Source organism: Mus caroli, unplaced genomic scaffold (assembly GCF_978045245.1).
Source record: "Mus caroli unplaced genomic scaffold, Mus_caroli_1 scaffold_14, whole genome shotgun sequence".
Classification (NCBI taxonomy): domain Eukaryota; kingdom Metazoa; phylum Chordata; class Mammalia; order Rodentia; family Muridae; genus Mus; species Mus caroli.
Genome location: NW_028227269.1, coordinates 605,235 through 855,677, shown reverse-complemented (window position 1 = coordinate 855,677; position 250,443 = coordinate 605,235). Strand labels below are relative to the sequence as shown.

The following is a 250,443-nucleotide window of genomic DNA, read 5'->3' as shown; positions in this document are numbered from 1 at the left end:
AGACTGATTTGAGTTGCTAGAGTAACATCCAGAGAAATTCAGGAGGCAGAGAAGCAGAACCATGTGCAGTGGTGAGAAAGAGGAATCTTCTTGGAGAACATCTACAGCCATGAGTGGGTGATGCTTGGGAATGTGTGGAGACCGGAAACAATGCAGAGACCACTGCTTGAAAGAAGAGTTGGCTGGCAACAGAGAAAAGAGTCTCAGGAGGCAAGAGAGAGGAGTGATGTTGTAGCAGTCGATTAACGCTGCTCAAACTGCCCTGAGGTGTTGGCAGCGCAAGTTCCTGGCTACTTGTCCCAGTGTTCTGGATGTTCAAATGAAAGACACACACACACACACACACACACACACACTGCCTTATATTTAATAAGCCTTAATCAGCTCAATGGCTGGGCCACTCCCAAGTCTCCATGTTGCTAACACCTCCTCTCCAATACTCCTGAGTTATTACTAAAATCTATATTCCATCTTTGCTACCCTAGACCCAATTGGGGGAGGGGGCACTCTTTCCCAGATCCTACATGATTGGTACCCTGTCTGCTGCAGCTTTCAAGTCTGAATCTTACTCCTTTCCCGGCATGGCGATTCTGCCTCTTCTCTCAGCCCCCTTGCCTGCGAATCCTAAAGTCCTGCCTCTGTCTCCTTGCCCAGCCATTGGCTACCAACAACCTTATCTACCAACCAGAACCAACTGGGGGCAGGGACCCTCAGCATCTTACATACAAGATTCTCATGTAATTTGGGGAACCTGATTAACGTAATACAAGTGTTAAACCAAATCTACAACATTTCCTCCTTTTCATCCATTAAAAAGCTTTCTCTCTCAGATATACATTGGACATAGCTATAACAGTTATGTAAACTATAGTGTATGATATACATTAACAACATTTAGTCCATCAATTTTGTCAATATATGTACATTATTCTAACATCTATCCTAACTTAAAGAGTCCACAGTTCTATACCTGAATTATGTTCTGATTTTAGCTTGCATTACCATCTGAAAAACATCCTTTCAAATCTACATCATCTTCCTCAATGCTAAACAACTTAAGTTTGATTATGAGGCTATGACAGCTCTTCATCCCTGTCAGAGACCTGAGAATTTTGAGATGTGAGATCAAGGCCTAAATTTATTTATTCATCTATGTATACTTAAATTCTCCCATCTATGAAACTGAGTGAATGAAGACCAAGGACTAGAGGCCTCAGCCTTAGCAAGGCTGAAGAGAGAGCCCGATGTTATCTGGTGCTGCCCAGCAAGCTGGTCTGATCTCATGGGCTTGCATTTTTATCTTTTCTTTCTTTTTTTAAGACAGGCTTCTCTGTGTAGCCCTGATTGTTCCAGAGCTTGCCCTGTAGACCAGGCTGGCTTTGAACTCACAGCGATCTGCCTGCCTCTGCCTCCCAAGTGCTGGGATCGAATGTGAGCCACCTGCTCACACTTTTTTCCCTCACAGTTTCACTGTGTCAGAAATCTGTGAGTGGCTTGGTCGGGCCATCTGGCCCAGGGTCTCCCTCAGACTATAATCAAGGTATCTTGCTTACTGCCACCATTTCAAGAGTTAATGGGGAAAGGAGACCTTTCCATGTTCCTTTCCATGCTAGGGATGGACAAACCTAAGTCTCTCAGATTCATGGACGGCAGCTTCTTTCTGACAGCGGCTGTTGGCCAGTGGGCCACCCTTGATGTACTTCTTTGCCATGTTGGTCTCTCCACAGAGGGTTCACAATGGCACCTGGCTTAACCTACATGAGGAAGCAGGTAAGAGCGAGAGGTAGGGTTCAGGAAACGAACCCTAATCAAATCTTGGAAGCGCTGCCTTGTGCCTCTGTCAGAAGCACATCACTCAAATAGGAGAGTGTGATACAGGGATCTGAGGCTGGAGAGCCATCTCAGGAGAAGAAACCTGTGTCTGCATTTGATCTCAGATTACCCAGAGCAGCTAAGCAAAGATGGCGTCTGGAGAGTAGGAGGGGCAGAAGACAGAGCAGAGAGGAGCATGTGGTAATGCCATGCCCAGCTACCCCAGCCCCTCAGAGAGACACGGACACAGTCAGGGTCTCCAGAGAACCCTAATCTCATCATCCAAGTTCTCTCCCCACCCAGCCCCCAACCCACAGAGCCAGGAACAAAAGCAATAATAAACACTGGGGGGAGGGGCTGAGGGTGTGGCTCAGTGATAGAGCAGGGGCTGAGGGTGTGGCTCAGTGATAGAGCAGGGGTTGAGGGTGTGGCTCAGTGATAGAGCAGGGGTTGAGGGTGTGGCTCAGTGATAGAGCAGGGGTTGAGGGTGTGGCTCAGTGATAGAGCAGGGGTTGAGGGTGTGGCTCAGTGATTGATAGAGGGAGGGAGGGCGGCTGAGGGTGTGGCTCGGTGATAGAGTACTTGCTAAGTTACAGGACTGTCCAGCTCACAGGTCTTAGATGGGACGGACAGAGATAGGGAGGGACTAAGAAGGTGCTGGCACCCCAGAGGGCACTCCCACCAAGAATTCAGAGGCAGGATCTAAGGGTCTGGACACAGACTTTCTTTCAGGGAGGCTCCCAGGAGGGGAGTAAGCACAAGGTTTAACTCACATACTGGGTACAGGAGATGCAGCAGTTTGGGAAGTCCCCTCTGGGACAAGGGGCACAGACCAAGCAGAATGGTGTTCCTGTTGGATTTCAGACCCTGGACAAGACCCTGGAGGTGCTGATTTAATATATCAAAGTGGACCTGTCCTCCAGGTTTCCCCAGCATCCCTCAGTAGTCTCTACCTGTTACAAGGCATGGCTGACATACCGCATCCTTTCCCCTGAACTTTCCATCCCAGGGGCTGGGCTTCCTCTCCCTGTATAATCTAGACCTCTCTCCTCTCTCTCTGCATTTCTCTCTCCCTATGTGTGTTACACCTGTTCTCTCTCTCTCTCTCTCTCTCTCTCTCTCTCTCTCTCTCTCTCTCTCTCTCTCTCTCTCTCTCTCCAGCCCCTCTCTGTTTCCCTGTCTGCATGGTGATTTCCCCATTCCTTATGACCAGTGAACTTGCCTAAGAGCTGCCACCAAATAAATAGGCTTTTTTTCTTTTCTTTTTCTTTTTTCTTTTTTTTTACTTTTAATTCAGCTTGAATTGGCTTATCATGTCATTGGAGAAAACCTATTTGTTCCTAATTGCTGAAAATTATGGAGATGTCAGGTCACCTGCTGGTGGACTGGAGCTGAGGGTCACTGTCTTATTGTTTTGTTTTGAGACAGAATCTCATTCTCTGGCCCAGCTTGGCCTTCAAACTCACGAGATTTCTCAGGCGAGCCTTGAGTTTGGATCAGTGCCACTCAGCCTCCCAAGTTCTTGACCGTAGGCTGCTCTGCTTGACCTTAGGATGATGAAGACTGTGGGTCAACAGGCCTTGGGGCGAGGAGGACACCCTGTGCCGCCTGCAGTCATAGGGTCCTGGGCCATGGGGTCCTGGAGGAGCAGAGAGGGCAGCTGCTGAGACCCTCAGCAGCGGGCTTTAAAGGAAGGAGCATGAGCCAAGAAACTTTGACGTGGAAATCCAAGAATGTGAGCATGAAAGGTTAGAGAATTTAACTAAATTTCCCAGGCCCACACAGAAGCTGGACAGAGTAATAAACAGGACTGGATGCCTAGCAAGGTCCTTTTCCCCACTCCAGAGTTCTTACCAGAGTTGTCTCAGGGTGGCCTAGACTCAAGGGCAGGCCTTTGCTTTAGGTGGATATGCACTTTCCTGAGGACTTGGCCTTCACTAGCTGTAGTGATCTTAATAACTTGCTATTAGGAGTTGGCCTTGCCTACTTAGGGCTGCTAGAGTTAAACAAAGGCACCTAGTGCCTGGGACTGTGCTCGGCTTGCAGCCAGCCTTCCACATATGCTACCAACTCTGCCATGATTCATGGACACACACTTTCTTTCTGCCCTGTCTCATAGAAGGCCAGAGGGATGAGGACTCCTGATCCATCCCTGTCACACCAGCAGGCAGGCAGGCAGGCGGGTGGGCGGGCAGGCGGGCAGGCTAGCAACTGTGATGTCCATTCTAGGGATAATGCTAAAGCCCAAGGAGTTCTTGGTGGCAAGTCAGTGACAGAGCCAGGACCAGACCTCCAGGACCAGACCTCTTCCAACTATAGCCTATACCTACAGGAAAATCCCAGAGGACTCCAGATGGCCCTGGGCTCACAGCTCTGTTCCTTCTTGGGGAAGTCTAACCCAGCCTTCCCTTCCTCTATCTTCTTCCCCGTGGTATTCCAGGTACTTGGAATCTGAGCGGCACCTGGAAAACCTGCCTGCCCTGGGCACCCAAGGGCTCACTGGAGGCAAAATCATTCCACAGATGTAGAGTCAGAAACCAGGAGCTAAGGTCCCTGCAGCCCTAGGGAAAGAAAGAGCCAGGAACAGGCAGGTGAGAGGTGACACAGGAACTGCAGGGCAATCAAGGCTGGGTGTTAGGTAACACCAGGCCAGGAATAAGGAGCTTTCCATACTTCCCAGTGGAGCCCCCAGCACAGGCCTCCGGGGTTCAGAATCCGGAGACTTTGAGCCTCTAGCCCAAGAAGTGATGGAGTAGGGAGTAAGATGTCGTGGATCCTGGGGTTTCTGCTGGTTCTTCCAGGTCTAACTTGGGTACTCAAGGGGAGAGGCTGCTGTGGACCCTAGAACTATTTCCAGTAGCCTTAGGGAATGGTTTACCACTGTCTACTGAGCTCCTACCCTGTGGGAATCTTGGAGCTGTGGTTGACATAATTAAGGTTGCCCCTAAGCAGGGACTATGCGCTCTATGGCTTCTCCCCTTGGCTAGGCAGGTCTCCCTGGAGTTTCCTAAGCCAATGCCACTCCTACAGGGAGAGAGAAGCCTGGCTCTGGAGTTCTTCCCTAAACCCTGGTGAGCCAAGCCCTCCTTCCACTTCTCAAGTAACATGCCCCTGTCTTTCTCTCCTACTCCATGACACTCTCCATCTGCCACCCCCCCCCCCAAGAAAGACAGAGCTACATGATTGGAAAAGAGTCTAAAGGAGTATTTTCCTTTGTGCAAAACTGATGTACAATATTCCACAGCTAAAACTCTTGGGGTTCCCGGGTGGCGCCTATTCCAAAAAGGAACCTAGGGTTTGTCCCTCTTTGTAGGTACTCAATAAAGACACCTTTTCTGGCACTCTCCTACCATACGGAGGTATACCCCACCACATCTGGACTGTGCAAAGCTGGGGTGAAGGTTACTCTCCTGAGAGTCATCGAGTTATTCAAAGGAAACATTCATATCTCCATTTAGATTAAGAATCGGGAGCAGAGTGAACCCTGGCTGTGTCAGTTCTGTGCTTGATGTAGTTCGAGGGTCTCCAGTCAGTCTCTCCAGGGGAGGAGCTGGCGATATCTTGGCTGTCCCACCAGGGAAAAGGCGTCATCCATCATGAGAAGCAAATGTTGGGACTGCATGCATGTGTCCCCACACCTGGCTTCAGGAGCCATTTTAAATGCACCGTCACTCCCACCGACCTGATGAGCGCTGCAAGTTAGAGGCCAGCCTATTTTAGACAGTGAATAAATGGCCAAGAAAAAAGAATAAGGCTTTCTGGTCACTTTTCTGAGCCAATTTTCCTTTAGCAAATCCTTGGAGAGTGGGGACAAAACAAAACACAAAACCTCGAGGGGATAGAGGGTATAATTTACAACACAACTAGCTGAGCACCGAGGCTGAAGGCGCTGGTGACAGTTCTTGGAGGCTCCGCCCGAAAAATCCCGCAGCAAGCCACGCATCGGACTTGCACGGATTCACTTGGGCCCTGTACTCTCTGCGCAGACGCCGCACATTCGCTCCTCAACCTCCAGGTGGCGCTGGTGGAGGGGCGGAGCATACACTTGCTGGTCGCGGAGGAGGCGGGACATCAAAAAACTGGCTCCTAATTGGCTGGGTTCGGACTATGAAGGGACAAGCCCAGAGGACCTGTGGTAGGGGACGCGGTCATAAGGAGGAGCTGGCTTACTCGTAATGAAAAGAACGTTTGTGGTGTGCTTACTCCTCGGGGACAATCCTTTTTTTTTTTTTTTTTTTTTTTTTTTTTAAATAATGGCAATTTGTTAAGACTATAAATAGCCAAGTTTCCCATTTGTCATACATTTATAAAAACCTCACGAACCAACAGACGAGAAAAATCCCTGGTGGGACCTATTTAAAAGAGATGCACTGTTTGTTTATTTTCGTGTAATATTTATTTGTACTCATTTATTTTGGAGACAGGCAATCCTTCTGCCTCAGTTTTCTCAGTGCTGAGATGACAGGTGGAAGCCACCATGCCTGGCTGTCGACGTTTTTATAAGACAACTGAGGTTTGGGGGTGAGTCCCAGGCATTCCCCTTTCCGTCTTTCTCTCAGCCTCTGCCCAGTGTGTGAACCAGGGAAGGTGTTTTCATGGGTGCTTTTCCACAGGTGATGGTTAAGCGTCCACATTCTGACAATGCGATGGACACTGACTGCAAGTATCTTGATTGGTGCAGATCTGGCCCTGCCAGCCCTGTTACACATGAGACAGAACTGGGGAGGAAGGGGATGTGACTGGTGTCTGGGAAGTGTGGGGTTCCACTGCTCTGGAGCACTGGGCCTAGGTTAGACCTGGGCCAGTGTATATGAGGCTGAGGTTAGACCTACACCAATGAAGGTGATCCAGGGGTCTGGATTGGGAATGGATGGGTCAGAGGCACACACAGAGGAGAGAGCCTCGGGGTGCTCTGGGAAGCTGGGGAAAGGTATAAGTTCCGGGATATTTTCTTTTTGATTTTTGTTGTTGTTGTTTTGTTTTTTGTTTTTGTTTCGAGACAGGGTTTCTCTGTATAGCCCTGGCTGTTCTGGAACTCAACTCTAGAGATCAGACTGGCTTCGAACTCAGAAATCTGCTTGCCTCTGTCTCCCAAGTGCTGGGATTAAAGGCGAGTGTCACCACTGCCAGACTCTTGTTGTTTTCTTTCTTTTCTTTTCTTTTTTCTTTTCTTTTTTTTTTTTTTTTTTTGAGACAGGGTTTCTCTGTTGTTTTCTTTTAAAGCAGTAACATAGTATTGTTCTTTGTACTTTGTCACACATTGGTGGGTGTATCATTTCATGAGTGCTAACAGGTAGAAATTTAATCTGCTTTCTAATGTAAGTTAGAGACATTATAAATGTAGGTATCTGAAGAACCCCTAGTATGTCTTGGGAAGCTTACTGGCTTCTGGAAGGCAGAGGAACTCATGGTACAAAGCCGCAGGGTCCCGGTGATTTGCAAGGGTGTCCTGAGAACAAAGCAAAACTCATGAGCTACCCAGGAGGGCGGAGCTACCCAGGAGGGCGGAGCTACCCGGGAGGGCGGAGCTACCCGGGAGGGCGGAGCTACCCAGGAGGGCGGAGCTACCCAGGAGGGCGGAGCCAAGAGGACTGAGCCAGGCTGGCTGTTAGGCTCGTGATTATGACTTCTCATCCACATCCCTTCTTCAGTTTCTTTCTTTCTTTTTTCTTTGTTTGTTTGTTTGTTTGTTTTGTTTTGTTTTGTTTTGAGATGGCCTCAACACTGTACTCCAGGCTGGCCTGAAATTCACTCTGTAGCTCAGGATGGCAGACAACTCTGGGTAGTCCTTCTGCCTCAACCTTCCTAGTATGGGTTTTACAAGCATTTTCAACTCTAACGGACCCCCACCCCCACCCCCACCCCCGACACACACACCGGCTCCCGGTCTCTCCCTCCCTCCCTCCCTCCCTCCCTCCCTCCCTCCCTCCCTCCCTCCCTCCACCTTTCTGGCTGAGCCACCCCAATGGGTCATTTCAGGTCTGCCATTACCACAGGGGAGTAAAGGCCACATCTTCCATGACCACCACCCTCTGACCTATGCAAATTTTACACAAAACAGAATCGCATGATCTGCATGTAGATTAAGGGTATGAGACTTTTGCCACTGGAACTCCCCAGCCTCAGCATTGGCAGCAGAAGGCATGCTGATGGTGGGCTCCAGGAGCAGCTGACTGGGGCAGTTGTGTCTGACTCAGCAGCAGGCCTTCTCTGGCTCAGCATAGAGGTGGCCCCAGTAAAAGGGCCGGATGCCTGCGGGTATAGATGTTTGCTGGTGAACTGATGTGGTCTGTTGACTCCTCAGTGGGTGGTCACCTCTGGGCTGCTGCCTGGGGATGGTGAGGGAGGTTTTCTGTGTTGGAGGGTCTTGGAGGATGCAGCCTGCCAATGGAGTACCTTGAGCAACTATCCCTGGATACATGGCCAACAACGTGTGTTTATAGAGGTGTGTATCCAAGAACAGCAAGGTGGTCTTTGTATGAATTGAAAGATCAGCAGAGCTAGTGTGATGTTTCCAGAAGAAAACTGTAAGTCTGCGTCATGTAAAATCTCTTGACAGTTCACCATTTGCAGCCCATTGTTTTTGAAAAGACCCTCCTGGTCTTTTGAGCCTCTTCATATTCTACTTTCAAATGTAGACCCCAGTCACAAAACAGTACCCAATTCTTTAGCCTAATGACTTGGGGAGCTGTACACTAAGCATTCCTCCCAGCAGCAGACAGCAGCAAGGAGATACCAACAATATGGGGTACTAGCACCCCACTTTCTGAAGGTTCACCATTGTCCTTCCTAGCCTCTGCCACCCACTTCTGTAGGCCACGTGTCCTTCCTAGTTTGTACAACCAGTGGTCAGGTAAAGGTAGGTACAGGTGGGGCAAGGCTTCTGGGCCAGCATCATCACATGACCCCAAGCCTGGCTCTGTTTTGTTGCCAATTCTTGGCCCGCTACTTTGGAGGAGGTTGAAACAGAACTCTCTCTCTCTTGAGCCACTCGCTGCCTCTTGCTACACACTTGCAGTTTTTAAAGGGAATCTAAGAAGAGATGTATTTATTTGCTTAGTATGTGTTGTGGTTGAGTTGATTTTGTTTTGACACGTTGGTTCAAAATAAGATTGACCCTTTGGAAAATCAACTCGGTAAAGCCATTTGCTCTTCAGCTCAAGGGGCTTAATTGAAAGCAGCTGGGGTATGCTGACATCACCATAGCCCTTCAGACTGAAAGGGACCTCAGAGCCTTGCCAGTGAGGGCAGTGACAGCAAATCTTCAAAGGCAGGAGCCAGGGAAGCCAAGTTTTTCCCTAGGAGGAATTTTCTACTTCAAACATGATTTTAAAAAACCAAACCAAACCAAACCCCATAAAGATACTAAAGGAGCTGACCAGCGTATCACGGATGGAGGCTGCATGGCTATGCCCTCTCAGATATTGCTACTGCTTTATTTAATCCTGGTTGGATTTTTGTTCCTTTGGCATTTTCCTATGTCCTGGCTTGGCAATGAGCAGGTGTCACTTTCTCTGATTGCCTTTTACAGCCCCACCCAGTTGCCTCAGTAGAGGACTGTATTATTACACTTAGCTGGTCTCTAGGACCTAGGAGTCCCACTGTGGGAGGCATTGTAATAGGCCCTGCTTGTTCACCTAATTTTGCAGGGGACTTTAAGTAAGCACAGAGCAGGGGGATCCTCTTTGTTTGGTCAGCTAAGTTCAGACTATTTACTGGACAGGACAATTCTAGGATAATTGTCATCTGGGACCCGTGAAATGAAAGTCAGCCTCTGTTACCTGGAAGTAGACCTGGGGGTGAGTCAGGGGATGAAGGAGGCAAGGACTAAGGGCTGATGCTCCTTCAGCCTCGACTGGGTATAGAGTGGTCTGGAGGAGTGTCCTCATCACCCTGTTCCCTGTCCAGGATTCTCTCCTCCATTAGAACTAGTTGTCATGATGCATGTTGACAGGAGTCTGGAAGGCATCATTGGCCCATTTGGGAGCTCCTCCAACCCCTCTCTGGGTGGCCCTGGCCCATGTGAGACCTTGGCTTCAGTTTCCTGAGCTGTCAAGTTCTATGATGCTCTGCTCTGCCTTACATCTCATGCGGCAGTGGGAATGTCACAGCCTCTCTGTAGTGCTGACTGCACTTGGAGATCCCCTTACAGAGTCTCAGGCAAGTCTCCTCATGTAAGGAAGGCCTGCTCAAGCCAGGATGGGTAACCCCTCAGAGGACCTTAAGACTTTCACATTCTATCCTGAAAACTTGGAGTACAGAATGGGCCCCTGAGATGTTAATACAGATCTACTGGTTCCCTGAAGCAGAGCGACCCTAGTGAGAAACCACCTGGTTTACACAGAGACTCACAATCTCTGCCTTTTCCTGTTTAGGGAAAATAATATAGGGAAGGTACTCACGGTCCTGTATATGCACATTTATTGGGGATCAAGGCCCTTTATAGTTTGAACATGCCTTGCCTCCTCTCGAATACATTCAAACTTGGTCACCAGAGGATCAGCACTGAGAGGTGCTGGAGCTTTAAGAGGTGATTAGATTGCTAAAAGGGATTAGTGGGCTCTCTGGGGAGGGGGTGGGCAGGGCAGGATTAGTTCCAGCAAGAGTGGGTTGCTAGAAAGCAAGGCTGCCCCTCCTGGTTTGGTCTTTAACATATGCCATCCTGCTTTCCCACCAAGATATGAAGTAACAGGAGGCCCTTGCCAGGTGCTGCCTGATCTTGGACTTTAAGCCTTGAGATGGACAAACAGTCACCCAGTCTGTTAGTTTTGTTATGATGGACTAAGGCAGTTCTTCCTGGGGTAGATCTGTCTCTGGAGATAGCTTTGAGAGCCACATGGTCACCCGTTGGTCCCCAGGAGATGATGGTACTTGCAGTGCCTATTTAGACACTATATTCATTTTAAACACTGCCAACATATGTTCTGAAAGAGTCCAGGAAGGCTGTTGTTTCCCCCTTCCCTTCTTGCTGGGTTAGCATCACAGGGTCCATATCTAGGGAAAGTGAACACAGGTGTCTGTGGCAGATACTTATTAGGTTTAAATGGACTGGAAGGCACCAAAGGGTACATCTGAGAAATTGAGTGCAATAGGAATTGAGACATCCATTTTAAGGCATATCTGAGTGGCTATTCCTCCACTCCAGCTTTCGCCCCCATCCCAATCTTTAATTTTATGTGTATATGTATTTTGTTGGTATGTATATTATGTACCATGTGTGCCTGGTGCTCAGGGAGGCCAGAAAAAGGACATCAGATCCCCTGGAACAAGAGTTGCAGATGGTTGTGAGCCATGGTGGTGGGAATCCAATCCAGGTCCTTTGTAAGAGCAGCCAGTGCTTTTAAATGGCTGTCATCTCTCTAGCCCTGCCTTTGTCTTGGTGAGGGGGGTGTCTTGGGGTCTCACTAGGTGGCCCAAGTTGGTTTCATACTCATTATATAACTCAGGGTGTCCTTGAACTTGCAACCCTCCTACCTCAGTTTCCAAAGTGTTGGAAGTTCAAGCCCAACTCGAAGCCCAACTTTTCTTTTTTCCTTTTTGGAGGTAGAGTCTTTTGTAGCCTACGCTGGTCTCAAAAGTCACTACATAGGCAAGAATGATGACCCTCCTGCCTCCATTTTCCCAGTCTGGGAGTATAAATTGTGTATCATCGTGCCCAATCTATGCTTCCTCACATATTACGTAAACACTGTACCAACTGGCCTTCCATTGTGGCTTGTGAGGCAGGCAAACCAGACTCCTTTTAAGCCAACTGATGGGACATTGCATATCCTCCCCTGAGCCACTTCTCTGTCCCTTCAACTGAATTTGGGACATTCATCTTCCTTGAAGCTTTGCACAGACTTGACCACTTTAGTAGTCTGAGGTCATGGGAGCATCCGTCAAGCATGCAGATGGGGCTTGTTACTGTCTGTGTGACTTCAGGGGAGACACTTGACCTCTCTGAGCCGCGCAGCTCTGAGAATGGATAAAGCTAACCTAACATGGCAGCTTGTGAGGAGACCGAAGATTACATACATAAACACACCTGGTGCATTGCAGACACAAAGTGTATACTTTCTTTTAGAGAAAGCTCCTTGAAGAACCCCACCTGCTCTGGTCAGTCAGTGGTACCAGTCAGCAGAGCCACACATATTCCACTTAGAGATCTGCTCTGAGTAACTGCGCAATTCTTGTTTTTCGTTGTTGCTACTTTAGGAGATAAGGTCTCACTACATAGACCCTTGGCTGGCAGTGAACTTACTGTAATTCCCCTGTCTCCATCAACGGGCTGGGAATGTATGTGTGAGTCACTATTCCTGGATTGAGTTATCCCTTCCAAGATGCCTTTTATTTTGGTACTGGTGGCTGAACCCAGCCAGAGCCTGGCATATTCTAGGCAAGCACTGGATCAGTGAGCTATACTAATATCTCTCTAAATATCTCAGCAGCCTTGCTCGCTGGTTCCATTTACCCTGTCGGGCATGGGGCTTAGCTTGGAGATAGTTCTGAAAGTAGAGTTCCTATGCAGGGTGTGCCTGGGTGTGCCAAATGGAAGGCCTTTTCTGAGGGGAGCGGTGTGTGGGTGGACAACATAGCCCGGGAGACCCTATCCTAGAGCTGTCTCTTCTCAACAGAACAGGAGTGGATTAAGACTCAAGTCATAAAGGGGTGGGGGTGGGGGGCAGGAAAAATCCAGTGAGTATGAGGTGAGGCTCTGGGCTGCTCAGGGTAGGGGCCTCAGCAAACAACTGTTAAAGCAGGGCCCCTCCCCATTGCACTAACTTTAAACCCCAGAGTGTGCAAAGTTTGGCCCAAGGCCTCTGGATGACCCCAATCTAGTTCCCACTCTCTATGGATGGCTGAAGGCACAAAGATAAGCGGCCTCCTTGAAGCATGCAGCCCCCAGGAAGTCCTGCAGGAGCTGGGCAGGGAAAGGTACAGTGTGTGAAGGGGCGGGAGAGGCAGATAAGCAGCACCTGTTGCGTGGGAACCTACTGAAGAGCTATGAAGCTAAGTCCCCAACATGCGCTAGGACATAATAGGGTGAAATCCCAGGCCTAGTGAGTGCGTCCGGACATGGGAAGCTATCACCTGAGCCTCAGGTGGGAAGCTGCCCCTATGCCACCTTGTGTGCCCTCCAGTGTGAGCACTGCTCTCCCATACGCAGCTCTATACATACTCCTGTTCCTTAGGGCTTTGTCCTCTTAGAAGCAAGGATCTAGGTTCCCATGGTGGGCTTGGATGAAGGGAGAGCTCAGAATGGTTGCCTAGGCAATGAGGAAAGTAGGCCCCACACAGACTGGCAGCCAAGAGGAAAAGGGCAGAAGGCAGAGGCCCCACCAGAGCATCTCACAGCCATCATCTGTGCCTGGCTCCTATCCCTGGGCCCTGAGCCACTCCTATCACTTGCGGCTTGTAACTTACTGTGTGACTTCATTCCCAGCAGCCCAAGGTGCAGCACCCCTTCAAACATCCCACCCAACAGTGAGCTGCAGAGAGGTGACATTAGCAAGGCAGTGGCCAAAGGGTGGCTCCTCTCCCAGGTGCAGCACTCCTTCAAACATCCCACCCAACAGTGAGCTGCAGAGAGGTGACATTAGCAAGGCAGTGGCCAAAGGGTGGCTCCTCTCCCAGGTGCAGCACCCCTTCAAACATCCCACCCAACAATGAGCTGCAGAGAGGTGACATTAGCAAGGCAGTGGCCAAAGGGTGGCTCCTCTCCCAGGTGCAGCACTCCTTCAAACATCCCACCCAACAGTGAGCTGCAGAGAGGTGACATTAGCAAGGCAGTGGCCAAAGGGTGGCTCCTCTCCCAGGTGCAGCACCCCTTCAAACATCCCACCCAACAATGAGCTGCAGAGAGGTGACATTAGGAAGGCAGTGGCCAAAGGGTGGCTCCTCTCCCAGGTGCAGCACTCCTTCAAACATCCCACCCAACAGTGAGCTGCAGAGAGGTGACATTAGCAAGGCAGTGGCCAAAGGGTGGCTCCTCTCCCAGGTGCAGCACCCCTTCAAACATCCCACCCAACAATGAGCTGCAGAGAGGTGACATTAGCAAGGCAGTGGCCAAAGGGTGGCTCCTCTCCCAGGTGCAGCACTCCTTCAAACATCCCACCCAACAATGAGCTGCAGAGAGGTGACATTAGCAAGGCAGTGGCCAAAGGGTGGCTCCTCTCCCAGGCACAGCTCCAGAGGCTACCTGGGAATAGGAAGTATCACTGTCCCCAGAGGCAACTGAAAGAAGGGTCTGCCTCAGAGGTGACGGTGGGAAGTAAATGACTGGGTCCTTTGGGACTCTTGGAGCTATGGAGAGGACTATTATTGTCCTCAGGCCCAGGACCCAAATTGATTCTTTACTGAATATTGCTCATTAGGGTTTAATGCCTGGTATATGATATCACACACACACACACACACACACACACACACACACACACACACACACACACAGAGAGAGAGAGAGAGAGAGAGAGAGAGAGAGAGAGAGAGAGAGAGAGAGAGAGAGAGAGAGAGAGAATGAATTAAAAATAAGTCTAAAGAAAGGAAGAAAGACAAATGAAGTATAGGGGTCACCAGACCCAGTACACGTAACCTTTTTCCAGACCCCAGGGAAACAATAGGATTTTTGAGGTTCCCTCTACCTCTTCCTCTTCTAGGACAGACAACAGACTTTTCTACCTGACTAAAAAAATTGTTCCCTGCATGGGTGGGATTCGTTTCCTCTTCTTAGAAGCTCAAAGTGGTTTTGACAATATAGGCTCCAGGCTGAGTACTAAGATGTCCTGGGACTCCACTGCAAAGCGCTGGCTCCAGCCCAGAGTGGCTGCTCAAACACTCTGGGGGCATTAACAAGCTTGCAGCAGACTCAGATGCATGCTCAGTTTGAGGACTGCTGGATGGAATAGGGTGTTGCCTGAGAACCCTTGCTGGGAGTCCTCCAATTCTGGAAGTCTGTGAGGGTAGGGTCTTCCAGAGGCAGGTAGACCGCCCACCTCCCACACTCCAGCTGTAACCAAACACTTGACCCCTGAAGAGTACATTAGCTGAGGCCAGGCTTGAGGCCCACCACCCAGCTCTGCATGAGCCCTTCTCTTCCAGACACTGCTGCAGGAATTCAGATGACTTGGTATTGCCATAGCAACTGTGCCTTTCTAATGCTGGTGGGCATCGGGAACAGGGAGCCAGCAATGCAGGAAACCAGCCAACCAGTAAATTCAGAGTGCCAGGTAAGAACAGTTCAGAATGGCTGTGCACATGCATCAAAGCTAGGAGGGCAGTGGCTTCCCAGGATGGCCAGGTTGGTGGCACATGTCTGGAATCTCACATATCTGGTCTATGACCATTCAAGACAGAGGCAGGAAGATTTCAAGTTCTGGGTCAGCTAGGATCTCAAGCTTCCCTCAGCACATACAGAAGATGGCCCAGGGAGCATCTGGTTCTTCCCTGTCACAGAAAGCAGCAATTCAGACCACGGTGCTGTCAAGCAGTTCAACTCTCCAGCCAGGGCATCTGCCAGTGCATGCCTTCCACACATCAGTCTAAATTATATTAGGCTCCTAAATTGCTATGGAAAAATTAACAAGAAAGTGCCCACCATAAAGTGGCCTTATGTGTTCCAGGTCATAGAGACAAGATCCTGGTACAGAACTTAGAAAGCAGATAACAAATGTAAGGGGCCTTTATATAATAATGGGTATTCTAGCTCTAAAAGGAATCAAGAATTGATGTTAACAAAGGTGACATCATGTCTCTAATGCTGGCATCAGAGGAATGAGTGCAGCCCTCTCCTTGGCCATCTGGTCAGGGGTGAGGTGAACATCACTCCCCCCAGAGATGCGCAGAGAGCACAGTTTGGCCCTGTGGCCCTGGGTACTCCCACTGTTCTGTCTCTTGCTGCTTTGGAGGAAACAAGCTCATGTGAGGAGCCAGGAGGTAGGAGTCGGCCTTGAGTCTCACAGAGCGTGAGAATTGAGGATGGGGAAAGAACAGCCCACATGTCTGTGAGGCCGTCTTACCCTCACGGGGTGCATTTCACCACTGGGGTGTGTAGTGTATCCCCAGAACCCTACATGGACTCGTTCATCTTTGCCCCTCTGGCCATCCATAAGCCTGAATCTCCTTTCCCTGAGTGGGCAGTCTTAAACCCCTGCTGGCCTTCCAAGTCCTTAACTTTGCCTGCTAACCAAGTGTTTTTCCAACAGCTGGGCAGAGGCTAGTACTCAACTCCTATTTTTCTTTTTGCCCTCACAGTGGCAGTGATCCTTGGTGCACCTGCCCTTCATTCTAAGTGCCCAGGACACTGAGGGCCTTGGCTCAGCAAGGTTCCTGTCCCTTCTCCCGGCCTTGAGTTACTCCAGCTAGAAATGGGAGTGAAGGCAGAGAGACAGATGGGGCCGGACTGCAACAGTATCCATTCCTCCTTCTCCCTTCACTGCTCCTTTAGGAGCCTCTCATGGGACCTAACCCATGGCTCTGCACACACCTCAGAATTAGGGAGGGGTCTGCAGAGGTGGGTAAGGAATGCTGCAGTGCCAGCTGTGGGCCCTCTCACATCATTCTAGTCACTGCCCTTTATAAATATTTATAGTAGCTCTTCTACTAAAAATAACATCCTGGAGCTAAGGGAGCAAGAAAAAAAAAAAAAAAAAGGAAAATCAATGTGAATGGGACTTGGTGATCACATGTTCCACAGGACCCCAGGAGAGGATGCATGAGCAGCACCCAGGCAGTGCGCCCCCTGGCTGCCAGTCCCAGCTTGGCACACAGGGCTGCTTCCCCACTGACTGGCCCACAAAGTTCTCCGCCTTCCTCCTGGCTACACAGCAACAGGGCCTCACAGCACTGTGCAGGCGGAAGCCTCCTCACCAGGTCAAAGAGGAAGGGGGGGGGGCGCTATTTTTAGCACTGAGGCAGGGGTGTAAATGTCTGCAGAACTGAATGAGGCCTGCAGCTTTCTTTGCATAGACAGAAAATGTTGTTAAAGGTCGAAGGCAGGAAAGAACTGCATGTGCGCATACTAGGACTAGGGAGAGCCCTCCATGCTGGCCAGGTGCCGGAAGGAACACACACAGGCTCAGCGCTTTTTCTGTTCTTTTCCATCTCCTGGTAAATTCCTGATGCAGAGATGAGACCATGCCCTGAGGGAGGAATGCGGATGCTAGTACATGCAGGAGGCCCACCAGCTGCGGCCTCAGGCAGTCCCTCCCCACTTCCCATAGGCTTGGCTCCTCTCTCTGGAGGTTGAGTGAGTCTGGCAGCCTGCAAGCTTGGTCCAGGTGTGCAGCAGAAAGACGGACAGGAATGTGCCTCTGGGGGGAAGACCGTCCCTTGTCTTCTCCGTGCCAGCTTGCTCCTCCGCCTCTGCGCCTGTACAAGACAGACTGTTAGTCACAAGCACACTGGGGGCTCAGGACAAAGCTGCCAACAGCTGTGAACCAGCACACCTGAATGGGTGTGTGTGTGTGTTTGGTCTCTCTGGCTCTTCAGTTGTGCGTGCAGATGTCTTCTCTTTCAGAGGGACAGGGTTGGGGTGTGGCGAGAGTGTCTTCTGAGGTCACTGCTTGTGTACTCCGACTGAATAAAAAACTGGGTTCACAGTGGCAGGTTTGGAAAGGGAGGAAGGCCAGCCGACGGCAGGCTACAGTGTGCGGCCCTTTTCATCTGCCTGACTGCTGGCTTCTCATGGGTCCTGCCATGGGTCAGAGGCAGAGACACCAGCTGACTCAAGCCTTGGCAGCAGGTTCTTGAGTGTGGGCTTAGGCTTCCTTGTGTGCACCAAGGGACTCCCATGCTGTCTCTCTGGACCTAGGGACAAAGGGGACCGGGTAGGCTGCTGAAGGCCTTCAGTCAGTCCCTGACCTCACCACAGTGCATAGCAGCCTGTGATGGCCACAGGAAGGGCCTGGTCTGCACATACTGAGCAGCAGCACCCGGGTGCTGCGCATCTGCAGCCAGCTCTGCAAACCTCGTGTGTACGGGCTGACCTTGCAGGGAGGGTGGGGACTAGTCAGCCCAGAGGCAGCTCTGAGAAGACAGGACTTAGAAGGCTGTCTGAGAAAGTTCAGGTCCAGTGGTGGCTACTGTGGGGATCAGAGGAAAAGGTGCAGCTGGGTTCTTTCAAGAACATCCTAACTATAAGTAAGGCTTGCTCTGGCTTGGGATCTGTGATGGGAGGAAGGGTAGAGGAAGGGGAGGACACGTGACTCACCTGAGCTTCCTGTGTCCTGGCCGCTCTGGGGCTAACCTGCAGCAGCAGAGGCAGAAACAACACAGATCACACTCGGGCTTCTCCTCAGCCCTCTGGACTTCTCTAAGGGGTTTTCCTGACCCACTCAGCCCAGGGGCTAGACTCACATCTGCCCTTCTGTTGAGCTTTCCTGCCAGGGATGATGGGGTAGAGGTAGATTGCCTACAACTCACACCTCATGGAGTATTGTGAAGAGAACAATCAATGAATGGAAGCAGAGCCTAACTCTGGGGAGCAGCTACAGCGGGATCAGAGCCTGCATGGTTAGGAAAGGAAAAAAAGGTGGGAACAGTTGATGTGGACTTTGCTTCTCTATGTTTTGGAACAGCACTGCTATCCAGCTCCCCTTGGATGTTCCAAGTTCATGTCTGTCCACAGAGAGATGTTCTAGAGGCCATGAGTCTCCTCAGGACCACTGCTGGCCAGATATGCACCAGGGTGCCTCAGTGTATAAACCGGATTGCTAGGGGGCATTCTGAAGAACTCAGGCTCTGTGATTCAGATATATATGGAAGTTCTGGGACAACCAGAGGAGGCAATAGCATATGCCTCATTCTGTGATTTTCTTATACTTGGCCTGAGGGATGCTCAGTAGGAAGGGTGCCACAGTATAGCAGCATCCTTCCCTGGGATTTAGACAGCCAGCGTAGAACAGACAGAGGTGAAAGCTAGGGGTGAATATGGCGGGGATATTGCTTTGGTCAGAGTTCTTCAAAAGCACCCCTTTGGTACTTGTGACTTGTGTGCTGAACAGACCATGTGTGCCGGGCAGGAAGATGACTGGGCTGTGCTTATGTCACATGAAACTGAACTCACTCCAAAGAAAATAAATCGTTTTCTGTAAAATCCGTGGTTACTGATCTTAAATGTCTCTGCCGTATCTGCGAGGACCCGCATAATGTCGAGACGAAAACAAAACAAACTGTTCATCTTGTGCCTCAACTCTTCCCCTCCTGCTCTTAGAGATGGCACCTAAAGGCCATAAAGCTCAGGCATCCTCACAGAAAGCCTTCACACAGACATACAGACCCAGACACGTGCACTTAGAGCGGTGAGGAGAGGCTAAGAACAAGCATCACAGTAAAGTTCTGACAGGGTCAGCCAGGGACAGAGATAGAGGGCCCTGAGTCAGCTCCCACGAGCAGACTAAGGGCTGGAGTCCACGCCAAAGCAATAGTGAAGCGGCAGCAGCAGGGGTCTAGGCTTGCTTTGGGGAAGTAGAGGGAGGCTAAGGAGGAGCCTAGAGCAGGGAGGTCCATAGGAAGGGAGGCCAAGGCAGCAGTTGCTATGTCTTTAGTTAAAAATGTTCCACAGCAATGCTAGCGTTTGGTTGGGGTCTGGGCACACACTTGGGTTGGGCGTTTATGAGTGGGCATGTGTGTTCCTCCTGCCCCACAGCCCATCTTATCTGGATCTGGGTCTCTGATTGGCTCTTCTCTTCTAACAGTCTGAAGTGTGGTCAGGCCAGCCATCCCACCCCCCACCTCCCCCGCACTTGTGCCCAGTAGTCCAGTTCTCCCAGGCCTCTCTCATCCATCCCATCCCTGAGGAATAGACAGCACTGTAAAGCCACTGTACTGAGGGGTTCCCACCGTCTCTCCTGACTGCCTTCTGCTTCGCACTGCGGCTTTTCCACTTCTCTTAAACTAGCTGTTCTCTTTAGATTAAAGCATAGAGCTTGGAGCTGGAGACTACTGGGGTGAATCCAGGCTCGGCCACTTATTAACCTGTCCAGTTAATAAGCCTCAGAACCTTGTCTGGAATCCTTCCTGTCTGGAGCGGTGAAGATGGCCATGGTACAGATCTTCTGCAGGTCTAGAAAGTAGCTAGGACCAGCCCTGCTCTCTTCTCGCCCTCCCTGCTTCCTTCCTTCACGCTATCATGTCACCCTGTTCACAGCCTGAAACAGGTTTATTCACTGTCATTCCTAGAAGACAGGCACCGTTCCAGAAGCTGGGAATATATCACCAACAACACTGGCCAAAATCTCAGCCTCAGGGAGTTTATGTTCTGGAGGAATCCAGAAACAACGTCTTGATATATGGTAGACATAACTTGAGACTCTCAGGTACCTCAAGAGGATCTCATTATCTGTTTAATATCCCACTGACAGGTGGAAGTCAGGAGCATGAAGCCTGGAGTCAGGAAGACCCACTTCAAGCGCACTCAGAGGCTACATGAGCAGACTCCCCTAGAAACTCTTTCCCTTTTACTAAAATGCCAATATTAGCAACTGCGTGTCTCAGTGTTACAGATTACATGGGATGTTCCATGAAACCACTTAGTGCAGCTCTCTTCCCACATAACAAGTACATGAATAGTTTCTTGCATAGCAAGATGAGGAAGGCATTACTGCCCTTTGCCAACACCTTTCTTTCTTGGTTTTATTCTTCTTATCTATTCCAACCTACAAGTCTCTTCCTTTTCAGAAACTCTTAGTATTATATTATACATTTAATGGTGGTTTTTTGTTTTAGCTCTTGAGGCAAAGTTTCAGGTAGCCCACACTGGCTTCAAGCTCATTTTGCAGCAGAGGATGAACCTGACTGTGATGGTTTGTATATGCTTGGCCCAGGAAGTGGCATTAGAGGTGTGGCCTTGTAGGAGTAAGTGGGTGTGGGCTTAAGACCCTCACCCTAAGCCAGGCAGTCGTGGCGCACACCTTTAATTCCAGTACTTGGGAGGCAGAGGCAGGCAGATTTCGGAATTCGAGGCCAGCCTGGTCTACAAAGTGAGTCTACGACAGCCAGGGCTACACAGAGAAACCCTGTCTCGAAAAACAAAAAACAAACAAACAAAAAACCACAAAAAACCCTCACCGTAGCTTCCTGGAAGTCGGTCTTCCACTAGCAGCCTTCAGATGAAGATGTAGAACTCTCAGCTTCTCCTGCACCATGCCTGCCTGAATACTGCCATGCTCTTGTCTTGATGATAATGGACTAAACCTCTGAGCCTGATAGCCAGCCCCAGTTAAATGTTATTCTTATAAGAGTTGCCTTGGTCATGGCGTCTGCTCACAGCAGTAAAACTAAGTCTCTGACTTTCTGACCCTTCACCTGCCAAGCGCTGGGACTGCAGGTATGGTGCGTGCCACTGCTCCTCGTGTGGTTTATGTGGTGCTAGGGTTTACCCTGGGCTAGGCGAGGAGCATCCACCCACTGAGCTGCCTCCACAACCCCACAACAGTCAATTCTTTATGATCACATCTTCCTGCTTTGTTTTCTCCCCCATTTCTTCTGCATATCACAGTCATATAGACCATCGACCCCTGAGGATGGCAGGAGATATTCTGTGACTTGTTTGTATCCCAGAGTATGAGTAAATCACCTGACATTACTACCCATGGGCACACCTCAGAGTCAGTTGGGAGAACAGGCAGGAGGAACTGTGGGGGTACTGAGACTTGGGAAGGGTGTGGTAGGACAGAGGTCAGAAACAAAGGGGAAGGAACTTAGCATCTACTGCTCGAAAGCTTGGGTTCCCAAACTAAGGGACTTGCCTTTACCTCTGTCTTTCTCATCTTGCATCTTCTCTTCTTTCTCTGTACCTTTCTCTGCTGTGGAAACAAGTCCAAGGAGGCCAGTGACCCTTTGGTCCAGCACCACGGTGGGTGGGAGGCAGGTGAGTGTGGCACTGTGGGAGGCCTGAGGCAGAGACCTAAGGCAGTAGGCAGCCTCAGGGTATATGATGTCCCTGTCCATGCCCAACAGCTCCACACTCTGGCACTGTCTGATTGGAACTTTGCACAGCCGTGAAGCAGAGGGCAGATGACAGATCTGACGGTCAGGGTTGGGTGCTATCTACTAATACTCATGTTTTGCGTTCCAGTTCAAGAAAAGAATTGTAGAAGTGTATACTGGATGCAAACCCAGATTCACATGGGCTCTGAGGTGGAGCTGCGTGCTCCCTCTGCATCGAGATCCTGGAAACCAGGCCACATCTCACAAGGTATGGCCAAACAGGACACCCATGTCATATTTGAGGTGTTAAAGGGATTGGGTAGAATCTCCTAAAAATGAGAAAACTTGGGAGTGACTATGTTATCTCCCATCAAATACTGGGAAGGTGGGCTGTAGAGGAAGATGGATTTAGGGCAGAAAGGGAGATTTTAGCTCCCTAATTAGGGAGAGATCTCCAGTGATTAGAGCTGGCTATGACTGAGCCCCCTGGAAATATTCAAACTGGAGGCTTTTATATTAACAGAAAGTTCAATTAAATATCCTTAAGACCCTTGTGAAATCTAGGATTCAATTACTTAAAAATATTTTTGAAAGGTGAGAAAGACAAGCTATAGATGTGTGTCTGTGCATGCTGCCAGAAGTGTGTGAGAAGCCAGCCTGGATACTCACTGCTATCCCAGCAAAGCTTCTGTAGCCACCTCCGAGGAAGTGGTCAACACATGCTCTATTGCGCAGGGCTCTCCCTTCCACTGAAGCATAGGTTTATCTCCTATTTATCACCCTATAGGCTTCTGCGCTTGGGGCCTCCCAGAACCTGCCTGTGTCTGTCCTGGGTGGGACCAGAGCCCTGGCTTCTTGTTTTTCTACATCTAAGCTCTAGAACTAGTTTTGCCTCTGGACTCTGTGTGATCTCAAACAAATTACTTTTTTTGAAAAGTTATTTACCACCTTTCTAAAATAAGGGGGGTAGGTGATAGGATCGCTAATAAACTTTCGAAATGACACACAGTATACTTGCCCCCTACCCCCACTACGTAGCTCAGGTGGGCTTTGAATTCATAAGCCTCCCTAATTTAGTCTCTGCCAATCACATTACATTCTCATTCTTGAGTATGGCACTTGTGAGCCACTTGTTTTGCATAAACCATAACAAGTGGCCATAAGCACAACTGTTCTCACATGCACATGTGCACACGCACATAGACACACACAAACACACACATGAGGGTTCGGCTTCAGTGTGGGCATGAGAGATGGGATGAGACAGGGTAAGGGCATTGTCTCCTGTGGCAGAATGGGCAACTGACCTTAGCTGGGAAAGCCAATCAGGACACATGAGCAACCTCTCCTGCAGGAAAACAGATGGACTTGAGGGTAAGTGTGGCAGTAACAGCAGTTCTGAATGGGAGGCTTCCCTCTGCTGAAAAATGCCCTGATGTGCCTTCCATGGGAGTATCTGCATGATCCACGGGAATGCTGCTATGTGCGTTTACTTGACAGCCCTGCTAAGCCACTGCAGAGTACTCACAAGCACTGCATTAGGTAATAAAGGTCAGGGGTGGGTCCTTGGTGTGAATGCTGCACACAGCACTCAGGCCGGTCACCCTCATAGGAATGCCATGGCTGAAAAAATGGTTCCTAAGCATTGAGTGGCTCTATCACTGATGGAGCCTGGGGGTACTTGGAAGTATGGTGGTCTTTTATCCTCTTTCTTTCCTGGGTTTCATATAAGGGGAGAAAGGCTGTGAAGCAGAGAACTCCAGGAAGCCATGATAGTGGCTGAGTCATGGAGAGACAGAAAAAGAAGTCAGATAGGACCCAACGTGAAGAACAGAGGGAGCTGCAGCTGGATCTTCAGGTGAGATCAGAGCCTGCTCATGGACAAAAGGAGAAGGCAGAGTTTCAAACAGAATCAAACAGGAAAGTCAAAGGGTGGCTGGAATAGAGACAGGTGGCTTGGTGCTGACTGCTGCCACATCCAGGATAGTTTCAGAATGAAGTGACGGCCAGCCTAGGGAAAGAGTAGGCAGAGATGAGGAAGTAAGAAGATGTCTGGCTGCACTGAAGAGCAGGGTTTCCTTCAAGCTGCAACTGTATCTGCTCCACCAGACTGTTCTTAATATAAACTGTGATCATGTGGGAGGGAGGCACTGGGTGAAGATCCCCTGTATTCCTAGAAGGGAAAGTGAGTGGGAAGAAGGGCTGTGTGCAGGGTGGTGGGACAGGGCAGGGGCAGGAGTACAAAGAGGAGGAGGAGACAGGCAGAAAGCCTTGGGTTTCACCTGAATGGAGCTCCTTCACCAGGGAGGACATGGTGTTGGTGATGGAGTCAGCAGCCACCAGCAGGTCATTGCGGAGGTTTCTCCTCGTACCTGAGGAATCAGAGCAGACGGCATTGCAGGTGAGTGACCGTGGGGATGCCCCAGCCAGTGAGAGACACCAGGGGTGAATGCAGTGGCTTTGCAGGCTCTCAGCACACCGGGAGCCCACAGGTCACACTCCATTTTCTCTACTGGGAGTGTGGAGCTCCTGCTTTGTGGGCGCCACAGTAGAGAGCAGGGGTTTCAGATGAGTTTTGCCCAGGGTGTTCCTCAGTCTTGGGGTGAGGGGTTTAACTCTGCAACACCCATCACTGCCTCCCCTTCCTTGTCTCCACTCCCTTCTCTCACAACTCCACCGTCCATTATTGAAGATTTCAGGTCCCTGGTTCCTCAGTTGGCTGTGGCAAGTGCATGCTTACTGACCTTTGGCTAGGTCCTATGGAGATAACCACTCTTCTGTCCTTGTGTGTTCTAAGGACCTTACAGGGAAACCGTGTCACCTGAGTTCATTCCATCCACCTTCTCGGAGAAGGCAAAGCCCAAAGGGCCAGGCAGCTCTTTCAGTCCAGAGCTCAGAGCCCAGGAGAACAGCCATCGTCACACATGTGCCTGGGACCTCCCACGGAAGACCAGCCCATCCCGGGAAGGAGCCAGCACATAACTTATTTATACTGTAAATCTGATTACGGAGGCACACTATCTGATCATCCAAAGCCAAGAGCACAAAAGGAAAGTAGCTGGAGAAATCCTGGCAGGGAGCCGGTATGTGCTTTCTGCCCCTCAGCTCTCCAGCTCTCCTGGAGACTCACCTTGTGCAAAGGCCTCCTGGACGTCTCCCCCAACTCCACTCAGTGAATCCTGCGGGCCATGGGTCGGGGTGGAGCCAGCAGATGTAGAACGCACAGGCATGGGCATAGGGCGGCCACCTCCATGGGTGGGTGATGTGTGTGGTGACCCTGTGGCTTGAGCCTGGGAGGATCAGAGAGAAAAACACATCACCTTGGGGGTCTAATCTCTCCAAGAAAAGGGGAAAGCACTTCCCAGGGACATGCTTAAAAAGAAAAAGAGCCAGGAGTCTGCCAAGGAAGGGAAGAAAGAGAGGGGAGGAGGCAGGGGAGGAGGAAGAGTGCTGTAAAAGCAGTCTGAGACTTAGGAGCCAGCCTGGGCTACACAGTAAGTTCAAAGCCACAGGGTGAGAACCTGTCTCAGAAAAACAAAAGTAAAGACCAGGCAGAGAAGGTTCAGGAAGAGGGGCAGAGGCCATGTAGTGGACATGCTGGTCGAAGGTTCTATGAGGGGTAAGACACCCCACCAACATCCTCATGCTTGTATGTCAACATTCTGTACCCACACTTATCCAATTCCCTAAGACCCTGTGGGTAGAGAGTGGCCGTCTTTTAATATAACTTTAATAGATGAAAACAGCAAGATCACGTGGACAGATGTCTTAAGAGTGTGTGGGAGGCAGCACAGCCCTGCACTCTGAGGGCAGCTCTCCTCACACCCAAGATCCCATCCAGGCAGCTGTGCTCCTGAGGACAGCCGGGGATGCTTCTGCAGGGTCTGCTCAGCAAAATGGCTACATTGCACTTGCTGTGCCCTCGGGAGGTCTGTTTGGTTTGGGTAGCCATGAGAGTAGGTGAGAGTGGACATCTGCTCATTAGAGGGGGAGCTTTCCTCAGGGAGGCCTACCATAGGTTGTTTGCTCTTTCCCTAAGGTTCAATAACTTATTCATTAATATTTATTTATTTACTTAGTTGCTTAAACAGAATCTCTCTACATAGCCCTGACTGTCTATGCAGGCCAGGCTGGCTTTAATCAAACTTGTAGAGATCTACCTGTCTGTCTCTTGAATGCTGGGATTAAAGGCATGAGCTACCACCTCCTGGCTATTCACTATTCTTAAAGATTTGTTTTTGATTGGAGTCAGACTTGTAAGTAAAGCTCTTGGTGGAGATGGCCTGTAGCTCTTGGCGACCTGTTCCTGGTGTTATGTTTTGGCTACCTTCATGCTCTTGGCCAAAAGTTTAGCATGTCCTGCAGCCTCCTCCTTGTTTTGCTTAGCATATTGTTTCTTCAGATCAACACATTAGTATTTATGTTGCAGGACACATAGAGTAAGAAGACACTAAATCTTTGGTGTTTGGTCCTGGGCTTCTTACATTCTTTGTCAGGGGCTTTCTGACATGGAGGAAATCAGACTGTTTAGAGAAACTGAAACACTTTTGGGTTCACCCACAATGCACTCTGTATAGATTTGCACTTCCTCTTTCCAGTCATCCTGGTCTATAACAAGAACACCCCTTACTTAACAGCAGGAGCTCGCTGCTAAGGGCCAACATACCTTGCTTTGTGGGAAAACCTTGTCTGTTGTTCCCACCTGCAGGTTCATCCTGCATAGCCCCTCCACCCAGAGTATCAGTGGCTACTTAGAGGCTTGCATTCATTGTCCACTTCAACAAGTTTCTGACAGCCAGTGACCAGGAAGGAGATATTCAACTTCATTTTGACAGGACTGATCCTCTAAGAGGAGCTATAAGAAAGACTTGGAACAATGGGGTGTGACTGCCGGAAGAATTAAACCAATCAGAGGCAGATACCCGAGCCGGGGGAGAGGGGTGCCATATTGGAGGATGTTGTGGGAGCAAAACTGGGAGAATGGAAGTGACTGTGAGAATGAGTTCCTGTGAAACCCTCAGGGAGGGAGCTAGTTCAGGAACACCACATACACAGAGAATGCACCCCAGCAGGCTGCCTGGAGGGATGCACAATGGCTCCTCTCACTGCTGCAGCTGTGTGGGTGCTGAATGGAATATTTTGTCCTCTAGGGTTCCTATTCTCTAGGCTTGTTTTCTGAGATGTGGCCTCAACCTAGAGATCCTCTTGTGGCAGTCACATGCGGGGATGTCAGGAGCAACCACTCCGCCCTGCTCTCTGTGATTCTTCTTTTTTTTAAAGATTTATTTATTACATGTAAGTACACTGTAGCTGTTGTCAGACACCCCAGAAGAGGGCATCATATCTTATTAGGGATGGTTGTGAGCCCCTGTTTGTTTGCTGGGATTTGAACTCCAGACCTTCGGAAGAACAGTCAGTGCTCTTAACCACTGAGCCATCCTCCAGCCTGCTCTCTGTGATTCTTGTTTGACCTTTGTGTGTGTGTGTATTTATTTTTAAATAGAGTTTTATGTAGTCTTGAACTTGAGGACAGCTTGGACTCCTGCTCTTCCTGCTTCTACCTCCCAAATCCTGGGATTACAGGCATATTATAATACCAGCTCTGTGTGTGTGTGTGTTTTGGTTTTTTTGAGACAGGTTTTCTCTGTGTAGCCCTGGCTGTCCTGGAGCTCACTCTGTAGACCAGGGTGTCCTTGAACTCAGAAATCCTCCTGCCTCTGCCCCTGCCTCCCAAGTGCTGGGATTAAAGGCGTGCGCCACTACTGCCTAGCTTCTCTGTGTGTTTTAATTTAAGAAATGTAAAAGCTCAGACAATAACCAAGTACAACAACATAAAGCCGCCCCAAATGAATAATTATGTATAATTTATTTTAATCTAAAAACAGTGCAGATAAACTTGAAGACTCCTTTACCAACAGATCTTCACAGGCTCAATGCCTTTAGCTTTTCTCTTTGGAAACTTCAGTTTTTCTTACCAGGGATTTTGGTGTAGATATTTTGTTTGTTTGTTTTTGTTTTGTTGTTTTTGTTTTTTGAATTGATACAAATTTTAAAAACTATGTGTACAGCCGGGTGTGTTGGCGCACGCCTTTAATCCCAGCACTTGGGAGGCAGAGGCAGGCAGATTTCTGAGTTCGAGGCCAGCCTGGTCTACAAAGTGAGTTCCAGGACAGCCAGGGCTATACAGAGAATCCCTGTCTTGAAAAACAAAAAACAAAAAACCCCCAGCCCCCCCAAAAAACCCCAAAACAACAAACTATGTGTACATATATAAAACTATGAATAATATAGAACATTTTCATGCCTTTAAGTTCTGTATGAATGGTATTGAACTACAATAATTACTATTAAATTTACTTTTATCACTTAGCATATTCTGGAGAGTGATGAATGATATCAATAAATATGAATTTAGATCATATTTCACATCACATTAAAATACAAACCACTGGGCAGTGTTTGCACATGCCTTTTATCCCAGCATTCACAGGCAGAAGTGGGTGGCTTCTGTGAGTCTGAAGCCATCCTGGTCTATAGAGTGAGACCAAGCACAGTCAGGACTACATAGAGGTGGCAGTCTGTCTCAAAAAACTCCCGCACAAAGAACCACCTCAAAATGGAGCATAACAAGTATTAGACTTAAAACTGCACAATTTCTCAAAAAAGATAATAAAAAGCATAAGAAAATCCTATGCAAAGACTTCTTAGATCTAACACACAAACCATGATATGTAAAAGAAAAACTTCCTTCTTTAATGAGTCTGTCTGTGTGGCATGGGAGTCCAGAGATCAGCATTAGATATCTTCTACAGCCACTCTCCATCTAATCTTTTTAAAGAACTATTTATTTTTATTTTATGTGTATGGCTGCTTTGCCTGGTGCCTGAGGATCAGTCCGCTCTCCTGGAACCAGAGGTATAGATGCTGTGAGCTGCCATATGAGTGTTTGCATTTGAACCCAGGTCCTCTGCAGAAACAGTCAGTGGTGTCTGCCTCCTTCTTTTTTGACATAGGCTTTCACTGTGTAGCCCTGGCTATCCTAGAATTCATTATGTAGACCAGGCTAATCTTGAAGCCACTCGTCTTTACTTCTCAAGTGCCGGGACTACAGGTATATGTACCACCACATCCAGCATGGCCACTGCTCCTAACTGCTGAGCCAGCTCTCCACCTCACTGAACCTGGAGCTCACTCATTAGTTTGGCCAGCAAGCCCCAGAGATGTTCTTACGTCTGCATCCCCAGTGCTGGATTACAAGTGCACACCACCATGACCTGATTCTTATGTGCCAGGTGCCTCACCAAGAGGCCATCTCCCCAGCCCATGATAAAAGCTTTTTTAGGAAGACTTTTGACAAAATATCCAAAAAAGAAGACTTTGTTCTTATCACAAGAAATTACTTGTTTATAATGATGACTATAGTTAGCCAGTACAAGTGTGTGTGTGTGTGTGTGTGTGTGTGTGTGTGTGTTAGATCGGATTCTTCTGCAAACAGGTGTAAATTATCATCTTTTGGCTTAAAAAAAAAAAGCCAAACAAGCATTCTTTGTTCTTCAAAATAAGTCACTAGACTCCATATGGGCAGATAGATTCAAAACTGGATCAATCTAAACAAGTAAAACTGGAACAACAGCAGGGAGGCAGAGGCAGGCAGACCTCTGAGTCTGAGGCCAGCATGGTCTACACAGTGAGTTCCAGAACAGCCAGGGCTATGCAAGAATGACCCTACCTCAAAGGCGGGGGTGCTAGGCATTGGGTGTGCCAAACTTAGAACTTAGGAGGGAGAGGCAGAAGGATCTGGGGTTGGAGACCAGCCTCAGCTGTACACGGAGCTTCTATAAAAGACATTTACATACATGAAACCCTGTTTTAATAACTGCCTAGGGAACCAATACCAAAAATAAATAATAAAAATGATAAAAATAAAGTAAAAATTTAGTGATAAACAACAACAAAAGAAAGTGAAAGGATGACAGAGAGAGAGAGAGAGAGAGAAGCCTTAAGATGACATCTGTACCTAGCACACACAAAGAACTCTCCCAACTCAGTCAGAAAAGGACAATCTAACTTTAGAATGCACAAAAGATCAAGCATACAACTGTCTAAAGTTACAAAAGAGTCCAACAGGCATGAAACAGATCCTAGAGTACAACGAGCAATCACCTCAAGCCTGTCCGGATGAACACTACAAAGACATAACGACGAGTGCCAACAAGAATGTAGAGAAGCTGGGATCCTTAGGCACCACCTGCAGGAATGTAAGATGGGTGCAGCTGCTTTGCAGAACAGCCTGACAGCTCCTCAAGAGGCGGAGTATCACACGGCATGGCAATCCCACTCTCAGGTACATACCACCCAAGAGAACAAAACACGTTTGAACAAAAGCTGGTGTGCAGAGGTTCACAGAACATCAACTAACACAGCCAAAGACCGAACCAACTCAAATGTGGACTGATGAACACATTAAATAAAATGTGCTACCCAAATAATGGAATACTATTAGGCAATAAAAAGGAATGGAGGACTGACATCTGCCTCAGTTAGGATTTCATTGCTCTGAAGAGGCAACATGACCAAGGCAGCCCTAATAAAGGACAGCATTTAATTGGGGCTGGCTTACAGTTTTAGAGATTTAGTACATTACTGTCATGGCGGGACACATGGCTGCTTGCACACAGACATGGTGCTGGGCTGCAGCAGGTGCTGGAAGTTCTGCACAGACAAAGCCCACCCCCAAAGTGACACACCTCCTCCAACAAGGCCACATCTCCTAATAGTGACACTCCCTATGGGCCGAGCATATTAAAACACATGAGTCTATGGGGGTCCTACCTATTTAAACCACCAAAGACATCCTACAACATTTTGAAAACATTTTGCTAAGTGAAGGAAGCCATTCACAAAACATGAGCTCTAAAACCTCCTATATGAAATTCCCAGAATAAGGAAATCATAGACAAAATAAACTAGTGGTTAGCTAGGCACGATGGGGAAGAATGGTGTGAGGCTTCTTTTTGAGACCGATGAAGTTTCTAAAACTTAAGGTAATGACAGTGCAATTCTGTGAATATTGTTAAAAAAAACCACATAGAATTTTACAATTAAAAATAGTGAATTTATGTTGGATGTGAGGCGTGAGGAAGGCACACTGAAGAACACATTAAATAAAATGTGCTACCCAAATAATGGAATACTATTAGGCAATAAAAAGGAATGGAGGACTGACATCTGCCTCAGTTAGGATTTCATTGCTCTGAAGAGGCAACATGACCAAGGCAGCCCTAATAAAGGACAGCATTTAATTGGGGCTGGCTGAAGGAAAGATACCCATGGGCTGTATCTGCAGCAGAACAGTGCCTGGGATATACAGAGAGCTCTCCTAACTCAGTGATGGGATAAACCACATGCCAAGTCCCAAGGGAGAGGGGCACTGCACACACAACGCAATACACTCTGCTCAGAAACAGTTACAGCTCAAAGGACTGTCAAAGGTGTGGGGAGCCCCCCACCCCCACCCCGACCGCTGCTGAGCAGGATGTCAAACATAGCCTAGCCATGCAACCCAGCAAACTCTACTTCCGAGTACTCTTGAAAGACATGAAAACATAAGCCCACCTAAAACAAATGTTTCCTGGTCACAATGTCATAGCCCCAAGGGGAAACAACCCCCAAAGTCCACTAATCTGGATTAATAAAATGTGACATGACTAAATATTTTTATTTTGTGAAATACTCATTTATTGGGGGAGGGCGGTTTTGAGACAGGCTTTCTCTGTATAGCCCTGGCTGTCCTGGAACTCACTCTGTAGACCATGCTGGCCTCGAACTCAGAAATCTGCCTGCCTCTGCCTCCCAAGTGCTGGGATTAAAGGCGTGCGCCACCACGCTCGGCCCTGAAATACTCATTTTTATTTGTCAGTTATTAAACATTTTATCATTCCTTACTGCATTCTGTCTTCTCAGTTATGAGTGAATCCTGTTAGAGCCAACTAATTTTTTCTTTTTTAAATTGAGTGTATCAGGCTGGAGAGATGGCTCAGTAGTTAAAAGCACTGACTGCTCCAGAGGTCTTGAGTTCAGTTTCCAGCAATCATATAGTGGCTCACAACCATCTGTAATGGGATCTGATGCCCTCTTCTGATGTGTCTGAAGACAGCTACTGTGTACTCACATACATAAAATAGATAATTCATCAGATCCCATTATAGATGGTTGTGAGGTACCATGTGGTTTTTGGGAATTGAACTCAGGGCCTCTGGAACAGCAGTCAATGCTCTTAACCATTGAGCCATCTTGCCAGACCCAACAAATAATTTTTTTAAAAATAAATTGTGTATTTCGTAAAAGCATATAATGCGTTTTGATCAAATCCACCCCAATCCTTTCCCTCTAATTCTTCCCTAAGCTCACCCCATTGACAGTCCCTCCAATTTCATATGCTTTAAAAAAATCGTGGATGTTGAACTATCTACTGGAGCATGGATAGTTTTTCAGGGGTGATATCCCCAAAGAGAAGTGACTCTCTCTATTCCAGTATCCATCAATTTTGGCTATTTAGTATTTGCATATTAAGTATGGTGGTGGGACAGGGAGTTGGAAAGATAGCTCAGTGGTTAAGACTCCTGGCTGCTCTTCCCAAGGACAGGGGTTCAATTTCCAGTATCCACGTGTGGCTTACAATCACCTATAACTCTAGTTCCAGAGGGTCAAACCACCTCTTCAGGTACCAACAAGCACATGGTACACATACATACATACATACATACAAACAGGTAAAAACTTATATACATACAATTGAAAAAAATAAATCTTTACAAAAAAATGTTGGAATAGAGCTGGCAGGGGCCCGCTGAACCCATGTTTGGGTAGAGTATGAGCACTCTGACATCCAGGGCAGGTGTGGCTCATAGATATGCATTTGCTTCAGTCTTGCCTGAGAAGGACTGGTCTTGGGTATGGAATGCCATTCATTGGTCCAGGGATGTTAAGAGACTCTTACTCTGTAGTTCTAATCCACCACCACCACCACCACCACCACCACCACCACCACCACCACCACCACCACCACCCAAGTGTGCTGGCAATGTTGCATTCTGTGTTGAAAAGACTGTGTCCTCCCTTGCCAACAGGCCACATACTGCCTTCTCTTCTCAGGGGCACAAGTCCCCTCTATTCTATGTGACTCCTTACCCATGCATGCCTGCTGGATCCCAGGCATCAGCCTCAAGGCTGGGCATCTTCCTGAGACCTGGAGCTCTTATGTGGTTTTGTTTGCATTCCATTACTACACCATCGTGTTTGGCACAGTTTCTTAGTTTCCCACACTTCCTTCTATAGGAAAGTAGCTAGGGCAGACAATAATCCCCACTGAGTAATAAATCCATCTATCATTAGAAAATCCTTTTGTGAAATTCTCTAACTAGCTAACTAAATGTAGTAGCCAGATCTCAGACAGTCCAAAGTGACCTGCCACTTACATCCCAGAATAATCTCTGGTTCTGGAATGTTGGCTGGGCAAGAGACTTGCTTGTAATGAGTCAGACAAATGGGACATAGGGCACTTTTGAGGTCAGGTTATAGAAGATGGTGACTGTAGCCTGGGTGACCTTGGCTGTAGCCTTGTTAGAGCCTCTGCAGGGTTCTTGGTCCATAGCAGTTGTGGAATGAGCGACATTTTTCCCTCTCTCCCGCTTTTCTCCTTTTTGCTTTTCTGAGACAGTCTGTATAACACAGTCTGGAGGGATGAGGCATATACTACCACACCTGGTGATATGTTTTTATAAGCCACAGTATTTGGGATGATGCTATGTGACAATAAATAATCCATGCACCAAACTTACTGTGGTTTAGTTTTTGTTTTTGATGTAACTACTTTAATAGAATAATCACAGTTGGAATTTGGTTGACAAAGCAGGCAGATAGATTTGGGGGGGAGGGGGAGACGAATCAGAGGCCCCAATAACAGGCTAAAGGCCCCCAGAAAGAGGCCCACGAGAGGGAAGAGGGCAAGAAACAGTAACCAGAAAAATATCTCTCTAATGTGAGAAACTGAGGGCCCTGAGTCCAATAGCCTGTCCAAATATCCAGTCTCTGCTCTCTGTCCGTGAATGCCAGCACCTGGCAGCACAGCTCTACACCTGAAGAAGGGAAGTTGCAGCTTCTGAGAGGCTCTCCCAGCTCTCCCAGTGAGCACACAGGGAGATAGGAATGAGTCAGTGACAAGGATTGGAAATAGAAGTTAGAAACTTGGTTTCACACATACATACCCTCCCCACACACACACGTTGCCATTTCAGGGTCCAGCTTTCTCATCTATAAACAGGAGGATAGTAGATGACATTTGAGGTATTTTTCAGATAAAAAGTGCTATGATCCATGATCTTTACCAAATCATTGCATCTCTGCCAAGTGGCTCTTGCTTGGCTTGAGTAGAAACCCTTGTCAGAGAAGAGCATGCACCTCTGAAGCCATCCCTGTCTCAAGGTCAGCTGATGACATGTTCTGCTTATAGCTAACCTTCCTCACATATCCAACCAATACCAGAGATGTTACACACAGAGATCTTGAAGAAGTGAAGCTGATGAGAAGCACAGAGAACAAGCTGCCCTGCGTGGTACAGGACTAGCTTTGGAATGACAGTCGGAGGAAAAGGCCTTCTGATCATGTGTATGCACACTGGATGTGTGGTGCACAGTGGGACACTGAGTGATCCCTCTGATCTGCTGTATCTCACTCACCCTGCGGGTACTTGCAGGCTGAGGCTAGGAGACACTAAGAACACAGTTGTGATACTGCAGTATGGTATACTAGCACCTTGTCTCAACAGCAGGGATATGGTCAAGGGAGACCCTCTCTACAGGGACTGCCTGCCTCTCTGTTAGAGAGCAAGTAGCCTAGAATGAGCAGCACAGTGGGTATGGGGTGCTGGGGAATCTGAGGGTGAAACAAAATCCCCAGCAAAAGTGGAAGAGTTAGTGGGATGACTCCAAGGAAGGTAGGCCACTGGCCACAACACACAGCAGAACTTCCACGATTCCTGACACAGCACTTACGACACAACCCAGAGCTAAGGCTGGCATCCTGCATGCCAATCACCTGTCTAACTAATAAGCAAAGACAATAAATGCCCTGTAACCCAGGTTCCCTGAATGCAGACAGGATCTTCTGCTGGGACTGTAGAGTTAGAGGCACATTCTAATCTGAGAGGCAGTCCAGACTGCTGGTTCTCATTTTCTAACCAGCAAAAACATTGAAAACTCAAGCAAGTTTTGCATTAGGCTCCAGAAAGTGTGTGGAAATTACGTTTTTATATTCAGGGGGCTCATGACCTACCTCATTTCATGCATGTACAGACTGAGACTCACAGTGGTCAACCAGGTTATAAACAAATCAGTAGGAGGCCTCGAATGTCGAGGAGAAGCCTGGGTGTGTTTGCATCATATTACCACAGTCCGGAGGTCAAAAGGAACATGAATCAGTCAAGCGTTCTCATGACTGAAGCTAACTTTGATTTCCCCTGATTTCCTTTAGTAGGAGGGAATCTAGGCCTTCTACCATTGAACCAAAATCTCAGCCACTACTGTGATTTTGTACAGCAGAATCAATTTCATTCCCAGCAAGTACAAGAAATGTAGGAAAGGAGAATGCAGATGATGACTTAGTCCCCTATCTAGAACACAAATCAAATACTGGAGCCAAACAGGTACAGAGACTGCCAGAGAAGGTGAACTGAGGACAGCGGTCCCTCCCCAGAGCAAGGGGAGCTCAGACACAGAGGCAGACACTCGCCAGAGGTCCAGCTGCAGAGAGAAAAGGGCACTGTCTTAGGTAAGGACTATCAGGGCACAGCTGTTGGCTGTCTTTCGCCATCGCTAGTATGGTGCCTGGCACACAGTAGGGACTCCATAAATAGCACGTCCTTCTCATCTCTTCCATATGGAACAGGTAAGATTTTTATATCTCTTTGGTACATATTATAATCAAGTAGCCAAGTCCAGAGAGGTCTGTGGTAAAAAGTGTAACATGGAGAGCAAGCCCTGCCCTCCCCACATCCCCCACCTCCCTGACAGGCTGTTATCATGACAACAGGATGGAGGACATTTCAGTCTCCATCTCTTTCCCTGACTCATGGATACCTGCCAGGCAGCAGATGGCCTGTGTGGACGATTACCTCCACTTTGCCGCAGTGTATTTAAATTAAACAAACTGGCCTCTTTGCTGCTGGTCGTCAGGTGCCTTCTCAGAAAAACAAAAACAAAATCCAGGGAGAAAGGAGCTATAAGTCTGAAATTCAGGCACTGCAACTGCAGCTGAATGGAGACTGGGAGCAGATAAAGATTGGGCCCAGAACTCCCCTCAGAGAACAGGTAAAAGCATCACACACCATTCTGAGCTGCTGCTGGCACTGTGGAGAGAGGGTGGGCTGTCTCCACCGCATCAGCCCTGCCGCAGGATGAGAAAATAACTACCTCATCAACTGCTGGGAGTCAGGATTGGGCATGGGAGCCACAGTGCATGCATAACATGGGAGCAGCGAGAGAAAAGACCAGCATCCAAAGGCAGCTGGATATATCCCGTCTGGGCTGAACTGAAGCAAGGGAAGGAGGCACTGGAACATCCTGCCTCAGCAAGCACCCATTTACAAAAACAGGCCATCATGACCTTTAAAAGTCAAACCTGGTTTCCAGACACCCCATAGAGTACTGAGACTTTCTATGATGTTGCTCTGCTCCAAGAATATGTTTTTCTCTATTGTGTATCTGATGGAAGGATAAGGCCCCCAACAGGTCTGCATATGGTCCCTCTGCAGAGAATGGCATCTGTTTGTTTTTACACCATGATGGGAAACTCAGGACCCATATATAACCAGTCTCAATGTGGAGACCTATGCGGTCTTCTAGGATTCCAAGATTCTCTAAGTGAATCAACATTATTGGGAGGGGGTAGTAGTGTGCATTTGGCTTTCAATCATGATTTTGTCTCTACCTGAATCACTGTTATATAGAAGCTAAGACGAACTTCTGGACTCAAAAGGGTAGAAGGCAAGGTGTTTATTTTTCTTGGTGGAAGGAAGAAAGCATGTTGAATTTCTGGAACGAAGCACAACGTACTATGACTTACAATAAACTCAAAGAACAAAAAGAAAGTTGATATTTAAAATCTTAGTTAAGAAAGTTCATAATTCTAAGACTAGAATTCTCCTGTTTTTTCCTGGGTTGGCTACCCCTATGTAAGATGGGTAAGTTATTTTCTCATCTCCATTGGGTCCCCAATGTAGGATTTCAAAACCAATTCTTAGATAAATGGTCAGAAACCTCACTAAGAGAAAAGTGTCCAGTGGACAGTACCAAATAAATACTCAGGCTGCACATAAGAAATAAGACTAGGGGCTGGTGAGATGGCTCAGTGGGTAAGAGCACCCGACTGCTCTTCCGAAGGTCCAGAGTTCAAATCCCAGCAACCACATGGTGGCTCACAACCATCCGCAACGAGATCTGGCGCCCTCTTCTGGAGTGTCTGAAGACAGCTACAGTGTACTTACATATAATAAATAAATAAATCTTTAAAAAAAAAAAAAAAAGAAACAAGACTAGATAGGACCTGGAGGACGCGGTTATAATTGTAAAGCTAGGTCAGTAAGAGGGTGAGAGTTCACACCTACCAATCAGTGATACTCTAGAATTCAATGAGGCGAACTGAAATTCCACTTGTATGATGATACCAGTAACATTCCTCCTGGAGCTGAAGAGATGGCTCTGTGTCTGAGAGCACAGGCCCCTCTTCTAGAGGAGAAGAGAGTATGGTGCTCAGCACCTCTGAGCCAGTGGTGATTCCAGATCCATATCTGCCTGGCTAGATCAGCTGGAGTTTTAGCTGCACAGTTCTAGGTATCTAGAAGGTATATAATAAATAAATAAATCTTTAAAAAAAAAAAAAAAAGAAACAAGACTAGATAGGACCTGGAGGACGCGGTTATAATTGTAAAGCTAGGTCAGTAAGAGGGTGAGAGTTCACACCTACCAATCAGTGATACTCTAGAATTCAATGAGGCGAACTGAAATTCCACTTGTATGATGATACCAGTAACATTCCTCCTGGAGCTGAAGAGATGGCTCTGTGTCTGAGAGCACAGGCCCCTCTTCTAGAGGAGAAGAGAGTATGGTGCTCAGCACCTCTGAGCCAGTGGTGATTCCAGATCCATATCTGCCTGGCTAGATCAGCTGGAGTTTTAGCTGCACAGTTCTAGGTATCTAGAAGGTATTTCTCTGTCACATGGCCAAGAATATTACAGCCAAGACCACACCTAACCCACAATAATCTCTTTCCACTGTTTTCTTGGCAGGAACCTCTATTTTCCCAGATTCTGGGGTTCTAAACCTAGAATCCATGGCTTACTCTGTCTTGGCTTTGGCTTTTTTTTTTAAAATGATATCTGTATAGTAGGTAGCATTCTGGAAAGAGTGTGTGTATCCTAGAATTCAACACTCTTCCCATGGAGTTCAGGAAGATTTCTCTAGTCTAGTGTGTGTGAGTTTCCTAGGGAACATGGGGGACAGTTTTCATATCATATACACATTACAGTCAGGAAAGCAAAATACAGATATACAGTATAGGATGGAAATAAGATAGAAGAAAGCCTCTTATCTTGTCTTTTATGGAATGATCAAAACAGAGGTATACCCCTCAGATCCAAGAATTATTTCTCCTTTCTAATCATTCTCACTGAAAACTTCCTGCTAGTGTTCACAGAGCTCTATGAGAACATAATTATATTTCCTCTTCTTACAAAATGAAACCAAAACCAAAACAAGGAACTGCTGGGGCCCTGCAGGGTGCATAGGAGCAAGAGGGATAAACATGCACTCTGGGTAGATGTCCACACGCCATCTGCAGGCCACTGGATCCAGCCAGACAGCTGTGAATGCAGAGACTGAGACCCAGGGTAAAGGCTGTGGGGTTACCTTGAAGTACATCAATTCATCCACTCACCAAAAGCCAAGCTTTTGCAGACTTAGGAGTGTAGCTGAGGCTCAGGATGACAACAATCTGACTTATATTTCCATATTTAAGGCATTGTGCCAACCAAAAAGTTACATTCCTACTAACCAGAAAATTATGTCCCTACTATTTGAGAATGGAACTTGTGTTCGCTTCTTTTTAATGCTCTAACAGACTGAGTATTAAACAGACTCTGATATATGTGGCAGAGCACTGCGAGTCAGAGTCAATGTAACTCCTGGCTGTGTTGGAAGTATATCCAGGCTTCTGTTATGAGGTGAGAAACCTGGGAGCTGTATGAGAGGAGCATAGAAATCCTTCATGGAAAGTTGGACCCCAGGCCATGGACACATACATGGACAGCTTAATTTTAATTGAGCCTTAAGAGATCCAGAAGTGCCGGGCAGTGGTGGCGCATGCCTTTAATCCCAGCACTTGGGAGGCAGAGGCAGGCGGATTTCTGAGCTCGAGGCCAGTCTGTTCTACAGAGTGAGTTCCAGGACAGCCAGGGCTACACAGAGAAACCCAGTCTCAAAAAACCAAAAAAGAAAAAAAAAAAAGAGGGGGGGAGGGAGAGAGAGAGGGGGGAGGGAGGAAGGGAGGGAAGGAGGGAGGGAGAGAGGGAGGAAGGGAGGAAGGGAGAGAGAGAGAGAGAGAGAGAGAGAGAGAGAGAGAGAGAGAGAGAGAGAGAGAGAGAGATCCAGAAGTGATGATATGTTATACTGGGGGGAAATAAACATCTGAGATGTCTCCTAAGGGAACTGGGATGTTAAGCCCTTCCAGATCTGGAGTGATCTAGACTGTATCCGGATGAACATAGTCATTGCTGTTTGTCTGTCTGTCTGTCTGTCTGTCTGTCTGTCTGTCTGCCTGCCTGCCTGCCTGCCTGCCTGCCTATCTATCTATCTATCTATCCATCCATTTATAGAAAGAGTCTCTCTATATTATCCTGGGTGTCCTGGAACTTGCTCTGTAGACCAGGCCGGCCTCTAAATCATAGAGATTCACCCGCCTCTGCCTCCTGATTGCAGGGATTAAAGGTGTGTGCCACCACACAGAGCTGAAATTCGTTTTTCTGACTCCTTGTAAAGAGGATTTCTGCGTCACAACTTAGTCTCCTGAATGGATCTCCTATTTCTTGAGAGTAGCTGGACCAGAATTGCTGCTACAGGCACGTGAACTGGTTATGTTCTTCACAATTAATACAATGATTAACTTGTGCAGTCTTCTGGCTAATGGTGGTTTTCCCTCAGCAAATATTTATTGAGTATCTGCAGTGCAGCAGGCTGGGTTAGAGACTGGAAATACAACAGTAAAGAGAGCTAGCAAGGTCCTTTAGTTACAGACTCGTGATGGTTGGGTCATGATTAACCCTATATCAGACAGTCTAGCCGAATGAGCTTCTTAAGCTACAGGGTGAGTGAGCAGTCTGATCTGAAGAAGCCATGAGGAAAGAGAAGAAAGGAGAGCGAGGGAAGAGAGACAGAAGGATTGCTAGGTAAGGCCCTCAAGGCGCTCAGAGAGTGGCTGAGGCTGAAGGCAAGGCCTCAATAAGGTGTGCATATCTATTTACTCACTTATTTTCAGTGCTTGGGATGGAGTACAAGGCGCTATATCATATATGCTAAGGATGGCAATACCTCTGACCTCTAGCATCAAACATTTTAAAGTAACAGTACTACTATCCACTGTTCTCAAGTTCTTGCAAAGTTAAAATAACTATAATATTGTGATATAACAAGTATGAATTTGGTCTTTTGTCCCAGGTTCAGTCACAAAAGCTTCTAAAATTCTTTAGACTCACTAGAAAGTTAAGAGTATAGGTGGGGGCTGTTGAGATGGCTCAGCAGTTAAGAGCACTGACTGCTCTTCCGAAGGTCCTGAGTTCAAATCCCAGCAACCACATGGTAGCTCACAACCATCCGTAATGAGATCTGATGCCCTCTTCTGGGGTGCCTGAAAAGACAGCTACAGTGTACTTACACATATAAATAAATAAATAAGTCTTTAAAAAAAAAAAAAAAGAGTATATGTATGCTAAGGCTGCTTTCAGGAAAGGAGCTGTTTGTTTGCCAGAAAGCCCACAGCATGATTCAGTGTTAGAACTTGGTGCCCTCTACAGACCTCTGAGGAACATGAATAGAGATGAAGTTAATTACCAACAGCCAGTGACTGAATCAAGTGTCCCTGTGAAGCAGAAACTAACCACCTTGAATGAAGGGCTTAGTGAGCACACCTACCTGCCAGGCGGGCAGTGTCCCAGTGCAGGGGAAAACTCCTGTACTGGGACCTTCTAGACCTTGAAGTATGTACCTCTTTATCTATCTGTACATTTGCATCCTAACAACAAAGAGGAGGTTCTCTTAGTTGTGCAAGCCATTATTGCAAATGATCAAACTTAAGGAAGAGGAAATAATTTTCAGTCAAATCAGACAGAAGTGCAGGCAACTGGAGCCCCAGTGCTTACAGCTTACAGGTATCTCAAGTCGGAGTCAGTCTTGTGAGATGAGCCCTTAGCCCAGGCTTTGGTGTTACACCCAGTTAGTCAGTATCATAAACAGTTAAATGACAGCACCACCAGTGGGTATCTGGAGTAAACTGGAAAACTGTTTGGTGCAAAACCCCACATATTTGATGTTTGAAGTGTTCTCTGAGCAGAATATTGATAGCAGTTAGCATAAACCCTTGTAGGGCTGGAGAGCTAGCTTCGTGGCTAAGAAAATTTACAGCTCTTCCAGAGGACCACACTGGACGGCTCACAACTAACCTGTGACTCCAGTTCCAGGGACCTGACATCTTCCTGCCTCTCTGCCCCACCACTCACCCCAAGGTAACTCTTCATTTAGAAAGTTTTGTCACACTCAACAATGGCACAGGCCACAGATGGTTTGGCTCAAAAGACTTACACTCTTCTTCACTCAACAATGGCACAGGCCACAGAAGGGTTGGAGCTAAAGACTTCGTCTTCTTGCAATCTTTTCATCTTACAAATGTGACCATGGGTGAGTCCAGTGTAAACCCTGTGGGGTGGGCAGGAGCTTTTCCCATTTAGATGGACACAGCCCTGTCATGATGTAAGGACCAGGACATTACTTGGGCAATGCTTGGATGTGGAAAATTCCTTTTTTGATCTCAAGAGATGGTGATCTCAAGCAGAATGAAAGGTCACTATGCAAGTATGTTGTGCTTGAGTCAGCATCTCTGAGAGCCCAGAACTTGTTACTTGTCCTTGAACTTGTTACTTAAGATGACCTTGAATGCCTGATCTTTCAGCTTCTACCTCCCAAGTGATAGGGTCATAGTCATGTCCACCATGCACAGCAAGGACAGCATTAAATTAGCCTCATAGGTTGACAATTTCATATTTCACAGATTACATGTTATTTCATAACATTTGAAGAAAATGTAACATTCACAGAAGTTCTGCTACAGCTTGCTGCCCTCAGCTCAGACAGGGAGGAGGGTCCCTCCAAGTCATGGGTCCCTTTGGGCTGTCACACTCAGAGACAGAGATATCAGGAAGTGCTAGTGAGGTAGATGTTAGAAATGAACTCCCACAAAGTGCTTCTGGGTACAGGGATGCAGAGAAGGAGGGGTGCTGGAGGTCGGTCCCTGCAGATGAAAAGGCACTCGTCTTAGCAGCTGGCCATGATGAATGATGGGAAGAGACTGTCAGAGATGTGGGTAGGAGGGGCAGAAAGGACTCAGGTCCCTCACTCGCTACTTGTCTCTCTGACTTCTAAACAAGCTGGAGCTACCTGTCCTAAGTCTCTTTGAGTCAACTGTGGCCATGAGACTCCATCTGATAATGAAGGGGATGGAAGTGACTAAGTTGTCACTTCCTGGTAAAAATGTTTGAAAGCTGGGTTTGATCTTCCATCTTTCTGTTTTGCTCTGGTAAATGTACCTATTGATGGGGAAGTACCATTCAATTTAAGAGACAGACAAAAATGTTGTACGAGTCAGGGAAACAGGCCAACCACACAAAGCAAGAACAAAACCAAGCAAACTTCCTACATTACAGCTGATGTGACTTATGGGCTCTTAGCGAGGCTTCATTTCTCATCACTGTTCTTGCCTCTGCCACTCACTACCAATGCTCTCCGGGTTGAACATACTCATATAATAAAACCTAACACCTTAATTTATTAATTAAATCATCAATAAAATCTAACACACTAATCCATATTTTTGAGAAAGGTGGGTAATTATTTCTTATTTTAGGTATATAGGTGTTTTGCCTGCATGTATGTGTACCATGTGTATACAGAACCCTTGGTGGCTAGAAGAGGGCCCTGGAATCCCTGGGACTGGGGCTACAAACGGTTGTGAGTTACTATGTGTGTGTCGAACCTCTTCCCTCTGCAAGAGTAGCTAGTGTTCTTAACTGCTGGGCCATTTCTCTAGCCCCAAAAGATGGGTCATTTTTAAATGAAATGTTTTATACTTCCTTTTAAACTTGGCATTTTATATTTCTCTCTTGAATTTAGTTTACCCCAGATTATTATTACGAACAGGCCCTTGGTTTTCTTATGTAACCTAACAGCTATGAAGCAAAACCACACACACCAAGTGTCCCCAAACATCATTAATTAATTAGTACACATGCCATTCAAAACACCCTGAGTCACCTGCTTTCCGAGCCTCCAAAGGCTCACAGCAGGAAAAAAATCACTAATTTTGTCAAGAAGGCTGGTGGAGACAGACCATAGGATATCTATAGTTATCCAAAGAACTTTCCACTTTCATGCAAATTCATTCAAAACACATTATTTGGATCTGAGGTCACTAGAAAGTTGTTTTAGAGCCAGGCGTGGTGGCACAAGCCTTTAATCCCAGCACTTGGGAGGCAGAGGCAGGTTAATTTCTGAGTTCGAGGCCAGCCTGGTCTACAGAGTGAGTTCCAGGGCAGCCAGGGCTACACAGAGAAACCCTGCCATAAAAAAAAAAAAAAAAAAAAACCAAAACAAAAAAACCAAAACAAACAAACAAAAAAGGAAAGTTGTTTCAGGCAATTAAGGTCACTTAAGACACAAAACCAGGAGAAAATAAAAGAACATGTAAAGGCAATGAAAGTCTGGCTAATCATGCATATTTAAATAAGCACGAATTTAAAAAGCTTGGGTTTAAAGTCAGAACATGCTCCCCGAGGTAAACAGGACCCAGACTTGGGCCACTGCACCCTGCAATGGAGGGAAACTTCTGAGGTTTTTGCACATAACCAACTCCTCAGACATCAGTGGTGATGGAAGGAGGGAGAAGAGGGTAGGGGAGGGTATACAACATCTATGAGGAGCAGAGGAGCATGCAGAGGGCGGGAGCGGTCAGGGAGGCTGACGTCCACTTACTGCCTGCTTTTGCTCTTCCTCCTAGAGGTGTGAAGATGGGAAGAGGCACAAGAGAAAAAGACATTAGTGTCCGTCCATCATCACAGGAGAAACCTGGCCAACCTGGCCAAGCATAGATCTGGAGAGCAATGAACTGATTCTCCACAAGAGTCCCAGTGGAATGCAGTAAATGGCAGGCCTCGGTCCCAACCACTTACTGAATATACTGATGACTTCCAAAGACCCTCAGAGACCATTTAGTTCATCTTCTATTTCTTCAGTATTGGTCAAGAGGCCTGCTGGAGGGCCTGGCTAGCCTAGTCTTGGCTACTTAAGGTAAACTGAAAGAGAAAGTTTAACCTCGACTTAAAATCCAAATTATCATTCTAGTTCATTCACAGTATTCATGTTATGTTTTCGTCCACATTTCTAGGGCAGCTGTTCCTGAGGTGTGGAATGTGGTTCATCAACATCAGTATCACCTGGCAACTTGTCAGAGATGGACAATTTAGGCCCCACCTGAGATCCACATTTCAAAGCTCTGGTGGGAGTGGGGACACCCAAAATGTATCCAAGGGCCATAGGATGTGTTTGAGAGCCACTGTTGTAGCATCCTAATGGTTCCACCTGCCCACAGGTGTTTTTCTTCTTTTCTAGTCTCTTACCAGTAACCAGGCTGTCACCACACCGGGACACTTGCTTCCAAGCTGCTCTGTTGTTTCCTTCAAGGATGCACATACATGCCCTTTCCCCAGAGAACTGGAAACCGCTTTAGGACCCCAAAAGCCTTCTAGAAAAGAATTCTAGGGGCTGGGCTGAGATGCAACTCAGTTGATAAGGTGCTTGCCTAGTTGCAGGAGGCCCTTGGTTTGATCTCCTGCGCTACATAAACCAAGCTCATGACTGGAAATTTGGCACTAGAAGACACTGAGACAGGAAGATCAGGGGTTCAAGGCTATCTTTGGCCACACAGTGAGAAAAAAGGGACAGACTGGGATACATGAGATCATGTCACAATAAAACAAATATAAAACACAAACCCCAGCCGGGCATGGTGGCGCACGCCTTTAATCCCAGCACTCGGAGGCAGAGGGACGTGGATTTCTGGGTTCGAGGCCAGTCTGGTCTACAAAGTGAGTTCCAGGACAGCCAGGGCTATACAGAGAAACCCTGTCTTGAACCCCCCCCCAAAAAAAACCCCACAAACCCCAAAGTGGAGGGGGGAAAGAACTTTAGAGCTAGGTATTGGGGTGCATCAATGATGTAAGCCTAGCACTAGAAGGCAGAGGTAAGAGGATGCCTTGCATCAAGCTGCATTCTAGGATAGCTTGAGCTACATGACAAGGCCTTGTCTGAGGGAAGGAGAGACTAGAATTCTCACTGGCAGGTCTTCTATGTCATTCTGACACAGGTTTATTTAGTAATTGTCATGCATAAGGCACTGGAAAGGAAGACAGGCTTCTCTTCCAACCTCACAGGAAGGCTAGGTAGGGAAGATCATGCTAACTGTAGCTGATGGGTGAATGTAGTGCCAAGCACTGTAGAAAAAGCTGAAGGAAGTAAAGATAAACCTTTTGACTTTCTCTTGTCTTCGTCCTGTGCTCTGTGGTCACTGTCTCTCTGATCTCTTAGCTTTTTCTTTCTGTGCCTCACCATGGGTACTGTGGTCAGAAAGCCTCCATAGTGCCAAGTATATATATCAATGTATGTCTGTGACAGCTCCACCTATGTTGGGTCCTTGGGTGCAGTGGTCTCCATTGCACCTGGATAGAGGGACACAGGAACAGATATATGTGTTCCTGCTCTTGAAGGGTCTGGGTGTGAGGACAGAGTGATCTGCAAAGGAGCTACATAAAGGAGCTGGGGAAATTTGGAATATTTTTTATTCCTACAAGGGGGTGGGGGTGGGGGGACTTGAAACTCAATCAGCACCAAGAAATCCCTTGAGGCTCCAGTTTAGCCAGGGAAGGAGCTCTTTGTGCTGAAAGCCAGTTGTTAGCATTGGGACTTATCTGCCATCCCTCCAACCCCCTGCAGCAGACCGAGGCCTTGAGTACTGAGGAGTCAGAGGCTTCCTGTTACACCTGCAGCACAGAAGGACTGAGCTGCAGCTTGGAAGTATCTTTCTCTGAGACAAGCATATTTCCAACTCTCATTGGCAAGGACACTGCCACGAGAGACATATTGTGCAATTTAAAGACTGTTGTTACTACTTGCTGAATAGGAAGTGAGATTGGCTGGGCACCAGGGAGGCAGAGGAGGAGGAGCTTTGTTAAGTAAGTCCAAGACTAACCTGGTCTACATAGTGAGCTCCTAGCAAGCTCCAGGACAGCCCTGTTTACATAGTGAGGCTGCTGGTGGTGGTGGTGGGGCAATCCTCACAGGCTGAAATCCTGGCTGTACTGAGAATTGTCAAAGTATTACCTTGTACGTCAGGTTTGGCTCTGGTTTAACAGGATGGGAAGCTGCTGTGGTTGGCTCGTGCCTGTATTCTCAGTGCTCGGGAGGCTCAGGTAAGAGGACTAATTCAAGGGTCAGTCTTGAAATAAAATAGATTGAAGTATGGTACTTTCAGTATTTGAAGACCACACCATGTTCACTCTGCTGTGTAGGTTGCCCAGCACATATCACCATTATGACTTGTCGTGGAACCATGGTCCAGGCTAGGATAGGTTCTCAGGACTAAGGAGGTCTCCTAGTTGAGAGAAGATAGATTTGGGCAAAGTGTTCCCTAGGCTGGTGTTACACAAATTCACAAAAGCTAGTCACATAAAGCCTTTGAGTATCTCTTAATATGGTAAAAAGGTCAGATATAAGGTCTGAGAACATTTTATATCAGTCAGCTAAGGCTGGTCAACATGCACTGTTGACAAGAGACAGTACTTAAAGAGGCCGTAACCTCCCAGTTATGAAGCACAAATCTAGACAGGCTTAGGCCCCCTAGATCATGTGATTCTCTTCCATATGAAACACAGAGAAACCCTGTCTTGAAAAACAACAATAACAAAAAGAAAAAAAGAAAGAAGCACTCAGTAGTTGAGAAATATTTGGCATTTATACATAGTTAATTCCTTATTTGTCATGATTTTATTTTTATGTCTAGGAGTGCTTCCCTTGCATTTATGTATGTATACCACTTACTTGTATGCCTGGTGATCACAGAAGGGCGTCAGACCCTCAGGAACCAGAGTTACCAATGGTTGTGAGGTATGTGCGGATGCTAGGAATATAAAGTGAGTCTTCTGGAGAGCAGCCAGTGAGCCGCTTAACCACCGAGCCAAAGAGCATTATTCTGTTTCTAATACTATTATTTTATTTTTCACATTTATTTATTGTGTGTATGTGTGCACTTCTGTGTGTGCACGCAGAAGTCAGAGGATAATTTGCAGGAGTCAGTTCTCCCCATCCACCCTGCAGGTCCTGGGGTTTGAACTCAAGTAGTCAGGCTTGCCAGCACTTGTCTTTACCTGTTAAGGCATCTTACAGGCTCTATGCTAATTTCTGACTGACATCCAATCAGGCTACACTTACGCAAATGTCCTGAAAACTCTTCCTAGGCCCAACAGTGTGCTGTGGTTTGCTGAGATATAGTGAGGGGGCGCACAGGTCCAGTTCTCACCTTTAGCAGCTTCATCAGTCCCTCCAGCTGCACCATCAGCTCTCGCCTACTCTCCTGCAGCGCTGACATCCTTTGTTCCAGCTCATCTTTCCTTTGTCTACCGGAGAGGAGGTTGGAACTCATTAGAAATGGAACTTTGTGATTGGCAGGTCCTAAACTCATAGATACAGGTCAAAATCAAAAGAACAAGAAATACCTATAAACGTGCCTTTTGCAGGACACTAGGTAAACAGAAGTTGTTTGTTTGATACAATGTCTCCTTTTTCTCCCGCTGACCTTAAACTCTATGTAGCTGAGAGTAACCCTGAGCTTCTGATCTTCTTGCCTCTACCACCCAAACCTTGGGATTACAGGCATGCACCACCATGTTTGGTTTATGCTATACTGGGATTGGATTCCAGGTTTTGTGTTTTGCCAGGCAAACACTCTACCAACTTAGCTACATCCTCAGCCCTTCTATTCTTATGATCAATGCCAATAACTCCACCAGCTTCTTTCATTTTAGCAATTCTGAGCAATTATTTCCTATCCAAAATCCTATAGAAATTCTTGTTTTCTCCCAGAAACAAGTTTTGCAAGTTGTGTCTTTCTATTTAGTTAATCTGCTATTGGCTTTGCACTTCTGTCCACATGTAGAGACAACTGGCCTAGCTCAGGGATCAAACAGCCCTCCTTGCCTCGTGCTGCAGAGACTTCTGAAATGAACTCCTAGCCTCCTGCTTCTTGCTCCTCTGCATGCATGGCATCCTTGGACCAGCCTGTGCTGAATGAAGGACTTTTCCGTCCTTACACTATCACAGACACTTGTAGTAACTGCAGTTCTACAACAGATTCCAGAAGGACAGTTCTGGCTTTTCTAGATATAAAACTAGTCACAGGTGCATCTTCAGCTGACAGCTGACGCTTCCCTCTGCTGGGTCAGCATTTGCTTCCTCTGTCTTTCTTAGTAAAGCATTTACCACGTGACCATCCCAAAAGTGTGGCAGTGAACAATGGGCCACCAAATATTTAGCCCAACTAAATCCCAAACTGAAATGATGCTTCTACTTTCTTTCTGAGATAGGGTCTTACTTTGTAGTCATGGCTGGCCTGGAACTTAAAAGAAATCCTCCTACCTTTGCCTCTAGTGCTGGGATTAAAGGTGTGCACTGATGTGTGCATCCTGAAATGAAGCTTTGTGAGAAAGAGCACTCTGAACTGGCTAATTGTATTCATCTGCATGGTTTAAATTCTTTATGTTCTATTTATTGATGACTAAAATCTAAACGACAGGATACAAGTAAAAAACCAATAATTATTGTTCCTCACTGAAAAGAAATCATGATTAAGTCCCCAAGGAAAGCATTAAAAACTCTGTTCTTCAGCTATGCTATTCCAGATGATAGCACTTTCATAATTAGGAGTGAGACAGCCAGGGTGGTGCAGGCTTATAATCCTAGCCCCGGGGAGGCTGACAAAGGAAGATTACCGCAAGTTCAAAGCCAGCCTATACTATGTAAGGCTAAAAGTTCTAGGCCAGCCTGGGCTACAGAATGAGATCTTATCTCCCTACCTTCTCTCTCCCCCCACCCCAATCAAATATCAAATGTAGAATTCTAAGTGCTACAAAAGAAACAGAAAGGCACATTATTCAAGAATCTAAAGTTTGATAAGAATTAGGGCATCAGACTTGGTTTCCATAATGTCTTCAGTCACGGGAACACACAGATTTCTGTGGTAGAGAGGGGGAAAAGGCTCTCATCACAGATCTGGTCATTACACGCCATGTTCCTCTCCCAGAGACCACAAACAGGGAGCCAATACAGCTCTGTTCTTTCCTGACCCTATAGCCTCACGTTCTCAGCTCTGGAGTCACTGTACCCTGTACCACAGTGGAGGTACAAGGCATTTCTTCACCCTCAGTTTGCTGTCTCAGAGCTGGTGCACAGGCTCCATGCTGCCTAGCCCTCCCTGTCTGAAGGAGGCTGACAGGAGCCTGTACATCAGGGCTGACAAGAGAACCAGACCTGTAACTTGTTAACTAACATGAGCCCCTCTTCTCCCCGCAGTGACAGGATAGGAACTCATAGTTGTCTTTTAAAAACAACCCCTAGATGACAAACACCACCCCCTAGGGATTTGAGGGAGTCCAGTTCTCACCTAGCTCTGTAATGGTGACTGAGGAGCCCCCTCCCCAGAGTGGTTGCTGGGTCTCGCAGGCAGCCTGTTCTGATGAACAGATTCTGTCTCACTAGTTTGGTTTCCCTATTCAGGAACCCCACCCGAGGCTGCAGTTTGGGAGGAGGTAGATGTGTACTCACCTCAGCAAGCGTAGCTCTGCTAGCAGCATGGGGTTCTGCTGGGCCTTCTCAGGGGTGGGCTGGGAAGCCTGTTCGTGCTCCAGCCGCAGGCGCTGGATCTCCTGCAGGATCTCTCTGAGGATGGTGCCAGGTGCTGTTAGTGTTTGATAGTTCTTCCCCCCACCCCCACCCTCACGAGCTGTTTTAACCCCTCAATGCCTTCTCTACCTTCTGTTCTGAGGCTTCTAAACCACCCAAGTGTGAAATGGATACCTTCACCTGATGGCTCCTGAGGTGCTCTGCCCCACAGGTGACATTGTTTTCAAGAACTTGAACCTTCTCCAGGAAGGGAAAAGGACAACTGGAACATTTTACTTGCCCTGCTCCTCTCCAGGGGAAGAGAACATTTGCAACCTCCCAATCTAGGTCCTGTGTGGACTTCCCAACTCTTCCTCCATCCTCCCCCTTCCCTTAGCTCCTGGCTACTGACTGGAGGCTGCTGCCATTCCCTTCCCATCACGCTACACAGGGCCAGTCTCCTTGCTCTGGTTCCCCTTTCACTGCACAGTGGTGTGATGTGTGGTCCCTAGGCCTTTTAACAATATTTAAAATGGTTTCTTAAGGGCTGGAGAGACGGCTCAGTAGTTAAGAGCACTGGCTGCTCTTCCAGAGGTCCTGAGTTCAATTCCCAGCAACCATATGTAATGAGATCTGATGTCCTCTTCTGGTGTATCTGAAGACAGTGTACTCACATACATAAAATAAATAAATCTTTTAAAAAATGGCTTTTTAAAATAAAATGAGACTGGTTCCATGTAGTGTAACAGGCCAGGATGCGTTGCTAGGACTGAACAAAATGCTACTAGGAAGGAATGGGGTCAGGAACTGAGGGACACTGGGTGAAAGGAGTCCATGGAGACTCTCCAAGGGTGGCAGAACAGAGCTTAGAAGATGAGAACCAACAGCATACAGTGTACCTCCTGGTCCTTGGTCCTCCTGCTTGCTGAGGAGGTGGGTGGAGGCAGGGCAGGGGGTGAAAAGATCAAAGTCAGCCTCTGCTACACAGTGAGTTCAAGTTCACTCTTGGTTACCATCCCAGAGAAGCAGAAGCAGTGAGCCTGGCTCTAGGACACAAAGTCTCATTCTTACCTGTTCTTGTTCTCCAGTTCTGCAATGAGCTGTCTCTGCTGTTTGTTGGCATCAAAGTTGAAGCTGGCATCAGTGGGAGGACGAGTCTACGGTGGGGAAAGGTTTTTTGTTTTGCTTTTTTCCAAATTCATATATCTATAGTCTGAGACTGGCTGCTGATTTATCAAAAACAAACAAACACCCCCCCTCAATTTTGGAGGTTTCTTTTATATACCATAAAACATATCCAATTCTATAATCGTAGTAAATTTAAACATTTTTGTAACCAAACACCACCAGTTTCATAACATTTTCCACCACCATAAAAAAATCCCTTAGGATAGTTTGTCTTCAGTTGCTCCCACCAATGCTGAGTGAGCTCGGACAACACTGGGCACTGATGGATTTTCTACCTGGCTTTGTCTTCCTAGACACTTGACCCAATAAATGACTCTGTACGTAGTTCTGCTTTCAGTGTAGCGGGAGGTTCTGATTTCACAAATGTTTGTTGCTGAGGAGTACTCCCGTGCTTTTAGCTGTTAGGACCTACAGCCGAAGCAGTAATAAGCCTTAATTACAGGTCTCTGTATCAATATACAGTTTGTGTTTTACTTTGCATGTGTGCACACGCATGTCACAGTGTGACATGGGAGGACCCACATGAGATGTCTCTCTCCTACCGTGTGGGTCCCAGGGCTGCACTCAGGCCATCAGGCTTGGTGATGAGAGTGGTAACTCAGTAAACTCACAGGCTCTGATATATAATCTGGCACTGCTGAGCTGCGGGTTAACACTACAAACAAGGTCTGAGAAACCCCTATACTGTTTCCAAACGTGGCTGTACAACCTTATTCTCGGGTTCTAACTTCCTCTTTCTTTAAGTTTTACTTTATATTTTTATGTGTATGGGTATTTTACCTACAGGTGTGTCTCTGAACTACTTGCATGCCTGGTGTCTGCAGAGACCTCCTGGAACTGGAGTAACACATGGTTGCTAGCCACCACGTGAGTGCTGGGAATCGAACTAGGGTCCTACGGGAAAGCAACTAGTGTCCTTAACCTCCAAGCCACAGCCCCAGTTTCAAAGTATTCTCACTGAAACCTGGTAAAATCCTTTCTGTTTCAACATCCTCACTGTAAAGGCTGTAACTGTGAGGTTTTCCTTTTTAAAATAGAGTTTACATTTCATAAATCTACCTCCCCTCCTTTTAAGACAGGAGCTTGGGCTGGCCTAGAATATTATGTAGCCAAGGATGACCCCAAACTTCAGAATCTCCTTCCTCTAACCACCCATATGCTTACAGATGTCTGACACCACATCTGGTTTATGCAGTACTGGGACTGAACCCAGGGCTTTGTGCATGCTGTGCAATACCCTACGAACTAAATCAAATCCCAGCCCCTGACCTTGTAAACTATACAGTTTGGCAATTTTTAGTGGGTTCATGAGATTGCGAAACCATCACCACCATCTATGTCCAGCAAAATTTTACTATTTCCCTTAATCCCAGGCTCACTAGAAACCATAATCTATTTCTGCCTGCCCTGAGAGCCACCATTGTTTCTGTCTCTGTAGTTTCATTGATTCTGTATATTACACATAAACCGCCTTCTTTAGCTTAACAAAATGCTCTCACGTTTCACTATCATTGTACCACAAATCAGTATTTCCTTTTTATGGATAAATAATATTCCATAATATAAGTAAATCACATTTTCTATCTTAAGAACTGATTTACATTTGGGCTGTTTCTACTTTTTGGCTATTTTGAATGATGTTATGAATATTTGTGTAGAAATATGTCCTTCTTCTTGATTATTCACCTAGGGGTAAACCTGCTGAGCCCCATCGTAACTGCCTTTGGAGTCAGTTTTCCGAAGTGGTTGGACTAGTTCCCACGACACTGTGTACCATTGCCGCTCTCCTTCTTGTTTGTCGACACTTGTCCATCTTTGTGGGGAGCATTCTTGTGGGTGTGAGGTGGTATTTCACTGTGCATTCCTTTCTTTAGGAACTGTAATGTTGGGTACACTCTTGTGTGTTAGTCATGATTTGTGTCATCTTTGAAGAGACCATGTGGGTGTGATTTGTACCTTTGTTAGCTCCTTCGAGAATATGGTAGGAAAAATTAAACACTTAGAAACACCATACACAGGCTGCAGAGAGTGGGTTAGGGCCTGGGGGTGTAGTTCATCTGAAAGAGTGCTTGCCCTGAATACATTAATAGTGGCTTTGATTCCCAATACCCCAACCTCACATAAAAACAGGTGTGGTGACACACACTCATCCTCTCAGGTGGAGGCAGGAGGATCAAGAGTTCAAGGTCAACCTCAGCTACACAGCCATGTATGTGAGGCTCTATGCTGTTTCCCAAAGTGGCCAAACTACCTTATCCTCTGGTTCCAGTTTCTTTCTTAAGGTTTACTTTGTATGTGAGTCTCTATCTCGATCTTCCTACACCTCCACTTCAACGGTATATATATCAGCCAAGGAACACAGAAAGAAAACAGGGATAATGAGGTGTTGTTTCCTTTTCACTCAGCAACTAGAACGGAAGCTCTAGCCGTGCTTACTCTGCACCTTCTCTGCTTTGTCCCAAGCATGACCTACAAAGAGCAGGAGCCTACTAATATCCCGCCCAGAGCCGGAAGTTTCAATAACAAGCCGTTTCATATGGTATTTTCTAAATAAATGGGTAAAACAGCACAGCCAATCTGGTTTTTACCAGTTCACTTAATATTTTTCTTGTTCTTAAAAAAAAAAAAAGGTAACTTCCTTCTTCCCATCGAAGTGTGTACCAGCGGCCAGCTGAGTACACTTCCATGCTGTATTAGAGTCTTGTAAGAGCTCGAGTTGTGCCTCACCAAAGTGGCATGAGAATGAACTGGATAGGAAGCATTGGTTTCTAACTTTTAAAAAAGTGGAACTAAAAGTTATAGTTCTCTATAAGGGTGAGAGTCTGGGAAATTACAGATGTGGGAAGGACATGAATTGTGCGAGAACAATCATTCATGGTGGTATTCACTGGAAATGCTTAAATAACCTTGATGCTTTTCAGTCTGACTGCAAACCTGGTGTCTTCTAGAGTGGAGGCAGAGAAGCCCCAGAAGCAGTCTTTCTCAAACAGAAGTAGAGAAGCAATGGTTCCTGCAGACAGAATGGGTCTGGGCTTTTCTACCTGCTGAACGCATAGGAGAACCCCCACCCCAGCCTCAGTGCTCAGTGGCTTGTCTCCTTTGCTCTAAATGTAAATATAAGTGGTAGCAAAGGCCTTCAGTCCCAGCACTCGAGGCAGAGGCAGGAAGATCTCTGTAAGTTCCTGGCCAGTCCCCTCTACAAAGTGAGTTCCAGGCGAGCCAAAGGTACATGGTGAGACCCCGAATCCAAAAACCAAAACAGTAAATATAGCCAAGGTGCTCTTCTCTGAGTGTGCCTTACAGCTCCGTGTGTTAGACTACGATCCTCACTGTGAGGTAGTAAAGAGGGTGGAAACTTCAGGGACAGACTTCTGGGAGGTAATTAGGATTGAATGAGGTCTTTAGGATGGAGACTCTGTGACTTGATCTTGGTCCCTAAGACTGAATTCTGTAACACACACACACACACACACACACACACGAGGTTCTCTGGTTCTTGCCATATCATGCTCTGGGCTGCATCAGGACCCTTCCCCAAAAAGGCCTACCAGAACAGTGGGCCTAAGGAAACCTTGTCTTCTCTATCACTACCTTGACTTAGGGATTCTCTCAATGAACAATAAACTAGTATGTATTGTATAACTATACAGCAGAGACATCTAGTATTTAACTTATTTGATGTCTTAAACACTATGGGGCTCCTTGGTAACAATAGCAATAATGTAAAACAAAGGCAAGTCTCCCTTCCTCAAATACTTTGTGGACTCTAAAGATGCTAAGACAGAAACAGAATGGTAGTTCACAGGAAACATTGTCTAGAAGAGACCTTAGATAATTTCTTCCAAGAACAATTTATTCCTTTCCTGGCTCCCCTGTGCCAGACACACTGTTCAAGCCACTAGTGATGCCCTGGTGAATGGCAAAACCTTCATCTCACAAAGCTGATATTACAGCAGGGGAGAACCGAGTGAAAAAAGAAGTAAACACACACACATCAGCAGTAACAGGCATGAGGCAGGCCGTGATGAAAGAGAGTTCTTCCCGTGAGGGGTTCTGAGTAGGCCCAGCAAGCCAGAAGGCTGGGGGAGAGCATGAACAGCAGAGGGAACTGGAACACCTGAAGGGAGGCAGCCGAAGGACATGAAAGTGATGAAGAAAAACTTGGTAGTGTCAGGAGTTTGTAAGTTCCCATGTAGTCATTTCAGCACAGAACTGAGGAGGGAAGCTGGAAGAAAAGAACGCTTCATGCAAAGGAGATAGTTTGGGTGTGGAAGACCTCATGGGAACACGTTTGAGTAGACATATAGTGCTGAGACATTCTGATCATGGTTCTGGTTCCCCATCTTAACTTACTTTTAAAAAATGACCATTTTAAGCAGAGAATAGGAAAATAAGCTATTTCCATAAGTTCACAGTAATTTGTTCTGGGGATTCTGCTCCGATGACTTCCCTAGGCTGTATTTTCTCTCCTGATGTTGATGTATCCTTTTGCAAATGCTTGTCATACTGCATACTTCAGTACCCATCTCTTTAAATATCTAAAGCCAGCCTCTGATCAGCTGGACACCCTCTCATTCATAAACAGAAAATCCTTTAACCCGACCCCAGCCTCTCCTCACTCCTTCCTTCTCCCCAGAAGGCCTCCAGGCGAGCAGACTCTGGCCAGATCTGGGGCTGCTGATTCATGAGGACGGGTACCTGAGAAGCCCCCATTCCACCGTCACTTCTAAAAATCCATTCAACAGTGACTTCACAAAGTGTACCCTTTCATCCTTAAGATAAAACATTCTGGGTAAAAACCATTGCTCTCTGGACTTTCTGCGTGCAAGGCCAGCCTGCAGACATCCTGAGGCAACTTCGTTTACTGAAGTAGGCCCACTGCAAAACCCCAGCAGGGGTCATCTTTAAAAAATTATTCTATTTTATTTATGGGGGGGAGGTGGTTGAGATGGGGTTTCTCTGTGTAGCTCTGCCTTTCCTGGAATTTTCTCAGTAGACCAGGCTGGCCTTGAGCTCAGAGAGATCCCCCTGCCTCTGCCTCTCAAGCGTTGGGATTAAAGGCGTGCTCCACCACTGCCCTGCTCCCAATAGGGATCAATAGGGATCATTTCCAGATCAGCTGAGAACCCTTGGGATGGATCCACAGACTGCAGATGACAGCAAAGTGGGTCATTACTTATGGGTCATCAAATCTACTTGTTTCTAGACACCTTTATTTAAGATCTCTAAATTGTCTTTCACTCAGTAATATTTTAAAACATTTTTTACTTATTGTAACTTTTGGGGGGACAAAGGACAGTCTTGCTAGGGTGGTCAGGTTGGCCTTGATATCCTGGGTTAAACTTCTGGCTCTTCCCTTAGCCTCTGCTAACTGGGACTTGCAGGTATACACCACTCACTTGGGCCATTACTATCGTGTTCTAATGTGCTATTCTCAATATTCTTTAAGCTAGCAGCTCCATTGTTATAAAGTTATGCTGAAAAAAAAATAAAGTTATGCTGACAGCTTTAACAAAGCAATGTGTGTGATGAATGGATTTTCTCAGGTGACCAACAAGGGGACTGGCTCAAACTTTTAGGCAATGCTCTGCCCTTTAATAGGCCCTTCATTTGCTTACCTTAGACTCAGAAAAAGCAAAATTTATCAAGATTTAGTCACTTCCCAATAAAAGCTAAGTCTCTGGATTTATTTAATAAGTTCAAAACCTCAAACCCTGAAGTTCTTTTGACTTCTGAAACTTGGATGGTCTGCCACAGTGGCAAAAAGCTTTATTTCAGTTCCTGCATGCATAGGGTACATTGGCTCATACACACATAAATTTTTAAAAAACATTGTCAGATATTTCAACATGCAGGAATGTTTGGAGCACTGCTCCATCAGTCAAAACTCTGCCTTGCTGGAATAGACAAAACTCCACCATCTTAGAATGTCTTCTAGATTTTTAGGCTTCTTTATTTTTTATGTGTAGTGTTTTGCTTATAAGTACAAAATGTCTGTGAATCACATTCACCTGGAAACAGGTCCCCTGGAATCAACCTTCCTTCCTTCCTCCCTCCCTCCCTCCCTCCCTTCCTTCCTTCCTTCCTTCTTCCCTCCCTCCCTCCCTCCCTCCCTCCCTCCCTCCCTCCCTCCCTCCCTCCCTCCCTCCCTTCCTCCCTCCTTCCCTCCCTCCCGCTTTCCATTCCTAAAAGACAGCCCAGTGGGTAAAGGTACCTCCTGCCAAACCTTATGACAGGAGTTCAATCTCTGGACTCTATGGGGTGAAAGAAGAAACTGAGTCTTGCAAGCACTTCTCTGGCTTCAACAACTCTCATAAACAAACAAGCAAACAAACAAATATTTAAAAAGTAAAACAATAGCCGGGTGTGGTGGCGCACGCCTTTGATCCCAGCACTTGGGAGGCAGAGGCAGGTGGATTTCTGGATTTCTAAATTCGAGGCCAGCCTGGACAGTTCCAGGACAGCCAGGGCTACACAGAGAAACCCTGTCTCAACAAAACAAAGTAAAACAATGTAAATCCTAGTACTTGGGAGGTAGAAGTAGGAGGATCATGAATTCAAGGTTACCCTTGGCTCCATACCAAGCCTGAAGCTAGCATGAGGTACATGCGACAGTGTCTCAAAAACAACAACAAACCCCAACAACTTAGCACCAAACACCAAAACACCGGTTATGTGTATGTTACAACACCAATGCTGTATAATGAAAAGCGATCTGTGACTACACTGATACATGAAGTCATACAAACCTACATTTACCCTCAAGACTGGCTGGGGAACTTTAGCAACTTCAATGTGCCTCTTTTCTCATTTACAAAATCATATTAGGAATCATATCTATCCACTAGAATTGCCTTGCGTACCAGGTAAACATCCAGGCAGGGAGAGATGGCTCAGCGGTTAGAGCACCTGCTGCTCTTCGTGGAGGATTGGAGTTCAGTGTCCACAGTGAGCAGCTCGTATATGTAACTCCAGCTCCAGGGACTCTGATGTCTTCATCAAGAACACATACACACACACACACACACAGTGGACTACAGAAGTAAGCCAGTTACAGCCTAGACTACATAGCAAAGCCCTGTGGAGTAGGGGGAGAAAGGTTTAATACTGGAGAATGAGGACCCCGTTTGGGAATGAAGAGTGGATCCAGTTAATGCTGCAGCCCTTCTAATCCTAAGAGAGATGGTGCATCTCACAATAGTATCCTTTCAGGTTTAAGGGTCTCACACAGCTGGCAGCTACAGGATCCCTTTAGTTGGACTGGGTAGACAATACACATCCAAGGCAAGTGAACAGTCAGCCGATGTAGCCCAGTATGCATTTCTGTAGTCTCCTGAAAGAGAGACCAGTGGTTTTGACCTCTATGAACCTGACAGGAGGTGTCCACAGAGATGCCCCTGAGAGCCACTACACTGTCTGCATCCCTGGGCAGTCTGCCCACAATCTAACCTCCTAGAGGATAAGTGAAGGCTATGGGTTATTAACCTCACCCCAGAATCCAATGATACTGCTTAAGATGCTGCTTCCCAGGCTGACTGTAAATCAGAAGGCTGTGAATTTCCTTCCTTTGTTTTTTTCCTTCAGTAAAGACAGCTGGGCCCTAAACCCAGAGGTTCTGGCTCAGTAGATCAGAAGCAAAGCCTCTACAGTTTAAAGTGCTTCATGTATAACCACATTATGCAGTGACTATTTTAGTGGGGCCTGTAGTCACTACATGTATCCAAACCCCAGCTGAGATACTGTTGACCCCTAAAGTTTGAGAAATCATGAGGATGTTCCTGAGACAGTGTGCCTCAAGCAGCCATGATGACGATGCTATGAAGGTTAGGGTGTGGCTGTGGAGACAGCCTCTCAGAAATGTCTAAACCTGAGGCAGAGTGACAATGGTAGTGCTGGCCTCCCCAGCTTACCTTTCCTGTAAAGGGTTTTGGGGTTTGTTTGTTGTTGTTGTAGTTTGGTTTCTTTTCCCATGAGAAAACCTTAAAAGAAAAATTACGCCCGGTGCTCACGGGTTAAGGCTCGAGAACTAAGAATCTGCCATCACTGTTATGATTCAGCACGCATTGCAGGGGTTTCCGGTTCCTTTTTTTTAAAAAAGAAACGTAGGCACTCTAGGAAAACAAATGAGTCCTCCTGGCCCATCTGTGAGAGGTGCAGTGCTTTTCCTCAAGGGTCAGCGTGAGGAGGCACTGCCTGGTCTGCTGCACACCAAGCTGCTCAGTGTCTACAGGAGAGGCACTCACAGGGTGTGCGCGCGCTGCAGGTACAAATGACTGAATGGCCCCTCTGTGGAAGAAGGTCTCTGAGAAAAATCGATGGGAAGCCTATCTAGCAGCCTATAAATAAACTCGTGGTCCCCACTTGATGCAAAGCACTTGTCACGGGGAGATTAGAGGATTAGGTGCTCTGTGTTAGGTGAAGAGGAGTGCAGAGAGGCCCGATACTTAGCAGAGTAAACTAAGATGAAAGGGACCCTTTCTGAGCTGCCATCACTTTCATGACAATTCAACATCAGGCAATGGAAACCAGCAGGTGCAAACATCCTTATCTGGGTTCATGGCAAAGGAGACCAGGACCCCAGGGTGAAAAGGCTTTGCCTCTTGTTTACAGCCTTTTAAAGGGCCATGTAAGGTCAATGGGGCTATTTCAGAGCATTAAGCACACTTATTAGGATTCAGCCACAGTGCAGCACATCTCAACTCACCGACTCATGAATCTGAATTCTAAAATTACCTGACCAGTTATGACCGGCTGAGGGCATGTGTAAGATTTAACCAGCTCTTCCATACTGCTCTGTATTTTTCCTAGACTGTTCCATTCCACAGCCTTCGGAGTTGCAACATCTGAGTCATGTATGTGATCTGACTGTCTGGGGAAAAGCAGCCGCCTTGGCATACCCCGCCCGCCACGAACGAACGAACGAACGAACGAACGAACGAACGAACGAACGAACGAACGGACGAACGGACGAGACCTAACTGTCAAATCTGACATGCTGCTTCTGTCCCGCCTCACTCCTCTCCAGCACCACCAGCCTCTAAGCTCTGCCACTTCCACTTACAAGAGATGCCAGGGCTTGGGGGATGGACTGGTTCTTTGTTCCTGGTTAGTGTCTGAGTCCATGGTTTTGATTCCAGGTCATCCTTCCTTTCATTTTATTCTTTGCTTTTGCTTTCTGTTCATTTCTTTCCTACAGAACCTTAACCTCCAACAGTTAAATTATCACTGCTTGAGAGATAAAAAGGGCATCCCTCATCCAGATGGGCCACTCAAAGACTGCAACGATGGGTGGTTATCTCTCAGACCACAGGAAACAGGACTGTTCTGAATAATCAATTAGCTAAGATATGCAAAGCACTTAGAAGAATGACCTCCACCCAGTGCATATTCAGTAAGTGTAAGCCATTAGCACTACTTTTAGCAAGCGTCCTACTGTGAGCTTTCCAGGCTTCTGGGAGTTTTCTCCTTTTCTTCTTAACATTTTAACTAGTTCTTTTCAGTGCAGCAACCACACTCACTTGTTCTTCCCTTTAAGGAATATTCTCAAGTTTTGTCAAAACCCCAGCAACATTGGATGTACTCTTTATCTTTCAGTAAAGCTTTTATCCACCCTCATGAGAAATTACCCCATTGTTGCGGTAGAGAAACTGGCAATCCGTTGTAAACAAGCAAGTTTTCTCTCTCTCACTCTTGAAGTACTGGGGTGGAAGCCAGCGACTGTACATAGTAGGAAAGCACTCTAAAAACTGGACATAGTAGGAAGGCACTCTAAAACTGTACATAGTAGGAAGGCACTCTAAAACTGTACATAGTAGGAAGGCACTCTAAAACTACATAGTAGGAAGGCACTCTAAAACTGTACATAGTAGGAAGGCACTCTAAAACTGAGCCACAGCCCCCAACCCACTTCCTTCTTGACTCTTGAGTAACAGCTAAGGAACTTTTTGTCCTCTGCTAGATCCTCCCAGGTAGCTGTGCCCCATGGCTTTAGGGAAGCTATTTTTCTCTTTTGGGGGGCTGACTATGATATTTCAACCTGAGGATTCTTGTCTTCTATCAATCTGGAAAACTGTAACCACTTGCTCTTCAACCTAACTCTGAAGTGTTTAGATTCTAATTAGACCACTGTTCTCTACACTCCATCACTGAATGTTGCAGCTCAGATTTTCCAAGTTTATGTTGTGTTTTGGAGATTTTTCTTTTCCTCTTTTTGAGCTAGGGTCTCATGTATCCCAGACTAACTTCAAATTCCTAGGTAGGTAAAGCTGATCCTGCACTTTAGATTCTTCTGTTTGGGGATTTTGCAATTGTGATGGACATCTCAGGACGGTCTGAAATCCATCACATAGCTCAGGCTGACCTTGAACTCGATGCAGCCACTCAGTCTCCAGTTTTGGAAATTTTTCTTACACATATTTTCCAGCTCACAAATTTTATTTTTACCTGTGTCTGGTATTTTATTAACACATTCACTGCTTTTTAAATTTAAAATTATTTTATTTTTGATTGTGTGTGTGCATGTGTTTCTGTGTATGTACTTGTGTACATGCATACAGGTGCCTGTGGAAGCCAGAAATGGACAATGGATCCCCTGGTGTGAGCCGTCTGCTGTGGGTGCTGGGAAGGGAATGCCAATCCTCTGCAAGAGCAGCAAGTGCACCTAGCTACTGAGAGTCTCTCCAGCCTCCCCACCCCACACCCTGAGGTTTAGTATCAGTGATTGAGAAATTTGGGGGCTGCAGAGATGCCTCAGTAGTTAAGAGCAGTAGCTGCTCTTCCAAAGAACCGGGATCTAGACCCCGACATCTCTGTGGTGGCTAAGAACTGTAACTCTAGTTCCAGAGGGTCTGGTGCTTTCTTCTGGCTTCTCCCACTGTCAGAACATGGTCTGAGAAAGAAGTTGTATGAGGAGAATTCTGAGTGCTTGTGAGAAAATGTCAACCAAGCAAGGTAAGAGACGTAAGAACTCAGTTACTTCAAAAACATGAAACTGTTCTTAGATTATGCTTTTATGCCTCTTTCCAGGTGTAGCAGACAGGAATGTGTTTACATCAGATTATTCATCACAGATGACTACTATTTGTTTATATGCTACTGTGGAAAAAAATGTTTCTGTCGTGTGTGTGAGTGTGTGTGTGTGTGTGTGTGTGCAGCTTGCCTGTCACATGAGGCCTGCCCTTGTGACTGCATACTTTACTCATGTGACTCCTCTTGACCCTCAGAGTATAAACTGCCTGACCTGAGTACAACTGGCTGTGTCATAAACTTCAGTGCTCTTCATTTACTGGCTCCATTCTCCCAGGTCCCACCACCTAGAGCAGTAAATAGTATACAGGTGTATATGTAGGAAAAACACCCATATACATAAAATAAAGATAGAGCTTAAAGAAATTTCCCTTTCCTGTCAGAACTGCTTCTTCCGTGCTGCCGGGAGTCTATTTATGGATATCCTATCCTGCTCCCTTGGTTTATCTGTCCATCTTTTAACTAAACCTCACTGATTGTTTGGCTGTTTTTTTGAGACAGAGAACTCACTCTATAGACCAAGGTGGCCCCTGGAACTCATGGAGATCCACATGCCTCTGCCTCCCAAGTGCTAGGATTAAGGGGGTGTGGCTAAACCTCACTTTCTTTATTACTAGAGCTTTATAGTAGGCCTTGGTTTTAGCTAGGGTGACATTTGCCAACTCTGTTCTTTCTCAAGACTGTTATAGTTACTTTGGGTCCTTTAGTTTTCTAGACATATTATTAAAGTGAGTTTGCCAGTTTAACAATAAACAGAAGCCCATTGAGCATGGCCCAGCAGCATATGCCTACAATCTTAGCACCGGGGCGGCAGAGGCAGGAGGACCCCAAAGTTCTAGGCTAGGCTAGTCTACACAGTGAAGTAGAAGCCAGCTAGGGTTCCAACCCCAGCCCAGCCTCTGAGTGTACTCTCTGTACGTCAGTTTGAAGATACATCCTAATGTAAACACCGAGTCTTCAGTTGATAACATGGTGCACCTCCAGTTTACTTTGCTCTCCATAATTACTCTTAGCAAGAGTTTATAGCTTTCCGTGTTGAATCCCTTCCATCTCTATTGTCAGTCTTCTTGTTGGTGGTCCTGGAGACGCTCCCCGTGCTCTCTATGCTTTCCATCTCGCTGCACGCTATAAGCTGACCTTTGTGCTCTCTCTAACAGTGTTTGCACAGGCTCTACAGCACTCTAGAGAAGACCATGCTACTTCCCAAGACCACTTTACTTCCTTCTCAGTGTTTACACTTTGTGTTGCTGGCTAGGCCTTCCAATGTGACTGTAAATAGAAATAATAAAATTAGACTAGGGAGGATTCCAGGATTCAGTCTTTAACAACCACACTAGCCGGTAGTTTCTGTGTAGGTATTGTTCAGGGAGAGGAAGTCTGTCCTGTCTTTATTCCTGGAATATATAGGGAGATTTTTACAAATGGCACTGTTCTCGATCAAATGCTTCTTTTTCATCTACTAGTATGATTTTACAAAGTGTTCTTTAAATTGTTAAATACACTGATTTATTTAATATAGTACATTAATTTGTATTGCTTGGATACATTAAATTGATCATGGTGTACCAGCCTTTTCACATATTTTTTTACCTCCTGTAAACATGACAGATTCAACAGTAAAGCCATCAGGACATGGAGTTTTCTTTGTGGGAAATTAGTTATGAATTCAATTTCTATAACAACCATTTAACTGATTTTCTTTTTATTGCTAATTTATGTGTCAAAATTTTTTGGTGTCTTTCAAGAAATATGCATATTGCATCAGTGTTAACCTTTTTGCTTTTTATTTTTTGAGACAGGGTTGAAATGTATAGCCCTGACTGTCCTTGAATTTGCTTTGTAGACCAGGCTAGCTTCAACCTCAGAGATCTACCCACTTCTGCTTCCTGGGTGCTGGCATTAAAGGCATTTAATACACCTGGCTGGGTTATTAATTGTATTGAAGTCAATGTTTCATCTCATACTTTCAATTTCTGTAATATCTGTAGTGAGGTCCCTTCTCATTCCTGACAGTGGTGATTTGTCCTATCTCTCCTTTTTCCATCATCTACTGATTGTTAGGAGTTTACACTAAATGTATTGATATTTTTAAAGAACTAAATTGTTTGACTTTCTCTTCTTGATTTGTGTTTCAAAGAACATTGCAGATAAAATTAAAGGCTCCTTCATTCTCTTCCCCATATATATCCCTACCTTCTATTCCCCAGCAACCCTCTCTCTGAGGGTAGTAATTACTATTGAGGGTCACAATTACTATTCTACATAATATGCATACTCAAATACTGCTACTTTCTGATACTCTCCTGAGGTCCTCCATTCACTTACCATGTTTCCTGCCTCTGCAGCTAGCCGGGCAGCATAGCGGGCTATAAGCCGGTGTTCCTCATCCAGTCGGCTAGGACTGTCCAGCACACTGTCAAGGAGATAAAATTCAACAGGTGTCTATGAGACATCCTAGTTCTTGTCGGATCCTCAGGGAGAAGGCTTGTAACTAAGAATGTTAAGAACAACACGCAGAGGCCTGCGTCACAGACTAACAGTCTTCTGAGACAAGAGGATTTCAGGACACACCGAGTCTACACACACCATCCCTATGCATCTGCATCAGCAAAGGGGCAGTGCCTTTTTGAAAGAAGGGAAAGAAAAGAAAAGACATCCTACAAAAAAGCCTGTACAGTGCTAGGTCTGGAACTAAAAGAAGACTTAAAAAAATTATGGGATCATGAAAAACAGAGGGCTAAGAAAAAGTGTACTTAACACTGGATGAAGGAAATGGGGGATCCCGGCCAGGGTTGGCCAAACGAAACTCTCAAGCTGGAAAGAGCTCGTAGCATTAGATATTCCCGTTTAACATTCCCTTTCTCTCTCTTCTCTAAAATGTTCATTTCACAAATGGGCACAGTTTGCAGTGAACTAGTCTATTATTATTATTATTATTATTATTGAGATGAGTTATTTCTGTATTTCCCACACTGAGCTCCCAATTCTCCTGCCTCAGTCTCTCCAGAACAGGGATTGTGAGTGCTACTGTGTGATGCCTCACCCATTATTATAAACATGTAAGGATTCATGCAGATGAGATGCTGGATAAAACGGTACCCAACAAAAGAAGATCAGCTTCACAAATATAGCTGGCTTTTTTTGTTTTTTGTTTTTTTTTTTTGAGTCGGGCTCTCATTCTGCAGCCCAAGGTTGTCTTGAATTCACAGAAAGCCTCCTTGCCTCTGCCTCCCAAGGGCTGGGATTACAGACGTGAGCCACCATGCCCACTAAGATGCTTTAGGGACTCAGGGATGATGATGACTTCATCAGAATGTGAGAAGCTAAGTCAAGAGCATCTTAAGTTCCAGGTGTGCCTGGACCACAAAATGAATTCAAGGACAGCTTGGGTAATTTGTTTCAAAATGAAACATTAAAAGGTCTAGAGCTATTGCTCAGTGACAATGTAGTTGCCTAGCATGTTTGAAGCTCTTAGAGCAATCCTTAGTGCCACAGAATAAAACATCAACAACAATAAATTAATGGTTTGTCATTTATCTGTCCCAGTTTGTTATTTATCTGTTACAGAATTAGAATCAGCCAAGAAATCTCTGATTTCCTCAAGGCAGTACGGGGTTTGTGCCCTTCGACTGCAGACCGCAGGGGCTCTGAACCATGGTCACCAGTCCTAGCTCGATAAACCTACCATTAAACTCAGGGCTTGAATGTGAGGCAGCGACCCCTGCAGTGCTCTGCTGTGGTTGACATCCCAAGCTTTCTAGGACCCTGGGCAACTGCCTTTGCTGACAGGACGTTACTTACACTGCCTGAGATAAACACTTCTGTTCTCAGAGACCAAGAGGCTGGGATGAGTACACAGATACCATCTGTTGACCAGGGAGACTCTCTGACAGTCTGCAATGATCAGTTCCTTTCTCCTTCCCACAGGAGAAGCCCATCAAACCCACTCGGGAGTCTGTAGGACCTGATTGTTCCCCCAAGACTTTAGGGAGAGGGACAAGCCCCTATATAATGCTGTTGCTTATTTGTCCTGGTAAAATTATTGGAAACAGTATGAAAGTTGAAACAGTCCTTTGCTAGTGCTTTTATTTTGATGTGGTATGTGTGCATGCATATGTGTTAGAGGCTACAATGGCATGCCAGTGGAGGTCAGTGGACAACTCAGGAACTAGTTCTTTCCTTCTACTCCCTGGGTTATCCTGCTCATTTCCAAGGCCATCTTTCGGGGCCCCAAACATCCTTTCATATGTATATTTTCCTCAAGGACAACTGTTGAAGGAGAGAACATAAAAGACATGTCCTCTCTGAGTGTGTTCCAGCTTTGGGAGTTCAGGCTTCTCACGGGTGTACGGACTCTTCTGGTATCACCAGCAGGGATTGTACCTCTCTTCAGAGACTGTCTAACTCCATGCTGAGGTAAGTGCCAGGCTTGGCCAGGCTCCTTCCCTTGTGAAAGCCAATGCTTTGGCAATTAACTCTGACAATCACAGCTGGCAGCTGTTCAAATACACCACACAAGCAGAACTTTTCCTGCCGGCAAACCCAGGAACCAGATCTCACCCCCTCCCTCAGAGCAGCCTTAGCTGCACTCCCGGTGCTGCGGCTCTACTGACTAACCGTGTGCAGTGTTGCAGACGAGCCACATAGGAGGCTATCAGCGCATGCTCATCGGCCAAGAGATTGGGCATGTCTTGGCTATACTGTAACCTGGGAACGATGGAAGCAAAGACAGCAAGCGTAACACAAGTACAGAAGAAGAAATGAACATGGATTAAAATCAGCAAACTTAAAAGTAAAACAAACAAATCATAATAAAGAAAAGGGAAAGCCACAATGCATAATGGAGTATGGTGTTAGGTCCTGGAGATGCCCCCGCTTCCCCCGACACACAGCAGTCTTTTCTCTCTTTGGTTGACTGAAACTTCTTCTGAATGGAGAATCCTGTTCTGCCCAGGTTGTGGACTCTAAGATAGAATTACTTTTCAGGAAAAGCCCTCTGGCAGAAAAACAAACAAACAAACAAACAAACACCAAAACTGAGCACAGTTTATTTATTACTGAGTGACACCCTAATAGTATGCTTTTATGGCTTCTTTCTACACTTAAGAATTTCCAGTGTTACTACACACTATCTGCCAGGTAAGTATCTCTCTTTCTACTGAGATGCAGGTTCTCATAGAACCAGCACTTGGATGAACTCGATAAAACTGCATCGAAGAGTAAGAGTAAAACAGAACAGTGAGGCTCTCTTTTGCGGATATATGGACGCTCCATAGCGTTCGCACTTAAAAAAACTAGAGCAACAACATCTTTTAGCTGTGGAAATGCTAGCATCACAGAGTCATCTCGTTAAGCGAGTAATCTAGTCAGTACCACTTAATCACTGCAGCTGACTTCAGACGCCAGAAGGGGGCGCCAGATCCCATTACAGATGGCTGTGAGCTGCCATGTGCTTGCTGGGAACTGAACTCAGGACCTCTGGAAGAGCAGTCAGTGCGCTTAACCACTGAGCCATCTCTCCAGCCCCAGCTTTATTTTTTATAATCACATTCATTCAGTTTTTTGGTTTTTTTTTTTTTTTTTTTTTTTTTGTGTGTGTGTGCGGGTGTATCAAGGTCTTACTATGTAGCCCTGGATGGTCTAGAACTTAAGAGATCCACTGACCTCTGTCTCTGAGAATACAGGTGTGTCGAATCACACCTGGATATTTCTAGCATTTATAAAAATATGGGTAGGGAAGTGGCGGGGAGGGTATGGGGGGCTTTTGGGATAGCACTGGAAATGTAATTGAGGAAAATACGTAATAAAAAATATTAAAAATTAAAAAAATATTTTATTTTCAATTATACATAAGTATGTGTGTAGGTATGGGTTTGTGCATGTCAGTGTAGTATCTCAGAAGGCCAAAGAGGGTATTGAAGCTCCTGGAGCTAGACTTACAGCTGTTAGCTAACTAATGTGGGCTAGTTGGTCCCCCAGGTTCCAGGGGAGTCTTCTGTGAGCATATTAGGATTACAAATATGAACCATTCTACCAGAGAAACCTGTGCAGGAGTGCTTTCACCCACTGAGCTATCTTCTTGGCCCTGCATTTCTTCTTTTTAAAAGGACTGAAGGAGAAATGTCCCCTAAGATCTCAGGCATTTGAGTCCTTGGTCTCCAGTTGGTGGTGATGTTTGGTGAGGTTTAGGTGATGCAGCTGGAGAAAGTATGTCACCAGGAATAGGCTTCAGTATTAAAAGCCTCCCACCACTTCCACTTTGTTCTCTATGTTCCATGCCTGCATTTGAAAGCAAGTGTTCTCAACTTCTCTACGCCTGCTGCCTACTGCTCTGTCTCCCTATCATGATGGGTTCCTAACCCTCTGGAAATATAAGCCAAAAACGAACAAACAAAAACAGTAAGAACAAACAAACCCTAAAGCATTCTTATATAATAAGTTGCCTTGGCTACGGCACACAGTGTATCTGTAGATATGTGTACATGTGTGTGGGAGCACATGTATCTTGGCATATGTATAAGGTCAGAGGACAACCTGCGTGAGTTGGTTCTCTCCTTCCACTATGTGGGTCCAAGAGATGGAACTGGATATCAGAATTGGTGGCCTGAGCCTTTACCCTGCTGAGACCTCAATGGCCCTGCTATTGAGTTTTTCAGACATGATCTCATACATCTCATGCTGGTCTCAAAGTTCATTTATGGCTGTGCTAACTCACCTGCACTCCCTCAGACAGGGTTTCTCTGTATAACTATGGCTGTCCTGGAGTTCACTATGTAGACCAGGCTGGTCTTGAACTCGAAATCAGCCTGCCTCTGATTCCCAATGCTAGCATTAAAGGTGTGTGCCACCATGCCATGCTGGTGTTGAACCCTCAATCACCCCAAATGATACAAGCATGTGCCAACATATTCTGCCACAATTACTTCTTTTTTTTTTAAAGATTTTATTTATTATTATACATAAGTACACTGTAGCTGTCGTCAGGTGCACCATAAGAGGGTGTCAGATCTCATTATGGGTGGTTGTGAACCACCATGTGGTTGCTGGGATTTGAACTCAGGACCTTCGGAAGAGCAGTCAGTGCTCTTACCCGCTGAGCCATCTCGCCAGCCCCCCACAATTACTTCTTTAGAACTAATTAATTACTGACAGCAACCAAACCAGCTTCTATTCTAGTGGAGGAGGTGAAGAATAATCATCTTCCAAATGTATTTATTTTGTGCATGCGCCCACATGTGCAGACATAAGTGTGCCACAGTGAGTGTGGATGACAGAGGTCACCTCTGTGGCACTGGTTCTCGCCTCCAACCATGTGGGTTCTGAGGTGGAACTCAAGTCATAAGGCTTGGCAGCAAGCACATCTACTCACTGAGCCATTTCACCAGCCCAAGAGTAATAATTTTACAATATAATAAAATAATAATGATGAATACTATGTAAAAAATTTAGAATATGAAATAGATGGAAAGTTTCAGAGTTTTAGATTAGATGGTGACATTACGATAGAATTTAAGACAATGATGTCTTTCAACTCCTTAATTTCTATTCAAAATGCTACACATTTAGAGGACTGACCTCCAACGAAGGCTAAAAGCATCAAGCAAGTCCTCATGGCAGGCAGTGCTCATGACTACTCTGCCCCGGGAAGGAGTGCTCCCGAGGACTAAGACCGGCTGCTCGGATCCAGTGTCTCTGTCCCCTATTATGAGGGAGTCCAGCCACTCAGCCATGCTCAGCTTCCCATTACTCAGCCCACAGGGACCCTGAAGAAGCTGTAAGAGACTCAGTGTTGTACCTTTGGGGTTTCCCCCTGCAATCATCAGAAGACACTATTAACAAAATAGATGTGAAGGCCTCTGTAACCTGCTGTATTGAGAGGCCATGTTGAACTCAACAATGAGCCATAACAGACTGCTTTCCAAAGCACTGTTTCTTGGCTATGATGTCCCAGAGTGTAATAGGAGCAGTTTGTTTTTAGAAATGCAGCTTATCAGCTTAGCATCCTTGTTCTAAATTCGTTAAGTTAAAATGGCTGCTTTTCTCAAAAGGCCAGATAGTGAATATTTTAGGCTTTGGAGCCCAGGGGACTTTTGCAATTAACTGCTCACTTGCCATTTTAGAGGAAGCAGCTATAGACAGCATGTAGTCAAATGGTCAGGGCTGTATGGTAATAAAACTTTATTTACAAAATGAGGCTGTTTACTTGCAGGGTGCAGTTTGCAGATGATTGTTAGCGGAAACCTAGTCTGAGAATGGACACAGTTCACTCACCATGCCAACGTCTCTGTACGGCCTGGGAGTCTTTATGTTATGTTTTCAAATTTGGGTCAATATTAGGCGCTAAGGAAGCACAGAGCAACAATGACTGGTTTGACTACTTTGCTTAAACCAACTTTGACTCCAAATATGTTCTAGAGTCCTCAGTGCCTTGGGTGAATTCAGGAATCCCCAGAGATGCACTGTGATCATGTTGAGAACCTAAGAGGGTACACTCTTCCATGGTGACACAATCCAGGGACGAGAAGCTCTGGAAGTAGCATGCTCTAATTCCTGGTAACCCACTTCAGCCAGTATCAATGGGCAAGGTGCTCCAAATCTAACAGGGCCTTTCCAGGATACAACATGCTAGCTTGTGTTGTCCCTGCCAGACTTGCTGCACAAGTCTCAGGTGCTCTTCAGTTTGGTCTAAGTTTGAAGGGACTGTGGTAAAACCTACCAGACAAAGCCATTCACAATGAGTGAAGGCCAGTGCATAGACTAGAACAAAGAGCCCCATGGAGTACCTGATCTTTGTGATTAAACTGAGAAAGAGAATAGATCAAACTGAGAAAAAGAGAGCCAATATTCAGGAAACAAGGCAGCAATAGCAAGCTCAGTCACAAGTCAAATGCAGTCTGGTGAGATGACTCGGAAGGAGAAGGTCCTTGCTGCTAAGCCTAATACTACATGACTCAGAAGGAGAAGGTCCTTGCTGCTAAGCCTAATACTACATGACTCAGAAGGAGAAGGTCCTTGCTGCTAAGCCTAATACTACATGACTCGGAAGGAGAAGGTCCTTGCTGCTAAGCCTAATACCACAGTTTGACCCCTGTGACCCACCTGACAGGAGGAGGGGACAGACAATGCCTTCTTCTCCCAAGTACATAAAAACATAGTACAATTTATTGGTTTTGGGGGAGCTTGAGACAAGGTCTCTTTATATAATCTTGTCTGCCTTAGAACTCCATATGTAGACCAGACCGGCTTCAAACTCATAGGGACCCACCTGCTTCTGCTTCCTGAGTGCTGGGTTAAAGTTGTGCACCTCCATACATAGAGCTCCCTCTCTGTGCCAACCTCTCTGTAGGGTTCGGGAGTTTTCTTAAAAAATATTTTCAAATTTGGGTCGAGATTAGGCACTAAAGAAGCAGAGAGCAACACTCACCAGTTTGTTAAACTAAATGTTAAAATACCATACACACACACACACACACACACACACACATATGAGAAAGAGAGGGAGTAACGGGGAAGGGGAGGGAGGGAGGAAGAGAGAGAGACAGACAGACAGACACTGAGGGGAACTCAGGAAACTGATGAGGTTGAAGACTGCATGTGAAGTCACTAGCAGAAAGCTCACATCAGAGACCTGAAGAAACACAGCACGCAGGGGACCACCGAGTTGTAGGAACTTAGAGCCTGGGGAAGGCGGAGAGAGATCAGAACTTAGAGTACAGCAAACAATTCAGTTCCTTTGAATTTTGGGGAAGGAAAAAGCATGTTAGGTCAAATGGTATGAAGCACTCAGGGAGGACATGGCAGCAGCTGTATTCACAGCACTAACGAGCTCAGAGATCAGCAGGGAAAACCAGGTGATCCCAACAAGAAACCAGAAGACCATCCTCTGGCTCTGGAAGGCCCTGGGTTCAGTGAAACGTTAAGTGTTTTAATACAGCAGGAGAAATCTGGCCCCTGTCAGAGGGGCTGGCAACATCCTGGGAGAGAATAATTAAAAAACAAGTACCCAGGGACTGGTGGTGACTCAGTAGCTAAGAGTGCCTGCTGCTTTTGCAGAGGACCCAGGTTCAGTTCCTAGCACCTATATGATGTCATAACCATGTATAACTCCAGTTCCAGAGAACCTGACACCATCTTCTGGCCTCTGTAGGGACCAGGCATGCAGGTGGTTTTACATGCAAGCAAAACTCTCCTACATGTAAAATAAACTTTAAGAATCCAAACCAGCCGGGCGTGGTGGCGCACGCCTTTAATCCCAGCACTCGGGAGGCAGAGGCAGGCGGATTTCTGAGTTCGAGGCCAGCCTGGTCTACAAAGTGAGTTCCAGGACAGCCAGGGCTATACAGAGAAACCCTGTCTCGAAAAACCAAAAAAAAAAAAAAAAAAAAAAAGAATCCAAACCAAAATAAAACAAACAAACAAACAAAAAACCCAGACCAAATATCCCGAATAACCTGTGACTTCAACAAAAAGCTGTCTGGAAATGGGACAGGAGAGGGCCACACACAGAGCAGTGGGGTAGACTTGGGAAGGTAGTAGCTGCGATCACCCTGGGTCCCTCTATGGCAACATGAACACATTCATCAGTGTGTGGCCCACACAGTCATTTCAAATACTGAGACTCCAAGCTCTATAGGGCAAAAATGGCTATAGGTCTCATCCATGACACCATAAGCAGTCCTGTGGCCAAATCAAACTTCTTTTTTCCTGTCACCAAAGGAAAACAGTGTCAATGTGACAATGGAGAGATGGGTTGGCAGAGTGTCCCTGTTTGGATGATCTCTCTTGCTTTTGCTTAATCTACTTTTATTTTGTGCAGGGAGAGTGTGTAAGATACATATGCACGCACATGCGTGCGTGCGTGCTTGTGTGTGCGTGTGTGTGTGCGCGTGTGTGTGTGCGTGCGTGTGTGTGCGTGTGTGTGTGTGTGTGTGTGTGTGTGTGTGTGTAAGCCAGAGGAAGATGTCTGGTAGCCTGCTCTATTATTCTCTGCCTTATTCCTTTGAGACAGGCTCTCCTTCAGTTGGTAGCCAGCAAGCCTAGTGATCTTCCTGTATGCACACGAGCCCCCAACAATGCTGGAGTTACAGGTACAGACACAACCACATGTGGATCTCTGACAAGACTGCCTGGGTCCTAACATAGGTCCTCATGGGTGCACAGCAAGAGCTATTACATGCCAAGCCACCTCCCCAACCCTGATTTTTCTTAAAGAACCCAAACATTCAGAAAGGCAAAGGAGTTAGAGAAAAACAGTTCTTTGATTTGCTGCCTCTGGGCTCTCACTATAATATAAGGCAATGAGGGAAATAGATGCTGTCCAAGGAGAACCCATGGAGAAAGTCTTCTGCGTCGGCCAGGCTACAGAGGGCCCCTCACTGCGAATGAGGAGCTGTTATTCCCGTCGCTAAGTGACTTCTACCTCACCCTGAACACAGCAAGCACGTTCACAAATGAAAAGCAAAACAAAGCAAAAACAAAAACAAAACAAAACAAAACTTTCCTTTCTGCACGTACCAGCCGTATGCAGCTGTTTTAAATGCTAATTAATTAAAATGAAATAAAAGTCATCTTCCATGTCATATTAACCACATTCTAAGTTGTTAAGAGCCACATGTGACTAGTGGCTGCCGTACAGTGAGCATAAAGACTGAAGGATGGCTAGTGTGGGAATGATGTTATCACAAACCAGAGGAAACTTGCCACTGCAAGGTTCTTTTTAGGATGGCAACACCATCAGGCTTGAATTTCAGAAAAAAAAAATCCCTCTGATTGGAAAGAAAATAACTAAATTGGGCTTGAGGTGAGGACAGACGCTCCCTGAGAAGATAAGTGGGGCCCCAGCTCTGAGACTGAATATGATTCACTAGATTAAGCAAGCTGCAATGTTTGAAGAGCTTGCTATTAAAACCAGGAACATATCCCTGGGCAAGCACAGTAGGTCTAAGCTGGATAAGAGCAACTCAGCACCTCTATAGGACCTTCCTCTGCTGGGCAAGGCTGAGTCCCAGCACAGACGCCTGCGAGCAGCAGCACAGAGGCAGCTCCTCAGGAACAGACAAGAGAAAAGGGGCTACAATAAAATTGTGGGAAAGTGTGTGTGTGTGGGGGTGGGGGCTGGAAATGTAGCAGTTTGTAGAGCACTCACATGATATATGAGAAGTCCTGGGTTCATACCCTCGCACTGAATAAACTCAGCATGGGGGTGCATAGCTATAATCTCAGCACTTGGGTGGTAGAAGCTGGGAGAACAGGTCAAATCATCCTTAGCTACACAGTTTGAGGCTAGCTCGGGCTACATGAGACTATCTCAAAAAACCAAACCAACCAATGAATAAAAAAGAAATCAGAGTTGGGTGGGGAGAGAGGGAGGGGACGAGAGAGGGAGGGAGGGAGGGAGGGAGGGAGAGAGAGAGAGAGAGAGAGAGAGAGAGAGAGAATACCTGTATTAGAGAAAGCAAAGACAAAATGCCTGGTAAGAGAGGGAGGAGTAAGGAGACTGTGTGTGTGTGTGTGTGTGTGTGTGTGTGTGTGTGTGTGTGTGTCGTCCATCGGAAGTCTGTTAGACCTTAGTATGTGCATGTCCTTTGCTGGTAGATGGAAGAATTAGGTATTAAGAATACTAGGGTGTCCCACAAGCACCTCTAACTCAGCATAAGCTTGCTGGCTTCTTGTGCAAGTTTCCCTCCTGTGTTTGACCAAAATTATCTTAATGAAGGCCAGGAAGGAACCCAGAACATTATCTTTCCTCTTGCTCAGCTGACCAATATACAGAATCTCCAGAGCCTGCCATCCACGCCCACCATCCCAGAGGCTCTCAGTTTGGATTTAACAATGAGTAGAATTCCACACCAGTTTCTTCCACACTGCGAGGCCACAACCTGTTCAGTGATGTCGGCCTCAGTCCAACCAGAGGAAGGACCTGTTACTATGTTGTCAGCTGCAACTTTTCAAATTTATGTTTAATATTTTCTGTCTGAAAATATTAAAATTGTCAGTTTGTACCAGTGTGAGGTGGAATTAGTAAAAACTCCACCTTAAATCTTAAATGGAAATGGAATCTAATCCCAACCCAGAAGAGGCTGAAAACTGGCAGACTGCCCAGGCCCAGGATGGCTCTGGGTATCTGCCAACACTGAGGGCCCTGCAGTTTCTTCTGATAATATGTTAATTTTTAATTACTATGCTTTTCTGTCTTTCAAAAGAAGACTGAAGAAAAAAACATAATTCCTGTGTCGACTTGGAGCGCTTTTCATGAAGAATGCAAACCAGCCAGTTGTTTTCCAAGACCCTCACTAATTCTTGCTTTACTTTCCTTTTTATTTTGTTTTTGTTTGTTTAAGACAGGGTTTCTCTGTGTAGCCCTGGCTGTCCTGAAACTCACTATGTAGAGTAGGCTGGCCTCAAACTCACAGAGATCTGCCTGCCCCTGCCTCCTAAGTGCTGGGATTAAAGGCGTGTTTAAGGTTTGGTTTGGTTTGGTTTTGCTTTGTTTTGTTTTTTTTGAGACTAGGTTTCCTGTAAAGACTGGCCTTGAGCTCCCAGCCCTCTGCCTTTGCCTCCTGAGTGCTGAGATTACAGGTGTGTTGTGTAGCACCACATTAAGTCTAACTCAGACCTTAAAATGCATCATTTGAAAAAAAAAAAAAAAACAACTTAAAATGCATAGTTTGGAGAGAAAAAAAAAGTATATTATTTGGTGTCACCAAAAGACACTCAGACTTGATATGGACCAATGGATTCAACCTGGATAGCCCCAACCTGGCACCTTCTACAGGAGGCAGAAAGGGCCTAGGAAAGAAAGGCCTGAGGGTCCCTATAGACAGTTACCTTATGGGAGAAAAATCTGGTAGCAGAAACAAGTCTTAGAAGGTGTGTGTGTGTGTGTGTGTGTGTGTATGTGTGCATACTATGAACATTACTATGTGTGGAATAGCAACCTTTATCACTTTTCTGTCCAAGGACCTTTCTTGACAATATGGCCTTATTGCTTTGATGTTGCAGATATCAAGGGCACTCCCTTGATGGGCAGTGACACATCTAGGCCCCAAGAAACCTTCCTTGGATGTTTCACAAATAACAGGGCAGAAAAGCATGGCCCCTGGAGGGCCGTGGCTCTGGTGTTCACAGGACTGCCTGTTCCAATGGTGTGCGTGTGTCTATCTGCCAACAGTAATAGGAAAAGTGTTGCCAGCTATGAGAGAAGGAGGTAAGTGATAGGTAGTGTCCTGTGCCATGATCAGTGTGCATCCAGCCCTCCCTCTCTCCCGCTGCCTGGGCGTTGTGGGTCTGTACCTATGACAGGGCTGAACACCTGAAATCTGCTGGGCGTTGTGGTGTAATGCCTGTGATCCTAGCACATGGAGGCAGAGGCAGGAGACGGTGAGCTTGGAGGCTAACCTGGACTACAGTGGTCAAGGCTAGCAAGTGTGAGACCTGTGTCAATAAAACAAAAGAACAAGCAACAAACCCTTGAAGCGTAAGAAGCTGTGTCTCATGTACCAACCACAATGCACAAACCAGAAGGGTTCAGACTGATGACCGTGCTGCTGCAGTCACACGGAACCTCCATACAACCGTAAGCACTGAGATAGTCACAATTAAAGCTAGAATGTTAAAGACATCTATGTGGGTATACATTAATGTAGAATGGGGCAAGAGCTGTACACCAGCTCAATCGACATTCTAAGCCTTGAGGAAAAAGTAGGCCAGGGAGGAATATATACAGTGAAGAGGAGGAGATTAAACTTCTTCTTCTTGTTTGTTTTTTTTAAGAATTCAAAGTTTTTCAAACTGTTTTAAAATTGTTTAAATCTGTTATTCTAAAGAATACAAAGAAAATAAATTGAAAGAAGCTATTTAGTTGAAGGCAAAGACAAACTTTCTTTTTAGCTGTAGAAATAGCCAGAGATTTTTTGAAAAAGTTGATTTATTGTGTTTCTTCGTTCATCTAAGTGCACGTGTGTCTTGTGGGCATTTAAGAGCAACCGTGCAGAGCTGGAGAACCTGCTCAGTGGTTACTCCTCTAGAGGACCTGGGTTCAATTCCCAGCCCCGACATGGCAGCTCACACCTGTCTGTAACTCCAGTTTTGTGGGATGCAGGCACCAGGCATACATGTGGTACACATATCTGTGCATGCAGGCAAAAAATACTTATCCACAAAGCAGAAAATAAATACATCTTTTTTTAAAAAAAAAGAGCAAGTGTGTATGCAAGCTCATATGCATGTGTGCATCCGTGTGCATGTGTGCTCTTGAGCAGAGGGCAGACAGTGCACCCAGAGTTCCCTAGCATACTCTACCTATCCCTTTGAGGCATGGGCTCTTCACTGAACCTGGAGTTTAGTTGTCTAAGCTAGCCTAGAAGCCAGCAAGCCCCACTGGTCCTTACATCTCCACACCTCAGTGTTTGAGGCTCGTAAGAGGGTGCTGGGATCCAGAGCGCTGGTCCTCGTGATTTTTGAAGTAGGCATGTTTAACCATTGAGCTCTCCAGCTGCCCGACTTGGGGATATTACAAAGAGCAAATCCATTTAAAATAAACTTTCAGGAATATAATTTCTAGTATCTCACAAAACAGCCAGAATCTTTTCCATTTAAAAAGTCATCTGTATCTTTTATTTTGGCTAATATAGCATTATTTTTGACAACTCTAGTCAAAACCATTCATCTATGCATTGTCAACTACAAAAGGTAGATAAGGCTGTAGCTCAGCTGGCATGCATGAGGCCCTGGCTTGTTCTCTAGAACCACAAAGCAGGTAGTGTAGTGAAAGCACTCAAGAAACAGATCAAGGCCAGCTGGGATACATGAAACTTTACCTCAAAAAAGGAAATTGATTAATTAAAAAAAAGAAAGAAACCAAATTTCTTAAAATGTTCTCCCATTTTTAAATATCACATTACACATTTCTTGTGTGATCTTGTCTGTGATTTATACTTCGTGCTGAGTTCTGAAACTGCTTGTTTTTAGAGAGTAGCACCGCCCCTTTCAGGACTCCTGCCTCAGTAGCTCCAAACTTCATGTTGGCAAAATATACTGGGCACCTGGGTTTCACAGATTGGAAATATGAGTCTGACAATACTCAAGAGCAGTTATCTCTGCTAAGCGTTGCAAAAGTAACCATACTACCTCTAACTTAGACGCTGTGGTTGGCGGAACTATGAAAGGCCACCATGTACAAACTCTTACCATCCATGTGACATCTCAAGATCTCCTGCTGGACAGATATGAAATCCTCTAGGATTCTACGTACCCAGGCACAATGTCAGTTCTCTTGAGCTGTGCTTCTCTAAGCTGCAGAGCCGTGTTAGTTGCCATGGATACACTGTGATATCTGCTCTAGGACTAATTTCACACAGACCAAGATGCCAGCTGACATGCTGACTTCATAATAAAGTCTTAATCTGGAATATATTCTACTGTCTGATCCAACTCTAAAAAATGGCAGTCATAATTTTAAGACTGACCCTGGTAGCTGGGTCTTGGGTATAATACAGCAAGCCTATGGTTTGTCTAAGAAAATGTCTGTGGTTAATGTAGGCCAAGAATCCCTTCTGTTCATCTTCCTGAGCAATAAAACACTGTCAGGAAGACACTCTCTGTCTGATGGCTTCATGCAGCTAACTTACCTGGGATCACTGAATGCCTAGCATCTTATCTTGGTACCCCTGACACATTCAGCTTTGAGGTACTCTGGTGATGCGGAGGAGCAAAACTAGTAAACTATGAAAAGAACTCAGACGAAGCTAACTAGGTGAAGCTAATCAGATGAAGCTCAGCAGGCGATGTTACTAAAGCTAACACACATTTCCAAGCTCACTTCTTTTTTTTTTTTTTTTAAACAAGGTTTCTCTGGGTATCCCTGGTTAGCTTTATTTATTTATTTATTTATTTTTTAAAGATTTATTTATTTATTACATGTAAAGTACACTGTAGCTGTCTTCAGACACTCCAGAAGAGGGCGCCAGATCTCGTTACGGATGGTTGTGAGCCACCATGTGGTTGCTGGGATTTGAACTCTGGACCTTCGGAAGAGCAGTCCGGTGCTCTTACCCACTGAGCCATCTCACCAGCCCCCAAGCTCACTTCTTTAATAACCTGCCCTGTCTTCTAGTTTTGAACTAAGAATATTCTCAATGGGAAGTATAAGATTGAAACGTTATGACTTTATATATATATATATAGTTGAGGATAGGGCAGGCGGCTGTGCTGTTCTAGGTCCTTGGGGACATAATTCATAGCCCATTCTCTGTCTTTCTCACTGGGTCTCTTACTCCAGTTACCTCTAAAATAATATAGGCAGTTTATTAAGTCCTCGTGTAAACCTCATAAGGTGGATGTCATCATCGGCCCCAGAGATTAAAGAACTGAAGAAACACATCTAAGGTCAGGTGAGAGCCAGATCCAAACTCATGTGCCTCGCCTACACCACTTCCTGCTTGGCTCTGCTCCCTGCTAGAAGTGCCCTCAGGAGGCAGCAGGCAGTGTCTTACCTGGTCCAGGTCCTGGGTCTCCACACAGACAGAGCTGTCTCACCACGCCAATGATTTATTCAGTCTCTATGTCCCCTTGCTAAGGGAGCTTGGCAGCCAGCTCCCCTGCTTCCTGCTAAGGTTATTCCCCAAACTGGTTTGATGACAAAAACCACCCGGAGAACTTGTTAAACACACAGCCTCCCCCTATCCTGTTCTTGGAGATTCTGACTCATTGAGTCTGATATGATCCCTGAAATGTGTATTTTTAACAAGTGCCCCAGGGGATTCTTCTCTTCTTCAGGTTTGGGAAATGCTATTCTGGGAGGTTTTAGCCAATGGGAGCAACCACTGCTGCCTTCAGGATCATATACGGAGTCAAATTATTACTAGGACGACCCCATTCCTACAGCTGCATTCACACAAACTGCTCAGCACATATGGCACAAAGTGGTTCTGGTTTTTTTCCAGGGAGAATGGATGGGATGTCATGCTGGGTGAATTGGAATGTCTGTGATTTTTTTTTTCTCCTTTTCAAGTGATGACTGTTGAAAGAATTCTTTAATGGTTGTGCCCGTGAGGGAGTTTCTGTATTGCTCTGGTCATAGAACAGCTTAAATCAAATAGAAAGTATGCCATTCAATATAGTTCTTTTAAGTCTGCCTATGAGAATTCTGAACAAGAGAAAAATTAGTTTACATTCTTTAAAGACCCTAAAGCAAATTCTCTATAAAGCCAAGACGGAGGGACTTGAGGCTTTCCACTTAAGTGCTTATGAACCGTATACAGGATGACTTAGAATATCTTATAAGAGATTAATTATCAGTCTACAGACTATGATCAGAAGCAGAAATTATCCTCAATATTAAAAAGTCAAATGCAAAATTGTTGAAACTTATGATTATTAAATTGTGCTTAATGTTAGTAAAGATCCCAAATATGCCTAATCTACTCTGACACTGCTGCTTGTCATGACAGCACTTCCACTGTGCCACTAGTCAGAGCTGAATGTCAACAGCTGTATTAGAGTCAGAGGGGGCCCAGGAATAAAAACAGAAAATGATATTAAGAGACCATCAGCAGGATTGAGTGCGTTGGCCTTCCTGACCAGCGGAGTTCTCAGCCCAAGCCTGCTTTCCAAGAGCACAATTTCAGAGTCTGTTTCCAGCTTTGAGGTACAAGACATACCTACCTCTTGGTGGGAGTGGGCACTCCAGAGGACATGTGACTAACCACGGTGTCATTCATATTGGTCAGAGGGCGAGGAGGACTGAAAGAAAAGACATTTACACTACATTAGTAATTACCAGGAGTGGAAGGAGACAAAGGACCAGCTACAGTTCCTGTTGTGTGCAGGACAGGATGGTGGTGGGCTCAGATATGGAGTTTTCAAGGCCACAGCACCACAGAGCAGTGGAATATTAGGAGGCAACAGATTATAAAAACATTACTCTAGGGTGTACTGGCATACCCCGGAGTTCCAGGACTCAAAAAGCCAAGTTTCAGGTCAGCCTGGGCCATGGTGAATAGTGTACCCCCTTATACACCCCCCCCCCCCGCACCCACCCACCCCACACACACAAAGAAAAGCCTATTTTGAGATGGAACTTTGCTACTGCTTTATAGTTTAGTATAAAAGAATACACATTATTAACTTGCCTACTCTGACTATTCTTTTGATGGTGGTGTCCTGGGAACTGAACCCAGTGCTTTGTACATCCCAGGCAAGTGCTTTACCAATGAGCTTAATTCCACCCTGACTTTTTGTTTGCTTGTTCTATGAGCCAGTCTCATTATGGAGCTCAGGCTGGCCTCAAAATGGAACTCCTTCTACCTGAGCAGCCTGAGTGGCTGGCATATGCCACCAAGCCCAGCTTTGTACCACTTGGTTTTGATTAATCTGGTTTTACTCCCCCTTTAAGTATTACATTTGTGTGTGTGTGTATCTGAGCTCCTGCTCCTACCCACTAGATTCCTTTTCAAGATATTACTGGCAGTTAATGGCTGTTGGGGAGAGGGTGGCACTGTCTGGAGTAGTGCAGCCACTGATAAGTTGTCCAAGCTCCAGTAAGAAGCGCTTTCGTAGCTGCTGGGTCCTCCTTGCCGCGGAGAGTGAATGCTGCAGAATGGTTTGAAGAAGTTACTGCCTGGGGATGCGGCCTGTTTTGCAGGCTGCACCGTACATTCATGAGAACGCTCTGGGGAATTAGTTAAGGGAGACCCAGAGGGTCCAGGGAAAAAGAAAGATTTCTCTCTCCATTTACCCATGCACCCCTACTCTCTCTTCAAACTAATTCCATTTCTGAGTAGGGAACCTTAAGAAAAAATATTTCCCATTTGTACTGGCTGGTTTTATGTGTCAACTTGACACAGGCTGGAGTTATTACAGAGAAAAGAGCTTCAGCTGGGGAAGTGCCTCCACGAGATTCAGCTGCAAGGCATTTTCTCAGTTAGTAATCAAGGGGGAGGTCCCCTTGTGGGCGGTGCCATCTCTGGGCTGGTAGTCCTGGTTCTATAAGAGAGCAGGCTAAGCAAGCAAGGGGAAGCAAGCCAGTAAAATCTTGCGCGCGGCGCGTCCGACTCGACCAGCAAGAACGACACGGCACACAAGTAGGATCCTTCTGCAGCCAAGCTTTAATGCATCTTGAGAGGGAGAGCATAAGCTTACACACGGATGCGAAGACTCTGAGGAACCCAGCCCTGTGCCTTATATAGAATTTTTGTCCCGCCTCTGACGTGGCGCATCCTCACAGGGCCATTTCCAAACGGACCAGATAACGTACTTAACGGATGTATGTCCTCGCGGACAGGGACTATCCAGAGACATGTGCAGTAAGCCTTTTTACTTGTTCAAACACCCAGCTCATGTGCCATCTTGTAATGGCGAATGTGGGAGCAGCTTTCCACAGTAAAAAACATCCCTCCATGGCCTCTGCATCAGCTCCTGCTTTCTGATCTGCTTGAGTTCCAGTCCTGCATCCTTTGGTGATGAACAGCAGTATGGAAATGTAAGCTGAATAAATCTTTTCCTCCCCAACTTAATTCCTGGTCATGATGTTTGTGTAGGAATAGAAACCGTGACTAAGACAAATTGGTACCAGCAGAGTGGGGTATTCCTGTGACAACCTGACCATGTTTTGGGGAGGACTGTGGAAGGACTTTGGAACTTTGGGCTAGAAGATCGGTGTTAAGTGCTCTGTCAGATGTTGTGTAGGAGCTTGGAAGATAGTGTTGAGAACAGTGCAGAAGATGGAGGCCTGGCTTGTGAAATTTCAGAGGGAAAATTAAAGACTCTTCTTGCTATTTTGGGTTGTGAAGATTCTGTGGTTCTGGTTAGCTGGGGCTGAAGAATCAGCTGTGATTAACAAGATATCAGAACTACTAAAGTGAAAACTTTTCCTTACTGGGACTATTGATGCTGGTTAACTGGAGCTAAGAAATTAGCAGTGATTAAGAAGAGACCAGCATCATTGAGGTGACATCTTCTGGGAAGTGCTTTCTGAGAGCACAGAGGCTGTGTTTCAGAGATAGCCAAATTTGTACCTTGTGCTGTGGGTGGACTTGGTAATATGTAAGGGTCACCCAGGTGGTACTGGTTTTGAAGGTATGAAGGGGTCACACAGAGCAGCTGAGGCTCCGCACTGTGAGAGGCCACGGAAGGCCATTGGTGAAGGTGCAGCCTCAGTTGCAATTGATGGCCCAGGACTGAAGGGGTCATGCAAAGGAGTAGAGACTTGGCACCATGAAGAGAGCCTATGAGAGGCTATTGGTGAAGCCAAGTTACAGTGGAAGACAGCAGCATTTTGGAGATGCCACCAAGAACAGCAGCAGCAGTGGAGTACAGGCAGCTGGAGCCTAGAGGACAAGGTATGTGCTACAAAGGGCATGGCTGGAGAAGTGACCCAAGCCCTTGGAGGAGCCCACAAGATCGTGAGTTGGATCCCAGACATTGGACAGTTGGAATTTAATTTTTGCTTCTGATTGTGACTGTGCCCTGATATTTTTCCCTCTTGAAGGAAGAAAATATTTTAGTGGATCCCACAGTTAAGAGACTTTTAATTGTAAAAGGACTTTGGGTTTTAAAAGATATTGGATATTTTTAAAGGATTGAACTTTTAATATGTAAAGACTGTGGGACTTTTAAAGTTATTTAAGATCCTAGGGATGAATAAGAACTAAGGGTTGAGGCTTACTAGTGATGTGTTTGTGTGTCAAGTTGGCAAGGGGTCAATTGTACTGGCTGGTTTTGGGTGTCACCTTGACACAGGATAGAGTTATCACAGAGAAAGGAGCTTCAGTTGAGGAAATGCCTCCATGAGATCCAACTGTAAGGCATTTTCTCAATTAGTGATCAAGGGGGAAAGGCCCCTTGTGGGTGGGGGCATCTCTGGGCTGGTAGTCTTGGGTTCTATAAGAGAGCAGGCTGAGCAAGCCAGGGTTAGCAAGCCAGTAAAGAGCATCCCTCCATGGCCTCTGCATCAGCTCCTGCTTCCTGACCTGCCTGAGTTCCAGTCCTGACTTCCTTGGTGATAAACAGCAGTATGAAAGTGTAAGCGGAATAAACCCTTTCCTCACCAACCTGCTTCTTGGTCATGATGTTTGTGCAGGAATAGAAACCCTGACTAAGACACCATTTAAAGGAGGAAATGCAAAATGGAAAGTGAATTGTAAGGAACAGACTTGGGGCAGATTCAATTTCTTTTATTTATTTACTTATTTATTTATTTAAGGCAGGGTCTCAGCGAATAGTTTAAGTTAGTTCCCAGCTTCCTCCTTCCAAATTCTGTGATAAAAGGCCTGAGCCACAGTGCTTGGCTTGACTCTGCTTGTTAACAGAAATAGGGCTTGCCAGGCTAAATTCCAATTCTAAGCTGTTCTTCTGGCTTCCTGTCTCCATACAAACATCTAACCCTTCAAGCCTGTTAATGCTAATGGTTGCACTGAGTTATAATCAATTAATCAACTGCTTTAGGTTGACTAATGATGGAACAGATTGGACAGATTGGCTTACTTTTAGTCCTAAATTTATACTTTTGCCTCTGGGTCTTTTTAAAATCAATTGTTCTGCTTAAAACAAGGAGAAAATTCCTATGGAGTAACCAAGTCCGAGGCAACTGTTCACACGCTAAGGGTTTCACCTACTTCTAAAATGGCTTCCATGTTGCTTTCAGAATTAAATGCAGTTATCTGCTTTGCTTCAGTTCAGTTAAGGAAACCACTGCATCCATTTTCTCAGAGGAAATAAACACAGGAGAAGAATTAATTTCTTGAACATGGGTACATGTGACAAAAATGTCATGATCTGTAGCATTTTGTTTGATCTGAGACCACTCAAGTCTTCATATCTTTTGGCAGATATCATAACCAACTATTTATTACCTTTCCACACACGAGAAGTCTCTAATGTGGAAAGCCAAACACTCATAGTTACACTGTATTCTAGAAACGTCTTATACCCTGTCCCGAAATTGACATCATCTCTAGATTTCTACCTCGTACTAATGAAAAATCCTGGCTTTCCTCACCAATGAAATTAGCACCTGCAAATCTCAAGACGGTCCTCAGAATGGAGTTGCCACCAGAGCTGCAGGCCACTAGGAAAGCCAACAGCACTGAAGCCCTCTGAGAAACGCCTTTTGGGGCCTGGAGAGACGCCATGGTTCCGAGTCCTGGTTGCTCTTTTGAAAGACACAGGTTTGATTTCCAACACCCACATGGTGGCTTATAGTTGCCTGTAACTCCAGTGCTGTAATGTTTTTATTTATGGATTTATCTATTTTGAGACAGAGTCTCTTTGTAGCCTGGGAGTCCTGAAACACTATGTAGTTAAGGCTGGTTTCAAATTCACAGAGATCGACATGCTTGGCTAGGGCTATAATATTCTTGAGGTTACGCTAAGGATTTTCTGGCATCTGCAGGCACCAGGCATGCACATGGTACACAGACACACACATACACACACACACAAGCAAAACAGCCATACTCATACCATAAAAAATAAAGTTTCCCTTTTGCCGATAAGATACCCCACCCCTAAAATGAACAGATAAAAGCAGTCGATACAGGTAGAAGAGAGAAAATAATTTGCTAATCAGAAGGGTGATTTTCTTTCTTTCTTTTTAAAGATTTATTTATTTATTACATGTAAGTACACTGTAGCTGTCTTCAGACACACCAGAAGAGGGAGTCAGATCTCATTACAGGTGGTTGTGAGCCACCAATGTGGTTGCTGGGATTTGAACTTCGGACCTTCGGAAAAGCAGTCGGGTGCTCTTACCCACTGAGCCATCTCACCAGCCCCTCTTTTTTTTTTTTTTTTTAATATTTATTTATCACATGTAAGCACACTGTAGCTGTCTTCAGACACACCAGAAGAGGGTGTATTGTATTCATATACAATAAACAAATCTGTAAAAAAACCAAAAACCTTTGCATCTTCTTCTTTATTAAACTTAAGAGGATGTTTATTATTACTTTGTAGAAATAGAAATATCAAAAATTTCCCCCCTGAGAGAGGGTCTCCCCGTGCAGCCCTGGCTGGCCTGAAACTTGCTATGTAAACCAGACTAGCCTTAAACTCGTGAAGATATGCCCACCTAGGTCTCCCCAGTGCTAGGATTAAAAGTGTGTGCCACTACAACTACTGAAATACCAACGTTCCTATTTAAGAAAATATGGTCCAGTGTGGTGGCTCTTACCTGCAATCCCACCATTCAGGGGACAGAAGCAGGAGAAACAGTTCCAGGTGAGCTGGGGCTATATAAGTGAGTTCCAGACCAGCCAAAATACCCTCTACCCAACCCCCAAAGCAGTAATGAAAACTACACATGCACACACAATTGACAGAAAGTATAAGTGGTCATTCTGCAAGCTCCTCAGCGCAGAGCTGTGACATCATGATGTGATGTCATCACTGACCTGTTCACACGGGTGATACACACATTCATTTTGAAAATAGACATAAATACCCTGTAACTTTCAGTGATTCTACTGAATTGGAAAGATACAGTGGGCAGCCCTTTGATAGCAGCTTTGAGAACTGCTAGATATCTAATCTTCCAGAATTCTAACATATTGCCAAAACTAAACACAGCTACCAACAGGCAGCAAAAATGCACAGGCAAGGAAAAGTTTCTGCCCTTTGAGGCAGATATTGCTTCATTCTCTATAGGTCTGACGTCTTTGGCATTACACAGCTACTGTTACCAAGGAAACAGAACCATCATAGCAAAGGGTAATTTGCCTCATAGAACATAAAGCACAAAGTAGCCCTATAGCAGGAAGCCCTGAGACAGTCAAATACCGCCGACATGGGGTACAGAGCACGCTGTGAGCGCTTAAAAGTGAACACACTCACCTGCATCAGAAGCCAGGTCTCAATGCAAATCAGTGACCCAGCTGACCCCGTCAGGAGCCTCAAAAGCACCTGCTCCACCCCAGGACCTCCCCTTCCTCAGGCCAACTGCTCCCAAGTACTAGTCAAGACCGTGGGGGCAGGGGTGGCTAGATGAAGTTAATGGGGATGCAAAGGTGTAAAGCCAGGCTTTCTGTGTATACCTTTAATATAAAGAGCTCCTTGATGTGTGAAGACAGCTCCTCAGAGGGCAGATGCATGAAAGGGCCAAACATTGAGAGGCGCTGACCAGGCTTTGAGAGCACATGTGACAGAAGGACCACATGATAAAGATGTCTGTGACACTTATAATCATTCAAGAGCCTCTTCTTGTTTCAGGGTCAGTAGTTACTAAGTCCCCATTTCGGGGTGAGTAGTTACTAAGTCCCCACTTCTGCTCTCCACCTTGGCTTGTTGAGTCTTACTTGATAGTGTGTTGGTGTCCAGAGAACCTTGTAGTATTACTATTAATGCTCATCTGATTTCCTACTACATTATTCTCCCATACATGGCTTGCATCATAATGTCATTCTGCCCCAGACCACTAGTTCTCACAGTATGGCCTTGGCTTCCCAAACACCTCGATTTTCACTACATGTTTGATATGCTAGTCTACTCAAATAGAGGTGCTGAACTTTCTGAACAAAATAAAATGAAAGCAAAATAAAATAATAAAAGGTATATAAGAACTTATAATAAAAATAGAGCAAGTTGAAATGAATGCCAGACTAAGAACCTAAGTACCTAGCAGAGACATCCACTGTTAAATACTAGCTACCATGACTGTTGATATAAATGCTGACATGAGAAGTACCCCCCTAAAATGGATTCACATGGCCAAGGAGATATCTCAGTGTGTAAAGTTCAACTAAAGACTTGAGTTTGATCTCAGGAAGCCACACTGAAACATGGGATTCAGTGATGCTGTCTCTGACACAGCACTCCTACAATGGGAGTGGAGACAGGAGAAATACTCAGCTAGGCTTCAGTATGCAGTGCCCCAGCTACATGAGAAATCTTGCCTCTACAAGGAGAAGGTGAACACCTGCACGGACGGACACACACACACACACACACACACACACACACACACAGCAAAACAAAAGCAAAGAACAAAAGACCAACCCAAACACCCCTGGGACAGTGTAGTGCATCAGAAAGGAAGGGGGGGGGTGGAAAACTACAGTGTGAGGAACTGGGTTCCAGTTCCAGACGGGAACTAAGCAGATGATAGGACAGTGAAGCTCTGGGGCTTGGCCAGCTGGTCTGTGTGGAGTGGCTGGTTGCCCCTCGGATCTGCCATCCTTAGTTCAGTACTGCATACCACCCCTGCTTCAGTGAAGGCTTCAGACAGATAATATACTCTATAAACCTAACCACTCTTTTCCTAACTATGACATTTAAATGAGAAGTTCCTGACGCATTCTCTCTTAATATCCAGATGTTCTTTCTTAGTACTTACTACAATTTGCAAATATATATAGCTAATGTTTTGTTTTATTTATGGACTGTTTTCACTCCAGAATTTAGAATCCTTGTTATAGTTATTTGTGTGGCTTTAGTGTGTGTGCCCTAGCACACACCACGGCACATAGATGGGGAGGAGGTGTAGCTTGCTGGATTTGGTTTGCACCTACCAGGCCCAGGGATTGATCACCAGCCTTGGAGGCTAGCACCTTTACCCATTGAGTCACCTTGCTGGCTAGTGAAAGCAGGGCCCATAGGACTTGCTTCACCTCTGTATTTATCTTATTCACACTGCATACTTAAAACCATGCCTGTAACACGGCAGAAGCTCAAGAAATATCTGTTCAGCCGGGCAGGGTAGAACACACCTGCAATCCTCTAAAGTCAGGAGGGGAAACAGAAGGAAGGATCAAGAAGCTCAAAGCCATACCTGCCTACACGGGTTTAAAGGTCAGCTCAAGTTACAAGAGACCCTCCTTAAACTTCAGCAACTATAACAAATCTATGAAATAATGAATAAGTCTCTTTTATACCTGATATTTTTATGATTCTACTTAATATTCTGACTTCAAACAACCTCTCAGCTAAAACTCTAAAATGCCAAGAAGTGTAGGGCTCACCTGAACTGAATTGTAATGAGGTAAGTGTCTAAACAGGGGGCTAGAAGGGTATCAGGCAGGCCACTTTGACTGGGAGAAGACATGATGATTAAATAAAACTTTCCGAGAACACCTGAACCCCTGGAATCAGCCTATGCCAGCTAAACCATTCCTGAGGCTGGGTGCAGTGTCACACAGAAGTGTTGTGTGACTTTTCTATGAGAAATGCACAGAAAACACTTATTCACCCTAGACAGATAGCCAAAGTAAGAATTCTGCATGTGTCCAGATAAACATGAATTTATGGGAATTACTTGCAAAAGCATGGGTAACTCTTAGGAAACTGCATCCCCGAAAGCCCGACCCCAGCATACTCCAGCACCCCCAAAACTGTTGTGCAGCTGGGGCCTGATTATATGAAGTGAGATGGGTAAGAGGCTGGAATCTCAGGTAAGGGTCTGCTGTTATCAGTCTTCTCCTAGAAGGTAACGTAACAGACCTCATCTCGTGGGAGGTCTTAGGAAGCAATCACATCTGCTCTAATTTCAAGATGATAAAGGCATGTCACCCCCAGAAGACAGAGCTCCACAGCTGTAATTCCAGAACTCAGGAGGCCATGGCAGGAGGACCATGAGTTTGAGGTCAGCCTGGGATACACAGTAGGAACCTATCTAAAAACAAAGACAGACAAACCCACACAGCTGCACATACAATTAGATAAGACACGAAGAGTATGAAGGAGTAAAACCATTTCAGATGGCATGATCTCACATGTAGAAAACCCTCCAGAACTCACACAAAAGGACTACTAGAGCAGAGTTCAGGGCAGCTGCAGGACGCAAGATCAATGAACAAAACATCAATTATATTTCCAAATATTAACAGTGAACAAGTCTAAAGTCTAGAAAAACAAATTCATTTACAATAGCATCAAAACAATAAAAATAATAAAAATAGCCATGATAAACATAACCAAAGTGTAAGACTTGCATTCTTAAAACTATAAAACATGCAGTAAGAGTTAGAGACAACATAAATAAATGGAAAGATGCTTCGCATTCATGAGTTAGAAAACTCTAAAGTTGGAAGGTGACAACCTCCCTGCCACGACCGGTAGATGGAATGCTTCCATTATCAATGCCATAACAGCCCTTTTCTACAGAGCCTAGAGAGCAGATTTAACAGGAACACAAGGAGTATGGAAAAGCTAACCTTACACCCAAAGGGTCAAAGCTGGATGACAGGTAAGGCATGAATTCAGACTTACTTCAAGAAGGCCAGTTTGATATCTGTTCAAATGCTCTGTTGATTCTTAGCACCACAAAACACAACAAATACTCAGAGCTCCTCCACCCCGCCAAGTGTTCAGGTCAGAGTTCAGACACACACACACATGTTATTGTTGCCCACAGGACCCAGAGTAAAGTTCATCTCGCAGCAGCGCTACACTCAAGGTCTTTACTGCCGCCGTCCATAGACAAACTTCCAGGAGGGCAGCATGAAGAGAGAGGACGGTTACGGCACGTTTTCCCTTTAAAAATGGTAAATTTGCGGTGCTGCCAGTACCTTTTCCCGTGGATTTGCTTCACTGCCTACCTCAGCTACAAGTCTGACCTGAGGCTTATAGTCAAGTTATTCTTCTCACTGGCCTGGGAGTCATAAGAAGCCAGTGATCCCCAGGGATGTTACTGGCTTCACCTCCCCAGTGCTAGGATTACAAGTACATGCTACCAAGTCTGGCTTTTTTTTTTTAAATTAATTTATTTATTATATGTAAGTACACTGTAGCTGTCTTCAGACGCCCCAGAAGAGGGTGTCTGATTTAATTACAGATGGTTGTGAGCCACCATGTGGTTGCTAGGATTTAAACTCAGGACCTCTGGAAGAGCAGTCAGTGCTCTTAACCACTGAGCCATCTCTCCAGCCCGAAGTCTGGCTTTTTTATGTGGGTTCTCGGGACCAAACCCAAGTCTTTGAACTCATTGCACACCAAGTTATTTACTGATGGAGGCATATCCCTAGCCCGAAAACTGTGTGTGTTCCTATATATGTGGTGCATGTGTGTGCACTCAGGGTGGCCAAAGGGTGACCTCAAGTCTCACTCTTCAAGAGGCCATTGCCTTGATTTTGGAGAAAGGTCTCTCACTGACTCAGAACTTGTCAGCCTGGCTGTCCAGCAAGCCCTGGGAACCTGCCTGTCTTTGATTCATCAGCACTGTGATTATAAATGTGAGCCACCATGCCCAGCAAAGACAAAACTCTTATCTTCAAACTTACTGAGCTTCCTACCTCTCTCCTCACTATCTGTCAAACATAATTTCTTTTAAAAATTATTTATTTATTTAATGTGTGTGTGTGTGTGTTTGTGTGTGTATGCATGTAGATACCCACAGAAGCCTAAAGAGGTCATGGGATTTCCTGAGATATACATACAGATATATACATATGTGTGTGTGTGTATAAATATATATGTATATGTCTACGTACATATCACAGGCTGGAGAGAAGTCTCAGTGGCTAAGGTGTTCACTGTGCAAGCTTGATGATTTGATTCTGCAGTCCCAGAACCCACATAAAGAACCTGGAAGGAAGCAGTAGCACAAGTGTCTGTGGTACCAGGGTACTGCTAGCAGGGCATGGGAGGTAGAGAAAAGGGAATATCTGGAAGCTCATAAGCCGCTGAGCCTGGCATATGCAGTGCTGAACTACATCAGAAACCCTAGGTTAAACATGGTGAAAGGCAAGGACCGACATCTGACGTTGTCCTGACCTCGGCATAATAATGACAGTGTGTGCATACACAATCGAGCATACACACACACACACACACAACACACACAGATTATAAAAAGCTTACCGTGAAAATAAAAAAGGAGAAGCTTATTAACACTCATCTATGTCTTCTTTCTCTCCATCTCTCTTTCCATATCTATCACAAATGTGGAAGGTCCATGGAGACTCAGTTTTATCCAGTCCTTACATCCCTGACATCTGCACCTTTGTTGTCACTACAGGTTCTCTGAGTCGGTGACAATTACCCACAAGGTGTCATCTCTGTTTCTGCATAGACTGGATAGAAGCTGATCTTCTGTATCTAATGTCCTGAACAGAGACTTTACAGCAGCCTCCTCCATAACACCATGCCAGCTGACACACTCCTACAGTCACCCATGTGTTTAAATGTAAACACTGGATTTACTTAAGTAGGCAATGTAGAGACTCACCTTAACAAGGTGAAAATATTTTTTAAACTCACAAAAATTATCTAGAAAAATTGTTCCAGCCAAGTGTAGTGGTACTTGGGAGGCAGAAGGAGGGGATCTTTGTGAGTTCAAGACCAGCCTGGTCTACATAGTACAACCAGAGAAGAAAGCTCATCTCTATTAACAAATCCTTATCATATAGAATATTACCTTTGACCAAGTTTGGGTGCAAAGAGAGCACCCAAAAATACTAAAGTTTCAGATATTTGGAAATTAAAAATTGCCTTCAGATTACATCTAAGAAAAAAACTACAAAAAGCTTATTAGCCATCTAAGAAAGTAATAAACTAGTAACCAGTTTTAATCTTTTTGTTTTCTCTTCTGCATTAAATATCATCTATAAATTGCTGGTTCCCAAATGTATATTTCCAAAGTTCAAACACTCTATGACCACACCGTGATGTATAGGAGGACAGTCCTCTGCAAGAGCAGCCCTGTTCTTAACTGCTGAGTCATCTCCCTGCCAGCTCCCAGTTCCTTTTATTTTGAAGATTAGGTCTTGCTACATAGTCAAGGATGGACTTGACCACATCACAATCCTTTTCTTTGCCTCTTTAAAGCTGAGGTTACAACTACAGACCTTCAGAGTAACTCTACAGTGTGCCCAGCCTTTCTTTGAAAACAATCACTGGGATTTGCTGAGATTTGCCACTGTTGCCTCTATCTTTATTTCATGCTCTGGAAGGCTAATTTTCAACTGACTTTCTTTAACCTGGATGCCAGAATTTCATCTCTGTCTTCATCTCTTTCTCAGCATTCTATATTCTAATATTCCAGACTTACCTTTCAGTGATGTCTACTCTGATAATTTATTTTTTCTCATTGAGATTTCTAGTTCTTTTTCAATTTATAGACGTTTGATTTGCATTTCCTTTATGTTTTTTGCTACTTCTCAGGTTTTTTTTTCCTCCCCAAAATTAATTGTAACATTTTCATTTTTAACCTCCTACTGTTACAAATAAAGGTACCAAATCCACATATTTTATACCGGACAACTAAGACTCTCTGAGGGAGCTTACCGTGTTTCTCTTACTTCCTGTTCTCACCATGTTTCTCTTACTTCCTGTTCTCACCATGCTTCTCTTACTTCCTGTTCTCACCATGTTTCTCTTACTTCCTGTTCTCACCAGTTTGTAACGTCTTCTGGGTTGTGGGGAGCTCAAGTCCCTTGGACCTTTACTGAGAGGATTATTTGAGGCAAAGGTTTTTAAGGGCAATCCTTTCTAGAAGACTCAAAATTTTTTTTAAAGATTTATTTATTATTATACATAAGTACACTGTAGCTGACTTCAGACACACCAGAAGAGGGTGTCAGATCTCATTACAGGTGGTGTGAGCCACCATATGGTTGCTGGGATTTGAACCCAGGACCTTCGGTAAAGCAGTCTGTGTTCTTACCCACTGAGCCATCTCACTAGCCCAAGACTCGAATTTTTGATAGACAAACCAAACAATACCCAAAAAAGAACAGTTCTTTTAATTTTTTTTTTTTTTCTTCCGAGACAGGGTTTCTCTGTGTAGCCTGGCTGTCCTGGAGCTCACTTTGTAGACCAGGCTAGCCTCAAACTCAGAAATCCACCTGCCTCTGCCTCCTGAGTGCTGGGATTAAAGGCGTGTGCCACCTCGCCCAGCTTTAAATATTTAAGAAACTTTCCAGGTTGAAGAGAAAGCTGGTAAAGCACGGCCCTACAAACTTGGCAGCCTGAGCTTTATCTCTAGAACTCAGGAGACTATGTGCAGAGGAGCACTGCAGCATGCATTAAGCTAGCTGGCCCACAATCTTCCAGCCATGTCTCCACCTGTCTCTTGGTTAGGGTATTCTGGGACTATAGATAGTACTACTACTGTCTGGAGGTTTTTATATGGGATCTGAGAATCCAATCCCAGTTTTCAGGCCTGCCAGCAAGTGCTTTACCCACTGAGCTATCTTCTTAGTCCTTAGGTATACACACAAACATGCATGTTAAATGTATATTCACATATACATACACACACATACACACATGCATGCACAGGCACACATACATTCAAGTGCTTCAGTATAATCTGCAGTTTCTCAAACCCACTGGGGAACTTAGATGTATCCTTAATGGGTAAGAGGAACTACTGCAGACTGGAAGTTGTCTTGGGGCTTGCGGTGGTTTGAATGAGAACGGCACCATAGACTCATATGTCTGAATGCTTGGTTCCCAGATGGTGGAACTGTTGAGAAAGGAGTAAGAGATGTAACCTTCCTGGAGAAGGTGTGCCACTTAAGTCTCACAGCCCAGTTAGCCTCTGCCTCTCTCTGCTGTGTTCACATATGAGGTGTGAGCTCCCATCTAAGGCTCCAGCCTTCTTCCTTCTTTGTCTGCCTTCTGCCATGATGGTAAGGTCTCTAATCCTCATGAATTGCAAACCATAGTAAGCTATTTCTTCTAGAAGTTTCCTTGATTGTGGTATCTCTTTGCAGCAATAGAAAAGTAACAAAGACAGGGCTGGAGCTGTGAGTGCCAATTTATAAAAAAGATAGACACTTCTTTGGATGATGAAAATATCTACAACCAGATGGTAGTGATGGTTAAAATGTTATAAATTTAGTAAAAGTAATGTAATTTGCCACAATGAGCAAATTTTATGGTATGTTTATGATGTATATACTTCAAATTTGTTAAGATAACTTTATGTGTTTTTAAAATATTTTTATCTTATTTTATGTGTATGGGTGTTTGCCTATATGTATGTCTGTGTACTATGGTTGTAGAGGACTCAGAGACCAAAAGACTGCTTTGGATCCCCTGAGAGAGACAGTCATGAGGTTTCATGTATGTGCTGGGAATTAAACTCAGGTTCTCTGAAGAACAACCAGTCTCTTAACCACTCAGCCATCTCCTTAGCCCAATTTTATGTGTTTTTAACCTAATTAAAAAAGGAGGAAGAGGAGAAAGAGAAAACTGGGGACATGACTTAGTTGGCAAAGTTCTTGCTTTGCAAGCATGAGGAACTTGGTGCTGACTCCCACCCCTCATGTAAAAGCTGAGCATGACAGATAGCACTTCTGTAACCCCAGTGCTGGGGATGGACGAAAAGACAGGCAGACCAATGAGCTCAAAGAGAGGGGTGGAGGGAGAGGGAGGGAGGGATGCAGGCAGGCAGGCAGGGAGGGAGGCAGGGAGGGAGGGAGGCAGGGAGGGAGGGAGGCAGGGAGGGAGGGAAAGAGAAAGACAGAGACAGACAGGCAGGCAGGCAGGCAGACAGATAGACAGACAGACAGACAGGGGACACAGTTGTGTTGCTGAGTACTTGCCTAGGATAGATGAGGTACTAGGTTTGATCCCCAGCACTACATAAACTAGGTACAGTGTCTACGCCTACAATCCCAGTACTGGACAAGTAAAGACTGTATGATCAGAGGCTCAGGAAAATCATGGGCTAGGGAGATGGCTGGTTATGAAAAATATCTGCTATATAAGCATGAGGATTAGAGTTAAAGCCCAGGACTCACATGAAAACCGGGTGGGTATCTGATAGTTCACCAGTAACCCCAGTGTCTGGAAGGTGAAGACAGTGGATCCCTGCAATAAGCTAGCAAGCTAAGCAACCAGGATGAGACAAGAGACCTTGCCTTGGCAGAAACAGAGTGGGGAGCAACTGAGGAAGACAGCCAACATCAGCCTGACCTCTGCCTGTCTGCATGCCTCATATAACCTACCTCGCTAAGAATGGTTTCAGTCACTGAGCAATCCTCTTGACTTAGGCTCCACAGTGCTTATATTACAGACATGATCTACTTTCTATGGCTTGTTATTCTTTTTACTAAATCTTATCTTTATTTTATAAATAATTTAATACCATTTAATTTTTTGAATTAAATTAATCTAAAGATAAATTACAGCTTATTGTTACGGGCTGACGAGATGGCTCAGTTGGCACAATAGCTGCTGAATCGATGTAAACAGCCATGAGCGGTGAGTGGTGCACGGCTGCAATGTCTGAGAGGCAGAGAGACAGGAGGATCCCTAAAGCTTTTGGTTAAATTAGCATGTTCCAGGTTCCGTGAACAACCTTGTCTCAAAAAATAAGGTAGAAGGCTGGGGAGAGGCTTCAGTGGGGAGGACACTTGCTGCCAAGCTTGACGACCTGTTCGATAGCCAGTGCCCACACAGCAGAGACAATCAGCTCTCACAAAGTTTACTCTCATGTGAACACACAAAATACATAAAATGTAATAAAAAAGAATAAGGTAGGGCTGGAGAGATGGCTCAGCAGTTAAGAACACTGATTGCTCTTCTAGGGTCCTGAGTTCAAATCCCAGAAACCACATAGTGGCTCACAACCATCTTTAATGAGATCTGATGCCCTCTTCTGGTGTGTCTGAAGACAGCTACAGTGTACTTATAATAAATACATAAGTAAATAAATCTTTTTTTAAAAAAAGAATAAGGTAGCAAATAATTAAAAACACATACCTGGCCGGGCGTGGTGGCACACGCCTTTAATCCCAGCACTGGGGAGGCAGAGGCAGGCGAATTTCTGAGTTCGAGGCCAGCCTGGTCTACTAAGTAAGTCCCAGGACAGCCAGGGCTACACAGAGAAACCCTGTCTCAAAAAACCAAACAACAACAACAACAAACCCATACTGGGTCTGACGTCTTGCCTTCATAAGCATGTACATGTATACACAGACTACCTCCTCCAAATTATCTTTAATGATTTAAAAATAAGAAGGTCAATCCCAGATAGTGGCCCATCGGCTGGCTTCCACTGTGGACTACAGTGTGGCAGCTCTGTTACACACTCAATGAGTCCTAGTTGCAGTACAAGGACATGACCCTTCACTTCTTGTCAGAATATGAAAATAATACAGACACGAAGCAATCCTAGTTTGGTTTGCTCTCCGTCAGAAATAAACAGCCACAAACTGAAGTGAAACTCTAAGTAACCTCTAATTAGAGAAATCAGGTTTAAGGACTCTGTGGTTAGATAATTAGACCCTTAGCATGAACAAATTGCTTGAACTACAGCAGTAGGTTTATCAAAGACATCAAGAGCTGCAAGTTGGATGAAAACGTTTTGACCAAAAGACAGACAAGTTTTTCAGAGACTTAGAAGAAAAGTTGCTAGAGTGCGGATAGATTAATTAATTAGTTTTGTTTTGAATACAAGCCCTGAGATTCTAGAAACCTTGTTTACTTGATAGTGTCAACCTCCCCTAAACAGACATAGGAATTATGGCTGCCATCTAGTGGAGGCTTTTGGAAGGTGTAGGGATATGACCATTGAGACTTGGAAAATAGAGACATTAAGACTAAGGAGAAAACAAAACCAGAAAAAGATATGTACTGTGCCATTCATTCATTTATTCTTCAATACATGTAAGTGCTCCAGTGCTCCAGGTACTACTTACACACCTAGGGCTCAGCAGAGAGGGAGCCGAAGCCTTCTGGAACACTCCAAAGCCTTCTGGAGCACACATTTTTGCGATATAAGAACAGACTTGAAAGTTCTAAGTTACTGATGGAATCCTAATTGCTTACAAGCTGTTTCATATACATTGTCATTAAAGAATATCCTGAGGTAACTGAGTGACTGATTATCACCAACTTCAAGAAAGAGAACTGAGGCCTTCGCTTTCCTTCGGTCACTTTCCACCGCTGCCTTCTATGGTCCAACCAATCCCTCTGGATTCTGAAACTTGCCATTGGTTTACACTACACTGTAACTGTTGACTGTCTCTGCCCCAAAGGCTTCTTAGCACAACAGGAAGCAGGAGATGGAAAGAAGACTGAGAGGAAGGTGGGCTGTGGACACAAACCCCAACACCCTTGCCTTTGTTCCTGTCACTCAGCCTCACCAAGGCTGTACTTGGCTTCTCAACAGACTGGTGATAGACATGGCATCAGGGTTGCTGTGAAGGTTAAATAAGCAAAACGCTAGACCACTGGGAGTCCCCAGTATCAACATCTGACCTTCAAGTCTGAGAACCTGAACAAATCCTGATACTATGCAAACAATGAGATGGTCAAATATACTTTATTTCATCATTAGCTTAAATTCCTACCCCAAATTCCTACCACAGTTTTTAATTTTTCCTTGTTTATTTTTTGAGACTGAGTCCTATGTCGCCTTGGCTGGCTAAGGCTATATGAAACCTCTGATCCTCCTTTTACTTCCGAAGTGCTGGGATTACAGAAGTATGCCACTACACCTATTATTTCTTGTTATGCAATAGCGGAAAAACATAAGATTTTGTGTGCTTGTTGTGTATGTAGTGTGTGTACTTCTCTGTGTGTGTATTCATGCATGGGGGTGGGTCAGAGGTTGACAGCAACTGTCTTTCAGTGACCATTTTCTACTGTTTAATGTTTGAGAGAAGGTCTCATTGGACCTGAAGCTCAAGTGTTTGGTCAGACTGGGTGGCCAGTAAGCTTCAGGGATCTGCCTGTGGCCCCAGCATGGGGACGGTAGGCACAGGTCACGGCATCTGGCTTCTTATAGGTTCTGAGAATCCACACTCAAGTCCTCATGTTTGCACTTTATCAGCTAAGCCATCTCTTTAACACTTCCCACCCCACACAGCTTTGGTTTGGTTTTGTTTTGAGACAAGACGTCTTTTGGCTGTCCTGGAACTTGCTCTGTAGACCAGGCTGGCCTCAAACTCAGAGATCCACCTGCCTCTGCTTCCTGGGGTGGGATTAAAGGCATGCACTATCACCAACTACTACTACTATTACTCCTACTTCTTCCTCTCCCTCCTCCTCCTCCGAAACTTTAAAGACAGGGTCTCACTAGGTAACCCTGGCTGACTTGGGACTCACTGTGTACATCAGGCTGAGCTTGAACTCTCAGGATCTTTCTGCTTCTACCTCTCCACTGAGCCTTACACACACCTTTTAAATAACAAACTCTCACTCTATAACCAAACTGTCCTGGAACTCAAAGCAATTTTCCTGTCTTAACCTTCTAAATGCTAGGATTACAGACATGAGCTACCATACCAACCTTGGACAATTTTTTGTTTTGTTAATTTTTATTTTATTTTGTTGGGGATGGGGGACACAGCATGGCACACAAAGTGAAGGTCAGAAGAAACTTGGAAGGAGAACTTCCACCATGTGTGTTCTGAATACCAAACTTAAGTTGTCAAGGTTGGTAGCAAATGCCCCTACCCAATGACCCATCTGTTCAGCCTCTTTGTTTTTAATTAATTTGTCATGTGTGCACTTGTGCTTACATATGTACACATGTGTACACACACACACACACATCAAAAGACACCATTATATCAGTTCTCTCCTTCACATTGTTGGCTTTGAGAACCAAACGCAGGTCATCAGGCTTGGTGGCAAGCACATTTCCCACCTGAGAGAGCACTGACCCTAGACCTTGGAGTTTTAATTTTATTCTTGTCCTGTAATGTTGGTAAGTTTAGTGTTTTGTTTTGTTTTGTTTTGTTTGTTTTGTTTTGTTTTGTTGTAACAGAGTCTTGCTCTATGGCTCAGGCTAGTCTGGAATGCACAGCAATCGTTCTGTCAGACTCAAAGTGCTAGTGTTGAAGGTATGAATCACCATATCTACCTAACTGTATTTATTTGAGTACATATGTGTATATGTTTTCATGTGTTCATATGTGTATGGGTACACCCATGTGTGTGTTTATAGAACCCCAAAGTTGATGTCAGGTGTCTTCCTTGCTCACTCTTTACCTGTTGAGAAATGGTCTCTTGCTGAACTCAGGACTCACCAATTCCAGCGACTCTAGCTTGCCACCTTGCCCTGGGCACCCTTCTATGGCTCCTGGAAGCTGAGATTATAGGCAGCTGCTATGCCAGCCTGGCTTTTATGTGGGATCCAGGGATCTGAATTCTGGTCACTGAGCCTTCTTACCAGCCTTAAACTTAAGGTGTCTACTGTCTTCATAGCATCTACCTCCATAGTACTACTGCTTCTCGAATGCTGCACGGCTGGTGCTTCTCCAGCTGGCCTCTCCTCTTTTATTCTAGTCCTGCTCCTTATCTCAGCACGACAGACAGTGGGGCTTTTGTTTTTTATCTTTAAAATTTTTTAACGGAAAACTTGATAAGGCTACAGATCTTCAGTTCAGGATAATGCCCATCAATGAGCAGCAACAGCCCAGGAGTCTTTGGCAGCCCCTCTGGAGCATCAGGGCTCTGGTTCCAATGCCTTTTCTTGCCAGAACACCCCGCCCTCCACAGTAATCCCTAGTCATCTTTGGCTTCATTGTAAATGTCATTTTTCATGAGTGCATTTCCTAGCTTGTCACCAAGATAAAGACAGACGATAAGGTAAAGACATAGCCAGGCGTGGTGCTGCACTTTAATCCCAGCACTTGAGAGGCAGAGGCAGGCGGATTTCTGAGTTCGAGGCCAGCCTGGTCTACAAAGTGAGTTCCAGGACAGCCAGGGCTATACAGAGAAACCCTGTCTCAAAAAACCAAAAAAAAAAAAAAAAGAAAGAAAGAAAAAAGGTAAAGACATCTTGTTACAGAATTAGTTTGCATATTAGGCCAAATATGAGACATTATTTTCCAAAGATTCAAAGTAAATAGGATAGTTATTCTGAGTACAATGGAACAATTGTGAAACTGATCAGAAACCGTGAAACTGGTTCATCAAGAAATTCTCAGGAGGTTTAAAGAAATCCCTAAGCTCCTTGGTATTTAGTTCAAAGAATGCCAAAGGCACACAGCTAAAGAATACGTAACACAAGGATGCTATTCTTTCAAGTACAATTTCAGACATCTTTAAAAGACATTTATCTAGTTGGTGAGATGGCCTGCCCTGGGACGCAAATGGTGAAAGGAGAGAAGTAACTCCCAAAAGTTATCTTCTGACCTCCCCATGGCATGGCATAGCATGCGCTCGTGCACATGCACACGCACACGCACTCACACACCCCTTCCATACGATAAGGAAGGAAGTAAATAAACAAGGCACTGCCCTGACACCAGGCAGATGGTGCACAATTAAAGTTAATTATGAACTGACATGTCACACCAGGCTCTTCACTTGTACTTCCTGAGGGTGCCGACCTTCCGGATACGCTCTATGTGCTCACACAGATCTCATTTTTTTTTTTTTTTTTGGTTTTTCATTTTGTCTTTTTGTTTCTTTTTTTCAGAACTGAGGCCCGAACCCAAGGCCTTGCACTTGCTAGGAAAGCCCTCTACCACTGAGCTAAATCCCCAACCCCCAGAATCACATATTTTTGAAATTTGGATAAATGGTCTGGGTATACTAGTCCCTCTGTAAAAGTTCTACTGTAACCAGAGATTCTAGGCAAAAGCCTAGGTTCCGGCAGCCACACCTGACTAGGCATGACCGCCTGCCAGAATAAACTGATTAAAGGGACAAGAGGTGGTGAAAATTGGAGAAGAGAGATGAATTCAAACGGCCACATTAGGACGAGAACAGATTTCAGTGACTGAGGCTGGAGAAACGGCTCAGAGGTAAGAGCACATGGTACTCTTGCAGAGGGCCAGGGTTTAATCCCAGTACCTGTATGGTAGCTCACAAGTATCTGTAAATCTAGTTTCAGGGGCACTAAAGAGGTTGATGAGAACCTTGGTCTTTGAACCAGAAAGAAGAAGTTGAGATAAAGATAAACATAATGGATGGAGGACAGGAAAGGACCTTTAGTGACTGCTTGACAGAGAGAGATGCTTCATAAAATGTCTGAGAAAGACAGAAGGAAACCCTGAAAGTCTTCCTGCTCTAACGATGACCTCTGGAAGGTTCCATTTATTGTGAGGAGTGGGTGCGGCTGCCGCCCCAAGATGGCGCCCAGGACAGCTGCCAGGTCTTATGACCTGCGCCTGACTTCCTCATTATCTCAGACTTAGCCACATCCCAGCCACCTGCACTGCGCAGATGCCATGCCTCGTCAGCTCACCTGAGGTGTCCTCACTTGCTGTGAACCTATGGACTGCTGTTACCTGACTGGGGTGATTGGGAGGAGTCAGTAGGGTATTTAAGGCGCGCCCCGGGGTTGTGCGAGGGATTTCAGTTCCTGCATTGCAATGCTAAGTGTTCCTGAATAGACCTGCTTGAAGAAGGACAAAGTGGTTGCCTCTTTCCTGCTGGTCGGGGTGCATGCGACAATTTATAAATATGAAGTGCATCAGCAAGAATGTGACTGATGAGGCGCTACCACAAACAGTGCAGGAGGCTGGTGGAGATGGATAGGCTAGGAAGCAAGAGTTCCTGGGCATTATGAAAAAGACCAGCCTCAGTGCTTCAAGTCCACTGCACACAGTCGTGACTAAACTTAATATCTGTGAAATCTGACTTCTGAGAACACAAATCCACTTCAGCTACAACTATCAATCTCATTTAGCCTTTTTGAAGTTTTCTTTGATATTATCATTCTTTGTAAAATCATCTACTAATTAATTTAATTATAGGAAGCTAAGCAAGAGTGCATTAGAATGGACAGAAGAGGTCTTTTGTTGCTGTGTTTTATGTTGTGTTTTCAAGACAGGGTTGCTCTGTGTATTCCTGGCTGTCCTAAGAACTCTCTCTGTAGACCAGGCTGGCCTTGTGCTCAAAGAGCCACCTGCCTCTGTCTCCTGGGTGCCGGGATCAAAAGTGTACGCCACCACTGCCCCAGTCAGAAGAGGTCTTAAAGTCTACCTGTGAAATATTCTTATATCATATTTGTCATGCATTTCCACAGAAGTACAGAAACAAAATGATTTGTTTATTTACTCATGGTAGGGGAAGTAGGAGACGAGATGAAAGAGAGATGTATATGTGCAGGTCATATATGTGCAGGACAAAGGGCAACTTGTAAGACCTGATTCTCTGCTTCCACATGGTACAGTTAGGAATCAAACTCAGGGGGCTGGTGAGATGGCACCCGACTGTTCTTCCAAAGGTCCTTAGTTCAAATCCCAGCAACCACATGGTGGCTCACAACCATCAGTAACAAGATCTGACTCCCTCTTCTGGTGTGTCTGAAGACAGCTACAGTGTACTTACATGTAATAAATAAATAAATCTTTTAAAAAAAAAAGGAATCAAACTCAGGTTATCAGGTTTAGTGGCAAGTACCTTCACCTGCTAATTTGGTTGTTCTTCAATAGCACCTGCTTTTAGTTGATATTTGAGTAATTTTTAAAAAAAATAATGTTACTGAAATTATTACTTGGGTGTATGTTTGTGTGTGTGTTTATGTTCATGCAGAGGTCAAAGGTCAATTCTTGTTTGAGACAGGGTCTCTCAATGGGGCCTGGAGCTTGCCAATTAGGCTAGACCAGGTGGTTAGTGAGCCCCAGGGAGCCACCTGTCTTGTTCTCTCTAACACAGGATTTGAAGTATGCATCACCGTACTCAGTGTGTTAACACAGTTTCTGGAACTCAAACTCATGTCCACAAGCTTGCAGAATAAGCACATTAGCAATTGAGCCATCCCTCCAGCTCCATTTTTCTCTGATAAAACCTATTAGGGGCAAGGGAAATGGCCCGTTGGTAAAACACTTGCCTTGTACACACGAGAACCTGATTTTGGATCCCAGTGCTTATGTAAAAATCTAGGAGTGGCAGACCACATATGTAACTCTAGAGGTGGTGGAGATGGGTGGCTCTGAAGCTCACTGGCTAGTTAGTCTAGCTAAATGGATTGCTCCAGGGTGAGAGACCTTGATCTAAAACCTTTTAATGTGGAAATTGATTGAGAAAGACATTCAACACTTACCTTTGCTTTCCATATTCATGCACATATATGTGCATGTCTCCCCCATACATACACACATACACACTGATAAGACACGTACGTGTACTATTTCTGAGTTCGAGGCCAGCCTGGTCTACAAAGTGAGTTCCATGACAGCCAGGGCTACACAGAGAAACCCTGCCTCGAAAAGCCAAAAAAAAAAAAAAAAAAAAGTTATTTTATTTTTTTATTTTATTTTTAATTTTTAATATTTTTATTACATATTTTCCTCAATTACATTTCCAATGCTATCCCAAAAGTCCCCCATAGCGCCCCCCACTTCCCTACCCACCCATTCCCATTCTTTTGGCCCTGGCATTCCCCTATATTGGGGCATATAAAGTTGGCAAGTCCAATGGGCCTCTCTTTCCAGTGATGGCTGACTAGGCCATCTTTCGATACATATGCAGCTAGAGACAAGAGCTCCGGGAGGGGTTCTGGTTAGTACATCATGTTGTTCCAACAATAGGGTTGCAGATCCCTTTAGCTCCTTGGGTACATTCTCTAGCTTCTCCATTGGGAGCCTGTGATACATCCAATAGCTGACTGTGAGCATCCACTCCTGTGTTTGCTAGGCCCCGGCATCGTCTCACAAGAGACAGCTATATTTGGGTCCTTTCAGCAAAATCTTGCTAGTGTATGCAATGGTGTCAGCGTTTAGAAGCTGATTATGGGATGGATCCCTGGATACGGCAGTCTCTAAATGGTCCATCCTTTCATCACAGCTACGAACTTTGTCTCTGTAACTCCTTCCCTGGGTGTTTTGTTCCCAATTCTAAGAAGGGGCACAGTGTCCACACTTTGGTCTTCATTCTACTTGAGTTTCATGCGTTTAGCAAATTGTATCTTGTATCTTGGGTATCCTAAGTTTTGGGCTAATATCCACTATCAGTGAATACATATTGTGTGAGTTCTTTTGTGATTGTGTTACCTCACTCAAGATGATGCCCTCCAGGTCCATCCATTTGGCTAGGAACTTCATAAATTCATTCTTTTTAATAGCTGAGTAGTACTCCATTGTGTAAATGTACCATAATTTCTGTATCCATTCCTCTGTTGAGGGACATCTGGGTTCTTTCCAGCTTCTGGCTATTATAAATAGGGCTGCTATGAACATAGTGGAGCATGTGTCCTTTTTACCGGTTGGGACATCTTCTGGATATATGCCCAGGAGAGGTATTGCTGGATCCTCCGGTAGTACTATGTCCAATTTTCTGAGGAACTGCCAGACTGATTTCCAGAGTGGTTGTACAAGCTTGCAATCCCACCAACAATGGAGGAGTGTTCCTCTTTCTCCACATCCTCGCCAGCATCTGCTGTCACCTGAATTTTTGATCTTAGCCATTCTGACTGGTGTAAGGTGGAATCTCAGGGTTGTTTTGATTTGCATTTCCCTGATGATTAAGGATGTTGAACATTTTTTCAGGTGCTTCTCTGCCATTCAGTATTCCTCAGGTGAGAATTCTTTGTTCAGTTCTGAGCCCCATTTTTTAATGGGGTTATTTGACTTTTTGGAGTCCACCTTCTTGAGTTCTTTATATATATTGGATATTAGTCCCTTATCTGATTGAGGATAGGTGAAGATCCTTTCCCAATCTGTTGGTGATTTTTTTGTCTTATTGATGGTGTCTTTTGCCTTGCAGAAGCTTTGCAGTTTCATGAGGTCCCACTTGTCAATTCTCGATCTTACAGCACAAACCATTGCTGTTCTATTCAAGAATTTTTCCCGTGTGCCCATATCTTCAAAGCTTTTCCCCACTTTCTCCTCTATAAGTTTCAGTGTCTCTGGTTTTATGTGAAGTTCCTTGATCCACTTAGACTTGACCTGAGTACAAGGAGATAGGAATGGATCGATTCACATTCTTCTACATGTTAACAACCAGTTGTGCCAGCACCATTTGTTGAAAATGCTGTCTTTCTTCCACTGGATGTTTTTAGCTCCCTTGTCGAAGATCAAGTGACCGTAGGTGTGTGGGTTCATTTCTGGGTCTTCAATTCTATTCCATTGGTCTATTTGTCTGTCACTATACCAGTACCATGCAGTTTTTATCACAATTGCTCTGTAGTAAAGCTTTAGGTCCGACATGGTGATTCCACCAGAGGTTCTTTTATCCTTGAGAAGAGTTTTTGCTATCCTAGGTTTTTTGTTATTCCAGATGAATTTGCAGATTGCACTTTCTAATTCGTTGAAGAATTGAGTTGGAATTTTGATGGGGATTGCATTGAATCTGTAGATTGCTTTTGGCAAGATAGCCATTTTTACAATGTTGATCCTGCCAATCCATGAGCATGGGAGATCTTTCCATCTTCTGAGATCTTCTATAATTTCTTTCTTCAGAGACTTGAAGTTTTTATTATACAGATCTTTCACTTCCTTAGTTAGAGTCACGCCAAGATATTTTATATTATTTGTGACTATTGAGAAGGGTGTTGTTTCCCTAATTTCTTTCTCAGCCTGTTTATTCTTTGTGTAGAGAAAGGCCATTGATTTGTTTGAGTTAATTTTATATCCAGCTACTTCACCGAAGCTGTTTATCAGGTTTAGGAGTTCTCTGGTGGAATTTTTAGGGTCATATATATACTATCATATCATCTGCAAAAAGTGATATTTTGACTTCATCTTTTCCAATTTGTATCCCTTTGATCTCCTTTTGTTGTCGAATTGTTCTGGCTAGGACTTCAAGTACAATGTTGAATAGGTATGGAGAAAGTGGACAGCCTTGTCTAGTCCCTGATTTTAGAGGGATTGCTTCAAGCTTCTCACCATTTACTTTGATGTTGGCTACTGGTTTGCTGTAGATTGCTTTTATCATGTTTAGGTATGGGCCTTGAATTCCTGATCTTTCCAAGACTTTTATCATGAATGGGTGTTGGATCTTGTCAAATGCTTTTTCCGCATCTAACGAGATGACCATGTGGTTTTTGTCTTTGAGTTTGTTTATATACTGGATTACGTTGATGGATTTCCATATATTGAACCATCCCTGCATCCCTGGGATGAAACCTACTTGGTCAGGATGGATGATTGTTTTGATGTGTTCTTGGATTCGGTTAGCAAGAACTTTATTGAGGATTTTTGCATCAATATTCATAAGGGATATTGGTCTGAAGTTTTCTATCTTTGTTGGGTCTTTTTGTGGTTTAGGTATCAGAGTAATTGTGGCTTCATAGAATGAGTTGGGTAGAGTACCTTCTGTTTCTATTTTGTGGAATAGTTTGTGAAGAACTGGGATTAGATCTTCTTTGAAGGTCTGATAGAACTCTGCACTAAACCCATCTGGTCCTGGGCTTTTTTTAGTTGGGAGACTATTAATGACTGCTTCTATTTCTTTGGGGGATATAGGGCTGTTTAGATCATTAACCTGATCTTGATTCAACTTTGGTACCTGGTATCTGTCTAGGAACTTCTCCATTTCATCCAGGTTCTCCAGTTTTGTTGAGTATAGCCTTTGGTAGAAGGATCTGATGGTGTTTTGGATGTCTTCAGGATCTGTTGTTATGTCTCCTTTTTCATTTCTGATTTTGTTAATTAGGATGCTTTCCCTGTGCCCTCTAGTGAGTCTGGCTAAGGGTTTATCTATCTTGCTGATTTTCTCAAAGAACCAGCTCCTTGATTGGTTGATTCTTTGAATAGTTCTTCTTGTTTCCACTTGGTTGATTTCGCCCCTGAGTTTGATTATTTCCCGCCGTCTACTCCTCTTGGGTGAATTTGCTTCCTTTTGTTCTAGTGCTTTTAGGTATGTTGTCAAGCTGCTAATGTGTGCTCTCTCTAGTTTCCTTTTGGAGGCACTCAGAGCTATGAGTTTTCCTCTTAGAAATGCTTTCATTGCGTCCCATAAGTTTGGGTATGTTGTGGCTTCATTTTCATTGAACTCTAAAAAGTCCTTAATTTCTTTCTTTATTCCTTCCTTGACCAAGGTATCATTGAGAAGAGTGTTGTTCAGTTTCCACGTGAAGGTTGGCTTTCTATTATTTATTTTGTTATTGAAGATCAGCCTTAGTCCATGGTGATCTGATAGGATGCATGGGACAATTTCAATATTTTTGTATCTGTTGAGGCCTGTTTTGTGACCAATTATGTAGTCAATTATGGAGAAGGTACCATGAGGTGCTGAGAAGGTATATCCTTTTGTTTTAGAATAGAATGTCCTGTAGATATCTGCCAGATCCATTTGATTCATAATTTCTGTTAGTTTCACTGTGTCCCTGTTTAGTTTCTGTTTCCATGATCTGTCCAGTGGTGAAAGTGGTGTGTTGAAGTCTCCCACTATTATTGTATGAGGTGCAATGTGTGCTTTGAGATTTACTAAAGTTTCTTTAATGAATGTGGCTGCCTTTGTATTTGGAGCATAGATATTCAGGATTGATAGTTCCTCTTGGAGGATTTTACCTTTGATGAGTATGAAGTGTCCCTCCCTGCCTTTTTTAATGACTTTGGGTTGGAAGTCAATCTTATCAGATATTAGAATGGCTACTCCAGCTTGTTTCTTCATACCATTTGCTTGGAAAATTGTTTTCCAGCCTTTCATTCTGAGGTAGTGTCTATCTTTTTCTCTGAGATGAGTTTCCTGTAAGCAGCAAAATGTTGGGTCTTGTTTGTGTAGCCAGTTTGTTAGTCTATGTCTTTTTATCGGGGAGTTGAGTCCATTGATATTAAGAGATATTAAGGAAAAGTAATTGTTGTTTCCTGTTATTTTTGTTGTTAAAGTTGGCATTCTGTTCATGTGGCTGTCTTCTTTTAGGTTTGTTGAGGGATTACCTTCTTGTTGTTTCTAGGGCGTGGTTCCTGTCTTTGTATTGGTTTTTTTCTGTTATTATCCTTTGAAGGGCTGGATTCGTGGAGAGATAATGTGTGAATTTGGTTTTGTCGTGGAATACTTTGGTTTCTCCATCTATGTTAATTGAGAGTTTGGCTGGGTATAGTAGCCTGGGCTGGAATTTGTGTTCTTTTAGTGTCTGTATACCATCCGTCCAGGATCTTCTGGCTTTCATAGTCTCTGGTGAAAAATCTGGTGTAATTCTGATAGGCTTGCCTTTATATGTTACTTGGCCTTTTTCTCTTACTGCTTTTAGTATTCTATCTTTATTTAGAGCATTTGTTGTTCTGATTATTATGTGTCGGGAGGTATTTCTTTTCTGGTCCAGTCTATTTGGAGTTCTGTAGGCTTCTTGTATGTTCATGGGCATCTCTTTCTTTAGATTTGGGAAGTTTTCTTCTATAATTTTGTTGAAGATGTTTGCTGGTCCTTTGAGTTGAAAATCTTCATTCTCATCCACTCCTATTATCCATAGGTTTGGTCTTCTCATTGTGTCCTGTATTTCTTGGATGTTTTGAGTTAGGATCTTTTTGCATTTTACATTTTCCTTGATTGTTGTGCCGATGTTCTCTATGGAATCTTCTGCACCTGAGATTCTCTCTTCCATCTCTTGTATTCTGTTGCTGATGCTCGTATCTATGGTTCCAGATTTCTTTCCTAGGGTTTCTATCTCCAGTGTTGCCTCATTTTGGGTTTTCTTTATTGTGTCTACTTCCCTTTTTAGGTCTAGTATGGTTTTGTTCATTTCCATCATCTGTTTGGATGTGTTTTCCTGTTTTTCATTAAGGACTTCTACCTGTTTGATTAGGTTATCCTGTTTTTCTTTAAGGATTTGTAACTCTTTAGCAGTGTTCTCCTGCAATTCTTTAAGGGATTTTTGTGCTTCCTCTTTAATGTCTTCTACCTGTTTACCAGTGTTCCTTTGTATTTCTTTAAGTGTGTTATTAAAGTCCTTCTTGAAGTCCTCTACCATCATCAGGAGATATGCTTTTAGATCCGTGTCTAGCTTTTCCGGTGTGTTGGGGTGCCCTGGACTGGGCGAAGTGGGAGTGCTGGGTTCTGATGATGGTGAGTGGTCTTGGTTTCTGTTAGTAAGATTATTACGTTTACCTTTCACCATCTGGTAATCTTTGGGGTTAGTTGTTGTCGATGTCACTGTTTAAAGATTGGAGCAGAAGCTGTGTTCCACTCACCAGCAGTCTCAAAATCCTGTGGCGGGGGTCGTGGGTAGCTGGCGGTACGCCGGAAGAGGCCTGTGGTCCTACTCAGGCCGGTTTTCTGCTTCCCTAACTAATGCAGTCTCAGTTCCCGCGCGCAATTGGATTGGAGCAGAAGCTGTGTTCCACTCACCAGAAGTCTTAAGATCCTGTGGCGGGTGTTGTGGGTAGCTGGCGAGTGTCAGCCGACCCTGCGCCTAGCTACCCCGGTGCTTTTCTGACCGGAAGAGGCTTGTGGCCCTACGTAGGCCGGATTTCTGCCTCCCCAACCAAAGCAGTCTCAGGTCCCGCGTGATTGGACTGGAGCAGAAGCTGTGTTCCACTCACCAGCAGTCTCAAAATCCTGTGGCGGGGGTTGTGGGTAGCTGGCGGGTGTCAGCCGACCCTTGCGCTCTAGCTACCCCGGTGCTGTTCAGGCCGGAAGAAAAAAGTTTTTTTAAATAAGCACATACTCTGAAATTTGACTATATAGTAATGCTGTTTTAATGCTGTTTTGTCTTAAAGCCTTTCTTACTTATTAAAAAAGAGAGAAAAAAATAAATGAGAAAAATTATGTCCAGATTCACTTGTAAACAGTGCCAAACCCTAACAAAATATTACCAGGCAAAATTCAACTGTGCTTTGGATAACCAACCCAGGTTTGTTCAGGAAGGAAAGAGTGACTTTTAAAAACAGGCCTGGGAATGTAGCCCAGTGGTAGAGTGCTTGCCTCAGATGTGGGAGGCTCTGGATTTAATCCCTAGCATCATAACACACAGATAACCCCAACTAACATAATTCACTATATCAATTAATGAGGAAAAAGAAACTCATACAATCATCTCAAAATAAAAAAAAATTGGATAAAACTCTGCCTGTGTTCATTACCAAAATAAATCAGTCTTTGAAAACAGAAATAAAAAGGAAGCTGATTAGCTTGATTAAATCTATAAAACCAAATTCACCTCTCCCACATGACAGCTACTAGTATTCTCCCTGAGATTAATATAGTACAAGAATGCCTATTACAGGCCTTCTCTTCAGTCCTGTGTGGGGGATTCCACTTATCAGAGTAAAACCTTTTCCTCTCCAAAAAGCACAATTAATTCTGAAAGTCTAAAAGATGGAAACAAAGTCACCATTATTTGTATATTATAAAATTATTTATAGAAAATTCTAAATAAATTGAATACAAATTGTTAGAAGCAATGAGTATGTTAAGAAAGGTAAATACACAGCCGGGCGGTGGTGGCACACGCACGCCTTTAATCCCAGCACTTGGGAGGCAGAGGCAGGCAGATTTCTGAGTTCGAGGCCAGCCTGGTCTACAAAGTGAGTTCCAGGACAGCCAGGGCTACACAGAGGGGTTTGTCTCAAAATACCCCCCCCAAAAAAAGAAAAGAAAAAAGAAAGAAAGGTAAATACACAGTGCACCAAATACAAACACCAGTAATATTCCACACACTATAATCAACAGCTAAGAAACAGTTCAAAACAGAGCCCACTGGCATGATAACACATTTCCTAAATTCACAGGGATTATATACTTTAAGCAGTAGAATTTTATGAAATACTAAATATGTCTTAGAATTTTGTAGGAAAAAAGTCTCTATTTGTAACTACAGTAAAATATGTCAGTTCCATAGGAGGCAATCTAGTCAGGTGTACACTGCAATCCCTGTACTCAGAAGGCTAAGGCTAGCCTGGGCCAAGAGAGAGCTTATGGTCAGGTTGGACTACACAGTGAGATGCTGTCTCAAAAGACAAAAACACAACACAGAAACCAATATAACAAATATAACACCTTTTCTAGCTCCAAACTATAAACTTTATTTACAGACATTTAAGTGAATGTGAAGAAGAGACCATGTTTGTGAAATAGAAAATTTAATATTGTAAAAATGTCAGTTCTTGGGGCTGGAGAGATGGCTCAAAGGTTAAGAGCACCGATTGCTCTTCCGAAGGTCCTGAGTTCATATCCCAGCAACTACTTGATGGTTCACAACCATCCATAATGAGACCTGATGCCCTCTTCTGGTGTGTCTGAAGACAGCTACAGTGTACTTACAGATAATAATAAATAAATAAAAATCTAAAAATAATAGTGAAAAAAGTCCATTTTCTCAAATTTGATCTTTGGGTTCAATAAATCAGTAAAAAAAAACCCCAAAATTTCATGAATCCAATAAGCTGATTCCAAAATTTGTAAGAAACTGGAAAAAATAAGACAGAGAAAACTTAAGACATTCCTGAAAAATATCACTATGTCTCTATGGTAACTGAGATAGGTGATTTTGGCAAAGGGATAGTCAATTGGGCCAAAGAACAGGATAAAGATTCAGCCTGTGTCCATTTGGAAATAAAGTTTTCCTTGTTTATGCAGGATCAGAGGTTGAACCCAGAGCCTGTGCATGCAATGTGAGCACTGGACTCTGGAAATTTTAATTTTGACAATGATACCACAAATAATAGGCCATAAAGGAAATGATGTATTAGCTATTAGCTCCCTCCCCCAAAAAGGAATTTGGAAACAAGTTCAAATGTAGACTGGTGTGTGTGTGTGTGTATGTGTGTGCATGTGTGTGCTTCGACATCATACCATACAACAACAACCCACTGTATATGAACTGACAACATGTAGAAGAAATGGCTCACAACTTGAAGTGACGTCAGTGTACTAAAGAGCGACCACAAGCTGCTGCACGGGGCTGCCCTTTGTCATTTCATGCCTTTAAATTTGAACAGATAAAATTCAATAGATTTTCATTCCCATGCCATGTGAATGTCTAAGTGCCCGGGTGTGTCATTGCTAGAGAAGACATGGTGGCCACAGTGAAGGAAAAGAAGGACACAGACAGTGGCAGACAACCTAATTCCATGCCACCATAATCGTTCTTTGGGGTACTCCTGTTTCAGGAGGCTGCCGTGGCATGTTGGCTTGAGGAATGCAGAGCAAGGGCACAGAGATTTATGAAGTTAGAGTTCCCATCAGAAAGCCACGATTCAGCACAGTCCATGCAGTGGATACTTACACTAGATGTGCAAGGTCAAGTGGTTTCTCTGGTTGCTCAGGAAAAACAGGATGTGGGGGTTCTCTGGAGGGTACACATCCCAAAGATTTACTAATTGCATGGCTCAGCTTCTTTGCAGGGGATTTCTGTGTCAAAGGAGAAAATAAGGAAATAAGACCTTTCAGAAGAACTCAGTGACAGGAGTATGGGAAATATCTTTTCAAGCACCAATCAGATTTCACTGTGGTCAATGTTACTGGGCCTTGAGGAAAGGAAGCAGCAGTGCTCTCGATCTCGATGCCTTCTGTGCTTCTTCATTCCTATAGTTCCTCCCTTCCTTCTACCATAGAGTCGTAATATCAAGTTGTGGGGGTAAAGAGACATGTTCAACTTCCTCTGGTCATCTCTACATACTGAGAATTTCCCTTTCATAGACTTCTGGGTCATTTCTGGTAAGATATTAGGTGATTCCCTACTGGAATTTTTTTGGTGGGTACAATACAAAAGACTAAAACAATGCAGAGAGCACACAGATTGTATATGCTGGCAAATCAACTGCCTAAGACATACCCCTAAATGCCAGAATATTCCCATGGCAGACCAGGCACTGTGGTGCAAGTCCGTAATCCCAGCACTTAGGAGGTAGAGGCAGCAGGCTCAAGAGTTCAAGGTCATCTATAACTACCCAGTGAATTTGATGCTAGCCTGAGTGGCGTACGTCCCTGTCTTGAAACAAGGAGAAAAGAGTGAGGAAGACCATCTAGCATTACTGGTCTATCTGTGCAAATGGATTTAAATAAATATAAGTCCATATACAAGCAGTCAGCATTAGGCCTGTCAGCATAAATGATGACATACTACAAGGTTTAAAAAAAAGTTGGAGTTCTAATAATTTCCCTGGAAAGCAGAAACACCAGTCCTCAATTTTAGTTCACTAAAATTGTAAACAACTATTTTATTACCTTTAAAGACTGTCCAGATGCTGAGTAAAGTCCACAGTTACACTGACCCTATTCTACACTCCCTCTATTCTACAGCCCCACTCAGACGGCCTCCCGCATTTTTTTTTTTAAAAGATGACAAGTAAACCCAGGGTTTCATGCTTCTGAGTTACACACATGTACCACCTCTAAAAATCGCAGAGATGCTCTTTATAAATACTGTATCACTGAATGCTATCCATCCAATTCCCTTTAAGTAACAGTGCTGTATGAGATTTTGGCAGGATATTAATGAAAAAATAAGTTTGAATATTGAGGTCTGCCGTCTATACGATTTATTATGAAGTGCAACACTCTGGACAGAAAGCATAACTTGTGTGCTGCCACGCGTCTCATCAATACTGCATCCCCACTTATTATTTATTAGGCAGTACCCACAATGGAGCTCAAACTGGCCTGCAAACTTGCAATCTTGCTGCCTCAGCCTCAAATGTTGGGCTTATAGGTATTCATCACCATTAAACTTTTATATTCTGCTTGCTGTAGTATTTTAACAACACATAAACACAAATCTGCTTTCCATTGAGACCACACAGGCAAAGTCAAATTACATATAGCAAACCCCAGCAGGAATTCTTGCCCCCAGCTGTTCTCTACTTCTTTCTCTTTGCCCAACAAGTAGCTACGAAGTGACACAGACTCTCCCCTCTAATCCAAAACAGCTCCTAGACAGCAAGACCCTCTCACTAAGTCCCTCTCACAGGCTGACAAGCTAAGAGCTAAGGAAGCCAGGTGGGGGTGGTATACGCCTTAAATCCTAGCCCTCAGGGTCAGTGTTAAGGCAGGTAGATCTCTGAGTTTGAGCTCAGCCTGGTCTACAGAGCAAGCTCCAGGATAGCTGGGGCTACACAGAGAAGCCTGTCTTGGGGGAAAAACAGTAAAGAAATGCTGCCATGTTCCACATGAGCACATGTATTCCCAGCCTGCATCTCTCTTATGTCCTACCTCCAAGGAGCACAGCAATGCATACCATGTCCCGTAGGTCTAGAGACCTGAGTACAAGCCTTTTTCCAGGCCTATCCCTTCCTACCAGTCTTACGTAAGTGTCTAAGACACTGGAGTACCTTTCCTCTGTGAAGATTTTCACAGTGCTCCATTGGTCAGTGATGGCTCTCCGCTACCCATGGCCCTGTGTGTATGTCCACCATCACAGTGACCAGGTTACAGTATTGAATTCCTTTTTCATCTTTGTTAGACTCTTGCTTCTGAAGGGACCAGCTATGTCTTATTCATCTTTGCATTTACAGAGCCTATTCTTAGGACAGAACATGTTACTTGAACATAATTTTTTAGCTTTATTTTCAGGGTTGTGTGTGTGTGTGTGTGTGTATGTGTGTATTACAAGTAAAAAACAACCAATGGAAATTAAAAAAAAAAAAAGCCAGTAGCTTAATTCACCTTTACAACTAATCTCTGTAATTTCTTACTCTGCTGCTATACCAAAGAACTACCTGCATTCATTCATGCAGTAGAGATGAAGCAGATTTACCTTACCTCCATATTGAACACTAACGGCCATGAAATCACACGCTTAATAAACATTAAAATAAAGTACATGACTATTGAAATGTGCCTGTATTTGTAATCCTTAATAATCTTAGCAGTGTTAAAAATATTGTTTAAAAATATTGCTTTGAGTCAAGGGTTAAGAAGTATATCCAATTTTGCACAGGCCAGATAAAGGTACTTGCCATCATTCCTGAAGTCCTATGTGGGATACGCAGTGGGCAGACGGGAGAAGAGACTGACTTCCATAGTTGTTCTTTGACCTCCACATACATACCACAAACTCTGCATCCCTCATACAAGTAAATAAATAAATGCTAATAAAAAAGATAGCATCCAGTTTTAGACCTCAAAATCAGGCATAGGACTAGGGCCATAGCTTAGTCTGCAAAATGTTTGGCCACCATGCACAAAGCCCTGGGTTTGACCCCAGTACCACATAAACTACAGTGGTATTTCTGTAATCCCAGCACTCAGAAGGTATGAGTAAGAGGATCAGAAGTTTAAGGTCATTCTTGGTTACATATCAAGTTCAAGAGGGTATAGAGTATGTAATATACTTTCAAAATCCATAAAGCTATACAAGTTATCATATCCATCTATCAAGTATTCTTCCTGAGAAACAACATGACAGTCACTTTGAAGGTTTATGTAGGTCCTCCCTTGTCCCCCTCACATCAAACCTCCTTTTGTCCTGGTAGGCACTCACATGGATTTTGTATTAATGATTTCCTTAGCTTTATTATTTCCACAATTATGTACAATGATACACTGTTCAGCAATGTTTAAAACTTACAGGAGCTAAAACTTACAGGGGCTAAATATGTATGCATACACATTCAGCAGCTTGCTTCTTTCCCAATAATTGTGAAAATTTATCTATTGCAATTCACACATCTTCTTCACTTTCCAGTGGAACTTCCCTGCATAGTTTGTTACAATTTAGATATCCACGCCGCCGCTGCTGAGGAACACTTGGTTGGTTCCCATTTGGTCCTATCATTCACAATCTTGCTGCTAAGTTTTCTATCTCATGATGCTTGGTGGCCACATGTAAGAATTTCATAAGACTGGGGCTACTCGCTTGTAAGGCTGCGTACATTTCAGTTGTGGTAACTACTGCCAACTCATTTGCTCTGCAAATTGATTATGCTAATTTCTCATCAGCTGCGTGGAAGAGTGCCTGAACCTCCACGTTCTCGCCAACCCTTGTCACTGCCAGACACGTCAACATTTGCTAGCCCTGTGGGTAATGAATGATGCTGTAATTTCAACTTGAGATTTCCTCAGAACTAAAATGCCTGGGTATCTTTTTCTTTATTTGTAGGGTATTCATGCTTCTCTGAAATATCTGTCCCCACTGTCTTGAGCATTGATAAGAAGCCAGTTTAGGAACTAGAAACTGGAGGAGATTGTTTTCTATTATTGGTTTGCTTTCTTTCCCACCCCACACCCCATCTCTTGTGACAGGATAGCATGTAGCCCAGGCTATTCTCAAACTCATTACATAGCTGAGGATGGCTCGGCTCTGATCATGAGGTCCTGCTGCCTTCCCAAATCTAGAACTATGCTACCTAGCCTGGCTCTTATTGGCTTACAGCAATTCTATTTTTGTATTTTAAATATAAGAAAGTTATATTGTATAATCTCTCCTTTAGTATAGTTTCTCACTGTATTGTAGTTTTGATGAACAACTATCTTTAAATATTAGCCATCCCAATTTAGTATTCTAATATCTTCCTATTTTGTACCTTTTATATGTTAAAATTTCCCTCTCAGACCACAAAAGTATCTCCCCAAGTCGTTTTATGAAGTCTTGTAATTCAGAGCTAGAGAGAAAGCCCAGCAGGAGCAGTACAGATGCAGCATGACGATGTGAATCTGATCTCAGAACTAGCATAAAACTGGAAGGAGAGAACCAACTCCCAGCTGTAAAGAACCTACGAGTTCTTATATCTATCTCTAGCCATTTTTCAAAATAAAGTTTTGTGCCCAGTAACCCTGGAATTTAAATGTGATAAAAGGATGTAACACAAAATTTACCATGGTATTATTTATTTGTATTTGTGTGTGTGTGTGTGTGTGTGTGTGTACATTTGCACAGGTCCCTGCAGAATCCAGCAGAGGGCAATAGAGCTTTCTGGAGCTGGAGTTACAGACAGTTGTGAGATGCCCAACATGAATGCTGGGAACTGAACTCAGATCCAATGCAGCAGCATGTGCTCTTGACCACTGAGCCACCCTACCAGTACCTCCTGCTCATTTTTCAATTACATATTTGAGGAGCTACTTCTATGAGACAGGCTACTTGTATGTGTTTTCCAGCATTCCATAAAGGGCTTCTTTACGTTATTATTCAAAGCTTGATTATTTAATTTACCCTTGATATACACCAGTTCATATATTTTTAGCTTTCTTACCCCAATGCTTTTTTTCATTCTGACGATTTATCCAGAAAATGTCTCTAGTTTTCTACAATGTCAGCACCAATGTTATTGTTTTTTTCCATTTGAAACACCTTCTATTTCCCTTTTTTACTGTTTAGTAGGCTGTGAGTTAGTAAAGTGCTGTACCGTAAGATTTTTCTCACAGTTGCATTCATGCTTAAATTTTCAATGCATTTTGTAAAATTTTCATCTAAGGTTTTTGAGCCAATTATATGGATTCTATCCATCTTACCATAAGGCTATGTTAAATTATAATACTAAGTCCTTAATTACTAGAATAGAAAAACAAGTGTGGTCATGATGTATCTTTTGTGAACACTGTTGATTTCTCTCCCACTATTTTGGTTGGATTTCATGATGGCCATGTGTGGAAGTGGCTTGTCATGCTCATTTTGGGGGGCGGGGGGCATGGAAGATGATGATTTTCTAACTTGTCAGTATCAATATAATTAAAGCCTAAAAAATAAAGTAGAGGCCGGGCCTGGTGGTGCACACCTTTAATTCCAGCACTCAGGAGGCAGAGGCAGGCGGATTTCTGAGTTTGAGGCCAGCCTGGTCCACAAAGTGAGTTCCAGGACAGCCAGGGCTACACAGAGAAACCCTGTCTTGAAAAACCAAACAAAAAAAAAAAAAAAAAAAAAAAAAAAAGTAGAAACTCTTATTAGTTTTTCTAGGATTTTTCTATAATACTGGCATTTTATTTTATTTGAACATTTACTCATGCAAAGCCATTCAGGCCCCACTGTTACCTTTCTGGGAAAACATAGCTACTAATTCAGTTTCCTTAGTGCCCCTCCCTGCGCCACTCAGTCTCCGTTCCTGCTTTGAGACAGGCTTTGAGATTTGGGGTAGCTGGCCCCAAACTCTCAGTACTCGTGCAGAGGGTTTTCCTCTCCATCTGGAATCAGTTTTGGCAAATAATGCTGTTTTAGGAATTTGTTCAAGTCAACGAAGCTTTCAATACCCAAATGCATGAACCTTTTTTTTTTTATTGTTACTGATTTCTCAGCAAATATAATCTATACCATATGAATTCTCTTTTGAGGCTTCTTTTATGTGCTTGCTAAAGATAAAATCAGTAATGGATACATTCAAATTTATAATTTAATTTTATTGTGTGTGTGTGTGTGTGTACACATACATACATACACACATGTATGAATGTGGGGAGTACATGTATGTGTACAAGTGCACATGCACCTGCATACACACATGTATGAAGGCTAACCTCTTCAGGAGCTACACCTCCTTTGAGATAACGCCTGGCTTGCACCAGTTAGGCTAGAGTGGCCTGGCTTGAGAGTCTCAGCAATGCCCAGCACTGGGATTGCAAGCATGCTCCACTATACCCTGGGGACTGAACTGAAGTCCTGTGCTTGCAAACCATGCACTATTCCAAGTGAGCCACTCAGACAACCCTTAGGACCGAGTTTTCTACATTCTTCATTTTTATCTAATGAGCCTAACTGTTGTTGAAAGGGGTGTGTTAAGGCTTATGCTTATGTAGCCCTCAGTTTTTACTGTATCTTAATTAATTTATTACATACATTTTTTAATATATTTTATATCAGAGGACAATTTGCAGGAGTTTATTCTCTCCTTCTACCATGTCAGTCCAATGAATACAACTTTGGTTATCGGGCATGATGGCAGCTACCTTTTATTTACCTACTGAGCCACCTCATGGGCCCATTGATTTTAATTTTTAAATCTTTTGTTTTCTTTTTTTTTTTAAGATTTATTTATTATATGTAAGTACATTGTAGCTGTCTTCAGACACGCCAGAAGAGGGCGTCAGATCTCATTACGGGTGGTTGTGTTGTGAGCCACCATGTGGTTGCTGGGATTTGAACTCAGGACCTTCGTAAGAGCAGTCAGTGCTCTTAGCCGCTCAGCCATCTCACTAGTCCGGTTTTGTTTTCTTGAGACAGGTTTTCTCTGTGCAGCTTTGGCTGTCCTAGAATTTGCTCTGTAGACCAGGCTGGCTTCTAACTCACAGAATTCTGTCTGCGTCTGTCTGTCAAGTGCTGGTATTAAAGGCATGTGTCAACACTGCCCAGCTAACTTTTAAATCTTACAGTTAGTTTATTACTAGGTGCTATCAGTGTAGAATTAGTCATCTTTTTATCTTTGGTAAGCCATATTTCTGGTAAGAACTCTTTAAAATTGTGATTAAAACATATAAAATCTACCATTCTAACTTTTCTTATAAAGATTTTACCTCCAAATCCTAAGATAAATATGATTTTACTAAATGTCTGTTAATTAGTACTTTGCTTGCTATGTCTTTTTTTGAATCCTTAATATTCCAGTTTTCTAAGTCTATTTCTTTTTCCACTTCTTCTTCTTCTTCTTCTTCTTCTTCTTCTTCTTCTTCTTCTTCTTCTTCTTCTTCTTCTTCTTCTTCTTCTTCTTCTTCTTCTTCTTCTTCTCTTCTCCTCCTCCTCCTCTTCTTCTTCTTCTTCTTTTTTTTTTTTTTTTTTTTTTTTGAGACAGGGTTTCTCTGTATAGCCCTGGCTGTCCCGGAACTCACTTTGTAGAGGCTGGCCTTGAACTTGGAAATCCACCTGCCTTTGCCTCCCAAGTACTGGGATTAAAGGCGTGCACCATCGCCGCCTGGCAAGTCTTTTTTTTTTTTTTTTTTTTTAAACTATCTCAGAAACTGCATAGGGCCATAATTATTTTAGGTTCTGGTTTATTTTTCTCAATTTTTTTTCTGTCTTCCATTTTGGCAATTTTACTCCTTGAATCAATTCTCTTAGTGGATATCTTTTACTTTTACTCATATATTATATATTATATATATATATATATATATATATATATGTATATGTATATGCATATATACACACACATACACACATATATGTGTACATATACATATATACACATACATACATACATATATATACACACACGTATGTGTAATATGTATTTTATATATATGTATATATTGGGGGTGGGGGTAACAATTAATGAGAGCCTTATCTTATACCAGGGACTCTATTGGTGCTTTGTACAGAAAGACTCATTTGAACCTGGTCTAGTCTTGTGAATTAGGTGTTCAGTCCAAACTTTAATGGGTAAAAAATTTTAAATGCTGTACAGAACAGAAAGCCCACAGAACCAGGCAGGCCTTATTCTTTTCTAGCAATAACCCAGCTCAACAGTGATGTCGCTTAGAGAAAGAATATGCAGAGAGTAGGAGGGGCAGCCCAGAACAATGTGGTATTCTTCAGACAGCTGGAGACAAAGACACCCATGGCCCAGTGTGGGACATCCAAGTACTGCAGTTGAGACACAGAGTCTCCAGCTGAGGGGCAGATGTTAACGTGGGGAGTGGGAGGTGACCTGTACCCTAGCTGTTGCTTTGGGCATTCTTGCACCAGAGCTGGGACTTGTTTCCTCTGGCAGCTGTGGACCAGGATCCAGGACGCTGATTCTTTGTTGCTGTTGTTGTTGTTGTTCTGAGCTCTTATCATCGTATTTTCAATGAGCCCCAAGCTAATTCCACACACAGCACTCTCTTCAGCCAGGGTTCCTGATGACAGGCCCTGACACCTGGGAGCATGACAGCCTACCAGAAAAAGCTCAATATCAGTGCCTTAGAGGCCCTTCCTGTCATTTCACTTCTAATTACCACCTTTGGAACATATTCCTGAGCTCCCGGCCATGCCATCTGAAAGGACTCAAGCAGAAAAGGAGTAGAGGGCCCTTGATCCAAAGCCCATTAAACCTTCCAGTAAGTCTGGAATCTTCTGTATTTTAACATGAACACTTTATTCGGGAACTTAAAATGCTTTCAACCGAATCATGTCTCGACCAGTTTCATGTAACAGCTGTGTTAGCTGCATCTTATACAAGTCCAGAAAAGTCAGTTACTGCTAACCAGCCACCATTATCATCGGTGTTATTATTATGAATACTACTGTTTGTGGGCTTAAACTTGCCCATGCTTACCAAGCCCATTAAATGCACCGTGCCCCAAGTCATCCCTCATGTAAATTTACTTTTCTTCAAAGTATTACCCTTTCTTTGCTCCAGTAGTAATGGACTTTATAAACAACTTTACTTTATCTAACAATATTGTTCTTTGCCCTAAATAGATTAGCCAGGCACAGAATTTGACAATAATTCATTCGTTCTTCATTCTAACTTCCTCCTTTGTCTTTCACCATTTCCCATCTCTTGTCTGTGTCTCCTCCAGGTTGATTTTTCATTCTCTAACTTTCATTCTGGCAGCCTCTAACTTGCTGTTTCATTGGTCCTTCACTGAGCTTATCTTTAATGTTTTTCATTTCCAGGAATCCTACTTGGGCTCTTTTCCCATATTCTCTTGTTTCTTTGTGAGCCGAAAGCAAGATGGGGTAGCTTACGCCAGTGATCTCAGAGTGCAGGAGGGCCACTTAGGATCAGAGGAAAAGGTTTGAGGCCAGCTATCTGAAATACAACCAATGTACTCCTAGCAAACCAAACAATTATTTTTATATTCCAAAGCTTGCTTCTTTAGCATTTTTAACACACCATCTTTTAAGTTCTTCATCTGTTTGCTTTGTGTGTTTTATTTGCTGTTTCTTCTTCATGAGTTGCTTTGAGAATGGGTTTTCCCTTTAGCAGGGACAATGCTGTCCAGAGGCTTCTTTGGAACTGAACTGTCAGACAACACTGCCACAAAGAGATTTGGGGGCGGGGGGGGGGGGGGAGGAGGAGAAGGTTATGTTCAATAAGAACTGACCCTTTGAGTGGTGCTATGCAGCAGAATTTTAAAGGAAATGTGCTGTTGCTGTATTGTCCAGTATGGTGGCAACTGGACAATTGTGATGTTTTTATTGCATGCAAGAAACTCATTTTAAATTTAAATTTTACCTTAAAATTAAAGTCATGTGTCTAGTAACTACCATACTGGAATATTCAGCTAGAGATTTATTTCTCTTGATTTAATGCATGCATTACTTTTAATTTATTTTTCTTTTTAAAGCAGAGTCTGATTATATAACCCTGACCGGCCTGGAACTTGCTATATAACCCAGGCTGGCCTAGAACTCACAAAGACCCATCTGCCTCTTTCTTTCGAGAGCTAGAATTTAAGGCATGACGATGTAACCTGCTGGTGGAAAGTGACACTGGGCACTTCGGCTTAGCAAACATTTACAGCTTCAAGTGTTCAGTGCTCCAACCTCTGCTGAGCAGATTGTCTTTTTCTAGTTCCCACTGCTTAAGGAGTGTGCACTTCTAAATCCTCTTGCAAAAGGTTGCTGAGGTCGCAGGTCCAGTTCCCAGCACCCATGTGAAGGCTCACACAGGAACACACACACACACACACACACACACACACACACACAAAGAATAAAGGAATACATCTTTCATAGTTCTTTGTCTTTCAGTCACCTCAGTGAAGTCTTGGCCAACACCAGCTCTGAGCACTGGGCACACAGCTCTAGAGGCCCCAGCAGTAAGGACCTCCTCTAGGGAATGCATGTCCCTGCTTTCTGCAGCTTCTTGTTGAACATATACCTTTTTCACTGAAGGATGTCAAAATGATTCTGGGTCTGAAATACTCCTGGTTTTTAATCATGAAGGAAATCATTATTAACACAATAATGTTTTACTATTTTGATGGTTTGAGTCCAGATGAATGGAAATATCAAAGTGTCTTTGGATAACCATCTAGGCACGGAGTCTATTTAACCTTATAAATATCATCTTTAGCCATTTTCTGAACCTCTTATTAGATGGAACTTCTTACTACCCCCTCCTACAAGTCTTAGGTTTTCTCTTTTATCCTATGTAACACATTTGCACTCATTCTTCCCCGCTAGAGCTCAGCTCCCATGTTTACTCTTCCTGTGAACACTGTTCATTAGTCCATCACTGAATTTCTTGTCCCTTTTCTTTTTTCCCACTACCATTATTATTGTTGGGGGATGGCTGGTTGTTACCTGGCTGTCCTGGAACTCACAATACAGTCCAGACTGGCCCCTAACTCAGGGAGATTCACCTGCCTCTACCCACCAAGTGCTGGGGTTAAAAGTGTACACAGCTACACCTGGCCCTGAATTTCTTCTCTTGATAGTCTTAAAGTTTAATTTGGGGGCTGTTGAGATGACTTAGAGGTTATTAGCATTGGCAGTTCTTCCAGAGGCCCCAGGCTCAATTCCTAAACCCAGATAATGGCTGACAATGCCTATAACTCCAGCTCCGATGGTTCCAATGCCCTCTTCCAGCCTCCACTGGCACCAGGTACACACATAATAAATAGTTATACATGAAGACATCTATACTCATAAAATAAAAAATAAAATCTTTAAAAGTTTAATTATTTTTAGTAGAAAAACCTGCACTGATCTCTCAGAGGACTGAACTGTCCTGTCTATGAACATAGTTTTGAGAGGGGAGATGGGCAGTGGGGAGAGGCACTTTACCCAAACTGGCCACCTGCGTTCAGTCACTGGATCTCACAGAGTGGAAGGAAAGAGCGGACTCCTGGGAGTTGTACAGACAGACAGACAGAGAGACAGACAGATGCACATGTTCGTTCAAATGTAGTTTCCTTATTCGATTAATTCTGTTTCTGAAAGAAATCATGTCACCCTCTCTGCATGGCTGTGCTCTTCCTTATGGGTGATTCTGACCTAAGTGCTCAACTGTGCAGCCAGAGCTTCCTGCTCAGCTTGTCCACTCTGCTGTAATGTCTGCCTTCTTGGAGCTGAAGCGGAGAAGCTATTCTCAGTGAGCGTGCAAGAGGTTCTAGTGGAAAAGCTCTGTGCTCTCCCAAACAAGGGCCTCCCTCCTCTGCTAGATTCTGCAAGCACTTGGAATACTGCCCTGCCTCTCCAGCCTACGCTCCTTTACTCACTACATCTGCTAGAGACGCCTCCACCACTGTGCACAGTGCCAGAGTCACTTGTCACTTCTCTGGAGCCCCTTGTACCCAATGCAACTGTGGCAAGGTGGAAAGTTTCCAGGCGGTGTTCATGTGCTGCGGTGACGGCAGCGGCAGCGGCAGCACTTCCCTGCCCTTGCTGTGGATCATGGTTTCCATCTGCATAGGGCGCCATCCACTTTTCATGGACATTAAGGGTTGCCTTGCTTTTTCTTGGTTAGTTTATTTGCAAATGACTTTTCAGATTCTAACATTGATATGTTCTAAGTATCTGGAATAAGATGGGAAAGCTGTAAGGCATGTTCTCAGTCTACCAGCTCGAAATGAAATCCTTACTTAAAAATATACATTTCTTTTTACAGTTTGCTTGTTTGTTTTTGGTTTTTCGAGACAGGGTTTCTCTGTGTAGCCCTGGCTGTCCTGGAACTCACTTTGTAGACCAGGCTGGCCTCGAACTCAGAAATCTGCCTGCCTCTGCCTCCACAGTTTGCTTTTAAAAAGTGAAAATTAGAATTGCTGAGCTCAAGTTTCCACTCAACTAATAAAGCTGTAATTTTTAACGACATAAGTATGAGAGAAATGTAATTCATGTAATTTTTGTTAATCTTCCAAGATTTAAGAGTATTAACTCTCTGACAAGAAAATATGACTAAAGAATTAAATATAATTGGTTCACATGCAGCTTCTGAAACATGTCTATACAAATTACAAAACCCTTCATCTACAAAAGAAGCCACTCCTGTCCGAGCTGCTCCCACGGCCAAAGCTGCAGAAGAACAGTGGTAGCTCACACTGCTCGGCAATGCCCCTCAGCTGCCTTTTCAAAACAGGAAGGGGAACTCAGCATACACAGAGCCATTCCTAGGTGGTCACAAGAGCCAAGGCAGCACTCAGTCCCAGGCAGGACACCCCTGGCTGAGAAGATAGTGAAGGCTGGGCAGGGGTTGCATTAAATGTCACCGCCTTAAGGCTGAAGCTTGGGGCCAATGTTCTCCTAATTGAGTTGTCACATCAATGTGACATGAAAGAGAAGCTGCAATGATCCTGAGTGGAGGCTGGCATTCCACAGCACACAGCAGGTAATTGCTACCCCCACTATTACAGTACCCTATGATACAACCGTTTGAATTCACAGACAGAATTGCTTTTCTCTGTGAATTTTTTTTTAAAGCAAAGAGAATGCAGATTTATTAAGGAAAAGGAAAGAATTCCTAAGGAGGGGGCCCTCCACGGGAGGAACATCCCTTGGTGTAGTTTAACTGATAGCTCATATTCTCATTTGTTAACTTGTGTTGCTTTATATGAGAATTTCAGGTACTGTATTAGGAGGATGAATAGCTGGATAAGTGGGTAAGTAGAGCTTGCTGTGCAAATGTGGGGCTCTGGGTTCAATGAGGGAGCAGGTCAGGGAAGGAAGAACACAGGAAAATCACGGGAGCCACTGGCCAGCCATCCTAGAAGGGGGCATCTATCAGTGAGCTCCAAGCTCAGTGAGAGGCATGTTCAAGGGAAAAAGGATAGAGAGAATGATATAACAGGATACATGATGTACCTCTCTCTGGCCTCCACATGCATGCGCATGAGTTCACACAAGACACACCAAAAGTATTATGTCATTTATAAATGAGGATGCAAACCAATAGCAAAGTTCATATGCAACAGGGGTACAAAGTAAGGCCTTATCAGATTACACAATTTTACAACAGAAAATGCACAGAGAGCCCAGTCCTAAGTGCATTCTCTAGATAACGTTCCATACCACAGAAGAAGATAAAAAAGAACCATTAAAGCTATATTTGGAAAAGACAAAACTAGGAACAGGTTGAATGTCCATTAGCAAGGGAGGAAGGGAGCAAGCAAGATCTGGAAGATCACAGAATTGAATTCTAGATGGCACTGAAAATAACCAGTAGGGTGGCACAAGCTTGGAATCTCAACATGGCCGTCTCTGATGGGAATGGAGAGAGTTACAAAGCCAGCCCAGCTGCTTGACCAAGATCCAGCAAAGCTGAGCCGGGCGATGCAATTGCTGTTGTGCAGTCTTCCACTTCTGGTCTTGGTTTCCACGTGTTGCACCCCTACTACTAGTCAGTCAGGCTGCAAGACGCCTCTGGCCCCTGTGCCTGACTTACTCCTCCCTCTCCTCTGTGGGACTTGGCCATTGCTGCTGGCCCCCGACAAGTCAGGGTAAAAGGGTGCACCTCAGTGTCTGAGCACTTGTCTAGAAGGCACTAAGAACTTGGTTTAATACCTAGCTCCCCCTACACAAACACCTGCATATACTATATATTACATACCACTCCTCATAGCCGAACATATAAAGCTAGTTCACTGACAGACTACCACAGAAGATACTAGTTATTTACATATCATAGTAAAAAAATTTTTAAATAAATCTCAAACATATTTATTTATTTATTTGGTTTTCCAAGACAGGGTTTCTCTGTATAGCCCTGGATGTCCTGGAACTCACTTTGTAGACCAGGCTGGCCTCGAACTCAGAAATCCACCTGCCTCTGCCTCCCGAGTGCTGGGATTAAAGATGTGTGCCGCCACGCCCAGCTAGTCAACATTTTTTAAGAAATTATTTTTATGTGTGTGTTTTGCCTGCATGTGTACCACATACATGCCTGGTGCATTAAATCCCCTGGGACTGGAGTTGTAGATGGTTGTGAACGGCTACGTGGGTGCTGGGAATCAAACCTGGGTCCTTTGAAAGAGCATCCAATCCTAATGATGACCTTGCTCTCTATCCCCCATAGTTATCTTAACCACTTCACTACTGGTTGATATTTTTAATCCCTTTTTCTAGTTACTATATATTATGCTGATAGCATCCTCGCTCAAAACTCCTAGTGTGTTTGGTGTAGATATGGTTTTAGAACTCCTATATGGAAAGTTGCTAGGTCCAAGGTCATACATATTTTAAGATGTGTCCTTCAGACCTAACAATTTACACCCTATACCAGAATCCTGAAAACTCCTCTTTTCTACCCGTTGCCAACCCTGGCTGTTCCAAATCTCTTGCATTCTTCTGCAAGTGGGTTAGACATAACATGAATGTTTTCATGGCCATAAATCATTTAAAACTGGAACAAGTGAGAAACTGTAGCTTTCCTGATGTTTTTAATCAGCACTGGAGCAGTGTACCAGCTCATTGGTTTGTCGAGGCTAATACTGTAACATACTAAAGACTAGTGCCCTGACAGGATATATGGACAGACTAACAGACAATAAGAAATTATTCTAATAGTGTGATACACACTTTGAAGTTATTCTGTGTGCTGCAGGCAAACCGTGAAGGGACTGACCATCAGTCTAGGCAATAGAACACGGAGAATTTAGCAAAGCTAAGCTGGGAAGCTGGGTAGCTAGGACACTAGATTCAAAAACATTAAAGTAAGAAAACACAGTACGGCAGGCAACTTCAAAGTTTCATACTGTTGTACTCCTGACAGAAAGCAAAAGAAATCAAACTCCCAGACTGAAGACGTAACTGTAAAATCTTTCAAAGTATCCCACTGTGAGGTAAGCTTGTTTTGGAAGGTGCTTCTGGCCAACACTGAATAGACAGCTGCCTGCTCTCACATGCACTCACAGATTGCATGGTAGAAAAATGAGGCCAAGTGCAACCAGGGCTTTAGCGGCTAACAAAGTGAAAGGGAAGCAGCAGACCACAAGCAGCAGTGAGGTCAGAAAGTGAGGAAGGTCTGCATGCGTCTCTGCCTGATCCTGCACCCCCAGCACTAAGGCACCAAGTGCTGAGCACAAGACTCTCTGCCAGCACAGCTGCCCACTGTCTGGCTATCCCAGGCTGCCACAAAACCGTAACATGTCTAATAGGGACAAATCCAGCAGTTGAGTGACATCATACACAGTACACCAAAAGTCAGATGGGGAGACCATCTCTACTGGTTACCACTGCTCTGACATAGTATTTACTAAACATGTCTAAATATAAGAAATTTCTGAGCACTTGTTTGAAAAAATAAACAAACGAGTCCTTGGCCTCAACCGAGAGCCTCTAAGTGAGGGTCCCCAGGGGTAGGACCTAGTACTTTGCATAATTAATGAGTAATCCTAAGGATCCTTTTCAGAAAAGGTTAAGTAGATATGTAACTATCTGAAAGAGATTAAGCCATTGCTTTCTAGAAGTGAGTGTAATTACATCCTACAAGTCCACAAATATTAATGGAAAAATTATTAGAAGTGTTTATGAATGGAAAAGCAGGTAAGACTTTGAAATGGAAATGCCCATAAAGTCAGTTAATAGAGGCATCAGAGCTTACATAAGAAGCATGACCTAGAACTAAGAACTGGAAAATTTACCAGTGTCGGGCATCTAAAACCTGGAACTACAGCAAAGCTTTCATGGAGAAGCAAGGACAGAATCAAGCTCTGGAGAGAACACTGGAGGAAACAGTATCCACTCTACTGAAGGTGAGGCAGAGGTCTGATAAAAAATGACATGTCAGTGTTTTTATAAGGAGATACTAAATGAAGATGAACAGACAATGAATTGGGCATTGAAAGGAAATTACATAGATAACACTCCACTACTAATTTACTTGAGAAGCTTCCCTAAATCCGTGTGTACGGATGTTGGAAAGCCCCGAGCAGACAGGTAATTGCTGGTGGACTGCAGAAAATGCACAGACAATGGAACAATTCACACGGCTGGGTCATGAGGGAATGCGGGTGTTCCCACACATGGCAGCAGGGTATGCACTCTCCAGCTCAGCTCTGGAGGCCACCTGTAAGGATCAAAGAGAATCCAACACTGAAGAAAGGGTTGGGGGCGAGTGATGACAGCAAGAGGAAATTGCTCACTTGAAGGACGCTTGGTGTGGGCTCCACTTCCCGGCAGGCCTTGCCATCTCCTTCCTTGGTTGGTAGGGAGGTGCTATATTGTTTATAAATGACACACCACTCCCGTCTTTGATAAGCACCATCTTTTGAAACAGCTGGGTCTATTGCAGATGTTCTGCTTTCAAACTCAGCACTTTTGCAGCTGTAAATGGGTTTAAGGATAAACAGTGCTGCCAAATACCACAGCGGAGTTGGGCAATGTTCAGAAATTGACAAAAACAGTATTTAAATCATCCCAGGCTGATAACTGTTGCCAGGATATCTCTAGCCTCCGATGGTGTTAGAAAATTCAGAGTTCTAAAAGAATGTTACTTGCCAGTGAAGTGGTCTCATCCCCCCCAAGATTCTGTCCATTGTCTTATTTGAGTCCTTATCCTATGAATCCTTAGTCTCCAAACCCTCCTCCTGAGACAGACATAAGGCTTCAATCTTCAAGTGTATAGAATTGGAACTGATGGATCACATGGCCACTCTGCTCACCACACTGAAGACTGTTCTACTGCTGTGAAGATACACCATGACCATGGCAACGTAGAACCAAACGCTGAATCGGGGGCTTGCTTACGGCTTCTGAGGGTTATTAGCCCATTATCAGCATGGTGGAGTTGGCAGGCAGGCATGTTTAATGCTGGATAAGTAGTTGAGAGATTTTACATCCTGATCTACAGGCAGCAAGAAAGGAAATCTCTAAGTTCACATCCAGTGACACACTCCAATAAGGCCACCCTTCCTAGTCCTTCCCAAACAATCCCACTAACTGGGGATGAATCGTTCATGGGAGCCAACCTCATTCAAACTACCACAAGCACTCCAAAGGACACACAATCTTATCATTTGCCCATCATCAACATATGAGGAGTTCCATTTGCCACATCTCTGTCAACACTTGTCTTGTCAGTAGCATTTACTTTAGCCATTCTTGTGAGTATGACAGCTCACAGGAAGTTTGGTTTAATGTTTGTTTAAAGACAAGATCTCAATATGCAGTCTGAGCTGACCTTGACCTCAGGATCTTTCCACACCTACCTCCATGAGAGATATAAAATATCATGCCCAGCATTTCTTGCTTTTTATTTGTATTTCCCTAATGATTAATTATATTCAAGACTTTTTCATGTGCTTATTGGCTATCTGTATATTTCTTTGGAAAAATAATGCATTCAAATCCCTTCCTCATTATTTTCATCATATTTATTTTTTGAGCCAAGGTCAATGCTGCCTGGCCTTCAATTAGCAATGATATCATGCCTCTGTCCCCTAAATCCTGGGATTATAGACATGTTCCATCATACCTAGCCACTAAATTGCTTTAAAAAATTACATGCATGTATGTGTTGGCCATATGTGTATAGGTAGCCTCAGGGCCAGAAAACAGGCTGGATCCCCTGGAACGTGGATACTGAGAACTGACCGTCATCCTCTGAAAAGCAGTAAGTACTCCTAACTTCCGAACCATCTCTTTAGCCTGAATTTACTTGTTTAAATTACAGTTTAAAATGAAATCAAAACCCACCATGCTAGTCATGTTCAACCACATAGTTGAGTATGCTAATACATTGTTCACACTGTTGTGAAATGGGCCTGAGACCCTACGGCCAACATACGAATCCTCTGCCCTCCACACAGCCTCAGGCACTCGCCACTCCAGCCCCTCTGCCTGTGTTCATACTGTGGACCTTGGTTTTGATGTAGTTACTGTTGCTGAGTTTTAGACATCTTTTAAATAGTGATCACAAGTCCCTTCCCAAATGTATAATTTTCAAATATTTCTCTTATCCAGTGGTATATTTTTTACTTTATTTCATGTGTTTGTTTGAGACGGGGTCTCATTATGTAGCCCTGGCTGTCCTAGAACTATGTAGACTCTACCTCCTAAATGCTAGATGTTAAAGACGTACAACCTTCAGGACTGTTTCTTACATTCTTTCTTACTTTCTTTTTCTGTTGTTGTTGTTGTTGTTATTGCTGTTTTTGTTTTTCCAGACAGGGTATCTCTGTGTAGCTCTGGCTATCCTTGAACTCCCTCTATAGACCACCCTAGCCTTGAAACTCAGAGGTCCACATGCCCCTGCCTCCCCGAGGGCTGAGATTAAAGGCGTGAGCTGCCACTGCCAGCCTTATGTGTTTTACTTTCTTAATGGCAACTTTCAAAGCACCGAAGTGTTTAATTTTAATGAAGCCCAGTCTATCCACTTTTTCTTTGTTGATTGTGCTTTGGGGATCGTATATTGTCTAACTCAGGGTCATGAGGAACTATGCTATGCTTTCTTCACAGTATTTTAGGGCTTACATGTAGTGTCCTACATGATCAGGAGATGTGTGGTATGTGCCAGTGTGTAAAGTATGCAAAGCACATGCCCATGTGTGCACACAGCGAGATCAGAGAACACTGGCATCCTTCTCTATCTTTCTCCTTATTCCTTGACACAGGGTCTCACCGAACCCAGGGTTCATAAGTTTTAGAAAAAGTTACAAGTCAGCAAGCCCCAACAATCCTCTGGTCTCAGCCTCATTAACCTCTGGTGTGCTGGTGGGAATGGGGGCAGTTAAAGATATGCATGGCTGTGATCGTGGGTTCTGAGATCTGAACCCAGTTCCTCATGCTTGCACAGAAAGTACTCTTACTGGGCCATTCCCTGGCCTCCTCTGTGGTCTACTTTGAATTAACTTTTACCTTATATAAGAGTCCACCTCTTTCTTTTGCATGTGAACATCTGATTGCCACAGCACCCTATTTTGAAGACAGAGTAAATGGCGTTTTCATCTCTATGGGAAAATAAGGAGTGAATTTAGAGTACTTAACTCATGTGCTTAATTCTTCCCATTCCTGATCCATACGCCCTTCTTCACCCTGGTGTTATACCATCCTCCGACTGCTGCTTGCAGTAGGGTTTGACATCTGGACATGTTGGTGCATTGACTTTGTAGTGGGAGTTGAAAGGGGTCTCTTATGTTTCCATACAAATGTTAATGATCAGCTGAGGTTTTCAGCTGGGTGGCTGGCAGTGAATCTGCAGAACAACAAAGGGAGTGGTGCTGTGTGAGCATATCAAGCTCCTGACCCAAGAGCCCTCGCACGTCCTCCTGCTTCCCTTAGTCTTTCAGTGATATCTTGTGAAACGTTGCAAAAGCTGACTACTGCCGGGCGTGGTGGCTCACGCCTTTAATCCCAGCACTTGGGAGGCAGAGGCAGGTGGATTTCTGAGTTCGAGGCCAGCCTGGTCTACCAAGTGAGTTCCAGGACAGCCAGGGCTACAGAGAAACCCTGTCTCGAAAAACCAAAAAAAAAAAAAAAAAAAAAAAAAAAAAAAGCTGACTACTTCCTTTGTTAAATGTATTCCCATTTTGTACTTTTTGGTTCCTTTTTCTTGTGTAATTGTCCTAGGAGGACCTTAAGTATGATGTCCAATAAAAGTAGCCAGAGCAGACATCCTTGTCATGGTCGTGATCTTACGAAGAAAGTGGCCAGCCCTTCACCATCACGTGTGATGTGAGCTTATTATGCTCACTATGGTGTTCACAGGCATTCTCTCTCATGTTGAAGAAGACCCTTCAACACTCCTCAAGCATTTCTGTTTTGTTCAGTGTTCCAGCTTTTGAAACAGGGGCTCACCATATGGCATAAGCTAGCTAACTTTCTATGCAATCAGGATGTCCTTGAACTTGTAATCCTCCTGCCTCCACCACCTAGTACTAAACTCCCTGTATTACAGTCATGTCATCTTGACTGTTTATTTGGTGCTAGGGACTGTACTCAGGGACTCTTGCATGCTGGGTAAACACTATGCCACCTGAGTTATAGCTCCAGTTCAGAATGTTTTTCTTTTAATCACTAAAAGGAACTAAGTTTTGCCAACTTCCCTTTTCATATTTCTTTCTTTCTTTTTTTTTTTTTTTGGTTTTTCGAGACAGGGTTTCTCTGTGTAGCCCTGGCTGTCCTGGAACTCAGTCTGCAGACCAGGCTGGCCTCGAACTCAGAAATCCACCTGCCTCTGCCTCCCAAGTGCTGGGATTAAAGGCTTGTGCCACCACGCCCACCTTCATATTTCTTAATAGTGTTGTTTTGTACTTAATTCCATTACCTATTTTTTATATTAATATAGGTTTTATTGAATTTTTCATGTTGAACCAACTTTGCAATCCTGTGCTAATTCTCACTTGGTTATGCTGGATTTTATGTTCAATTTGCTAATATTTTACTAAGGTATTTTGCATCTGTTAATAAGCAATATATTAGTCTATTTTTTCCTTTTAATACTTACTTTAAAACTCTGATAAAAAAGAGTTTGGAAGTGCTCTAGTCTCATCTGTTTAAGACACTTTATAAATCATTGGTAACAATTCTCTAAATGGCCAGGCGTGGTGGCGCACGCCTTTAATCCCAGCACTCGGGAGGCAGAGGCAGGTGGATCTCTGAGTTCGAGGCCAGCCTGGTCTACAAAGTGAGTTCCAGGACAGCCAGGGCTATACAGAGAAACCCTGTCTTGGAAAACAAAACAAAACAATTCTCTAAATATCTAATAGAACCCACCAATAAAATCACTGAGGCCTGGTTGTGGGTCTTGGTATGTCTGTGTCTCTGTGTTGTCATTTTTCTCTGTTTGTCACCTCATGCAACCCAGGGCTGGCCTAGAACATACCTGAGGCTGACCTTAAAGTTCTGATCCTTCTGCCTCAAGTTTCCAAGTACCTCACAATCTTTGTGGGAAGATTTTGATTCCTAACACAATCCCTTCTGTCTTAGTTAGGGTTTTACTGCTGTGAACAGACACTATGACCAAGGCAAGTCTTATAAAAAAATAAACAACATTTAATTGGGGCTGGCTTACAGGTTCAGAGGTTCAGTCCATTATCATCAAGGAGGGAGCATGGCAATATCCAGGCAGGCATGGCGCAGGAGGAGCTGAGAGTTCTATGTCTTCATCCAAAGGCTGCTAGTGGAAGACTGACTTCCAGGCAACTAGGGTGAGGATCTTGTACCCACACCCACAGTGACACACCCATTCCAAACAGGTCACACCTATTCCAACAAGGCCACACCTTCAGATGGTGCCACTCCCTGGTCCAAGGATATACAAACCATCACATTCCACTCCCTGGTCCCCATAGACTTGTTCAAAAACATGAGTCTATGGGGGCCACACTTAAACATAGCATAATGCAAAATGCATTTAGTCCAACTTTCAAAGTTTTCATAGTCTATAACAGTCACAACAATGTTAAAAGTCCAAAGTTCAAGGTCTCTTCTGAGATTCATTCAACTTAATTAACTGTAATCTCCAAAGCAAGGCAGGAAACCAGCTGGGCAAACTCCAAACTCTGCATCTCCATGGCTGATGTCAAAGCAGTCTTCAGAACTCCACTCCTTTTTCATCTTTGTTGACTGCAACAAACTGCTTTCTCCTGGGCTGGTTCCACTCCCTGTTAGCAGCTTTCCTCAGCATGTATCTCATGACTCTGGCATCTTTATCATCTTTGAGTCTCCAAGAAAATTTCAATGTTACTGCTTCTTGTTTCAGTGTCCTGGATTCCACTTGATCTTTTGGGTTCCTCCTAAGGGCTGGCATCACTTCTCCAGCTCTGCCCTCTGTAGCACTCTGGGCTCAGGTTGACCCACTCCACTACGGCTGCAGTTCTTGGTGATCACTCCATGATACTGACATCTCCAATACACTGGGATATTCCACTCCAACTAGGCTTCACCAATAGCCTCTCATAGGCTCTCTTCAGGGTGCCAAGCCTCAAATCCTTTGCATGACCCCTTCAGTCCTGGGCCATCAACTACAGCTGAGGCTTCACCTTCTCCAATGGCGTTCCTTGGCCTCTCACAGTGCTAAGCCTCAGCTTCTCTCAATTATCCCTTCATTCCTTCACAAGCAGTATCACCTGAGTGACTCTTAAACATTACCAAGTCCATCCGCAGCATGAGGTGCAACCTTGGTTATCTCTGGAACACAGCTTCTTTGTGCTCCCAGAAAACAATTTCCAGAAGATTTCACCTCAGTGATGCTGGTCTCTTCTTAATCACTGCTAATTCCTTAGCTCCAGCTAACCAGCATCAATTTTCCCAGTAGTTCCTTCCATTCTTAACTCTAGAGCCAGGGGCACATGGCTGAAGCTGCCGAGTTCTGCTGCTTACAGGAACTAGAATATGATCCCCTTGTATTATTACATTATCACCAGCTTTATGTTTTCTAAATCCTTCACTGCCTAAGCTTGGCTATCCCGGTTCTTGCTCTGTAGATTGACCTTGAATGCAGAGATCAGCATGCTTGTCTCATGGGATTAAAGGTGTGTACCACCATGCCTGGATCTAATTAAGCTGGGTAGGATCTTGCCCCAAGGTCCCACTCCCTTAATCTTTATCTCCTAGAACACAAGATTTTGCTCCATTTCACTTCCTGGTACTCCTTTAATACTCAAACCATATATTTTATATTTTTCCTTTCTAAGCTTGCTATGCTTGTTCAAACTTCTCTTCATAAGACTTAACCAGAGAACAAAGTCTCTGCTGGGCTTTTTTGAAACTTCTTTTGTCAATGCAATTAATCCAAGTCTCTTCACCTTAGCCTCAGGCAAACTTTTCAGACAAGGGCAAAAAGTAGCCACATTCTTCACCAAAATACCACAAAACCAGTCTTTATGCCACATTCTGAAATTCTTCTCCTTTGAAATCTCTTGGGCCAGGTCAACACAGTTCAAATTACTCCCAGCAACAAAGTCTTCCATATTCCTACTAGGATGACCCATTAAGCCCCATTTAAAGCATTCCACTGCTTTCCAAATCCAAATTCCCAAAATCCATATTATTTCAAATAAAAGCATGGTCAGGCCTATCACAGCAATACCCCACTCCTGGTACCAACTTATGTCTTAGTTAGGGTTTTACTGCTGTGAACAGACACTATGACCAAGGCAAGTCTTATAAAAAAATAAACAACATTTAATTGGGGCTGGCTTACAGGTTCAGAGGTTCAGTCCATTATCATCAAGGAGGGAGCATGGCAATATCCAGGCAGGCATGGCGCAGGAGGAGCTGAGAGTTCTATGTCTTCATCCAAAGGCTGCTAGTGGAAGACTGACTTCCAGGCAACTAGGGTGAGGATCTTGTACCCACACCCACAGTGACACACCCATTCCAAACAGGTCACACCTATTCCAACAAGGCCACACCTTCAGATGGTGCCACTCCCTGGTCCAAGGATATACAAACCATCACACCTTCCCTTGTTATGCCTGTTTAGACTTTCTTTTCTGGGTGAGGATTTAGCTCAGGCTAGAGCATTTGCCTAGCATTGCTAGAGTCGGGGCTGGTACCTAGCCTGGGTTGGGGGCCTTGATCAATGTCAGTAGCTTGCCAATGGCCCTTTCTTGCTGTTTGTCTTCACTCATTCATATTCTCCTTCTCCCTCTCCCTCTCCTCCCCTCCCCGCCCTTCTCTCTCTCCCAGAGACAGGGTTTCTTTGTGTAGTCCTGGCTGTCCTGAAACTCACTCTGTAGACCAGGCTGGCCTTGAGCTCAGAAATCTGCCTGCCTCTGCTTCCCAAAATGCTGGGATTAAAGGTGTGCGCCACCACTGTCCGGGCCATTCTCCTTTCAATGTGAGCTCCTGAAGGCACAGAGTTTCAGTTCACCCCAGGAAAAGCCCAGCACCCACAACTCTGTTAACTAAGTAATGGGTGCCTAGCGAGAGTCTGCTGGATATAACATGTGAGTAGACCCGGAAGCGGAGAGCAAAGGGAGACCTGTCTCAAGGCTTTTCTCTCTGCAGGAAGAAAGAATCTGCTGAAAGGAGGAGGAGGAGGAGGAGGAGGAGGAGGAGGAGGAGGAGGAGGAGGAGGCTGCTTAACAGATCGAGGCTTTCTTCAGCTGATGGCTTCCCAGAAAGGAAAAAGCAAGATGGTCCAAGAAATGTAATAGCGTTCCAGCACCAAGAGCCATTTGGAGTAATGATGAATGCCCTGCAACGCTAATCTGCCCTATTACATGGCTTGCTTAGAGAAAGTACCTAATTATCCAGGACATTCATTGGCAGAAGGGATGGAGTTTTTAAAGAGTCACATACTGGAACTAGAGAGAAGGATCAGTCAACGTCTGCCATGTAAACATAAGGACCTGAGCGTAATATCCAGAACCAGAAAGAGGATCAAGCACCATAGTATACACATGTAATCCCAGGATAAGGAAGGCAGAGACCATTGCTGGGTCCCTAGAGCTTGCTGCCAGCCAGTCCAGCCTCGTCAGGAACTTTCTGGATTGTGACACCACCTCATAAAACAAGGAGGACAGCACCTGAGGAACGATACTCGCATAAGCAAGTATCCACAGGAAGATACATCAATGTACACATATACACAAAGGAGTCAACCACACATGAATAATGGTCATGAAGAAATGAATAAGGAGAGAAGTGAAAGTACCGGCAAACACCAGGCAGACTGGCTAATGAGTCTGAAATGGAGGGATATTAAAGAATGACCTTAGTGAAATAGGAGGAACAAATCAGGAACGATAAGAGGTTGTCAAAAGAGAACTGCTCTCAGTGGCTCGGGAAGCAGGGCAGCTAGATGGGGCGAGACATCCGGCATGATTGTGGGCCAGATGTTTGAGGCTCAGTGGAGGAGATCATCAGAACTGGAGAAGTCAAGAGACTGCATGGCCAGGATTTAACAGGCTTAACTCCACAGACAGTAAAATTACCAGAGAGATAACAGTGGATGTGGAACCCATGCCCTGGAGCGAAGGGGCATGAGCAGAAGAAAGTCAGGAGTAAGAGCAGTTAGAGGAGGGCAGCAAACTGGTGTGTATGCCTCATGGCAGCATCTTCATGTTTCTAAGACTTTTTTTTTTTTTTTAAATTAAGAGATGCCAGGCATAATGTTCCAGAAGTACTAAACTGAAAAGCAAGAAATAAAATAACCAGAATGACTAATATGAGAAACTAACCCTCAATAACTCATTGTCATATTCCCACCATCCTTGACCATGGGAGAACATGAATATGCTAACATAGTCTTCCTTTAGATTACATAACATTATATGGAAAGAGGGAGTCCACCCCAACGGTAGGAGAGGCAGTCACGGGATGCACTCCAGCTGGCCTTGGAGGCAGGCGATGCCCATGTTGTAAATGGCCTATGTAAGCTTCATCATGGCAAAAGACCGCAGATGGCCAGGAATAGGAAAGCAGGGGTCAGGCTGGAGAGATGGCTCAGCAGTTAAGAACACTGACTGCTCTTCCAGAGGTCCTGAGTTCAATTCCCAGCAACCACATGGTGACTCACAACCATCTGTAATGGGAATGATGCCCTCCTCTGGTGTGTCTGAAGACAGCCACAGTGTACTCATATACATAAAATAAATAGGTAAGTCTTAAAAGAATAATCATGTAAATTTTTAAAAAAGGAAAACAGGAATCACAGCTGACAAAAAACAAAATGTATTTTGCCAACAACCAGTTAATGGGCAAGATTCCCCGCAAGCCTGAAATCTTAATGGTACTTGAGCCATGGCTGACACCTTATGCCAGGTTAGAGGGGTCTGGAAGTGGGAATCCAGCCACACTCTACCTGGACTTGTGATGAAATCTGCAGTGCCTTTTCATGCAGCAACAGAATGCTCTAGTTTACAGGCGGTGCTCCTGGGTGTTGTCTGTGGCCTCTGCAAAATAGCAACCCTTTCCTTTACTCTCAACAGAGTCCAGACTACACCTCAACAATGATTCACTTGTCTCCTGAATACACAAAGGGTGGAGACAATAGTCAGCAAACCAGCAGGAGCTAAGAGAGGTGGGGCTCTTCCAGGGGGCCAAGACTCAACTCACACAGAGGTAGAGAAGCAGCCTGCTGACTCAGGAGCTGCCCAGCTGGAGCGGGCTGAGAGCACAGCAGCACCAAGCTGGTGCCATGGACACAGCGGGCAGCTTTACTGCACCAACAATAGACACAGGGCAGCAGTCAAGGCAGGCACCGACTCAGTAGCTTCTGAGGGTACCTGGGCACAAAAAAAAAAAAAAAAAAAAAAAAGCAGACTTTGTAGATTTTGTTTTACACAAGTCTGTGCCCCATTTCCTATTTGTGGGAGTGCTATTTTATGCATTAGAAACTTATACCCAGAGATGGGAGAGGCTAAGAGTGCTTGTTGCTCTTGCAGAGGACCTAGGCTCACAACCATCCATAACTGATGTTTTATGGAATCTGACCCCCTCTTCTGAACTCCATGGGCACTTGGCATGCAAATAGCACACATGCATATATGTAAGTACAGCACTCATATTCATCTACAATTTATTCAGACACATCTCCATATCCTCCAGGCTGAGCATGGTGGCACATGCTTTTAATCCTAGTCGAGCTAGGGGGAATCACTGTGAATTTGAGGATACCCTGGTCTACATAGTGAGTTCCAGGACAGCCAGAGCTACATAGTGAGACCCTGTCTCAACTGTAGGTAGGTAGGTAGGTAGGAAGGAAGGAAGGTAAGTAGGTAGGTAGGTAGATAAATAATTTCCTATTTGATTTTGTGCTATTTGCAAAGTAGTAATTAAATATAACATGGATCCATTTGAAACTGGGGAAAGTATAACCAATAAGCACAGCTCTTCCACCCTGAAGAGACTCTCAGATTATCTTTTAGAATTTAAAAGGTACAAGGACATAGATGCTAGCAGTAATTCATGGCTTTAATCCCAGTACTCAGGCAGATTTCTGTGCATTCCAGAACAGCCAGGGCTACACAGAGAAGCCCTGTCTCAAAAGAAAAAGGAAGGAAGGAAGGAAGGAAGGAAGGAAGGAAGGAAGGAAGGAAGGGAGGGAGGGAGGGAGGGAGGGAGGGAGGGAGGGAGGAAGGGAGGGAGGGAGGGAGGGAGGAAAATTAAGATTGCTTCTGATAAATATGGCTCCTTATATTAAAAATTTTTGTATCAATGTTTCAAAAATTATATGAGATTATCACTAATATTTTTAAAACAGTAATATTTGTTTAATATCTTGTTAAACAAAAACTACTTCCTTACTTATAGATTTTTTTTGAAGGGGTTAAGACTGTTCAAAGGTGCAGTCTGCCATCTGCTGGCTAGAAAGATGAAATTTTCAGGTCACTCCCCCTAGTTATGTAACTAAAGATACTCTGCTAAGAACCATATCTGTGGTCCACGAATATTTGCATAAATTCTCCCATCCTTCCCCAACTCCCTCATCATCTGGAATACCAAGGTGGGAATCAGTCAGACTGACCTTGGTAAAGTGAAAACTGGGGTAGGCAGAGATCTGAGTGGAAGACAGGGAGGCAGGGGATGAGAAGTTGGTTGTGTTTCTATTCCCTAACTACATCTAACCCACAGTCTTGGCTGGCCTGAGGCTCACTATGTAGACTAGGTTTGCCTCTGCCTCTTCCTCTGCAGTGCTGTAAAGGACTCTTTATAAGTAAAATTCAGCCAAGCAGTGGTGATGCATGCCTTTGATTCCAACACTCAGGAGGCAGAGGTAAGTGAATCTCTGAGTTCAGGGCCAGCCTGGTCTACAAAGCAAGTTCCAGGACAGCCAAGGCTACACAGAGAAACCTTGTCTCAAAACAAAACAAAACAACAACAAAACAAAAAGATAAAGAAAATTTAGCACAAAACCACGAACATCTCTCTGTTACATTAACCATAAGGAAAGCCCTGGTTGTTTGGAATGTCCTGTGTGTGGTATGCTGTGTTTCCAAACAGAAACTGGCCAAAGGCTCTCTCCTACCATCTGGACTCACTGAAATTCCACCCTTCCATGCCCACTGTCCTGCTCCTAGGGCTGAGATCCAACCTAGAGGGTGTGGTAGACGGCAAGGGCAGGAAGCTCTGCCCAGTGCGTCTGCCTGCACGACTTGGTCTCTAGATGCTCTGGCATAGACAAAGTCTCCTAAAAACCCGGGTGCCAAGCACGAGGGGCAGCACATGAATAGGGCATATGTTGCTGGAATCTTGCAAAACTTCAGCTGTGGTGGGCCTTCCTGATATCCTAGAGTGGCAGTGGACACGGGAATGAAGAAGCCTCCAGTCCTTCAAGCCACAAACATATTTCAATCATCCCAAGAAAGAGCCCAGAAAACATGGAGTTGAGACAGCCAATCCTAATACCAGCAGTTCTCAATCTATGGATTGCAACCCCTTTGCCAAACCTCTATCTCCAAAAAATTTACATTTTGATTCATAACAGTAGCAAAATTACAGTTACAAAGTAGGAACAAAAATGTTATGGTTGTGGGGGGGCACTTGTATTTAAGGGTTCCACATTAGGAAGGCTGAGAACTGCTGGCCTACACACCCTGCCCAAATACCTGACACAAAGTCAGAAATACAGCCTGATGATTACAGTGTTTTGTCATTAAGGTTTTGTTTTTGGTGGTTTATTATGCAACTGAGTACCACCAAATGCTACAGCTCCACAGCTCTAATGGCAAAGTTACACAGGCATGAAGCAAGCATTTCAGAGGAGATGGCCTGAATGATCTACTTCCCTTGCAAGCCTGAATATAAACCTGAGAGTTACCTCCATTCCTTGCTTCTAGGTGAAGGGGTGTCTGCCCTCACTCATTCTCCATCTTAATCTGGGGCTCAGTGATGGAGAAGGAAGGGAGCATGCCCAGCTTGCTCCTAGTCCTTATTCCTGAGGTCTGCAGGTTCCACAGCAAGACCATGTTCTTCTGCTCCCCAGAACCATCAGCAGTCAGTATTTACCCTGCTAGACAGGCTAGCAGGTGTGTGTAGAAGGAGGTGTTCAATTCAGAGGCTAGCTGCAAGTGTGTGTGTGTGTGTGGTGTGCAGTGTGTGGTGTGTATGTGGGGTATGTGTGTATGTGAGTATGGTATGTATTGTGTATGCTGTGTGCATGTATGGTGCTCTCTGTGGTGTGTGGTATACGGTGTGTGCATGTACATGCTGTATAGTGTGTATAGTGTGTGTGTGTGTGTGGTGTGCAGTGTGTATATGATATGTGTGTTGAATATGTGGTGGGGTGGTTGGTTTGTGTGATGTGTATGTGGTATGTGTGTTGAATATGTGGTGGGGTGGTTGGTTTGTGTGATGTGTATGTGGTGTGTGTGTTGAATATGTGGTGGGGTGGTTGGTTTGTGTGATGTGTATGTGGTGTGTGTGTTGAATATGTGGTGGGGTGGTTGGTTTGTGTGATGTGTATGTGGTGTGTGTGTTGAATATGTGGTGGGGTGGTTGGTTTGTGTGATGTGTGTGTGGTGTGTGTTGAATATGTGGTAGGGTGGTTGGTTTGTGTGATGTGTATGTGGTGTGTGTGTTGAATATGTGGTGGGGTGGTTGGTTTGTGTGATGTGTGTGTGGTGTGTGTGTTGAATATGTGGTGGGGTGGTTGGTTTGTGTGATGTGTGTGTGGTGTGTGTGTTGAATATGTGGTGGGGTGGTTGGTTTGTGTGATGTGTATGTGCTGTGTGTTGAATATGTGGTGGGGTGGTTGGTTTGTGTGATGTGTGTGTGGTGTGTGTGTTGAATATGTGGTGGGGTGGTTGGTTTGTGTGATGTGTGTGTGGTGTGTGTGTTGAATATGTGGTGGGGTGGTTGGTTTGTGTGATGTGTATGTGGTGTGTGTGTTGAATATGTGGTGGGGTGGTTGGTTTGTGTGATGTGTATGTGGTGTGTGTGTTGAATATGTGGTGGGGTGGTTGGTTTGTGTGATGTGTGTGTGGTGTGTGTGTTGAATATGTGGTGGGGTGGTTGGTTTGTGTGATGTGTGTGTGGTGTGTGTGTTGAATATGTGGTGGGGTGGTTGGTTTGTGTGATGTGTGTGTGGTGTGTGTGTTGAATATGTGGTGGGGTGGTTGGTGTGCAGTGTGTGGTGTGTATGTGGGGTATGTGTGTATGTGAGTATGGTATGTATTGTGTATGCTGTGTGCATGTATGGTGCTCTCTGTGGTGTGTGGTATACGGTGTGTGCATGTACATGCTGTATAGTGTGTATAGTGTGTGTGTGTGTGTGGTGTGCAGTGTGTATATGATATGTGTGTTGAATATGTGGTGGGGTGGTTGGTTTATGTGATGTGTATGTGGTATGTGTGTTGAATATGTGGTGGGGTGGTTGGTTTGTGTGATGTGTATGTGGTGTGTGTGTTGAATATGTGGTGGGGTGGTTGGTTTGTGTGATGTGTATGTGGTGTGTGTGTTGAATATGTGGTGGGGTGGTTGGTTTGTGTGATGTATGTGTGGTGTGTGTTGAATATGTGGTAGGGTGGTTGGTTTGTGTGATGTGTATGTGGTGTGTGTGTTGAATATGTGGTGGGGTGGTTGGTTTGTGTGATGTGTGTGTGGTGTGTGTGTTGAATATGTGGTGGGGTGGTTGGTTTGTGTGATGTGTGTGTGGTGTGTGTGTTGAATATGTGGTGGGGTGGTTGGTTTGTGTGATGTGTATGTGGTGTGTGTGTTGAATATGTGGTGGGGTGGTTGGTTTGTGTGATGTGTGTGTGGTGTGTGTTGAATATGTGGTGGGGTGGTTGGTTTGTGTGATGTGTGTGTGGTGTGTGTGTTGAATATGTGGTGGGGTGGTTGGTTTGTGTGATGTGTATGTGGTGTGTGTTCAGTCCCTTTTATATTTTCTAAGCTAGAAGATAACTCCCTGGTAAAATGCTTACCTGACATATGAAGCCCTGGGACAGACAGATACATGCATGCATGCACGCGCACACATACATCTTTACCACCTTTATTGCAGCCATATCATATCATATTTTGTTTAATCATAATAATTTTCATTGTCAACTTGATTCGATCAATAAATGACTAGGACATTAATGAGGCACACCTTTGGACATGTCTTCATTGCCAGAGAGAATTAAATAAGGGGTAGAGATGAGGGGGTGGGACAACAACTGACTCTGAATTTGGGCAGCACCATTTTACAGGCCGGGGTCCCTCACTGAATAAAAGAGGGGCAGGAGAATCCTAGCTGAGTAAGCACATCTCTTTTTCTGTCTCCTATCCTATCAAGGCGCTTTCTACCACCATTTCCCTGCCATGATGGACTAGACCCCCTGAACCACAGACACAATAATAAAATCCTTGTTCCTACAGGCTGGTCTGCTGAATACGTTGCTACAACAAGGGAATTAACTGATACAATTAATATAATAATCTTTCACAAATAGTCTCTACGCTTCTCCTTTACTTACACTGTTCACTTTCTGCCCAGCATCGAGACTGAGCATGTAAAACATGAATGGAATTATGTCATACTACCCCAAGTTCTACCCAGATTCCTCATTTTGCTCAGAAGACCTGACCATGGCGGATCAGAGCCTGGCTCGTGTCCGGATCATGCTCCTCAGACTCGCTGGCTCCCTGGCTGCGCTGGCATCAGTCTTCGCTCCTCTCTTTCCAAACAAGGCCTGTCATTTCTGTACTCTAACCTCCTCCTCACCTCTATACTCCTGATTTCGCAGCTTCCTTTCTCGAAAGTCATAGGCAAACGGGCAGGGGCTCTATCCATCCACGTACCCAGCCTCCTCTGACCAAGGCTCTTGCGTCACCTTTGGAAATATTACCATGGTTTTCACAGATGAGGATAAAGACAATTAGGATGGAGGAAGCAGATCTGCTTTAAACTGCCTTGGCTAAGAGGTAATAACCTCTGGTGAAGACTGGCCACAGGTACTTAGCGATTGCAAGGAAGATGAATTATAGAAATGAGTTATCTTCCCAGGTAGGAAGGAAAACACGGCTTAGTGAGCACCATGGTCACGCGTGTCCTGACATACTCAACCCTCCCATAGCAGACACAGGAAAGGTCTATAATCTATGTAGTCAATGCATCTCAGATGAGACCATCTTCCTCTGACCATATGCAACTCCTAGTGATGCAATCTGAGACCTGAAAGGGGTACCTGCACCTGCTCCCACCCCCAAGATACAGAGGGGACAGAAACAGAAACTGTGTGTTTGGTCTTTTTCTTTCTTTCTGGTTTTGGTTTCTTTCTTTCTTTCTTTCTTTCTTTTTTATCAAGTTTTCATGTATTTCAGACTGGCCTCAAACTCATTTTTCTACCTTCCAGTGCTGGAATTGGAGCTTTGCACCACCACACCTGGTCGTAGGTCTCTTCTTTACCCACATGGCCATGACACGCCCTCTTCTGAGGATACACAATGGTCATAATGCACTCATCCCTGCCTCTTCCTGGCATCAGGGTAAGGTCTGGGTTTCTAAAGTGATTGTCTAGCTCAAATTAATCAAAAGTCTTTTTAGTCCAGACTTGTGGATTCTCTGCCAACACGATTCCCTCAGAAACGCAATAGGCCTTTCATTATTTGCTTCTCCATTAGTACCATGTGCCAAAAACTACAGTTCTTCCCTGGACCTTATTCTCAAGCCTGAGCCACATGAAACAAGGTCCCGACTTTGTCTGTTCAACAGAATTCCTCAGGAATTTTGAGAACTGACAGACTTCAGGGACCTTAACTCTACAAACAGAAGTTCTATAGGCAGCCTTTACTTGTCTATCCAACTAAGAACGTCTACTAGGCTTTGTAAATATCCTCAGCTCTCAGCTCTTACTCAGTAGGGTTTAATAACAGCTTTTTTTTTCTCCTTATACTGCCATAGCTACCAGAACTGTCAGTAATTTCCTTTATCTTTGATTATAAACCAGCCTATCTTTCCTAAGCTCATCTCCTTCCTGCAATACCACAGTTAACAGAGTCTTGTTATAATCCTTTCCAACATTTGGCTCAGTTGGTATGAGGCTACTTCTAAGTACTAACTTACCATTTTGGTTACAGGTGTTTCACATGGCTTCTTTTCCCCCTCCACCATTTGACTCATTTGCTCACTGGTATACTCCTGTATGTCAAGCCTTAAGTGTTACTAGTGATCCACTTCTAGTATTAAGTACAATAGGAAAGATGGAAACTTTAATCATTCAACACAAAGGGTTTTCTGTTTGTTTGTCCTGGTGTGTGTGTGTGTGTGTGTGTGTGTGTGTGTGTGTATGCGTTGGAAATTAAACCCACTTGAAAATACCAGGTAAGTGTTCTATCACTGAACTACATCCCCAGCCCTTTTAAATTTCTTCTTGATACAAGTTCTTGCTGAGTTACTCAAGGTAGCCGGGAACCTTCAGTCTCCTACCTCAGCCTAATCAAGCTTCTATGTCGGGCAAATGGGTTGGCATATGCTGCTCTCTACTGACCATTCATGACAGGGCTAGTTTTCTTCTATTTCACAGTTTAACTTTCTACTGGATCCTAATGAAATCCTCTGAAGTGAGGTGGCAGAGGACAGAGAAGTACTGTGGAAAGATGCACCGCTGGGCAGTTTACATTCCACTGGTGAGAACTATTTGCATAGTCCCACCCATGTAAAGTTGGAGAAGAGGTGTGGCAAGCAGTCAGAATGCCCACCAGGACTGGGGAAACAGAGACATCAGCAGGCCCTAGCAATTGTTTTCATACTGTAGAGGGCAGGAACCTTTGAGAGGTTTGTTCTTGGAGGTATGACTGTGCTGATTACATATGCAAGTCCTCAAAATACCTTCTGAATGAACAAATGATGGTTGGACTGGAGAAATACTGGATATAGTACCATATGGGACTTTTTTGGAAAATGAACACAGATTAAATAGACTGAGGTCTGGAATACTGAATTGCTACTTGTATACTTAGATGAAACATTAAACAGAGGCTTTGGGAAAATAAAATAATCTTACAAATAATGAAATACACCTATGTCAAATCTACAGTGCAACTTCTTTGACAAACCAGTCAAACAAACTAAAATCTGCTGCCGCAAGCATAGAAGCATTCATTTCAAATATTAATACAGACACAATAGAAAACATACCATTACACTGGAAACAGTGGTTGTTATATTGCTCAGCAGTAGAGCATTTGCCTGCTCCACCAAAAAAACTAGTTATCTTTCTGTTAAATCTGTTATATCCAGCCTCAAAATTCACCCACATCCTTCTCAAAGGGCCAAGGCACTGTGCATATTCTTAATTTTGAGAACAAGTTACTTACACACACACACACACACACACACACACACACACACACACACACTGTTAAAACACACGTGTCACACTAAGGCATGATATCCATCAAAATTCAGAACTGACCTATTGATGGTATCAGACTTAAAATTATATAAGCTTTATACAAGATTTCTGGAAATTGTAATTTACTATAAAAAATTCAAAAAGTAGAAAAAATACAGCAAGATGAAATAAAAATGAAAAATATTTAGAAAGAAAATCTTCACAGGAGTCTTGAGAGGCTCAAATAAGAATTCATTTATGGATTCTACACTGGTTTGTTGTTTATTTGTTTGTTGGTGGAGGATAAAGTCTTAACACAGGCTGGCCTGAATCATGGTAATCCTGGCTCACACCCCCAAGCACTGGAACTGTGGGAATAAATTACCACGCACAGCTTATACTTCACTTATATATGCTATAACTCAGAGAAAGAGCTCAAGGGTGCACAGCAGGTGCTTCTGCGAACCATAGAGCAGTACTCAGTCACTGACTTTCAAAGAGATGAAAAATCCTCACTTTGGAAAAGTACCATAAATGAGCAAGTTCAGACTACAGGCATATAAACCTTTGCTCTCCACACCCCAATGTTGAGAATGAGATCCTCACTGAAGCTCGACAGCAAAACCAAAAGTGATAGAGCAAAACCTGTCTCAGCGAGGGCAAGATTCTAACCTAAAACCTACGCAACAAACACTGCCAGTCAATTAGCATAGTGGGCTACAGTACTTTACCTAAGGTAGGAAAATGACAATCAAGTTATCTTTACTTAGTAGCAAAACAAAAAAGAAAGAGAAATTACGTAGAGGGGCGGATTTCTGAGTTTGAGGCCAGCCTGGTCTACAGAGTGAGTTCCAGGCCAGCTAAGACTACACAGAAAAATCCTGACGTTAAAAAAAACAAAAACAAAGAAACAAACAAACAACTGTAGTAGATCAAAGTTGTGAAGAAAAATACTTAATGAGATTCATATTGCATGATCTATAAACATCACAGATAGAGAAGACATCAATCTTTAGGCAAATGTTGGTTTCGTTGGTTTTGTTTTGAGACCAAATCTCACTTTGTAGAACAGGCTGGCCTGGAACTCTGACTCCTGACTCCTTCTGCCCCTCAGTAATGGGGTTGCAGGTATACACCACTGTGCTTGGCCACCACGTAAGTATTATTTAAAAGCTACTTATCAAGGTTAGAATAGTAATGTGGCTGTGATTGTAAATAGTCTTTCTCCAACCTAAGAGACACATAGATAACTCCTGTATTACACGCTGCTTTCTTCCCCTGTGCCATACAGACACAATCAAGCTGAGAGGAAAACTGGCTTGAAGAAAGGACTTCAAACCCAACTGAAGGCTCAAGGGAACACGAGGAAGAAACCCTCTGTATCATTTTCAAATCAGAAGAAACATACTTTTTACTTTGCAAAGGACCATTTTAAGTACAGTTAACATTTGCACCTCCCAGAAGATTTAAAAGTCTTCTTTTAAAGCTCACTGAGGGCTGGAGAGATGGCTCAGTGGTTAAGTGCACTGACTATTCTTCCGAAGGTCCTGAGTTCAATTCCCAACAACCACATGGTGGCTCATAACCATCTGTAATGGGACCTGATGCCTCTTCTGGTGTGTCTGGAATAAAAAAAGCAATAGTATACTCATATAAAATAATAAATAAATCTTAAAAAAAAAGAAAAAGAGTATCTTTAGAACTCAGTGAGGAGGAACCTCAGCACCTGTGCTGGCGTTAAGTTTCCGTGACACCACATCCTACCGGTCAGGGCACCTGCAGGATACACGACCAAGTACTACACGTAAGCCAAGTGAATAGTTGAGAGTACGTGATCGAAGACAAGAAGTGAGTTACCCAAGAGGAATGCTCCTTCATCTGGTGCTGGTTGCTGTGAGTGCCGCTGGCATGGCCACGCCAAAAGCAGTTCTGGCAGAGCTGGTAGTTGTGGCACTGCTGGCATCGGTATCGGAAGCCCATCATGCTCTCGCAGTGACAGTAGGAGCATTCCACAGGATGGAAGACTGGTGGCCAGCAAAAGAGGGGACAGAGAACAAGACAGTGTCAGCTGAGGACAAAACAGTTCGAAGGAAAACAAAACCTACTGCAACAGCACGGTGCAAACAGACAGACCAAAAACTAAACTGTCTGACTTCTGACACTGCATTTCCAAGAAATACAAGAGTGTTGGCAAGAGTGTGCACTCAGAAGCCAAGCCATCACCTGGTACAGCTCCATCATCGGTACAGTCAACATTTGTAAAGTTTTACGTTAATATTAAATGTCACAGTTTAGTAGTAGAATTATCAAATGCACTCCGGGACTTTAGGTTGAACATGCACGTCTTCATGACTTTCTTCTAGTCTCTTCTGAGCACGTGAACATGTGAACACAGTGGGGAGGTAAGAGGCAGCCCAGGCAGATCAGTGAGTGGCTCTGTCACTAGGAGTGCTCAGAGACTGCTGCTTCTGTAAAGTACAAGATGAACCAGCTGCCTTCATAATATGTACACATCTGGATTTGTAAACCAACACAATAAATATAACTTCTGCTTAAACAAATAAATATATATGTCCCTTCGGGGGGTGGGGTGTTCTTTTGTTTCATTTCTTTTTTGTTGTTGTTGTTGTTTTGGGTTTTTTTTTTCTTAGACAGGGTTTCTCTGTATAGCCCTGGCTGTCCGGGAACTCACTTTGTAGACCAGGCTGGCCTCTGCCTCCCGAGTGCTGGGATTACAGGTGTGCACCACCACCACCTGGCTTTGTTTCATTTCTTTTTTCTTTTCTTTTCTTTAAAAAGATTTATTTATTTATTATATCTAAGTACACTTCAGCTGTCTTCAGACACTTCAGAAGACACTTCACAAACTTCAGAAGAGGGAGTCAGATCTCCTTACGGATGGTTATGAGCCACCATGTGGTTGCTGGGACTTGAACTCAGGACCTTCAGAAGAGCAGTCGGGTGCTCTTAACCGCTGAGCCATCTCACCAGCCCCTTGTTTCTTTTGTTAAATGAAGTCTTATGTCTTCCAGGCTGGGTGTGAACACAATATATATAGCCAATGATGCCAGCCAATTTCTGACACTCTTATGTCTACCTCCTAAGTACTGGGGTTACAGGTATGTGTTACCACATGCAGCTTTTCAATTTATCTTTTAAATAGTAATTCAAAACACAGGAAAGACACCAAATGAAACCAACCCCCAAATATACCATAATTTGAGGCTTATTTGCCACTTATGAGTAAAATGTATAGGGCTAGAGAGATGGCTCAGTGGTTAAGAGCACTGTCTGCTCTTCCAGAGGTCCTGAGTTTGATTCCCAGCAACCATATGGTGGCTAACAACCATCTGTAATGGGATCTGATGCCTTCTGGTGTGTCTGAGGATAGCCACAGTGTACTCACATACATAAAATAAATAAATCTTAAAAAAAGTAAGACATATAAACAAGTGTCAAGGTGATAGACAAATGGTTTTATTTCTAGACATTTCAAAGTTTTCATAACATTTCTCTGTCTCTAAGAAGACATAATATCACTGAATATGTAAGTACATCATCAATAACACATTCTATACAAAATGATAGTAAAATATTCTTATGGCTAATGGCACATCGTGACAAATGAGACTCTTTTTCACTCCTCAAAGCAGATATAATTTGTGAAAACCAATTGGACATGAAACTAATAAAATACTTAAGAGTATATAAGCATCTCTCCTCAAAGAACCAAGAACAGCTTAGCAATTTAACTACTTTTGTGCCTATTCAGAAACTCTTATTTAAGAATTTAGCTGCTTTAAAAGTCTAGTCCTTTAGAAAAGTAAGCCTGGAATCTCAGGGTTGTTTTGATTTGCATTTCCCTGATGATTAAGGATGCAGAACATTTTTCCAGGTGCTTCTCAGCCATTCAGTATTCCTCAGGTGAGAATTCTTTGTTTAGCTCTGAGCCCCATTTTTAATGGGGTTATTTGATTTTCTGGAGTCCATCTTCTTGAGTTCTTTATACACACTGGATATTAGTCCCCTATCTGATTTAGGATTGGTAAAGATCCTTTCCCAATCTGTTGGTGGCCTTTTTGTCTTATTGACAGTGTCTTTTGCATCCCATAATCAGCCTCCAAACGCAGACACCATTGCATATGCCAGCAAGATTTTGCTGGAAGACCCTGATATAGCTGTCTCTTGTGAGACTAGCCCGATACCTGGCAAACACAGAAGTGGCTGCTCACAGTCAGCTATTGGATAGAACACAGGGCCCCCAATGGAGGAGTTAGTGAAAGCACCCAAGGAGCTGAAGGGGTCTGCAACCCTATAGGTGGAACAACAGTATAAACTAACCAGTACCCCCCAGAGCTTGTGTCTCTAGCTGCATATGTAGCAGAAGATGGCCTAGTCGGCCATCATTGGGAAGAGAGGCCCCTTGGTATTGCAAACTTTATATGCCCCAGTACAGGGGAATGCCAGGGCCAAGAAGTGGGAGTGGGTGGGTAGCGGAGTGGTGGGGGGGAGGGTATGGAGGACTTTTGGGATAGCATTTGAAATGTAAATGAAGAAAATACCTTATTAAAAAAAAAAAAAGAAAGAAAAGAGAAGCAAGGAGGAGGGGCCTGCTCAGTCAGCAGCCCTCTGCTATGCCCTCTGTCCTCCTGTGGCAGAGGAGGTCAGGCAAACCTGGAGAGAAAGAAGGCTGCATAGAAAAGTGACGGCCTTCCCTTTAACACATCCATAACACCCGAATATGGAAATAAACAGCAAAAAGCACCAAGAGGGTTCTAAGAAGCAAGAATCATTTCAATTCAAAGTGAAACATCTACTTTATAGGCAAATCAAACTACGAGGAAAGACCTCAGCAGTATATTCAAGGTAAACTGGTAAAAATGGGACTGGAAAGAAGACATGGTGAGTGGAGTGCCCGCCCCACAAACATCAGGACCTGAGTTTAGATCCCTAACACATACAGAAAAGCTAAGTGTGGTCAAACAAGCCAACATCTAACACTGGGTGGGAGAGCAGCAGAGAAAGGTAGGTTTCTGGAGCTCGAGGCCAGCCAGGCCAGTCAATCGGGAACTTCTATGTTCACTGAGTGTCTGTCTCAAAAGATAATGAAAGACACCCAGTATCAAATTTGACCTCCACATGCGTGCACTTGCATACATACACACACACACACACACATACATACACACACACACACACACACACATACACACACACAATCATAAAGGGAAAAATAGAAGACAAGAGGCCCAGAACTAAATTTTATCTTAGCTATGTTTTAATTATTCAAAATCAACTAAAGTTTGATTGCTAATATTGCAGAGCTACAGTTTTCTGATAAATTAAAAGAGGGAAAAAGAAATTCCTGACCACAGCAGATAAATATAAACATACGACTTCCTGCAATCTCAGGGTGAAAGAAATGTGTCCATACCATCATGTTTTATTATTTCTCAGAATCCTCAGTGACATAACTTCCACTTTTGTGTCGAAATAAATATTATTCCCCCCCAAAAAAGCCACAACTTCAAATGATGTCGTGCTAAGCAAATGTCACTTACAACTTTTCACGATAATAGCTATAACCCGAGGGATGAAGGGTCAAGCTGTGCTCACCATTCTCAACATGGGCAAGCCTGTGCATGAGAGGTAGCCAGACAAGGCACTGGGGAGGAGGATCGGCCATCATGGTGTCTAAAAACATATTCAGCATTATCTTCTTCTGTGAAGAGAAGAGAAAACAAGTGCACGTTATATCTTCCAAGGGTCTTTAAAGTTGTTTTAGGATTCTCCCAACCAAGCAGGAATGAAATTATCACAATCATGACTACATACATTTGAATATACACACAGCACTTGTATCTGAAAATGAATCTCTACCAGTAAGATTCTGCCTCTAAAAAGAGCTGTTTAGTGTCTTCGCCTCCTCCTTTGACCAGTAAGAAAAAGGAAGATAGCATTTAAATAGCTGCTCATGTCCAACCCAAACCAGACTCAGAGCCAGAGCCCAGTGTTCTGAGCACCATTTCTGCTGTCCTGTGAGGGAGACAGACATCACACTCCTGCTCATAAAACATCTACAATGACAGAAACTAAGGATGCCTGGTTAGGAGCCGTATTCCAGCATCCTCGGCAGTGCCTGGCACACAACTGGCACGTAATGAATTTCTTCTGAGTAGCTGGGAATGTGGCTTCATATACACAGGCAAAACAGCCACACACTTACAACGACACATTGTAAAATGATAATCGTTGCAATAAATATAAAGCAAGGTAAAACAGCCACACACTTACAACGACACATTGTAAAATGATAATCGTTGCAATAAATATAAAGCAAGGTAAAACAGCCACACACTTACAATGACACATTGTAAAATGATAATTGTTGCAATAAATATAAAGCAAGGTAAAACACTTAGACATCTACACTCGCTCTCTTATTAAATTGTATTTTTCTCTTGCAACAGACAGCTGCCACTATGTGGAACACTGATATTATTATGCTCCAACGAGTTATATGATGCAGACAGAACAAATCTGGAACAATATTTCCAATTAGTAAAGTGTCTTTTTTATTTCTTCTAAGTCACAAAATACATTTCCAGCTCCGTGGGGGAAAAAATTTGGACAAAGGACTATGCAATGCCGTTAGAAGTCTGCAGTTGTAACATACAACCATGGTGCCCACTTCAAACAGCACTCAGAGGAAAGCCAGGAGAGGTGGCAAACACCTATAATTCCAGCGCTTGGAAGTCTGAGGCAGAAGGATCACACATTCCATTTCAGCCTGAGCCACACCATGAGATCATGTCTCAAATAACAACAAGGGTCAATAGGATGGCTCTTCGGGGAAAGGTGTTCACCAAGCAAGCCAGGGACCTGCTCTTGAATCCCAGGACTCACAGGAAAGTGAAAGGAGAGAACCAACTCCATGTGAATGGCATGGCATGGGCAGGCATGCATGTGTGTGCACGTGTACACAGAGTAAGAAACTAAAAACAAAACAGAACAGAAACAAAGATAGGCATACAGGCATAAGACCATGCCCCAGCCCAGCCATGTAAGATGGGTAGAGGTGGGAGCTATAGCTCCGTGAGAACTTGCCTAATATGTGTAAGGTCCCGAGTCTGATCCCCAAGACCAGAAAAAGATATTGTACATGGAGATTGGTACAAGAGAAGGAAGAGCAAAGCAAAAATGACATTCAGAATTCCATTCCTTTTTTCTCCCAAGCAAAAAGTATTGGCACCAGGGAACTCAGGACGCCCATCATACCAAATACAAGAACACACACTCACTCCTGGGTCTTTGGCAACTACAAATATACTGGCCCTAGAATACATTAACTGGAAGTCACTCTAACTGAGAATATCTCTGGAGAAAAAACTAGAGGGAAAATAGAAACAGAAGGTAGAGTAGAGGCATAGTGAGAGAAAAATATTGCAGTAGAAACCTAGGGGGAAAAAATGGTTTGTAATGAAGGGATGGCAGACCTAGGGCATCAAGATGGGGAAGGAAAAGGCAGAGGCCAGCAGGGGGCATTAGTTTCACAGCCTCCCCACACCATTATCTTCATTCTACTTAGACTATCACTGCCTTTCAGTCTTGTTCTCTCTGGAGAGTACAATGGGGCTTGCCAGATGCAGCATGACACAGCTGCAGTTACCTGAAAAATAAAAAACCGATCCTGAGAGGGTTCTTCCCTTTCAAATATGTAGCAGAATGAGGCAAATACAAATAGTATCTTTCATTCAACATTAAACTTTTTCTTTTATACAAAGTCTTCAGTTTTAATCATTTAACAGCTGCCTGATAGGCTAAGCAGAAACAGCACATTTATAACTCTCTGAGAAAAGGTTAGCTATCTGCATTGTTGAATATAATTTCATATCTTTTCTTAAGAATGATTTTTTTGTTATCCCGTTTTTCCAACTCTTTTTTTTTTTTTTTTGGCTGTCCTGGCACTCACTCTGTAGACCAGGCTGGCCTCGAACTCAGAAATCCGCCTGCCTCTGCCTCCCGAGTGCTGGGATTAAAGGCGTGCGCCACCACGCCCGGCTCCGTTTTTCCAACTCTTAATGCCAACAATTACTATTCTTTTTTTTTTTAAGATTTATTATTATATGTAAGTACACTGTAGCTGTCTTCAGACACCCCAGAAGAGGGAGTCAGATCTCATTACGGATGGTTGTGAGCCACCATGTGGTTGCTGGGATTTGAATTCAGGACCTTCAGAAGAGCAGTCAGTGCTCTTAACTGCTGAGCCATCTCTCCAGCTGAACAATTACTATTCTCTTTTGTTTTCATATTCCTGCATCCTCAGAAGTCTAGCCTCACTGAAACAGTATTAAAGAGCAATTAAAAATAATTCGGCAATAGACTGTCATTGTTACAATTTCCAAATCTTCTACCATTTACGATAAGTACTTTGTATTTTCTGTTGTTTAGTATGTAAATATTTCTCACTGACTGACTTTATAACTTTAAAGCAATGGTTGACATTTAGTCTCAAAATGGCATTTGAAAAGTTCTCAGGTGAAAACATTAAAATTGTATTTATTTATTACTGCCATGTGTACAACAGCAGAGGAAAGGTCTAGAGAGTTCTCCCCATCCACCTTTTATGTGAGCTCTGGGACTGAACTCAGATCATCAGGCTAACGTGGCAACCACTTTTACTGGCTGAGCCATTTCAATGGCCTCAATAACATTGAAGACTCACTGCAAACAAACTTTTATAACTACAGAATTGTAAGCATGTTTTACCTAGCAAGAGCAATCACACATCAACTTGAGTTATAGAACCCATGCATGGAAGGCCGCCGTCCGTAACCACTGCCTGGACATGTGGCTCAGGAATAGAGCACACAAAGCCCTGAGTTCAGCTTTCAATACCACAGAAACAAACGAAACCGAAAATACTAGTAATCTATCATGACACAACTGTATAGGCTAATAGACTTTTTATTAGAGATCTTTTTATCATAGCTTCAAGAAGTATTGTAGTGGCTATTCCTGGTTGTCAACATGACTACATCTAGGAGGAACTATAATCCAGAAATGGAGGGCACACCTGTGATCCCGATTTTTTTTTTTTTTTTTTTTTTTTTTTGGTTTTTCGAGACAGGATTTCTCTGTGTAGCCCCTGGCTGTCCTGGAACTCACTCTGTAGACCAGCCTGGCCTCAAACTCAGAAATCCGCCTGCCTCTCCCTCCCAAGTGCTGGGATTAAAGGTGTGCACCACCACACCTGGCTTGTGATCCCGATCTTGAGGCAGGAAGACAGATTTCTGACCTGGATCTTGAGGCATAGTGGCCATGAAAAGTTTAGGCCCAGGCAAGGTATTACACGCCTTTAATCTGAGGCAAGCAGATATCTGAGTTCAAGGTCAGCCTGGGACAAAGCAAATTCCAGGTCCAGGCATGCCAGTACACACCTTTAATCTGGGTCATACCTTCTGCTAGAAGCCTACATAAGGACTCTGGATGAAGAAAGATTCACTCTTCTCCTGCTTGCCAGCACATCTGTTGGAACCTACTTCTACAGAAGACCAGCTGAAACAACTAGCCTTGTGGGACTGAGCAAGTACTAGATTCTCAGACTTCCCATTCACAACTGCCCATTGTTGGGTTAGTTGGACTACAAACTGTGAGTCATTACAGTAAGTTCCCATAATGTATAGAGACAATCCATAAGTTCTGTGACTCTAGAGAACCTTGACTAATACAAGTATTATTTTAAATGTTTTTAAATATCTGAATTGTGGGAGCCAGAGAGATGGCTCAACAGTTAAGAGCACTCTTCTAAAAGACCCAGGTTAAATTCCCAGCACCAACATGGCAGCTCACAACTCTCTGTAACTTCAGTCCCAGGGTTTCTGATACTCTCACACAGACATAACACCAATGCACAGAAAAAAAAAAATTTAAGAAAAATTTTCTCATTGTAATAATTATTTTATTTGAGAAAAATAATGGAATGATATGGATTAAAAATGAGGGGGCAAGTACAACCATAAGATTAAATCTGTCAAAACTCAAATCAAAAATCCTAGTTTTCTCAGTTATTTGTGAGTTTAAGTCATTGTTCGTGTTTAGCAGAGTGGATCATTTTTCAGGCATGCTGCTATTTACAACTGGATATAAAGTTGGAGTCCCTCCCCCTGGGCAGCCCTGAGCTATGAAACACATCATGGCGGTGCAGGATATTGAAGGATTCAGAGCTTCAAGGAGGAAAGGTATCTTAGCAATGATATGAAAGTAGAGGCCTTGGTTGCAGGGGAGAAGGCAGTAAGGAAGACTGTTTCAGAAGAAGCTAACAAATAAAGACAAGAAATGTGATTGCTTTCACTCACCAAAAATGCAGGTTGCTCAAAACAAGAAAAATGAAATGAAAATCCAAGCTGCCCTGAGATAACACTTTCATCTATTAGGCTGGCAGAGACCAAGCAGTACACTGGCAAGGGTCTCCAGGGGACAGATGTGGCCTGGAGGCAGGGTCTGCTCCCGGAATGCCTGTGGAAGGGACAGGCTGAAGGGGGTGGGGGTGGCATACTAGGAACCTTATCAGAAGGCACAAAAAATTCATAAAGTTTTATTTTGTCTTCCAAAAGAGTGGGCACATTTTGAGACAGCATCTCTCTCCAGCGAAGGCTCAGCATATTGACAGACAAGCCCTGCTGCTCTTCATGTTTCTGCTTCCATGCTAGGATCACAAGCACACTACAATCAACCTCAGATCTTTGTACGTGAATTCTGGTGATCAAACATGGGCCTTCATTCTTGCAGGGCAAGCTTTTTACCAACTGAGTCATTTCTCCAGCTTAGAGCTGTATTTCAGAAAAGATTTCACATCAAACTTCCTTAAGATTAAAAGGAGCAATAAGACAAATGAACTTTGTTAGACAAACCACCAGGTTAAGGTCCTCTGATTTTTGAATAACAAATTTTCCGCTTTCCATAAAGCATAGGAAACTATATAGCAGTGGGGTATGAGTAATACCCAAGGTCTAGGAGCATGTCTGCTAGACTGCTACCAGCAAACACCAGAAAAGAGCCCTTTCAGCCTGACTACAGCCCCCAGGCAGGACTGCGTGGCAAACGCCACTGGACATGTTCTCACACTTAGCAATAAAAATGTTTCAAAAGAGAAGAGTGGGGGCCACGTGTCATTTCTAAGGGTTCATTTAATAAGACATTCTCCTCTGCAGACCCAACTAGAATGAAACTTCACTTCTAGGGCTCTGTAATTTTTTTCAGTCTAATTAATGCTAGTGAGACAGGTCTCACTACTATGGCCTCGTTCATAATAAATCCCATTTTATACACTATTTCATCTCATCTAAAATGCTCTTAGAAGATCACTTCGAACATGCATCATTATATATACTTTTCCTACCACTAAGGAAGAAAACGACTTAGCCAATTAAACTAACTCAATGGCTTAATTAACTGCAATCACGCATGAGTCAGTCATGCCAGGCTCTTTTTTTTTTTTTTACTATTGTAGCATATATTTTAATTATATAACCTTAAAAATATTTATCTTCAACAATTACTATCTAAATGTGTATTGACAGGGTTAAAGATTTTGATAGAAATCCATCATGATTTATGTCAAATGAAAATTTTCTGATTATTTTTTTCTAACATGGGTAGTTCCCAAATAACTGAGACAGAGACTTATAGATGTGGTCAAAAATCATTAAGCAAATATCTGAGCAGCTATTCCTACTCCTCTATGGCACCCAGCTAATTCCAAGCCATGTGCATTCAGTCTCTTCTTGGCGTGCTCTACAGTAGCTGTCTGTCCTTGTGTCCTTTGATGACTTCTCCTTGTTTCTGAACTCAAGGCAACTGTCTTCTTCCTTCACCACGTGGCCCTTCTTCTGCACCTTCACCTGCCTTGTGGTGAACTCTTTCTACTTGGCTCTTCTCCCTGGGGCCCCTATCTAGGATTGGACGTTGAGTCTTCCCTCTCCTCTGCCCAATGATTGGCTGTTCAGACTTTTATGAGCAATCAGAGATAATTGGGGAGCAATCTTCATACCACATTGATACAGGAGACTCTTTAATATCCATGACCATGCTTGTGTCTTAACTGTAACTAGATCTGTGGCTTTTCTGAAAACTGTTGACTCCAGAACAATCTGGAAGATGGATGTCATCGCTTGAATATATTGTGTTCCTTACAGTCTCCTTTGCTGAAGGAAAGGTTGTGGGCTGGTGCTGGTTGTTCCAATAGTAGGGAGTATATCATCAGTGTTAGAGAAGCAGGGTTTTAAAAGGACACATTTTTTCTTAGTTTGCTTACTCTCTGCTTGTCTGCCATTAGGAGAAGCTGCTTTCCTGTGTCATATTCTCCCTGCTGGGTGCTGAGACTTACCTCAGGACAGAGTAAAGGAGTAAGTGTCTTAGTTAGGGTTTTACTGCTGTGAACAGACACAATGGCCAAGGCAAGTCTTATAAAAAAAAAAAACAAAAAAAACCCAACAACATTTAATTGGGGCTGGCTTACAGGTTCAGAGGTTCAGTCCATTATCATCAAGGTGGGAGCATGGCAGTATACAGGCAGGCATGGCACAGGAGGAGCTGAGAGTTCTATGTCTTCATCCAAAGGCTGCCAGTGGAAGACTCCATGCCAGGCTCTTAATGAATCTACTCAAAGGATTCCGTACATTTTACTACCTTCAAACACATTCCTTGATGTAACTAGGAATGATTTTAGTATTTTGGTCATCATCCGTCCTGGCTAGTTTTATGTCAACTTGATACAAACTAGAGACATCAGAGAAGAGGGAATCTCAATTGAGAAAATGCCTCTGAAGAGCCAGCTCTAAGACATTAGTGATCAATGATGGAGGACCCAGCCCATTGTGGGTGGTGCCATCCCTGGGTTGGTGGCCCTGGGTTCTACAGGAAAGCAGGCTCAGCAGGACTGTAAGCAGCATGCTCCATGGCCTCTGCATCAGCTCCTGACTCAGGGTTCCTGCACTGTTTGAGTTCCTGCCCTGACTTTCCTTACAAGATGAACAGCAATATGGAAGTATAAGCCAAATAAAACTTTTCCTCCCAATTTGTTTTCTGGTCAACATAGCAATAGAAACCCTGAAATTTATTACCAGTCTTTGGTAATAAAAAATAACATGGCCAGGCAGTGGTGGCACATGCCTTTAATCCCAGCACTTGGGAGGCAGAGGCAGGCGGATTTCTGAGTTTGAGGCCAGGCTGGTCTACAAAGTGAGTTCCAGGACAGCCAGGGCTACACAGAGAAACCCTGTCTCAAAAAAACAAAAAATAAAAATAAAAAATAATGAATAAATCACTCCTGGTAAACGTAGTCAAAAGCCACTGGGGTAGGAGGGAGCGGTATTCAGGAAACTCCTAGGTCCTGAATACATATACATACACACACACACATATATATATTATATATATATTATATATATTATATGTATTATATATATGTATATAATAGTGCTTATAGTAACTTATTAATGACTCTGTAACAGTATACATTTTTTGAGAACACTTGACATGACATGTGGATCTAACTCAGTAGCAGTGACAATGTGAACAGTCATGGTAAAGTTCTCACAAATACAGGAAATGACAATCTACCCAACTGAAACTAAATGCTACTGGCCATGTGAGATGCCTCAACACCAGATATGAAAATGTGAGGATAGGTCTTTAGGTCAACAAAACATGGCACTCATCCACAAAAATTACCCAGCTGAAGGGCTGCTGAGGGAGATCATGAAATCCCTTGACTAAAATGCATACAGTATAACACAAATATGCACACTGCACATGCCAGGCAATTCTTGCCAAATTATATTCAATGTCCCAGAAAGCAAGGTCAGAACAACCAGAAAATGTCTCCAAGTAGAAAGAAAATTCATTTTGGCATATAGCCAGAAGAGCTTGGTTGGATAAAGTAAAATCAAAATGTATCTACAACAGATAAAATAGTATTACTATTTTAAAAACTAACCAATAATAAAAATGCTACCCCTGGGCTGGAGAGATGGCTCAACAGTTAAGAGCACTGACTGCTCTTCCAAAGGTTCTGAGTTCAAATCCCATCAACCACATGGTGGCTCACAACCACCCATAATGAGATCTGACACCCTCTTCTGGTGTGTCTGAAGACAGCTACAGTGTATTTAGGTATAATAATAAATAAATCATATAGTTCAGGCCAGATGGGGCAGGGCCGGAGTGAGTGGGGCCAACCAGAGTGAGCAAAAGTCCTGAATTCAAATTCCCAGCACCACATGATGGCTCACAACCATTAGTACAGCTACAGTGTACTCATATACATTAAATAAATAAACATATTTTTTAAATGGACACCCCTTCCCTATTACCACCTCGTCTCTGCTCTGGGAGAGTGTACCATGGTGTCCATAGCCACTGGGTGCCATGATGCATGATGCACCTTCTTTCCCTTCACACCCCCTATGTAACAGGGCCCCAGACCGCAGCTGACTCCATGATGTTAGTGCCATTCAGGCTGTAAAACTTATCACACATACAAAATCACCTGCCAGAACTAAAACAAAGGACTGATCCATCAAAGTCCATATTGTTGGGAATTGATTCTAATGCTTTTCTTATCTTGGCCCCCAAAAACCACACTTCCAGACCTGAGGGTCCCTGCCCCCCCCCCAGCTGGCCCCTAAGGGTCACTTTCCCCATTGGGTCTGGGGTACCTGAGATGAAATATAGACTTTTAAAGATGTTTAACTCAGGAATACTGGAGGGGAGTGTTTGCTAGGCGCAGCAGTGCCCAACCATTGAGCTAGTCGAGGCATATCAAAATTGGCTGGTTCCTGTGAGTGTGTGCGTCTGTGTGTCCTGCCTTTCATTCTCAGATCCAGAGATCTGCATCTTGGATGGATGCAGGGCACACTCAACCTGCTGGGACCCAAAGCAGTTTAATTAACCATTCATTACACCATATAGTTCTGGAAAAGTCTCAAATGTACTAGCCTTCCTTTTCAGTAATTGTTCTTATTAACTGAAATATGTCAACAAAAACATGGTCTTTGTGCTTAAAAACTTATCCTGAAAAAGGCTCAGGGCTACAATGGGGTCCTGAGCACCCAGTGTTGTAGCTGGCCAGTTAATAAAGACTTTGTGTTGGCTCAAACTTGTGTCTGAACAGTCCTCTCTGGTGAATACCCCACAATACCACCCACTCTACGTTCATACTGCCCTTCCCACACAGACATCAGATCTAAAATCCCTCACAGGGGAGACAACTCTTCAAGTTGAAGTCAGAGCCAAAATAAATAAATAAATAAATAAGGGACAAACAACGGGAAAATCTTCCAAAAAGAAAACACAATCTTCCTCCAAAACTTGGAAGTCTAGAAAATTGGGGAGTTTTACATTCATTTTCTGTTTATTTTTAATGTTTTAAAGTTATAAATTCAGTCTGTTGGTTTATAACCACTGAGATTCACTCAGGCAAACATGAGGGCTTAAGTCCTATACTCTATTCCTCTTCACTATTAGGAAAAAATTCCTACATGGATCCAACTTATCAAACTAAACACTGAGTGCTGACTTCATAGCCGAGGACAGCCCAGCCCCTGACTTGTTCTCACAGCAGATGTGTGTGCCTTTATCCATGAATATTGCAGTTGATTCTTTTTAATGGTTTTTTGAAACAGGGTTTCTCTGTGTAGTTCTGGCTGTCCTGGAACTTGCTCTGTTAGAGCAAGGCTGGCCTCAAACTTACAGAGATCCACCTGCCTCTGCCTCCCCCGAGCTGAGATTAAAGGTGTGAGTCACCACCACCACCTGGCTTACTTCCTCTTTCCTTCCTTCGGTTTTGTCTTTTTGTTTGTTTTGTTTTGTTTGTGACAGGGTCACTATATAACCCTAACTGTCCTGGAACTGGCTATGTAGACCAGGCTGACCTCAAACTCACAGAAATCCACCTGCCTCTGCCCCCCAAATTCTGGGATTAAAGACATGCACCACCAAGATTGGCCCAGATTAAATTACTTTAAGTAAATATCAAAATCAAAAAATTAACATTCAGTAGCAGGATACTATTATCTGGTTATAAACTTTGCTCAAATGTTTCCAACTTTCTATGTAACAGAAAAACAGGCAAACAAAAAACCCTAGACCATTCCATTTTCAACTGTCTGCTTCCTCTGCCTTTCATGACTAATACTTGTGTGTATTGGCTGACTACACTGCTACATGGGTTTACCAAGACTCATATGTGGCTCTATTGAGGTGCCACAACTGGACCCTTGAATGTTTCCACAATATTCCATCCAAGCTGTGAGGTCTCAGAGGAAGGTCTGAGCAGGAGCAGCCCATCTCAGGCTGCCCAGCTGTTAAGTTTCTCCCAACCCTCTGACATGACTGCAGGCTGGGCTGAAGTCACGTCCCCTGTCTGGTAGTCTCCCAACCATAAGCTGTTTCCTTTGGTAATTAAGTATCTTCTGGGAAGATTTCTATTAGTTTTAAACTAGATTTTTTTCTTCCTGATCTTTGTGTTTCTCATAACTTTCAAAATGCAGTATTACAGCTCTTTTATCTGTTCTCTGCCTTGAGTTAACTACTCTTGAGTCTCTCCCTTCTCTTCAGTCTCTGAGCTGGAGTTCAGCTCTCAGGGATATGCTTATACCAGACTCTAGGTAAAAGACAAGAAGAGAAGTCAAACTTCTGACTCTGCCCCGGGCAAGCTCATTGTACCCTAAAGGGGCAGAAGAACGCTGTGCAGAAAACAGTGACCCAGTACCACTACAGCTTTAGGTCAAAATCCCTGTAGGTAAAATGTAAAGAACATTACTTGACAAAAGGAAGAGAAAAAACATACATCACTCACAACAATTTTTTTTTTGCAATTTTTTTTCTTTAAAATACTTACATGGCTTTTGTTTTCTTTTGTTTTCTTGGTACCTTTGGCCTACTGGCTGCTCCACCTGGTTGCCCTCTCTCCCCTCCTTCTTCCTCTCACCCTCACCCCACATAGCCCAGCTTAGTCTGGTCATGTCCACTCTGAGCTCTCCCAGATGTCCCTACTGCTACCTACACTCTCTTTTATCTATAATAAACTTTCTCCTCCACCATAAAAATAAAACAAAAATAACAAAAAAACTTCAAATGTTCCCCTCGTAAGAACAAGAGTCCTCAGGTGAACTTCCATCCCATCTCCTGCTTTTCCTCAACATGCTCCCTTTAAAGCTGCTTGCGAGAAGCCACCAGGGATCTTAGCCCCAGGTTCTGTCAATGTCCTTACCTGCTGCGGAAAACAGGTACGGACTGCGTGCTCTGTGTAACCAAAGGATGGCCCTTCAAAGACAGCTGTTGGGAGCTTCAGGGCTTCCTTCAGAAACTGGTCAAGCTTGCCAAACATCATTAAGCCATTGGAATCTGACATCTGGGAGAAAATATCTGTAAGAACAAAAGCAAATAAAGCCAAACAATAAGAAAATACAATCTCTTGAAAATTATAAATGGCTCTGTTATTTCTATACCACTAAAAAGGCATCATTCAAAGGTACCATAAAATTACAAGTTTTTTTTTTTTTTAAAGATTTATTTATTTATTATACGTAAGTACACTGTAGCTGTCTTCAGACACACCAGAAGAGGGCGCCAGATCTTGTTACGGATGGTTGTGAGCCACCATGTGGTTGCTGGGATTTGAACTCTGGACCTTTGGAAGAGCAGTCGGGTGCTCTTACCCACTGAGCCATCTCACCAGCCCAAATTACAAGTTTTAATTAACATTCAAATCATTCTCCTACTTATTAACACCATGTAGTCATTTGGCTCACAAGGCCCCTCAATTCTATTTAAGATTCTACCTACACATTAAGTGAAAAAAACATTCCTGTATGTCCACTTACCTTTCTAAAAGTTTTAAATGGAACTTGTACACATGAGAGTAGTGCCCACAGAGACCAGAGGAGGGCGGGCGGTCTTACAGGAGCTGGAGTTATTACAGGCAGTTGTGAGCTCCCTAGTGGAGGGGTGGAAAATCAAACCCAGGTCCTCTGCAAGAGCAGCAAGCTCTTAACTGCTGAGCCATCTCTCCATCCCCCACCTTTGTAAATCCATGGATCTGAAGGATAATTGGCTTTTATTTGTACAGTCCACTGTTCCAAGAAAAATTTGAAACAGCATGTCTTTATTCCTTACTGTTTATAAGACATAAACACAGCACATAGAAAGCAGAGGCAGGAGAATGAAACTATATAGCAATTTCAAAATCAGCCTGAAGGACATGAGACCCTGTACAGGAATAGGAATAAAGAGTAGATTTTTGCCGGGCAGTGGTGGCGCACGCCTTTAATTCTAGCACTTGGGAGGCAGAGGCAGGTGGATTTCTGAGTTCAAGGCCAGCCTGGTCTACAGAGTGAGTTCCAGACAGCCAGGGCTATACAGAGAAACCCATAGATTTTTAAATCTACTTTTTAAATTTTTATTTTTATTTTATGTTCATTAGTGTTTTGTCTGCATATATGTCTGTGTGAGGGTGTCAGATCTTGGAGTTATAGACAGTTATAAGCTGCCATATGGGTTCTGGAAATTGAACCCAGTTCCTTTGGAAGAACAGTCAGTGCTCTTAACCACTAAGCCATACAGCCCCTACTAAATCTACGTTTAAGGGCTGGTGAGATGGCTCAGCGGGTAAGAGCACCCAACTGCTCTTCTAAAGGTCCTGAATTCAAATCCCAGCAACCACATGGTGGCTCACAACCATCCGTAATGAGATCTGACTCCCTCTTCTGGAGTGTCTGAAGACAGCTACAGTGTACTTACATATAATAAATAAATACATCTTTTTTAAAAAAATCTACTTTTAAACTAGAAAACCATTAACAAACCAAAAATCTTACATTGGTATAGCTCTTTGTATATTGATACAAATTATGGTTAAATGTGGTTACACTGATATAAATCTTTGTATGCTGATACAGATATAGGATTATATTTTGCTATAATATACTATGTATATATGTTTCCAACTTTTCTTTGAGGTATTACACCTAAGTGATTTTTTTTGGGGGGGGTTTTTTGAGACATTGTCACTATAAAACAAGAGCACACACAGGGGCCGAGCCAAACTCAGAAGGCAGTGCTGGCTTCGCCTGCAGGAGGACCTAGGCTAAGCCATAGCATCCCAAAAGAACCAAAAGTCACGAAAAAGAATGAGTGGGATGCAGGAGAGATCTTAAAAAGATAGCATCGCAGATAGGGTAGAGGACAGAGTGACAGATGGACAGATGCCAGAAGAGGAGGAAGGAAAGGCAAATGTGTAAGTTCTCTCAAAAGTAGAGAAACTTATTAAATTATATCTGAAAACATTAATACACAAAGCAAGGCAAGGAGCAGAGAGTGTTCAACGGCAGAGAACTTTCCTATCCTGCAAAAGACCTGGGTTCAATTCTCAGCAAAACAAACATACATTAATTAGAAGACAGAGCAGAAAGGACAAGTCACAAAAGGAGTGTCAAGGAATATTCTGGTGGGGCTGGAGAGATGGCTCAGTGGTTTAGAGTATTGTCTGTTCTTCCAGAGGACCAGGGTTCAATTCCCTGAGGCTACATGGCAGCTCACACGGGTCTGTAACTCCAGGAGTTGAGTTTGATTTTAAAATGTTTAAGTGGAGATGAAGTGTTTAAAAGCTATCCCTCAGGATTAGACAGCTAATGAATGTGATAAAGAAAAGATGGACCAAATCTGCAGCCACCTGCTACAAAGCTGTGTATATAAAAGAGTATGGGTTACAGAAGTGGTGGCCAGTGATGGGAAAGAGAGATCAATATCAAGACATTTCAATGTTAGGAACTGCACGAGATGAAAGAAAAACCTGACTGAAATCAACAAACTGGAGACGGTACCATCCCCAGTATCCACACTAACTGCACGGGACCTACCATGTTTGCAAGTGAAGCCTGTGTGCAGTCAGTACTGAGTGCAGAGAGGGACTGCAGAGAGCTTGAAGATGCTTATTCTCTTAAAAGGAGGGCAGAGCCGGTGACTCCAGTTTTAAAGAGCTAGCTGCTATTCCTAAGAGGAGTGCAATCACACACCTTAAGTCAGAGTGAGAACAAAGGGTCAGTATGAGGTGTGGCTGACAGCTCAGGATATCCACATCACGCCAGCCAGCCCGTTCCCTCTCACTCAGTAACTAAATCCTGCCAAACAGTGCTTACTGTGGCAGTGTGTACGTTTTTATGTCTTCCTGCCTACTGTCCACACTGTAACTCTGGAGTAGATTTCTGGAGAAGTGTTGGTTTCCTATCAGAGGTACCTTCTTTTTCTCTGCCTGGAATGAATACCTGAGCCCAGGATGTAGCAATCATCTTATTACCCTAAGGAGGGTACCACACATCAGACCAGGAAGATGGAATGAGTCTCATGATGATACCCTCAGGTCACGGAACCAACTCTGAACTCAGCAGCCTCTGGACTTATTTTAGCATGAGGAATATAAAGTCCAATGTATTTAAGTGACTTATTAATCAAGTTTTCTGTTACTACTAAATGTATTCACAAACATTTATACAATCAAAGTTGTCTTACTCTAGTAAGACAATGCGTAACTCATAGCCAGAAATAGAAGCAGGATTTGAGATTTTATCCGCCACATATGTACAGGTGTGCAGTATCATGATCACAAACATGTATACAGCACACCAACAAGTCTTCATCTAATTCATTTAAAACACAATGAGAAAAATAACCAGAGAATTACATGACTAGCCACACGCACAGAAATGTATTATTTTCAATTTCACTCAGTTTTCTATGACATGTTGAATGGACTCAAAGTAGTAATTTTCTAATCATGATAAGGGCACAGATTAAGGGGGGGGGGTGTTTGTTTTAAGGAAAGTACAGCTAGATCCAGAAACTGAAGGCATAATGAGGTAATGTCCTTACTTCTTGAGTTACTGGTTTAACTAGTAGGGGTTTTTTGTTTGGTTTTGTTTTTTTTAATAAGCTTCCCATATCTGCAGAAAAAGTGGTGCAAAACTAAGCTAATATCAAATTAAGCATAACAAGTAATGAATCTAAGTAAGTGTAATTTACAACTTGCATATAACAAAGCCTAAAGAAGCAAATAAAATTCAATAAAAAGACCAAGAACAAGGACTTTGTGGTAATGGAGGACGTGTGACAGGTGTCAGAGCACAGGTTCCATTCTTAGCACTGAAAGGAAAAATATATTAGTTCTTTAAGTAAAGCCCTATCCCTTTTTGGTATACAGGATGAACTTTCTATTTATACAGCTCTAAAACAAAGTATGCCAGTTCCCTAACAATCGTTCCTAGCTGAAAGATAAAGTGGGGGGAAAGTAGGCTTTATCCCTTGTGGAAAACCCACACCTGAGGCCTTCAACGTACACGTCTCATACAATTTCTAAAAGACTCCTTCCCTCATGTAATAGGCACAACACTACTGACCTAGCAGCAATATGTTTGATTTTTGTTCCTGGTGATAACAATCCTCTTTCTGACTGCTTCCCTCTGTCTATCTCTTCCTTTTGTCCTCTTGAACCCCATGACAGCCTTCTACAAGGTGACAGGACCTTTCAGGCTAAAGGGACAAGTCTATTAATGGACAGATATTTCCCTTTTACATGAATGTTCCCTGGCAAAGGTGACTTCCAACTCTTGCCATCCCTCAGTCACCTGGGTGACTTAAGCGGGAAACTCATGTACACACATCTGTTTATAAACACACACCATAACTTAAGTACAAGGCGTACTGCATTCGCAAACGGCTAAAACCCCACGCCACTGATGAGATCAGGAGAGAGGGCTCATCTGAAGCTTTTGCTGATTCTGCCACACCCACCTTACACAGAGTTCTTGGCTTCTGTGATGGCTGCTCTTGGTTGTCATCTTAACTACATCTGGAATTAACTAAAACCCAAGGGGCTGAAGACACCTGTGAGGGATTTTTTTCTTAATTAAGGCATTTGAAGTGGGAAGGTCCACTTTTAATCTGGGTTTTCTGAGGTATGATCCACCTTTATCTGTGTCACACCTTCTTGTGATAGTCTATATACAGGAGGGAAGAAGGAAGCTTCCACTCGATGCCTGCTTTCTGCTCTCTGTCTGGCAAGTCCACACCTTCCCTGGCATTAGAGCCTCCTTCTTTGGAATTCTGTCATATACTGAAAACCAGCTGAGACAAACAGCCTCACAGACTGAACAACTACTGGATTCTAGGATGTTCTGTTGGTAGGTAGCCATTGTTAGGTTATCTGGACCACAGCTGTAAGTCATTCTAATAAATCCCCTTTATGTGTGTGTGTGTGTGTGTGTGTGTGTGTGTGTGTGTGTGTGTGTGCATGTGTTCTGTTCCTCTAGAGAAGGCTGACCAATACAGCTTCTCTTAGTTTTTGCTTTTCATGTTTTTATAGTTCATAAAATGCAGATATAGAGAACATTTCTTACTTGCTTCCACTTCTAAAACATTCCAGTTATTCCAGAAATGCCAAACGCAGGCATCGCTGATACAGATTATAAGAGAAGTCAAGAGCTGGCTAGCAGCTACCAGTGAGGGTGAGGGTAGAGTGACAGGTGATTAAGACCCTGGAGAAGGAAAAAGATTTTCTTTTCTTTTTTATTACATATTTTCCTCAATTACATTTCCAATGCTATCCCAAAAGTCCCCCAACCGCCCCCCCCCCCCGGAAAAAGATTTTCTAACAGAGAAACTGTTGAACTGAAGTCAGAGGCATCTGCAGCCTGTTAATGAAACACCAGAAGCAAGCGACTGAAGCAACGGGAGAAAGTCCCTTCTGAGCAGACAGAGCAGGAAGAATGTCAGGTTAACTCCTCTACTCAAAATGAAGTCTTTCAGAGACACATAAAAAGATAAGATGTATACCCTGGCACTACTGAAGCCCAGTATGTTCAACAAGGAAAAGTGCTGTTAGCATCCTGGTATATTTACTGTCTGAGGCTGAGGTGGGAGCACCCTCAAGCCAAAGAGCTCTAGCTGTCATTCGATTACTACATCAAAACAATGGGAATAAAGAATGAAGCAAGCGTGAGGTGTGTGTGTCTGTAACTTGAGGTATACTGTGTCCCCACAAGTCCACTGAATAATTAAAAGTACATTTACAGTCTTCTCTATACATCTGTTTCACTACTTAACGACACTAGCTTTTAAATAAAATTTAAAGTAAACATATAATAAATATATAAGGTAAATGAATCGTTTGCCACTCTTAGTGTAACTAGAAGGGGTTTAAATTCGTCGCATCAAGTATGAACTAAGTCTGCACCTGCTTTGGCAGGTGTGGCTTCAGCCTGCAGGGGATGATCCACTCAGGGTTGCTCATAGTGAGTTTTGAACACAGTTTAAAGTCTATACTCTGATTACAAGTCACTGGCATTTAGAATCCTATGTAAATTACTTTTCAATCCTAAGGACCATGGTAAGGGACATTCCTGCAAATGTGTTATAGATAGAAATACTCAAAGCACTTCTGAAAAATCTAACACATTTCACACCCCAAAACAAATGTTTGTTAAGTTATTTAAAATGCTATTTTGATATTTAAAAAGATCAAATTTAAAAGTTGGAAGGGGTGGGCTGGAGGGATCGGCACATAAAACCATTTGCTTTCTTGTGGATGACCCATAGGTCCTATTCATAGCACCTACATCAGGCAGTTCACAACCTCCCGTAACTACAGTTCCAGCACATCCAATACCATCTTCTGGCCTGTGGACATAAAAACAAGCAAGCACAAACATATGCACATAAATAAAAATAAATGTCTGTAAAGATAGAGAGGAAAACAAAGGAAACCTTTTAGTTAAAAAAATTCTAAAAGGCAAGATGCAAAGGGGTTTAAAATAAAAAGGAGAAATGCTGAGAGGTGTGGTCCACACGGTGGGCCTTTAACACTATAGTGGGACCTTTATGACAGGAAACAGGAGGCAGTCAGAAGGAAGAGGCTGGAGCATGCATGGAACTGAACACACAAATAGGAGAAGAAAATAATAATGTCCACTGAGTGGATATTACCAAGCAGTGTCATCCCTCTCTGCTGCCCATGCCATTACTCAGCCACCTCAACCAAAGAGAGCACATGGGAGAAAGGGACACCCAGGCGGAAAGATCCTCACGGAGGCCAAAACTGAGTATGCAAATACGGGTTTCCGGGTTTTCTCCCATAATAACCACTTAAGTACAATACTACATTTGCCATGTTTCTCTGCCAGTGGTATACAACAACAAGCAAGTCTGAAGCCAAGGAGATCTTGAAAGACAGTGCACCTCTACCATCCAATTAGCCAGTGACAAAGGGCACAACCAAACAACAATAAAAACCAAAAAAGCACAGTATAGCTGACCCTGGAACAATATAGATTTCAAATGCAAAGGGCCACTTGGATAAAGATTTTTCTTATTCTTTCTTTTTTATCCTTTTTTATGGAGTTTTTAAAAAAGAGGTGATATGGATGAAATTATGTTTCATTCAAACATAAAAAATTAGAATCCTGTCTTTGGAAATGATATTGATATCTGTGTGCATCCTGGAACTCACAGGGACTAGTTATCTACCCCCACCATGTGGGTTCTGGGGCCCTGTTAGGCTTCTGACAAATACTTTAATCTCCTGAGTCATCTGCCCTGGCCCCGCACACATAATTCCAACATTTCACTTTCATCTCTCTGTAATGTGCCACCTGACCCTGAGTGTCTCTGCAGTGACAGTATTAGCACGGTGGAGAAAAAAAAGTAGCTTAAAATTAGGTTCTAAGCCTGGCATGGTGGTACCTGTCTTCAATCCCAGCACTAGAGAGGCAGAGACCTGCAGGATCTCTGTGAGTTCAAGGTCAGCCTGGTCTACAAAAAGAATTCCAGGATAGACAATGCTACACACAGAAACTCTGTCTCAAGAAAACAAAACAAAACAAAACACCTAGGCGCTAACTCTTTAGATGCCTACCCCACTGTGGCCCTCTGTAGAGGGAAAATGCTACCTAACCTGAGAGCTGGGTAAGTAAAGACCACACGCAGCAGAATCACATAGTTATAACTTCCATCTTCTCCGACTTGATCTAGTCTTCCTTTTATACTAACTACTGATAGTGAATGCCGAAATGGCAGCCCCCAATAGAGGAAAAAAACCAAAACAGAAACAACAACAAGAAGGACAGGTGAGAGGGAGACTGGGCTGTCGGAGGAGTTTAATCCCAGCAAACATCACCTGGTGGAGATTGGAGTTAGTAAGACGGCTAAACTTGGCTGAACCCAATAAAAGTAATAAACTTATTTTTTAACTAAAAACACAATCATCTCCAATCACATTTCTACTAATATATAAGGTATTTTAAAGGATTTTTAAATGTGAATATCATTGTTTTGAACTTCGGTTTTCTCACTTTAAAAATCACTAAGAAGCACAGCCTGCTTGTCCCTCTGAGCAGCAGGTGGCGCAGCTCATGCATGGAGTCAATTGCTACAATGTAGCCTCATCCAAAGTCCTATAAACAGTCATTCACTTAAAATTGTTTAAACATCCTAAGTTGAAAACAAAAACTTTCAAATAATATGAAAATACTTACATCTCAATTTGTCCAGCATTTTTCCACCACACATGGTTGCTAACATAGCTTTAACTGAAAACACGGTCAACTTGCCTCGGCCCTCACTGCAAAATAAATAATAGAAATAATTGCTATCTGAAACCACAAAAGCAACCAAGCGCATCTCTAAATATTGAACAACTGATAAAGTGATTCTCACTCTTAAATACTTTAATTTAAACACACATATAAACTCTGCATTTCATCCTTTGAATACAATTTAAAAATACGCCCCAACATCAGAATAAAAGCAGTTTATCGTCACACATTAGATACCAGGTGCACCCTGCTATGAAGATTTCATAGAGGGGCTAGAGAGGTGGCTCAGCAGGTAAGAAAGCTCTTCCAAAGGTCCTGAGTTCAATTCCCAGCAACTACATAGTAGTAGCTCACAACCATCTTTAATGGGATCTGATGCCAACTTCTGGTATGGTCTGAACACAGCTACAGTGTACTGCTATACACAAAAATAAATAAATAATTCTTTTTAAAAAAGATTTCATAGAATGTTCATCTTGGTTTTTCCTGCAGCAGTCTTAACATCATTGCAAAGTATTTATTCTGCGAAGCCCAACCATATCTGTCTCACATCCGTACACCGCTGTGAGGGGAAGGGTAACACTGGAAAGATGAGAGGCAGCTATGATGCATGCGGTGCACCTGCAGCAGAGCAGGGCAGCCCCAGAGTGTCAGTCCTTCAGTCACACCTGCTGCCACTACAGACAGAGAACTTCACTAGCTGCTTAAAGTCAGCATGTGTGCAGGCTAGCAGTGGATCTTTGCGGCAATCTTTTTTTTTTTTTTTTAAAGATTTATTTATTTAGCCGGGCGTGGTGACGCACGCCTTTAATCCCAGCACTCAGAAGGCAGAAGCAGGCGGATTTCTGAGTTCGAGGCCAGCCTGGTCTACAGAGTGAGTTCCAGGACAGCCAGAGCTATACAGAGAAACCCTGTCTCAAAAAACAAACAAACAAACAAACAAGATTTATTTTATGTAACTCTCTTTAGACACACCAGAAGAGGACATGAGATCCCATTACAGATGGTTGTGAGCTACCAAACGGTTGCTGGTGTTTGAACTCTGGACCTCTGGAAGAGCAGTCAGTGCTCGTAACTCTGAGCCATCTCTCTAGCCCCTGCAGTAATCATATAAAGTCTGTGATCACAAAGTTTCACAATTGGAGCAAAACAACTTTGCAGTGAAAGATTACCATGTTGGTTCTGAAAAGGCAAACACCCTGTTATATTCACAGAGCCCAGAGAATGCTTCCCAGGCTGGGGAAACAGCTTAGTGTAAAGTGAATCCATGCCTGAGGCCCTGGACTCAATCTTGAGTTCTGGGAAAACACAGCCTTCCTTGCACTTGAAAAAAAATCACATCTGAAAAGAACATGGTCTACAAGCCTTTTCTTATTATAGCTGAGTTTTTTAACTATGACATCTTAGTGAGTTTATTCATAAAACAAGAAACCCTATAAGTAACTAAAGTGAAGAAGGGTTTTTACAAATACATACTTCTTCAGAAATAAAGGCAATATTCTATATGTAAGGCAATGTGGGTCTGGAATGATGAGAAATATTCCTCCATCAAGCAGCCATCCCAGCATGCAAGAAAAGTCAGTGTCTAAGAAATCTTTAGTTGAGTCTAAAAAGTATTTTTAGACAGACTTTAGACACTGACTACTTTAAAACGTTTATACAAGGTCCTCCTATCCTTTGGTGATTTGGAACTCATTATGATACCCAGGCTGGCTTTGAACTCAGAGCAGTCCTCCTGTCTCAGTCTCCCAAATGTTGGAATTAAAAGCATGAACTTTTCAGGAGGATTAAAATCTTCTGTGGATAGAAGTAAGAGCAGCAGTATAAGAAGTGGTGGGAGCCCAAGGATCTGCACTGGGTGGACGAGGAGGTTGGATGCAGCGTGCAGCCAAACCACAGGCCTTAGGAGAGAAGGTCCTCCCCAGAGCTGCCACACCTCAGACCTCAAAGGGATGACCAGCAGTAGTGCTGATGGGGTAGGAAAGCAAGTATTGTAAGTCTTCACATGTCTGGTATTACCTAGACAAAACAAGCAGGGGAGGTGGTGTAGAAATGCAATTGTTTCTTTATGTCAACTGGACCCTTAACAAAAGAAACAAATATACACAGGGGATTTGGGGAAGAGATGCAGGGAGGTAGATATAGGAGATAAAAGCGTTCCACTTTCAACCAGGTAGTGGTGGCACACACCTTTAATCTGGAGACAGAGGCAGGAGTATCTCAGTGAGTTCAAAGCCAGCCTAGTTCACAGATTTAGTTCTAGAACAGACAATGCTCAAGATGACCAAAAAAAGAAGAAACAACGGTTGTGCCAAAAAAGGCCACGGCCATGTGCAGCCAATTCGCTGCACAAACTGTGCTGGGTGCGTGCCCAAGGATAAGGCCATTAAGAAGTTTGTCATTCAGACCACTGTAGAAGCTGCTGCTGTCAGGGACATATCTGAGGCAAATGTCTTCGATGCTTATGTGCTTCCCAAGCTCGATGTCAAGCTGTGTCACTGCGTGAGGCGTGCCATTCATGGCAAGGAATGCAACCAGTGAAGCCCAGGAGGACCAGACACTCCCACCACAATTCAGACCTGCTGGCCCTGCACCACAACCTCCACCAAAGCCCTGGTAAAGAAGTGGTTTTGTAAGGACGGAAGGAAAGATGCCTTGGAGAAATAAAATGGAAGTTATACTTTAAAAAAGAAAAAGAAAAAAACAAACAAACAAAAAACCTGTTCCATTCTTTTCTCAAAAGAACCCCCATATTCAAGAATGCTAGAATGATTGCTGGAGACAACACCTACATATCTCATTGAACACGGGGAAGCCATGGTACTAGAAGGTATTTTGTACAGTATTGGAGAAGAAAACTAAACAGCAACCCAGCTACAAAACCTTCAGTCTACAGTGGTGAATCTGGTTTTGATTTCCAGCACCCACATGGCAGTTAACAACCGTTTGCAGCTCCGGTTCAAGGGAATCTGAGGACACTGCACACATGTGGTACACAGATACACATGCAAGTAGAGCACCATACACATAAAATAAGCTTTTACAAAAAGAAAAGCTGTATTTCCACATACGTACTGTGCATGCAGAAGTGATTGGTAAAATGATACTGAAAACAGCAGCTTGAACACACAACTGGGAAGAGACAAACAGGAGGCAAGGCTGATCACATTTCATTGGCAAAAGGTTCTTAAGCCAACTATCCAAACATCCAATTTATGACTACAGAAAACAAAAACAAACAAACGAACCCAGCAAACTAAACTCCAAACAGGAAAATAGAAAAGGAATAAAATCAGAAAACAATGAAACTGAGAATGAACACAATGGCAGGGGTCAAGAAAAGCAAAAAGGCTAGTGTCAGGCAGATACCAAGTGTGCCAATAAATCTCTAGCAAAACTATGAAGAAAGCAGATAAAAATTAAGAATGGAAAGCAGACAGGGCTTGGGAAATGTCTCCATGAGTAAAGAGCTTAGTAAGCAAGCATGAGCAGCTTAACTACCGCCGTTAGCACCACATAAAAAGCCAGGTGTGACAGCATGTGTCTAACCCCAGCCAGAGGAGGTGGAGACATGAGAATCAGATTCTGGCACCATCAGTCAGACGGAAGGACTCAGAAGTCAGTTTCCAGACCTAGGTAGGTAGATAACACGTACAAGCTACTGTATAAATCAGGGCCCTATAACTCCCTCCGTGGACTTGACCAGCTCACAGAGTTTAGGGAAACTATTTATGTTCACATCTTTATTCCTAGGGGACACAGTGGAGGATACAGATGAGTCGAGGAGGGTTGAAAAGAAACATGGGGTCCCAAAGGGAACGGGTGCAGAGCTCCCATGCCCTCCTCAGCCTCATTATGTACACAGAAGGGATGAACTTGGCTCACTCCAAAGCAACCAACTTCCAGGTTGAGGTTATCCAAGAGCCTTATTTAGCCACCCATTAGGAACAAAAGATGTTCTCGGGCTGGTGAGATGGCTCAGTGGGTAAGAGCACCCGACTGCTCTTCCGAAGGTCCAGAGTTCAAATCCCAGCAACCTCATGGTGGCTCACAACCATCCGTAACGAGATCTGGCGCCCTCTTCTGGAGTGTCTGAAGATAGCTACAGTGTACTTACATATAATAAATAAATCTTAAAAAAAAAAAAAAGATGTTCTCATACAGGAGATCCTGAGGAATTTGGGAACTGTACTGTAACAAACTGTCACATTTTGTGACTCACAAAACATATCAGAAACCAGCATCAAAGACTACCAGAACAAGAAAGACTACAGACTTACCCACAACCCCCATTACACCATCAGCACGGGTACTAGGGGCGCTATCTCAGGAACCAAGGCAGAGACTAAACATAAGAACAAGATTCCCAGCCGGGTGTGGTGGCACACGCCTTTAATCCCAGCACTTGGGAGGCAGAGGCAGGAGGATTTCTGAGTTCGAGGCCAGCCTGGTCTACAGAGTGAGTTCCAGGACAGCCAGGGCTACACAGAGAAACTCTGTCTCAAAAACAAAAACAAAAAAAGAACAAGATTCCCCTAGTGCCCATGGCTCACAGAAACTGTCAAGAGCTAAGCCACAAACCAACATGAATATTTCTTATTATCTCACAAATCTAAAATTCACAACAGAACCTTTTTATGGAAATCAACAAATTACTGGGTTGTCCTGAGATTTCATCCGTTAATATGATGTCTGGATATACTCCTTGGGTGTCTAAAGTTCACCATTATTTGTAAAACTCTTCCCATGATTTTGATATACATCCTGAGCTGAGAACTACTAACACAGTGCTCAGGGTGGCTAGCCATGTGCTTACACAATTTTAACCCTAAAGATTTTGCATTTTGAGCTGTGATGACCCACATCGTTAATCCCAGCACTGGAGAGACAGAGACAGAGACAGAGGCAGAGGCAGAGACAGGTGGATCCTGAGTTCGAGGCCAGCCTGGTCTACTGAGTGAGTTCCAGAACAGTCAGAGCTACACAGAGAAACCCTGAATTGAAAAACAAAGACTTTGCATTTCTCCCAAATCTCTCTGTTCCATAAGAGCTTCATCTCTCTCACACTTACTATGATCCTTAACCTCAAATACCCCTACTTTCCTCAGCATTTAAAAATTCTTCGTGCTGGAGATATATCTCAATAATAAAAAACACTAACTGCTCTTCCAGATGAGCTGGGTTCAATTCCCAGCATCCTCAGGATAACTAATAATAAAAGCTATATAGTGAGACCTTGTTTCAAAAAATAATAATAAAACAAAATACCAAAGGAAAACTCCTTAGCTTCCCCCTCTTCACTATTTGCTAAACCAAACGTCAGCACTGACCTCTCTGTCATGAACATTTTTCTTGGCTACTTCCCATACTGTCCCCAAGCAAAGAAAGTGTTGCTTTTATTCTCTGATGTTTCTTTAAAGCTAAGCATTTTCCCTCTACAATTAGGGGCAGTGAGAGAAACTGTAGTCAAGTAGAAGCTATACCCCATGATTATGTTCTTCATCTAACTGATTCTTCTGGGAAGAACTCACTCTTGATTCCTCCTACCAGACATCTAGAATTACTCTACGGACACGACACACATTCTATTACAACTGAGCAGTCAGCTTCCACTTGCCAAAGCTTGCTTATGGTCAAATCTCACAAACATCCATGGTTTACTACTTCTAATGTAAAATACAAGTTTCTATCACAACTAGTTCTCTTCAAGCACGATTTGGAAGAAGTTTCAGCACAAACCATGTAGCTCACTGACATGGCTTATGATAGCTGGGAGCTGATTGTAGGCCAGCCTTTTAAATGTAACACAAAAGTGCATATTAACCCCATTCAAAGACTAAAATGAAAGGCTGCAAAGAAACTTGTTATTTCAGCCCCACCCAAACAGCAGCCTCCACAAGGAACAAGCTAAATCTCTACCTTAGGCTACTCCTGACTCACTTCCACACACCTATCATTTTACAGACTGACAATAAACCTTGCAAGTGACTTCTAAAAGGGGTTTTTAATACCAACACTAAAGAAACTCCAGTATGAGGCCTGTGCCCAGCTAGGCAGAGTGTGGCTCACCCTGAAAAGCAGTGAGGTTTTAACACACAGTATCATCAGAAGCACCTGCAAACCTCATCTGTGCCCTCTGAGGGGAAACTGCTCATTTCAGGTTAATAAAGTCTCAAATTCTACCTATCTTTTGAGTAACTAACCTCATTTGGGTGATGTTTCTTGGTCATGCAGTATCTATTAAGAGTTTGATATTCAAATTAATAAATGCTTTTTAAACAAGACTACCAGAAACATTTTTTTTTTACTTAAATGAACTGTTTCTGCATCTTTAGCAAACAACTGTGGATGCTGTCAACCATAAATTAGTACTTCTTGTATGAAAATAGATTTGTACTTCAGAAACACTGTTACCAGTCCAATTATGCAATGTTGCTAAAAGAGCATTTCACTTTGATTTCCAGAAACTCATATTTTTCCAATTAATCATAATTTTAAAATCTTCGGGTGAATGGATTATGCAATCATCAAGTGCAAGTCGAGAATCCACTTAAGAATGTCAAACAACTTAATCAAGTAAAATAACTTCAAATATTACTTGATTTTTCTCATAATCAGATACCTGCAGCTTTTCATCTTGGTCTTACAGCCCCATGTTACCAATCCAGTGCTGTCTTACTAAGGGGTCCTTGTAGAGTTTCGAGCTCACCCATTCACTATGGCGTTCTTAATGAGGCATTGCATAAATGAAGGCCAAGACAATTACACAGCAAGAACTGGATCCTCAAAGGAATGAAAGTGGGTGTGGAGGTATCGAAGATGGGACAGCCTGAATAAAAGCTGAGGTGAACTCGAGAAAAACAGACCAGGAATTCTTGAGGCAGGATCAGGATGGGGCTAGGAGCAGCCAAAGTGGACAAAGAGAGAAATAAGCATGCCATGCCTTGCTGGTGCTGGGAAAAAGGAGAAATCCCTCAGGGGCTTGTGGAGTCTGCTGTAGGCAGAGGTGAGCATGGGCACAAGAGCCTTGAAAGCGTTCTGACTTGAAGTCAGATCTAACAATCAGGCTCATTTAGAGAGTCCCTCTCATCAGAGTAAAGAAAAACCAAAGACTCAAAAGCAATGCCCTTAGAAAAAAAGTGTTTGTCCACCATTTCTTTAACAACATTCAAAACTGTATTATAATACAAATGGAAAACAAAACCAAAAAGTCTGAAATATTAGCCCTACATCAGGCTGACTAGTGGAGAAAAAGGTCCAGCTACGGAGTAAGACCTGAGCTTCCAGCTCACTTGTATCCTTCAGCGTTGCTCGGCATTACATGTTACAACAGCAGCATGACACACAGCAGCGTGCGGTGGTCTCACCAGGATCCACAGTGGTAGCACCCAGTCTGGCAGGATTTAGTGATGGCACCAGACCTCCAGCCCTAGTCCTCAGGACAGCTATCCACAGCCAACACCACCCACTTGCACTGCACTGAGCCCTGGAAATGTCCTGACCATGCTGCAATCAGACCCTCCAGAGATAGTCTACTGCTGTGAAAGGTTTGCCTACTGAAGAACTGAACCCTGGGCTCATGTGGCTTTACGTCTGGTTGTCTTGAGGACATCTAAGAAAAAGCAGAGATGCCCGCCTGTATAGACTGTGCTGGACTGTGAAGTATCTGTGCCGCACAGGATGGTACAGCTTTGCTTAGCAATCACTAATGAGGAACACTGGAACCTGATACTATGTTCCCAGCAATGTCCATTCTATACTCCTGGTTTAGAAGCTGCAATTTTAAGGAACACATTTGTTTGTATGTAAAATAGAGCAATCAGTCACTACTTTGCACTGGGGGAGGGAAGACAACACAGTGTATTATACCCAGAGCCTCAGGAATGCTAAGCACAGTTTTATACAGCTCTGTTTTAAATATTCACTGCTAAGAGGGAACTATGAAATCTTTTAAATGTATCCAAATAAACTTCAAAAATACAACTTTAAAATGATTGCTAGTGTGGCTTTCAAACTACACAAAAAATTTTCATATAACTCCATCATAAATTAGATACAGATGGTCCTCCGACTTGGTTGATTTAATGATTTTTTTTTAACTTGATGGGTAAGAAATTGACATGTGTTCTGGAGAAATCTTTGAATTTCAATTCTTTCCTAAGATAGTTCAGCACAACTGAGTGCTCTCTCCCTCCCCCTCCCCCTCCCTCTCCCCTTCCCCCCCCCCCCCCCTCTGTGCTGGCCAGGCAAAGCAATAAGCTGTAGCTATCTCCCAAGTTGTCAAGGGATCATGATTGTTGGGCTCTTCCTAAAATGAGGTAAATTTAAAGAAACTAAACCACCGAGTGAGAAACATTAAAGAAAAAAAGATAGAAGTTATTATGCCAAGAGTCAGAAAAAAGAGAAAAATATGAGATAACATTTGAAGAAATAATGGGCTTCAAGAAATGACAAACTGATTCTAAACAACACTTCTATGAAGCAAAGGAAGAGAGAAGAGAGAGGAGAGGGTAAGGAACGGTGATCTGCAAACCCCCTGCTTACCAACAAGAGCAAATGAGTTACCAACACAGGAGCCACTGGAGGCTCAGGTAGTAAGCCTGTGTACTCCACAGTACCTGCAATCACTCTGTCCTTGCAAGGGACTGGGGTTTCTGAAGGAGGACCCATGTTACTTTGCATGGAAAGTCCTGAAGCATACCTGGTGGTATGCAAAGGATGTCAGGGCCTCAGACAAGGACAGAATCAGAACTGGGATGGAGGACATCCTGGATTGCCAGGGTCTCTAGGCACCTGGCAGAAACACACAGGTATCCCCACCTAGAGAAAAAGTCCCCAGGATCTCAACTGTCAAATAGTAACAATTAAAATATTAATGGTACCATGTAACATTTGGCAGATAATAAGTAAAAATAACTCAGATAGGAAGATACTACAAGTAAAAATTAGAAATGACAAGTAATACAAAAACCACCAAATAAAATCAAGGTATTAGGCAGGCTGAGGTACAGGTGTAAAAGAATGAAGCTTAGCTGGGCAGTGGTGGTGCACGCCTTTAAACCCAGCACTTGGGAGGCAGAGGCAGGAGGATTTCTGAGTTCGAGGCCAGCCTGGTCTACAGTACCAGGACAGCCAAGGCTACACAGAGAAACTCTGTCTCGAAAAACCAAAAAAAAAAAAAAAGAATGAAGCTTATCATATTCAAGGAATAGGAAACAATGATAAAATATTTGGCAGAGAATTGGATTTTTTTTTTAACTTTCAAAAATGTGACTCTTAGGGGCTGGAGAGATGGCTCAGCGATTAAGAGCACTGACTGCTCTTCCAAAGTTCCTGAGTTCAAATCCCAGCAACCACATGGTGGCTCACAACCATCCGTAATGAGACCTGACGCCCTCTTCTGCAGCGTCTGAGACAGCTAAGTGCACTTACATATAATAAATAAATAAATTTTAAAAAAATGTGACTCTTGCTTGGCAGTTGGTTGTGTATGTATGTGTTTAACTCCAAGAAGGCAGAGACTGTCAGATCTCTGTGAGTTCCAGGCCAGCCTGGTCTACAGACTGAGTTCCAAGACAGCCAAGGCTACACAGAGAAACCTTGTCTCAAAAATCAAAATAGAGCCGGGCGTGGTGGCGCACGCCTTTAATCCCAGCACTCGGGAGGCAGAGGCAGGCGGATTTCTGAGTTCGAGGCCAGCCTGGTCTACAAAGTGAGTTCCAGGACAGCCAGGGCTATACAGAGAAACCCTGTCTCGAAAAACCAAAAAAAAAAAAAAAAAAAAAAAAAAATCAAAATAGAAACATAAAAATATTTTTAAATGTGACTCTTAGAGATTCTTAAACTAAAAAGAAACAATTAACACTAAAAGGCTTAAATGTAGGTTAAACGCTTTTCTATAGAAAGTAAGTACTGGGAAAACATACTAGAAGCAAAAGTCCAGAATAAAGTCCAAAGGAAACATGGCAAATTGACAAAAGATGGTAAGAGACAATATGAAGGCTATAAGAAGGAACACCATACATCTTCACAGAGGGAGAAAACTGTAAAAAAGTATGAAAATAAAAGGAGAAAATTAAGCATCATCAACCAACTCAAAAACGTAAACAAGAATAAATACAAAGAAAATCACAACATGTCTAGGTCACAGTAGTTAAAAATCAAATTATAAATGTCTTAGAGGTTGCAAGAAACAGCTTAATATCAAGGAAGCCAAGAGGACACACTCCTTCAACCTTGACAGAAACCACAAGAACAGGAGTAGCATTCCTGAGCTGGGCGTGGTGATGCGCACCTGGAATCCCAGCACTCTGGGATAAAAGCAGGTGGATCTACTGTGAGGCAAGGCTAGCCTGGTCTACTTAGTAAGTCTCAGGAGAACCTGAGCTACCCAGTGCGACCCTGATTCAAAAGCAATCATCAAAAAGAAGTAACATTCTTAAAACATAGAAGAAGACCATTATCTATCAGCAACTGTATGCCAAGTGAAAATATCTTTAAGAATCAAGAAGGAGGGGAGGGAATGGGGGACTTTTGGGATAGCATTTTAAATGTAAATGAAGAAAATACCTAATTTTTTAAAAAAAGAAGAAGTCCTTATTTTCTTTTGCAGAAATAATAATATATATTATTATTAATATTATTAATAATACAGCATATTATAATAATATATATACAGCATATAATATGCTGTATGTATTTCAAAATAGACGAAAAAATACCAAATGTTCTTCAAAGAAATGATGTATTTTCAGGTATCTTGATATGATCATCAGACAACTTATAAATGTATCAAAAATTATAACATTGAAAACACAAACATTAAAATTATAACTTGTCAATCAAAACCAAAAGATATTATCTATTTTGTTTATTGGCATTTTAGCTCAAATGGTTGACTATAGTAATTTTACTATCCATCACTAAGACTTTGAACAAAATGTATGCACAAGAGCTAATTTGTTAAAAGTAATACAATAAATATTGATTAGAGGATATATAGAAAAGTATTTATTATACTTTCAAGAAGTATTGCTGATTAATATATCCTGTTTTGCATGTCATCTTCAAAATAAAAATCTGTTTGAAGCCGGCGTGGTGGCGCACGCCTTTAATCCCAGCACTCGGGAGGCAGAGGCAGGCGGATTTCTGAGTTCGAGGCCAGCCTGGTCTACAAAGTGAGTTCCAGGACAGCCAGGACTATACAGAGAAACCCTGTCTCGAAAAACCAAAAAAAAAAAAAAAAAAATCTGTTTGAATGGCTGAAAAATATTTTTTTTCTTCACATACAAAACTTAAGCAATAAATATCCCATAATTGAAAAAAAAATGAAGAAAAACTTTTAAAGAAAAACAATGAAAATACATAAAACTATGACACATGCAAAGGAAAGCCTTCAGGCAGAAGGAAGTCAGTCCTGCTGACAGCCGTCTTAAGTCTACTTATAATCAAACACATGGTGATTATTTATGCAATTGATATTATTTCACTTATTAGCAAACTTATGAATTAAATGATGTTGATGTTATATTGTAATAAGCAGTCTAGGACTGTTGAGATGACTCAGCAAGTAAAGGCCTGACCAGCTAAGTTTGATCCCCATATAATGGGAGAATCAGCTCCTTTAGACATCCTCTGACCTGCAAACACATCGGGTAAATAAATATAAGAACAAAAAAAATGTAAATGTCCGCTCAACAGCCAGGTGTGATCATGCACAATTATAATCCCACCACTTGGGAGACACAGGCAAGATGATTGATTGCAAGTTAGAGACCAGCCTGGGCTACATAAGAGAAACTATTTCAAACACAAAAATTGGGGGCCCAGAGAGAGAATTCCATGGTTAAGAACACAGGCTGGGCACCGGGGTAGCTAGGGCGCAGGGTCGGCTGACACTCGCCAGCTACCCACAACACCTGCCACAGGATCTTAAGACTTCTGGTGAGTGGAACACAGCTTCTGCTCCAATCCAATTGCGCGCGGGACCTGAGACTGCATTAGTTAGGGGAGCAGAAAACCGGCCTGAGTAGGGCCACAAGCCTCTTCCGGTCTGACCAGCACCTGGGTAGCTAGAGCGCAGGGTCGGCTGACACCCGCCAGCTACCCACGACACCCGCCACAGGATTTTGAGACTTCTGGTGAGTAGAACACAGCTTCTGCTCCAGTCCAATCACGCGGGACCTGAGACTGCTTTGGTTGGGGAGGCAGAAATCCGGCCTGGGTAGGGCCACAAGCCTCTTCCAGTCTGAACAGCACCGGGGTAGCTAGAGTGCAGGGTCTGCTGACACCCGCCAGCTACCCACGACACCCGCCACAGGATTTTGAGACTTCTGGTGAGTGGAACACAGAGTCTGCTCTAATCTTTAAACAGTGACAACAATAACAACTAATCCCAGAGATTACCAGATGGCGAAAGGTAAACGTAAGAATCTTACTAACAGAAACCAAGACCACTCACCATCATCAGAACCCAGCACTCCAACTTCGCCCAGTCCAGGGCACCCCAACACACCGGAAAAGCTAGACCCGGTTCTAAAAGCATATCTCACGATGATGGTAGAGGACATCAAGAAGGACTTTAATAACACACTTAAAGAAATACAAAAGAGCACTGGTAAACAGGTAGAAGACATTAAAGAGGAAGCACAAAAATCCCTTAAAGAATTGCAGGAGAACACTGCTAAACAGGTAGAAGACATTAAAGAGGAAGCACAAAAATCCATTAAAGAATTGCAGGAGAACACTGCTAAACAGGTAGAAGACATTAAAGAGGAAGCACAAAAATCCATTAAAGAATTGCAGGAAAACCAGACCAAACAGGTGATGGAATTGAATAAAACCATCCAAGACCTAAAAAGGGAAGTAGAAACAATGAAGAAAACCCAAATTGAGGTAACACTGGAGATGGAAACACTAGGAAAGAAATCTGGAACCATAGATACAAGCATCAGCAACAGAATACAAGAGATGGAAGAGAGAATCTCAGGTGCAGAAGACTCCATAGAGAACATCGGCACGACAATCAAAGAAAATACAAAATCCAAAAAGATCCTAACTCAAAATACCCAGGAAATCCAGGACAAAATGAGAAGACCAAACCTATGGATAATAGGAGTAGATAAGAATGAAGATTTTCAACTCAAAGGACCAGCAAATATATTCAACAAAATTATAGAAGAAAACTTCCCAAACCTAAAGAAAGAGATGCCCATGAACATACAAGAAGCTTACAGAACTCCAAATAGACTGGACCAGAAAAGAAATTCCTTCCGACACATAATAATCAGAACAACAAATGCACTAAATAAAGATAGAATACTAAAAGCAGTAAGGGAAAAAGGTCAAGTAACATATAAAGGCAATCCTATCAGAATTACACCGGATTTTTCACCAGAGACTATGAAAGCCAGAAGGGCCTGGACAGATGTTATACAGAAACTAAGAGAACACAATTTCCAGCCCAGGCTACTATACCCAGCCAAACTCTCAATTACCATAGATGGAGAAACCAAAGTATTCCACGATAAAACCAAATTCACACATTATCTTTCCACGAATCCAGCCCTTCAAAGGATAATAACAGAAAAAAAACCAATACAAGGACGGAAACCACGTCATAGAAAAAGCAAGAAGGTAATCCCTCAACAAACCTAAAAGAAGACAGCCACAAAAACAGAACACCAACTCTAACAACAAAAATAAAAGGAAGCAACAATTACTTCTCCCTAATATCTCTTAATATCAATGGACTCAACTCCCCAATAAAAAGACATAGACTAACAGGCTGGCTACAGAAACAGGACCCAACCTTTTGCTGCTTACAGGAAACTCATCTCAGAGAAAAAGATAGACACTACCTCAGAATGAAAGGCTGGAAAACAATTTTCCAAGCAAATGGTAGGAAGAAACAAGCTGGAGTAGTCATTATAATATCTGATAAGATTGACTTCCAACCCAAAGTCATCAAAAAAGACAAGGAAGGGCACTTCATTCTCATCAAAGGTAAAATCCTCCAAGAGGAACTATCAATTCTGAATATCTATGCGCCAAATACAAGGGCAGCCTCATTCATTAAAGATACTTTAGTAAAGCTCAAAGCACACATTGCACCTCACACAATAATAGTGGGAGACTTCAACACACCACTTTCACCAATGGACAGATCATGGAAACAGAAACTAAACAGGGACACAGTGAAACTAACAGAGGTTATGAAACAAATGGATCTGACAGAACATTTTATCCTAAAACGAAAGGATATACCTTCTTCTCAGCACCTCACGGTACCTTCTCCAAAATTGACCACATAATTGGTCACAAAACAGGCCTCAACAGATACAAAAATATTGAAATTGTCCCATGCACCCTATCAGATCACCATGGACTAAGACTGATCTTCAATAACAAAATAAATAATAGAAAGCCAACACACACGTGGAAACTAAACAACACTCTTCTCAATGATACCTTGGTCAAGGAAGGAATAAAGAAAGAAATTAAGGACTTTCTGGAGTTTAATGAAAATGAAGCAACAACATACCCAAACTTATGGGACACACTGAAAGCATTTCTAAGAGGAAAACTCATAGCTCTGAGTGCCTCCAAAAAGAAACTAGAGAGAGCACACATTAGCAGCTTGACAACACACCTAAAAGCTCTAGAACGAAAGGAAGCAAATTCACCCAAGAGGAGTAGACGGCAAGAAATAATCAAACTCAGGGGTGAAATCAACCAAGTGGAAACAAGAAGAACAATTCAAAGAATCAACCAATCGAGGAGCTGGTTCTTTGAGAAAATCAACAAGATAGATAAACCCTTAGCCAGACTCACTAGAGGGCATAGGGAAAGTACTCTAATTAACAAAATCCGAAATGAAAAGGGAGACATAACAACAGACCCTGAAGAAATCCAAAACACCATCAGATCATTCTACAAAAGGCTATACTCAACAAAACTGGAGATCCTGGATGAAATGGACAAGTTTCTAGACAGATACCAGGTACCAAAGTTAAATCAAGATCAGGTTAATGATCTAAACAGTCCCATATCCCCTAAAGAAATAGAAGCAGTCATTAATAGTCTCCCAACCAAGAAAAGCCCAGGACCAGATGGGTTTAGTGCAGAGTTCTATCAAACCTTCAAAGAAGAACTAATCCCAGTTCTTCACAAACTATTCCACAAAATAGAATCAGAAGGTACTCTACCCAACTCATTCTATGAAGCCACAATTACTCTGATACCTAAACCACATAAAGACCCAACAAAAACAGAGAACTTCAGACCAATTTCCCTTATGAATATTGATGCAAAAATCCTCAATAAAGTTCTCGCTAACCGAATTCAAGAACACATCAAAACAATCATCCATCCTGACCAAGTAGGATTATCCCAGGGATGCAAGGATGGTTCAATATATGAAAATCCATCAATGTAATCCATTATATAAACAAACTCAAAGACAAAAACCACATGATCATCTCGTTAGATGCTGAAAAAGCATTTGACAAAATCCAACACCCATTCATGATAAAAGTCTTGGAAAGATCAGGAATTCAAGGCCCATACCTAACCATGATAAAAGCAATATACAGCAAACCAATAGCCAACATCAAAGTAAATGGTGAGAAGCTGGAAGCAATCCCACTAAAATCAGGGACTAGACAAGGCTGCCCACTCTCTCCCTACCTATTCAACATTGTACTTGAAGTCCTAGACAGAGCAATTAGACAACAAAAGGAGATCAAGGGGATACAAATCGGAAAAGAAGAAGTCAAAATATCGCTTTTTGCAGATGATATAATAGTATACATAAGTGACCCTAAAAATTCCACCAGAGAACTCCTAAGCCTGATAAATAGCTTCGGTGAAGTAGCTGGATATAAAATTAACTCAAGCAAGTCAATGGCCTTTCTGTACACAAAGGATAAACAGGCAGAGAAGGAAATTAGGGAAACAACACCCTTCTCAACAGTCACAAACAATATAAAATACCTTGGCGTGACTCTAACTAAGGAAGTGAAAGATCTGTATGACAAGAACTTCAAGTCCCTGAAGAAAGAAATTAAAGAAGATCTCAGAAGATGGAAAACCTCCCATGGTCATGGATTGGCAGGATCAACATTGTAAAAATGGCTATCTTGCCAAAAGCAATCTACAGATTCAATGCAATCCCCATCAAAATTCCAACTCAATTCTTGAACGAATTGGAAAGGGCAATCTGCAAATTCATCTGGAACAACAAAAAACCTAGGATAGCAAAAACTCTTCTCAAGGATAAAAGAACCTCTGGAGGAATCACCATGCCTGACCTAAAGCTGTACTACAGAGCAATTGTGATAAAAACTGCATGGTACTGGTATAACGACAGACAAGTAGACCAATGGAACAGAATTGAAGACCCTGAGATCAACCCACATACCTATGGTCACTTGATCTTTGACAAGGGAGCAAAAACCATCCAGTGGAAAAAAGACAGCATTTTCAACAAATGGTGCTGGCACAACTGGCGGTTATCATGTAGAAGAATGCGAATTGATCCATTCCTATCTCCTTGTACCAAGGTCAAATCTAAGTGGATTAAGGAACTCCACATAAAACCAGAGACACTGAAACTCACAGAGGAGAAAGTAGGGAAAAGCCTCAAAGATATAGATACAGGAGGAAAATTCCTGAATAGAACAGCAAAGGCTTGCGCTGTAAGATCGAGAATCAATAAATGGGACCTCATAAAGTTGCAAAGCTTCTGCAAGGCAAAAGACACCGTCAATAAGACAAAAAGACCACCAACAGATTGGGAAAGGATCTTTACCTATCCTAAATCAGATAGGGGACTAATATCCAATATATATAAGGAACTCAAGAAGGTGGACTCCAGAAAATCAAATAACCCTGTTAAAAAATGGGGCTCAGAACTGAACAAAGAATTCTCACCTGAGGAATACCGAATGGCAGAGAAGCACCTGAAAAAATGTTCAACATCCTTAATCATCAGGGAAATGCAAATCAAAACAACCCTGAGATTCCACCTCACACCAGTCAGAATGGCTAAGATCAAAAATTCAGGTGACAGCAGATGCTGGCGAGGATGTGGAGAAAGAAGAACACTCCTTCATTGTTGGTGGGATTGCAAGCTGATACAACCACTCTGGAAATCAGTTTGGCGGTTCCTCAGAAAATTGGACATAATACTACCAGAGGATCCAGCAATACCTCTCCTGGGCATATATCCAGAAGATGTTCCAACCGGTAAGAAGGACACATGCTCCACTATGTTCATAGCAGCCTTATTTATAATAGCCAGAAGCTGGAAAGAACCCAGATGCCCCTCAACAGAGGAATGGATACAGAAAATGTGGTACATTTACACAATGGAGTACTACTCAGCTATTAAAAGGAATGAATTTATGAAATTCCTAGGCAAATGGATGGATCTGGAGGGCATCATTCTGAGTGAGGTAACATATTCACAAAGGAACTCACACAATATGTACTCACTGATAAGTGGATATTAGCCCAAACACTTAGGATACCCAAGATATAAGATACAATTTGTTAAACGCATGAAACTCAAGAAGAACGAAGACCAAAGTGTGGACACTGTGCCCCTTCTTGGAATTGGGAACAAAACACCCATGGAAAGAGTTACAGAGATAAAGTTTGGAGCTGTGAAGAAAGGATGGACCATCTAAAGACTGCCATATCCAGGGATCCATCCCATAATCAGCTTCCAAACGCTGACACCATTGCATACACTAGCAAGATTTTGCTGAAAGGACCCAGATATAGCTGTCTCTTGTAAGACAATGCCGGGGCCTAGCAAACACAGAAGTGGATGCTCACAGTCAGCTATTGGATGGATCACAGGGCCCCCAATGGAGGAGCTAGAGAAAGTACCCAAGGAGCTAAAGGGAACTGCCACCCCATAGGTGGAACCTTATTATGAACTAACCAGTACCCCAGAGCTCTTTTCTCTAGCTGCATTTGTATCAAAAGATGGCCTAGTAGGCCATCACTGGAAAGAGAGGCCCATTGGACTTGCCAACTTTATATGCCCCAGTACAGGGGAATGCCAGGGCCAAGGGGTGGGGGTGGGTGGGTGGGGGACTGGGGGTGGGGAGTGTATTGGGGACTTTTTGGATAGCATTGGAAATGTAATTGAGGAAATTACCTAATTAAAAAAAATAAATAAAGTGCATTGATCGTTAAAAAAAAAAAAAAAAGAACACGGGCTGCTCTTCCAACAGTCCCAGGTTTGATTCCCAGCATTCATATGGTGGCTCCCAGCTATCTGTAACTCCAGTTCCAGGGAATCCAAGGCCCTCTTCTGACCTGCCCAGCCACCAGGAACACATGTGATATAGATATACACTCAGGAAAACCACGCATACACATAAAATAATAGTAACAGTAAAAGAACTTTAAATGTCTGCTTAGTTTTAGAGATATACAAAACAAGAATGCACTATCCCAATAATATAAACAGACATAAAATACTTTAGAGTCTTTCATTACTCAGGAAAAGTATAACAGTATCAGTTAATTTTAGACTTTGAAAAATCAAAAATACATGTGACAGTCACTAAGATCAAAAAGAAAGACATAAAAATGATTTTTTTTTAAATGGGCACTGGTATGAGGGTGTCAGATCTCCTGGAACTGGAGTTACAGACAGTTGTGAGCTGTTGTGTGGGTGCTGGGAATTAAACCAGGGTCCTCTGGAAGGGTAGCCAGTGCTCTTAACCACTAAGCCATCTCTCCAGCCCCACAATAAAATAATTGTAAGGGTTATCACCAACTGCAATGCCTAACAGCCTTTTTATAACTAAAACCAACCAAACAAACAAACAAACAAACAGAGTAATGACAGATTCCTTCAGGAGGCAGAGGCAGATGGATCGCTGTGAAGTTCCAGGATAGCCAGGGCTATACAGTGAGATCATGTCTTTAAAAATAATAACTAAAACTAAACAATACTCAGATTGTTGATTTTTATATATAGCATTCATGTGGCCCTGAGTTCAATCCCTATACCAGAAAGAAGGGAGAGGGTAGGGGGAAAAATCAACACCAAACAGTACTTTGGTTATGTCTCTAAATGTGAAAAATCTGAGGTTAATTGAGGAGGCAGGCAGTTCGTTTTGTTTTTTGAAACAAGGTCTCCTGTTGCCCAGGCTGGCAGAGAACAACATGAATTTCTAATCCTCCTAGCTTCACCTCCTGGGTGCCATGAGTATGTAAAAGTGCCACTCACTCGCTGCTGTGAGAAGGAAGAAAGCGATAAAGCAAATCAGGGTGGTCCCACCCGCAAGGTGCAGGGCAGTGCGACGGGACCAGACAAAAGGAAGACAGGCACAAGTTACTGCCAGCATTCAGAGCCTTGGGGCAGACAGTGGGCACATGGATGGATTAGTTCTATGAATGAATGAAAGAGGAAGGGAAGAACATACATGCAAGATAATAATAGTAGTGATAATAGTAATAAATAATCATAATCATAGAAAAGCACTGGCAGCAGCCCAGGAAGGCTCAGGTGGTGCTGCAGGAAGAGGGACGCCACACAAGGTATACAGACTAGAGAGATAATCAAAAGACAGAGTGACAGGACTCAGTAATTGACTGCATGTGGACTCTGGGAAAAGACAACATATGAGTGACTCTCTCAGGTTTCAGGAATGGATGGGCACTTGGGCCACTGTCTGACAAAGGGATCCAAATCTTAACATATGAAGACCCATGGCAACGAGCACCGAGCCACGTAATGGCTCGCCGCATACCTAGTTTATCCACTGCCCACCACATGAAATCAGACAGTCAGGGTAAGAACTAAACAACCAGGTACCCCAGGGGCACACACACACTGACAGTCTGAGTGCAAGACACAATCCCTACACACATTTGGCCCTACCACTCAGGTACTTCTGTTTGATATTCCAAAGCACTGGGCCTCTCTTCTCCCCCTTCACCTAGGCATGGAAGGAGTAGGGTTGATAGTAGATGATGGCAGGCATCTTGAAGTCAGCACAAGGATAAAGCTGACACAAGGGACTAAGTGAGGAACAGCCTGAGGAAAGCCAGCCAGAGCCAGCCACTGCAGCAGCACAGGGCTGGCATTCCTGCAGACTCCTGGCATCACGGACTCTCTCAGCCTGGTATCTAAGACACTAACACAGAGGCAGAAAGCAGAAAGGATGTTGTACGTAAAAGCCCCAGAATGTAAGCCTAGCAAGGAAGTGAGGCAGCCCTGCTGTCCCTGCACGCCAGGAACATGAGTTTCCCTGCTCCACCAGACCACAGGCCATCAGCACCTGTGGTGTGAGGGACCGTGGGGTTGAACATGAGTTTGTCAGGGTTTCCAGCGCTCCCTGTGGTTTCCCCTCTGTCCCACACACAGATGCCTGTACGGTCCAGCGGTTCTTAAGTTCTCACATAGTACTTAGAAAACAATGAATCCTCAGAAAATATTCACTTAAGGAACAAAATCCAAACCCCAATTGTTCCTAATCTGTGTAGAAGCTTTATCATCAACTATACCACTGAGAAATCATTTAGACAAAACTACTAACTATAAATCTGGAGGTGAAAGAAGTTAAAATTAACTAATTACTGAAGTCAATCTTTTTTTTTGTCCGAGACAGGGTTTCTCTGTGTAGCCCTGGCTGTCCTGGAACTCACTCTGTAGACCGGGCTGGCCTCGAACTTAGAAATCTGCCTGTCTCTGCCTCCCATGTGCTGGGATTAAAGGCGTGCACCACCACGCCCGGCTCTGAATTCAATCTTTAACCTTGGAGAATTATAAATACAAAGTATGAAAGACTCGACTAAAATAAGTAACTAGATAATCCACACATCAAAGGAACTGCCCAGCCTAAATCATAAAAGTGCCACTCAATAAAATGGTGAACAGGAAGGATTTAACACTAAATACACTGATATACAGATATACAAAAACAAAGTCAAATTATTAGATCCCTTGTTATTTCCAGTATAAAGAAGCCAATTTTAAATTTCTGGAGAGATAAATGATTCTTATCATATACAGATCTGAGTTACTAAAGATGTGAATAATATTGATCTGAAACTTACCAAGCTCCCCTCTAGCACAGCACATTACTGCCGTTCCTCAGCCCCTCTCTCTGCGTTTGCTAGTTCTGTTTGGCTGCTCCTTCAGCCATGTTTCCTCCCCTCCCACGCCCACCTCCTCTCTTTTGGCAGGACCCAGATTGAACCTAGGGTGCTCTACACAGCACCAGCCTTCTCTGTCTCTTCTGATAAACTATCTAGCTATTCTGTGTGTGTGTGTGTGTGTGTGTGTGTGTGTGTGTGTGTGTGTGTTGCTCACAAGTGTGTATGTTAGTGGTGTGAGGCCATGCATGTACACACAGAAGCCAGAGGACATCGGGAGACTCTATCCTTCTTGCCTTGAGAGAGGGTCACTCACTGAGTCGGAAGCTCACAGCTGTGCTAGGTTGGCTGGGTAGCAAGCTCTCAGCACCCACCTATCTCAGCCCACCCAACACTGAGGTTATGGCCATAAGCAGCCACGCCCTTCTTTCTGTGTAACTGGTGGGATTCAAACTACAGCTCCAGGATGATGGCTGGGAACCACAAAGCTTGACATTTTTAAAGTTGGCTCTGAGATTATGCTGAGGTCCTGCTTTTGCCACACTTTTCATAAAACTGAGCCACCTCCCCAGCCCAGAATCAGTGTTTTTAATCCCCACTCACCTTTCGAGTGGTAAGGTAATTTTTATTACTATATTTTTAAAAATTGTTTATTGATCTGATTTGTGTTGTGAACTGGCTGAATCGCTGGATTAGGGACATGATGAGACTACAAAGGGTAGCAATTTCTACCCTGGGTTCTAGGTCACAGGACTCCGCTCTTAGAGAGTATGAGATTAATGTTTGGATTCATAACCCTATCTTTTAAATGACTTTATGATTCTGGGACTTTTACGTATTATAGACTCTTATTTTTAAAATTCAAATTTCTTTAAGTAATTTTCTATCGAATGGGTAAAAATATCCAACTTGCAACATAAATATATTATGGCTCTGGGAAAGCCTAATGCGTGGCCTGGCTTTGTCCCACCCATACTTTCTCACTAACTCACTGAATTTCTGCTACTATAACATGCAACTATTACCATTTTACTAGCTTATAAATTCAACATAAAGAGAAAAAGACAGGGCTGGAGAGATGGCTCAGTGGTTAAGAGCACTCACTTAGAGCTCTTCCAGAGGTCCTAAGTTCAATTCCCAGCAACCACTTGGTGGCTCACAACCATCTGTAATGGGATCCCATGCCCTCTTCTGGTGTGTCTGAAGGCAGTGACAGTGTATTCATATATATATAATAAATAAACCTTTAAAAAAAAAAGAAAAGAAAAGAAAAAAAACAACACAAAGCAGGGAGCATTCCCATGCGAATCCAGTGGTCAACACAACATCAGTGAGAAGCAGCAGGAACTCTTGGTTCCTGGAGCAGAACCGCTTCTCAGCATTCCATCCCTCAGGATTGTTTGCTTTGGTTTTGCTTTGGTTTTTATAGTAGAGGAACTCATCTCCAGTTTAATTGTGGTACGCTAAGGTAGTTTCTTGCTCATGTTGTGAGGTCTACCGAAAAAGTCTGAAATAGATTCTTAGAAGTTTATGAAGAAAAAACTTCAGCTCAAAGGCATTTGGTGTTACAGAGTGGAGAAAGATGGGTTAAGCGTTTCTCAATCCTTGGGGACAGGCTTATCATTTCACCACAGTTTGACTCAAGTGGGTGAGTCTCATCCACTGCATCTACAGTGGAGCTCCAGCTGACACACACCAGAGGACAGTGAGTGGCTGCCTGCCCAGGATGCAGGAAGGGCTTACACTGAGCAATTCACCTCAAGTGGGGCTCTAGGCTGACAAGAGTTAGCAAGGCAGGGTGAGAAACGGGAGATGAAGAGATGGGCGGGATTGAAAGGAAGTGAGCAGGTACGAGCCTGTCGTAGGCGGCGACCATGAAATTGAGGAGGAGACTGATGGACTGCTCCACGCTGATCTGGTGAGTAGAAGGAAGGCGCTTGTTCAACTGATAGTAGATGGACGAGATGACAGTCTCCAGGCGGGACACGCTGATCTCCGTGCTGTGGTCCAGCGTGTTAAGGCCATTGTCTCGGAAAGCTTCGATCATGTTCCAGATATCAACAAGATGAACTAAATCAAAGAATATAAACTGTCAGAAATTTTAAAGGACAGTGTCACCTCACAAGTGGACATTTAAACTGATTGACTCATTCCACCTGTATTAAGTAATTGATGCTTCAAATCTTTGTAAATAGTGACCCCTGTGACCTCTATCAGCTGATAGTATAATAGAAAAAGTATACCAAGAATTACTCTTAAGAACGTCCCCTTTCAAAACAAATTATTGTTACATCTATTTAATTATTTATTTATTTTAAAGATTTATTTATTTATTATATGTAAGTACACTGTAGCTGTCTCCAGATGCGCCAGAAGAGGGCGTCAGAGCTCATTACAGGTGGTTGTGAACCTTTTTGAACTCAGGACCTTTGGAAGAGCAGTCAGTGCTCTTAACCTCTAAGCCATCTCTCCAGCTCTACATTTATTTATTTGAAGCATGGGATGTTGGTACATATATGCCGGATGTATGTACGTAATGGCACATGTATGAAAGTCAAAGTACAACATTTAAGAGTTGCTTCTTGGGCTGGTGAGATGGCTCAGTGGGTAAGAGCACCCGACTGCTCTTCTGAAGGTCCGAAGTTCAGATCCCAGCAAGCACATGGTGGCTCACAACCATCCGTAATGAAATCTGATGCCCTCTTCTGGAGTGTCTGAAGACAGCTACAGGGTACTTACATATAATCAATAAATAAATCTTAAAAAAAAAAAAAAAAAAGAGTTGCTTCTCTCCTTCCTTCCTCTTTTTTGTCCTGAGACAGGGTTTCTCTGTGTAGCCCTGGATGTCCTGGAACTCACTTTGTAGACCAGGCTGGCCTCAAACTCAGAAATCTGCCTGCCTCTGCCTCCCAAGTGCTGGGATTAAAGGCGTGCGCCACCACGCCCCAGTTTCTCTCTTTCCACCATGTGAGTTCAGAATGGGTGATGAGTGCCTCTAAACACTGAGACAGTCCAATATTCAGCTTGTTTAGCAATCTGCCGCAACATCCTGAATCATCTTTATTTGTATATTAATCTGGCAATTTCAGCAACATTTTACATCTCAAATTTTACTCTCTATAGCCCTAAGAAGTATAACTGTATTAAGTATAACTCTACCATGCTGTGTGGCCTAATCAATGTTCTGAACAATGTATCCAAAAGACAAATTTGTTTAAATTTGCTTATTTAAGTTTATTCAAATCCATTTGTCTACATTTAAATTTGTTTTTATACAAATTGTTTTAAACTTTGTTTTGAGCAAATCAGATAACTATCTCCCTGGATCTACCCTTCTCCTGACATAAATAAAAACCATGGGTAAAACACTTAAAAACAAGCAAACAATAGGGCCTTTTTAGCACATTGGTGACTTGGGGCCAGGACTTCAGTCAGACCTGCACCCATCAAAAGAAAGGATAATACCTTAGAAGAGCAGTTGTTAAGAAGACATGACTTCGCCAGGCAGTGGTGGCGCACGCCTTTAATCCCAGCACCTGGGAGGCAGAGGCAGGAGGATTTCTGAGTTCGAGGCCAGCCTGGTCTACAAAGTGAGTTCCAGGACAACCAGAAAAACCCTGTCTCGAAAAACCAAAAAAAAAAAAAAAAAAAAAAAAAAAAAAAGAAGCAGCAGCAGCTAGCTGGGGCTACAAGAGACCTTGCCTCAGTTAACATAAAACAAAACCAAGGTTTGGACATGATAGCTGCCCAGTGAGTAATAACACTTACTGTGCAAACATTAGGGCCTGAGTCCAAACCCTAGCAGCCCATGTAGAAGGCCAGGTATGTGGCAACCTTTCCACCTGGCCAGGTCCTGCACAGCTTGCATCAGGGTCTAGCCAGACAAAGACTGTTACAGAAAATCACAACCAACCAAACTGCAGAGTATGAGTGAATGATCGCATATTGCCCAGCCACAACTGCTACATCTACAACATAACTCCTACATCTAAGGCTCACCAAACAGCACAGAAGGGGTACAAGTCAGAGGACCAGGAAGTCCCCTGTGAAAACGTGCCTTCTACCTATGACAGGAAAGGTACACCATGAAGTCTCAACAACATGGCTGCCTAAACAAGACTGAACAAGGGCAATGCCAACAGACATGCCAGCATGGAAGAAAGCTAACTGGTGGAAGAGGTATTTCATGGGGGTGAACTTTGGCATTTCAAAGTTACAGTTTTAACAGCTGTAAGCCATCAAGCAGTAAGCATCAGCTACTGTTCCAGTGCCATGCCTGCCAGTCTCCTGCCATGTTCCCAGCCATGATAGACATAGACTCCCCTTCTGAAACTGTGAGCCTCCGATAACTGTTGCCTCTATAAACACAGCCACAGGAAAGTAACTAAACAACTAACACCATCTGCCCACAGCTCACAGCACTGTACACACAGCCCATACTCTCCCCAGAATAACTATGGGGAAATTATAAAAACATTCACACAGCTGCTCTAAGACAGTGCTTTTCAAGCTCTCTGGCCACAGCCCACACTCACCCACAGGGGTATTTAATACCAGGCAATCATTATTTCTGCATTTCTTTCTCTCTCTCCCTCTCTCTTGTACACACACATGCATCTAGATACAGAGAAGTTCCTCCCTAGCTGCACCTGGTTGCTTCCTTCTCTAGTCTTCTTTAGTATTACACTTTACGTTAGCTATGGCCCATCAAAGCAACTTCGAGAAGCACTTGATGGGTCGTCATCCAAAATCTGAAAATTAATGCTTTAGGAAATGACAATGAGAAAATTGTGGGGGCTGGTGAGATGGCTCAGAGGGTAAGAGCTCTTCCAAACTGCTCTTCCAAAGGTCCTGAGTTCAAATACCAGCAACCACATGGTGGCTCACAAACATCCGTAACAAAATCTGATGCCCTCTTCTGGAGTGTCTGAAGACAGCTACTGTATAATAAATAAATAAATAAATAAATAAATAAATAAATATTTTTTTAAAAAGGAAAAAGAAAAAACTGTGGCTGAAGCCGGGCAGTGGTTTATTTCCAGCACTTGGGAGGCAGAGGCAGGATGATCTCTGAGTTCGAGGCCAGCCTGGTCTACAGAGTGTGTCCCAGGACAGCGAGGGCTACACAGAAAAACCCTGCCTCAAAAAAACAAAACAAAACAAAAAAACAAACACGTGGCTGAAACCCAAGACAGCATGATAAGCTCTAAGAATTTAGGATTTATAAGTCTGTTCTTTCTATTTATCAAGACAGGGTCTCACTGTGCAGCCCTGGCTAGCATGGAACTCGAGATGTAAACCAGGCTGGCCCTGAATTCAAGGAGACATGCCTGCCTCTAAGGTATGCATCACCACACCCCAAACCAAACCTGACAGAAAATGTAATTTTTTTAATATTTATTTATTTATATATAGGTTTTTTTATCTGCATGTACATCTATCCACACACCAGAAGGCGGCACAGGATCTGATGGTTGTGAACCGCCATTGTAGGTGCTGGGAATTAAACTCAGGACCTCTGCAAAAGCAACCAGTCCTCTTAAACACTAAACCATTTCTCTACCCACCCCGTCCCCCTTTTAAAAATGTATTTATGTATATGGGAAGAATTTTTTTTAAGCCTTAACATCTGACAGAAGTTATCATATGTAAAATGGATTGCTAGAGTCACTTGTTAATAATAAATGGTAAAACTCAGTCTTCTGTTTTTTTGTTTTTGTTTTTGTTTTTTGGGGTTTTTTGAAAGGCCCAGGCTGGCTTTGCACTCAGAAATTCACCTGCTTCTGCCTCCCAAGTGCTGGGATTAAAGGTGTGCACCAACACTGCCTGGAAAAATTCAGTCCCTTAAAACAGATTTTCTAGTTCTTAGGCTAATGTGCTTTCCATTATACAAACAGCCTCTCATTAATGCATGTGCATGTGAGAAAAATACAGCAACTCATCTTCTCAGACAGTGACAATATGTATGTGTACATATATCTGTACATATTTTATAATCCACATGATAACAGGTACTTATTAAAATGAGTCAATCTGTGTTATAGTACTTAACCTAAATTTAATTTAAAAAAAATCAATGTTCACTAAATCTGTATCAAAATATCAAGACCTTTCTTTCAGAAGCTAGTAATTATATTAATTTTGTACAAAAGATTTTCTCCCGATTAGATAACAATTATATTACGTCATCTCAGAACCTGTCACTAATCACTACTGCTAGTGAGTGGGGCAGGCTCAACTGCGCAGAGTAAAAGCAAACTCATGAACACTGAAAATCTGAGTTTGGTGTCAGAACCCACATGGTAGAACAAGAAAAATAACTCCTAAAAATTGTCTTCTGCCCTCTGTGAACTACAGCAAGGCATATATACACATGCCCACACACACACCAGCACCTCCATGTGCGCATGTGTATACATACAATATAAATAAAAATAAAATAAGAAACCCACATTCTAGCAACATTATTTATAACATTATCAATTTTATTAAACATTTTAAGGGACACAGGAATAAAGTGACAAAATTCGTAATATTTCAGTCAAACAGAACTGGGGCCAGAGAGACGGCTGAGTGGTTAAGAGCACTTACTGCTCTTACGCATGACCCAAGCTCAGATGCCAGCACCCATGTCAGGTGGCTCACACTGCCTACGACCCCAGCTCCAAGAGATACTCCACCTCTGGCTTCTGGGGAATCTACACTTGTGTGCACATGCTCACATGCAGACATACCCTTATACACATAATTCTATAATAGAAATACATTCTTTACAAAACGACAAACAGAATTTAACTAACCTTATGATATGCCTGGAAAATACTGAAATTATTTCATAATATCAGGAGCCCTATCTGCCCATTGAAGAGGTAAGAAATGACTTACGGTTGCATCTCTTCTGTACAAATCGTAACTTGCAAGCTGTTCTGTACGTTGATAGTCGTATGACATCAAAGTTCTGAGCACCTGAGAAAGGGACAAAGTGAAAGGCTGAGCTGTGCTGAGTGCACCATGGCTGCTTGCTGAAGTGTAGCTCCACTGTGATGTGCACAGGGAAGGAGAGGTGAAGCAATGCTGTGCACGTGCCCACTGCACGCCAAGATGCTGCCAACAGTTTTGCCTTCTGCTAAGCAAGAGAACTCAGAGAGGGGAGGACACACAATGCGTCCATCAGTAGGCTGCAGGGTCAGGAAAGTAGAGAGACGAATGGAAGAGAGTCTACAGTCAAGAAGGTAAACTACGCCGGGCGTGGTGGCGCACGCCTTTAATCCCAGCACACGGGAGGCAGAGGCAGGTGGATTTCTGAGTTTGAGGCCAGCCTGGTCTACAAAGTGAGTTCCAGGACAGCCAGGGCTACACAGAGAAACCCTGTCTCGAAAAACCAAAAAAAAAAAAAAAAAAGAAGGTAAACTACAAGCTGCACAGTGAGAGGCAGGAAGACTGCTACAAGCTTGAGCCTAGCCTGTACCACACAGTGAGACCCATTTCAAAGAGGTGAGGAGACAGAGTCAAAAAGAAGTCAATAAACTGCAGTTTCAGTCTGACTCCATAACAGGGCCTGTCTGTGGCCATGCCTCACATGTCTTTCCCGCACATGGCCTCATAGAGAGAACTGGACCAGCTAACCCTAAGGCCCCTCTTAATCTGTGGCCACCTGCCCTTTTCTATGATTGGTCACATGGTATTTCTTTGCTTCTAGTATACTATACCTCTCCCCACAAAAATGTCTCTACCACCTCAAGTGCTGGGGACTGAATCCAGGGAATATGCCAGGCAAGTGCTCTGCCACAGAGATACACCCCCCAGGCTGCTCTTTTATTAGAGCATGTCTCAATAAATAGTACCTGCCTTGAGCTTGCTATGTACCCAGCCTGGCCTCAACCTTACAATCCCACCTTCCTGACAGCTGCAATTACAGGCATGGAGCACCATAGCTGGCTGCATCTTCCTATCAAGAAGTAAAAGTTGCTGCGTGTGGTAGCACACGTCTTTAATCACAGCACCAGAGGCAAGCAGATCTCTGAGTTCAAGGCCAACCTCATCTACATAGCCAAGTTCCAGGCCAGCCAAGACTGCATAATGACACCCTGTCTCAACTTTGTAAAAAAAAGATAAAAAATATTTTTTTTAAAAGTACAAAGTAGCTGGGCAGTGGTGGTGCATACCTTTAATCCCAGCATCTGGGAAGCAGAGGCAGGAAGAACTCTTAGTTCGAGGCCAGGCTCAGAACTAAGAGTGAGTTCCAGGACTGCCAGGGCTATATAGAGAAACCCTGTCTCAAAAACAAAGAAAGAAAGAAAGAAAGAAAGAAAGAAAGAAAGAAAGAAAGAAAGAAAGAAAGATCAAAAGGCCACACAGGGAGAATGACAATTTATCCAAAGTCTTTCTATCAGAGTGAGTGTGTGTGTTCTTTGCAGGACTTGAGTTATTCCCAGGTCAATCCCATCCCCTACCCCATGGTTATTTATGTGCAGCACTGCAAGAATCACTGTGTTTGTTTGTTTTCCCCTTTTGTCTGACTCACCTGATCAAGAAAGCATCGTGTCTGGGGTTACAGCTAGTAAAAAAAAAGTAGTAGAGTTCCTACCTAGCATGAAAAAAAAAAAAAAAGAAAAAAAAGACAGGATGTGGTGGCGCATGCCTTTAATCCCAGAACTGGGGAGGCAGAGACAGGTAGATCTCTAAGTTGAAGGCCAGCCTGGGATACACAAAGAAACCCTGTCTTGGAGTGGGAGGGGGAGCAAATAGAAGAAGCCATCCCTGGAAAGGTGAACTGAACAACCCCCAGGCACAGCACGCAGCAAGCCAGTACAGCCTACTGGAAACAATGTGCAAGTGCTGCTCTTGATCTCTCCTTGGGTTGTTTCAGCTTTTCTGTTTTTGATTTGCCTCAAAATTACTATCTCCTCCTAAATCTACCTCCCAAATGCTGGGATTATAGGTGTCCCACTTAAAATGGGGTAGGGTCTCACTATGTAGCCCTCCTGCCCACCTCTAAGCACTAGCATGACAGGTACCTGGCCACACCCACCTGTGCAGTAGGACTCATAATAAAATGTCTTTAAAAGGCTTACAAAGGCTAATTCAGATCAATACTATACAAGGAATCCTAGAGCCAGCAACTGTGAAGTGGTCTGCACCACATGTCAAAGAAAACAAAATACTGGGAACCACCCAATTCCTCAAGGCCAGGCTTTGGGTGTTTTGTTTTGTTTTGTTTTTAATACCATGATATAATTTTAACAGAAGATTTTTTTTTAATCTTTTTTTTAAAGATTTATTTATTTATTAGATGTAAGTACACTGTAGCTATCTTCAGACACTCCAGAAGAGGGAGTCAGATCTTGTTATGGATGGTTGAGAGCCACCATGTGGTTGCTGGGATTTGAACTCAGCACCTTCGGAAGAGAAGAGAAGAGAAGAAAAGAGAAGAGAAGAGAAGAGAAGGACCTCAACTCAAGTCAATTCAAGTAAAGTATATGTTGTGCTGTGAGTCTTCCAATTCCATGCTTCTACAACTCCCATTCCTCCCTCTCTAAGGCTTCCAACATACAATTTCTAACTGATAGAACTATTACTTAGCCAGGCAGTGGTGGCACACACCTTTAATCCCAGGACTTGGAAGGCAGAGGCAGACAGATCTCTAAGTTCTAGGTCAACCTGGTCCATAAAGTGAATTGTCGGACAGCCAGGACACACAGAGAAACTGTCTCAAAAAAACAAACAAAAACGTAAAAAATTACTTGATAAAAATAACAACAAAGCCCACAGTATTCCACGTGGGTGAGCCGGGACACTCACGCATTTCTATGAAGAGCTGCCTCTTCTCCGCCATGGTCTTCCGCTTGTTCCCACCTTCCTCAATCATCCTAGAGATGAAGACAGACACAATGAGTCAAGGTGTGGGGTGATGGATGACTCAACCAAGTGCTCAGCTGTAAGAGGAGACCACAGTGGCCATGCACATTCTACAGGAACATCAGGGAAAATAAAGTAGGACCCTCCCACCAAGAAATGCGAGCCAGTCTCCCATTATCTGGTAGCTTCCAAGAGATACTGAACAGTCAGTATATTAAAGGAGCTGGTATGCTTACTTCCTGAGTTGAAAATACAGGACTATTTTTCTAAGGGAAGGGACTCATACTTGCTCTGGGGCTACTCTAGACCTCACAACATAGCCCACACCAGCCTTGAATTTGCAGCTACTCCCCTGCTCCAGCCTTAGGAGTGCTGGAAATACAGGCATGCACCATCGTGCCTGGCTGAGGATGACTTTTTTCCAACTTAATTATTTCCTTTCTTTCTTTCCTTCTTCATTCTTTCTTTCTCTTTCCCTTTCTCTTTCTCTCTCTCTCTTTCTTTTTACAGAACATTGAATACGTTGACACAGTTTCCTCTACCACCCATGTTTTGTAAATATTAATATATTACTAAAGTTGATTTCAGATACAACAGAAAAAAACATAATAAAGAACATGAGAATTTTCCATTTACACACACAAAAGACATAAAATTTTCTATTTTAGGTTAGACTTTATTAAACAAAAAGATACTTATACCCAAGATAAAGAGCTCTGCAAAGGGATTTTCCTGTCACATAGTTATAGCAGCAAATGCTGATGCTTAGGCTATGCCAGGTATTAAAACTCCTTACATTTGTGGAACCAAGTGTCAAGTCCCAGATATCTCAGAGGCTGAGAAAGGAGAATTTTTGAACCTATTAGTAGTTCAAAGCCAACCTGGAGAACACTGCAAGACCTTGTCATTTGCATTCCTCTCGTATCTATTCAGTCACCACACAAAAAGCCTATGTGCCTGCTTTATGATCACCATTGCTTCTGCTTCACAGATCAGGCAACAGAGGTGGAGAAAGCTAACTTGCAAAAGGACACATAACTCAACATCAGTGCCATTGAAACCTCCTGAACACGCTTTTCATATAACTGTTATTTACAGATATCTGAATCCTTAACGTCTAAAAAGCAAGAACACAGTCCATTGTACAGACCTATTTGTGCCAAATTCTGCTGAACAGAAGCCAGACAATTACCATGAGTAGATTAAACTGTTGTAAAGCACTCTCAACTATGATTAAACTCCTATCCACTAAACAAGTACAAACCATTCTCAAATATTTTATAACTACACGCTAAACAACAACTATATAAACTGTACATTCACTAGAGCAAGATGCCTGCCTGGTTATAATAAGTTCAGTTATAACCCAAAGAAAATTTAAAATGTAAATATAGTCCTTAACATTCCACATTTAAGAGTTTTATCAAGAATGACCCCATCCCAAGTCATGGAAATGTTGTTGGAGAAGCTTCAACACACACAGTTACCACAAGTCAAAGGAATTTTGAACAAAAAGTAGCCAAAAAATAAAAATAAAAAAAATAAATTTAAAAAAGCCTCCAGGAAAACTATCTAATAAAATCTAGGATTTAAAGAAAAGATAGTTGGGTCCCTACTGGATTAAAGGGAAGAGGCCGCTCCAAAGCCTGCTGCCCCCTTACCCCAGACTTGATCTCTCACCAAGTCAGTGGTTGATACAGATCAGAACAGAATCACCACAATACCCTTAATGTTCTATCTGACAGGCTACTTCAGTATTCCTTTACATCACATTTCTCAAAGCAGAGAAAACAAATTCCTAAAGATTACTGAATTCTTAGTGGTAATTTTCTAAAATTTTGGTTTTTTTGTTTGTTTGTTTGGTTTGGTTTTTTTTGAGACAAGAGTTTCTCTGAGACTCTCTTGAGCCCTGGCTGTCCTGGAACTCACTTTGTAGACCAGGCTGGCCTCGAACTCAGAAATTCGCCTGCCTCTGCCTCCGAGTGCTGGGATTAAAGGCGTGCGCCACCACCGCCTGGCAATTTTCTAAAATTTTATTTTCATTTTCAGATTCATCTTAGGAAACAACATACATCCTGGGTCATCTAGATAGCCACCACCCTACAAGTACTGACAGGCAATTTCAGCGCCCACAACTGCATGTAAAATGATTAGTGGCTGGTGAATGACAGGAAGTACAGTTTCTTGGGCACATCTGACCTGCCATCTGCTTTTTGCAAATAGAGTTTTGAAACACAGCCATGGCTATCCAGTTCTGTTTCCTTTTTCTTCTTAGGAGAGGGTTGGGGGCTAGACATGGTCTCATGTAGTCCAAGCTAGCCTCAAACTTACTAAACAACTGAGGAAGACTTTGAACTCCTAATCCTCTGCCTAAGAGGCAGGATTATAGGCCTGGCTTCATTCCTGTATTATCATCTACGGCAGAATTTCTACACTCACAAAACAATGGCAGAGTGCGGTGCATGCCACAGAGAACTTCTGGCCTAAAAAGTCTGAAGTAAAATTTACTATCCGGCCCTTTAAGAAAAAGTTTGCCCATCTTGTTACAGCTCTCACTAACACTGGATTACTACATGTCTGACTGCAATTAGGCTAGTACATCTCCTTTGTCTAAATAAAAACAATCACACAATATGCCTATTTTTCAATTCTTTACTGAAGGTCCATCCTTGGAGAGATGCTTCAATCACTCTGAAATGTCTGTACAGGTTCATGCATGTCAACACTTGGTCCCCAGCTGATGGCACTGACACTGTAGCCTAGTTAGTCAGTCAATGTGGTTGTTGGGAGCCAGTCTTCTGAGTTCACTCTGCTTCCCAGTTGCAAATAAATTGCAACCACCTGCCTCAGCTCCAGTAGCCACTATGGACTGGATCCTCAAATTGTGAACCAAAAGAAACGCTTTTGTCCATTGCTTTGTACATTTGTCTCAAGACAAGTATTTGTACATCCATCTTTTGTTTGTTTTCAGATAAAAGAAAGAAAAGAATACCCAAGGGGAAATGAAGAGATGTGAATGGAGAAGATAAAAACCTACTACAAAACTGCTTCGATAATTTGCAGCCTACCATAGAAGTAAACAATATATACTTCAGAGGTTTTAAAAAGAACAAGACAGGAGCTGAAGATATCGCTAAATGGGTAGCCTGTTTGCTTCAGAAATAGAAGGACCTAAGTTCAGATCCCCAGCACCCATATTTAAAAAAAAACAGATGTGGTGGTGTGCACCTGCAATCCCTAATGCTCATGAGAGGTGGGGGGAGGGGGAGATAAGCTGATCTCAGCAGCTCAATAGCCTGCCAGCCTAGCCAATCAGTGAGTGACCCTGTCTCAAAAACTAATGTAGACTGCAATAAACACCCAACATCAATTTCTTGTGGAGACATGAAAGAAATCAGCCCCCCAACACATGCACATGCAAGGTAACACACACACACACACACACACACACACACACGCCCCGGACACACCGATGCAGTAGATGCGGTGCGATGCAGTAGATGTTGTGGTCCTGGTTGGCCATCCTTCCCCAGATGGCTTAGTTACTTTCCTACTGCTGGAAGCTCGCTGTGTTGTCACAGCTGCATTTTTCCCTGAAGAATTCCCTTCAGCTGGCTCAACACTCTCTAGGCAAGAAGCCTGCAAAGTTTCTCCCATAAGACAACAGACAGCTGCAGTAGATGACTGACTGATAAGTCCTAAATACCCTGCCCAAGGAAGGTCTGGATCCTGGGATTTGGGGTGAGTGTATAAACACCTTAGTCAGTGAGCACAACTACTAAACCAAGCTAATGCATGTGGAACCATGAGAGACACGTGTGAAGTAAGCCTGAGCAGGTGGACTAGAGAGACCACCCAACAAGGGCTTAACACTGTTCTCTCGTAGCCCCAGGCCTGCACTCCAAACCTCAGCCTCTCCAGCTAAACCTTGCAGCACATGCTAAAAAAATAACTATCCAGAAAAGCCCTCTAGTTAGCTTGCTTGTAAAGAAAGGTGAGCTAAACCAGAGTGGAAGAATCCCCAGCTACTTTTCCTCTCCTCCTCCTCCTCCCCCTCCATTCCCTCCTACCCCGGCTCATAGGCAGTCTCATACTGAAGGCAACAAAAGCAGGAAAAGCAGCTGTGTGGAAAAGTACAGGAGGTAAAACTGTGAAGGGAAAAGTTAATGAAAGTAACCGCTTGAGAGGGAAGAAACACAGCTGCTCTTGTTCACCTTGACATGATCGTCTATGCGGAAGACCCAAGAGAATGCTCCAAATCTGCCAACTAATAAGCTACTACAGCAAGGTTAGTGATCAATACACAAAAATCAATATACAAAAGCCTATCCATTTCCTGTGTAGTACCAACACACTGAAATCTGAAATAACATAATGTCACTTTAAAAAATAAAATATAGGGAGTGGAGAGATGTCTCAGGGTCAAGAGCATGTGTGACTCTTGCAGAGGACCTAGGTTTGATGCTCAGTGCCCACACAGTGGCTCACAACAACCAAAATTCCAATTCCAGAGGATCTGATGCTCCCTTCTGAACCCCCCATGGGCAACAACTACGTATGTGGTGCACATACATACAAGCAAAACACTCACATATAAAATAAAAAGTGAATAAATCTAATAAAATTATTAAAAAATATCACTTATGTTATCATCCCTCCAAAATATAAATATTTTGTGCAAATACAGCAAAGCATGTAGAACCAATACGAAAAAAACTATAAAACTGGTGGAAAAAAAATCAACATAGAACTAAATAAATTACTGAGATTCGATGTTCATAGATAAGAAGACTAAACATTGTCAAGATGCCAGTTCCTTTAAACTCAGTCTATAGACTCAACCAAACTCTGAGCAAGTTACTTTATAAACACCAACAAACTCATCCCAATGTCTATACAAAAGACAAAAAACTAAGAATAGCCAAGATGATATCTGCAAAAAATATATATATATATATACTGAGGCCAGACACTGCCAGCTTCAAGACTCACACTGTCAAAAGGCAATCCAATGAGAAAAGTGGTCCTCTCAACAGGGGTTACTGTAAGAATTGAATGTCCAATGCAAAAACATTCTAAACACAGCAGACTTTATACTTGTGACAAAAATTAACTCAAAGTGCCCTAATTTAAAAACATAAAACTGCCGGGCGTGGTGGCGCGCGCCTTTAATCCCAGCACTCGGGAGGCAGAGGCAGGTGGATTTCTGAGTTCGAGGCCAGCCTGGTCTACAAAGTGAGTTCCAGGACAGCCAGGGCTATACAGAGAAACCCTGTCTCGAAAAACCAAAAAAAAAAAAAAAAAAAAAAAAAAAAAAAAAAACCAAAAAAAAACATAAAACTATGTAACTCCTAGAAATCACAGGAGAGAACAAAGAGCCTGAGATTACGATGAAGATTCTCTTTTGGTCTCCCAGACAGCATCTCACACTGTAGACTGGTTTGGAACTCAACTAGGTAGTCCAGTCCTGGCCTCTAACTGTGGTAATCCTCCTGCCTCAGCCTCCCAAGTGCTGAGATTACAGGTGTGGGCCAAAATACCCAGTTGACAATGATATTCTCTCTCTCTCTCTCTCTCTCTTCCCCTCCCTCCCTCCCTCCCTCTCTCTGAGTATGTGTGTGTGTGTGTATGGTGTGTATGTATACAGTATACATGTGTATGGAATAACTCTGCACACATACTTGTACAGAGGCTAGCGGACATCAATCAGGTGTCCAGCTCTATCACTCTCAATATTAATCTTTTGAGACAAGGTCTCTTACTGAACCTGGAGCTAGGCCAGCAGGCAGCAAACCTCAGAAACCATCATCTCTTTTTCCTCCCACTCTCCCACCCTCGATGCTAGGGTTACAAGGGCACAAATGGCTAGCCAAACTTGGTTTTTTCTAAGATCCCAACTGGAGTTCTCACATTTGCACAGAAAGCACTGGTACTGGAGAGATGAGCCATCTCTTTAGTCCTGATGAGGGCTTTTTAGATCTAACAGCACAGGCTGAGCCAAAGAACGAACTGTTAAACTGAACTTCAGTCAAAGTAAAAAGTTAGAGCTAGAGGTCATGGTGTACCCACTGAGCACCGAGGAGGCAGAGACAGGTAGATCTCTATGAGTTTGAGGGCAACCTGGTCTACACAGTGAGTCCCAGGCCACAAGAGACCCTGTCTCAAGAAACAAAACAAAAATAGCAACAACAACAAAAGGGCCTCTGGGCTCCACAGGTATGTTTACATGCACTGGCTGGCACACTCACACAAGCACACAGAGAGAGTCAAAGCATGATACCATGGTGAGCCTATGAAAACAGCCAAAGTGAAGAACAGACCAGACCATGCAGTAGTAAGAATGTGAGGCAACATGTCTGGCCACTTCAGGCAACTAGCCAGGTTCTTTTTTTTTTTTTTTAATATTTATTTATTTATTATATGTAAGTACACTGTAGCTGTCTTCAGACACTCCAGAAGAGGGCATTAGATTTCATTACGGATGGTTGTGAGCCACCATGTGGTTGCTGGGATTTGAACTCGGGACCTTCGGAAGAGCAGTCCGCGCTCTTAACCATTGAGCCATCTCGCCAGCCCAACTAGCCAGGTTCTTACACAACAAGATGTGCTGTTATCATACAATCCTTGGTATTTAGGCAGAGATAGTAAAAAACGTACATCTACCGAAAAAAATGCACCCAGATGTTCATAGCGGCTTTAGTCACGATTGCCAAATCCTGAAAACAACCACAGTGTCCTTCAGTGGGTGAAGAGATAAAACTATTCAGTTCTTGAAAGGAATAAACTGTGAAGCCATTAAAACATTGAAGAAACTTGGGCTGGAGAGATGGCTCAGTAGTTAAGAGCACTGACTGCTCTTCCAAAGGTTCTGAGTTCAAATCCCAGCAACCACATGGTGGCTCACAACCATCCTTAATGAGATCTGACGCCCTCTTCTGGTGTGTCTGAAGACAGCTACAGTATACTAAGGGAAAGGAGCCAATCTGGAGCCAGGAGTGGTGCTGAGAACCAGCACAGAGCACATTGAGCCAGCCTGGGCTAAATAAAACCAGTCTGAAAAGGACAAACAGCACCATTTTAACTAGGCAACACCCATGAAAATGCAAACTTCAGAGACAGGTAAGACTGGTGACTCTAGGGCTGGTGAGATGGCTCAGTGGGTAAGAGCACCCGACTGCTCTTCCAAAGGTCCGGAGTTCAAATCCCAGCAACCACATGGTGGCTCACAACCATCCGTATCGAGATCTGACGCCCTCTTCTGGTGTGTCTTAAGACAGCTACAGTGTACTCACATATAATAAATAAATCTTTAAAAAAAAAAAAAAAAAAAAAAAGACTGGTGACTCTAGAAGGTGGGCAATGAATCCAACGGACACAGAGCAATGTTTGTGCCATGAAACTATCCCGTCTGATAGCAGCTGGTACGTGCCATTGTGCCATTGTTTACACCAACAACAGATTTGGGAGTGAACAATGTGTCAGTACAGGCTTACTGATTCTAATGAACACTGCACATGCAGGCAATGCTGGTGATCAGGAGGCTGGGTGTGTGTCAGGGCAGAAAGCACACAGGCAATGCTGGTGATCAGGAGGCTGGTGTGTGTCAGGGCAGGCAATGCTGGTGATCAGGAGGCTGGTGTGTGTCAGGGCAGGCAATGCTGGTGATCAGGAGGCTGGTGTGTGTCAGGGCAGGCAATGCTGGTGATCAGGAGGCTGGGTGTGTGTCAGGGCAGAAAGCACACAGGCAATGCTGGTGATCAGGAGACTGGTGTGTTTCAGGGCAGGCAATGCTGGTGATCAGGAGGCTGGTGTGTGTCAGGGCAGGCAATGCTGGTGATCAGGAGGCTGGTGTGTGTCAGGGCAGGCAATGCTGGTGATCAGGAGGCTGGGTGTGTGTTTCAGGGCAGGCAATGCTGGTGATCAGGAGGCTGGTGTGTGTCAGGGCAGGCAATGCTTGTGATCAGGAGGCTGGTGTGTGTCAGGGCAGGCAATGCTGGTGCTCAGGAGGCTGGTGTGTGTCAGGGCAGGCAATGCTGGTGATCAGGAGGCTGGTGTGTGTCAGGGCAGGCAATGCTGGTGCTCAGGAGGCTGGGTGTGTGTGTCAGGGCAGGCAATGCTGGTGACCAGGAGGCTGGTGTGTGTCAGGGCAGGCAATGCTAGTGATCAGGAGGCTGGTGTGTGTCAGGGCAGGCAGTGCTGGTGATCAGGAGGCTGGTGTGTGTCAGGGCAAAGCACACAGGCAACCTACAGACTTGACAAATCGTAAACAGCTCTGACCCTCTTGTTGCAAAAGATGACAGCCCTTCCTGCTGAAACAGGCAAAGGCTTGTGCTGGGACACATCCTGAAAGATGCTTATCTTCCAAGGCCTAACCCTGCCTCTGGAGTAAGAGCAAGAGGCCAAGGCTGGAGTTAAAAGTTAAGAGAACGGGGCTGGGCGGTAGTGGCGCATGCTTTTAATCCTAGTACTTGGGAGGCAGAGGCAGACAGATTTCTGAGTTCGAGGCCAGCCTGGTCTACAGAGTGAGTTCCAGGACAGCCAGGGTTATACAGAGAAACCCTGTCTCAAAAAAACCAAAAAAAAAAAAAAAAAAAAAAAAGAAAGAAAGAAAGAAAGAAAGAAAAAAGAGAGAGAGAGTTAAGGGGCTGGGGCCAGAGTGAGTGGGCCCAGAGCCAGTGGGGCCAGAGAGAACAGCCATCCATAATGAGACACTCTTCTGGAGTGTCTGAAGACAGCTACAGTGTGCTTACATACAACATATAAATAAATCTTGAAAGAGAGAGAGAACTGGCTGTTCTTCCAGAGGACCAGGATTTAATTCCCAGCACCCACATGGTAGCTTACCACTGTCTGTAACTCCAGTTCTAGGGGATCCAACACCCTCACACACACAGACATGCAGTCAAAACACAATGCAATAAATAAATCATTAAACACAAAACATAATAAAAATAAATCATTTTGTCATAGAGGGTCAGAGCTGTTTACAGTTTCCCAAGTCTGTACATTTCCTGTGTGCTTTCTGCCCTGACACACACACCAGCATTGCCCACCTGTGTGGTATGTTCGTTAGAATCACTAAGCCTATACTGACACAGAGGACAGATTTGGAGTGGGGGAAGGGGGGCTAATTCAACCAACAAACACCTGCTGGGCCTGGAGTAAGTGCAAGATATATCTAGGAAGGGATCTTGAGAGTGTTGAACTCGGAGGCCCAGTATTGCTGATAAGAAAGAATGTTGAAGCCGGGCGTGGTGGCGCACGCCTTTAATCCCAGCACTCGGGAGGCAGAGGCAGGCGGATTTCTGAGTTCGAGGCCAGCCTGGTCTACAAAGTGAGTTCCAGGACAGCCAGGGCTACACAGAGAAACCCTGTCTCGAAAAACCAAAAAAAAAAAAAAAGAAAGAATGTTGATATGGGGCCCTGGCTCAAGAACACCGGGAGCCAATCCTGCTGTGCTGTGGAATGACTCCTGCAGGCCTGAAACATAGTGCTTCAGTGATGTTCTACAGAAAATGAGTGGGAGATGCTGGGACCTCGAGAAGGTATGAAGGAATGTCAAAAGCATTCCCTCATCCCCTACACCACTTACACTTTAACAAGTCCTTGCACCCCAGGCTGGCAGCAGCTGCTTCTCGCCCACCCCACCTCCCAAGCTCTGGAGTCTTCCTTCCTTCGGGGCAGGCCTGAAACTATAAATCTACCGCCTGGAAACACCCTTACCTACGGCTTTCGGGGACAGTACAGAAGGGCCACGGGGGCCTCACCCACTCTGGGATACCTGTCTCACGCTGTCTCCTAGGGGCCGTCAGTGAGAACAAGCTACAGCTACTCGGCCCCTTATTTAACTCACTCCTTTCTGTCCGAGTTTTTCCTGGGATCACCTCCTAAACAAAATGCTGGCATTCACATCCTTGCTTAGAATCAGCTCCTACAGAAACTCAGATACCTGTTTATTCAACCAAGCGTATGACTCAGATCACCTCTAGTCCAAACTGACGAGGCACATAAACCCAGTGTGTCAATTACGTCCCCGGGGCCAGTGCTTGATGGGTACTATTATCTGCAACTCTGTACTTAGGCTTTCAACAGCTCTACAGTCAACAAGGACCTACTGCCACCACAGCTGACCCTACAGCCCTGCCACTGAGACAGGACTTTGAACATCAATGAACCTCTCTACTCCCTCCCACTGAACTCCTGGAAGTCTGCCTTTTCTTAGCAACATCATCTAAAGATACCCAATATCTCTCTATCCTCCTTGTCACAAGCTGATTCTAACTTCAAACCCTGTCATTTCCTTCCTCCCAATCACTCTCTTATCCAACCCCACCCCCACCCTTTTCCCATTTCTACCGACAAAACCTTTATCTAGATAAATGAACAAAAACGAATCTACGGCCTCCTGATCTCAGAACTCCCCACCCTCTCTTTCCTATAGTTCACCCTGCAGACACACCAAGCATGCCCATTGGCTACATCCACATAAACCTGTCGCTCTTCAGGGCATCCAGTCACCCTTCAGGCAGGGGCTTCTTTCCACTCAAATTGAAGACCTAACAACACAGGCACAGCCTACAAAGTGTAAAAGATGAGGTGTGAGACACAAGTAAAGTATCTTAAATCTTAAAGCTGAAACTCTGAGTTTCTAGATGAGTCTGTTTAATATTCTTGGCCCAAAGCCAAACTGAGGAAACAAGTTTTTACACAGAACACCAGAACAACAACTCAAAAGATAAAAAATTTTCTAAGTTGAATTTTATCAAAACTAACTACTGTGCAAAATTATAAAAAGGTGAAAACAAGCAGAATAAAATAAAAATATTTTAAGGCCAGCCAGATGGCTCAGCGAGTAAAAGCTCTGGTGAGCTCAGACTGATCCCCAGAATAGAGAAAAGTAAGAGCGAACTGGCCAGGGGTTGTCCTCTGGCATCATGTAACCAGGGCACAGGTGGCCATATCACCAACTAGGGCACAGGTCACCCTCGCACATACCTGTGAATAAATACTTTCTCAAAGCACACACAAATTTTAGAAATAAAGCTTAAAATTCAACAACAACAAAACCCAAAGCAAAACAAACAAAAAACAATCCAATTAAAAAATCATCAGTGAGGGGCAGGCGGATTTCTGAGTTCAAGGCCAGCCTGGTCTACAGAGTAAGTTCCAGGACAGCCGAGGCTACATAGAGAAACCCTGTCTCGAAAAACAAACAAACAAACAACAACAACAACAACAACAAAATGGGAGGGTGGGTATGGGGGACTTTTGGGATAGCATTGAAAATGTAAACGAGGAAATACCTAATAAAAAAATAAATTATAAAAAAAAAAAACATCAGTGGGCCAGCAGACCAGTTCAGTGGGTAAAGGTGCATGTGGATCACCAAACCTGACAACCTGAGCTGGAGCCCCGGAACCCACATGTTGGAAGAAAAAAGGCAACTCCTGCAGGCTGCCCTTTGACCTCCACCCACACACATAACCACAATAAATAAATGTTTTTAAACGGCCAAAGAAGGTAGAGTAAGTAATAATGTGAAAATATGTCCAGGGGGCTGGAGAGATGGCTCAGTGGTTAAGAGCACTGACTGCTCTTCCAAAGGTCCTGAGTTCAAATCCCAGAAACCACATGGTGGCTCACAACCATCCGTAATGAGACCTGATGCCCTCTTCTGGGGTGTCTGAAGACAGCTACAGTGTACTTACATATAATAAATAAATAAATTTTAAAAAGAAAATATGTCCAGTAACTTCAAAATAAGAAGTTAAAACAAAAAAAGAGATGCTATGATGTGTCTATTAAAAGGGCTAAAATTGAAAAAACTGACAATAGCAAATGTTAACAAGAATGGCAAACAAAAGAAACTCCTATTACTGGACACTATACTTCTGGCTGCACCAGAAGGCATGAGGCAGTTTCTTACCATATGACCCAGAAGTCACACTGCATTATTGACCCAATGTGAATTCAGATTTTATGTCTCACAAAACCTCCATCCAAATGGTTTTGTTTTGTTTTAGATAAAGTCTTGATATGTAGCTCAGGCTAGCCTCAAATTCACTGTTTACTATGAGGTCAAGGCTGGCCTTGAATGCCTGATCTTCCTGACTGGACTTCCCAAGTGCTGGGATTACCAGTGTGTCCCACTATCCCTGACTAGTTTTAGTCTTTTTTTTTTTTTAATACAAAATCATAGATACCCACTCTGCCCCCCTGATGCTGGGAGCACTGGGATTAAAGATGTGCTCCACCACAACCAGCCCCAACTGGCTTTATTTTTTATTGCAAACACTGGAAGAACAAAGATGCCCTTCAACAGGTGCCTGTGTAAATCAACTATAGTTCTTCCTAAAGTGCAATGCTGTTCACCAGTAAAAAGAATGGAGCGATTATTTAAGGAAACTTAAATACAAGTGAAAATACAAACAAAGTATCACATACTGCAATACCCCAAATTCAAGACCTAGAGAAAGACAGGTGCAGGCAGAGCAACACTGCCAGTGTCTGACCAAGTGGATGAAGCACACAGGGAGAGTAACCTATTTGTAATGCTAAATTTTGTCTTTCTTTCCTAAAGTAAGAAAACTCTAAAAATTTATCAGTGAGTAATGAAATGTTAAGGTACTAGATTATCACAAGATTTAAATCATACTGAAATTGTTTTCAATAAAAACCAGGTATACCAGCACTCGAGAGGCAGAGGCAGGTGGATTTCTGAGTTCGAGGCCAGCCTGGTCTATAAAGTGAGTTCCAGGACAGCCAGGGCACTGAAACCCTGTGTGTGGGGGGGGGTGGGGGTGGGGGTGGGGAGGGATAGGTATAATAGCACACGCCCACAATGCCAGCACTGGGAGGTAGAGGCAGGAGGATCTGGAGTTCAAGGCCAGGTTCATCTACACAGAGTTTGAGGCTAGCTCGGTTTACCAGAGACTCTGCCCCTTGTTCCCCTACCAAAAATGCTTTTCAGTTTAGTGTGCCTTCAATTCTGCATGCTTAGTTATAAAATATCACAAACATCCGGGCACAGTGGTACATATTTTATCCCAGCACTTGTGAGGGAGGGGTTGAGTGCACGGCAAGGCTGGTCAGCAGAAGAGTCAGGGCTACACAGAGAAACTGAGCCCCGAAAAGACAGACAGATAGATAGACAGACAGACAGATAGATGATAGGTAGATAGATAATAGATAGATAGATAAGATAGATAGACAGACAGATAGATGATAGGTAGATAGATAATAGATAGATGATAGATAGACAGACTAGAAGGATAGCTCAGTGATTTAGAAACCTGTTACTTTTGCAGAGAACCCAAGTTCAATACCCAGCACTCACATGGAGGTTCAGAACTATCTTAAACTCCAGTTTGTAGAAATCCAACCTCTCTTCTAACCTCTGCAGACAGCAGGCACACATGTGCTGCATATACACACACAAGCCAAATACCAACACATGCCAAGCATAACACCATTTGCCTTTTATCTCAGCACTCCCAAGGCAAAGGCAAAAGAATCTCTGTTTGTTAAAGGCCAACCTGATCTACATAACAATTACCAGTTGAACCCTGGCTACACTGTGAAACCCTACCTCAAAAACAAAAACCAAACAAATTTGGACACATAAAATTTTCTAAATCTTTTACAACTAAATTATAGGCTGACTACCAAAATGAATAAAATTTATGTTCTCAAGTGATTAAACCTGTAGATTTTATACAACAGAAAAAGACTAAGAAATGGCTATTAAACTAAAAGCTTCAAATTAAAAGTAGAAATAATCTGGGCATGGTGGCACATGCCTTTAATCCCAGCACTTGGGAGGCAGAGGCAGGCGGATTTCTGAGTTCAAGGTCAGTCTGGTCTACAAAGTGAGTTCCAGGACATCCAGGGCTATACAAAGAAACCCTGTCTCGAAAAACCAAAAAAAAAAAAATAGAAATAAAATACAGAAAATAAAATATGGTATAAAGTATTACTAAAAATCAGGCATTAGTCTAAAGTCAAAGGCTATTTATTGTATTAAAGAAAATACACACTAATACTTTTTTTATATGATTGGTAGGTTTTCTGTTTTTGTTTTTGAGATAGAATTCTCATTCTGTAGCACATGTGGAACTCTAGATGTACCGCAAGCTGGTCTCAAACTCAAGGCAGTCTTCCCAGTTTCGTCTCTCAAGCACTAGTATTACAGGTAAGGAACACCATGCCCAGCTTTTGGAGCTGCGGTACTTAAAGCAACATATTCATGGAAAACAGAAGTAGCAAGAGAGCACACTGAAAGTTCATATGGAAGTCAGGAGGTGGTGACTTGTGCCTTTAATTCCAGGGAGGCAAAGGCAGGTGGAGCTCTGTGAGTTTGAGGCTAGCCGAGTCTAGGACATCCAGAGATACACAGAAAACCCCGTCTCAAAAAAATAAAATAAAATGCATAAACAATACTGTTAGTCTATGATATTGTTACATCACCATAATATCACCTTAAGGCATGATATACTCAGCATAACCATTATACAGGCATGTTTAGCTGCTTTTGGCTGATTCTACATGAATCTAATCAGATCACTGTTTTTATACTTTGCAGTTGACTGATACGCTCATCCGGGGAACAGAAGCAGTGTCCGCTCTGTTTCTCCTTGTTCTGCAAGTATGCTTGCATTGTGACTTCACTAAAAATCCACTCTGCAATTTCTCTGCAGGAATTCTGTTAAACCAGTCATCTATTTAGCAAGGTTCATTTCCTTCAAATCTGACAGCCCACTGAGCCTGACAGAGGTGAGCTTCAGTATAGCTACACAGTATAAGCAGACAAAAAAGGAGAATCACCTACGTAGGCTTAGGTGTTGCCACCATCAGCTCCCATCTCCTACCTAACACATGCCAAGCAAGTCCTGTCATCAGATACACAGATGAAGTGTCAACGGATGGGTTACTTATTAATAAAACATAACTGTCTAATTTGCTCCTTACCCTGTCTACAGCACCTTTTCCTATGCCTGTCACTTCCCAACTTTTGAAGAAGTGACAGCTCTTAAAACAGCCTGGTGTGGCTTTGCCTGGAATCCCAGCTCTCAGGAGACTGAAACAAAAGGATGCTGAGTTCAAGGTCAGCCTAGCAATACAGCAAGACCCTCCCCATCTCAAAAGATAAAACAAACAAACAAACAAAAAAACCTAGAAGAAGAAGTCAGGCCTGTGCAAGACAGGCCTTAGGAGCAAGTCAGGACTGTGGGTGTTATAACTAGCTGGGGAGATTAAGACCTAAGATTATGAAGCAATTACTTTTGGTAGTCAATGATGTGGCTGTAAGCCCTCCCTCTCCACCTCTGCAAAGCAGGAATAAATGAAAAAGTAAGGAAATTCCCAAAACAGTGGTGCCCTCGATGAGATGTGGGGGAGAGGACAGCAAGAATCCTCCTGTCTGTTCTCTCCTAGGAAAGCACTGTGCTACAGAGCTGGACATGGTCTGCAGGCAGAGGCTGAGTAACTACCACAGCACACAGACTAAAGCAGAGAGAGAGACAGCGCATCTGAGTACCGCAGTAAGTGTGAAAAGAGCCTTCCTTTCCTTGGAATTGGTTTATCAGTCACATCAAAGCATTCAGGTATGGGCTAGGAAGCTGACTCAGCACTTGCCTTGCAGACACCAAGATCTGAATTCACAACCCATGTTTTTTAAAAATGCTCGGGGCTGGATGGGGAAGTTCAGTAGGGTAAAGCAGTGGTCGTACAGTGTGAGAATTGGGATTTGGATTCCCAGAACCCACATTAATTTGAAATGGCCCTTATAGGTTAGCTAAATCAGCAAACTCTGGATTCAGGTGAGAGACCTGGTTGCAGTAAGGCAGAGAAGAACTCAAGGAAGACACTACACATCGGTCTCTGGCTTCCACATATAAACATACACACCACATATACATAAGCAAAGAGATAAGTAAATTAATAACCCAGGCTTGGTGACAAGCTGTTATACTCTCAGCCCTGAGAAGGCAGAGACAGGTAGTTCTTCAGTGCTCTCAAGCCAGGCAGACCAGCCAAATCTGCCAGCCTGAAGCCAGTAAGAGAAGCTAGCTCAGAAACCAAGGTGTGTGGTGCCCCAGGAACAACATCTCAGGTTGTCCTCTCGCCTCCACATGCACTAGCACACACAAGCAGAGACACGGGCACACAAAGCACTCTGGAAAGCCATGTGCAAATACACAGTCTCCTGCAAAATCAATCAGACTTCTGTGACTAATACAGTCAATTACACCTTTAATTAAAAAAAAAAACAAACTCCCTTGCTCATGTCAGGAAAATCCTCAAATACCCTTCCCCAATTCTTATTCTTTTTTTTTAAAGATTTATTATTTTATGTAAATACACTGTAGCTGTCTTCAGACACACCAGAAGGCATCAGATGTCATTTTATGGATGGTTGTAAGCCACCATGTGGTTGCTGGGATTTGAACTCAGGGCCTTCAGAAGAGCAGTCAGCGCTCTTAACCACTGAGCCATCTCTCCAGCCCTCCAATTCTTATTCTTTTCTCTTTCAGATTAAAAGGAGTGCCAGAGAAAATAAACTTTTTTTTTTTTTTTGTCTTTTGAGACAGGGTTTTTCCGTGTAGCTCTGGCTGTCCTGGAACTCATTCTATACATCAGACTGGCCCCAAACGCAGAAATTCACCTGCCTCTGCCTCCCTAGTGCTGGAATTAATTAAAGGCGTGTGCCACCACTGCCCTAGATATCTTCTTGTAACAAATCTGAAAGCATTTACTGGTTTCCATTAAAAAAACATTCGGGCTGGTGAGATGGCTCAGTGGGTAAGAGCACCCGACTGCTCTTCCGAAGGTCCAGAGTTCAAATCCCAGCAACCACATGGTGGCTCACAACCATCCTTAATGAGATCTGACTCCCTCTTCTGGTGTGTCTGAAGACAGCTACAGTGTACTTACATATAATAAATAAATAAATCTTAAAAAAAAAAATTCAGAGCCAGGCAGTGGTGGTGGCGCTGTGAAGTAATGAACTTGCTTCTGCCTCCTAGGGGCTGAGGTCTAAAGACATGTGCCACCACACCCAGCAATAGGTGCCTTTTTATAAAACACCCAACTCAGTATGTAAAATCTACCCATCTTATCCCATGTAAACTACACATCAAGAAGGCACAGTAGAGCACACCTGTAATTCCAGGACACATAGACAGGAGGATAGACAAGTTCAAAATCAGTCAGAATGGCACAGAGAGACCCTATTAAAAAAAAAAGGAAAAAGACAAAAGAAGAAAGAAAAGGTTTGTGGTTCACAGGAGGGACTAATAGAAGGATAGCCACAAGTTCAAAGCCAGCTTACAACCTGGGCTACAGTATATTGAGTACCAAGCCAGCTGGAGCTACTCAGCAAGAGCCTATTTCAAAAAAACAGGGACAGAGGGTTTATTTTCAAATAAATGTAAATTAAATATCTAAATAAAATGTTAGAAGTGCCTGAAACAAGGCACCCAAATTTGCAGAGCCACATAAGCACCCTAAAACAAAACCTAATCGAAACTTAATGATTATACTCTGAAGTGCAGAGTAATTAAAATACTAATTAAAATAAAATAAATGAAGGCTTATTATACATGCAATGACAAATCTGGATTAATATTGCTCTCATTTTTGATATGAGGAGACTAAAGGTCAGTTATGTTAACATCCAAGACATGAAATAAATGATAAACGGAAATCCTGTGCACGCTAATACTTTAAGTAGAAATTCTGTCTCCTGGGCAAAATTCAGCGAACATAAAGACTCTGCCAGCACCACCTTGACTGCACAACCCCTTCAGAGGTAGTTCCACTTACGTCTGATAAAAGTCCTCAGAGAACACATAAAAGGTCAAGTTTTACTTTGGCAAGCAAAGTAATCCAACAGGCACTGCAAGCGAGGGAAAGGAAGCAGCAGCCTGGGACTGGAGAGTCCAAGCAAGGTGGAGGACAGAAGTCCAGCCCTTACAGAACTGAAGAGACAGAAGCATTCTCTCCCTTCAGAACCAAGATCCGAGAGGCAGGACAGAAATTATAAAGTGTTCTCTAAGCAAAAGCACCCTCCCATCCTCCTCAAACGACCAGAAAAAAGCCAGAGAGAAAGACCGGAACACCACCCAGAGATTAAGCTCCTGGTGCACAACATGCAAGAACCACGTGGATGAAGAAGAGTGGCCACAGGCCACCGGAGTCTGCCACCTAAGCCACTGTTTTAACCTACCAGCGCCGAAAACCCTGGGTTACCTGAAGAGGCAAAAAGAGAATCCGAGGACCAAAGGAAGTCAAGCGATCATCCCTAACTCTACAGAGACTGACACTCAACCCCCTGCTTCCTCCATCCATTCTGCAGTGGGCATCCACTCTAGGGCTGCTGGGATCCAGGCCACATCCCGAGGACTGAACAGAAAACAGGTACGGAGCTTAATTCTAGCTGGGAAGGCAAGATTCTTCTTCCAGATTTCTTCTCCCCCTCCCCACCTGCCTCTTTTAAATGTCAGTAAGATCCTTCACATCTCTTCTCAATAGCTCCCACCAGCTTTCCTCAGCTATCTTACTTTCTCCACAAACCAAGCTCCAGTTTCCCAGGGCTGGGAAAATCCTAAAGGGACCTGAAGTGAACAGAACAGGAAACATGAAATAGAGCACTTTACATTTTGTGTGCATACTTTCACAGCCGAACTGTCAGCACTTCAACAGCAAATGATGGCTGAGAGTGATAAAGTCGTGACCCAGGCGCTGACCGCGGTTCTCTCCTGCTCCGTAGCTAATCAATAAACGCTTGCAGAGAATGCTGGAAGGTCTCCCTGATTCCCTAAGGCCTGGCACAGGAATTTAACAGCAAGCATTCGTCAGCTGCATCCTCCCTCTTCTCGGGACACTGTGCCCAACAGGGGTGACCTGGGTGGACAGGTTCGTCTACCGGGAGCCTCGGGGGACACTGAGAGGTGATCTGGAATGAATTCCCTTCCCTCTGCCAGGGCCTGCCTACCTCACCTGCCCTCTGCCAGGACCTGCCGCCTTCGCCCCCTTCAGCACCTAACGCGGAGCCTCCTCCCCGCCAGCCCGGCTCAGGATGCATCAGCAGCGCGCGCAGCTTGGCTCTGCGCTCCGCGGGCCCCCGCGCGTGCGGGTGACCGGAGAGCCCTCCCCAGCCCGGCGTGCTGTCTTCCAAGGGTCGCCGCTCCAGGGCCGCGCACTCCGCCACCCCGCAGCCCTCCTCCTCGCTCCTCCAGCCCCGGCGGACTCCCCACCTGGCTCGCTTCCCGGCCGGAGCTGAGGGGCCGTCGCGTGGCTCTCCGGCGGCCGCAGCCTTCTCCGACCCGGCCCCCTCGGCTGAGGCGGCTGAAGCAGCGGCAGCGACTGAAGCGGCGGCGCCCACTCAGGCCCCGGAGCCGCCCCCGCGGCGAACGGAACGGCGCCGGCTCGCGCCGTTTCCCCGCCCGGCACGCGCAGCGAGCCCGCCCCCGGCGCGAGGGCGCGAGGGCGCGAGGGCGAGGGCGGGTGCGCGCGGAGGGCGGGCGCGCGGAGGGGCGGGGCTTCCGCCGCGAGAGGGGGCGGGGAGGCGGCCGAGTGCCCTCCCGCGGGTTCGCGCGCCCCCTCCGGGCCTCTGCTGTGCGCCGGCCGCGGAGGTGGAGGTGCCCTTCCACTCCACAGGTAGCTGCCGGGCGGCTGCGTGCTGCGCCGACGTGACTGCACCGTAAGGAATGCGAAGAAACACCCGGTGAATCATTGCCTCGAGCGCGGGTCCTCCCCCGAGTGACTTTCCACATTGCCTCAGCAGGCTCGCTGAGCCCTGACTCCGCGTCTGGTGCCCCGTGGACACGATCCGGGTCACGGCCCCTGGTCCCCAAGAATGCATAACTTAGGAAGAAGAGCAGCCTTGCGAAGGACCGAGTCTGGTCCCCTGCGCAAAGCCAAACCACAGCCCGATGCGATGAGAGGATGAGGAGAGACACATTACTTTCCCCTTAGTTGTTCAGTAGTTCCTAAAAGTGGGAGTATTTAGACGTTAAACAGCTTGGGCAACGGAGCAGGGGCTACAAAGCTTCATTTATTTATCTAGCATCTATTTATTTATTTGTTTATTTATTACCAACTCATATAATTTTTTAAAGGACTTTATTTTGTGTGTATGAGTGTTTGGGCTGCAATGTGTGTGCACCCTGTGAGTGCCCCCCGGAGGCCAGAAGAGTGTTTTAGATCCCCTGGAATTGTGAAATGACACCTGGATACTGGGGAATCAAACCCAGGTCCTCTGATAACATAGCAAGTGCTCTTAACTGCTGAGCTATCTCCAGCCCCTCATATTGCCATTTTTTTATAGAAGCCTTTCCAAACTCTTTAGGGACATCAAAGTCTTCTTTTAACGGCTCAAAAGATAAATGTTTTCCCTCAACTTTAAGACAGCGGTATGATCCGTTAGACTTTTGGTGCGTGTGGATGTGCATATGTGAAGGAAAGCAGCTGCAGGCCTGTGTGCTTTAGGGATGCTTTTTGAAGCTTTCTGGCACCTTATGGAAAGGCAGATCATGCCACCTGCTTCAATCAGACTGGCAGCCTGCCTCTAGGACACCCTTTTCCTCCTCTTCTCACAATCTATTTTTAAATTCCTCTGGTGAAGGCAGTGCTGTGCTGATAACTTTAAGTAAGTGAGGTTCTTTTGTGTTGGAGGCCTACATTACTTTTCACGCATGAATTGTGTGACTGCTTTGCATGTTTGGAAGAGTCTCACTGTTGCTAGGTGGTGGCTGCTGTAACCATGTAAGGATCCTCAGACTATGTCAAGAGACCTTTAGTTTCTTACCATGTGTTGAGCTCCTACTATGGGGAAGGCATTGATGGGTAAAAACATTGACTCTGTTGCAAAGAGGTAGAGTATGAACCTGAAGCTACAGGACCAGCACAGTGCCTCAGACACCTGGAGCATTCAGGACCTGGAGGCAGGAGCTGAAGCAGAGACCCTGGAGGAGCTGGGCTTACTCCATAGCCAGCTCAGTCAGATTTCTTCTGTCACTCAGGACCATAACCCACAGTAGGCTCAACCCTCCTACATCAATCGTTAATGAAAAACAACAAAAAAAAAACCACTTTTTTTTCCTACGAACTTCCTGCATGTCAATTGAAGGAAACATTACTTGAGTAATGTTTCTTCCCAAATGATTGTCATTTGTGTCTAGCTGACAAAAAAAAAAAAAAAAATAGCACACCATACCTTGTCATCATATATTGCATACATGTATTGAAATATGCATGGTCATTTATAAATATGTACAGTTATTCCATTAATTAAAGATTTTGAAAATGTTTTAAGAGATATAAATATTAGCCACCCAGATTGTTCACCACCTACTGTATATGCATATGTCAGATTATCCTATGGTACCCCATAAACATATACAATTAATTTTTGTGATATATGTGCAGATCTGTGTATAGTTAGCTACACATGTGTGTGCTGTACCTTATGCACACATGTGGGCATGTGTGTGGAAGCCAGAGGACAATGTCAGGAGCTATCCATCTTGGTTGCTTTTTTTGTTTTGTTTGGTTTGGTTTTTTGAGACAGGGTTTCTCTGTGTAGCCTTGGCTGTCCTGGAACTCACTTTGTAGACCAGGCTGGCTTCGAACTCAGAAATTCGCCTGCCTCTGCCTCCCGAGTGCTGGGATTAAAGGCGTGCGCCACCACGCCCAGCTCTTGGTTGCTTTTTTAAGACAAGTTCCCTCACTGGCCTGGGGCTTCTTGAGTACGCTAGGCTAGCCCAAAAGCAACCCCCAGGATCCACCCATCTCTGTCTGACTCTGCAGCACTGAAATGACAAGTGTTCCCCATATGAAACACAAGTGCTCCTCACATGAAACACATGTGCTCCTCACACTCAGCTCTGTATTTATGCACTGGAGCTCAGACTCAGCCCTCATGCTTCACTGACAGCTGTCTCTGCAGGCCCCAGTTATAATCATCTTGAAAGACTGTTTTGTGTCTTGTAAAATGGCAAATTTTTTTTTTTGAGTCAAAGTTTCTCTGTGTAGCTCTGGCTGGCCTGGAACTCAATCTGTATGCCAGGCTGGCCTTAAACTTGTAGAGATCCACCTGCCTCTGCCTCCCAAATGCTGGTATATTGCAAATTTTGTGAGGATCACTTTGTTGTTGTTGTTGTTGTTGTTGTCGTCGTTTGCTTGCTTTGTTGTAAGATGGTATCTCTCTATTAAGCCTTGAACTCCTACCTCCCCAGTGTGGGGGCTGCAAATGCAAGCCACCTCACCAGCTAATATGATGATCACTGGGGTTATTGTTCATAATGGAGCATGTGTGTTTTGTGATTCTGAGTAAAAGACTGGACAAACATAAACCAAAATATTAGCAGAGGTTATCTCTGGGTAATAAGATTGTGTGTTTAAAATTTTTTTTTGTATTTGTTTATATTTTCAGAATTGTTTTAACTGGAGGTATACTTTTTCAAATGTAGTATAATTTAAATATCTATGCCAGAAGCCTGGCATGGTGGCTCACATCTGTCATTTCAGCCCTTCAGTGGCTTAAGGAGGAGAGCTACCATGAGTTCAAAGCCAACCTAGGCAGTATAATAAGTTTCAGGTCAGGTTGGGTTATACAGTGAAACTCTATCTCTAGAAGAAAAAGAAAAAACAATGCTAGAAACAGCTTGATTTACATCCTGTGCACCCAAGTCTTGATTGTCAAGGTCGTGAGAGATCTGGGGGAGAAGTGCACAGCGAAGTCTCTGAGGTCATGTGACTCCAGGTTGGGTAGGAGTGAGCTAGCTGAGAGTGACAGAAAGAAGCTGCAGAGGATGTGAGAGAGCTGTGTGGGAGGCAGACACCTGCCAGCCAGCTTTGGCTCAGGCAAGAGGAAGATAAAATGAGCTCAAGGAAAACAGTCCTTGAAGTCAGAAATCCTCTGTCTGGCTTCCAGGATCATCTTTCCTAACAATAAGCCACCTCAGATGTTCAGACAGAATAACACAGAAATGACAGAGCCAACTCACCTCTGTCTAGTGACAGGCAATTGACCCCATAATGTGTGCCATTCTGTTCTCTGCTGCTTACTGATCACACCTCAGGACTGGAAAGAGTCCAGCAGCCAGTAATCAAAAGGATAAAGCATGAGGTCCTGGACAGGATGGCAAGCTCAGGGAGGGTGCTTGCTCGGACAAGATAGGGCAAAGGAGTTCATAGTCAGAATGCGGAGGGAGTTGCTACCTCTCACAACACAGAGGAAGAAAAGGGCAGCTTGGAAAAATTAAATGTGAGTTTCTGTTGCATGCTGGGAACAATTTGAAAACATTAACACCAGAGACTGAATTGCAGATTTTCAGTCTTACCTAAATGTGGAATGAAGATGCAATAGAAACAAACTGGGGCTTTCTGGATGGGTCTAGGGTGACCAGGAAGAGGACAACACAGGAACAATGGCATTGCCCGATTCTCTCCATGATAGGAGCATTCTGACTCTGAAAACTGGAGGCAAGACTGCAATGACAAAGACAAAACTTCCTAAGATTCACCTTGTGAATGGCAGTCACACTCTCAACAAAGCCAGCCTTGGAGATTGAGCTAAGGTCGGTGTGAACCGGGTAGTGAGACTTACCCCACTGTGATTTCTGGAGGCCATGGTCACAATGGTAGCTGCCATTGCCATTGTACACACTGGGGAGATCTGGTGGAACAGAGGCTCAGTGGCACCTCAAAAGTCCCCAAAGATGACTCTGAGAAGCCAAATCATGGAAGCCAAGGAGTCTGTGGATACCTTGCTAGTTTACTAGCAGATCTTGCTAGTTTACCAATGGTTATCAGGAAGTACCAGACACCTGAAAAGATTAACCCGTTGTTAATGTTGATGCAATCTTTAAACTTTTTAAATTGTTTTATGCATATGGTTATTTTGCCTTTAAGTATTATCTATGTACCATGCAAATGGAGTGCCCAAGGAGGCCAGAAGTGGGAGTCAGTTACTATGTGATGCTGGGAACTGAACCTGGGTCCTCTGGAAAGGCAACCAGTGGTCTTAACTACTAAACCATTTCTTCATCCCCTTGATGCAATATTTTTAGTGGTAGTGGTTGTTTTGTTCTGTTTTGTATTTTGGGTTTGGCTGGGTGGTTGGTTGGTTTTGTTTTGCTTTTGAGAGACTCCTGAGTAGCCCAGGCTGGCCTTGACTTTTTTTTTTTTTTTAAGATTTATTTACTTATATATGTGAGCACACTGTAGTGGTCTTCAGACACACCAAAAGAGGACATAAGATCCTGTTACAGATGGTTGTGAGTCACCATGTGGTTGCTGGGAATTGAACTCAGGACCTTCGGAAGAGCAGTCAGTGCTCTTAACCACTGAGCCATCGCTCCAGCCCCATGGCCTTGACCTTCTGATTCATCTGCCTCAGCCTCCTGAATTCTGGGATTACAGATGTAAACTACAACACCCAGTTGTGTGTGTGTGTGTGTGTGTGTACTTGTGGAGGCTAGCTAGGGTTAATGGCACAGGAAGCCTTCTCAATCACTCTATACCTTATTTCCTGAGACAGGGTCTCTCACTGAACCTGAAGTCTGCTGTTTTGGCTGGACTAGCTGGCCAGCAATCCTTTGAGATCTTCCTGCTAACCTTTGCTCTGCCAATTCTGAGGTTACAGGCTCACACCACCACACCTGACTGTTAACATAGGTTCTGGAGAGCCAAACTCAGGGCCTCATGCCTACACAGTGAGTGCTTACTGAGCCAGTTCCAGACCCTGCACAGCTGGCTTCTTAGACAAGGTCTTGCTTGGCCTGGAATTCATTATATAGACATAGCTAGCCTTGAATTTGCAGGATCCTACTGAGGTCTCTGTTTCCAGAGTGATGGATTACAGATGTACATTCCCTGATCCAAGCAACTAACTTCCTTCCTTCCTTCCTTCCTTCCTTCCTTCCTTCCTTCCTTCCTTCCTTCCTTCCTTCCTTCCTTCCCTCCCTCCTTCCTTCCTTCCTTCCCTCCCTCCCTCCGTCCTTCCTTCCTTCCTTCCCTCCCTCCCTCCTTCCTTCTTTCCTTCCTTCCTTCCTTCCTTCCTTCCTTCCTTCCTTCCTTCCTTCCTCCCTCCCTCCCTCCCTTCTTCCTTCCTCCCTCCCTCCCTCCCTCCCTTCTTCCTTCCTTCCTTCCTTCCTTCCTTCCTTCCTTCCTTCCTTCCTTCCTTTGAGGGGGGGTGGGGATTGTTGTTGTTGATACAGGGTCTCATGTATCCCAGGCTAACCTCGAAATCTCTAGATACTAAAAACTAATATTAAAATCCTGCTCTTCCTGCCTTCACCTGCCAAGGTAGGAAATTACAGATGTGGGCCACCATGCCCAGTTTATTTGGTCCTGGGGTTCAAGGCCACAGCCTCATCATGCTAGGCAAACACAAGCACACCAGCAGCTAAACCGCATTTCCAGCTCAGCTGCTTAACCTGCACAAAAGGAACTTTAGCTATTGTTAGCTTGGACGAACGTCAATCACCCACTGTGCTTTGGGGAAAAAAAAACTTACTCCAGAGCACCACCTAAATGAACCAAATTTGTTTAAGCCAGTTAGACTGCAGTTTAAGTGTCGACATAACATACAGAGCAAAGGGGACGGGGAGGAGCCTGGGCTCTCGATTTGTTACATTTCTTACCTAGGGAGGTTCCAGCTGTAGAAAGAGTGCAAAAAACAGGAGAGACCAAGACAGAATGGAGACAATTCAGTTCTGCCAACTAAGGGCATATGAGCTTAAACAGCAGCACTGCTTGCTTTCCCCATTCAGGTGCTAAGGAGAAGGTGAAGCTGGCTGTTCTAAACTTCGGGATGCTTCCAGGCAGCTTTGGACAACTTTGGCATCCCAGCCAGCACTGAGGAGTTAAGAGGAGCCTATTTCCTTCCTCTCAGGAAAGGGCTCTCCAGCAGCTGCATCGACCCTTTTCTTTCTTGCTTGGCCATGTCTGTTTAACTTCTCCGTGTCAGGAATTTCCTTAGGTCTGCTCAGGTCAGGCTCTGCCCTGTGTTGGAGCATGTTGGTGCCTGTCTCAGCAGCTCTGAGCTCATAGAGCTACACCTGATCTCCTAACTGGAGGATTCAATGCTGCCAGCCTTTAGTTCAATTCCACATGAGACTAGTTCTTGGGAAAGGGGCCTACTCAGGGGTCTCGATGGCTCCCATTGCATCATAGGTGCTTCAGTGATGGGTTAAGGCTGCTTTGCCACTCTTTTGTCTAGAGAAATGTGGTTTTTCTCACATTGAGATGTTCCACCTTGCACAAAGATACAGGAGCACCAAGCCCAAAAGGAAAAACAAAAAAACAAAATAAAACAACAACCTATTTACTATTTTTATTTCCAGCTGGAACTGGGGAAAACCATGTGGTATGTGGAAACCCTCAGCCCAGCATCCCCTGCCACCCATTCTGCCTCTGCTACCCAACACTCAGAGATCCCTAGGGAACTAGAACCCACTCCATCACACCAACTACTCCTTCATGTGTTTAGAATGAAGCCAGATCCCTGTCAGGTCTAGGAATGTCTGGAAACAGATTTCACTCAGGAAGGTCCAAATTATCCTTTGGCTATATCTGCATTTGACCTCCTCAGCCCAGTTCATCCGTTCCATCTTCTTCCTCGTGATTTACTAACTCTCCCACATACACGGTGTTAATCCCTACCACATCCCTTAGGCCTCCCACTGCCACAGATCAGAATCCATCCATCCTCTGTCTCCATCCACACCACTCAGAACCCAACTCCGGATCTGATACAAGCAGTGTGGACGGTGACTCAGGCCTGCAATCTCATTACTGAGGAAAATAGAAGCAGAAAGAGCATCAGGAAATGCAGGCCAGCCTAGTGGACATGAGCTCCCAACCAGACAGCCAGGGGCTACATAGCAAGATTATATCCCAAACAAAAGCAAAGCCAAACACAGTTTGCTGAGGCCAGGTCTGTCACCAGATTGCTTGGTGTATTCAGTACTGTGACAGAGGGGGTTCCTTTGGCTCTGGGTTTAAGACGGGTATATATCTCCATCCCAGTGGAGAGGCAGCAGGAGCATGAGGTATCCCGTCATTGCACCCAAGAAGCAGAGAGAGATAAATGCTGGTGTTCCTCACGTTTCCCTTCCTATTCAGTCAGAGACTTCAGAGCGTGAGAGAGTGTCACCAACGTTCAGGGTATGTCTTCCCTCTCCGGTTAAATCTCCAAGTTAAAACATCCTGGCTGCACACCAATCATCTGAAATGCTTTGGGAAAAATACCTACTCTTGAAATAGTGAAGACATAGGACTGTGTCTCCCAGGTGACTCCAAATTCCATACAGCTGACAGTGAAGATCAACTGTCACACCAGGTAAGCGTTTGCAGTTGGTTCACACATGGTCCCTGTTTCCTTGCCTAGGGTGCAAATTCCTCAAATTTGGGGCTCATGGTCAAAACCAGGGAGTACATAAAGAGTTCTTGATAGATGAGGAGAACCAGGCCTAGGGTCCTGGTGAGGTCACAGGGGATCTGCTCCTGACTGTGCAACAGGTATTAATGTGGTTATGGTAAAAAAAATTTTAATTAATTAATTAATTAATTAAAAATAATAATAAAATAAAAAAGCTTTATTTTGTGAGTATATGCATGTGCCTGAATTTGTGTATATGCTCCATGTGTGTGTAGACGCCATAAGAGGACACCGATTCTGTGTCTGAAAGGAGGAGCGCTTTGGGCTGACCGGCCAAGGGAGGCTGCAGGCTAGGAAAGAAGCTGTGACTCCCGGAGGCTGTGAATGGGTTACCCAGTGAAGATGGGTAATGAGAGTCACAGCACAAGCTGTGCTGCCAAACTGTCACATGTAGCTCCATGGAGGACACAAACAGACCTAGTAAAGAGGTGACTGCAGCCAAGGGCATTTTCAGGCAGAGTGTTAAAGGTGTAAATTGTCTTTTTAGCAGCTTTAACTGTAAGGGAAGGAAGAGCTTGCAAACTGGATTTAGAAGATGCATTCAGGGTTTGAGAGGGATTGACTGCAAAAACCAATGTTTTCAGATTTCCAGGCTTTCCAACACCAAAGAGGACTACAAAGAGAAGTGGCTTCAGAGTGGAGATGGAATTAAGTTTGAGACTGGACTGGAAGCCTCCTTTGTTCAGACCTCTTGGAGGCTAAGGCAGAAGATGCTGAGATGCTCAGTAGTTGTCACTTGCCAATAGACTCCCTGAATTAAGGACGGAGCATCACTGAACCTACGGCTCATGTGACTCCATTCCTCCTGGATACTGACCTTGAGCTCATGGATAGCTTTGACCAATACCATCAGAGGCTTGATAAACACTTGGACACTGGGTCTTGCCATCTTGGGATGTTTTAATGCTGTGAACAGACACCATGACCAAGGAAACTCTTATAAAGGACAACACTAATGGGGGCTGGCTTATAGGTCATTATCATCAAGGTAGGAGCAGGGCAGCATCTAGGCAGGCAGAGCTGGGAGTTCTACATCTTCATCTGAAGGCTACTAGAAGACTGGCTTCTTGGCAGCTAGGATGAGGGTCTTAAAGCCCATACCCACAGTGACACACAGGCCCACGCCTTCTAATGGTGCCATTTTCTGGGCTGAGCATATACAAACCATCACAGGGGGCTGAAACATGAGGATCATTGAGAATTTGAGATTGATTTAGACTATGTAGCAAGTATCAGGCCTAGGACGTGGAGAATCAGTCATGCAAGGTCATCATCAGGTACAGAACAAGTTTGGAGATGGCCTAGGCTATGTAAGACCCTGTCTCAAAAAATAAAAACACAAAAAGATTGGATAGCAAAAGAAGAAGAGGAGGGGAAGGGAAGGGAGGAAATTGGAGGAGAAAGAGAATAAAGAGTCAGAGGGAAATATTGGTGGTTTAGATGTTAGCCACCCAAGACTACCAAATAGATACAAGTTCAGTTCATCCTACACCGCATGAGGGCTTTCCTGCTAACACTGATAAAGAAGCTACACAGACAACCTGCAGAACCATGGGATTTTGTTAAGCTGAGATAAGTGACAGACACCCAGAAGACTGACAAAGTCTCGCAGGAGCTGGTGCTGCTGGTGCTAGAAGAACAGCAAGGAGTATTAGCAGATATGGAAGCAGGAGAGAGCATTGCCCAGCAAGGCCTTGGGGTGAGGTCAGCACGCTGGGAGCCATGGGGACTCTGAGGCCACAGTGTATAAAAATGACTCCAAGAAAAGAGTGGAAGAGGACTCCTTTGAGAATCAGTTTCACAGAGCAGAAGGCTCAACTGCGGGGGTGGGGGGGGTCAGCCTTTCCCACTTACTGCTGCCCAAACATACATCATGAAAGAGACTCGAGTGCTGCTGGCCAGAGGAGTAAGTGTGAGCTGTGATTTCTCTGCTGTGTATTTAACAGGAAGCAACCCGAACCAAACTGCACCAGCTGGGCACAGTAGAGAGTGCAGAGGACTTGAGGTTCACAGAACACATTCACTACAGAGACTGCTGTTTTCAAGCCTGCCACAGGGGGATGTGCAAGATCTCTCTGAGTCTTACTGGATTGGTAAAACAAGCAGATGTTCTCTGATTCTAAAAAGTCTAAGGTTCTAGGAAGAGCCTTGACTACACAAACAACCCCAAAAGTACTTCTGATGTAATAATCAATGTATTTTGAGACTGCATCAGCATTAGCAACAAATGGGGCTATGTTAATATTGAAATAGACTATATAAATTGATAGAGTACTTTTCAGAAGGCTGCATGGGGAATAAGATTCAAGCTCCTTAAAAATGTTACCACCTGGGCTGGAGAGATGGCTCAGCGGTTAAGAGCCCTGACTGAGACTTTAATCCCAGCACTTGGGAGGCAGAGGCAGGCGAATTTCTGAGTTCGAGGCCAGCCTGGTCTACAGAGTGAGTTCCAGAACAGCCAGGGCTATACAGAGAAACCCTGTCTTAAAAAACAAACAAACAAACAAACAAACAAAAAACGAACAAAACAAAAGAAAAAGAAAAAAAGAGCCCTGACTGCTCTTCTGAAGATCCTGAGTTCAAATCCCAGCAACCACATGGTGGTTCACAACCATCTGTAATGAGATCTGACACCCTGTGTGGCTGTGTGTCTGAAGACAGCTACAGTGTACTTACATATAATAATAAGTAAATCTTTGGGCCGGAGCAAGCAGGGATGGAGCAAGCAGAGGTCCTGAGTTCAATTCCCAACAACCACATGGTGGCACACAACCAACTGTACAGCTACAATATACTCATATACATAAAATAAATAAATAAATCATTAAAAAAATGTTACTACCTAACTTAGTTTACTGCTGTGAACAGACACCATGGCCAAGGCAAGTCTTATAAAGGACAACATTTAACTGGGGCTGGCTTACAGGTTCAGAGGTTCAGTCCAGTATCAGGGTGGGAACATGGCAGTATCTAGGCAGGTATGGTACAGGAGGACCTGAAAGTTCTACATCTTCATCTGAAGACTGCTAGCAGAATACTGGCTTCCAGGCAGCTAGGATGAGGGTCTTAAAGCCCACGCCCACAGTGACACACCTACTCCAACAGGGCTACACCTCCACATAGTGCCACTCCCTAGTCAAGCATATTCAAACCATGAGCCTTTACAATCCCAGTCTTGGAGTGTTATGTCAAAGACATAATTAAACATGATCAAATCCATATTCACCAACTCTAATGAGAATAAAAAATTATAAACAACATGCTGGCATGATGGCACATGCCCACAATACCAGTGTCAGGAGGCTGGAATGGAAGAATCAGGAATTTGAGACCAGCCAGGGCTACTTAATGAGAACTGTCTCAAAAAACAAACAGAAAGAAGAAAGAAAGAAAGAAAGAAAGAAAGAAAGAAAGAAAGAAAGAAAGAAAGAAAGAAAGAAAGAAGCCAAGCAAACTGGGTATGGTGGCACATGCCCTTAGATCCAGAATTCTGAAGGCAGAGGGAGGCAGGGGGATTTCTGAGTTTAAGGCCAGCCTGCACTACAAATAGAGTTCTGGGACAGCAAGAGCAACACAAAGAAACCCTGTGGTGAAGCCCTCACCCCCAAACACACTGCAAAACACACTAGCTGGGATGTCGCTCAGTTGGTAGTCTGTAGAACACTTCCCAGCATGTGGGAAGCCCTGGGTTCAATCCCAGCACTACATAAACTGCGCATGGTAGTATACACTGGTGTAATCTCTGAACTCAGGAAAAGGGAGAAGAGGATCAGTAGTTCAAGGCTATCCTCAGCTACTTGAGTTTGAGGCCTTACTGGGTTATATGAGATCCTGTCTCAAAAGAAATTAGAAACTATATATCTAACTCAAAACATGTATTGTGGTTTGAATCTATATGGCCCCCATAGACTCAAGTGCACGAATGCTTGGCCCGTAAGAAGTGGTACTACTAGGAGGTGTGGCCTTGTTGGAGTAGGTGTATCACTGTGGGGGGTGGGCTTTGAGGTCTCCTCTGCTCAGGCTATGATTAATATGGCACACAGTCTCATTTGCTGCCCGCAGATCAACACGTAGAACTCTCAGCTCCTTCTCCAGCACCATGTCTGCCTGCATGCTGTCATGCTTCCACCATGAGGACAATGGACTAAGCCTCTGAAACTGTAAATCAGCTCCCAGTTAAATGTCATCCTTTATAAGAGTTGCTACACTCATGGTTTCTCTGCACAGGAATAGAACCCTAACTAAGATATAGATAGATGTGCCTGGGCTTCCTAAAGGGTCAGAACAAAAAGTCTAACCCATTCACTCTCCCATGGCTGCTGCAGAAGCCTATAGGAGCTCAGAAGTGCAGACCTAAGCAGGAGTCTCTTCTCAAAGCATTTGGTTCCTATTAGAGACCAAGAAGGGAAGATCAGGATGGCCCATCCTCAGGAGGAGAAACTAGACCATGGGGAACTGGATCAAAGACAGGGAGCCAGAGCGAGAAACAGACCATTCAGAAAAATCATTAGGTGTCCTGCCTTTCACCTGAGATGACCCTGGCAGGAGACCAACACACACAAGGAACTTGAAGGGCTAAGACAGACCTGACCTACGTGTTATTGTTGGTGGGAACCAGAGGGAGGGCCCCAAGAGATGTCTGGCCTCACCCTCATCTGAGGGGAAGATAAGTTCTCCACCTGAAGCAGCCACCCTCCTGAGACATCCCCATGTGTAAGTCATGGAGGACAAAATACAAACAAGTAGGGCCATGGGGAGGAGCCTGTGGCTAATTGCAAGGCAGGTAGAAGGGAGAGGGGAGGGGACAGAGGGAATAGAAGTGCAAGGCAGAGCATTTAACTAGAGGAGGGTCCACTAGATTGCTCACCTGGAAGGGATGACTCCTGTCTGGTCTTGCATGAAGAGGGTGTTTCAGGTTGTCTGGCCTACAGAAGCTGAAAAAGTATAGGGGAGAAGCCTCCTGTGCATGGAGCCAATCAGGATCAGAGAACAGCAGAGGCCTTGGTTAAAGGGTGAGTAGGAAGGAGCAGGCCATCAGAGCTTGGCCTTGTGGCAGTACAACAAACACCGAGAGGACAGGAGAGAAGCTAGGCTGAGAAGGATGAGGGGAACTTAACTCAGCTGACAGGAAAAGATGATGGGGGCCTTGGACAAATTGAAAATTTTTTAAGGGCTAGTGAGATGGCTCAGCGGGTAAGAGCACTGACTGCTCTTCCTAAGGTCCTGAGTTCAAATCCCAGCAACCACATGGTGGCTTACAACCACCCGTAATGAGATCTGACTCCCTCTTCTGGTGCGTCTGAAAACAGCTACAGTGTACTTATAAATAATAATAAATAAATCTTAAAAAAATATTTAAGAAAAATTTTTAAAAAGCAGAAAGATTTTGAACGAGTCACAGTCAAAAGGAAACTGAGAATAGGATTTCCAAGCAACACGGAAGTCCTGCAGAGCTGGGAGCAGCCAGCCACCACATTGCTTTTCTCCAGTGATGCTGGCAGCCTCCAGCAGGAGCAGCCTGGGGAAGCGATGGTCCAGGTTGCACTGTGACACAGCAAGTCCTGTGGGAGGCTGGGAATGAGGAGGCTTCCTGAGCTTTCAAGGATAGGCTGGAGAGAGCTCTCCTGGCCTGGAGCCCCGTGCTAAGGCAGAGCCTGGCTTATGTTGAGAGGATGTGCTCCTCTGGCTGGCTTCAGTAAGCCTATAGGCTGCTTGAAAAGCTAAGACGCTGACAGCGTCTTGCTGACATTGCCCGTGGCCTGTTGCTTTAATTTTTAACGATTGTAGTAAGGAGCTGGAGAGATGGTTCGGTCAGTAAAGTGCTTGCCACATAAGCAGGATGTTCTAGTTTTAGTTTTGTTACTGTGATAAATAACCCTGACCAAAACATGAACAAAAATAAAAATCAACCAAAAAACTTAGGGGGGGGATGGGAGAGATGGATGACCTAGCAGTTAAGAGCATGGAGTGCCCTTCCAGAGGACCTGAGTTCAATTCCCAGCATTCATTACCAAGCAGGTCACAACTGCATGTAAGAAATTCCTGGAGCCGGGCGTGGTGGCTCACGACTTTAATCCCAGCACTTGGGAGGCAGAGGCAGGCGGATTTCTGAGTTCGAGGCCAGCCTGGTCTACAAAGTGAGTGCCAGGACAGCCAGGGCTACACAGAGAAACCCTGTCTCGAAAAACCAAAAAAAAAAAAAAAAAAAAAAAAAAAAAGAAATTCCTGGAAGAACTGATACCCATGGCCTTGCAAGCACTTGTACAAGCACAAGACACAGACACACACAACTGAAGCAAAATTAAATCTTTTTTTTTTAAAAGAATTATTTTTAATCCCAGCACTCGGGAGGCAAAGGCAGGCAGATTTCTGAGTTCGAGGCCACCCCTGGTCTACAGAGTGAGTTCCAGGACAGCCAGGGCTATACAGAGAAACCCTGTCTCGAAAAACAAACAAATAAGTGAATGAATGAATTATTTATTTATCTTATGTCTATGAGTTCACTGTAGCTATCTTCAGACACACCAGAAGAGAGCATCAGATGAGATGTCATTACAGATGGTTGTGACCTGCCATGTGGTTGCTGGGAATTAAACTCAGGACCTTTGGAAGAACAGTAAGTGTTCTTAACCACTGGGCCATCTCTCTAGCTGGCAAAAAAATAAATCTTTTTAAAGAAAAGAAAGAAAGAAAGAGGTCATTTGACTTACAATCAGGTTAAAAGCCATCAGTGAGGGAGAATCAGGTATAAACTCTGGTAACTGGTTACATCCTGTCCACAGTCGCGAGCAGAGAAGGAATAAACACCGGGTTGATTACTCTCAGCCAGCTTCCTCCTTTCTTACTTTCTTTCTTGTTTGGGACCTGCCTGCCCTGACCCTAGGGAATAGTGCTACCCACAATGGGCTGGGACTTTTGAAATCAATTAACAATCTAGACAATCCCCCATCAACATGCCCACAGGCCAACATGATGTAACTAATTCCTCATTACTCTTTGTAGGCGATTCTAGAATGTGTCACGTTGACAGTGGAAATCACCAGCACACATGAGGGCCCGAGTTAAGTCCCTAGCACCTGCGTTAAAGCTAGGCATTGTGGTATACACTTGTAGTCTCAGCTCTGAAGCAACAGACACTCTGGTACTTGCTGGGCAGCCAGGCTAGCTGAGTCAGTTCCCAGGGAGAAACCCTTTCTCAAAAAATAAGATGCTAGGGCTGGAGAGATGGCTCTGTGGTTAAGGGCACTATTTTCCCAGAGGTTCAATTCTCAGCACCCACCTAGCGACTCACAACCACCTGCAACTCCTAACTCCAGGGCATCCCATGACCTTCTCTGGCACCAGACACGCATGTGTAGTACACAGACATATATGCAGCCAAAACACCTGTACAGATAACACAACAAATAAAAAGAAAATATTTTTTCCGAAGATGATAAAAGGCTGGAGAAGTGGCTCAAGAGTTTTTTTGTTATGTTTTGGTTTGGTTTGGTTTGGTTTTTTGTTTTTGTTTTTGTTTTTTCTGAGACAGGGTTTCTCTGTGTAGCCCTGGCTGTCCTGGAACTCACTCTGTAGACCAGGCTGGCCTCGAACTCAGAAACCTGCCTGCCTCTGCCTCCCAAGTGCTGGGATTAAAGGAGTGCACCACCATGCCCGGGAAAATGTGTAGCCTAGGATGGCCTTGAACTCGTGATCCTCTTGCCTCTGCCTCCTTCAGCAAATCCTACCAGCGTGACCACTGCAACCAGCGGCTTAAGAGTTATGAGAACTTACCATTCCTGCAGAAGACCTGAGTTCAGTTCTGTGTACCCATCTGTTGGTTCACAACTGCCAGAAACACCAGTTCTAGGCTATCTATCCTCCAAGAGCTCGGACATAGTTGGTGTGCATACATTTGTGCAAACAAACACATAACATATATAAAATTTAAAAACATGTAAGATGGCAGACTCCTGAAGGTTGACCTCTGGCTTCTACATGTTGCATATATCTATATTACTGCATAGACACACAGTCAAATAATAAAATTATGAAGAAATTGTAGTAAAGTGTATACACTGTAAAACTGAGCCTTCAGGGTAGTGTCAAATGTGTTAGATTATCTGTAACTATCACCACAACCCATCCCCAAAACTTGGCCATCATCACCAGCTGTAAACTCTGAAATCCTTGCACATAACTCTCCCCAGCTCTAGAGGCCTCTGCTCCAGTTTCCACCTCTGTGAACTTCCTGACCTCATGGGACTGCATCACACAGCATGTCTGTCGCTGGCTTATTTCACTTAGCGTGATTTCAAGGTTCATTTATGCTTTAGCATATCACAGGATTGCTTCTCTTTCCAAGTCTGGGAGGTAGTCCATTGTATAGATACATCACAATAGTTTCTATCCAGTCACCCATGCGTAGATACTGGGATTGTTTTCATCTCTTTGCTATTGTTAATAATACTGCTTTGAGCATTGGTGTCCAAATATCTGTTCAGCCTTTTCTTTTTTTAAAAAAGATTTATTTATTTATTTATTTATTTATTTATTTATTTTATATATGTGACTACACTGTCACTGTCTTCAGACACCCCAGAAGAGGGCATCGGCTTCCATTACAGATGGTGTGAGTCACCATGTGGTTGCTGGGAATCGAACTCTGGACCTCTGGAAGAGCAGTCAGTGCTCTTAACTGCTAAGCCATCTCTCCAGCCCACTGTTCAGCCTTTTCAATTCTGTTGTATATATCTTCAGATGTAGAAATTACCTTATATATGTGTGTGTATATATGTGCATATGTATAAATGTGTATATATGTGTGTATATATATACATATATATGTATGTATATATTATATTTGCTAAAATTTTTAGGAGTTTTGGTGTGTATGAGTATTTTGCCTTCGTGTATAGAAGTGTGCCACAAGCCCTCAGAGACCAGAAAAAGGCATCAGACCCCTAGAGCTGGAGTTACAGACAGTTGTGAGTCACCATGTGAGTGCTGATAACTAAACCCAGGTCCTCTGCAAGAACAGCAAGGGCTCTTAACTAATGAGGCCACCTCTCCAGCCAATAGGTTTTTTTTTTTTTTTCTTCAAAATCTGTGGGGGGAGGGGATACGTGTGCACATGGTGCCCGTGCAGAGGTCAGAGGACAGCTTTTCAAAAGGGCCTTGGGTCTTTCTTTCCACCTTTTGTGTTTTTGAGGCGTGGTCTCTCTCGTGTCTGCCACCATACTTTCTAGGAGGGCTTCTGATGGATTCCTCTGCCCCCACCTCCTGTTTGATATAGGTATGCAGCAGCACGGATGCATGGTACTGCACCCAGGATGATGTGTGCTCCAGGAGTCAGACTTGGGATCCTGGCCATGGTGGTTGAGATGGAGGTTATGCTTGGGCTCAGTAACACGGACTTCCACTCTCCAAGACTGACCTGGCTACAGCTGCTGCTGAATGCCAGATCTGCCAACATTAGAAACCAACACTGAGCCCCAGATATGGCACCATTCCTCGAGGTGACTGGCCAGCAACCTGGTGGCAGGTTGACTACATTGGACCACTTCCTTCATGGAAAGGACAGCGTTTTGTTCTTACTGGAGTAGATACTTATTCTGGTTATGGATTTGCCTTTCCTGCACGTAATGCCTCTGCTAAAACCACCATTCATGGACTGACAGAATGCCTTATCTATCGTCATGGTATTCCACACAGTATTGCTTCTGATCAAGGAACTCATTTCACAGCCAGAGAAGTATGACAGTGGGCCCACGATCATGGAATTCACTGGTCTTACCACGTTCCCCATCATCCTGAAGCAGCTGGCCTGATAGAAAGATGGAATGGCCTTTTTGAAGATGCAGTTACAGCGCCAATTAGGTGGTAACAGCATGGAAGGCTGGGGCAGAGTTCTTCAGAAGGCAGTATATGCCTTGAGTCAGCATTCGATATATGGTACAGTTTCCCCCATAGTCAGGATCCATGGGTCCAGGAATCAAGGGGTGGAAAAGGGAATAGTTCCACTCACTATCACTCCTAGTGACCCTCTAGGAAAATTTTTGCTTCCTGTCCCCATAACTCTAGGTTCTGCTGGCCTAGAAGTTTTGGCTCCAGAGGGGGGAGTGCTCCTACCAGGAGCTACAGCAAACATTCCATTGAACTGGAAGCTCAGACTTCCCCCTGGTCATTTTGGGCTTCTAATGCCCTTAAACCAACAGGCTAAAAAAGGAATAACAGTGTTAGGAGGGGTGATAGATCCAGATTACCATGGGGAAATTGGATTACCTCTCCACAATGGAGGTAAGCAAGATTATGTCTGGAATGTAGGAGATCCCTTAGGGCGTCTCTTAGTACTACCATGTCCTGTGATTAAAATCAATGGGAAATTACAACAGCCTAATCCAAGCAGGATGACAAAGGACACAGACCCATCAGGAATGAAGGTATGGGTCAATCCTCCAGGAAAAGAGCCAAAACCTGCTGAGGTGCTGGCCGAAGGCTAAGGAAATACAGAATGGGTAGTAGAGGAAGGTAGTTATAAGTACCAATTAAGGCCACGTAACCAGTTGCAGAAACAAGGATTGTAAAGTAATATGAATGCCCCTGTCTTATTTTGCTAATGAATACATTTGTCTTTCTTCCGATTTTTTTTTAACATTAATGTGTATTTAAGTTGAGACACTAAAAGGATGTTCCCAAGAGACATTGCCCCATTGTAAATTTATAAATGCGTTTGTGATTCTACAAGGGATAGTTATATCATGTTGGGCATATTCACAACCTTGTTATTGTTTCATGTGAGCATGAGATATTATTTGTGTCAAGTTGACAAGGGGTGAATTGTAGTGGCTATTTCTGGTTGTCAACTTGACTATATTTGGAATGAACTATAATCCAGAATTGGAAGGCTCACCAGTGACCCTAACCTGGAGGCCTGGAGATAGAAATTTCTGATCTGGATCTTGGTATGGAGATCTTGAGACAGTGGCTATGGATTCCAGAAGATTAAATCTCCGAGTTCAAGGTCATCTGGGATGAAAGATGTGGTGGCACACACCTTTAATCTGGTCTATACCTTCTGCTGGAGACCATATAAGGACATTGGAAGAAGAGAGGCTCACTCTCTTTGCCTGCTTGCCATGTGGGACTGAGCAACTGCTAAATCCTTGGACTTCCATTCACAGCTACTACTGAACCATTGTTGGGAATTGGACTGCAGACTGTAAGCCATCAATAAATTCCTTTACTATATAGAGACTATCTATAAGTTCTGTGACGCTAGAGAACCCTGACTAATACAGTTGTCAATGGCTTTACCTACTGAGCCATCTCCCTGGCACTGATATATATTTTAAAATGATACACATATTAAAATTTTCAAAACCAGGTGAATGTGGCTTTGACTGGGAATGTGTGATGCTGGTCAGTGGAATGCTGGACTCAAGGGAAAACTGGATACAGTGACCCAGCTTGGGAATGGGTGACTTCACACATGTCTGTTTCTGGAACCCACCGCTAGGACTGGGGAGTCCTTTAGGATTCAAGGCTGAATCTTACACTTGAATATGTTAATCTGGGGAATGAGAGACCCATCTCAGGGCAGTGAGATGGTCCTGTGGGTGCAAGCCTGACAGACTGAATCTGATCCCTGTAACCTACAGAAAGGTTGGAAAACAAACAACTCCATGAAGTAGTCCTCTGACCTCATGTACGCCATGATATTGTGCACACCACAACCCATCACACACATACACACACAATAAAAGGAAATTGTTTATTTTGTAAGCAGAGAGGAGCCCAGCAGACTCTGGAAACATCAGTCCCATGGACCAATATGCACACACAGTGGTGTGAGACACACCTTATATACCAGCTATGATTTGGCATGGACAAAGATAGAGCTGGCAAAAATAAAAGCAAGTTTTAATGAGATACCCATCTTCCTTCTCTGATGCACATGATCAGAAAACAGGCTTTGGAGCCAGCCAGCCGTCTGTTACAATCTGTTCTATGTCATGTCTCTCTTGCTTTTTTTTTTTTTTAGACTGGGTCTTAGTTGTATCACTGTAGCCTTAGCTCCAGTGAAACTATGTAGAGCTTGACATCCCCCCACCCCTCCCCACCCCACCTCACCCCCAAATCCCAGCTCTGCCTCCACAGCTAGGCACACCACACCCAGACTGTCCAGCCTGCTCACTCTCTCCACTCACCACCTCTGGCCTCTTCTGCAGGTGGGGCAGCATCTTATTTAAAGTTATTATTACTGTGATGAAACACTGTGACCAAAGAAACTCGGGAAGCAAAGGGTTTATTAGGCTTCCCCCTCCACATGACAGATCATTATTGAAGGAAGTCAGGACAGGAGCTCAAACAGGGCAGGAACCTAGAGTCAGGAGCTGATGCAGAGGCCATAGAAAGGCTTAGTCAGCCTGCTTTCTTATAGAACCCAGGGCCACCAGCCCAGGGATGGCACCACCTACAATGGGCTGGCCCCCACAACAATCACTAATTAAGAAAATGTCCTACAGGTTTGTGCTCAATCCAGTCTTATGGAGGCATTTTCTTAATTGAGGTTTCCTCCTCTCAGACTGTAGGGCTGGTTCTCAGGCTCTTGGACACCCAGGTGCCGCTGGGAGCAGCAGAACAGCTGAAAACGGAGTGCGCCCCCTTCCCCCCAGGCTGGATCTCTAGCCTGAGCCCGGGGCGGGGGATTGTGGGGGAGGGAGAAGAGGGGCGCTCGCTCGGGCTGATCCTGCAGGAAAGTCAGCAGCTTCACCGGGTGGCTTGGCTTGGCCTTGGTGGCAGCTGTGGCTGGGAGCACAGAGAGGCGGCCTACGAGAGGTTAGCTGGCGGCTCTAAAGGGAACGGGCCTTCTCTATAACCCCCCATGGCAGATCCCGGTGAAAAGAGGCATAGTTGTAAGGCATTCATTGTCATGGAGGAAAGTGAATGTGTAAAGCATACCCCACTTTTCAGGGTGGGCCTGAGGTTAAATACCTTTTGCAAGGAGGAGTGTCTGGGAAGGAAAGTTTATTGGCTAAGCCCTCCAGTCCTTTAGGTACCTCATTAAGATGGAGATCTGTCTTAAGCCTAGGTGACCACAGTCAGATCCTCTACCTGGGGAGGGGCTTGTAGTGTTGCCCTTATGTGACCGAAGGCCACAAATCTATGGGAGCTGCAGCTAGTGACAGGGGCCTGGTGCCTGGAAGCCAAGGGAAGAGCCATCAGGCTCCCTGGGGTTTCGAGCCTTAGCTCAAGAGGGAACAAGGCTACCCTTCACACAGCCCCTCATCAGACGACTTTAACTTGTGTAAAGTGGATATAAGACTATCCAGCACAGGTAGCTGAAGGATGCCATGGAGTATGAGCACACACGAGACTGTCAGGAAGTGTCTTCCACCTTTGCTTCCCACCCCTTTTCAGTGTTTGGGACCCCTCTCCTCTCCAGCACTTTCCTAGGTCGCTTCAAGCTCCCCCAGATAAAGAAACAGGCCCCCAAAACAGGCCCTCTGCTTTCTAGTAGTGAAACAAGCCCATTACAGATGTTTGAACTGAGTTCCAAGTCGATATTGTATTGGTCTATGAGTCAGAGGTCAGACAGATACATATTGAGTCATCAGCAACCTATCACTTGTCTACAGCTCACTACTTGCTGTCCACAATGAAATACCATATGGCAGAGCAACAATAAGACGACCTTAATGATCTGATCTGATGGGCTGCAGCACTAACCTAGCTTCCTGTCCATCATTAATCAGTTATCAAGAGTCTATGACTGAGATCAAGAAGATGCTATTGAATGGGGCAGACTGAACTTCATAAGCCATAACACCCCAGGCAGGTGTACAATGGAGAGCTGGACAGACGTAATTAGCTTGGGAAGATGTAATTAGCTGGAGGTGGTCCTCCGGCTGGAAGTTGAGAGATATGGACAGATGATGATTTTCAGAAAGACTAATAACATGGGAAGCAGAACACTCAGCTGCTGCCAACGAGACACTCAATATGGCTCCAGGCCCATCTGTCTTGGGTCGTGACTGGAGAGCTATTCTTTCCAGAGGCAGAACTAGCTCAGCTGAGAGGAGCTGGAAGACAGAGGAGATAGGCAAGCCTGGGTGTGAAGTGGAGGTGGCACTGGAGAATGACTGGCAAAAGAGGGGAGGGGAGGGGAGGGGAGGGGAGGGGAGGGGAGGGGAGGGGAGGGGAGGGGAGGGGAGGACCTTACACAGAGGTTAGTGTGTCTGCTGCAGGGAAGGAAGGAGAGCCTGCAGACTTGCTTTTCAACGTCATATGTCACCTGAGCCCCCCAGCAGCTAGTCACTAAGACAACAGTTGTTATATAACAGCTCTGACCCACACTGGAGTGGCTGATAGAAAGGAATCTGTGAGCCAGACTCAGCCAGGATTGGAGAGCTCCAAAGAGCCACACAGAAGCCCCACTTCCTGAGAATTAGGCGGAACACACTGACAGTGGTCTGACCACAGCACCTGAAGATGCTCTAGCCTGGAAGCAGTCTTGCTCACATGTTTCCTGAACTACATCACGTCTGAGTGACCACCGTACCAGGTGTTATGAAATACTGCAGTGAGGGGTACCTGGCAGGCCCGTGCCAAGGTGTCTCTCTGAGAATGACATCATGCAACAGATCTGGTATAAAGGGGTTTAAAGGGGTTAGTTTGGGGGAAGGGAGGAGAGTGAGGACCTGGAGAAGAGGAATAAGCAAGACCGGTGGACACATAGATAGGCAGACAGATGGGAGCAGAGCGGGTGAGGGAAGGCTAAAGGATGGCGTACCGAGAAGGACAGAAAGGGATGTAAGGGGGCCATGATTCACCAAAGAATGATATCCTTGACTCAAACAGTATGTAAACACAAAGAATGTTTTATTCTGCAGTCCAGCATGCTGGGGTCTCCTATTACCAAGACAGAGAGACAACCAAGTGAGCTTGCAGGCCAGATTTAAAACACTTTAGGGGATTCCGAGGAAGGTGACCTTTATCTTGCTCCATCTCTAAGGATATTCCATTACCAGGGTGTGAGGGCTGGAGGGTGCTGCTGACCCATTGTCTTTGCCTCAGGCCAGGCAGTGGGGCAGCTTCTGAGACCTGGACTTGCCTGGACTTGCCCAGTTCTTGGAAAGAGAGTTTTATGCCTAGTCTCCTGAACTGCCAATTTGAAGTCTGTCATAGAGTTAGTCTAGTCTTTTCGGGGGGCGGGGGGGGGATGGTGTCGGGGTTCAGGAATTGCCACACCATATGAATACTAATCTCAGTTAAACAAGAATAGTTTATTGAATGCACACCTTAATAGTGGTCAGACCAGGAATATAGCTCAGAATTATCTGAACTATGACAATGGATATCTTTTCCTGTTGGCTTATAAAGGAAAAAACAAAACAAACCACAAACCCACAGTGAGTTCATACACAGGTGCTGCCTGGTGCTCAGTTCTGGCTCAAGGTATTTTAGACATAACAGTTCATGCTGACCTTTAACTCGATGCGTCTTATGTGAAGCTCTGTAGAATTTTTTTAAGATTAGCAAACCTCACACAGAACAAAACAGGGTACGTGGTCACCATGTCCTTGCTCAGAGTCAAGTCACTCCTCTGTGTCAATGACTGACAGACGTGTTACAGCAACAGTATGAAATAGCTAGCAGGCATGGAGTAAAATAGCTACAGCTATTCTGAGGTGGGAGGGAACAGGGGCAGGGGCAGACCATAACAGGGAATTCAGGGAATTAGTGGGAACAGAGAAAGAGCTGGAGTGGCGGGCAATCTTTTTTTATGCAGCTCACCTGGCACACCTGGTGGTGGCAAATGCTGACTTAAGCCAGTTGCTAGGTCCCTGAGAGGAGCCTACTGGAATCACTAACACCAGGAGATTTAGTATACTGGTCAAAATGCTCCTTGCTAGGCCCTACGGCAGACCCACATCTCTACTGCAAAGACCAAATCTGTACTTTCAGGCCTCCCCCCTCCCCGCCCCTTGGTAAGTGGTGGGGGGACAGTTCAAAATGCAGCTTTGTTTATGAGCAATGTCTGATCAAAATATACTTTTAGAGGACTCCCACCTGCTGCAGATGGGCAGGAGCTAGTCTCTCTGTGGATGGAGGGAGAAGAGAATGTGAAAGTGCCAACTTCTGCACAGTCTGAGAGGAGACGGGAGGTGTGATGGCAACCCACAAATACCCAGGTGGAGATGGCTGGGCAAGATGAATCGCCAGAAGCACAAGCCGAGGCTATTCGAGGAAACACAGTCAAAGAAACTGAGGGCAGTGTGAGAGGGGATCAGCTCCTGCAGTGTGAGGAGAAACTGGGAGGGCCTTGGGGGTGGGGGATGGGGGACGAGGGCAGAGTCTACAGGAGTGCTCAGATACTGACACAAGGCTACCTTGGTGGACACAGAGGTGGAGTGTGGGGATTCATACAAAACAGTTATTTTCAGAGAGATGGGGCAAACATCAGCCTTGATGGACAGCTTTTTATTTTATTTTACTTGAAGTAGGGCCTCCAACTTGAATTTCCCACCCTCCTCCCGCTCTCTGCCTCCTTAGGGCTAGGATTACAAGGGTGGGGTCGCCACTCCTGTTTTATGTGGTACCCAGGGATTGTGTATGCAAACTGTCACCGTCCACAGGTGCCCTGACAAAAGCAACCTAAGAGAAGAAAACGGTTATTTTTGCTTACATTTCAAGGGACACCAGGCCAGTGAGTCCTGGCTGGACAAGCTCGAAGCAGCTGATCAAGATGCAGAGAGCCATCCTGAGCTTCCTTCACCAACAGCGCCTCCCCACTTTAGTGAGTCTTCCCACTTCCATTAGAATAATCAGGATAATCCCTCACAGGACAGGCAAGCCCAGGAGTTAACCTAAATAATCCCTCACAGGTGTGCCTGCAACCTTGATTCCAGAGCACATGGATTTGTTAATATCACTCACCACACTAGGAAAGCACTCTGCTGCTGAGCCCTGCTTCCAGATCTGTTTGTCTAATCCTCTGTCTCTTAAGAGACATAATTAACTAAACAAGAAGCCACTGGCTTGCAGATTAAAAAAAAAAAAGTAAGCAAGTGAGACATCAATTCATATGTCTAAAGTCACTGACACTGCTTCCTCCCAGATGGGTATGGTATTGTGTACCTGTGGTCCCCAGCACTTGTGATGGGAAGAGCACAGAAACAAGAGAATTCCTGTGGATTACCTACCTACTAGTCTACCCAAATCATCAAACTCTAGGTTCAGTGACAGCCTGTGTCTCAAAGAATAAGGTGGGAAGAAATAAAAATACATCCAATATCAACTTCTATACACATACACTGACTGAGAAGGCTAGGCTGACTCCAATGACAGCTTCAAATTGGCAGTTCGGGAGACTAGGCCTAAATCTCTGTTTCCAAGAACTGGGCAAGCCCAGGCAAGTCCAGGCCTCAGAAGCTGCCCCACCGCCTGGCCTGTGGTAAGGACAATGGGTCAGCAGCACTTTCCAGACTTCCTCAGCAACAGTTTCCAGATCTCCCTGAAAGAACCTAGTGGGGAAACCCCCACTCAATTCCTGTTCGGCATGCACCCAAGAATCACGAACAGACGACCATCTTGATGTAAAAGCATGAGGTAGTTTAATGACAGAGCTCTGGGCCGACACATATCTCCCGCAGGAGACAGAGGTGTCGACCACATGGTGGAGCCATAATGGCAGAGCTCCTGGTCGAACCGTATCTCACACAGGAGACAGCGGATTCGACCCCGAGACTTGGAAGCTAGTGGCTTTTATAGAAAACGGGTGGGGCAGGGGGAGGAATTGGAGCGGTTTCACATGATTGGTCCATTTAAACATCAACAGACTGTCAGGAGGGTGGGAGATAGGGAGGCACCAGGCCAGTCAGGACATGTAACGATGGGCCTGCCTGGGCATGTCCTGGCCTGTTCTGCTATGTTCTCAGCCCCAGGTTTCAAAGCTCACAAACAACTCTTTGGGCTATTTGACATATATTACATGAATCACAGGTCTCAAGTTTTATTTCCTTTCATCCCCAGCAACAGTTTCCAGCCCGCACACCCAGTAATGGAGCAAGATAAAGGTCACCTACCCCAGAATCCCTTAATGTGCTTTAAATCTGTCCTGCAAGCTCACTTGGTTGTCTCTCTATCTTGGCAATGGGAGGGAGACCCCAGCATGCTGGACTTCTGCAGAATTCTTGTGTTTATATACTATTTGAGTCAAGGGTATCATTCTACAGCAAATCATGGACCCTAACAACACACACACACACACACACACACACACACACACTCACACTCACACAACACACAACACACAACACAGGTACACCAGATGAGGTAGTGCACATAACCTCAGTACCTGAGGCTTAAATGATTTTGAGTTTGAAGCCAAGGAAAAGGTGCTAGGGTATAGCTCAGTCACAGAGCAAAGCCCTAGGTTCAATCCCTAGAACTAAATAGAAGGAAAACAAATGCAGAAAAGACAGAGAGT

At 44.1% G+C, this 250,443-nt stretch overlaps 1 protein-coding gene and 1 pseudogene across 13 annotated transcripts; one reads left to right on the top strand and one right to left on the bottom strand.

Moving 5' to 3' along the window:
• Positions 1-16,867: 16,867 nt before the first annotated feature.
• Dtnb (dystrobrevin beta) lies at positions 16,868-224,022 on the bottom strand. 13 transcript variants are annotated; one of them, XR_015045156.1, is made up of 22 exons: positions 207,994-208,012; positions 204,467-204,534; positions 201,551-201,631; positions 196,522-196,735; positions 173,483-173,568; positions 165,172-165,326; positions 153,513-153,618; positions 149,754-149,920; positions 113,185-113,309; positions 80,898-80,975; positions 66,852-66,941; positions 64,560-64,647; positions 51,093-51,178; positions 49,965-50,078; positions 47,665-47,761; positions 44,067-44,087; positions 24,851-25,010; positions 24,003-24,092; positions 23,028-23,068; positions 21,546-21,596; positions 18,002-18,037; positions 16,868-17,160 (listed from the first exon to the last, which is right to left on the bottom strand). XR_015045156.1 is itself a non-coding variant. In XM_085830168.1 (21 exons), exons 2-20 carry the CDS (start codon positions 204,531-204,533, stop codon positions 18,033-18,035), a joined length of 1,881 nt encoding a protein of 626 aa, XP_085686294.1. In that variant the 5' UTR covers position 204,534; positions 223,780-224,022; the 3' UTR covers positions 16,868-17,160; positions 18,002-18,032. The 13 variants fall into 13 exon arrangements, 9 of the variants coding, with proteins under 9 accessions (XP_085686294.1, XP_085686295.1, XP_085686291.1 ...); XR_015045155.1 differs by lacking the exon at positions 21,546-21,596; XR_015045158.1 differs by lacking the exon at positions 24,003-24,092.
• LOC110306750 (small ribosomal subunit protein eS26 pseudogene) lies at positions 175,823-176,456 on the top strand (annotated as a pseudogene).
• Positions 224,023-250,443: the final 26,421 nt, after the last annotated feature.

Coding starts and splice junctions, on each gene's coding strand:
- Dtnb (XM_085830168.1), bottom strand. CDS start 204,533: ATGATTGAGGAAGGTGGGAACAAGCGGAAGACCATGGCGGAGAAGAGG. Junction 173,569..196,521: donor ATGGTCGCCGCCTACGACAG/GCTCGTACCTGC, acceptor TTTATTTTGCAG/TGAGGGCCGAGGCAAGTTGA. Junction 113,310..149,753: donor TGAAGGAGCATTCCTCTTGG/GTAACTCACTTC, acceptor CCTTTGACACAG/AAATCCCCTGCAAAGAAGCT.